At 41.8% G+C, this 243,793-nt stretch overlaps 18 protein-coding genes and 1 long non-coding RNA gene across 34 annotated transcripts in view; 12 read left to right on the top strand and 7 right to left on the bottom strand.

Annotated features, from left to right (window-relative positions):
- The window catches only part of LOC115579634 (uncharacterized), a 55,996-nt gene extending 41,268 nt beyond the window's left edge, over positions 1-14,728 (bottom strand). Inside the window, exons 1-3 of one of the 2 annotated variants that reach the window (XR_003983706.1) lie at positions 14,606-14,728; positions 12,928-13,019; positions 586-671 (exon numbers count right to left, since the gene is read on the bottom strand). This is a non-coding gene — a long non-coding RNA (uncharacterized LOC115579634). Of the gene's footprint in view, positions 1-585; positions 672-12,927; positions 13,020-14,605 lie in introns of those variants that run through there. The other variant, XR_003983707.1, reaches the window with a different exon arrangement.
- greb1 (growth regulating estrogen receptor binding 1) overlaps positions 1-37,973 on the top strand; it is a 75,219-nt gene extending 37,246 nt beyond the window's left edge. The window contains exons 2-34 of the mRNA XM_030413183.1: positions 20,742-20,902; positions 21,357-21,464; positions 21,880-22,056; positions 22,374-22,556; positions 23,644-23,757; positions 23,955-24,095; positions 25,535-25,696; positions 25,840-25,962; positions 26,878-27,063; positions 27,286-27,422; positions 27,666-27,942; positions 28,047-28,175; positions 28,260-28,454; positions 28,868-29,065; positions 29,189-29,372; positions 29,498-29,681; positions 29,776-29,912; positions 30,013-30,364; positions 30,466-30,581; positions 30,793-30,998; positions 31,093-31,660; positions 32,052-32,208; positions 32,304-32,406; positions 32,578-32,733; positions 32,889-33,025; positions 33,120-33,281; positions 34,263-34,467; positions 34,602-34,764; positions 34,902-35,020; positions 35,419-35,651; positions 36,035-36,235; positions 36,359-36,497; positions 36,737-37,973. Coding sequence (XP_030269043.1) covers positions 20,749-20,902; positions 21,357-21,464; positions 21,880-22,056; positions 22,374-22,556; positions 23,644-23,757; positions 23,955-24,095; positions 25,535-25,696; positions 25,840-25,962; positions 26,878-27,063; positions 27,286-27,422; positions 27,666-27,942; positions 28,047-28,175; positions 28,260-28,454; positions 28,868-29,065; positions 29,189-29,372; positions 29,498-29,681; positions 29,776-29,912; positions 30,013-30,364; positions 30,466-30,581; positions 30,793-30,998; positions 31,093-31,660; positions 32,052-32,208; positions 32,304-32,406; positions 32,578-32,733; positions 32,889-33,025; positions 33,120-33,281; positions 34,263-34,467; positions 34,602-34,764; positions 34,902-35,020; positions 35,419-35,651; positions 36,035-36,235; positions 36,359-36,497; positions 36,737-36,900 — 5,970 coding nt within the window. The 5' untranslated portion in view covers positions 20,742-20,748 and the 3' untranslated portion in view covers positions 36,901-37,973. The remainder of the gene's footprint in view (positions 1-20,741; positions 20,903-21,356; positions 21,465-21,879; positions 22,057-22,373; positions 22,557-23,643; positions 23,758-23,954; positions 24,096-25,534; positions 25,697-25,839; positions 25,963-26,877; positions 27,064-27,285; positions 27,423-27,665; positions 27,943-28,046; positions 28,176-28,259; positions 28,455-28,867; positions 29,066-29,188; positions 29,373-29,497; positions 29,682-29,775; positions 29,913-30,012; positions 30,365-30,465; positions 30,582-30,792; positions 30,999-31,092; positions 31,661-32,051; positions 32,209-32,303; positions 32,407-32,577; positions 32,734-32,888; positions 33,026-33,119; positions 33,282-34,262; positions 34,468-34,601; positions 34,765-34,901; positions 35,021-35,418; positions 35,652-36,034; positions 36,236-36,358; positions 36,498-36,736) is intronic.
- An 8,412-nt stretch (positions 37,974-46,385) lies between these two features.
- On the top strand, positions 46,386-68,209 carry lpin1a (lipin 1a). 6 transcript variants are annotated; one of them, XM_030414414.1, is made up of 24 exons: positions 46,386-46,593; positions 49,941-50,141; positions 50,620-50,715; positions 55,292-55,388; positions 55,479-55,701; positions 57,642-57,716; positions 57,918-58,010; positions 58,162-58,276; positions 58,401-58,638; positions 59,049-59,201; positions 59,321-59,414; positions 59,702-59,901; positions 60,049-60,142; positions 60,435-60,504; positions 61,383-61,469; positions 61,918-62,010; positions 62,094-62,158; positions 62,255-62,393; positions 62,629-62,777; positions 62,936-63,022; positions 63,206-63,358; positions 63,595-63,709; positions 63,813-63,916; positions 64,022-68,209. In XM_030414414.1, exons 2-24 carry the CDS (start codon positions 49,950-49,952, stop codon positions 64,197-64,199), a joined length of 2,910 nt encoding a protein of 969 aa, XP_030270274.1. In that variant the 5' UTR covers positions 46,386-46,593; positions 49,941-49,949; the 3' UTR covers positions 64,200-68,209. The 6 variants fall into 6 exon arrangements, with proteins under 6 accessions (XP_030270274.1, XP_030270278.1, XP_030270276.1 ...); XM_030414418.1 differs by having other exon boundaries at positions 58,401-58,551; XM_030414416.1 differs by having other exon boundaries at positions 58,165-58,276.
- A 2,275-nt stretch (positions 68,210-70,484) lies between these two features.
- LOC115579762 (uncharacterized) lies at positions 70,485-76,799 on the top strand. The gene is made up of 7 exons (XM_030413427.1): positions 70,485-70,550; positions 72,361-72,474; positions 72,625-72,738; positions 73,162-73,218; positions 74,184-74,345; positions 74,965-75,078; positions 75,224-76,799. Exons 2-7 carry the CDS (start codon positions 72,361-72,363, stop codon positions 75,269-75,271), a joined length of 609 nt encoding a protein of 202 aa, XP_030269287.1. The 5' UTR covers positions 70,485-70,550; the 3' UTR covers positions 75,272-76,799.
- On the bottom strand, positions 76,717-82,066 carry LOC115579761 (uncharacterized). Its single transcript, XM_030413426.1, has 2 exons — positions 81,536-82,066; positions 76,717-81,440 (listed from the first exon to the last, which is right to left on the bottom strand). Exon 2 carries the CDS (start codon positions 81,242-81,244, stop codon positions 78,665-78,667), a length of 2,580 nt encoding a protein of 859 aa, XP_030269286.1. The 5' UTR covers positions 81,245-81,440; positions 81,536-82,066; the 3' UTR covers positions 76,717-78,664.
- An 8,591-nt stretch (positions 82,067-90,657) lies between these two features.
- ddias (DNA damage-induced apoptosis suppressor) lies at positions 90,658-96,235 on the bottom strand. The gene is made up of 5 exons (XM_030413930.1): positions 95,875-96,235; positions 95,551-95,712; positions 95,066-95,174; positions 93,877-94,175; positions 90,658-93,786 (listed from the first exon to the last, which is right to left on the bottom strand). Exons 1-5 carry the CDS (start codon positions 95,994-95,996, stop codon positions 92,031-92,033), a joined length of 2,448 nt encoding a protein of 815 aa, XP_030269790.1. The 5' UTR covers positions 95,997-96,235; the 3' UTR covers positions 90,658-92,030.
- Positions 96,223-102,563, top strand: LOC115580076 (uncharacterized). Its single transcript, XM_030413937.1, has 10 exons — positions 96,223-96,939; positions 97,034-97,101; positions 97,205-97,313; positions 97,535-97,683; positions 97,806-97,954; positions 98,040-98,199; positions 98,739-98,832; positions 98,989-99,067; positions 99,528-99,601; positions 99,712-102,563. The coding sequence occupies exons 1-10, from the start codon at positions 96,926-96,928 to the stop codon at positions 100,718-100,720; spliced, it is 1,905 nt and encodes a 634-aa protein (XP_030269797.1). The 5' UTR covers positions 96,223-96,925; the 3' UTR covers positions 100,721-102,563.
- A 456-nt stretch (positions 102,564-103,019) lies between these two features.
- LOC115580077 (uncharacterized) lies at positions 103,020-108,073 on the top strand. Its single transcript, XM_030413938.1, has 10 exons — positions 103,020-103,192; positions 103,292-103,359; positions 103,453-103,561; positions 103,783-103,931; positions 104,056-104,204; positions 104,298-104,457; positions 105,682-105,775; positions 105,931-106,009; positions 106,140-106,213; positions 106,314-108,073. The coding sequence occupies exons 1-10, from the start codon at positions 103,179-103,181 to the stop codon at positions 107,311-107,313; spliced, it is 1,896 nt and encodes a 631-aa protein (XP_030269798.1). The 5' UTR covers positions 103,020-103,178; the 3' UTR covers positions 107,314-108,073.
- Positions 108,074-111,451: 3,378 nt separating this feature from the next.
- On the top strand, positions 111,452-116,483 carry LOC115580075 (uncharacterized). 3 transcript variants are annotated; one of them, XM_030413934.1, is made up of 10 exons: positions 111,452-111,586; positions 111,686-111,753; positions 111,847-111,955; positions 112,178-112,326; positions 112,451-112,599; positions 112,693-112,852; positions 114,076-114,169; positions 114,321-114,399; positions 114,530-114,603; positions 114,707-116,483. In XM_030413934.1, exons 1-10 carry the CDS (start codon positions 111,573-111,575, stop codon positions 115,713-115,715), a joined length of 1,905 nt encoding a protein of 634 aa, XP_030269794.1. In that variant the 5' UTR covers positions 111,452-111,572; the 3' UTR covers positions 115,716-116,483. The 3 variants fall into 3 exon arrangements, with proteins under 3 accessions (XP_030269794.1, XP_030269795.1, XP_030269796.1); XM_030413935.1 differs by having other exon boundaries at positions 111,847-111,937; XM_030413936.1 differs by having other exon boundaries at positions 111,531-111,586; positions 111,884-111,955.
- A 3,589-nt stretch (positions 116,484-120,072) lies between these two features.
- LOC115580074 (uncharacterized) lies at positions 120,073-125,596 on the top strand. 3 transcript variants are annotated; one of them, XM_030413931.1, is made up of 10 exons: positions 120,073-120,230; positions 120,330-120,397; positions 120,491-120,599; positions 121,089-121,246; positions 121,372-121,520; positions 121,615-121,774; positions 123,000-123,093; positions 123,245-123,323; positions 123,454-123,527; positions 123,631-125,596. In XM_030413931.1, exons 1-10 carry the CDS (start codon positions 120,217-120,219, stop codon positions 124,637-124,639), a joined length of 1,914 nt encoding a protein of 637 aa, XP_030269791.1. In that variant the 5' UTR covers positions 120,073-120,216; the 3' UTR covers positions 124,640-125,596. The 3 variants fall into 3 exon arrangements, with proteins under 3 accessions (XP_030269791.1, XP_030269792.1, XP_030269793.1); XM_030413932.1 differs by having other exon boundaries at positions 121,089-121,237; XM_030413933.1 differs by having other exon boundaries at positions 120,170-120,230; positions 120,528-120,599.
- A 2,509-nt stretch (positions 125,597-128,105) lies between these two features.
- irf1a (interferon regulatory factor 1a) lies at positions 128,106-134,802 on the top strand. The gene is made up of 7 exons (XM_030413723.1): positions 128,106-128,233; positions 128,353-128,452; positions 132,051-132,230; positions 132,329-132,490; positions 132,580-132,632; positions 132,773-132,863; positions 133,630-134,802. Exons 1-7 carry the CDS (start codon positions 128,144-128,146, stop codon positions 133,743-133,745), a joined length of 792 nt encoding a protein of 263 aa, XP_030269583.1. The 5' UTR covers positions 128,106-128,143; the 3' UTR covers positions 133,746-134,802.
- A 1,901-nt stretch (positions 134,803-136,703) lies between these two features.
- Positions 136,704-144,223, bottom strand: LOC115580169 (CDC42 small effector protein 2). Its single transcript, XM_030414169.1, has 5 exons — positions 144,090-144,223; positions 141,626-141,871; positions 140,655-140,756; positions 140,490-140,568; positions 136,704-139,435 (listed from the first exon to the last, which is right to left on the bottom strand). Exons 2-4 carry the CDS (start codon positions 141,677-141,679, stop codon positions 140,494-140,496), a joined length of 231 nt encoding a protein of 76 aa, XP_030270029.1. The 5' UTR covers positions 141,680-141,871; positions 144,090-144,223; the 3' UTR covers positions 136,704-139,435; positions 140,490-140,493.
- nip7 (NIP7 nucleolar pre-rRNA processing protein) lies at positions 144,171-146,873 on the top strand. The gene is made up of 5 exons (XM_030414168.1): positions 144,171-144,352; positions 144,463-144,549; positions 144,640-144,778; positions 145,672-145,812; positions 146,013-146,873. The coding sequence occupies exons 1-5, from the start codon at positions 144,297-144,299 to the stop codon at positions 146,130-146,132; spliced, it is 543 nt and encodes a 180-aa protein (XP_030270028.1). The 5' UTR covers positions 144,171-144,296; the 3' UTR covers positions 146,133-146,873.
- Positions 146,615-157,641, bottom strand: terfa (telomeric repeat binding factor a). Of its 3 annotated transcripts, none has more exons than XM_030414165.1 (15): positions 157,232-157,641; positions 156,266-156,349; positions 155,565-155,695; positions 155,376-155,462; positions 154,923-155,063; positions 154,486-154,634; positions 152,442-152,975; positions 151,763-151,840; positions 151,122-151,266; positions 149,988-150,034; positions 149,538-149,660; positions 149,304-149,444; positions 147,755-147,837; positions 147,603-147,649; positions 146,615-147,236 (listed from the first exon to the last, which is right to left on the bottom strand). In XM_030414165.1, the coding sequence occupies exons 1-15, from the start codon at positions 157,380-157,382 to the stop codon at positions 147,078-147,080; spliced, it is 2,100 nt and encodes a 699-aa protein (XP_030270025.1). In that variant the 5' UTR covers positions 157,383-157,641; the 3' UTR covers positions 146,615-147,077. The 3 variants fall into 3 exon arrangements, with proteins under 3 accessions (XP_030270025.1, XP_030270024.1, XP_030270026.1); XM_030414164.1 differs by having other exon boundaries at positions 156,254-156,349; positions 157,232-157,640; XM_030414166.1 differs by lacking the exon at positions 154,923-155,063 and having other exon boundaries at positions 156,254-156,349.
- A 712-nt stretch (positions 157,642-158,353) lies between these two features.
- zdhhc7 (zDHHC palmitoyltransferase 7) lies at positions 158,354-171,595 on the bottom strand. Its single transcript, XM_030415229.1, has 8 exons — positions 171,409-171,595; positions 170,052-170,152; positions 164,692-165,042; positions 163,742-163,866; positions 163,494-163,590; positions 162,688-162,769; positions 162,003-162,133; positions 158,354-161,830 (listed from the first exon to the last, which is right to left on the bottom strand). The coding sequence occupies exons 3-8, from the start codon at positions 165,034-165,036 to the stop codon at positions 161,648-161,650; spliced, it is 963 nt and encodes a 320-aa protein (XP_030271089.1). The 5' UTR covers positions 165,037-165,042; positions 170,052-170,152; positions 171,409-171,595; the 3' UTR covers positions 158,354-161,647.
- A 12,332-nt stretch (positions 171,596-183,927) lies between these two features.
- LOC115580756 (regulator of G-protein signaling 9-binding protein) lies at positions 183,928-185,963 on the top strand. Its single transcript, XM_030415381.1, has one exon. The coding sequence runs from the start codon at positions 184,306-184,308 to the stop codon at positions 185,047-185,049; it is 744 nt and encodes a 247-aa protein (XP_030271241.1). The 5' UTR covers positions 183,928-184,305; the 3' UTR covers positions 185,050-185,963.
- Positions 185,964-190,438: 4,475 nt separating this feature from the next.
- nudt19 (nudix (nucleoside diphosphate linked moiety X)-type motif 19) lies at positions 190,439-194,513 on the bottom strand. The gene is made up of 3 exons (XM_030415380.1): positions 193,583-194,513; positions 192,230-192,434; positions 190,439-191,983 (listed from the first exon to the last, which is right to left on the bottom strand). The coding sequence occupies exons 1-3, from the start codon at positions 194,360-194,362 to the stop codon at positions 191,763-191,765; spliced, it is 1,206 nt and encodes a 401-aa protein (XP_030271240.1). The 5' UTR covers positions 194,363-194,513; the 3' UTR covers positions 190,439-191,762.
- Positions 194,514-195,445: 932 nt separating this feature from the next.
- slc7a9 (solute carrier family 7 member 9) lies at positions 195,446-206,889 on the top strand. Of its 4 annotated transcripts, none has more exons than XM_030413770.1 (13): positions 195,446-195,569; positions 198,256-198,381; positions 199,954-200,101; positions 201,700-201,942; positions 202,793-202,918; positions 203,029-203,128; positions 203,440-203,484; positions 203,989-204,112; positions 204,252-204,355; positions 204,612-204,708; positions 204,925-205,074; positions 205,622-205,796; positions 205,979-206,889. In XM_030413770.1, the coding sequence occupies exons 1-13, from the start codon at positions 195,555-195,557 to the stop codon at positions 206,077-206,079; spliced, it is 1,554 nt and encodes a 517-aa protein (XP_030269630.1). In that variant the 5' UTR covers positions 195,446-195,554; the 3' UTR covers positions 206,080-206,889. The 4 variants fall into 4 exon arrangements, with proteins under 4 accessions (XP_030269630.1, XP_030269631.1, XP_030269632.1 ...); XM_030413771.1 differs by having other exon boundaries at positions 195,453-195,569; positions 198,259-198,381; XM_030413772.1 differs by lacking the exon at positions 195,446-195,569 and adding an exon at positions 197,367-197,491.
- An 11,845-nt stretch (positions 206,890-218,734) lies between these two features.
- LOC115580675 (AN1-type zinc finger protein 3-like) lies at positions 218,735-235,628 on the top strand. Its single transcript, XM_030415254.1, has 6 exons — positions 218,735-219,115; positions 225,886-225,926; positions 226,606-226,794; positions 228,434-228,499; positions 230,350-230,559; positions 233,435-235,628. Exons 1-6 carry the CDS (start codon positions 219,033-219,035, stop codon positions 233,587-233,589), a joined length of 744 nt encoding a protein of 247 aa, XP_030271114.1. The 5' UTR covers positions 218,735-219,032; the 3' UTR covers positions 233,590-235,628.
- Positions 235,629-243,793: the final 8,165 nt, after the last annotated feature.

Here is a 243,793-nt window from a genome sequence, read left to right on the forward strand (position 1 = left end):
GTGTGTGTGCATGCGTGTACTTGATAAAAACTAAATTTCTTTAATATGTCTTTTCAATCAGGGTTGTTTGTTGCAAATTTAAACAAAAAAACACATTCGTATATTACTGATGGTACAAGATGCATCAGCTGAACAAGACCTTATTTTGGTTTACATGACACTGATAAATAGTAAACTATTATATTATAGCAGTTTCAATGCTACAATGACTGATATAAAAAAATTTACAAGGTTTGTCCATTCAGGGATACTGTGGAAAAACGGCAGTGCAACATCGCAGATTCCTTGAAGAAGACCCAACTTTTAGGCTGTATCCAGATACACAATATATTGAAATGTCCTCAAAAGCACTTTATAGATTATAGGATTGAGCGAAAAGATTAAATAGCTCTATATTCTCTACGAAATACCCAGATATCTATAATGCAACAATATTGTCGCGATGACTGTTGGCACATTAACACAATTAGATTTACGATAATCATCAGTAACAGGGATATAATGATTAAGTGGCTAAAGGCACGTATTACCACCTTTAAAGGTTGAAAACCAAGAAAAAGTGGGAAAAGTCATTAAGGTAAACAGCTAGTCAAACTCACAGAAGGCAGAAGAAAAACAGTTGTAAGGCTCACAGTCAGATTATGCCTCTCCAGACAGACAGTCAGAAGTACCTGGTGAGACACACACAGGGAAACAGACAGACAGAAAGGCACAAAGACAGGTAGCTAATGTTATATATAAGGACTCCCAGGGACTTGCTACAGCACACAGCAGAGCACCTGGGGACATGGCAGCCATATGTTTAAGCTTTGTCTCGTCCTACAAAACTCAGTCTGCCCTTCACGTGATTTGTCAAAGGGCTGCGCACGGTGACAGGTACAGGGTACAGGAGGACCCGAGATACTGAGACACACAGCAACTAAAGGAGAGAGGTGGATAGAGGGAGAATGGCCAGCCATGGGGGGGCTGAGGGGGTTGGAGGGATGAAAAGAAAGAGAGTGGGAGGGTGACGTGAGATACAGGAGGGCTTCAAGACGCACAGGAAACAGAAGAGGAGAGCTGAGGAGTGTTAGGTCACAAAACGGGTTAAAAAGTGTGTCTTGGGGGTTGTATGAAGTAAATTAGGAAGAAAGGGAGCATGGAAGGAGGGAAAGAAGGAAAGGGGACATTACAAGCTGGTAAAACACAGCGGGAGCGGATAGTTTAGAGATGAGATGGGGCGGCGGAGATATAGGTTAAGAAGTAGAGTGCCTCCAGGCTTCTTTTCCTCTCCTTCTCCCAACTCCCTCTCTCCCTCCACCCGCTCCTCTTGTCCCGTCTTTCAGCCCCCCTATACCTCCACCCAACCCCCACCTCTACCTCTACCATCACCCCTCTCTCTTTCTCTCTGTCCTTCTGTGCAGGGGGTTGAGGCGCTGAACAGATTATGGCGTAATTAAGGCGCTAAAGCAGCACATTATCCACCTGGTGGCTTATCCAGGGTGGCTAGCACCGTGGCTAGGCTAATCAGCCTATATGTGTGTGTGTGTGTGTGTGTGTGTGTACAGCCAGCAGCATTGGGGCCCATCTCACCTGATTAAGGCCTCTTATAGGGATGTGTTAAAAGCATTAGGTGAGGACAGGAATGTAATTCGTCATGTTTAAAGGCTGGAAATTGAATCAGGGATTAGGAGGCAGCCAAATGAGCATACATACACATACTCAGCTAACTGGAGGGGAGTCATATCTCCATCTCTCTCTCTCTCTCTCTCTTTCTCTCCCTCTTTCTGTCTGTCTCTCTTTCGTCATGTTCTCCCCTCATCTGTCCTCTCATTCTCCATTTCAGTCTTCTTGTTTAATTTCTCTCATTCCCTCCACCACTCTCTATTTCTTAGTTGACTCTAAGGTTACATGCATCTCAGAGCAGGGAGACAGGACATCTCACCCACACTCTTCCTTTCTCCTCGCTCACTCTCTCTCCACTGTCCTCTAAGTGGTTAAATTGAAAATAATTGTGCAGACAGACCCCAGAATGCAATCAAAGAGCAGGACAATGTAGTCGGAAGTGAAGCTGGTATTATTAGGTTGGGGAGAGTACTAAGTGTATAGTGAAATACCTCAGAGAGTAATTTTATACCTTCAGACTTTATTAAAGCTAATAGGTATATATATACCTCCCCGAGGCTGGTCAATTCATTAGTTGTAACCGTTAGGAACTATTACGCACACAACAAAGTCAGAGCGTCGAGACAGAGAGGAGGAGAGGAAGAGTGTGTGCGGCTGCACGCCTGTGTTCATGTACTCTTGAGACGTGTCATAAATAGCAAATCAGAATTTCAAAAAAATATCACGAGATCGGATCATTCTGGGTAGCAGTAAAAAAAAAAAAAGCTTAAGTCTGTTGAAATGATAAATGATAAAAACTAGTTCACTGTTTTTTTAAACAAAAAGCTACTCAAAACATAAATTAATGTTTTATCAAAATGTAATGCCAATACTTGCATAAAATAACTTATTTATTATTACTTATTTTTATCCTGTAACTTAACTTCCCTCTTATACTGAAATCCCATGGTTTTGTGTTTCTATGTACTTCGCACTGCAATTAATTGCTAGACAATCATCAAACTAACTAGTAAATAGCATGTGATACACACCTTATTATACAGATTATACTACTACTACTGTTAATATTGAAATGATAAAAATAAGAGGTATAATAATAATAGAATCTGACATTTATTGTAGAACTGAAAATAAATAAAAGGGCTTTAGTTGATACTGAGATGTGTAGAAAAAGACTACATTTATTTTGAGGTAAAACAAATGTGACTTCATCATGTCATTTGGCAAAGTACACATGTAACGACTGCTCTCTGTAAACAGCCGCTGAGTTTTGCTAAAGCAGCGCTGAACAAAGAATCTCATCAGAAAACGTAAAAGAAGAAAGAAAGCACACCCGCCATATTGGGGTGTCTTTGTCAAGGGCGCTGTCTTTATTTTCATACACTGCTGAGTAGGACATGCTGAACGGTAAAATGGTGAGTGCTAAAGAGCCAGTAGTGTGTGTGTGTGTGTGTGTGTGTGTGTGTGTGTGTGTGTGTGTGTGTGTGTGTGTGTGTGTGTGTGTGTGTGTGTGCGTGTGTGTGTGTGTGTGCATCCTTATATGTGAGAGACACCTTGAGGGGGTATGAAGGTGATGATGGTCAAGTCAAAGCCTGTTTGAACCATAAACAAGATGAAGGAAATTAAAAATTGTATTTTTGTTGCCATGCGCATGATTTAAGTTATTTATTAGGACACTGACACTTTGTAAATGTATGACATAAACATTGTTCGATCCCTTGGATACACTGCAACGGTTTCACAGTCTGGTGCAGAAAAAAATGTGCCGCTTTCAGCAAAATTACAGTCTGTTTAGGGAAAATATTTAATCTACTACAAAAACAATTATTAGTAAATTATGCACAGATATGGAATACTTTATAAGATTTTGCTGTGTATGTCCCAGATTTCCTTCTTTCTTTTTTTTCTTTCTTTTTTTTTTTACAAAATACTGTTTGTCCCAAAAATGTCAATTTTTTTCAATAAGCAGTACAGCTGTAGTGTCCTTGAGCAAAAGAATTGGACCCCACTGGTTCCCATGAGTGCTCTTTAACAGTTGACCTTTCTCTCCGACCTCTTTGAAGAGAGCAAATTAAATATAGGAATGAAAGATTAAAATACAAAACTTTCCTAATGCCTTTTAAGGTGATATGTTCGTTCAGTGGACACTCACAACTTCACAGCCATGCTAGCAGCTGTATCATATAAAGCAAAAGTCTGAATTGTTTTTTTGGGGGGTTTTTTATAGTTACTTGAAGAAGAATATTGCCCTTATTAGTACAATATTCAAAATAGTTTGAATCATTCAATTGATGAGAAGATGGAAGAGAGAACAAGTTCTGTATGTGCGAAACCTCACCTGCTTCTAAACTGGAACAGCACAAAAGAATAAATCTCAGAAAAGTTAGATTAAACAAGGAGAGAGGGCATCAATACAGAAAGGCTGAGTCACTGTCAAGGGCACCTTTTTTATATTCAGCGCCGGGTAGGACATATGTGATCATGCATCTGCAGCTACTACAAAACTGTGACTGTACTGCCGGCAACAAGAGAGCATATGGTCCAAAAGGATTCTGCCATTTTTAATCAGCAACTAAATTCTTAAGAGACAAAATATCTGACATCTATAATTTCTGCATATGTATATTTCATTCAAACCAAATGTTGAGGATTTTATTAAAAGTCAGGGTGATTGAGATTACGCCTCGTATCTCAATGTTTTTTTTTTACGATCTGTGCATGGAGCATCAGCCAAATGTTTAATCATCTGATTTAAATGAGATTCACTAAAGACCAAGTCAGCTAAAAAATACAAAATACAGATTGTTTAGAATGCACCTGAATAACATTTCCACTGATTAGCTCTGTTAATTTTATTAAGCATGCATATTCAGGGTATTAATAAAAATATGGCTGTGGCAGAAAATCTGAAAGTATATATTTCTAGCCTCCGTCTTTTTGTTTTTAATTCTAAACATTTTTATATTTGCAGTATTTTGTCTTTACATTCATGCTTCTGCAACATGCAGGTCGTTGACAAGATCGCAGCACTCTGCATGTTATGTGGTCACATCTGTAATTCTATTTTTGGACTGGAAACCCAGTCAGATGAATGTCATTGCCACTAACACAATAATAAACAGATTTCACCCTGAAACGTTTTCATTCAAAAGCTTAACAAAAAAAAATAGGACATCTGTGTGACTCAATGGATCACAATAAGACACTGGCAGTCATGATTTTCTTTTGTCACAACGTGTGAATTATTATAAAGAAGTAATAGCTTGTGATATGCCCTCTGAAAATTCAATTAAATAAGTATTGTCATTAAAAATCAAATACATTTTCATGCAACATAACATGACAAAGAATAAAATCTCTACAGTCATCACATTATTTTCAGTATGAGTGACTATTATTATTATTAATTATTTTCTGTAATTACAGTATAATTACAGCGTAACTACATGTAACAAAATGTGACACAGCTGCTTCAACCACCAGGCCAATTATTCACCCGACCTTGACTGAATTTACTAATCACACTGTTAGACGTGGTGACACCATGAGACAAATACACCAGCTGTCCTGTATTTTTTCACATATTAGTACTTCCTGCTGAACAACTCATAATTCACCATTTACATTTAATTACTGTCCAATGTCTATTGTAACTAGCACTACTAGGAATCAACATAATGGAAATGTCATGATGATATGGTTTCAATAAAAGCAAGTCAATCTGATCGTCAGGAAAATATCAATCCCACTCTCAACATCATTAAAATGTCTCGTCTTACCCTAAACTTTGTGTGGGCATGATTTGAGGTGTAAACCTGTTACGGTGTTATATATTCAGCCTGTTCCATTTACCTGCACATACTTAATAGAAGTTGAGCAGCAAAAAAACACCTTTCAAAACTAATTGAACCCACAGGAGCTTGCAGGCCGAGCATTTGGATGAATTTGTGAATTATGTGAGAGGTTGCAGTTATCAGAAGGAAAATGTCATCCTTGCTCTGCCTGTCTCGATGATCTAGTGCGCTCTTTTTTGTTTATAACTTCACTTTATGCGTGGTTGTTCTGTAGCTATTCTGGTGCTGAATGTGCTGGATGACTCTGTCTGCCGGCTCAAAGACAAAGAAGGACGGTCATTAGACTATTCTGTAACATCAGGTACTGTACACCGCTTTCTCTCTCTCTCTCCCTATTTCTTTCTCCCCCTTTCTCTCTCTCTCTAACACACACACACACACACTTTCCATCTTTCTTGCTCTATTTTTCTATTTCTCACTCTCAAACACAGGGACACACACACACACACACATTTGTCCTGCGCTATGGTCCGCATTCCATCAAAGTCCAGCATCATTTCCTGGTATAGAGCGCCATCTACAGGTCCTATGAGCACTATCTCAGATGCAACACAAATCTCCCATTTGCTGCTTTCAAAAGACACAAACAGCAATGACTGTGATGTTTGATAAGTGTCATCAAACAGGCACACTCTGTATAAATAGATGGAATTCAATACATTATTTCAAAAGCCATCTTCTCCAAAGGATGACACATAATGTTTTGCAATGAATGGCCTGGTAGAAAAAAAGGGCTGTGGGAAGAACACAACTGAAGTGTGCTTTAAAACAAGATTATATTATGAATCCGTGACTTTGTCAGCTGGAGAGAATAAACGTATGGCTTCCTGGTTTAAATGCCTTAGACTGGTTCTTTTCATATTCTACTCAATTACGGCTCATATTATTACAAAGTACTTTTAGATAAAAGTTTAAAAGAGAAGTTGTATCATTATAAATTGGGGAAATGCACTGAGCTGCATATGAATATAGACTCTGTATGTGCTTCTGTGTGTGTGTGTCGCACACCGCGCGTACATATTCTGTATGTGGCTGAGCGAATGAAGCCGTTGGCCTAAGTGCAACTGCTTTAGCTTTTGTCTTCTATTTTGCGAGCTCCTACAATAGCCTGTTATATTTGTTAAAGTGATGAATGAGTTTGCCCATTCCATTCTTCATTGTGTGTGTTTTTGTGTGTGCGTGTGTGTTCCAGCCTTCTCAAAGTCATTGTTTCCCTAGAGAGGGGTCAGTGTGCTGGTCAAAGCTTTCTGCTCACCTCCCACCACTGACCAGAGAGAGGGAGAGAGAGGGAGGGAGGGAGACGCACTGACTTAAACCTGTAATGTAGGGACATTAAAATAACAGTCTGATCTTTCACTGTTTCTTCTGCAACTTTTCTATTTTATTTGTTTTGTATATACAGTAATTGTAATATTTACAATGATAGACAAAGGTAAGAGAAGTACCCTATGTGTTCTCCTGAAATAGGACGAAGTTTAGCAACATGTGTTGTGTTAAGGGAAGAAGAAAGAAGAAGAAGAAGAGGAGGAAGAAGAAGAAGAAGAAGAAGAAGAAGAAAAAGAAGAAGAAGAAGAAGTCATGTGAAGTGTGAGGAAACTCAGGGAGAAATATCCACTTTTTAATATTTCTGTAAAAAGGCATTTAGTGCAGCTAGAAAGAAGAGAAAATATTCAAACCAAGCCTGCCAGTTGGGTCATAGGCTCACTTTACACACACACACACACAAGCACACACACACGGACACACACACACACGGTCCAAGCATTATTAAACAGTCTGTCATGGGGGTTGAGTGTGTCGCTTCTCTCCCCCGTTCGCTCACTGCCCCTAGAACAATTTCAATTTTAATAGCTTTTACTATGTATCTGAAGCACTGGAGACATAGAAAGAAAGGGCAGTACACACACACACACACACACACACACACACACACACACACACACACACACACACACAGAGCCAGGGAGAGAACTAGTCCCCCTTGTTGAAAATAGAGCCATCAAAAATGAAGGCCAGCCCAGCACAGCCGACAGACAGACAGAAAGATCCCGGGAGCATCTTGTAATTATCCCTGTGGACGAGTTGCCTCTAGCTGGGCTCAGCTACCCACCCCAACCCCCCTTTCTATCATCCCTCCATCCTGCCTCTAACCCCTCTGCTGCTAATTTCATCCCAGGGATTAGCCCCCGCTTGCTTGTCTATCTTGTAATATTTCTGGGGGGTGAAATGGTGAAATATCGCCTTCTTCTACTTGTAATAGGACTTAGTCAGCCGGGCCGGGGCATGCTTGTGACTCCCTCCTTCCCTCCTTACTGCTATTCAGAGATGGAGAAAGAGGGTTAAACAAAAAAAAAAGAGAGACGAGGATAGAGAGAGAGAGAAAGAACACCCCAGGAAGTGCCTCTGCTGCGACGCAAGCTCTACCGGGAAGTGACCGCAGAGAAGGTGTGAAGGTGAAAGTGAAAGCGGTGCGTGGCGGCACAGCGCTCTGGTAGTACCTGCAGGGCAATGCAAGCTGTTTTCTTTATGCATAAAAGAGAAGGAGGGAGGAAGGGAGGGTGGGAGAGAGGAGGAGACACCGAGACAGAAGTGCCCCACACCGCATATCCACAACCCGAGTCTTTTGTCTATCTATCTGTCTGATGTTCTGTAAAGCCTACCTGTCTGTCTCTCCAACTGACTTTTCTATGATTCTTTAAACTAAAATATATGCCTGTCATTTCATGTACAGGGTTGGCTGTGGGAAATGTGCAACTGTCTTTAAACACGCCGTATAAAGGACATGTGATAGGGATCTCTGTCAGCTGACACCAACAACCAATGATTATATGCTTCTCATGACCAATAACAATATGAAACAATAAGAGAGAAGTTCATAACCTGGAGTGAGAAAGTCGAAAATGTAGTGATACTTTAATATTCTATAACTGTAATAGGATTTCTTTCGGTCAAATCTCGTAGACTTTTTCCCTCCTCTCTGAACTCTAGTGGAACATGTTTTGAGAATTGCAATTTTCTTTTCTTTTCTGAACTTATTACCGGCTTTATTTATCAGCTTTAATTTTTATCACTTCCTGAAAATGTATCTGTTTATCAAAACTGTATATCTCACATTAGTCATTTGATGTTTCTTTTATGGGTTGGGTCAAAGTAAATTCAAAATACAGTGAATATTAGTGAATCATTACAAGATAAAATATCTGTCAGAATAACTCACAATTCATTTTTAGAATAGTGAAAAACTATTATATAATTAACATTTAACAAGGATCATATCCTTCCTTTATTTGGGAAGGACATTGGCAGGATGTTGAGTTTTTTTCCCCTCTACTTTGTCTTCTTTGGTCAGCTTTTTGATTTTTACCTTTGCTCGTCTGTGTTTATTTTTAATTTCGAACAAGTAAAAGAGGACAAAATGTCTCATGTCTAGGGGATAAACATGATGTGTTGTCAGATCCACTCATGGATTTAGATTGAGATTATATAAAGTCAAATTTCCCCCAACTGAATAGTCACTCACATCACAGTTGTCACAAATTTAAATACAAATTATCTTGTTTGATTCAGTGAAAAAAAAATAAATCCCAACATTTACAGTGTTATAGTCACCTTTAAAATCATAAAATAGGATTATGTGTGTGTTTCTATGTATAGGTATTCTCTGGTCCATCTTTGTGTGTATGACCATGTGGATATCAGTCCACTTATGTTTGTGTGTTTAAATCTATGCAGGTGTCTCTCCAATCTTCATGTATGTCTGTATATTTACAATATCTCTCTGCCACGTGTGCGTCTGTCCATCTGTGTGTGTCTGCATGCATGTTTGTCTGTTCGTACACTAAATGACCTATAGCCCTCTGTCTCTCACACACTCCTCTCCATCACTCCAGCCTCTCATTACAGCTGCAGAACCCCGGCCTGTCACGTAATTAAAGGCAAAGTTATAAATGACCAGCAGGCCAAAAGCCATATTTCACAGGTGGCCGCATATTTATTTATAATTTTTCACCTTTAAATGTGTTTCTTATGCAAATGAGAGCCAGGACACTTTTCAATTAACTTTGGGGGCCAGTCCCTCTAAGTACCGCAGAAGCTTGTTATTGAAAATAGAGTATTTTTGTTATCAGCCATAAATTATCCCTGCATGTCAAAGAAATTGAAAGATGTAATGTATGGGCCTGTATTTGGCGCTTCCAGAGGTGGCTAGTGTATTTCCCCTCCCTTAAGGACTTGGCGATTGCTTTTCACGAAACACCAATTTTTTTTCGATCCCTAACAGGTACATCTACAATTCAGCCCCTCCCGTTTTCTTTTTTTTTGCTTTTCTACGAAACGCTCTCTTTCTCCTCTCACATCCACACACAGTCGGACTTGCACTTACACTGCAGGGCAGTTTAACGGTATATTATATGAGCAATTGGCAGGCAGGTAGGTAGCAAGGTATGGTTCTTTTATGGTGACAGACTGAGAGTGTCCCCCTCTGCCTCATTTTCTCCTTAATTGACCTGCTGAGGGAAAGCAGTGGAGCGACCCCGCTATACTATCACCTCAGGGAGAGAGAGAGACGGAGGGAGAAGGAGATTCAACAGAGCCAACTCTCTACTGGCAGAGTTTGGAAGACAGAAAGTTAAGTAGCAGAGGTATCAAAAGAGAGAAACAGTAAAGAAAGAGACAGAGCGGTTGTAAACCGGGGAAGGAACATGTGTTCCTCCTGCTCTCCTGTCCCGTCTGTAGCCCTTCACAGTGGGAGATGTGTAGGATACGCTTTGAGGTACGTGTGTGCACATTCACAAGTGTGTTACCTTTGTTACGATGTGTGTGCACAGCGCATTAAGGTGCGTGTGTGTGCAGCTGTGCCCTCTCCCTGGTGCGTAAAAAACGTCCATTAATTGAATTCCCCCTAATTTCCCGTCAGCCTCGCCTTGCAGAGCGAGACGCCTGCCTGCCAGCCGCGCAACGCCACACTTCAGGTATGGTGGATAATGGAGGATGACATTTCTGTCCCACCATGCCTCGGGGCAGCATGTGATACATGGCTTCCTCTATGAAGGTTAAACTCAGCTAACCTGCCTTTGGCGTTTCATTACCCACTTGTTAAATACTCTTTTGGTAATAAAATGATTAAAAATTTTATTGCTTCTCTCAAATGAGGCCTCTTTTCAAAGGGATTTAATGACTTTGGAGATGGATGTGTGTGTGTGTGTTTGTGTGCGTGAGTGCACTCTCTGTGTGAATGCACGCATGTGTGTGTGTGTCCAGACAAGTGCATCTCCAGTTAGGCACGACCAGTGTGTAAAAACCTAATGAGAGTGATATGCTTTACAGCCAAACCACCATTATTCTCAGCCAAACGACCTGGGCCGTCATTATGTGTAAAGTAGCAATACCTTTTCCCTCTGCCGGGGCACATTCAAACAGACATGTTTTACATACAGCTCAGTCTGTGTCTTGAAGCGAAGTGAAGTATTTATACTAAAATGAATGGGCCTGACTATTTTTACATCACAAGTTAAGCAGCGTGGCTATAGCAACGGGACATAAAATATTATATTCGACCCATTAACAGGAACTACAAGCCTTGCCTTGGCCAATATGGCTCCACAGCGACTGAGCAAATCATTATACCCAGTGTCATTTTGGCTGTAAAATTAGCAGTAAAGGGACTTGAGAAACTGATCTCAAAAACCCAATAAAGCAGTTTCTTAAGGTCTGAGTCAGGAAACAGAAACGGGTCATCGGGGCCTGTTTTAAGGCCACCCACAATTTAAGAAAAATATCTTTAAGTGCAATGCAAAGAAATATGGTGTTTCTATTAAGAGAGTTCAAGTAAATAGTGTTTTTTTATGACTTCTGCTTTGTTTAAGTAGTGCTAATAAAAGATAGAGTTAATTAATTAGAATTAAAAGTTTGCAATCTTTTAATTTGACATCTTGATGTCTCATATCAGGGTACATAATGTCAAAACAGAGCGTCCTTCGTGGGTGGTAACATTTTAAATTGCTTCAAGGAAAAACATATAGTTTTTGTTCAGGGATTTCCCAGATTAGCCTGCCTCCCAGTCCGGTCTCTGGGTCCCAATGAGTTTTGTTGGGGCTCATTGTTGGACTGCTGCTGCCCTCACAGAACCTCTGTGCGCACGCACGCACGCACACACACAAACGCACACACACACACACACACACAGGCGCACACTTAATAAATGGCTGGGTCCCCCTCCCTCGGGCCAGAGGAGTCGGTGCTGGCCGGTTCATCTGATATATCATGGCAGCCCGCTCCGCTCTGCTCCACTGGACCATGTCCAACACCTGTTCTCCCATCAGGGGATGTTGTGTTGGCGTGGCGTGGCTATGCCACTGTACAGATTGGCACTGCCCAGTTGGGGCAGCAGAAAGGATGAAGTATGAGATTCCCAGTGACTAAATGTAAGCTGTAATTAGGAGGGAGGACCACAGTGGAAAACGGCCATGACTTATAAATATCCTCTGCATTTTAGGATTTAGGTATCACATTGGAATAAGAGACATAAGATTCTTAACAACACAATACATTAATCAACTTAATTATGAATAAATTATATTATTATTTTGGATGAGCCATTTCAGCTGCTTCTGGATTTGATTTGAACAGTATTCTAAAAGAAGAAAATACCTCATAGTAAGTATGATCTAAATCACTGTAAATACATCAGTCGCATGAATAAAACCTAAAGTCTTGCTTTCATATGATGTATAAATAAATTGATATCATTGATATTTATAAAATAATTGATAAATAATGTACATTTTATATGTTTTTAATAACAATAATAATTTATATTTTACCTTTAATATTAATAAATTATGGTTAAACTTCAACCCTCCCTACTTATCACATTTGTTCACACACAAGGTTTTGAAAGTGTTTTTTCTCTCTAAATGAGTGATGTAGATAATATCATTAGACAGAGAATTTCTTTACAACTTGCATGCTTATTGGACCGCTCATGTTGCTTTCCCTCAAGACTTAACTTGTTGCCATAACTGACTGAAATATTGGTGCCAAAATAGTATGTAGTTTTAGTTTTAAAACTTCCAAAGACTGCAGAATTGCAAAGGATAAATATACAGTTCCAAAATATTACATTGCACCAGTTGAAATTGCTCATCAGAGTCAGGGGTTTTCCCACATATCTAATAATTCACTGATTGGTGACCTTTAATTGTCTTCTTTCTCACTATAATTTGGTTTGTGTCAGCACCAAGACTTAATGTGGCAGATGGGAATACAGTAGGGGAATTATGAGATGTATATGAAGCCATATCATTGAAAATTTAAAAAATGCAGTTTAATACATTAGCATCCACATGGAACACCTCATTCTGACGTGACATTCTGCAGTGACAAAAGCTGAATATAAACCAGTTATGATCCAAGCGTTTCTACCAATACGACATTGAGAGGTGAATATTAGCGGCCCTTATGCACTCACCTGTCTGTCTGTTGGTCTGTTGTGGCCACAGGGACATTTAGCACAGGGGGGTTGAGGGGTATCTCTCTTGTCCCATCAGCATGACAGATTTCCTGGGTGAGAGAGGGGAGGTGCCGAATGAGAAATTAACATCTGCATTGGCGCATTGATGGGTTCTCTCCACTGAGGCTGTGACGTAAACTTGTCACATATTCAAAATTCCTCCCATGTAGGTAGTTTCTTTTTTTTTTTGCTCTCATCAGTAAAAAGCCATTTGGGCAGGTATGAAGAGGAACGGTCATCTCATATGACAAAGGATAACTATTAAAATTGTAACTAAAAACTTTAATGAAAATATTCATGATCAAATCTTGCCCAGTGTGTGAAATACTGATCAGTTATCACCATTACCAAGTTTATAATGAAAACTAACACAATTGAGAAATTTAACACAGTCTCACACAGATAGAGTCGTTACAAAATGATGAACACAGAGGTTTACCCCGAACTTTAAAACTACCACATTTGTTCAGTTCTTCAGGCTGTTTTTTTGCTCACCTTAAGAAATTATAATGATGAAACAGCTTAAAATCTGAACTCATCACAACATTCAATAGAAGTGACTTTTTCATCAGCTGTTACCATAAATGTGTTTGCTGTCTGATGTTATTAAACAAAACATTACTGTGACAATTAGTATCCCCTCTACTCTTCCCTCCTGCTCGTAGCTCCACACTGAAAGTCCACCTTTAATCCAGTAGAGGGCGACAGATATATAGATATATGAGTTGATGAGTGGTGTGATTTTAAGTCTCAAAACAATTTTGATTTGCTTGACTATCTGATACAATTCACAGAACTAATGGCACAGTTTCATTTGATTGTTGTTGTTACTTTTTCCAACAATCTCAGGGAAGGTGGTTTACTGGTTGTGTTTTTAAACATGCTTTTTCCTCATTATCATCACTGGAAGGAGTGTCTCTGTCTGTTATTACACAACTTCTGCTCTGATCCATGGATGGACTGACAAAATGATGATTCATCTTTAAAGCTGCACTATTTAGTGAACACATTTTAATCGGAGAAAGAGGAGATAGAGGAGAAAGATCTTCATAGACAGATTTTTTTTAGGGCCTAAGCAAACTCTTGGTTTTCATGACTGAATAGACAAACTAATCTTAAACGAAACCCTGTTTCGTACTCATTTACTTTTGTTTGTATTTGGTGGACCCTGCCACCTTAGCTTTAAACCACTGGGAACCTTATTTTCCTCTGAGAACAGCTTGTTCATTCAGTTATGAAAGAAACAAATACTTCTGAGTTTGTATTATTACCTCATTAATAGTTAAAAGTAAGTTTTGATTTTCAATTTCTTCTCCAAAAATGCATAGTGCCCCTTTAACATATGCACTTCTACTAACTAAACTTAGATTTGATCTTAACAGGGACATGTGAAAAGTTAGAACAAATAAATGTACCGATTATTCTAAAATCCTGCATGGTTTGACTAAGTTAACAAGTGAGAAATACAGAAATAGGGACTTTCAGCATCAAGACTTCCTGACCATACTTGGATTTTTCCTCATCATAGCTAGCATTAGCTAACTATTTGTCAGGGGTGTTGTCTGATTTAGCATAAATTCCTGATGTATCTATCAACTTTTACGGTTTTAAATGACATTGATTTATTTATTTCTACCTGTGTTTTTGCTGCCTGTTCTTCATCATCACAAAACAACAATAAAATTAACTTCGACGACATGACATTACGTTTGAGAAGAGTAATTAGTCAAAACGCAGTAATTAGCAAAACAAAGTCAACCGCCGCTCGGACCGTACCACTTTGGGGAGGAAGAGGGGGAGGAACCTTTCCACAAGGATCAGAGGTGATGACACGCGCGACACCCAGTCCCGCCGTAGGTCTCGCGCCGGAGACATGATGACAGCGCGTCGGCTCAACTTGCAGCCTTGTTGGTGAAGAGTAGTGACCGGGTCTGTCCCGCTGCAGCCAAGAAGTAAGTCGCAATTTTTCTAGAGGGGTTAACTTTACGTTAGGATGTTCCGCAGGTAGAGCACGTCACATTATGTGCTTCTTAATGATGAATATCAGACCTTCACTGTCCGCTCGGCTGCTGCGGATGCTGTTAGGAAGCAGGAAACAATCACGCTGTTAATGAGAGGGGGGTTTTAAACTGCGTCGCTTTGGTTTCTAGCTGTAAAATGTGTTTGTTTTAATGGAAAATACGTCCTTTTTCACCCTTCTGTGCATGTTAACATACGTACTCATAATTAGAGGCGGTTCACATTGATCCACAAAATATTTCTTTCCCTGAACAAACTTCGGTACACTTTCTCAAACCCGTCTAGTATGTTATAAACAGATGAAATGCTGAGCCAGGCAGTCTTTGGTCATTTTATTTTTCTTCCGTGTATTTTAATGTAAATCTTTTAAAACAGTCTCAGCCCTTATTCAAAATGCAGATCTGGCTTAAATTAGTTCATCTGGTCCAAACAGTTGGCCCTCCCAAAAACATGTAACCAAAAAAACAAACAACCTATCAGGTATGTCAAGTGTGCTGCTCTTATGTAATGTGCGTAATGATTTTGTTTTTACTTGTACTTGCTGCCTTAGTTAGTAACAACGTGGCATTATATAACAGAGTGGAGTGACTGCTTTTTTGGATGGGGGGTTCATTTATAAGACAACATGGTGTATTTTAAAAAAATACTTGGAAACATGAAACATCAAATCTGTTTGGAGTTGTGTCCAGAGATAACCTGTGTCTTCGAGATTTGTTATCATATATGTCAATATATTTAGGCCCCTTATTATTGTTTTACTAGCATATCATTGACCATTAAATAAAGTAGTGTCTTGAAAGAAAATCTGAAAGAAAGGTAGAGTTGCTGCTGTTTGTTGATGTGTACACAAAGTGTGTGCATGTACTTCTTGTATGGACTCCTGATACAGCTCATAACATTTTCACATCTAACGTGGCCGATGGTTAAAACATATTGATCGCGAAAACAGTTGCTTGATGCAAATCCATGAGGATGCAGCTGAAAGGTTTAAATGCCTCGGTACACTTGCAGCCAGATTTTCATGCCTGTAAACAAACCGAACACATACTGGAGTTATCCAAGATATAGAGACATGGAGCAGGGTAGCAAACCAGCAGGCAGAGCAGCCGTTGAATATTCAGCATTGAAGCTCTGTAGTGCTTTACGTCTGACCTCTCCTTTACACTAACTGAATACCGCCGTGCATGTAGTCACACAATGACAGCATATTTGTATGTTTGCCTGTTCATGAATTGACATTGTTACGGTCGCAAGTTTATACAGGCTTGTATATGAAGAAAAAAATAATCTTTTGCACATAAAAGTTTAAAATTCTGTGTTGTGGCAGCTGAGTGTCAGGCCAGCTCAGTTGGCGCTGGGACGAGTGTGATGATGTGTGGCTGAATGGCCGACGGATGGATTTGCCTGCCTGACCAGTTGGCCAGTTGGCTGGCTGGCGATCGATCCAGTGTCTGTTGAGCAAACTGTGAATGGGAGATTTAATGTGGGTCAGTGGTCAGTGATGAGCCCATCTGAGGGTCCACTGTGTGTGTGCTTGTGTGTACAACGGACACTCCTTTGCATATGTGTTGCATCGGGTCAGCGATCACGGAGCATCTGCAAAGCTGAGAGTTTTTCTCTCTTTTAATTCTCAATTCTGGGGCTGAAAGAAACGCTGCACTGACCAGCTGACACTGCTCCACATCTCTCTGCCTTGTCGCTCTCTCTCACACACACACACACAAACTTTACCACCCGAGAACCATTTTGGGACATATTCATAGGCAAGCATTCACTTAACTGTGCATGTGTCTGTTTGTGTGTGTGTGACTGTGTAATATGATCAGCTATTGAAGGTGGGGTGGAGGTTGGACACTGCAGCCCTGCATGTCAGACTGAACAGAAAGGAAGAATAGCAGGGATGCTGGATGTGTTTGTGTGTGTACGACTGGTATGTGGGCCTGTCCGACAGAGAAAGAGCCTGGGGTTCTTATCTGACCTCTCCCAGGACGACCTCTCACCCCTCAAGACAAGCCCTTTGTGTCCACTGAGCGTGAGCCCATGGGAGAGCGTGTGTGCGTGGGTGCCTATACGTGTGTGTGCATCCGCATATGTTTGTGTGCGTGTGTATTAGAGGTATAGGCCACATCAAAGTCTTACTTAAACATTGTTATCTGGACTCACCTTTGACCTCTGCAGTCATGAGACATCCCTCAAACTAAAACACCCATGCCCTCAAAGCAGTGCAGAGTGCATATGTGGGTTTGCATACATTGGCAAGGAGCTAAGCAGGACATCAAACACTTTATTTTTTAAGGAATATCTTTGGTATTATATAATTTGATGCTTACAATCCTAACTCAGATTAATAAAGATAAGAATGATAAACTATGTCTTTGTTTGTTCAGCTTTCATCATTTGACAGAATCCGTAAAATTCCAAGAACTCCCTTATAAGTGTTAAAATACATAGTATGAGAACAGTGGCATGGTAGTTAGTATTATCTGTGGATTGCATAGGGCTCATATTTTAAAAAGGACCCTAACTACATGTAAGTATGTGTGAGGAGGTTGTGTGTTTGAGGGTGGTGGTGGGAAGGGGGTCCAAGGGGTCATAAAACACCACAATAGTGTCTCTCTCCCCAGGGTGAAAGAAAGACAGAGAAGAAGAGAAGGGGGGGGATGAAAGGATCTCCCACTTCCACGTGAGGGAGAGACGAAAGGAGGGGGAGATGGGAGGAGAAAAGATCAACAAAGCTTCAGTACAAGTTTTGCATTCTGCTTATTTCCATCGCATCAGCTGCTGCATGTCCTCTTCTCTGTGCCGTGGGTTTCGTTGTAAGATTCCTTACAAATGAATTAGCAAGCTGTGTAACAGGACAATAGTACATGTGCAGCTAGAGGTTAAAATGGACATTCTGACTGAACAGCACACATGATGAATGTTCCTTACAGCCCTTAGGTTTTAAATCACATTTGATGAAACCACATCTGGCACATCTGTGTTACTGCTGTAACAAAAATAATTTCCCAGTCTGGGATCATTAAAGTAATTCTATCTATCTATCTATCTATCTGCTGTATGATGAATTAATACTGGGGCTGCAACTTCTCTTCATTGAGAAATGCTCATCATCACTATTATCGGAGCCCGAAGTGCAGTCTTCAACATGCTTCTTTTGTCCAACATTCCAAAATCCAAAGACTCCTCATTTACTGTCATTAATGACAAAGACAAGCAGATACTTATCTCTGAAGAGGTTGGAACCAGAACATTTTTGACATTTCTGCTTGAAAACTGGCTCGCAAAATAGCTTACAATTCATTTCCTTCCATCGACACATCAGTTAATCGCCTTATTTTTCCAGCTCCAATCAAAACCTGCAGAATCTTTTCTCTTTGGCGTTATACAGTGATACATATTTGGCAGGAAAGCCTGTCTCCAAAAAACATATAAAATGGCTTCAGATTGAGACCTACAGTTCTTAGTTATTTGATTACCAGTTGGTCAGAAGTTTAGGATTCTTGTCAGGATTCAATAAAAGGTGGAATACACCTCTCTGCTTTCATCTCCTCTCTCCCTGTTTCCCTCCCCATCTCCCCTCTCTGGCTGTAAAAAGATCAGTCTGCTTTTTGGTAGAAGGTGTGATTACTTCCTGTCAGTGCCGGCTGTGTTATGACAGGGCTTTTTGTCTTCCATCTTCTGTCTCTCTACAAAGTGGTGCAAGGCCTTAAAAGTCTACACTGCTTCTTTACATATGAAAGTGTGGAAGCAGAAGGTGGCTGGCGAGGTGTGTGTGTGTGTGTGTGTGTGTGTGTGTGTGTGTGTGTGTGTGTGTGTGTGTGTGTGTGAGAGACAGAGGGGAGAACAAGAGAATTTGTTTGCCTGTGTGTTCATCTCCAGCATGAATTTCAAGAGAAAAATGGGCATGGCCTGTTTCTCTTGAAAACATGCAGATGTCTGGAAGAAAATCTCAACCAAGAGAAGCTGAAACAATCTGTAGCCGAGGCTGTACTCTGACTTTCTGGGCAGAAATCTGAAGTGCAGGTTCTAATAGCTAAGAGTGGACATGAGAGATTTAAGGGGATTTTAGAACAAAGATTTATGATATTCAGTTCTAATATGCATCTCTGTCCCGAGCTGGCCAAGCTGAATTTTGTTGCCTCATAATTGTGTTCATTCGTCTTGTGGAAGGATGTTCCTATTGACTTTTTCCAAAACATTTACACGAGAGTTTAAACTTAGACTGGTTGCCGAGTCTACAGTAAAGAAAACACTCAAAAACAACAAAAATTAAATTGTGAAGCCATTTAGGAAGTGAAGATTAATTTTTGGTGGTGAGTAAGTGCTAAGATTTCCTTAGCTGCGTTGGTTCCTGTATGAAAAACAGGTGGTGATCCAGGCTGCTAAAATGCAGAAATGTTTATTCTTTAACTATGATTTTTGTCAATATGAATATTGTCTTTGATTTGGCCTGAATTGCTGTTGGTCACAAGACTTGTGGTTCTGTAACAGATACAGTCATCATCACTCTGAGGAGAAGATGTAGTCCTGCTAACTGAATGGTGAGTCACAAACAGCTTTAAATCTCTAATCTGACAGGCTAGTCTTTTCATTAAGCTCGTTAGCACTTTGCTGATTTGTCAATGACTCTATTACCCCACAGTTTCTCAGTCATGTGTAGCTTCTGGTGTTTGTGTGTGTGTGTGTGTGTGTGTGTAGCAGCCAGCATATGGGCTGTCCAAGGTTTAGAGGAGGGGGATTAAGTCAGTGTTTACAATCCAACCTTGTTATTTCCCTCCTCAGTGACCCAGTTTTTTTTTGCGTTACACGTGTTTGGGTCTGCCTTGAGACTTAAGTCGGTGCTTATCACACATTCGTTCAGCATCTTGTTTATGATCAAAGGAGTGCTTTTTAATCGAGGATGGCAGCAGTTAGATGCATCAGTCGCTTGTCAGGTGTCGCGCAAGTGACAAACAAATGATTCAACAGTCTTGTGCATTGAAAATGTACTTGTGGTGATATTCGTAACCTTAACAGCAACAACAACAGTCTATTTCAAGTTTTGAAATAGTATATGGAAAGAATTGCTTTCTTTGGCTGTTTCTCATTTGTTCAAGAGCAAGATGACCGAGGCAAACCAGGGAAAAAAAAACGAGTGAGAGAGAATAAAGGAGAGAGAGAGAGTAGAAAAACTGTGAGCGAGAGGGAATAGCGTCTAGGTCAGGGTGCCCTGACTCTGTCAGTGCAGCTGATTTTATGGCATGCTGTCTGGACAGATGCCATCCATGAGTTACCAGTGTTTATGTGTGTGCAGGCCTGTGTGTGTTCCTGTGTGAGTAAATGTTTTGTTCAGTCTTTGTGTGTGTTCATTGGTGCATGAGTGTGTGTGTGTATGTGTGTGTGTGTGTGTGTGTGTGTGTGTGTGTCTGTGGGGATGTGTGTCTTAGACTTGACAATATTTAGGAGTACATTTATCCTCATTGTCAGAGGATTTCAAATAGAGTAAACAGACCTTCTCTGTATTCTTTCTTTTATCACATACAGAGTCCTTTCTACTGTCACAGCTCTTGAAATACCTTGTTGATGAGATATTGCTGTAAATCTTTACTTGAAGTACCTGAAAGCAGCAAAGCATGACTGACTTTCCGTGCAGCTAAAGTTAAGCTGGACACATTGGGGTTTTTGGTAAATGGATAATGCAAACAAAAAAGATTACTGTTTGTGAGAATGTTTTGAGTGTCTAACATGAGGTTACTGGGTCCTTTTGGCAGGACACCAATGGGGAACTCCTATGCGGGCCAGCTGCGGACCACACGCTTTGAAGAGGTCCTTCATAACTCGATTGAGGCATCACTGAGGTCGAACACTGTCGTGCCTCGTCCTGTCTTCTCACAGCTCTACCTCGAGTCAGAGCAGCTGTTGGCGCATGATGGTGGGTTCAGCAAAAATGTTCATTTCTTCCAATATGAATCCTGATGTTGCATCTGTTTCTGCTTGTCACTCTTGTTCCCCGAGGCAAATTGTGGACATTTTATCAGGGTTCGTATGAATCCTTCAAATCTTTGAAAGTTTGTGAATTTAAGGGAAATTAATCAAGCTTTTAAAAATGACATAAATGGACACGAGGCATTGAAAGTGCAAGTATGTATATATTTTGCGCAAGAATAGAAATTAATGTTGTTTTGATACTTTTTGAAACTAAATAAATCCCCTCCACTCTCTGCACATGTGTCTCCTGTAGTTTTCTGTCACACATTGTGACACAGCAGCACAACTGAGAAGTGTTCAAGCATTCAAGCCTCTTTCCACCTTTTTAATCGGTGTCCTTGAGCTTGAGTGAAGCCTGCTAATTCTCAATATAAAATGCTAAGTGTTGTCTCCAACAGGCCGCACTGAGAATGATGATGAAGATGATGAAGATGGATCTGAGTCTAACAGCCCTCCAATACCCTATCAGATGAAGCCCCCACCTGAGGGATGCTGCACCACAGATGGTTTGTAAACATACACATGTATGTACTCAAAAACATACAACCCCAGAGCCACATATATTAAGATTTTGCACTGCAGTACACTAACGATTCACAACGATTCACATCTTGACCATTATGCCAGTGATGAAGGGGAAATATGAGGAGTGTGGCTTATTGTGCATTCTGCTGGATATGTAGTCACACAGCTTGCAGGGGTCAGTTTTGTGGATTGTGTGTTGTAGTTGGAGGGAGAAAATATGAAAATCTCAATGACAGACGATAAATGGTAATGAGCAGCAGAAAAGCTATTTGAATGCGATGTATTAATAAACTTCTTATTTCTGCTACTGTAAGACAACAATCTAAATTTTATAGAAAATGTACTACATCATTTAGTGAAAAATGGCCATCCTCTCTTGTCTTTTTCACCAAACAGGCCTCTGTCAGGCGGGCAGAGACCTCCGTCTGTCCTCGCTGGCATCAGACCCACTGGATGTTCCACCAGGGTTCATGTTGGTCGGGGTGAAGTCCCCGTTCCTCCCTGAGAACCTGCTTGTGTGTGCCGTGGACCGTCGCTTCCTGCCAGACGAACGGGGTCACAATGCACTGCTGGGTGAGACAGGAGACTGACAGACACACTGCCATCACTGTTTGTCAAAGAGTGAAAACGTTTTTCAAATCATCATATTCCAGGACTGAAGAAAAGGAAATGTCCACCATTTTGGGAAAGACCTTTATTTGACTCTTTTCAAGAGTGAGAATTTTCTAATGACGAGATTTGGACCCTAGCTTCACATCAGAAGGACACATAAACAATTAAAATAATGTTATTACTCCTAATATCAATGTTTAAATATTTGTTTAAAGTTGATCACATTGATTTGTGACTGTTGTAATCATACATCTTCTCTATGCGTGCTCTTCCTCCAGGCTTCTCTGGGAACTGTGTTGGCTGTGGAGAGAAAGGCTTTCGCTATTTCACAGAGTTCTCCAACCACATAAACCTGAAGCTCAGCACCCAGCCCAAGAAACAGAAGCACTTGAAGTACCATCTGTACCGAAACAACCAGGGCGTGCTGGTCAAAGGAGCTCCCATCTGCTGGAGGGGATACGGTAGGAGATGCCTACATGTGTTGATGCATACATATTTGGCAACCAAACTGGTTCTGAGTTGTTAAAAATGCATTACAAGCACTCGTATTTGTTATTGAAAAATTAAAATATATTAATATTTACAATATATTAATTTCAGATGACTGTGTGGATGAGATATTAACTGAGAGGGAACTTCTTTAAAATAACATACCTGCTTGGAAAAGTCAGGTCTTAATCATATTCTGCACTTTTAACCGTAATGCCATGGTTTTCAAAGATAACTGTTAGAAGTGAGCAAGTGAAGAAAAACATCAATAAAAATAGTCCACACACACAATTTATGATGTAGGATTTATGTTCAATTTAGGCTGTAGTGTACAAAAATCTGACTTGTAGTGATCTGGAAGCTCTGGGTGTATGGGTCTGACCAGATGGACAGGTAGTAAAGCCTGCAGCACAGGTGAAAGGTGAGTGTACACAGAGGCCACAGCCTGGAGGCAACTATTCAAATTAAATGGAGCAAAAGGACCCAGCCAGTGAGAAGGGACACTTGTAGATATTATGTTCTTTCAATGTTTCTTACCTTTTCCTGTTGTTCGGGCATGATGCTTTTTTTTAGCTCTTTTCTGTAACGGGAAAGAGAAAGAGTAAAGTTTAAGAGTTTAGTGTGAAGAAATTCAGACCCTGGGCTTTCTTTGTCGTTACTTAAATAGAAATAATGCTACCTGTCAGGTCATCTGTTAGTGTCAAACCTGAGTAAAGACAGTACAGGGTTAGGGCTCATTCCTGGCAAAACGAAAACTTTTCCTGGACTCTTGCTTTGGTCTTAGAAGCGTATGAAATAAGAGAAAGAGAGAAGCATACAATGTTATTCCTGCAGACTGAAGCAGAAGCAGTGTTCAAATCACACGTGCGATCGCGCTTAAAATTCCTCCATACCAGTCATTCATTTAACTCACTCCTCCTCTGCTGCAGCACCATTTGTTTTACCTTGAACACTCCAGACACACACACAGAACAGAACAGTCTTTAAAATGACCTTGCTTCTCTGAGGTTTCTGTTTCCCTGGATATCAAACTAGTTTGTGTGTCTGTGTGTGTTTCAGATGGCAGGACGAGACAGATGGGGTCCAGCCTCTCAGAAGGCCATGTGACATCAGATGAACATCCACCAAACATGGCACTGACTCACCCGTCCCACACACCTGGCATCTACACAGGTAACGCACACCAAAATACACAGAGATGATCAACACGCTTGAAAAGCAAAATCAAGAATGCCCTGTGTTCTGCGGTATTTTGATGGACACCTGTAGCTCACATAAACAAGTAATAAGTAATCACAGAAATATTTTTCAGGAAAAACGTCATAGCCATTCATGTTATGAATTGATTTTCTCTATCTATCTTTAAACAGCAGGATCAGGATCACACGTAGACCAAATTGGTCTGCCACAAATAGCTGACGTACCCCACTCGTTGACAAATGGCAACCATGCTGTTCCGTCAGTCACCCAGCCTCAGCCTCAGTCAGGACCTGGGAGACCCTCAGCTACAGGTATAGATTGTGCGCACTGGTGATTTCAGCTCTATAGCACGTGTATGTATGACATGTAATCTGAAAATTATTGACACATTAGTTTTAGTTATGTTATTAAAGCTATGCATAATCTCCATTACAGCATCAATGTGAATGACAAAATCCTGTAGATGAAGGTGTTTAACAGTTGATCTCATCATTAGAGGGGTTCATTGACGGATTCATGCACAAAATTTGGATTTTATGTAACGTTTTGTGTGGAGTTTTGATTATGAGTAACGTAGACATGTTTGCTAGCCCTCACACACCTTTAACTAATAGTCTTACAAAACTATACCCAACACATAAACAAACCTTTTGGCCTTTTTTTTTAATTTCTCCATCCCCACATATCTGAAGAGAGAGGAATAGTTGACTGCCTTTAATCTAGTCCTTCCATTTCTGGAGCATCCTGATTGCTTAAAGGTTGTTTAAATGAGAAACCTGAGCCCCTCTCAGACATGCTCTCCACTCCACAAACGTTACTGCAATTTTTCAATCAAAAGTTTTGAGAAGAATCTTTTCATTCATTTTCTCATAAAATACTTCCCAGCAATAAACATAAGCAAATCATCTATTTCATAAACCTTTTAAATGATGAAGTGTCACAAAATAAGCTCCTCAGTGTTAACCTGAATACTTACAGTTATTGTAGTTATGTAATGTATTGTCATCATCTAATGTGTAACTTTGATCTGATTTGTCACTGTTAGCTGGCTTCTTGTGCTCATGTAAACATGGCCAGTTTGCGTCTGTTGTCATTAAGGCCCTCCCCCTGGGTCTCTTCACACCTCTGAAAGGGAGAGCCACCCTAACTGTGTGTGTGTGTGTGTGTGTGTGTTATAACAACCCTGCTATACAGGAGCCAGCCAGCTGCATAGTGTGTTGGGGGTTGTCTTTTGTCTTTCTGTCTGTCTCCCTCCCTCTCCCTCTGTCTGTCACCTCTATTACCCGGGGTTGTAAAATTCCCGCTCCGTCTCATCTTTTTTCCTGCTGTCTCGCTGAATGAAAAGCTTCCTTCCTGCCGATGTTTTTTTTTCATGACCCTTTTAACAAGTGGAGCTTTTATGTGTTTCCCAATTGCTGCATTTCAACAGGGAGGAAGAGGAAGAGACGGGTTAACGTTTGACTAAAATACAGCTGTTTCCCATTGCTGTATTACCAGACATCCATCCTTAAAACTTAATTTAGAGCATGTTGTGTTGATTTGTGGTTTATTGGAATATGAAAAGTGACGTCTTTAAGCAATACAGGAACTCATTACTGAAGAAAAATGAAACTCAAGAAGCAATAAATCCAAAATTCAACTCAACAGCATATCACTTATGTCCAGCATCAAGATCTTATTTTCCAAGCCAGAAACGATGCCCAAAGCTTTTAAGCTGATATACTGTATGATGTTCATTTTTACCCTGCAGGCACCCATACAAATTCTGGACCTCCAAAAAAGAGACACAAAGGCTGGTCGCCTGAGTCATCTGCTAACAGCCTGCCAGAGAGCACTGGGAAGACACCACCATCTTCATCAGTCTTAACAACATTATCAGTGCCCTCTGTCATCACAACTGGAGCAAGATCAGGTAGAGACATATACAGACAAAAAACATGTGGTTGGAGATATTTATTTAATGCTATAAGTGTAGATAAAATGGTGTGTTTTGTTGCCTGCAGTGTTTCTGTGTGTCTTTGTGTAAATGTAAATGTGTTTCTGTGCTTTCTCCAGAGACTGCAGCCCCGCTGAGTTCATCGCAGGGGTCTGTGACCCCACTCGCTCCCCCAGGGCTGTCTGTAACAATCCCTGATCAGCTGCTACACACCTGCAGACTACAACCTGTCATCTTTAAAGGTCAGATGAGCAATTATATAAGTGATTTATGACGACAGGGTGCACTTTGTTTTTCTTAAGCAGCCACACACACCTACAGTTGTAGATTATAGATACCATTATTTGACTGACTGACTAATCAGTCAAAGTCCTTTTTGACTAGTTGGTGCTTTGTGACCATTTTCCACCCAGCTGTCAGTGCTGGACTTTCAGGTAAGGTTTTTGCAGTAATGAGCCAACAGATGGTCGTTTTAGCTCACTTCTCCTCACAGGTTAGAGGTCAGCTAAAACCCGAGGCTCTCTCTCAACCTTTTTGCCCTTCCCCTCCACCCTTCGCTTCCTCCAACCTTTTCACCCCTTTGTATCACCTATCAACTCATCCACCGTCCCTATGCTCCATCTGATTTTTATGTAGGATGGTGTGTACTTTTCTTCTTTCTGTTTTCCCATCTCATTTATTACCCATCTGCCCTTCACTTCACCACACATCTTGTAATTTGCTGTGTTCTCCACCGCTTTTAGCGGCTCTTTGTGTCTCCCGTCACATATACCTATCCCTGTTATTAAACCTCTCTCCTTTGGGAGTAAATAGAACTGCATTTTCCCACCACTTACTTGACTGACTCACTCTGTTTGGGTTTGTTGCAGTTTAAAACATTCATAATGTTATAACATGTTAAAACATTATATACCTGCAAACACCAAAATAAAATCTATCATAGGTCATGATAAAATATGTTCTTTTCTTATTATAAACAGTCTTTATGTTTTTGTTTGCGATAGCTGCTTTTGAGCCTGATGGCACTGACTTGTATATCCAATCCATTATAATTGTAACATTACATCTCTACGTGTGTTTTATGGAATGGTAACTTCTAAATCTCTGCCATCTCTCTGTGTTCATCTATTTTATCCGTCTGCCTCTCATTGACACAGGACACGGCCCACTCCCTCAGCTGACTGGCAATGTCAGTGAAGTGCTCGTCAGTTCTCTCCTCCAGAGTTGTTACCTGAGCTCCCAGACACTCCCCAGAGTCTACCAGCACTATGGACCTTCACCCATTCAGCCACTGTCGACTGAGATGCAGATTCTTCTCACTGTCTACTACCTTGTTCAGCTAGGTCAGTCTAAAACCACAATAAATGCTGTAATCATACACACTGGGATTGCAGAGAGGAGGCAAGTGACTGAGCCTTATTGATGTCATTGCTGTGCTTCACGATGGCCACTGGGAGGCAGGCATAATAACGCGTTCAATTAAGTTATTCCATTAAAATGTATTTCAAAGTTATCTTTAGAATACTCACTATGTTTCTTTTCACGTTCATCTATGTTCATCCAAGGCCCTGACCAGGTGCCCCTGATAGAGGACCTGGAGCAGATATTCATGCGGTCATGGAGGGAGTCCCACCTCAGCGAAATCAGACAGTACCAGCAGCCTCAAACACCAGCCACCCAAGGGAGGCACTATGGCATAGAGGTGAGACAGGGCTTCTCTCCTAGTGTAAAAAGAATAACTCAGATAAAGAAAAACAAGAAGTGAAATGCTTCAGACAAGACCTAAAGACCTGTTGTGCTTTTAATCATGATAATATTTTATGTTGACAGACACATAGCTAGAGAAGTAAAAGTAGTAAAAACAGATAATGTCACTACATTAACTAAATGCAGTAAAACACAGAATAATGAGCAAATTGTTCATCATTATCTTCTCTTTCTCAAGACACCATCCACACTGCCTGGACTCCCCCAGCATCTGTCCTTACCTCCCCAGAGCCATCAACCCCTGACCCCCAGCCAGCTTCCCTGGCTTGCCCAGCTGGCCGCGTCATCCTGTGGAGAGGGTGTGGTGGTGTTGGGGGAGCATATTGGATCTTTGGCTCAAGGCATCCAGCAGACGTTCAGCAGGTTAATGGAAGGACGACTTGACAACACTAACTATGTGGTCATTATTGTCACTGTACCGGGTCAGGAAACACAGTGCTGTGTGGTTGTCACAGGTAGGATTCAATATCAGTTTGGGCGTTAAGTTGCCCTAAGGACGAGACCAAAATATTTAAAAGCAGTTTCTTTAATTCTGGGTATTTATGTGTGTGTGTTTCAGGTAAACATCAGTGTCGCGCCTTAGCAGAGAGTATGTTCTCCCCTAACGAGGGTCTGAAAGAAATCAACCATCAGCTCTCCACTGGTGTCGCCCAGGAACTCATCCACTACTGCAACTCCCTCGGACAAGGTGTGTACGACTGTCTGTTTGTTTGTACATGCACATCTGTTTCTGCGGTTTGTTAATATTAATGTGGGCCTTGCTGTTCCTCAGATGGTGATATGGACTCCCTGCTGGATAGTGCTACTGTGGACAGCAGCGAGCCATCTCCCTTATCCAGCAGTCAGGAGTCATCTGAAGAGAGGAGTCTCAAAACCACACACAGTCCAAAGGATTCCCACACACAGTGTCCAAAAGACTCACCCAGCCCTAAAGAGAGAGCTGCAAGTCCCAAAGACACCTGTTCAGGTGAGAAACAGACAGATTGCAAAGTTCACTGTGAATGTGATGGATTTCCTTGCTTCACCACCATGTGAAAACACCCTTTTAAATATTGCTTGGATAAGATGATAAACGTTTGTTTTTAGGCAGCTGTCATGTTATCACATCTGATTTTCCCAAAGCTGTAATCCATACGACTTCACAGTTTCGGGCTCATGATTTCGACCTAGTACCATATAGGTTAAATTTAAATCTTTCCATTTGTTTTAATCTTACTTATGTTGTATTTTTCTTTGATTTGCTTGCTTTTGTCCACATGCTAATGCAAAGGGAAAAAATAGAAATAACACCTGCATGTATTTTTATGTTCTTCCCTCCTTTTACTAGCAAATGTGTAAAGTTGAGACCAGAACAATCATTATGTGCGTGTATGTGTACAGAATACTCCGTAGAGTGGCGTGAAGTCCGGCCCATCCAGCTCGCAGTTGCCAGGAAGCTGCTGTCGCATGTTTGTGCCATAGCAGACTCCAGCACGCAGAACCTGGACCTCGGCTCCTTCGACAGGGTCAGCTTCCTCATCCTGGTCCCGCCCTCCGAGGTCACATTTCAGCAGACCGTTCGCCATCTCTGGAGCTCGGGTTAGCTACATGATGAGCAGTTGTTTTTAAGTCATTCTTCTTGAGAGACAAGGAGAAAACGTTTATTTGTGTGTGTGCTTGTTGATGTATTTTTTGCCGTCCATCTCTTTGTCTGTGTCTCAGGTGTCCTTCAGGAGCTTGGAAGTTTAGACCAGGACTGTGTGTCTCAACGGGAGGCAGAGCGCTACGTGGTCAAGATGGATCAGTGCGCCCATGCCCGAATTGACAGCCTCATCCAGGAGGCATACAGCAACTCCTACACTCTCTACATCCTGGTCCATGACCACGCACACTGTGACATTAACAGGTGTGTGTGTGTGAAAAAGAAAATAACAGAGAATTCAGAAGTGATGCAGAACTATGGCTGTGTCTGCCTGGCATCAAGCGCATCGTCTCTTTTTTTCTGAGTCTCTGTCTCTTTGTCTCATACAGTGCATCCTGCAGTAGCTCAGACAGTGGTTTGGGTCTGGTGGACCAACTGTTAAACTCCCGACAGGTCCGAGATGCTCCAAACATCCTAATTCTCCACGTCACCTCTTTCCCCTTCGCTCTACAAACACAGTACACTCGCATCAGCCCCTACAATGAGATCCACTGGCCCTCTGCATTCAGTAATGTAAGACAGATGATTGTGTGTGATTGACTGGGTGTTCACTTGAATTTGTGCTTACTCTATTACTAACATTGTGTATGTGTGTGTATGTGTGTAGGATGTGGACCTGTATCATGAGAGGACGCGGTACTTTGGCGTGTCAGAGCTTTTAGAGTCGACCCGTTCAGGGAGCAGCCTGCCTCTGATGCGTTATGACTCCTCCTTTGAAAGCATGGCATCTGCTCTGGAAGAAAGGTAGCGTATACACACACGTTTCACAAACACACTTCGCCAAGAATTTGGACTTGCAGGTGGAAATGTAAAAAACAAGAGCCTTACAAACTCTGTCTGCCAGGTTCCCTAAATTGCACAGCGCTGTGATCCGGACTACAGTTCTGATCCAACACTACTGCGTAGCTCTAATGGCAGCATCTGGAAGAATCAACGGCTCCCAAAATCTCCACAAACACAGTTCCGTGGAGACCCTGGAGATTGTGCAATCACTTCTCAACGCTGCCCAGCTATGTCCCGCCCACCACGGTCACATGGTCTTGCTGCGGATCCCCTCTTTGGCTCTGGCAGCATGGGCCCACCGACGGCTGTCCAGAGTTAGGAGGCAGCTGGGTCTGGAGGAGAGCTTCGAAATCATACTGGGGAATCCAAACCAAGCACTCAATATTGGGCAGAGCTTCACTGATCAGATCAAGGTGGGGATAAAATAAGTTTGCAAAGTCTACTCCTCCTTTGAAATGTCTCCTCACAATTATGGGGATGAAAAGATGCTGACTTGTGTTTATTTGTTCTGCAGACATGGCTGAAGATCCAGGATGCTGACTGGGTTCCTCAGAGCTACCTGGAGTTAGAGGCCCTTCCCTGCATCCTGATCCTGTCAGGAGCTGAGCCACTGGGAGAATCACTGCCCAGGTACACAGCTCTGATCATGACTTTGGACCTAAAAACTTGAGTTTATTTGCTCACCACCAAGTTTTCTATGAGAGAACCTGTAGCAGCATCTAGATTATCAATCTGTACTTATATGTATATCTAACACCATTGTTTTTCTCAGGAAAGTGACAAAAACTTAAATATGGATATGTGTTCTGGAGTTTCAACAGTGACTTCATTTTGCCCACAGGTCGCTGAAGTACTGCGATCTTAGAGTGATAAACTGCTCCTACCTTCAGCGAACCACACTCGAACAGGAGCTTGGACTGGCTGCTTATCTAGTGCGGGCAGAGTCACGACCCCCACACAACCCCGGACCAGGGAGTGACTTACTGGAGAGCGATGCAGAGAAACTCAGCAGCACTGACAATGAGGAGGAAGAGGGACAGGAGAATGGTGAGATGAGATGAACTGATTTTGAAATATGTGAAACGTCTTCACGGATGTAGTGGCTTATGAATTTTTCTTTTTTTCCTCTTTCCATTTGCAGGGGACTCCCCTCTGTCTTCCAGCCAGCAGCTCCAGTCATGCCCAGACAGTGGAGCTTTAGATCCCTTCCCCGCTCAAAGCACTGCCTCTCCAAATGTCCAGAAAGGTACCATGGACACCATACAAAATCCCTCACAATTACAGACTCAACTTCAACCCCAGCCCCCATCTCAGTCTTTTCCATATCCTCAACCTCCACTGCACCACCAAACCCAGCCTCCAGTGCAGAGTTATTCCCAGGCCCAACCAACCTCCCAGCTGCAACCACAGCCACACATTCAGAGTCAAAATCAGCCGTTATCTCAGACAAACTCCTACCCTCAACCTCAACCGCTTCCCCCTGCACAGTCTCACCGCCAGCACTCCAAGTCCACCTCCTCTGGCTCTTTGTCCCCACGGGCCTCCTCGCCTCACCTCAGCTGCTCCTGGGCGCGGGGGGTGAGTCGCCCGCCCTCTGTGCTGCTCCCCCGTGCCCTCTATGAAATCATCACAGCTAGTGACAGCAGCGGGCTTCCAAGATGTACTTCGTTCCTGCCACACATGTCTGTCGCATGGGCAAGCAGCTTCAGGTAACACTGACACATACTGTATGATATAAAAGTAAGGCGACATTCACCATATTTAGAAGTTTCATGGACAGCTAATGCTATGCAAAGTTAGCATTATTTGAACACGTGTAAGTAAAACTGAAAAAAAAATAGTGATGTAATGGTCTCCTTGCTTTACCTTTAAAGCATCTAGCAGTCCAACAACTGGATAAATCTTCGAAAATGTCCAAATTTATCAAAGAAATTCTGTTTGCTTTTTAAGAAATGGTGTTGAAGGAATAAAACTCTATTACTCAACTGTAACCGGAATGGACATTATGTAGTTTTGTTCTATAATGTAAAGTGTATCCTGGAAAGATTCTGAGTATGAAGTCTCACTAGAAGAAATGCAATAATGAACTTTATCCTATAGGCCCTTGCTGAGTAAGATGATGACATGTACAGAACAGTCATTGTACTATCGCCAGTGGACAATCCCCCGCTCCTACCACATGGACAGCAGCAACCGCACCGAAGGACGAAGTGACAACTTTCACCCTCGCAGGCTGCTGCTCAGTGGACCCCCACAGGTACTTTCCGTCTTCATGTCTTTCTTTTATACAAACTCAAGCTCAGGCTCTGCTTGATCTGTACCTTCATTTCCCTTTGTTCCATCCACGGTCAGGTGGGTAAGACAGGAGCGTACCTGCACTTCCTGGGTATTCTGTCCCGGATGCTGATCAGGCTGATGGAGGTGGATATCTACGATGAAGAAGACATCAACTACAGTCAGTATATCTGCTGCAGTAGCTGCTATTACTCTGATGCATTTCATATATTTCTCCAACTGTTTGTCGGTGTTTTGCTTTCTAGGATTTTGTCTGGAAAAGATTCTGATCTACAATATTCTCCATGCTATCAATAAATGTCTAACGCTTGTTAATGTGTTTGGTATTTAGGTGCCCAGGCAGAGGGGGTGCAGTACCACCCACCCAATGCCTCCTGGCCAAACCCAGACATCATGAAGACGATACCCTTCGACTACACCATCCATGACCCCAAATATGATGACATCAGCTCTGTCTATAGCCCTGGATATAAATCCAGTGCTGAGGGTAGGCGCAGTCATAACAGACAATCACATGTATATTCACAGAACATCTTCATCTTCTCTAAATGTTTGTTGCTTGGAAATCAAAGCATTTCCTCACAACTACCTTTATATTGTGCTTTCGTCCTCACCTGTCTTTGCCCCTGTTGTCTTTCCAAGGAACACCTGTTCGTCAGGAGGATGTGTACCTACGCAGGCGGACATCTAGGATCAAGCTGTCTAAATATGCAGCCTACAACACCTACCACCATTGTGAACAGTGTCATCAGTACTTGGGTTTCAACCCTAGATATCAGGTGAGCAGGACACAACAAACACACAATCTTATGTCTTTCTAAAAATATGAATGTCACCGGTGATGCTGAATGTCCGCTCTAACCTCATGTTCAGATGTATGAGTCAACACTTCATGCCTTCACATTCACCCATCTGCTACTTGGGGAAGAGATCCAGCTGTACTTCATCATCCCAAAGTCTAAGGAGCACTACTTCAGCTTCAGCCAACCAGGAGGCCAGCTGGAGAGCATGCGGCTGCCACTCACATCTGATTGGGTAAGTCCCTTTTTCAGTGAAGTACTGAATCACACATCATACTGGTTCCTTTTACCAGCTGTTTATGCTAGAAAAGAATTCTCTGTTTCGAACTCTGAAAAGAGAGGACGAAAAGCCATTCGTTTGTGTTGTTGCACTTGTTTTTACACATGAAAATAACAGATATAGTGGTAAAACAAATGAAAAACAATCTACTATTTCTGTGAGTGCTTCAAACCAGCTTACTTTCTAAACTTATTTGCAGAACAAATGCATCTTGAAGTGGGTGTGAGTGTCAGATGTCACTAGATTATCTGACAAATCCACCCTCCACTTCAGTGATCCAACAAGCCTTTCTGGTGGTGTCTGCTGGCACTTAAGGCTGAAGATCACAGCCATTACTAAGGGTGTCAATAGTTTACCTTGCCACTAAATGTTCTAAAATGTTCCAGTCATGATAAAAAAGATAGAAACGAAAATGTGGCCTTCTTAACATATCAGTAGAAGAGTGATATTGTTAAATATTCCATTCCTGTTTAAAATTGTATTATTAAGTTAATTGCTCCTCTGTACTCACCCACAGACCACAACACTTATCATTGCATGTCAGTGGTGTCCTTCAGGGTTGACCACAGTGCAACACCAATAAACTCCACTAGGTGGTGCTATAGACCAGACTTTGGCTCAGATCGTCTTGTAGCCAAGTGGATCAGAGTTCATTCTTTAACATGTGGCTCAGAAGATTTTTGTTTGAGAAGATATTTTGTACATTTGTCTATACATTTACTATACATTCTTGCTTTATTAGGAGTCAAAAAATCATGATGAATTATGATCATAGTTACAATTAATGCTTATTTCCTCATCTTTCTTCGTCTTTTCCCTTCCCATCTGCCATTTCAAGATTATGTGGAAATGTCTAAACATATATAAATATATATTGTATTTAACATTATTTTGTCATGATAGTATATATGGTTTTGTTTTCTTCCACTTCCTCAGAGCCCAGACTGCATCAAGAGTCCAATCTTCACCCCGACAACTGGCCGTCATGAGCACGGCCTGTTCAACCTGTACCACGCTATGGACGGAGCCTCCCATCTACACATCCTGGTGGTCAAGGAGTATGAGATGGCTGTGTATAAGAAGTACTGGCCCAACCACATCATGCTGGTACTGCCCACTGTCTTCAATGGAGCTGGAATAGGTATGTAGCTGTTATTCCTTTCAGGATTCCTTCCCTTTTAGCACTCACACTGACACATACAGTTCTGAAATGTCAGTATCAGCTATTTCTATCCTGATCCACCACCTGAGTAACTGATCCCCAATCTCTTACAGGTGCTGCTCACTTCCTGATTAAAGAGCTTTCGTATCATAACTTGGAGCTGGAGCGCAGTCGGCGTGTGGAGGGAGGAGGCCCAGCCGGTGACGTCTGGCCCTTCATCATCCTGGCTGATGACTCCTGTGTTATGTGGAACGCAGTGGACCTGGACGCACGCAAGTACGTACATACATACACATAATTTATATGAATACGTCTCTAGGAGAAAGTGGCTGTTAATTGCAGTTGAAGAAAGAATATGTTTATTAATTTTATGTATTAGTTTTGACATAACCACTGCTTTTTGCTGTCGCTAGCGGTCCGGTGGAGCATGCTGTGTCACTGAAGCAGGTGTTACAGCACATGGAGGCCTGTCCAGACCTGGCTCACTATGGACTCTGCGGGATCAGGAAGTGGAGCAGCCGTGGACTAACAGGTCGGGAGGTCATAGACTCAATCTCAGAAGGCTCGAAAAGTCAAGAACCATTTTGACAACTCAACAAGTGTTAGATAAAGTTTCCTTGAAACACCCAGGGCAGACTCTTACTTCTTAATCTTCTTTAGCGGCAAGGAATCCTAACTGCAAATATTGATTGTTATGTTTTCATCATCTTCACTGGTTGCTTGTTTCGACTACAGATATTTTTCAAGCTTTATCTCACATCTTTTAATTATGCAGTTCATGGCCTGTAAGGCTGACAAAATCAGCGTTGTAATAGTGCATTTTAACTCTGTTTATCATGATGAGAAATATATGAATATTTTTATGTGATTAAGTTCAATTAAGTGAAATTAAAATACATTTAAACTTGCAATTTATTTTGTTTCATCCAGGTAACAAACAGAGGGAGCCCTTCTCCAGAGGTCACCTTCATGACTTCCTCCTCCTCAACGTGGACCGGAGTCAGAACATCCAGTACGACCAGAACCGCTTCACCTGTCACGACGTGGACTTCACCCTGAGGCTACACAGCGCTGGACTGCTCATCTGCCGGTTCAACAGCTTCAGCGTCATGAAGAAGCAGATTGCCATCGGTGGATACAGGACATTTATCATCAAAACCAAGGTAGATACTGACACGTGAAGCACACCGTGTAGTACTCATAGAGGGGAATAAAGATACGGATTACATTATGTAACATAGACCAATGATAAACTGAATTTCACATATAAACAAAAGTCAATTAAAAAAAGGTCAATTCAATCATCATTAATCCTCAAAAACATACAATCAATTATTGAACTCCATTTAATGTACTTGTTTTTGCTCTGGGCTTAAAACAATCAATCACTTGTATGATTTCTATGGTTTCCACATTCAGTTCCTCAATTTAAAATATGTGTAACCGAAAGACAACACATCATAGTATTTGTAGCAGTTACATGCATGTGGTGGTTATGAAAAATAGTGTATTTTAGATTATTAACAAAAGTTTGATGTTTCTCCAGATGACAGATGTTCCCACCTCAGTGGGGCCCTCGCAGTACGTCTGTGCTCCAGACAGCAAGCACCTTTTCTTGGCTACACCAGCTCAGCTCCTGCTGGAAAAATACCTCCAGCACACCAGCCAGAAGCTGTTTCCACTCAGCACCAAGAACTACACACACCCTGTACTGTCTGTGGACTGTTACCTCAACCTGGGACATGAGGTACGCAGCACACACACACACAATCACAGCGTATTTATTTATGGTAAAACATTCACCTTTAACCATTCCTTGGATTTCAACGTACAGTATATAAACATCACACTCTCTTTGCCTCTCCTGCAGGTGACGGTGTGTTTTGTGAGTTCCAGACCTCATTCCGTCAACATCAGCACCACGGGCCTGCTGTTCAGTGGCCTTCTCCTCTGTTTCGCCGACTCCTTTGTGACTCCTGGCTTCCTCAAGAAGTTCTCTTTCCTCAAAGGTACAAGGCAGACCAAATACAGACAATGAAATCATATACTGGTATGTGTGTTATAGGTGGCGCATATGTGCTGATGTATTTCTGAGTGCCTGAATGTCGTACAGGTAAAAACATTACCAGAACAACATTTGTGTAGCTCTGGCTATTAGAGACAGTGAGGAAGGCATCCTGAAGTAATGTTGAGTTCAATGTCATAGTTAAAGTCTCTGTCCCTCTCCGTCCTGTCTGCCGTCCTGTAGGTGCGACTCTGTGTGTCATCAGTGCAGATCGTAGCTCCTTGAGGCAGACGGTGGGCAGGCTGGAGCTCGAGGAGGAGTGGAGATTCAGGCTCAGCGACGAATTCCAGACTGCCAACGCCAAGGAGGACCGGCCACTCTTCTTTCTGACTGGAAAACACATATGACTGAAACACGTGTATCAGTCAGAATCACGAGTGAAATCACTCTTGTTGCCAAAGAGAAGAAATGTAAAGAGTGTCTTTTTAACAAACTAACATGGGTTCTGAATGGACAACGCAACGTATGCAAAAGACGGTAAACGATGCATATAACGCTACATAAAAGTTGTGGATGGAATATGAAACACTAACCACACACAAACCAGATTTTGGAGGTGAGGTCCCGATCTAGGTTGCCAAATTCAAGGACACATTCATCGAGTAAAGGCCATCATCTTTGAGGAACTGTTCTGGTGAAGGAAAAAAAGAGAAAATCATTTTTAAATGTGTTTATCTGGCCTTTATTGAGGCGAGGTTGTCCTCTGAATGAGCAAAACATTGTTGAGGAAACATTCAGGCCGTTTTCAGGAGGCTCTGTCTGGTCACAAAATGGTATTGTTTGCATTCAGTGTGTCTTATGTTACACTCCATAAATTAATCTCACTGTAACTTTCTAAGAGTCATTTTTTGATCCACTTAAACTAAATTAAAAAAAAACGTACACATTGTAGAATAGTTTGGTATTAAAAGGATCGAAGGATTCATCTTGTAAACAATACAGTGTATTCAAAGGTGAAAGGTGAAATGACTGCATTTCTTCTCCTTGCTGCTTTTGTATGTCTTCACCTGTGTTTGCAGGTTTGGCTGTGTTCAAGTCGTTACAGTACTATCACAGTGTTCTGCACGCTCCCCTGCAGGTGCACACAATATAAGATAAAAGTAGACACAATCACGTGTGTGCAATGGTAGCCTATTTTGGCGACAAATGTTTTATTGGACGATTTTACAGGTTTGTCTTGCATGTCTGTTTTTACATATGACTTTTTTGAATATATTTTGTCATCATGTAAAAAAAAAAAAAATGCAATGTGTGTACATGTATTCTTTTTGTATGCAGAAACATTTGTTATGCTTTGTACTCCGTAGACTGTGTGTTGATTTTATTGGTAACTGTTGACTCCACTTTGTGTTGCCGGCGTGTCACAATGTACACTTCTGTATGCCTTTGATTGTATAAATGTACAGACATTTTACATTTATTTTGTGTTTCGTGTTCTTGTGTTCCTTGTATTTATATTTCGAACACAGAACTGGACAGATCGAACTGATCTCTCTAAACTTAACAATCCACAGATGGTTCAAACACTTCGGACCCTGGAGGTTTGCAGCTGAACGGGAGCTTGCTGTTACTGTCATTGAAAATTAAAAACAGGCCAGACGGAGTTAATTTGTTCTTGACTGTTATGACCAACCTTTCAAGAATAGCATATAGCATTTACTGCCCACTGTATTTTTAAGTTACAGTAGTTTATATATAGTTGAATCTACACTGTAGAAAGGCATCCTGGCTGAAACAGGCTTAAGTGCACTTAAAGGATCTTGTCCCTGTCAGGCAGAGCTGTTTCCAGCCGTGTCTTTACCGGTCGTCAAGAGATATCGGAGAACACGAGGGGGAGCCTCTCTTAGCTTCAGTATCAACAGCAATGAGAGTCAAATGGCAAATACACTTCAGTCACCATGCTGCCTCTGTCCTCGCATGGAAGCTCACTGGTGTGTCTGCATGTGATGCAAAGTGACTTCAGAAGAGGTTTTTGTTTTCTCTCGCAAAGTCAGCACCACACAGATGATAAAAACACTCAGAGACATATATAGATGGTGTCTGTTCAATGTCCTGACAGATTTGAGTCATGTGCAGTTTGAACATATGAATTGTCATATGTCGTCAATTCACAAATCCACAATGCATGTATGTTTGCTAGAATCTGTATGCGTGTGTGTGTGTGTGTGTGTTTGTTTGTGTGTGTGTGTGGAATGAGACGTTGGCCTCAGACCAGCAGTAAGGTCCAGCACCTCTGGACCCTCTCAGATTTCCTCCAAGTAGTCCATTCCCAGAACTCTCTCGATAAATTTAGTCTAAAAGCATACTGCATGTCGCACAAGCAGCAGCTACTTACTCAAACAGTCCCACAGATTTAAGAAGCAAAGGACTCAGAACCATCTAGAAGAGAGCTTTTGCACAATCTAGAAGTAGGGTAGGATCTTCAGAGTAGAAAAAGCTGAGAAGGAAAGACTCAGTAACCAAATCAGAGATTTTTGACATTATCACACACCTCAGAGTGTGACGTCTTTCAGGAGATTTCGGACCTCTCAAGTGGATTCATCCAGATATCCTGCCGTGTTTTGAGACTCCTCGCAACGTATTTCACTGAACAGCAGCTCAGCAGACACTCAGGACATCACAGGATTGTGAGGTGTGCGACATGGAGAAATGACCCCCATGGAGGAGCTAAGGCAAGACTTCAGCAGCTACAGTGAGGATGGAAGCCCCAGTGACAGCTGGTCCTTGGTAACAACACCAAAATGATAATATACTGTATGTAATGTATAGTTGTATGATGTTAGGGGAGTTTAACTGACAAATATCACCATGAAACTTCCTCAGTTGATGACTTATTCTGACAGTAAAGTTTTTTGGTTAAATATGCAAATCAATATCTTATTAAATTGGTGCCAACTTGCGTTAATGTCCAGATCAGAAATGAGCACTAAATAAACACATAAATGTGTATTTTGAACATTTCCTTCACACTATTCTGAAAGACGACATGGTACTGAAGCAAAATAGCCCAAAATCTCAAAGTTGGCGAGTGCATAAACAGAAATATGTTTTCACCTGCAGTGTCTCCCCCTCAGAAAAAGGGAAATGTTGGTATATATGAGAGAAAATCATGGGGATATGACAAATCTCATTCTACCGAGCTTTGACTTATCCTGTAGACCTGGCTTAGAACAGAAATTGCTCCTAAAATTCTGGAAACAATGGGAGACAGGTGAAGTAGGCCCGGATTGCCCATATGACAAGACAACAGTGAACAACGAAAAACACGTTCCTAAACTGAGCTCTGCTGAAAGGTGGAAGCATCTCTGATGGAAACGACAACGTTGTCGTCTGATAGAGAGGAATAGAAGAGCACTGTGACTCTTTTTACCGAGAATAATCTGTGACAGTAAAACTTTGACATGGACAGAGATGGATGGATGTGAGGAGGGATCACCTTACTGCTCAGAAGGTTTTCAGTTACTTTCCTGGGAAAAAAACTGGACCGTGTCCTTAAAAAACAGTGTGATTGAATAACACACTCGCTCTGTTGGTCTGTTTTATATTTGAGCCTGTGTGTCTGTTTATGTCCCTCTGTTCTACAACCCTGTACTTTATTGAGCGCCGTGTACGCTGCTTCTGCGCTCAGAGCATGTGAGCTCTGGTCTCTGTTTGTGTGCAGTATAACCATGTGCTAGATCAACAGCTCACATCTCCACGCATGACCTCCGGCCCACGTAGGTACTTATAAAGGCATATTACACCACAGTTAGCGAAAGGCATTACATAATAGTCCAGCTATGCAGGGGCCTGTGAGCAGCTCTGTGGGCTCAGGCAGCACCTCCACGTTCCCTCGTCCTCCTTTAGATAATATGTGCCTGGAGTTAATCTTTAACTGAAGGGCATTTTTGGCATTATTTTGTCCCTGTGGTCACTGTGTCTCTCTGTGTGGAAATATTCAAATTGCAATCAGATTATTTATTGTCTATTAAATATTTTGGAGGGAAAGATTTTGTTATGTGTCAAGTTTACTGTAGATCCCCCAAATCCTTTTTTAACTACATTTTTAGAATCAGTGTAAACACAAACAAACCATGTGAAACCTCGAACTACATGAAAAGCTTTATTTTCTATTACATTAGATTAGATTAAATTAGATTAGATTAGATTAGATAGGCTTTATTTATCCCACAAATTACAACACTTGTTTGAACAGCTCAAGATGCAACATGTACACAAAAGAATCAGACAAATACGCATAAAGTTAAATAGAAAATAAATAGAAACAATAAGATATCTACAGAAAACAAAGTGAGGTCATCACACCCTTCAATTAAGAGCTGAAATATCAGAATACAAGAAATTTCCCCTAAAACTCATAGAAGCTTAAACTGCAATACTTTTGTTAACTAGAAGTCAATGAGGCTCGACTGGAAGACATATTATATTACGTAATGTTTTTTACTCTCAAATTATTGCACAACTTGATGATGCAAGCAAAATGATGCAACCAAAATATGAGCTAAAATCATCAGCAACGACTGAAGATAGCAAGCTAATCAGTTACCAAAGGGAGGCTCCTGTGCTATGCTAACACTCCCCCGGTGCTCTGAGGTTCCAGTTCAGATTGCAAGATGAGCGGCTAACCGAGCTAACTAGCTAATGGCGGCCACAGTTAACAGCAGTTACAGATAACCCTGGTGATATGGTGCTATGTGTTTTGAGTATCAATTTGACAGGTGGCCAATTAACATTAACGTTAACAAATTGCACCTATAATTGTTCATAATCTCTGTCTTCAATGTCTTCCTGGCCCCTGAGCATGTCGTGTATGCTAATAACAACACATTTGCACTGTATAGACATAATTATGACATGTTTATGATGGTAATAAAACCTGGAATGTCACAACTTCTAAACATTATGTAATAGGATTGGTTAAATCTGTCCTCTGCACGGTGGGTCAGGCAGTGGCCACGAATAGAGCATGTGCTGCTCTCTCTCTGGGTGAAGACTAATGACTGAACCCTTTTTTGGGTCAGTTTGTAACACTGAACAATAGGTAACACTGTTGTTCTTCTACTAATGAATTAGAAGGCAGATATTTGTTCAGTGTCCCATGTCAGACATTGTTGTTTGGGTCAAAAACAGGCCTGGTGGAATGTCTGTCCCCGACAACTAAACTAATCAGCTTTTTCTAAAGCCCAGGACCTTGTCTGGTGAGACTCCACCTTAGGGGCGGGTTGAATGGTTCAGTTGTAATATGTGGCTCAGGCAGCCTTCCCATTGGCTCATGCAGCCCATCCCCTAAAACTCCCTCGTCTCCGTGGTGATGAAATGAATGCATTCTTGACTTCGGAGAGGGTTCCTGGGAGAGATCAGGCTACCCTTCTCCCAGCAAACCACCTTCTTCCTTCCTCTCCGTCCCTCCTCACGTGTCTGCCAAGAGGTTACACTCTGCAGGGCGATAGAGAACCAGCACACACAAACACATAGACTGTGAACAGACACACACATATACACACGCAAAAAGCATGTGTATAAGCAAACATTAACCCACCCATACAAACAAACAAAGCACATGGCCTCAAATGTGCTTTAATGAATGAAATTCCTGAAATGTCACAGGAGTCAAGTACTGTGTCAGTGTTTAAAATTTCACCTCCTTCACGCTCGAATACGTTTAATTTACTGCCAGCCCTGTTCAAAGACCTGCAGCTAACATGACGTCCAAAAAAATGACCTTAGGTTCAACCCAGGAAGGATCTAGCCACCAGCGGAGGGGTCCAAAGATATCTAGTGCCGCACAGTGAAAATAATCTATATTTAATTACACTATTAAAATTATAATTTTACATGGAAATGCATGGGAATCATTGTCATTTCTGCACATTAACTTTCTAGCTGCACCCTGATAGTTTAGCTTAGCACAAAGACTGGAAATGGGGTTAACCAGTCAGCCTGATTTTGGATTTGCACAGAAATTAAAGGTAGCTCAGTTAGCTGTGCAGTTTGCAGTCTGGACTGGGTGCACAGGAAATGGTGGTGTTTACATCACTAGAACGGGAAATCTGGAACAAGATGGGCCAGGGCTAACTGGCTAGCATGCTAACTTCAGTGGTTGTCTCTGCAACACGTCTGTGTTTTCTTCACATTCTGTTGATAAATGTAGTTATTTTTATTTTTTTTATGTTGTCAACTACAATTCTTACAAATTGAGCCTTTATACAAACACAATATAACTTGTTAGTTTGTGAGCTTTAGCAGTGCTGTGAGGCAGATTTTGTTACTGTAAAACACAGTCTGCCTAGCTATCACCACCCGTTTCCAGTCTAAATGCTAAGCTAAGCTAACCAGTGTCAGGCTGCGGCCTGATATTTACCACACAAACGTCAGTGTAATAAATGATAATAAATACTGAAGCATGCCATAAAGCCAATAGATGAAATATCAGTATACCTCCGTTTAAAATATATAAAACAAACCCATTTACTCCATTATCCATAATAGACTTAAAAGACTTGACATATAGTTAATATATACTGTAGCCTCAGAACACCTGACCTAATGATCACTCTGCACTACAGAGTAAATAAGCCACTCTTCACTCTGTCACATATCCACACAAACTTCAACATCCTGCAAACCCCCCTCTCTTGTGGTCGACTCCCCTACCTCTGTGTCCTCTGTCTCCCCCTCTCCCCTCCCTCTCCAGCTCTAGTTGGCTTCTTGTTGCTCCCTGATGAATGACTCAGTTCTTAGAAAAACCCAACACGTGTTTCCTTGTTCCCTCTCTGGCTGCCTGCTGCTGATAGTGTGTGTGTTTACGTGTGTGCGTGTGTGTCCATCAGCAACTTTGTCAAAGTGAATACTCACATGTTCAGCAGCTACACACTGCAATTGTGTGTACGTATTGATTGACAGCAGACATCGATCCAGAGATGGATAAACTTTATCACATGTTGACACGCACGCAAACACACAAAACCTGTTCTCTCGAAAACGCCTCATTCCTCGAGAGATCTTCATCTCAGTCTCCTTTGGCGTGTGCACACTGCGAGTTACTGTGTGTATGTGTGCGAGTGTGTGTTTTTAAAAAAAATCTAGAGTGGCACACAGAAGAGCGGGAAGAGTTGGATGGAAGTGTAAATGCAGAGGGCTGTTTCTGAGAATCATTGGGCAAGGACAAAAGCCATGAGGCTCCGCTGGGGAGACTCTTTGTGTTTGTTTCTTTATACTGAGAACTTTAAGAACATTGCATAACCTTTTTTATAATCTGATTTCACAGTAGAAGTCAGGGACATACTGCAAACTGAGTTAACAGCTAATAAAAACACAAATCTAGATCATTTTTCTGCCAGCATGTTTAGCAGTTTTTATAACTATAACTTTATTGTTAGCCCAAAGGTAATTTGGTTCGCAGCCATTTATACCTTAAAATCACAGGAAATACGCTTACGACAGCAATTATCCAAAACATTAGAGCACATTGTTTTTTCTTTTTAGTGTCACAGCTATTAAACGTGTGAACATGTCTGTGTTTACTAAAGCAGGTCTGAGCGTGTCTGGAAATGTTTGCCTGATGTCATCAGTTAGTTTGATGTAGTTCGTCTGATTGGTCTCCTGTTGTCATCGCGCTCTGCTGCACTCTGTTTAGTCAACTCGCCCCCGGGTGAACATTTTCCTGATCGCTTCTCTGTTTACTGTCACAGTGCTGTCAGTCTGCAGCCTTGGATTTGTCTAAAGGGCTCATACACATATATAATGCTCTACAGGTTACTGTACCTTAAACACAGCACAGGTGCTGTGATGTACAGGTGAACAGTTCAGAAGACTGATAACCCTACGTGTGTGTAGGCTGAATACATACAGTAGTTATATGGTCTGAGCTCTCTTATACGAGGAGATTGATCCCACGCTCATGTTAGACTGTCAGTCATTTCAGCCTCTAGCTGAAGCCAGCAGTCGGTCATCTTAGGGGAAACAAAACAAGACTTTAGGAAGTCAGTGCTGCCTGCCAAGATATGATCCTGCACATGACCACTCATGAAACCCTGAACTGTAGTTTTGAGGACAAAAAAGAGATGTTATATTCTGTCAAAAGCTGCCATATGTAATATTTAGAGGCAGAAATGGAATGCAATATTCAGAATTGTATTTTCATCAGTGTGTGTTCGGCTAAAGCTTAGAAGGGCTGTATATACGTATATGTACAGAGTAGAGTAGAAGTTACTGGGGATTCCTTCATCAGAACAGTTCAAATAACTCCAATTAGCATGTGCCACATTTAAACCGTGTAAGCTGTAAACTAAATCCACCGTTTGGGAATCAAAACCTAAAAATAAAAGACCATGCCAGCAGTGCCTAAGTCTGGCCTGGTTGTGTCAGGTCATGTGAATAGATTACATTTTGAAAACGGAGACAGTCCGTAGCACAAATACAGATGCCTTCGAGCTGTTTGAATGTCACTGCTATTCTCGTCTCCTCCGCTCCACATACTAGATGTGTGTTCCTGTAGAATGAGAGCCGGATCCTGTTTACAGTCGCAGCTCTGCCAGTTTTACACAGGAGGAAATGTACGATGATTATATTTGGCTTATGAACTAGGTGCATCATAGTATGTAGTTTGAGTTAATGGGTTGTCACATGTTGTTTACCATTCAGCTCATAATTAAAACCTCTTGTGGCTTCAGTCACCCTCTCTGCTTTTATCCAAGACAACACGTGGCACTTAGTGTTGACATATTATAGACAATACAGTGCATTTAATTGATTTAATGCGGTCCTGTTTGATATCTGAGATTTTTCCTGATAGCACTGTGGATTGATGGCCAAAAACACATAAACAGGAAGACTGAAATTAAGATATTTTGTGTCCCCCCCCATGAATTATACTTTTGGTAATGATGATAATAATTCAGCAGATTAGACGTCCATACTTAAAAGAAATACTTGAACCACAGCTGAAATAAATCAGCTACAGCTCCAGAGGATTGTAACATAAATGAGAGTTGTCCACTTTCAAATAAGGCGTCCTTTAGAAAGGCTTTACAAGTTGTCACTAATGGCTTTGTTAACTGATCGTGAATAATTTCAAAATTCTCAATAAATCAGACTCAGTTGATAAAAACTAGGTGTTGCTAAAATCATTTAAGATTTTGTGTCGTTAATATCCAACTCATTTAAAAAGCCATTCACAGATAATTTCTGTACATTCCAATAAAGTAAAAGTCCCGAATCTACATTTGTAAAAGTTTATAAATTGTTAATATATGAATTGCGGTCCAGATGCCCTTTCCCAGAAGGTTAGAGGTCAAACAGTCGATTGGAGGGCTCTTCCTGATTAAATAAATCTTAAGCATTAAATAAAGTGACACTCTGCTTGAGTATAACATGGCAACCCAGAAGTGGTCCTTCAGAAAGGCTTAAAAGTGATTTAAAAATATCAGTCAGTGATAATAAAAAGCTGAAGCCTGAACAATGGACGACATCGGCTGATCGGGGATGTTGGAAACTTTTTTACAGAGCATAATCAGAAAAAAAGGTGATAAAGATCACTTATAAATGTGCTAAATTCCCAGGAAGATGTTCAGCCTTATCTCATTCTAAACAATAATAAAATATCCGTATATAGATGATTAAAACATGCATTAATCATCATCAGATTTATTTTTTTATTGTTATTTTTTTTACATTTCTGACCCCCAAAGTATGTGTATTTATGATTAGCCTACATTATTGTAGGCTAATTATAAATACACTGACTTTTAGAGGGATTTTTCTTTTTTTTTGGATCAACATTTTGTGACGTCAGCGCCGGCGCAGCCAATCGTGTCGCTGCATTCCCGCAGTCCGGTGGCGGTGGGAGGAATATGTTGAGTGTGGTTTAAATAGAGAAGAAGCCTCGAGCAGGAGAGATCAGGATCAGATGTCAGGGAAGCTTCGAGGCGAATGTTTGACGCGAGGAGCGACATGTAACGGAGTGTAAAGGACCGGCGGAAGAACATCTGGATGGATGGAAATATCGCGGAAATAGAGAAAGAGCGACGTCAATAAATAATGTAAGTGCGATCTGTGGACTGTGCAGCAACCGGGGAAATATTCAATATCCGAATAAGCATTCGAAGCAGTAAATATAGATGTGTGCATATATATATCATAGGCTTGGACGTCCGCAGCCCTCACGTGTGTTGTGTGTGTTGCACCGTGTTTGAATGGAGCAGAGCTGCGGTGCAGACCGCAGAGCCTCACCCCGTGTGCAGATGTTTACATGTCGACCCCACAGGCCACACACGATACTACTGTAGTACTACGATCATCAGCGGGCTCGTGCTGATGGTTTTTTGCTCTGTGTGTGTGTGTGTGTGTGTGTGTGTGTTATTCAGCTTCTGGACAGATGTTTTCACGCAAACAAACAAACAAAAACACATTTTCCTTCTTGTTCACAGAGGATCATGAGGTCATAGTAAAATGTTATATTAGAAAATGAAAAATATGTATATCACATTGAATTACAGTCTGTCCTGGTTGTAACAGGGAGTAATCCTATAATGTCACACTTGATTGATTTAATTGGATCGTCTGCACATCATCATCATCATCATCATCATCTGGGTATAAATCCCTGTCACCTCTGTCTGCCTCTCTGTGGATCTTTGCTGACCTCACTGTCTTGGCTGTATTGAGAGTTATACTGTGGTTTAAACTGCACAACTTTTCATGAAGAAGCCTCTGCTGCAGTTATTTAGATGTTATTTATGTCCCTCTGTCATGTTGTGCTGTGTCTGTGCAGCGGTTGCATTCAATGACAGTCAATGACCCCCTGAGCAGTCTCGTGATTGGCTATTATATAATAGGGGAAACATTGGGATTGGCTGTTAAACGGAGGCTTCCTGGAACAGTGGGCCAGGCTTTAGTTATGTCCGTGTGTGTGTGTGCGTAGGAATGGCTCCAACTGTTCACACGTGCTCCATGTTGACAGTGAAATCAAGTCTGTGGCAAGCCCCTGAACTGGCTGCATGTGCGTGTGTGTGTTTTTCGAGTCAAAGAAAGTGGCAAGTAAGACAAGAGGGGTCAGATAATCATGCAATCATTGTCAAACAGTCAGTCACTCCCAGTTTCTCCAGCGATAAGAGAGATTAAAGGGTCACTTCGCCTTCCCAAACGACAAACAGGACAACATGTTTCCACAGTTTTGCTTTTATTTGCTCAGTTTTTTGTCCTTCTGCTCCAGATAATCAAGGAGAAAAAACATTTTTAGAAAAAAATCAACAGTTCATTTCAATAAACAGCATCGTTGTTACTTGAATATCCACAGCACATGTGACATTTTTGTCTGAAAGCACCCCACATTTGATTGAATGTAGCTTACGACGAGGCTCAGTCATGACGCAGTGTGTTCACCGGTATGATGGCAGCGGTGTAGTGTAGTGTGAATCCATAGCGGGCAGGTCAGTTCAGGTCAGGACCAGCCCGCGAAGACGCCCCAAGTGGGTCTGATGATGCAGAACAGGATAATGCTCGGTCATCAGAGCAGAAGAGCCCCAATCTGTTACTCTCAGTAATTGATGGGTGTTAACAAATCATCCTCGTCATTAGGATGTTCTCACATGGTCTGCCAAAAATATATGAGCCATCTGTCCTCTGCGTGTGCATGTGTGTGTGGAGACTGAGATTTAGAGGATGCCAGTATCTGAATCAGCACAAGCAGGTGGCAGGTGGAGATTTTAAGGACAAATTGTTGAAGCGAGCGATGTCACGTTTCTCAGGTGTGTGTGTGTGTGTGTGTGTGTGTGTGTGTGTGTGTGATTTTGTGTGTGTGTGTGTATGTGTGTGTTTGTACTGATTCCATTTTTAAACAATGATAAATATGCTGTAGACTGAAGCTAAAATTATATAATCCCATCCATTTTTCCTTGTTTCTTTCTTTTTGTTTCCTTAAGAATTTCACTCTTTTTCTCACCCCCCTCTTTTAAATTAATTTTATTTAAACATTTATTCGAAAGGGCTAATAACTATCGTGTTGTTACGTTCAAATAAAATGCAACCAGCGTTCTGACCTCAGCCAGTTTGCAGTTGTTGTCCCTGGTTAGGCTTTTAAGGGGTCAAACACAAAACCAAACACTCTGACACAAGCACAGAGCAGGGATGGGGCCTCCAGTATGTTTCAGTGCATTTTAAGTTTTATTTTAAAGTTTGTAGAATATTTTGATGATTATCGGGATAGTCATCATGAATTGCATTTACGTTTGGATAGAATAATCTTGGCATAACATTTTTACTTTGGCCCCGTGCCTACCAGAGAAACAAACAAACACTACAAGCAGGAATTAAAAAATAAAAATGGCACGATTAAACTTCCTTTCATCCTGTCTTCCTTCCCATTGTCTCCTCTCTCGTCTAATCCGCCTGCTGTGTTTTGTTTCCCTGTCCCTTTCAACGGGTTTCAACCCGAGTCATTGTGCAAATTTGTATGTGTCAAATCAGACATGCTGTCATCCCAACGAAACTCGAATGGCACATATTTTGCTGAATAGATAATGACACACGTTAGCTGAGATCAGGTACATAATTGAGTCTGATGAAAGGTGGCTTTAGACATGGAGCCCCTCATAGTCCTTCTCTGTTTTTAAGTATTTGTATGAAAGCATTAAATATCAGTTCTTTTATTTAAAAGTCTAAATGATATTTTTGACTTCTTCTGGTTGCTGAAATGTATTTTCCATCTCTTTTTCCCTCTCTGCCCCCCGAATCAACACCCACTCGTCTCTCAGCTCGGTGAATGCATTTCCCTGTTTGTGTCTCTCTCCAGGGGCATGTTTGGCATTCTAGACAGGGAGCATTAGAGGCTGTGGATCAGAGAGACTGGCACAGCAACCCATGATTACTGCCTTCCCTGATGGACTCTATTTGCATTACAGAGAGTATTAGGCACTTTTGAGCCTTTTTTTCTATCAGGAGTTTTTGTCTTCCACGGACAAAAAACAACAGCAGAGTGTTTTCACCCACACACCAACACCGACCACAAACATACCCGCAACAACACGAGGGCAGAGAATGTGAAAACTGCCGATGTGTACAGTTTCGGGAACCTGCCAAATATCTGAGATCGCAGGCGTGGCTGGCCTGTGTGGGCAGTAATCGGACTCAGTGGATCAATAATGCATTTTAATGTGGCAGGATGACAAGGATGGCCACACTAAACATCGCATCAATCAAGGGTTTGATCCCTGACAGACATTAAGGGTCATCCGTCGTGTGCCGGTGTGTGTGAGAGTCTGCATGTGTACAAAGCTTTAAATGTTAATACATTGTATTTAATGGACCAAGAGAAGAATGAGAGGACACATCTTTGTTAAAAATGATTAAAAACTCTCCTTCCCTTTTTCCCCTCCCCGTCTGTCTCCAGTTACAGACCATGAACTATGTGGGTCAGTTGGCGGGCCAGGTGTTTGTGCAGGTCAAGGAGCTGTACAGGGGACTCAACCCTGCAACCCTGTCCGGGTGTATAGATGTCATCGTGGTGCGGCAGCCCGATGGCTCCATGCAGTGCTCCCCCTTCCACGTCCGCTTCGGCAAGATGGGTGTGCTGCGGTCCCGTGAGAAAGTGGTGAGATTATAGGGTGCCCTGCCCCTTACACGCTATCGCTCTCTTTGCCGTTGCATGCAAAGTGTAGACTAGTGAATGGGTAATTGGAGAGCTTAGAGGCTGTTGCGCACACTTGTAATCTGACAAGAGCACAAAAGCAGAAGCCAATAAAACTTCTTGAGAGATGTTGACATACGTCTTAATAATCGTTGGTGGAAGATGTGTTCAGTAAAAGTAGCAGTCCAAAGGTGTTTAAATACGTCTTACTGCATATTAAAAAAAAAAAGTGCATTGCAGTGATGTATCACTGTACATTTCTTTATGTCTGTGGGTATGTTAAAGGCAATAGATCAATACAGAAATACAAGAAATAACAACAGAGCTGGAAAAATATTACAGTTATCGCTGTCTGTTTAACTAGATGGATATGTCAGAGGCTGTTTTATTCGTGCTCATGAGGTTTAAAACACGATGACGGACTCTTGATTCTGTCGCGCAGGTGGACATAGAGATTAACGGAGAGCCGGTGAGTTTGCACATGAAGCTGGGAGAGAATGGAGAGGCCTTCTTCGTCAGAGAGACCGAGAACACACTGGTGAGTAATGATTGACAGAGTCGTTACTCGGAGTCCGTAAACACATACAAATATAGGACGGAACATATCTTACTCACACGAAGGTCGCTCAGCCTGAACTTCAACACAGGCGGCAGCGCTTGACTTGGACTGGTGGTCATTCACCTCTTGCCCGCTTCGCACTGTGATGGTTCAAAACTGATTTCTCCACTTTGTTGATGAATCTGTAAATGCGTGGCGTTGTGCAGCTTCCCTGCTCAGACATGCTTCTTGTGCCCCTCCTCACTATGAGACTCCCTCGACAGTCGACGCCCTGTTGCCATCAAACAGTAGCGGTGCGAGGCGTGACCAATATAAATAAAACAGAATGAGCTCCGGGACATTTTTGTAAGTATTCAATAAGTGCCAAGTCGAGAGCATCCTGGCCCAGATAGGCAGAGATAACAGATGACTTCAGTGTGGCACAAAATCAGAGCCAAACAGAAATTGAAGAATTAGATCACGAATAACATTTGTAATACAATTTGACCATGAAACAACTTAAATGGCACCTTACAAAACAGCCTAAGTAAGTTGTGGCAGCATTTATTGTTTTACTTCATCAAAATGCCAGAAGGTGCACGCTACAGTGAATTCCGCATGGATTTAATTGGGCGATGCAGTGCGCTGTGAGATGAAAAAGTAAAAATGTACTGCTTCTGTGCACAACCACATTTTTTCTCTTTTTTTCCCAGAGCCACTGCGCAATTGTTGGAGTAAAAAACTGAAAAATTGTTGAGTTTTGTATTGTCTCTTGTGCATTTCCTGGTGAGTTTAATGAATTTTAAAGGCTCATCTAGGGGGTGGCACTATAATTTAATTTAGGCTAATAATGCTGTGATGTGTGGCATCAGTTTATGCTACATAAAGAGATCTATTCAGAGCACCAACTGGATTCTACTTAAAGAATTGCAGTGTAGCAACACAAGCGATAAATAACTGAGTACATAATGTTAGGACCGGGGTGTACAGATGGGAGAGATAAAATAATGTGATCACACGGAGAAAAAGATCTTGGCAGAAAGACGGATGACCTCACCGTCACAAGACAGACGGGCGATGTCATCATTAAGTTTTGAATAGCGAACAACCTGCTGGCCCGAGATTGTGTTTGTACAAAAGCAGCGCATCGGCTGAAATATAAGAAGAGCAACAAGACGGAACAGGAGCTTGTGTCCCTTTGTGGCATCCTGCTGTCCGCCAGCATGACTTTAGTTTCCTGGAAATGAACCATCGGGACTGACAGAAAGCATAAACCGGTCGGTCAGCTGGGTCACACACACACACACACACACACACACACACACACACACACACACACACACACAAACACACAAGCAGTAGACATCACCATTTTGACTCGTGATTGTGGAAAATACATCTTAATTTCTCTTTTTGAAAGATATCCGGGCTTCCTTTGCATTGTCAATTGGTGGTTGTTTTGTCATCTCCTGTTTTATTCATGTAACCTACACTGAAGGTATCATCACCGGAGGTCAGGGTTCAGTCCTCAGTACAAACTAAAAATGTATGCTCTGACAGCAGCATGAGACACTCATATTCGATGTGAGTTGCTGTATGTGCTGTGGAATATGGTGTCACTAACCCAGGGCTTCACTCTGGTGCCCTGTGACGAAACCAGACAAAGTCACTGACAATGTGAAGGTTGGTTGTAAGATGAGGAAAAAGTACCTGACAAGCATCCAATCCACATCATAGCCTTTGGTTACTGTAAGAGTCAGTTAGGGCCCTGGACACAAATTTACTTGGGGCCCCTCCAACCAGCGTCCATTATGCAACAGATAATCCTACACCAATGGAAAATGTGTTTAAAATCCCCCAAATAACTTCAACGATGCAATGCAAGTTCAAGCGGAATGACACGATCGGGCCCATTCTAGGGAGGTTTCCTACTGAGAGGTTAAAGGGTTTTTGTGGATTTCATTGAAAAATGTGCTATTATGTGTTGTCATCAAATGTTTTTTTTGGGAGGTGGGCCAAACATTTGCCTGGTTTGTCTCTCCTGATGGTGCGCCTCTGCTGGTGAAGTTGTCAAACCAGAATTGCTGTTCAAAACAATACACAAGTCCTCGCTAAATAGCTTTTATGCATCAATCCATACTAGATTATATAATGAGGGAGAATGTGCAGCACTAATGCAGATTTAGCAGAAAAGAATCTGACCCTGGAACGTTTCCTTTTGTTTTGACAACTGATTCCGTAAGGCGATAGGAGAGGATTCATGGGAAGTTGGAGAGGGTCGGGGGGGTTAGCGCAGTGAGAGTTGGCCGTGTTTCCCAGTCAGGGATTAACGGCAATAAATCTGAGAAGATATAATTCCTAATCTAAAGATTACATTGGCCTAATTCGGCTTTCATTATTTACTGTCTGTATCAAAGATTGGGAGCCTTTATCCAACTGTCAGTGAATCAGCAGCTGCCTTTGCTGTAATGTCCTTAATGGATGGGAAAATCCATCAGTGCCTTGAGATTCAAACCAACAATCGCCAAAGAGAATTAATTCCAAATTCTCCTCGGCCATCGTCTGCCGCGCTGTTCGGGGCCTCGTGTCAAATCCTCTGCTTGACATAACTCTCCCTCCGCAGAGTGGAAAACCGCCAGAGATCTATTTATAGCCCTGCCAAATTCACCTTCATGATGCAGTCGGTTGCACAGAGACTGCTCTGAGAAGCTGGCTGTCACCGATCTGAGCGCCGTCCAAACTGACGTGGGGACCGACGAGATGGTTCGAGAGACATACGGACGGTGAAAGAGGAGCAGGACAAAACGAGACATGCAGAGAGCGGTTTAAGTTACCGTCTCGCTGACGTGAATGGGACAAGACCAGCAACATTTTGAAAGAACTATTTGGCATCGAGCCCAGTCTTCTGTGCCTCTGCTCCCGCCCAACCCCCCCATTTATTCTCTCGCTCGCTGTTTACATTTAAGGATTTGTCAGGACTTGTGTTGCCACAAAGATCCCGAACATTAAATACCTGAAGAGTGTTTCAGCAGAAATCAGTCTTCAGGCTAGAAGTGTCTGAATACCTGTGGTTCAAATAAAAAAAAGAAGAAAAAAAACACACGGTGTAATTCATCCTGTGATGTCAAGTACTATTAACTTCCTTACAAGTGAAAACAACAATTAAGTCTAACTGTTTTCATCTTTATCTCATCAGATTGCTGTATAACCAACTGTCATTTTAGTGTGAATGTCAGAAAAAAAAAGTCAGATGACACAACCAGTTTTAAGAGAAACAGCATAAACATTTTAAATGAATAAACTGTGTTTTTTGGGTGGATGTGTACAGCGAGGTGAGGGCTGTAAACTGTGTTGGACTTTGTTACGACACGTGCACTGAGAGGCATGTGTCAGTCTGCGCTGTGTGGATCATCTCTCCGTCCGTGCCGCTCTCTATTTGGCTTTCTGGACGCGTTCACTGTGGCGACACTGCGATGAGCAAATCTCTGTGATTTTGCTAATCTGAGCTCAAAGCCTAAATTCCCACCAGATTACGGAGATTTGCGCAGAGGAGAAAATGCGTTTCTGTCTCATCAATCAGTAACACTGAGTTCGTGCTCTGCAATTCTCTGTTTTAGTGGTGCATTTTTTAGACCTTCATCATCCTCAGAGTTATTCCCTGACTTTCTTTGCCCTTAGCGACAAAAGCATGATGTGTTTTTAAAGTAAAAGTGTTTAAACAACTACATTTTCAATTTGTCCAATACCTAAACTGACCAAACGCTTCAAACCAAAATGAACTGCGTTCCCAGCACCCTTGCTGTACTTTGCGTTTAGTGCTAACTAGCAAATGTTAGCATGCAAAGATGCTAAACTAAGTTGGAGAACATGGTAAACATTATACCAGCTTAGAATCAGATCGTTAGCATTGACCTTGTCGGCATGTTGTCATTAGCATTTAGCTCAAAGCAGTCCAGCTAGCTTGGTTGTAGCCTCTTGTTCAGTCTTGTCTTGTTTAGATGTGCTAGCGGTGTGACACCAGGGATGCAAATATCTGTCTTTCAGTCAGTTGCAGTTTTATATGAAATATCTCAACAGCTATGTGATGGACTGGTGTGAAATTGGGCAGCTAGACATTCATGGTCCCCTGAGAAGGAGCCCAGTGATTTTGGTGATCTCCTGATTTAAATGTTCACTTATCCGAATTAAACATATCATTAGCTGGTTGGATAGATATTTGGACTGTGAACAAACATTTTTGCAACACTAATGACAATCTGATCAGCCTTATTTGTTTTTTGTTTTCAGCATGTTAGCATAATAACATACTTAACTGAGATAGCAAAATGGTAAACATTATTATGCTTAAACATTTCTTAGTGTTGTCACTGTAAGCATATCGCCATGCTAGCATTAGCATTAAGTCCAAAGCAGTGCCTCACGCAGCAGGGCTGCAGACTTGTACCTCAATTTATCTTTGCACTCGGTTTCCCCCGCGGTTCAGTCCATCCATTATTTTAATTTCAGCTCCAAGTATGATGGTTAATCATGACTTTCAACGACCTCAAATGCTCATGTCACATTCCTCCGTTAACAGGAAGTGGTTCCGTCCTACCTTGCAACATCACCCATCATGTCAGTGGGGGAGCAGTTGATGGAGTCCCAGCTCGGCAGGGGCAGTTCTCGTCATCATGGTAGGCCCTGTTCAAAACAGACATTTTGCAATTTGTAAAGATGCCAGCGTGCTTTTCTAACTGTTGTTTAATTCTGCTCTCATCACATAGACACCATGCCCTGCAGCTCGCTTCCTGTCCAGAGCATGGGGCCGCAGCAAAGTGACGGCGGGATGACCAAGAAGAGGAGGAAGAGGAGAAGAAAGGCCCGGCCAGAGGCAGGCGGGGGAGGAGGAGGGAGGAGAGAGGAGAGCGGAGAAGAGTTCTCGGAGGACGAGGACATGTTTACTATCGACTTGAGCTCTGATGAGGAGAGGGAGGGGGACTGCAGCAGGTGTGTGTGTGTGCATGTGTGTGTTTACGCCACAGTTTGAATGTGTTGGCTGCAGACTGAATATTTTAGGCTTTCAGTGATGACAGACATTGGTGGAAAGAAGAAGCTTTCTCTGAGACGACAGCTTATGGGTGTTTGTCTCTGTTGTAGCAGAGCGTTAAATGGGTTTGAAAAGCCCTTTTCGCCATGTCATCTTGTTGACGTGTGCGTGAGGGAAAGAGAGAGGGGGTGGGAGGGGAGAGAGCAAGGTTATGAAATGCCAGCAAGCGTGTTCCTGTGCCGTGGTAAACAACGTTCGTCAGCAGTCACAATGTTGTTTGTGAACAGAAGGACCACTGCCACTAACTAATTGTGTGAGACAGCGTGAATGTGTTTATCTCTTTCATGCATGAGCGAGTTTGTAAGTGGTCATACCAGCTGAATCAGAGCGACGACACAATAAAAGCTCTGTGAACTGTGGATGTTCTGCTAATGCTCATATTGGAATGCGTCCATTTCTGGGCTACACTAGTGGCTCTGTGGCATGTCAGACACTTAAGCTGGACTGGAATATCTCAACAGCTATTAGTGGGATTGCCACAACATTTCCAGTTGTAATCATCAGGTCAGATACTTGTGAAGCTAATGACACTTACATGAGCCTCCGGTGTGCTTTGTGTTTTGTGCTAATTACAAAGACGCTAACATACTGAAGTGGGAGATGGTGATCGTGTAGGAATAGGTCCACGACCATGACCTGTTAAACATTAGCATTTTTGCATTGTAGATGTGAGCACTGGCAGCATGCTGACATTAGTGTTCAGCACCAAGCTACGCCCTGCCAAAGTGTAGCCACACAGAGCAGCTCGCAAAGGCTGTAGACTCTAGGATTTGCACTTCAGAGTTAAGAGGTAAGGCTTGGACTTAAGTTAGCTCGGGGGAATGAGTCTGAAGCAATCAAATGTCAACACAACCTCTGTGTCACGGCAGTAAACCTTAGGCATTTTCTCTCTCACATTATATATTCAGGGCTTAAAAGCTTCAATCGTAACATCTTTATGCCTATAGTTGCAATATGTAAGAATTTTTGTCAAAACATTCAGTAAGTAACTTAGATTATCAACAGAATGTGACAAAATAACAGTGTTGACATTAAGTCAAAGATGTCTGTCGACTGTGTTGCAGAGTTGTCTACTGGTGTTAGCATGCTAACCAGCTAGCCCGGGACAGTCTTGTCTTGTAACAGCACTTTGTACCTCAGGAGGCGATAGTCTGAGAGTAAAAGTATAAATACATATTACAGCTTTGATTTATATTCAAGTTCAAGAACCGGAAACTCAGCCAACCTGCTTCATCCGCACTGTGTGGGTGTTGTTTGCTCTGATTTGATTGATAGCGACACAGCAACCCAAAAAATGTCATCAGATGCAAATCACCAAATGCTGCTAAATCCAAATTTGCGCAGGAGCCATGACCAGATGTGAAACGTCCAAATGCGTCCTTACTTTTGGCACAAAACCATGTTCATGTAATAAGCCATTACTCATAGTAAGGAGTTCATATTGTAAAACCATTTCAGTGGTTCAAATTAAATGCTTAGTGACAATTCAGCGAGATCATTATTAATGGGGGTTCTGCATGTATGTGCATGTTTGAGTTTACGTTTGAGTGTGAGGGCCCTTTGAAAACCAGCTCTGCTTGTGTGACGCTCTCCAGGGATCTGTCCTGTTCCCACAGTGCTCGCTGTCTCTTTTGAAATAATGCAGCGTGTCCTGACTCTGACTGCAGGGATTCCAGGCTTTCCTTAGACAGTTTTTCCAAAGGGCAGGGCGGGGGGGAAATTCAAAACAAATCACTTGTTTTACTTTATTTGGACTTGCGGAGACAGTGCGTATTTCACGTATAAAGCACGGTGTGTGTATGTGACTGACATCTCCCTGCATATGTGTGTTTGTGATCAGACCTGGTTACGGTGATCAGGGGTCTACAGCCAACACGCACACACGGCCCGGCACTGATTGGACCCGTTCACAGAGGTATGATTTGTTACACATCACGCACACACTTATCGTCTTGATTAGCTGTTTTGTAAAATTCATATTGTACTAAGCATTTTCAATACATCGTCTGTGCTCACAACGAGTATATAATCATCGGGATTCGCCGTCTCTCTTTTCTTGTCTCCTTTTTTCTGTGTTTGTCTGTCTTTTCTGTGTTTTTTTTTTGTCTTCCTGTAGTAATGTGATTGAGGAGACTCTCTCCATCCCTACACACTGTGGTCTGTCCATCTCTTGTCCTCAGCAGACCTCTCACTTCCCTTCCGCTATTAGGTATCACCTTCGATTTAAGACTCTCTGAATGCTTTAAATGAAATCATGCAATTTATGAAAATATTGAAAGATTTTTATCCGGATTTCTAATATTTTTTAATTCTAATATTTATGCTGTATGTGAAATATACTACATTTGTCACTTTCCCAGCAGCCCCGACGATTCGCGGTCATCAACACCGAAAAGCGACTCAGAGCTAACCAATCAGAACAAAGACAACCCCGAGATGCTGTGGACCTGGGGGGAGCTGCCACAGGCTGCCCAGGTAGACATTGCAGTAACCAAACAAGAGTATTTACGAAAGGGGAAATAAGGAAACTAAGGGTAGAAACATACTTGAGTATATGAGTATGTGTCAAAAGTTTGATCTCTGTCTGTTTCTCATGTAGCCGGCCTTCCTGACAGCGCACCAGAAGCAGGACTCTGCCCCGGCTGTCTCAATCCCCGTGTCTGCCAGCACTCACTTCAGAGCCATCAGTGGCACTGGAGCTCCCTCCATCACTACCTACGCTCCCCAGCCGGAGGAGACCGCTGCTCACGGTAGAGACAAGGACACTGAAGAATGTAAAAACGGAGCCAGGGTTGGACTAACTACTAACACCGGGGACGGGGCTGGAGGAGAGCAAGGTAGTTAGATGGAGGATAATAAACAATTTCCACCCAGGGAATTAATAAAGTATTCTGATTCTGATTCTGACAATAGGGTGTCTAGGGTGACAACCAACCTGAAATAACCAATAATTATTGGTTAATTAATGTTTAACTCTGTCCATTATAAGTAACTTCTCTTGTGTGTGAGGTCATTCATAGATCAGTGCCCTCTGAGCCACAGCTGAAGTTGTTTGCAGGTTGTAAACATCTTCAACAGGGCTCTGTCAGACTTACACTTTCCCTTCAGTGACCCCTGGTGGTGACTTTGGGGGAAACTGAATGTTTTGCAAATGTGACTGATGAATGATTCAGATGTAACTCAGTCCATGGATGACTCCTAAATAAAAAGGACAGCGACAGAGTTTATTTTTGTTCTTTTCCCTCAGGGAGAGAAGTGGAAAGTGTCGGGCCACTGTGTGCAGAGATGGAGGCTTTAACAGCCTGCTCGACGTCTCCCAGGATTCTCCCTGATCATCTCGACGAAGGCGGGAATAGAGGAAGTCCCATCAGAAGAACGGACTCACCGTCCAAGAAGAAAGGTATCAGTGCTCCGTCAACAAAAACTACAAAGTATTACCTGGAACTCAAAATGTCTAAATGCATCAGTGTCATTTTTTTTTTATGTCGGCCGCTGATGATGCCTCTGATCTTTTATTAGAGAAGAGAAGCCAACACCTGGGTGCTGATGGGATATACCTGGATGACATCACGGAGCTGGAGCCTGAAGTAGCCGCTCTCTACTTCCCCAAAAGGTTCAGTAACAAAATATACATGCACCGAACATGTTTGTGCCTTTGATAGCCCATGGTCGAGATGAGATGGCTTTTGTTCGTGTCTAACAAATGACTTTATGACTACTTTTAGAATTCACGGCTACAGCTGAGCGTCACATCCTTATTGTAGTCACTGATTATTACAGTTAAATATTTGTAGTGGCTGTCGCAGGCTGATGTAAACATTATTTCCCAATTAATCTACCACTCCGTAGGTACTTTAATTATTTGACTGTAACTGTGTACATGTGGTTCTCTCTCTTCAGTGACGGAGGCAGCAGCTCCATGAGGGGAGACTCGGAGATGATGATGATGGGGGTGAGGAGCGCCAATCAGTCCCCGCAGTCAGTGGGCAGCAGCGGGATGGACAGCGGCGTGGACAGTCTGTCCGACCAAATAGGCGACCTGCCCCACGTTGCCATCTCTCTGTGCGGAGGACTCACCGACAACAGGGAGATCACACGAGGTAGGACAGAAATCTGAGCAGGAAGGCGATGACAAAGGGAAGAAAATAAGGTTACGGTGCTGTTCACTCGTTTTGTAATCAGCAATTTTACCTATAGAAAGAATCCTTTTTAAAATCACTCTGTGTGTGTTTTTGCCCACCCAACAGAGGAGTTCCAGGAGAGGGCAATCACCTACCAGCAGTTCTCTGAAAACCCTTCTATCATCGACGACCCGAACCTGGTGGTCAAGATCGGAAACAAGTATGTATTGATATTTTCGGTTTTCATAGTTCGAAAGTAACAAAAGCTGCCACCAGAACCTCTAAAAGATGTGTCTGAATGTGACTTTTTTTCTTGGCCGACTGAAGCGACTTCCTGGAGTCTTGTGGTGGTTTGCGAGGCTGCCAGGTCACCAGCATGGACTCCAGGAAGTCACTGCTTAAATTCAGAGAACAGACATGAGAATGGCATCTGTGTTCTCATCTAACACGAGGCATGTGCCGGCTGTCCGAGGTGTAAAAATGCCTATAGCGCTCTCCCTCTTCTGTTGTAGGTACTACAACTGGAGCACAGCGGCTCCCGTCATGCTGGCCATGCAGGTCTATCAGAAACCGCTGCCGCAGGTAAGACCACCACAGTGATTCATAGTAAAGTATATAGTATTATTTATTCACTTGATTTATTGTATGTTTTAAGACATATTTAAGTAAAAGTAGCCTGTATTAATGTAAAGAAAAAGAAATACTGACTTTTCATTACTGGATTATAATTATTGATGCATTTGTGTGCAAGTAGCGTGTTTATGTTGCTGCACTTTATATACTGTTTGGTAGATTAGTCTTGAAAATATGTAATATTTTATAAACTGACCATGTTTTGTATTTAACATGTTAAACTGCAGCAGTCAGATACATGCAGGAGATTCAAATGGACAATATTAATAATATCTAAAGTAGTGTAGCAATTAAAATAGTCACAAGTGAATCAATCTCAACATACCTGTACTTCAGGTTAATGTCCTTGTTTTATATCATTTGTTTGTATAATTTGATTATGTCACCGTTATATTTGTTAGGTGGTGTTTGGTGTCTTTTTTAGTGTTCTGCACCCCCCTGCATCACTTTCTCCTGTGCACCTCCAGCATTTTGCAATTACTTCTCCTCAATCTGATGTTTCACTTTGGTTCAGTGTTGCCAACTTGCCAGCATCCTCTCGTTATTTCATGATAATGCTCCAAATAACGTGTGTTCACATTTGTATCAGTTATTCACACATATGATATCAAGATAGTTTGATGTGCTAGCAGTGGAAATTGGCTGGTTTCGAACACACGCTCGCATCAAAGCTGCAAGTCTTACGCCACAGTGAAATATGGCTGTTAAACCTGTTCTCCTAACACTTTAATAATGTCATGTCTTTATCCCCCCCTTGTTATTTTTTCCTTTTTTTATTTACACATTTTCTTTCTCCCACCATCCATCTGACGTTTGTGTGTACTAAGTGTTGGTGTTTGAGTTACGTGTTTTCTGCCTTCGGCCTCTTCTCGTACTGCCTCCCCGGTCTGTTCGGCTCCGGTCCTGCACAGCCTGTACGATGCTTTTCTCGCTTTGCTCGTGTGTTGATTGGGGAACGTCTTTGTCTGTCTGCTTACCACCATTTCACCACCGTCAGCCTGTCTGTCTGCCTCTCTCTGTCTTGCATGTCCTTTTCCTTTCCTGTGGTCTGTCTTGTTGCATTCTTACCACGCATTTCCCACCGCTATCCAGTCATGATCTTCTCGAGTCTCTTCCTTTTCAGACTATGCATCCTTTGTTCTTTGTCTGTGTGCCATTGAATCTTCACCTGTAACTGCCTTTCTTTTGGCGATTCAGTTGGAGTTCAGTGTGGTTTGAAATGTGCCGCCCGTCATGTTTTTATTTCGGATTTCGGTTTGTTAATTTCTGGTCATCTATTTATGAGTTCACGTGTGTTTTTGTGTCAGTTTTGAGTTACATTTTTCGGTCAGTTTTGAGTTGTATGTGCACGGTTGTCTGCAGGCCTCAGTTGAGAACATCATGAAGGAGAAGATGCCAAAGAAAGGAGGACGCTGGTGGTTCTCATGGAGGAGCAGGAACAGCGACTCCAAATCAGTGAGTACGCTGATACACACATTAATGCAGAGATTGTTTTAGGCATAACTCGTCATCAACTCTTTAAACTTTTTGCACTTCAGGAATCAGTGACAGAGGCAGGAGGAGGCCAGGACGAGAGTTCGATCACGATGCCCTCAGCGAGCAGGTGACTTCAGAATCTAAACCGTCACATTTCTCTCTCAAACATCAGTTTTCATACTTCATCTTACACCAAATTGGTTGTCTTTGGGTTTTTTTTCAGGATGAAAGATGAGTCGTCCTCTAGTGACGAGGACCACAGATCGTCCAATCAGGCGTCAGGGTCGTGTCAGTCAGAGCTCCTCGTGAGTTCTGGCAGCGTCTACTATAAGAAGACTCTTCGGCTCACCTCAGAGCAACTGGTATGTATTCCTCCTGTCGGCTTTATTGACGTTTATGGAATTAAGGAAGTGAAAACAAGATCTGAAGTGACTCACTACACACCTCCGACATGATTCACAATGACAAAGCTATAATTCAGGCAAAGCAGCGCTTTATCTCTGCTGGAATGACAGATAGCTGGCACCATATATTTTACCATCTTTAGCTATAATCTGTGTATTCATGTCTTCATGCACTGTGTGTGTGTGTTTACAGGCCAGCCTGCAGCTGAAGGAGGGTCCTAACGATGTGGTGTTCAGTGTGACCACCCAGTATCAGGGCACCTGTCGCTGCAATGGCACAATCTATCTCTGGAGCTGGGATGATAAGATAGTCATCTCTGATATAGATGGAACCATCACCAGGTAAGGGGGAAGCAAGCTCGCTGTCCCATTGACAAACCAAGTTCAGTTTCAGCTTTTCACCAGTAGATGTCAGGCTTTGCACAGACTTGGTGTTTGTAGTTTGTCTCTCTTTAGTGTAATCAAGTGCGTCCGCTTTGTGTGATGTTTCCTCTCTTTAGGTCAGACACACTGGGTCACATCCTCCCCACTCTGGGTAAAGACTGGACCCACCAGGGCATCGCACGGCTTTATCACAAAGTCAGCCAGTGAGTGCTACCTCCCCAAGGAAATCTGGCTTAATTAGCTTTTATAACACAAATATTGTTTGGCTGATCGTTTATGTTCCTTTAACTGAAATAAGTCCAACACCAAATCATTGTACTGATTTCTTACCTGAACCACAGTGTACAGTTAGATACAAGCACTCTGTCTGTCTGTCTGTCTCTCAGGAATGGATATAAATTCATGTACTGCTCGGCGAGGGCCATCGGCATGGCTGATATGACTCGGGGCTACCTGCACTGGGTCAATGAGAGGGGAACCATGCTGCCAATGGGGCCGGTGCTGCTCAGCCCCAGCAGCCTTTTCTCTGCATTGCACAGGTCAGACACACAACAGGGCATACATGCATACAAGCTACTGTGCTGCACTGCTGCTGTTGTAATTCTGTAAATACTGGGATGTTCATGCTTTTATTTAATTCATACTTTTGCATCTCTCGGCTGATTAATCCCATGTAATATCCCAGTTGCACGCGATCAGATGTGCATCAGGGATACTGCAGGAAGTGAATTCGTAACGTGTTTGATGTCATGCTGTGCTGCGTCGCGTTTCGTAGGGAAGTGATTGAGAAGAAACCGGAGAAGTTTAAGATCGAGTGTCTCACGGACATAAAGAACCTTTTCTACCCAAACACTGAACCTTTCTACGCTGCTTTCGGCAACAGAGCTACGGTGAGACTGATGCACACGAGCATGTCATCTGTCTCTAACAAAGACGACTACGCTCTGAAGAACTGTCAGTGATGCTGATGGTTTGTGTTTTGTGTGATTTCAGGATGTATATTCCTATAAGGAGGTGGGTGTTCCTCTGAACAGGATTTTCACTGTCAATCCCAAAGGGGAGCTGGTTCAGGAGCACGCCAAAACCAACATCTCCTCGTAAGACATATTTTCTGTTTGGCTTGATCTTTTCAAATCCATGTAATCTGACTCAAGACACGTGTGCACAGATGTTTGACTGTCTGCTGTGTGTCTCCATCTCAGCTATGGCCGTCTGTGCGAGATGGTGGACCACGTCTTCCCGCTCCCAGCTCGAGGTCAGGGGGCAGACTTCTCCTGCGCCGACACCTTCGGCCAGTGCAACTACTGGGACGAACGTCTTCCTGAGGGCACCAGCCAGGAGGAAGAGGAGGAGGACCCACAGCCACTTGAGACAAGCTGAGGAAAACCCCACATCAAATCCAGCACTTAGGATGCTGCATTCCAGTTTTTCTCCACATCCCAGTAAGGCATGACACTGTGCCCGGTGGTTTTGGGGTTCATCGTGAAGCCGGCGGCCCAGATTTAAGGGTGAAGGTGCTGATTATTTCCGAATCAAAAACTTAGGAAACAGCCATCAAGCATTTCCTCAGACTTAACCTGACTGATAAGCAAGACGTTACTTGAGACACTTCTGTCACTCAAAGTAGGTGAATGTGTCTTCAGGATCCCACACGGACAAATCACCTCGCCATCATTCAGACGTAGAGGTCCATTACGACAGGGACTGCTGAGTCAGAGGAAAAGAGAGGAAAAAAAGGAAAAATCCCTTTTTTTTGGAGAAAAAGAAGTCCCAAGCTCACATATCACACATCTGCATCTACACTGACGCACAGGTAAAAACAAAGGTAAAACTTGTGAAGTCATTCCGTAGACAACGCACAACAATGCAGAACACGAGTACGATATAACAGTTACTATATATTATATCTTAGCACCCTAAAAGATTCTGTTACTAATCTCTCCTGCATCTCACACCATTATTCATTTACATCAGCTTGTAGAAAAGCTGCCACACAAAGAGGGGTAAACACCAATATGAGTGCAATATCGATTTGTCCCTACTTCCATCACCTGATACCGATTGTTTTTCAGGATACTATGCTAAACAAGTGTTTATGCCCAACTTGCCCTGCAGAGATTTTATGCAATTACTCGTTCGAAATGAGCAGATGAAGTTATTTGATATATAAGTTTGAGTAAAATGTGTCTATATCTGCTCTCGTGATGAAGGAAAATCCTCACGGGTAACTGATCACTGAACTTAAATTCTCTTCCTCTTGTGATCGTTGATCTGAAGCTCAACTCTGAGGTTTTTCCTGTAAATAGAATACAGATATGGATACAGATAATTTACTTGACTGAACAGATACAGATACAGATAGTGGAGTACTCGCTCATCCCTTCTTAAACCCTTCCGTATTCCCTAAAGTACAGTCTCCATTATTGAAAATCAGCTTTCAAAATCTCAAATCAGCCTGATGGTGCAACACTTATTTCTAATCTTCTTTAGAAATACCATCTTATTTTACTCATCACATGCAATATGTTCACCAAACACTTAGTACAGACAGACTCTTGGCTTATTTATCACCAGGTCGAGGTATGTGGCTGTGGTTTTTTCTTTTCTGACCTCACAGTGCAGCAGAAACACCTCATCACATTACATTTCATCACATTAAAGTAAAGAAACATGCAAAAATAGCACAGATAGTGTACCCAGTCATCCTCTGTGCCAGTATCCTTTTGCAGGTTCCAGTTTAATGTGTGTGGTCTAATCCAACCGTGCTACTGTGAAAGATGTGGCTCCGGCACATTTTCGAACTAGTGTTCAGTGACAATACTCAAGATAAATGCAGGACAATGCAAATAACTTCTGTTTTTATACGTACGAATAAGTTAACACCAGTGATATGCTAGAATGTAGTGTGTGAATCACTCAGAGTATGTGTTATTCTAATGACTAATGCTCATCAATGCAATGACCGTATGACCCCTCACAGGACTGCGGTCATATATTTTCAGTTTTATAATGTCACTGCGCCGATCAGTATGTTTTTCATGTACAGAACTAATCTGTCCCGTAGTTGAGGATTTAATGCAGCATATTCAGAAGCTGTTTCTCCTCACAAACACATCTATTTGTTGTCATTTGTGCATTTTTTTTTCCTGATCAAATGTTTATGTTTTCATCTGTTGATCTAAATCACATCTATTGTACTGCATCTGTTTGTTTTTACCACACGCACAACTTAAAAATGGGGGAAACCACTGTAAATAACAAATGGCATTCATTTTTGTGACAATGAAGTAAACTTAAAAAAAAAAAAAAAAAAGGTGCAATCTGTAAGAATTGGCTCCCTGGCAAATTCGTACTGAGTAACTGCTTGCTACTGCTAAATGAAGCAGCTTTTAGTAAGCTCAGTTAGCCGTGCAGCTAGCAAACCGGACCGAGAGCTTAAGACAGGGATGGGCCAGGGACATCATAACGACGAAACAGAGAATAGAGACAGATGTACAGTTGAAAAAGAGTTAATTTACGACCAGCAAACTCAGAAGCAGGATGGAGTGGCTTGATGGCAGCAAGGTGAGATTCTAGGTGCAGGGGAGACTGCAGGCTGACCGGAGAGACGCTGGAGGATCAGCACACAAGGAGAGAACCAATAAAACACAAAGCACTGAAGTCCAAACTAGCAAATGACTTGAGGACAACGTAGCTGGTGGTCACTAGAACGAAAATGAGAAAACTACTGAGACTGAGAGGTAAGTGCAGGTTTATTCGCTGAACTTGACCGAACCTCTGGCACTGAAGTTGTGGAGAGAACAGGGTCATGTAGAGGCAATTGGTGAGATAATGACCATCAGCAACAGGAAGCCACTCCAACGAACACAAACACACACACACAGGGAATGAGAGGCTAAAGGAAAAACAGAAAAAACAGGAACAAAACGAATAAAATATCCTACATATTGCACCTTTTTAATAACAAAAGCTCAGCTGTTCATTAATTTTCACTGCTTATCCTTCTCGAGGGCTGATATATTGTTTAAAGACTGTTACTGGTGCTCAAAGAATTGCACTGACAGCCATTTTTATGCTTTACGGTAAATGTCTTTTGTAAGCCAGCTGTTGCACTAAGATGTGGCAGTGACCACTGGAGGGATAGATCAATATGAAGGTATTTTAGACGAAAAACCAATAGATGCTTCTTTTCTATTAAACCTGCATCATTTTGTTTCATTTGGTGCTTCTGGTTTACACACTGGCAGTAAGATCGCGAGCATGATGTGCAAACTACAGTCTGCTCAGTGTGTGTACATGTTGAAACATACAGAAGTTAGTTGAAAGCGTCTTCGAATGCCTGACCGCTTCAAGAAAAACAGAAAAAAGATATTTCTACTAACCGATTTAAAAAAATTAGAATTTAAAAAAAAGTAATTCTTAAATTAATTTACCAGATTTTAGTCAGAATCTAGCAAGGATATTTGTAATCTAATATGAATGTGTTCTTTATGAAAACAAGTCAAATTAAATGGCAGAATACTGTGAACAAGCTCACTGATTGAGTTTGTTAAACTGTTGTATACTCTTTGTGCATAGGATAGATAATGTCTGATGCTGTACTGTGATTGACTTTGCCAAAAAAAAAAAAAAAAAAAAAGAAAACTAATCAGGAATGAACCTTTTAATCGGATCTCAAACTGTTGATGTTGAAATGCCTTTAGGGGGGAGTCCAGTGTAATTTGTGTGAGAGGTAAAGACACAAAGGAAGCATGTTGTTGTAATGTTAAGATGCATATTTACATGGATGTACTGATCACTGTCTCGTGCCACATCATCTTTTTAGGGAATAACACAAAAAAAAGAAAAGACATTGATTCATTTGGTTTCTGTGTCTCATAATAACAGAATTATGTTCCCACTGTCATCACAGTGCCAGTGTAAAGTTGTATATTATTCACTGATGACACACTCTGATCTGTGTGAAGTCAGTGTCCTTCTGCTTTATTTATCCGCTCATCATGACATTATTTTGTGTTAACAGCACAAAAGATTTCCTAATCTTCAGATCTCTGTTATACACTATGGAAGTCAAAAGGAAGTGAAGATGATTTTTTTTTTATTTTTAATGAACGTCACGCTCTTCCCAGGTTTTTAGAGTAAGTCATCTTTTGGATGATTATCACCTGATTCTTTCTGTGAAAGATCTATTAAAAGTCTTCAGCCATTTATCCAGTCCGTCTCTGTGTTGACATGGATGTTGATCCAGTTTGTTGTCCTGTGTAGAGATTATGTTTTGGGGCCGGGAGCCTCCTCCCGGAGCAGTGTGCAGTGCGAACTATTATTAACAATGCAGTTTGAATGAATCTGTTCAATGGACACATTTTTCAATAAACTTGAAATGGTTGCTACTTTGTGTTACGCCTCTTGTTATTTCTGGCTTGTTTTTCTTTGTTGTTGTCAAAATTTCTTCCTGTCACGTCATACATTAAGTTTGAGCCGAACTGATTAACATTGACTTCAGTCCCTATCCCTCAAACTTGTCATGTTGTTCATCAAAACATGTACATTTCTAACAATGACCATCTTATCACGGCAGCCATTTCCCTCAGGGTGGGAAGCTCACATGCCAGGATAATGTCATGCTGCTTTGTTCCAGGCTGCAAGTCGTATAAATGTCGGGAATCTGAAATATTTTTTTATCACATCTTCAAATTTCACAGCTTCCCAAATGATCAGCAACTGAAAAAAATCCCGAATTAGCATCTGTTGATTTTTTTTGGAATTAACTTACGCATTTCCCGTTGCGTGGTGGAGCAATGCCAAACAGCAATGTTAGCACTAAAGGGGTGAAATGCTAATGTTAACTGTTGTCTAACAGAAGCTAATGTTGTTAATCCTTGAGATTTCCCTCCAGATTTTCTTGATGAAGGTTCTCACTTATCCAGGTCATGGTAATTGTTAGTGCTGCATGGTAGACAACTTGACTTTTACTGCTTTTTCTGTTTTATATGAATAATTATTTTGAAAATTCTGCATTTCTTTTCAATAGCTTCCATGTCATGTGAGCCTGTGACTCCAAACTTATGCTGAATTGAATTAACAAATGGGACAAATAAGACACATCTCTTTTAACTGGATTTTACTGCTTCTTCTATTGTTTTTATCTTAGCAGACTCCATTTCTAAATTAACTTTAGCTAGGCTACTGTTGCCACATTGAAAAGAGGCACTCAAGAACATGCATAAAGTCACATCCTTTTGACAGACGCGGAAAATGAAGTACAAAATACAAAGAAATCCAATACGGCACTTTTACATACCCTTATGTACCATTTATGATGCATAACTTGTTGCTTGAGTCAATCACTGGAAGACAAGATGATGATGTGTATCACATGAGGGAGGAAAAGGAACATTCAATCCCTCTTTCACATCGTTTTGTTCAAACAATAGCAGCTGTTTCATACTTAATAACCAGCCCCCTATTTAAATAAATCCCCACCCATCTCCTCCTATTTCTGCTGTCTCCCCTCGCCACCCTCTTGCTTCCGACAGTCCTTTGCTGTCCTCTCTGCCTGTTTTATCTCAGTTCTTTCTTCTTAATTTTTGTGAATGGAGCAGTGGACGCTCACAGCTGTGTTGGATTTGGAATAAACAGGAAATCTTGCCCTCCCTTTCTTGCCTCTCTCTCACATTATTTCAACACATTCCTTCTGCTTCTCCATTTCAGCTCTCTGCCCCCTTTTAACCCCATTAAACACACACGCACACACACACAAACACACAGAGCAGAGAGACAGAGAGGGAGAGAGAGAAAGTTGGACTCTCTTTTAGGAGTTGACCATTTTTGCAAGAATCGCTCATGTTGTTGGTTCTTTGTTTCAGTCAGAGTCACATTAATTTATTTCGCAAAGAGAAAGTACAGCGTCCACCTCTCGTCAACACAATGACGCTAACACACTCCCGGTCAAGCAAAAATCAACACAATAATAATCAATAAACAGTGTTTCTTCTAATGTCTATTCATCACAATGCATCACTGGGTTAAAGCTGCCGTATGTCATTAAGTCTCATTAAGATAAGCGTTATATAGCTCTATATTCCAACAGTCCACACTGTTATACTGCAATACTCACAATTTGAGCCATTTGGCCCAGTAATATTTGGAAAATGTAGAATAGCCACACAGCCATTAAATTACACCACAAAGCGTCCTAAATTGGTGCATCTCAAATTCCTTCTTTATTAATGCGCCACCATTGGATCTTGATAACATGTCATCGCTTCGCACGGTTGAATTTAGCGTGTTCATCCGGGTCTGATGTTTAGATCAAGGTTGAGCCGAGCTGATAAAAAAAAATTGTCCATTGACCCAGGTGTAAATACAGAATTTAGACATTCCCCTTGCACACAAAAGCCCAATCTCAGTTTTTACGCCATGTACTTGGAAATAAATCCAACTAATTAACTGAATCATGTACACCCTGTTTTTTTTTTTTCATTATTACTAAATGACATGAAAACATGTCAAATCACATTATTATCAATACCTGTTTATTCCCAGTTGTCGAATCATTACTGTCACATAAACGTGCTCAGTGGCTGCTGTCCGTCACGAGTCAGAACAAAACGAGTCCAGGTTCAAAACGGACGGATCGTTCACGGACCGCCCTTTTCGCCGCTGCTCCAGATGTGAACGTGAGTCGTTACAAGAGACCGAACCACAGCGGCGACCACCGGACTGCACAAGGTCTGCTCCTCCTTTTGTTTTATAACATCTGTTTTTGTTTCTGTCACAGGTTCGGTAGGTTTGACAAGAAGGCTGGTTCTGTCCACGTTGCATTAATATGTGGACAGTAATGTGTCGGTTTGACATGTACATGGTGTCAGAGCCCGCCACTTCGCACCGACACTTGGTTAAATCTCTGCAGCTTCAGCGCAGAAACTCGGCTTTAGCCTTTAGGTCTCATGCATGTGAGGCATTTTCTCAGCAGTGTTTGTTGTCAGCATCAGGATGCGATAGTCTGTTTACATTTTTGATGAAGTCCCAATACTTTTTCCAATTTTTCTATCTAAGTCTTCTACAATTTTTATATTCCATGTTATTTTAAAGTTATCTGAAAGTCTAAAACGATGAACTCTTTGTGAACGACAACATATCCCACGAGTCTCAGCCCCTCGGCCTGCTGTCCGAGCTTCATGGGAGCTGTAGTCCATCAAAGGCTTTTTAAATAAACAACATGTGTGATTAGAGGGGGTTGCGAGCTGCTAGTCTGAATTTTGTTGAGAAACATTCTTTTTCAGCTCTACCTAAAAATTCCTAAAAAGTATCTGTGGATTTTGGGATTTCGGGTACTTTAATGCAAATGTCTGGATTCAACACCCACACAAACAAGGTTGCTAGCTTTAAAAAACAACAACAACATCTGTGATCACACAACAAACAAGATTTGTGTTGCCACTGAGGACGTAGGCTGAATCTGCATTAAAGCTTCAAATGGGTGGACAGTGTTTTTGAGGTAGTCAAAATCATCATGCACCAGAAAAGTGAATCCTAAGAGATCAAACTCAGACAAGTATGATTTTCTTTATTAAAAGGACACAAATATTGTCCTATATAATAACACGTCATAACTTTGCATGGCAGGATATACATTGGAATTTAACGTGTTCACCAGTGTCTCACTTTGGGTCAAAGCTGAGCCGAGGTGATTAAGACCCGTGTCTACTACAGAGTCCATTGACCCGGGTGTAAATGCAGCGCTTACACTTTTCCACTGCATGCAAAAGCCAGATCTTAGTGGGATTAAGTGGGATTTTTGACCAGTGGAAAAGGAGTATTAGGTACATTTATTATGCAATTATTTTGTTTCCTTATTTTACCACTTTATTCCTTCACTATACAGCATTTTTGCGGCAATTATGGTACTTTTTAGCCCACTACATTGAAGGGGGCAATATGTAAGAACTGAAGTAGACTGCAAGAAAGAAGAAACTGTGAAGAAATTGCATTTAAGTTTATTATGTATTTACAATATGTAGATATATAAATACATTGATTTGACTTGACTATTGTGTTGCAGAGTTATCTACTTAAGTTAGAAATCCTCTACAGAAATCCTTAGATATCGCACCTCTAATTAGATAACTTGTGTTGCTAGTTTCCAACTTTTCTGCCGATTCATGCCACATCGGAGCCAAAATAGGGCATTATCAATCCAATGGTCAGCCATAGTATACAGTAGGCTTTATACATGCATTCATTTGTGCCAGAACTTTTGAAATTTAAGTACATTATTGACAGAAAATTGTTTTTGATAAGTGTATTTAACATCAGATACTTTTAAGATTTAAGTGCTTATTTGTACCGATGACTTTCACTATTACCAAAGTAATATTTTAACATGATGTCTTTATTGTGCTGAAGTATCAAAGAATCAAGAGATCAGTCAGACTCGAGACGACAGCTTGACTCACTTCAGTGCAACTTGGGTGCCGTGCATTCAAGTGAACGGCAAGATCAGTGTTTTCAGTCTACGTCTTGTCTGTCTGTCCGTCAGATGTCTGCCGAGCTCTTCCCTGCTAGCGGGAACAATGCGAGTCTTCAAGGCACCACAATAGGAGGCAGCAAACCTTTACACCGCTTCATGAAGGGGCAGCCCAAGAACGTTGGCGTGAGACACACATACACACACACACACACACAAATTCACACATATTATATGATATTGATTTTCGTGTATGACAGGTTTTCAAAGTAATCAGTTAGAGACCAAACAGATGTGGAGTGGTCATGCTTGCGGTTGTTTTTGTTTTTCCGTCAGGTCATCGTGCTGGTTCTGGGCTCAGGTTTCTTCATCGTTTCCATCTCACTCAGGCAATCAAGTATTTTTCACATATGGTCTGTTATCCCGCCTGGCTTGTTTCTGGGGACACTGGTAAGAATAATCATTCATCAGTGGATCACGGCTTATAGATTCAGAGCTTTATTTTTAATGGTGCAATATGTACGATAGTAGATTAGTGAGTCTCATTCTTAAGTCTTGTATTATAAATATTGATGCAATGGGATGGTTGTTCAGTTCGGCCCACTAAGCTAAAGCGTCTTGTATTTGACAACCTGTGAACGAGACACTGAACTATCTGTATCCACAATTTCTACTTGCACCTTTAATTAACGTATTTACTTAATAGCAAAATAACAAAGCAAAACCAAGAAGCCGCCAGTTTGAGCTCACTTCAGTTCTTCAGCACCAACAACAGTCTGAGATTCTGCCCTCATGTTTAAGCAGCACTGAGGTATTCTAAAAACATTTGAAAGGTATAGATTTTAAAACTGCTTTTTCTGGCTCCTCTTGCAGTTCATCGCATGTGGTATTCTGTTTATTGTGACAGAGCACAACCCGACCAAAAAAACGGTAAGATCATCCATTGTTACATTTTGAAGCAATACCAACAAGTTATCTGAAAAACTCTTTATTTAGAGGATCAAGAGAGCCCTGTGTGTGAAAGATATTAAATATTCACTTCAGACATGTTTTAAAGGTCCAGCGTGTAGGGTTTATTGACATCTAGGGATAAAGTTTCTGATTCAGCAAACACAAAGGCCCTTTCTAGAGCCAGTGATCGTTTTCTGAGCTGCTGTAGAAACATAGCATACTCTCAATGATGTATACTATTTTCCATTTCTGCCCCTAAATCTTACACACTGACCTTTAAGACAAGTAAAGACATATTAAAGTAAACAACAGTAAAAAATTCAACATCCGGAGCACCAAGCATCAATGTTATAAACACAGAGTCCCCCTCTACCCGTCCACAGGCTGTGATTTCCCTTTTTTTTTTTTTTTTTTTTTTTTGGCGAGCCTAAGTCCCATTGGTTCATGTGCTCTTCCTGCAACATCAGCCAGGAGCAGCCTTAAAACCAATCTGGATTAAGCATGGCTCTTATCCGGACTCTCTCCCTCTCTGGGGTGGTCCGGCTGGTCAGTTTGGATGGTCGAAAGATGCCAAAACACTGTCTTTCCTCTCCCTTGCTGATGACGGCATTTCTGCCATAGGTGATAGGTGTTTCAGCACTAAAGCCAAATAAGTAACAGTTAAAAGAGTAACATAATTTGGAGGAGCTGCATCTTCATGTGCTGCTGTTGACAAAGCAACAATCAGTGCTCATTAGTGGGATAGTAATTTGTCTGAAACAACCAATAACGTTGTACTACCCTCATGTAGCTGTTAATCAGTCCCTCTCTGAAACGACAGATTGAACACTATAAATGAATTGATTGATTTTTCACATGTGCAGAGCTCTACATGGTGTCCATATGCTGCACAACCTGTTACCAACATTTGTACGTTTCTGTCCTTCACATCTGTCTACATTCAGGTAACCGCATCGTTGGCTCTGAGCATCGTGACCCTGCTGGGGTCCTGCTGGACCATCCTGCACATCATGCCCAGCGTAATATACACCTCTTCCTACAGACATTACGAGATACTAGAAGACAACGTCACAGAGACAGAGGACACATGGTCAACATCTTATGAGGTCAGCCATTTGTTTTTTCATTAATATGTGATCATTTTGCCCATTATGATATTAATTAGAATTCTTAAGCAAGTTTTTAGCTTTGAATTTTTTATGACTTTGTTATATGATATCGAAGTATATTCTAACAGTTGGTGTATCTTGTCCTGATATGACAACTGGTCGGTTTATACATTGATGATCGATTAATACCTACGTTGATAAAAAACATACCCTAATTGGCATCCCGAATGAGATCACATCTGTATGTCATTTATTTATTAAGCTGCTTCATTATCACAAAGACCCAACATGTTTATAATTAAACAGGTAAATAAGACACTACAAAAATAAATGAATAATAATAATTTCATATTACCAGTTTTCATCAGGCAGTCTTGGGCGGAGGAAATTATGCAATTCTCTGGTGCCTTGACAGCCAATCACATAACCGTTTTTTCTGTATTGACACACACAAAAAAGTTTTTTTTAATTGCTTGAATTATATAAAGAAAGAATCAGAATGGAAAGTCAACCGCAGTGAGCTCAATAATGAAACAACTGGACTGAACAGTTCTAATAATCTGTAGCTGTTTCTTTTTGTGTTTGACAACATTTGTGTGTACCTGTTTTTGTCCAGGCCATGGGATTGTCTTTGGAATCGATCTACCTGTTCTACAGTTTTGTTGGTGCGATTATTTTTATTATAATGTCAGCTCTGGCCGGGTCTGCGCTGCGTTCCTCGAAGAGCCAGGTAAAAACCACTTCCACACATATTGCAAACTGTGCTGTGCATGTCCCACTCACTTGGAGAATATCTCACAATGTTTGCTAAGTTTAAACAGTTGCAACATGACTAAGGACCAGTATTAGAGTGCTCTTCTTTCTCTTCTCTTCAGGCCATTGTTGTGATGAGCACAACAGCGACTGAAACACCAGTTGAATAACGAGTGTGAGAGGAAGTGCGATGAACTGAGACGAGAGAAGAATTAAGAGGCAAACAAAGACTGCATTTTTTGTTTCTCCCTGTGTTTGCAACAGGATACATGATTCCTAAATATTATCAATTTTTCATTGTAAATGTATTTCTTTTTCTCTTCAATAAAGGTTATTTCGACATAGATAAAAGCTGTTCAATGCCGAGACCAATAGTTTTATTTACAATTTAAATAGTTTGGGCCTCAGAAGAAGGATAACTAAATGATTAAAATGTCTATTTAGCTGATGTCCCTAACGTGAAGCATAACAGGAGAGAAATACTGTTGTAACCATTTTTCCCACAAACTGTCTTCAATTGTGAATTTGTTTTCCAGTACAGAGAAGTGTCAGTGACCCCAAATCATTACTGAACCACAACTGTGAACCACATGTTTTTCCTTTGGCTCGGTTGCACTCAGTAGTGAGACTGAGCAGGCTTGAGCTGCAGTTTGTTGTTCAGCTGATATTCATTATTCTGTGATCCGTTTCCGACGGTGCTATCCCAAGACTAACTTTCTATTTCTGTTTTGAAGTATTAAGACTCAGGTTACTAAAGCTACAACTTTTACCCACTGTGTAGGAAATGATCTGCTACTACTGCCTACTCTGCAGTCTGTCGCTGGCTGACCTGTCTCAACACTTTGTTTGCACTACTCCACCACAGGACAAAGGTCTGTGTGAAACCAGTGTCTGAGATACCTTCTGTGGGCTCATATAAACAATCATATTAATCAATGGCACACTTAAACTGTGCTCGTCACAGTAAATCTGTACCAGTTTTTGATCTGGCACCACATAGAAAATGTTTATAATATACATCTTCCATTAATAGGAACATCTTTTGGGTTGAGATGGTGTTTCTCACTAACAGCATGACCGTAATTGCTTTGTCTTTGTTGACTTTAACTCAAGCAAACAATGAAATACTTTATAAAGTATTTATTAAACAACTGTTTATTGTGCAGTCGCAACTGATGTTTATAAACCTTTGTAATTACTTATTAATGGGTTTATAAAGCAGTTAATTGTTTGTTAACAGTGAAATAACTGTTGGACCAAAATTCTTATTAAAAACGTATTAACTGCAGATTTAAAGTTTGTTACTAAACCCCCTAATTATTTCCAAAAATGACTTACTAACAAATGTATGTAATAATAATAATAATAATTATTATTATAACAATAATAATAATAATAATAATAATAATGGATTGGATTTGTATGTCACTTTTCTAGACACTCAAAGTGCTCTTACAGGGTTCTTGATCAATACTTACTCGTTTTCATAATTACTGATATGACAGCTTATTTGAAATTACGTTTTTACTAATGGTTTGAATTTAGGGCCTCATTTTTACTAAATGAAAACACAAAGTCATGTGAATTGTTTTCAGATTTTTTTTTTTTTAACCAAACAACAGAGTGGAATATGAAAATGAATATGCACATGAAATGTAATGTGAACAAGTTCCAACCATAAAAACAAGTCACATCTGGTAAAATGTTCTCTCTGTTTTTTTTGTTTGTTTTTTTACAATCTGAAGTGTTAAACACAGAAGAACGTGATCCATTTCCGCCTTTCAGTCCCTTACGGAAGAAACTTTGGCAAAGACAAGACAGAACATGCACTGAATCTCATGGCTGCCCTTGATATCATGTCGGCTCATGTTTCAGGAGCAACAACATGAACTACCAACGCTGCGACACTCGACGTACTGTCCTCACACAGGGGACAGCATGTGAGACAAGTCGCTAATAAATTTCTCTGTTAACAGGGAGAACATGGAGTGCAAATCATGACACCCCTGTACACTTTCTGTGCCGCTGTCACCATACGTTTTTTTTTGGAAAACAAGCTGCAACTTAGAATATAACTGTCTTGGAGTATAACAATTGTAGGTTTTCTATTTTTAAACAACATTTCACATTCTAAGAACAGAGTTGCAACACAAATTCACACAGCAGTCAAGCTCACGTGAAGTTCATTATATCACAGTGGGGTGAGATTGTGTCAATAAACTGAATAGCTTTAAACTTCACATCAATACATGTATGATGAAAATTTGAAATCTGGAACAATAACAAAAAAAATGATCTAAAATGTCCACCACATCTGATCATATGCACATTCGAAACAATAAACATCGATCTACCACGACACTGAAACCACTGACAGGTACAGTAAATAACATTGATCATCTCATTACAATGCAGTGTTCCCCACCCATCACAAGCATGGCAATGTGTCCTAACACCCCACAATGAATTAATTCACAACGAATTAAGGAAAGGCTTCAATGGGGGCCCCAAATCTGTCCACATCTCAATATGATTGGCCATTCTTGGGATGTATTGGAGCAAGTCCCTTCCATGAGGAGCCACCTGGCAACCCACAGGACCCAAAGTATCTGCAGCCAACGTCCTGGAGCAAGATAGAACAGGTCCTGTGCTCATACCACGATGGGACAGAGCAGTCTTGGCAGAACGAGGAGGACCCATATAAAATGAGGCGGTCGGGTTTAAATGTGGCTGACTGGCATATCTAGAGGACAAACTCAATTTCTTTGCCATGGTTACAAAATAAGCCACTGTAATGAGTCTCTAAGTTTAATCTCTTCTGGATAACACTTCCTACAGTATTCGATGAAGAAAGGGAAAAGAATGGCATGCATAAACAAAGGAATGGAAAATAAATCATTCGAATATTGTCATTAATTACACGTCATGAAAAAACAGTTTGACATCTTGTAGTCTGAACAGACAATAAAAGCCTTATTAATGACACAAGTGACGGAAAAACCTTTTTAGAAAACCTTCGAAACTGTGACTGCAGCCTTTAAATCAGCTGCCAAAGAAAACCATCATGAGTAATGTTGTGCCTATTAAACTAGAACACTGTAGAAGACTGAATGGAATGGAGTCAGAATGTCAGTCTGACTGAAAGTTAGCTACCAACACAGAATTTGAGGTGAACTCGAATATTGTATATTATATATTTATATACCTCTTCGCACGTCAAGCAGATACAGAGCATCTTAAACATGCAGTAACTGATTATGCACTTCCAACGCTATGATGACCTCCTTCATAGGTGGTCATGTTCAATTGTGCACAAATAAAAAATGTATTGCTCTTAATTTATTCACTTACTGCTTACTTTTCTCCTCATTCCAAAACTTCCGCTCTTCATTGCACTGCAGCATTTTCAGGGTCAACTCCTTGCATTGAGGGCATAGATACCCATCAGTTCTGATCTCTGATCCTCATCTCAGAACTTTATCTTAAAAAATGCCCTCATCGTCTTCCACATATCCGCCCGTCATGGAAGACACTTCTCATAATCCTGAGAGCGAATGATACTGTCACTTTTGTGGCATTTTCTCAATGGGGGAGACTGCTGGCTTTTGACAGTCGCTGCTAATGACACAGCGCTGGTGAACACGCATGTGCTCTGAGACACGGTACTGACGTGAAAACGTCATAGGGCAGCGAGGGCAGGGGAAGGGCCGCACGCCAAGGTGGCTCCGCACATGTCTATTCAGAGAGCCTCGCTGGCTGAAGGAACGGTCGCACATAGGGCACTGGAAAGGGTGGTGGACAGGAGTTGACAGATGAGCTGATATACTGGTTGGCGTACTGGTTGAAAGGGTAGAAGGCATGCTGGCAGACAAGGTAGATGACACAGGGGCTTGTACAGAGTCTAACTCACTAGGAGTAGAACAGACTGTCAAGGTAGTGGGCTGGTTCTCACTCTCCACAACACCAGCTTTATGGATGACCTCAGCTCCTGGCCTGCTTTGCTCACTACCAACAGATCTTCTTTCTTTAACATGTGTTTCTCTAGCCCAAGGTTTAGTCTTAGCCTCATTGCAACTTTCGGCACCTTTTCTGGCTCTAGCTCTGGTTTGTCTCTTTACAACCCCGGCTGCAGATGTTGGTTCATGCTCTCTATTATTATCCCCAAGACCATTTCCAGATGTGTCCCTCTGACGGAATGAAACCCATTTCTCTTGTTCGTCACATCTGTGCCTGTAGGACACTAGCAGCTCTGACGGCTTGGTGCTAATGTCCAGCAGAAGAATCTGGTCTGACGAACCAAAGTGCTGCCTCAGAGGACTGAGACCAGGACTTGCAGAGGCACAAACCTCCTCCTCATCACTGGACTGGTCTGATTGATCAGGGTGGCTTGACTGTTTGTGATCAGAGTCTCGGTGTGATGAGTATGAGTACTCCTGGGGTAGGCAGTGATAACGAAGAAGTCCACGGTATGACTGCCCAACAAAATTATACGTAGGGTCAGACCGGTTGTCGTCTAGAGGCATGGTAGAAACTGTCCGTGGCCCTGGGTTCACATCTTCCAGATATGTGCGTCCATTATCGTTTTCCGTAGCTGTGTCTTTGTCGTCATGTTCACTTTGGCTAGAGGCAGAATCTTTTGAGCCTGTCTCAGCTCTTTGGAAGTTTGGGTACCAGTCATTCGGAAGTCCATAGAGGTCACACTGACTGTCCTGTCCATCTATTTCAGATGGACACCAGCTTGAGTAACTGTGTTCCTCTTTTGCTTCGCCCTCAGGACACAAATCTTCACATCTTCCTGTTTCTGGATCTTGGGGGGGAAGTGAGACTACAGCTCTCTGACCTTGTGGGTGAATGGACTGCTCCTCTGCTGCAGTTGCCATCGCGACGTTGTGGCAATCAGAGCAATCCAGTCGCTGATGTTTGAAGGGGAAATCATCAAAACTGAGATCAGATTTAGTCTCTGATCCTCCTGAGAAACTGCTGCAATCCTTAATTGTTGGCGTTGATTCACCCCTGGGATGATTTGTGTGACTCTTATACTGAAATGAATCACAATGAGCAAGGTGATCATTATCATCTGTGATGTTGTTTAATCCATTGCCCATATGTTCATCATGATCTGTGTTGCTACTGGGGTAATCCTGTTTCAGGATGTCAGAATTATCTGCATTGAATTTGAGACATGAATCTCTTTTTGCACACTGATCTGAACCATCATTACGCTCCCAAATCATGTTTGTGTAATCATGAATTTGTGTCCTATAATGTCTTTTGAGTTTAGTGGTAATACTCTCAATGATTGTGTTATTGCCTGTGCTTCCTGACTGCAAGTCAGGGGGCCTGCTGAAGCCGACTGAGACCTCCGACACTGGATGGTAAGGAGGCATCGTAGAAACTTCTGCCATAGAGGCTAAACTGCTGTGACGAATAACGGGCACTGCACTACAGCATGGACGTTGAGATGAGGGAGACGACATGGAGGAGCACTGCGAGGGAGAATCATTCCCATTGAGCTGGGCAGTTGAGAAATGAAGAAGTGGCAAGTGACGGCTCTTGTCTTCCTCTTTTCTCCGAGTTTGGTTTACCTCTGCATGACTTGTCACTGTTGAACACACTGTCTTCTCCTCTTTGCCAGCTTCTTCCTCTTGCACCTTGGCAGTGTGGAGTAAATACAAGCTTCTCCTGTTTTCAGCTGTCCTCAGTAGCTCTCTCTCTGTGTTCATCTGCCAACTCTCTGGTTTTACAGTGCCAGCTGAATGAAACTGATCCCTTTGCAAGTCTTTGTCCACTCTGGACACCCTGTGCACTTCCGCAGTGCATACGATGCTCTGAATCAAATCCTGAGGTGTCAGGCAAGTTACTTTTCTGCAGATACCTGTGTTTACACTGCTTTCACTGCTTTCAGGTGCACTGCAGCTGGTGCTGACATTGCTTAAAGGGCTTGCATCAGAAAATTGAGCCTCTCTCTCCATTGAATTTGCTCTGCAAATGTCTGCTAATGGCAGATACTTACTAAAAGTGCTCACCATTTTACTGTAAGTATTTTCAATGTCTTCATATGTATGGTCTTCAGCTCCCGGGGATGCATTTCTATCATGTGCAAGGTTCACCTGAGTTCTCAGGGCCTCCTGCAGTTCATCCATCTGTAGGTGGTGGGCAGCAGTGAGCAGATTGTAATACTGTTGCTGGGTACAAGTGTGTGGCAAGGCGCCTGTGTAAATGTAGTCCAAAACAAGACCCAGTACAGAGCCAGACAGATATGACGCCTGCAGTTCCACCAGGGCACCAGCAGAGGACAAGATAGATGCGAACACTGGACTAGAAGCTGCCAGGACACACCTGAAGGAGCAAAGATAGGCGATGCAGCATGAGACATTCAACAAACTATACAAACCAGCATGACACCAAGGATGAAACCAGTTTATAATGCTCACCTGTGTGCAGGGTAAAGCTGACCCGGACTCTGTGTCTGTCTGACCACACAGTCACAGAACTGAGCTTCTTCTCTTTGGAGGCTCAAACATGCCAACAGTGATGCTGCGTGGCTTCCAGCTCTCTTGACACAAGGTGCCACCTAGAGAGTACAGAGCTCAGTCAATAGCAGTTATTGCTGTTCAGACAACAAGATTGAACAGGGGCAGAGCGCTTGATAAAGCCCAAATGCACTCCACTGTAATAGTCTTTTCTGTGTTAACTTTTATTGGGGTTGAACCGATGTAAGGGTTTCTCATTGTTCTATAGACTTGACATGCACCGTGGGTTGCTGCTAAAACTAAAACAGGTGTTCAGAGTTTCCAAGGCAGTGAATGCTACTACTGATCAAAACCTTGTGTCCATATACCTGCCGGAACGAGCGTAAATTTCAAACAAATGTGTAAAAGCAGGCGTCTTCTCTTTTGTTTAAATCATGTAGAGACAGTCATTGACAAGGTTTACCAGTTTTCTCTACTTGTAGCAAACCTGACTTATCAGTAAACATATGGTCACATAAGTCACTGCAGTTGTATAGACTGCTAGATCATCTCCATCGAGACGGAATAAAAATGTTCTTACCTCCATGTTATATTGAGAGCAGAGCGACAAACTCCTGCTGTACTCTGGTGAGCGGTGAGCAGTGCGAAGCTCCCACTGCGAAGTGTCCTGCCAGTGTCTTCCTTGCAGTTGAATGGAGAAAGGAAACTACACGGAAGCTATATAGTGCCAGTCTACGCACACTCTCATTCGGAAAACAATCACACGCTTTTCATATTGGGAGCTGGGCGTGACGCGGAAGGACAGGTGCCTATAAGAAGCGCTGGGGTCTAACGTCAGAGTTTCCATGGCCCATTATGGAGAGGCTCTGAGACCAGCCCCCGGAGCACCAACGGGACACCACAGAACTGGATATAGTAGAGCCAACATTTCTATTCACATCAAGAGAAGTGGGCATGGGGAAATTCATTTTTTTGAATTACACAAATATGCATGTTTTTTTTCACCAAACTGTTCTTACGAAAAATGAATCGAGTACAGGACAGTGTCTGTCATACATCCTTGAAATAATTGAGTTGATTCTCTATGAAAGCTTCTCTTTTTGTCTTTTTCCTGCATGAAGGTCAAAGGTCATGGGCTGTTACAGATTGGTTCATGGACACACTGCAGTGAGTGTGAGCTGTGGGGACTGGAGGAGGAACAAAATGCCTGAACCCAGAGTTTACACAGCAGTGCATCTGTCTGTCCGATCATTTCTGTCTGCTCTAACTCTACAAGAGAAGGCTTCTCCAGTGTCAGGATTATGAGACGGCCCCCCCCGGCTGACGCTTTGTTGACAACTCCATACTAAGCCATCTCTCCACCCTTCCACACCATGTGCTTGTCATGCCTCTTAATCTGTACGGCACTCTGATGTTACAGCCATGGTACGAGCTGCCCACCATGCAGTATTTCCCTGGAAACTGTGCAATGGAAACACTACCTCAACACGTACTATCGCATCGTGACCTTATTCTATGAGTCTTGTGGCATGAACTTGTTACAAATTTGACCAAGTTTGGTGCTTAATAAAAACATGCCCATCATACATATAGATACATGCAAAATTTTTATATTATGATTGCAAAGCATGTATATAAAGATACATAGATGAGTGAGAAAACACTTCGTTTTTAGGTGTACTACCGATTCAAAAACACTGACAGAGAACATTAAAAGACGCCTATTTGTTTACTCTAAAATTAAGACTTGAACCTCAGTTGTAATTTTCAATACAGAAAAAGAACATAACATATTGGTCATATAGTGTGGTTTGCAATGTTATAGTGTAAAGGTAATACATTTTTAAATTTACAATGGTGCTTTAAATATCTTAGTGTGACACAGAGATATTGTGCCAGAATGCAATTTCATAAAAATATTTAACAAAATAACACAAATATTTGGGGCTAATGGTAAAGGTGCTATTCTAGTTGCGAACCATTCTCTGTTTCTTCCCATTTCTGACCCTGCCATTTGCTACAGACTAACTGTCAAACAAAGACAAAACCTCAAAAATAAACAAAAAGTTTACATTCAAAAATTCAGATGCACTGTCCTATGAAGAATAAATGTAATGATGATAATAACTCCTCCATGCAAGACCTGGCTTGGTATGAAGTTTGCATGTTCTGTAATAAACTGGCAACTTATCCAGGGTGTACCCAAATATCGGCTGGGATCAGCTCCAGCCCCCGTGCCCTGAAAAACGATAAGCAGTAAAACATGATAGATGATAGAAATTGTGTTATATAATAAGATGTAATGACAGGCACACACACAAGGTACAAGGTGTATGCTGGAGAGACAGTGGCTTTGAGTATTTCCATTGGTGACATAGCTCACGTACTGTACCGGTTGCTAAGGAGAGAGGGTCCCCCTTGGCACACACAGCGGCAACATTTGGAAACATCACACTCTGGTTCTGTATTTATACTACAGCTAAATGCAGAAGGCCAATTTAGAAAAAAAGGGGGTCAAATCAATAGTCATTTAAAACTATTATTTTTGTAGTTAATGACTAACGTGGTTCCTGAATCAGTTAAAAACTAAAATAGTTCAAGGAAAAAGTCAGAAAAACCAGCCAATGCCAACAACCTGCCTCGTTATACACTCACACTTAAAAGGTATTTTTTTCTGGTGTGTGGGTATTTCCCTTTAGCACCACAGTCAGGGAGGTCTTTATACTCAAATCTTGTCAACATCTGAATGGGCTAATTGCCCAAAAACTGTGTGAACTGACACTCGTGGTGGTTATATATACTGACACTCGAGGTTATATTTACTATTTTTACTACTGAAGCGACTGCAGCCAAACATCTCTGGCAGACACACACCAAATATCAAAACGACACAGCTTTAAGTGGTTGAGTACTCCCATAGCTTACGTTCCATCCTACTGTATCTGCAAGCACAAGGTACACATCTTTTTCTATACAGACATGCATGCATAAGAGGGATTCAATACGATGTCGCTGCCAGCAGAAGCGCTGCAAGAACACTGCACGTAGACAGGTATTATGCACAATTTGCATCATTTTAAGGGACTGGTGCTCTTCACAGGTGTAACAAAGTTCAGTGGCGTATACATTACATCTACTGAAAGACTTCTGTCCAAGTACAGAGTATGAAATTCAATCCAAACGACAACAAAAGACGGGGTTTGATAACCTTGAGAAGTCTCATGGAATCATGACCGTCATCTGTTCATCCATAACCACGACTGCTGATGAAAATGTGACTCATGCAGAAACCACGTACACAGATGTGGTTAATTAATCCAAGGTTTGTTCACATACGTCATAAAATTCTAATGATATAGCCACAGATAACATTAGCTAACAGAGCCATAACTTCCTCACTCTCTGATATGCATGTTTTTCTCGTATTTCCCTGGAAGTCAGAGCAGCTAGGAAAGAGAAGGGTTGCTCTTCACTCGTATAGACATGACATACCCCGAGAGTAATTTCCTGGATTTTCAGACTTATTCTAACTCAAACCAAGATCTTTTCTTAAATATTTACACTTATAAAACATTTAAACAATTTTAAAAAATGTGCCAATTCCGCAGTAGATGAGGTTTCAGTCTGGACCAATTGACTGAGAGACAGTCTAACATCGAACCTAACCTGCCATCCTTGGAAACGCCCTGCACGCCGCCTTTAAATGACCGTGACGCAATGACAAAACTGACCTCATGTGGAATCGCAGATGTCCTCCAAGAATATCTTCCATGTTAAAAATGTACCATCAAGTAGCACGATAAAACATCGGCCAAGATACGCCAGCTGAGTACATACCAACCCTGCTTCTGTAACACATACAGTACATGGGTCCAGCTGTTTATTTCTTGTCCCAGCACCGTTTTAACACACGTAACATCATCTCCACCATGCAAGCTCACACATCCAGAACATTGTAGTCATGATATTTGGTATCACACTATTCTTAGCTCCCTGGCATGGCACGGTACACACTCATCGCTGCATTAACACCCCAGCGGAAAACACACACACAGTAGCTTGGGACAGCAGGTCAGCTTAAGGACTCGGCTGCCGGCAGAAGTACCAGGCAGCAGAGTCATTCAAATTAGACAGGGGAGCATTCAAAAGCAACAGAGCATCTTGTTGGGGTATGCACATCATATATTTAAGATGTCCTTGGTTCAGTTTCAGCTGCGGTCCCTTGTTCCTAATCATGCCTCTTTTTCCCTATTATTTTCTCTCGATACATATTGTCTATTTATAAAAGTTCAAATAATTATAAACAATTAAAGCTGCAAACAGCAATGATAGGGCCCTCGCCACCCACGTACGTCAGGCTGTGGTGCTGCTGGAGGGCGCACACGCAACTGTCTGCATGTGCACACCCTTACTGGACGTGTGCAACTGTTAGCATGTGTAGGAGGGGAAAAGCCATACAAAAAGGGAAAAGCCATTAGGGGGCGCTACAGAGCTGTTGTGCCACACCTGAGGTAGGTTGTGGTATCAAATGAGTTTGAACCTACGTGCTAAATTTGGTGAGTCTGTGAACATCCTAAAGTCCTCTAAACAGTGTCGGAAAAATGAAAATCGGCATACGCCATTCAAGATGGCCAACTTCCTGTTGGGGACCTATGAGTCCTGAAATAAATAAGATAGAGTTAACAAAACAAACACAAAACCCGATTTATGGTTGGGCTAAGCAGCCAGGTATGTATAAATGAGAAATTAAACAACGAAATAAGAAAGGAAATAATCAGAATAACCTACTCAAGACAATATTAATGGGTTAGAGGCAGCCAGCCAGTTTGAAATTAAACAGCCTAAATAAAAAGTGGGGAGGCTTACCGCTCACACACTACACTATAGTTGCCACCCGTCCCGTTTTTCCCAGAATTGTTCTCTTTTTTCATCATCACTGGGCAAAACTTTGACTGACGGTTGAGAGAGCTGATGCTTTCAGCAGCATGTAACCTCTTAAAGTCCTCTAAACAGTGTCGGAAAAATGAAAATCGGCACACGCCATTCAAGATAACCGAAATCCTGTTGGGGAATTATGAGTCCTGCAAATTTCAAGTTCAAAGAAAGTTTTTGGTCACATGACCTGGTGTTAGTGGGCACTATGGAGTCCCCTGGCCCCAACCAATCATGTTGACTAACATTTTTTCACCACATGTGACGTGTGTGCAGAATTTATGAGTCTATGTTTAGACCTGCTTCTTTCGGCAGAAGAAAAATTTCAACTTCGACACAATAGTGCCTCGTGCTGATAGCGCTTGGACCCTAATAAAATGGAAAAACTTGGCAGAGTAAACTATAAATACTTGTACTTAAATCCAGTACTTAAATAAATGTACCTGGTAACATTACATAGCTGAATATTGGTATTAAATCATAGAAGGTTAAGACTCTAAAGCTTAATGTCGCCCAGGTGTCCCCAGTGTCTGGAGACATCTGCTTGTGCTGAAAACAATGATATATAATTCCAGTATCTCTCCCTCTTACGTTCCTCTGACTTGACGCAGCTGCACTCTGGAGTCTGCAGCGGATTATCCATGGTGTTGAGATTGCAGTTTGTTTTGCGCATGAAAGAAATAACAGATGAGGTCGCTGTGAGAAAATGGGACAGCATGAAGGCCTGACGCTTGAAAACATACATCAAATAAGAGACAGCTCAGTGTATTCAAAGTATGAAGTTGACATTTGAGTATTTTACATTTGTGTACTTGCCGATACCGAGTACTGATATTTCTACCACACAACTATTAGGCTACAGATGCACTGAACTGGAAGACAGGATTTATTTTCTTCTCTGCTTGCTACAACAAAAAATAAATAAATAAATATAAATCATAATCTCCTGTGTCAACAAAAAGCCTCCACATTGGCACTGTCTTCACTTTTTGACAAAATGAAACTTGACAAAATATCAATTAAATTTGACAAATTAAACAATGAATCTTATTACACAGTTAACACAGACAACTTAATATCTCAATTAAACTATTGCACAGTCTCCACATTTGAATCAGTGTGATTTATATTGAAGTAGTAGCCTAGTAGTTGTATCAACGTCTGCATGTCATCAAGAACTGACTGTCAAATCAAATAAACATTTTAAAAACATTGACAATATCTATGTCACTTAACATCTAATTATACAGATATACAATACTATAATAATGCCAACCTTTAAAGATCTGAAATGCAATATCCCATACATTTTTAGACAAAGCTGGTGAATAAGGTAAATAAAACAAACAAAAAAACAATTACGATGAAAATTATCATGTTAATTACTTTAAACTGAGACATTTTTTGTAAATCACAATTATTTAATGTTATGTTTAAATATGCAAATTAGAACATTTCTAATCAACAATACACACTCACAGAACATAAACCTGAACTTTGCGTGGTGGGTGGTTAGGAGGTTGACCAGCGAGGAGCTAACAACACCACCCTGGGAATTTCACCCAAGGAAGAGTATTTTGCCTCAGACTAAAACTGATATTCAAAGGCACAGAGGTTCGTAATACTATGAGGCGAGAGATGTAGTTCCATTTAACAGTTCTTTTATTTAAAAGACACCATACTCATAAAAAGGTCAGGAAAATCAATATAGACAATTATGGAGGGGAGCAAAGGAAATGGCCGAAGCTGAGGCTTACCAGTGGAGAGGTGGGCCACCAGGAGTGAGGTGTCCAGGTGAGAGTCACACACACACACACACACACACACGTCAAGGATCACACAAGGGGTCGACAACACAGCGAACAGGGAGGGGACACCACCACAGGGAGACACCAACACCCACCACCTTAGGCTCTCAGCTTCTACGAGGGAAAGGGAACAAAAAACAATTAGTGGGACATCTTTAGACAACAAACTATACAATAATGCACTGAGTGAGTAGTAGCTGCAAAACTAAATGTTGGTTGGTAACTAACAGTATACCGGCCGGCCGGCTCCTGCCCGTGGTAAATGACAACACTTAAAGTTGAATTAACAGCAAAACAATAAATCAGATACGTTTAACAAAGCAAACACAAAACCAGATTAATGGTGGTTAGAGACAGCCAGCCAGTTGGAAATTAAACAACCAAAACAAAAAGTGGGGGGCTTACCGCTGAAAAACTACACTAGAGTTGCCAGCCGTCCCGTATTTCCCAGAACTGTTCTCTTTTTTCATCACTGGGCGAAACTTTGACTGACGGTGGCGCTGACGAGAGCTGATGCTTTCAGCAGCACGTAACTCTGGGACTGGGGTTGTAACCATAGTAACGTGCACGCAGATGCTCTTCATCCGGTCATTGCGGAACAGACGATGCATTCAGGTGCGCTCTCAGACAATGGGAGATGGGAGTTGTCAAACCTTGGGGGACTGTGTCAAGCAGGCGCCACCTACTGGACATTAGGGCCGCGCACTTTACTTTGTTAGTGCAATTTACGCCGCTCTCATGTCACAACCATGTGGTGGTCCCAACGCAAACATAATGTGATAAAATATTAGAAACAATTTCTTATTTATGACTGATCAGAATATCACGTCACTGACCTCCTCATGCAATTCCCATTGATAGTGGTTGACTCAGAATCAGAATCAGAATCAGAACTCTTTTACTGGTCCCACAAACTAGGATATCTTTGTGTCACAGCAGCCTAAGGACAGTTCAATTGAACAATAAACAATAATAATAGTACATATAAACGATATAATAAAAAGGTAAGAAATAGATTCGTACATGCATAATATGTAAAAGTGCCCTGCCCCTTTCTGCGACATCACCCCCATGAAGTCATCATTCACATTTAATTTAATTATTTTTATGGTAAAAGTACAGAACAGAAATCAATAACACTTGAGCTGAGGTGTCCAAATTACCCGATTTCACCTGATTACAATATTAAAGTAATGTAACTTGATTACATTCCGTTAGTATTGGAATAATAACAAATAAAGACCAGAGAAATGATATATCAATAAAAAAGTGACCTTTTTGAATCCTGTTAATTAAATTGTTTATCTGTGTTGGTTCAATTCTTCTTCTTTTCACAAGGCAGATCGAGAGATGACAGGAATCAGGATGTAGCAAAGACCCCAGGTCAGGACTCGAACCCACGGCGAAAATGAAATAGCACTCACGGTTGGTTACTTCTGTAGTTAGACGGGCCGAAACCACGCCCACATATTTTCTTACGAATGCAGGTTGTGCGCACTAGAAGGGGCGGTCTCGCTCGTTTCCCGCGTGAAATGCCTATAATAATCGCAGACGGATCCTCGAACACGGTCAGTAAACTGCTCTGTATGAATCTGCTTCATGTGTACAGTTACCTGCTCAGTCCAGGTGTATTCATGTCTGTGTCGGAGGTGTACAGACCAGTTACTTACCGATCTCAGGTAACAACCCAGGTGATGTTCCTTAATTTGTCAGCTAGCTCTTCATAGTAACTACCTTCATGCGTTAAGGCAGGAACATACCGGCCCAACCGTTGGACGTCTGAAGCGTTTGGAGATGCCCGGACGAGGTTGGCAACTAATATGTTCGGTGTGTGCAGCTGTATCGGAGGAGGTTGGCTGTCGGCCGTCTGAGCCATTGGATACTCTGATTGGCGGTGTGCTAGCGAATCAGCGCGGTGTGTGGGAGGGGCGGAATATTGTGTGCGCATTGGTTGTCTACACACTCTGTTCCGTCATTTCTTGTTTTCATGTTTTGATGTACTGGCATGAGACTAGCTGTTATTATGTAAATGCTCTGTGGGTTTCAAATGACAAGATGATTGTTTCAGCTTAGCTTTGCCACTGAGGAGGGTTTGTAAACATGTGTCACATGAAGTAATCCTGGCCCCAAGGACGTGAGGCGGCATTTTCTAGTTCTCAGTTCTTGTTAATATAAAATAGAAAACGGGACCTGGAATAAATCCAAAAGGCATTTTAGTAAAGATAGTTTACAGGCTCCCCCTCAGCTTGCACCAGTAATTGTCAGATTTTTTTTCTGAATGCATTTTTAGGGTCTTCGCACTGATAGTGCTTGGGCCCGCATAATACAAAAATTAAATAAAAGTCTGTCAAGAATTTGATATTTAATTTGGTCCTTGGATGTAGCGGCAGAATGCAGTCATACACAACTTATAGTACAGCAGATCCAATGGGGAGCAGTCAGGGTAAGAGAAAATGACAGTTGCGGCAAAAAGCCTTAACAACACAGTTTGAGTCACTATTTACAGTTTTTGTCAACTTCAGTTTTGACCATCCACTGGTCAAAACTGAAGTCCCATTGTAGTAACACAGAAGTTTATGTGGCTCATAATGTGAAACATGTTTCACTGCTTTCACACATATTACTTTAAATGACCACATTTCTGATTCATACCCCATCACCTGCAAAACACGATATATATGCATATTGTCAAAGACCAACAAAGTTTTGAAAAACGGTAAAATTAATAATTAATGGGGTGAGCGGGTTTGGGTTTGAGTCCTGGCCTAACCCTGTCATCTCTGAAGCTGTCCTATCAATAAAGCCATACAAAGACAAATAATCAATCATTCAATACACAGCTGAAAGCCTACCTATGTGTCCTGTTTTTGGTTTTTAGAAGGGGGTAACTAGAAAACTCACAGTCCTGCACACTATCAGTCACTATACTGTACATGGTAACGTTTTTGTCATTTTTGGAATTATTACCTGGCTAGAATTATAGTCATTTTTTTGTTATTGTTGTTCTAACTTGATACAGATATGCCTATAGGAAAAAATATGTACAAAATATAAAGGGTAGTTAAGCAAATTGCTTCATTTCTGATTTATTCTTTTCTGAAAGGTGTGAAAAAAGGAAACCAAAATCTAAGATTAAAGTTACGAATTTGTGTACCACTTCCTGTTAGTGTTTTTAAAACGGGTGTTAAGAGTGACAATGTATGCTTTCAGAGTGACAGTTGTTGCCAGGGTTACAGTCAATGGGCAGGTCTCGCCCGATGCTTGATAGCAAAAAATGTAAATGTGACGCGTGTCCAGGAGATTGTTTATTTCAAAATCACACTCTGAAACCAGAGACATAAATAAGAATTGTCCTACTTTTGCTGCTGTGGTCATCCTGCTTTGGTATAACTCATTCTACTGTAAATGTTTGTGAATGTGAAGCAGTTGGACTGTTATATGTGCAAATAGCAGAAGGAAGGGAGGTGAGGCTTCTCCTGCGGTGCCTTTCAACAGCCTCTCTCTTATCTTTAGTGTTTAATATTCTGTATGTGCGCTTTTCTTAGATCTTTCAGCACAGAGTTGGAGTACCGATAACAGTGCTGCCAGCCGTGGCAGCAGCAGTTGTAGTGCTCCTCTTTACATAACAAAGGCAGGTCTAACTTGTTCTATCAATGTGGAATGCATTCAGGAAAAAACCCTTTGGAACAATTATAGTCCATCTGTAACAGAACCTGTCAGACCGAGTCAGAGAACAGATCTCTGGACCAATCACAAGCCTCGTTCTCGTCATCGAGGGGGTAATGATTTGATGCGTCCAGACTCCTCTTTGCAACACTGTCACTATTTCCTGTTTGCACCAGATCTCTCTGTGATGACGTGAGACTTTGATCCAACAGAGTTCTTTTACATTTTACTCCAACTCCCTGCTGCCCCTCCCGAGTGGAACCCAAAGTACTGTCATCAGTCAGCCTTCTTCTTCTGAGCTTCACACTGTGTTGTGTTGTAACAGCAGGAGTGGGAGGAACAATAATCTCTTCACTGTCTTCAGACTCACACACAGTCACATCACAAGCACTTGAGTCACACTTGTGGTTGATCCCTCCTGTTGAGGCGGTCTTTAAAGCCCCTCTCTGGACCCGCGGGTGCTGCTGAGCCAGAAGATGGATTTTATGCTTGTCTGGTTTCCATAAGCTCCTTTTTGGGGTAAATCTGTGGCTGCTGGGTGTCGTCCTCCACAACTGGTTTTCTTTTGTAGACTCTCTGTAACACTGGCTTAGTTGGTTACCACCGACACAGTAAAACCTAAGAGGAGTGGTGTTTTTGGCTGCCCATTTACTGTCCAATTCAGGCAGATTTCTTTTAAAAGCACAACAATCTTGACCTAAAGTCGAGGTTCTGTGCGAGTAGGCCGGTGATCTTGATACAACAGCTACGTTTACAATTGGGGTGGACTGAGAAGGAGGGACGAAGTCAAAATCTTGTGTGCCTAGTGGAATTGAACCATCTCTGTTAAAACATTTATCATGTTTTGGTCTCTGTTCGTCCGGTGTTGAACGCACGGGACAAACTTCTGTGGTCGTCCTGACAGTATCGTCTTGTGCGGTGAGTGTGTTTAAGTTCATATCGGTCATGAGCGAGCTACTGAAGAGGTCTGCCGAACAATCGTAGGCATCCCCTTCAAGCTGCTCTTCTTCGTTTTCAAAAGACAGCAAACTAGCTTTCTCATCTTCCTGATTACAGTCAGGGAGACACATGTTTATGGCTGTACTCTTGTTTGGACATCCAACAGGGTTCTTACACACCTGCTCAGATAAATCATGTCTGCCACCTCCATTCGATGTAGGTGAATTAGTGATATCCAGTAACATCTGTAAGTTGCTATGTGTTATCTCTTTGTTAGTTCGACAAATAGGAGTTGAGGTAACTGATAAGTTCTTGTCTTGTGATCTGTTTTCCCCGTTGTTTCTTGACATTTCTTTCTGATTTTGCACAGTTAGATGTGGCTTTGTTTCACAAACAATGTCTACGTCTTTGTTTTCCTGATACAAAAACTCATTAAGACTTTCTGAGAAAGGCAAATCCTCCCAATCCAAAGAGCTTGGCAAAAACGTTTTGTTGACTTGTCTGGGTATAAAACATTTCCCCTTGGAGCTGTTGTGGTCAGGTAGGGAGGGCCTGAACCATTTGTTCAGGGTGGGGGTCTTTTCAACAGCCTCCTCAATGTGTGGCAAATGTTTGGCAAATGATGGATGATTGTAAGAACTGTACTCCAAAGACAGAACAGGTGAAGGCATCGTCTCTTCCTCAACTTTATGGTCCTCCAGGCAGACGGCCTGTGCACGATGTGGTGTTTTAAAGTTGTCTGTCTGCCGGCTGTTCTCACCGCAACTGTCCTGGGAACCGCATCTTTCCTCCTGTTCTGCTGAAGAAGTCACGAGTCCTAGTGATTGTTGCCATGGAGGTGTTGGAGCAAGGGTGCTGTCTTGTGATCTAGGATCAATAAAATGCAACTGTCAAGAAATGTCACAAAAATGTACAATTTATACAGTGACACCACCTGACACAACTTATTGTCATTACCTCAGCAGTGACTGGGAAAAAAGACCTGACGCACAAAGTGTGACATCGTTGAAGCTTCTTGCTTGAGACTGATGAGGAAGCAGAAGCAGGGTTGTTGCTGGGGGTCCGGAGGTTCTCCTGGGATCAGTGGACGCAGCTTTCTGAAGAAGGATCTGATAGTAACTGACCACTGTGCAACCTCCCAGGCCTGTAGCTTGGGGGAGAATCATCTGACTGGCGATAAAGTGAGGTGTTTCTTTGCTGCTGGAGCCATTCCCAACAGGTTCTCTAAGCCAAGGCCTAATTTCTGTTTCGGGCAGCTGAAGGACACAAACAAGGGCAGGGATGGTTGAGAGTAAGCTCACATATAAGACATTTTGGAAATGTTGTTTAAATACGTATGATTATAGCCTGACCAGAACTGGATTTTGGAGGCCAATACCAATATTGAAATGTGTGTGTTTATATCAGCCATTAGTACATTTTTTTTAAACATTAACAGTTTTGATACAAACACCTTAGATTTTATCCAGGCTAGTAGCAAGTCTATGAATTCCAAAGTCAGTCTGTCAGCTGGTGAGTCAACCAGACTGAAATATCTCAACAACATACACCTACAGCATAAACTTTATACAGACATTCTCCGTTCCCAAAGGATGAATAATACTGACTTTGTTATTCCAGATATTACTTATCTTGTGAAATATCTGATTACACAAAAGAATTATACAAAATACAAATTCACTACTGCATTTGAAATTCATGGAATTGTACAGTTACCACTGCTCATGTTGGTGGGAGTGCACAGCTGGCTGGTTTGTGTGCTTGTTTTCATCTAACTTGTATGATAATAATAATGATAATACATATATAAATTGGCAGTACTTGTTTAATATTAAAATCAACCACTAAAGATGGATTACAGCTGCCAGTGGCTAATCCAGTTTAAACTCTTAGACCATTGGTACTTGGAAAACAGCCTTCTAAGGTCGAGTCAGTTAATAAAAAATCATCTAAAACATAATCAGAAACAAAAGTATGTTTATGTAAATTCATATACACTGAATAAAATATTCTTTGTCAAGATTTCTTGATGTCTGTCGACATGTAACACAAGTTTCTGGTGAACACACACAATAATATTTCAAATTAACCTATCCAATTTCCTGTACTGGTACAAGCATAACTCATTTAGACATCACAATTGTACCTTTAAACCGAAGATGAAATGTCTGCCGATGAAGCAGTCCTCGACAGACTTCAGCAACAACGTGGATCTGGTTGATGCTCCGACTGGTCCATCCAAGTCCTCCACTAATCTACACAAAATACAGACACGACAGAAATCCACAAGTTGAGCTTATTAAATGCCCCACACTGGTGCTGGTTAAACCTAAAGTTAGCTCGCTAAACACAACTCTTTCTTTGTAGTACGGGCCTCATTCTGTGTAGGTAACAATCCACACAGAGATGATTTCAACGAAAAAATAATGATAATAACTGGAGAGGCCACTGACAACAGCCTTGTGTATGTAAGGTGCTCCATATGCAGTCTAAATGTTCAGTTGTTACTGCAACATTTAGCTTTTCCTGCAACTACAAAAAGCTGGAATAACACAGATAAATCATGTGCATACACCAGAGTGACACATTGCAGATATCTGGAGTAGATAAACGATGATTCTCCATGCTCACCTCTGTAAACCACTTGCATGAATGCCAAAAAATGGGTTCAAGCAGGCTCCAAATACTGTTACGCCAAATATACACCTGTCCCGGGCCACCTTCAGTGAGAGGCGATACCTGTGTTCAACCTGGTCTCTCAGACAGCTGTAGCCACATCTGGAACATCTGCATCTGTGGTGGAAAAGACAGATAAACATGTGTTCATGTAAAAGAGTAAGAGGAGGATTTGTTCACTTGCTGGCATTCATTTTCAGGGACGTCTGCCAGTTTCCGCTGTTTCCGCTTTGCAAATCACACTAACGAGTCTTTTCCGTTGTTGGTTTGTGTCTTTACCTCGTCGTGTCCTGCTGTTCGACATCAACCCTCGACAAACAGCCTCTGCAGCAGGGATAAAACAGGCGGGCATCTTGGACGGACAACACAACACAGTCCACCAGAGCCCGTCTCACAGACATCGGGATCTCTCTCTGCCGTTGCTAACGCTAGCAGGCTAAACGAAGACTTCTCACAACACGTAGGTGAGTCATAGCAACACAGTTATCACAGCAGCAACCAACAGCAGGGGACCAAATGTGCTCCAAAGCTTTTCAAAAACAAACAAAATAGGTTCATTTGTACTCATGAACTTTGCTCCCGTCAACAGGCTGAATCCAGTGCTTCTTCCCCTTGTTGTGACTCACCGGCGGTCGGTTTGCCCGCTTGTAGGCGCATTACCGCCACCTGCCGGTGTGTGAGTGAAGCTGCAGATCTGCCGTATGAGAAAAAAACGACTTCTCTGAGAAAAAAAACTCATGAAAAACGTTTTTGTATGTAGTGTGTTTAACGCACTTAACTTAAAACTGGACGATAAGGATAGTTCGTTGTCTTTTTCGGTCCAAGTTTGGACAAAAAATGCAGTGCCCTAAAAAAAAAAAAGTCAAAATGCAAAAATAAATCCCATGCCTATATCAGCTGTAAATCACATTGCCTTTGATAGATGGGTCATTAACAGAGACTACATGGTGCAAAAACATGATTATGTGTATGTCTGAAATGTAGCCTAAATGTCATCAACACCTGATGTTTAGTAAGGGAGTCATGAATAAGGGAGTGATGTCATCACAACACCAGGGCCTGTGTGCTGTGTTATTCCGGGTATACCACACTAAATCTCAATGGAATAGCGTTCCTTCTGCTGGAGGAGGAAATGGGAGTTGAGATCTCTTACCAGTGAATTAGTGGCTAAACATTTACAGTAAGAGCTTTTCCATAAGAGTAGGAAGGACAGAGAGAGAGAGAGAGAGAGAGAGAGAGAGGAGAGGCCGAAGCGCTCGTCACCATACGGAATGTGGCGCAGCTGGATTGTTGGTTTAAGGAAACACACACAGATCTGACTCATCCCAGCATGAAGTCAACGAGGTAAAGTAGATTGTTCTCTACTTTCTTAATAATCCCACACGTCGGTTTAAAATACAGATTAACAGTCTGTTTTTCTGTTGTGTCTCACCTCCAGGCGAGTTGGCGCGCTGTCCGTCGCCCTGCTTGTTGTGGGAAACATTGCGATTTGTGTCGTTCTCTCTGGTACGTAGAGCCCGGTGGACATAGACGGCTTTAAAACGATGGTTTTATGTTTGAAATTAAATCTAATCGCGAATCTCCTTGGTTTTGTGTTCGTTTCGTACAGTTGTCCGAAATTTTGACTGTACCCACGACTTCCACAGGATGTTCTGCGACTTTGACGCACCAACCTGCTCTGGATACAACCTGACGCTCCGGTGCCTCAGCTTTGAAGAGTAAACTGATTTAACTTATTTCTACAGACTGAAACTACACACTTCTATTCATTTTTGGTAGTTCTAGTTGAGTAATCAAATGGTAATGATCATAAATTTCACTAGAATATTCAGTAATGCATTTATATACAGTATATGTATGTTAGAATCAGCATGAAAAGCCAGAAATATTTGATATAATAATGTTGTATATATAAATGTAATGATCTTGTATTCCACAGCTCAGTGTCTTGCATTTTCAAGCAGTGCGACAGGGGAAAGTGTTGTTGCTCTACCAAGATGAGTCTTATCTATGGGGAGGATCACAATGCAACAGTTTGGAAAGGAGCTGAAAACGTGGCCTCCAAAATCATCAGCATCGCCGATAACTGTGAGTTGGGCCTCTTTGTTAACTGGCAATCTGCATCTGCCTGGAATAGACGGATCCAGTCCCAGAGTATCAGAGTGGAGCGAGAGAAACTCACTTCTCTTATATCTCTCGTTCTCCACCAGTTAAGCCCAGAGTCCCAACAAATGTCACAGTGGAGGAATCCAATGGGAATTTTAAAGTCACCTGGAGTCTCAACATGGATCACAGGCCCAGTGTCAGAGATGACTTGAAAGCTATAGTGACTTATCGTATAAAAGGGGACACACCACAGGTAACAGTGTCATGACTGAGATCATTTGTCCTGGAGATGCAGACACAGGTCTTTTAATCATGTCATATGTGTTTATCCATTCCAGGTATCTGAGACTTTCCAACCGACTACAGTTAATGGACTGAGATACTATGAAATAAATGGTGAACACTTGAAGCCAAGTACAACATATTTGGTCAGTGTGAGAAGCGTGTACTGGAACAACCGCTCCAGTGACAGCAGTGAAGAGGCGGAATTCACAACGTGTGAGTGTCGTCTTTACAGTCCTTCTGTCAGTTTTTATGCAGGTTCTTTATATTTCTTTGCTGTCAAAGGTTCAGAGACATAAAATAAAATTGGAGGATGGACCTATAATATAAGAGTTCAAGCACATGAAAAGTGAAAAATATACAGACACATTATTTTAAAGTCTTGGACCACTGAAAACATCTAAATCAAGTTAGAGAGTTAACAATTAATCTTCACTTCATCTATACTGTAAACTTGATTTACCAGTTGTTCAAAACCTCCTACAAAATAGAAAAAGCAAATGTTGTTATGATGTTCTTCTCTACTGAGATGTGGCCACTCAAATCTAAATTAATATTTAATCAAGGGCCACTTTAAAGATGTGATAATGCCAACAGCTGCTGATACAGTTTTTTACAGATCCTGTTTCTGACATGTATGAGTTCCTTGGTGCAAATCTAAAGGCCCACATGCTGAACTTCTCTCTAGTTTATCTCTCTGCCATACGCCGTCTCATCTCATGTTCTAAACTTCCTTCGTACGTGTTGCTTCACAGCTATGTCCCCTGATGTCCTGCCCGTGGCTATCATCGTCAGCCTCAGTATTGCAGCAATCATCCTCAGCGGTACCATATATGGCTGTTATGCAAAGTAAGTCATGCAGATTAAAAAGAAAAGCCTTGTGTCTCTGTTAGTGAATAATATGAAAAGCTTAAACACAACCACACTGGTGTTGTGTGTATGTGGCGTGAGTATTACTTTCTTGCATTGTTTGATTTTTATTATTTTTTTTGGTTTTCACTTTAGGGCCAAAACAATGTGGTGGGACTCAGTTGCCAAATGTCCAAATCCAAGACTTCTTAATATGCATCCACGCAAGGAAGATGTAAGACACCGATGTTGATGTAAAGTCAATGTTGGTTCTGTTTGTTTCATGTAAAGCGACATGATGTAACTTTTTTTCCCATTTAAAATACCAGCTTCAATTCAACAATTTCAGAGTACCGCCACCTGGTGGTATGGAGAGTTATTTCCGCCCCGCACAGGTGCAGAACGTACGAGCTAGTTATCTGTTGTCCTTGTGACGTGTTCAACAGTCAGCCTTTGTTGCTGACAGACTGGTGTTTCTGGGCAGCATTGAAGCATGAAATCAAGCAGTTTTATCGTGGAGAGCTACTCATGCCGTGTTTTATTAAAAGAATGTGAGCTTGGTCAAAAATAGTTTTTCTGTACTGATGAATAATTTGTGTAGAATCTATCAAAGAAGGACATTTAATTCTAGATTGATTCCTTTAAATTAAGTGTTCACACCTGTAGTTTCAACACTTTTATCCTCCTCGCTGCAGGTCTTGAAGCCGGTCAGACCTGTCTTATCCCCTATCTCTGTAGAGCCTCTTATTTCAGACAACAGCAAATCATGGTTGGTATGGCTGCACCAGCAGCATAAACAAAACAATGCATTTCCTTAAGGGGTTCTATGTGATTACATTGGCAGTTTAAGTAACTAGTAACAAGTTCTTCTCTGTTCAGGTCAGAGGGGTCACTACATGACGACAGCAGCGGGAGCCTTCAGCAAAGCAGTGGATTCAGCACTGGCTCCTCTTGTACCAGCTACTCTATCACAGAGCCTGTTGACATTGTAGCTGGTGTTGAGGAGGCCCTTCGTAAAGCCTTCCCCAATATAAGCCAGATATCACCTTTGACCAGCAGCCCACCTCAAGAAATGAACCCAGAGATCGGTCTATTCTCCTCTCCCTACAACCTTTGTGATGTCAGAGCTTATGATGTGAATTCTGGATCATCTGGCTTTGACAGAAAAACCCACTCCATCCTCATCCCAAACCTCCCACATCCGACTCTGCTGGAGAGCTCCGAGGTCCAGATGCAGTGTGACTCCGCGTACCATCCTAGTCAGGGTGACATTGTGAGCTGTGCTGACCAACAGGTTCAGGCGTGTCTGCTTATTACTTTCCCCCCAGCGGCTTCATCTCTTATGCCAATGGACATGTCCTATCAACAGTGCAATTCAGATTCTGGGAGATTTTCCTGTGCAGAAGACTCCGGTTTGTCCTCCAGCTCTAGCGGCACCAACCCAATTGTGTCATGTGATCCTGCATTCAGGGTTGAGAATGGGTGTGAAAAGTCTGTTGAGGTGGTCGGCGATGCCGCAAAGCTAAATGGAACACATGAAGTGGCCATTAAGTGTGATGAAAATCCTTGCTACGGCTGTGTGCCTGCAGTTTCACGCAGCTTCCCTCCAGTGAGTGACGACTATCAGGCATTTCAAAATCTGGTGGGGCAGCCTGACATTTTGTTCACAGAGCAGCAGAGCGGCGAGGAAGAGGAACATTTGGACAAATATCCAGAGGAATCAATCAGCGAGATGCCTGAAATATCCTTAACACAAGCTGTTCCAGGTTTCATTAATAGTGTCCAGGGTGCAAAGTGTCTCCCTGAACTGGACAGACCTCTCCTCTCTTTGTTATCTGCCGGCCAGTCAATGCCAGCGTTCACAGAAGGCGGCTATCAAAGTGTGTAGCGCTTAATGCGATTCGATGCACTCATTTTTGGGGGCTTCTTTGGATTATATTCATTGTTGAGATATGTTTAAAATAAGAGGGAGGAAGATGACAGATCGGACTGATAGTGTTCAAAAATCTGCACCGTGACTTCTCACCTCTCACCACAAGCTGGTCTGCATTTCCCTGGCGACGCCTGCTGATGAAGATTGTTTGATAATGATATGACTGTAATGTGATTTAAAGAAATCACGTCTTTGCACTTTAAGATCAGCTGCTTTGTTTCCTCTGTAAATACATTGCAACTATGTTAAAACACCCAAGTCTGTACATAGAGAAACAGAAGAAAATGTGAAAACGGCTGCAGATAGTTCATAATATTTCACATACTCAATAAGTCCTTTGATTTTCACATGCAAATGGAGATAACTTGTGGTGGGTGTATGTTTCTCAAGTGTCTGGAATCGTGTTTTTCTCATCCAGTCGTTAGTATCTCAGTGAAATGTGATTTAACAGTGAAGCCATTTTTTGTAGTGTTTAATCTGACTGTGAGCTTGATTGTACCTCAGTGTTGAGTCCCTACCACAGAAAAATGCGTCACACAGCACGTTATTCTCCTCAGAGCAAAAACACGTAGGTTAAAAGGAACTTTTATTTGTGTGAATAAGTTAAGTAATGGTTGTGTTCTTAAGTGAAAGTGAAACATCTGTTACATTAGAGCACATCATTATGATATATTTACTGGTAATAAATATATCATAATGATGACATTTAAAAGGAAAGTTGTTCATATTGTCAAATGTGGATTTTCCTGAGTTGTGTTTGCCTCAGAGAGACATCACTGCTGGGTTTCTTGATTGTTGTTTCAATGCATCAGGAGCAATTTCTATTGACTTCAGTTATATTGTTGTCACAAAATATATCCCATATACATCTGCAGATAGCTTTAAACACATCTGAATGGCAAAATTAAACTGAACCCAAGCAGCCGTCATTATGTGGAACTTGCAAAAGACCAAACATGTTGTAACCTTGATGTGTTTATTGTGAATGTTTGCATAATCATTTAAGTTCAGAAAGTCATTCATAGGGTTGATAAGAAATGTGTCTAAAAGGTACTTAAATAGGTCTGTTTAAAATATATATAGCTCTTTATGTAAGCTCTTTACTGCATAATGTAACATGATTGCACGTTAGTTGAGTAGCATTCTGGGAAATGTGATGTCACATGGTGAGGTGAGGTCAGTAGCATTGTGACGCAGTAGCAATATTCTACATGTGGTCCAAGAGGCTGCCAATGTGCTGATCATGTTTCTTAAGGAACGTATTTCTATGAGTTAACCATGATAGATGTTAGTATTTAATCCAGTCTTTAGCCACTAACACAATAGCATTTCTGTTCAAGCCACTGTGAGTTGCGTCATGAAATGTCTTCCTGCTGATTCTGTGACAGTGAACTTCAAAAAGGGGCCACTCCTACAACACTTTGTGTGAAATGAGGAACTGACGGCCAAAAGAAATCATCACATGTGAAAAAATATCAAATGTATTTGTATTGATTGTCAGTGTCAACAGTTGTTGATTCAACTTAATATCTAAGTTTTGTCCAACATGTATTCTAAAGTTCATTTAACTTTAAATCATAGAAAAAAGACAACTTGGATGTTAAATGAACTATTCAATCTTAATTAAGTTCATTGAAGCATTTAAGGCAGCCATTGAACTGCCACAGTGAAAGGTTTACTTGAGTCTTAAAGTATCTGATTTTGATCTAAAGAACAAATACAAATCAACGATACATATATTTACATGTATGTATACTGTATACTGTGTGTCGACTTATTAAATAATTTATAAAATGTATTCTTTTGTGGCTCTGGTGTAGGATTTCATCTGCAAAGCAACTATAGAAAAGTAAAATATAGTGAGAAAAAAGTAAAATACGGAAGAATGAATTAGTGGAAAACAGAGATACTCAAGTAAAATACCTCTGACGTGTACTTAAATACAGTACTTGAGTAAATGTATTCCGCCGCGTATCACACTGCGAACATCTCATCTGATCTCATCTCTGCTTTTTATTCACAACTTGTCACGCTGTTTTATTGTTGACATTGAAATGTCAACAGCTGGTGAAAGTGAAACGACTCAACTTTGGCCTGAGGGTTTGTGCGTTTGACACATCTGGCTGAAAATGAAAATATCGTCAAACTTTTGTCAGTTTTCTATTTGGGAAGCTCAGTTTCACAGAATCCCGATAAATCCTGCTGACGCCCCTGTGCTTCCTTTCTCTCTGCTGTAGGAGGAAGTGGGAGTGGAGATCTCTTACAGTGAATTAGCGGCTCAACATTTCCAGTAATAGCTTTTCCATAAGAGGAGGAAGGACAGAGAGAGAGAGGAGAGGCTGCTGCGCTACGGAACTCGGCGCAGCTGGATTTTTGTTTTAGAAGGAAACACACGGATCTAACTCGTCCCAGCATGAAGTCAACGAGGTAAAGTCGATTATTCTCCACTTTCCCACCTAAATAATCTCACCCGTCGGTTTTAAGTTCAGATAAACAGTCTGTTTTTCTGTTGTGTCTCACCTCCAGGCGAGTTGACGCACTGTCCGTCGCCCTGCTTGTTGTAGGAAACATTGCGACTTCTATCGCTCTCTCTGGTACGTACAGCTCGGTGGATACAGACATCTTAAAACGATGGTCCGTGTTTGAAATTAGGTCTAATCTCCTGGTGTTGTGTTCGTTTCGCACAGTTGTCCAAAATCTTAACTGTACCCACGACTTCGACAGGATGTCCTGCGACTTTGACGCACCAACCTGCTCTGGATACAACCTGACGCTCCGGTGCCTCAGCTTTGAAGAGTAAAGTGATTTAACTTATTTCTACAGACTGAAACTACACACTTCTATTCATTTTTTGTAGTTCTAGTTGAGTAATCAAATAGTAATGATCATACATTTCACTAGAATATTCAGTAATGCATTTATATGCAGTTTATGTATGTTAGAATCAGCATGAAAAGGCAGAAATATTTTATGTGATAATGTTGTATACTTACATTTAATGATCTTGTATTCCACAGCTCAGCGTCTTGCATTTTCAAGCAGTGCGACAGGGGAAATTGTTGTTGCTCTCCCCAGATGAGTCTTATCAGTGGGGAGGATCACAATGCAACAGTTTGGAAAGGAGCTGAAAACGTGGCCTTCAAAATCATCAGCATCGACGATACCTGTGAGTTGACTCCCTCTTTGTTAACTGAAAATCTGCATCTGCCTGGAATAGACTGATCCAGTCCGAGAGTATCAGAGTGGAGCGGGAGAAGCTCACTTCTCTTATCTCTCTCCTTCTTCCACAGTTAAACCCAGAGTCCCAATAAATGTCACAGTGGAGGAATCCAATGGGAATTTTAAAGTCACCTGGAGTCTGAACATGGATCACAGGTCCAGTGTCAGAGACGACTTGAAAGCTATAGTGACTTATCGTATAAAAGGGGACACACCACAGGTAACAGTGTCATGACTGAGATCTTTGTCCTGGAGATGCAGACACAGACATGGACAGACACTTAATTATGTCATATGTGTTTATCCATTCCAGGTAACTAAACCTTTCCAACCGACTACAGTTAATGGACTGAGATACTATGAAATAAATGGTAAACACCTGAAGCCAAGTACAACATATTTGGTCAGTGTGAGAAGCGTGTACTGGAACAACCTCCCCAGTGACAGCAGTGAAGAGACGGAATTCACAACGTGTGAGTGTCGTCTTTACAGTCCTTTTGTCAGTTTTTATGCTGTTTCTTTATATGTCTTTGCTGAAAAAAGTTCAGAGACGTAAAATAAAAGTAGAGGATGGACCTATAGTATAAGAGTTCAAGCACATGAAGCGTGTGTAAAATATACAGACACATTATTTAAACGTCTTGGACCACTGAAAACTTAAAAATCAAGTTAGAGAGTTAACAAATCATTTTTAACTTCATCTGTACTGTAAACTTGATTTGCCAGCTATTCAAAACCTGCTTCAAAATAGAAAAAGTATATGTTATTATGATGCTGTTCCTTCTATTTAATGCAGTTTGAGCTACCAAAGAAGTTTAAAGGGGCACTTTGTAGTTTAGAGAAGAAAGTTAAACTCAATATTTCAGTCAATCAGTGAGATAATAATACAATTAGAAGTATTTCTATATCTCCAAACCTGATTAAACAAGCTGTTCTCTGAGGTGAATAAAGTCCCCGGTGTCGTATTTTTAAAGTCAGTTTATTTGTCTCGTTGATTTGGTCATGCGAGTGAAGGAAGTTTGTTTAGTCTGAGGCATAAAAAATGATGTTATCTTTGGAATTGGCATGTAGTCTAGGTTTTGTAGTTCCCAGGAATGCCTGGAAATTAAAACAAAAAACAACAAATAAAGAAACATTCAAAGGGGATCGAGGTGTAGCGTGTGTAGGATTTGGAAATTGTTTCACTTTTGAAGCATATTTGTTGGCTCTAACCGTCTTGGATCTGACCCAGGATAACAAAAACTTTCCAGATTGCCAAATCTGCCGATTGTTGCTCAGTAATTCAGAAGGAATGCGCTCTTGTGTGTACTTGTGTAGCATTGTGTGAGTTGACATTGCACCAAAAACTGGCTTGGGATAAAGCTTTTTTCACCAAAGTCCAACTTTCAGGGCAACATAACATTTCTGGTATAAATGTTTGTGGGGAACACGGGCAGGTGGATCCATATTATGCATCCATGAACCTCTGTATTGAGATGTGGCCTCTCAAATCTAAATACCTATTTAATCAAGGGCCACTTTAAATATGTGATAATGCCAACAGCTGCTGACACACGGTTAACAGTGTTTGTGGATCCTGTTTCTGACTTGTGAGACTAAATATAAAGTCCCACACGCTGAACTTCTCTCTAGTTTATCTCTTCGGTACGCCGTCTCATCTCATGTTCTAAACTTCCTTCATACGTGTTGCTTCACAGCTATGTCTCCTGATGTCCCGCTATTGGCTATCATCATCAGCCTCAGTATTGCAGCAATCATCATCAGTGCTACCATATATGGCTGTTATGCAAAGTAAGTCATGCAGATTAAAAAGAAAAGCCTTGTGTCTCTGCTAGTGAATAATATGACAAGCTTAAACACAACCACCCTGGTGTTGTGTTTATCTGGCGTGAGACTATAATCTTACATTGTTTAATTTTTTTTTTTTTTTTTGGTTTTGACTTTAGGGCCAAAACAATGTGGTGGGACTCAGTTGCCAAATGTCCAAATCCAAGACTTCTTGATATGCATCCACGCAAGGAAGATGTAAGACACCGATGTTGATCCTAAATTTAAAACTTGCAACTTCACAAAAAGGACATTTATTTCTAGATTGATTCCTTTTACTGAAGTGTTCACACCTGTAGTTTCAACCCTTTTATCCTCCTTGCTGCAGGTCTTGAAGCCGGCCGGACCTGTTTTATCTTCTATCTCTGTCGAGCCTCTTATTCCAGATGACAGCAAATCATGGTCAGTATGGCTGCACCAGCAGCATCAACAATGCAATGCATTTCATACGGGGTTCTATGATTACATTGGTCGTTTAAGTAACAACTTCTTCTCTGTCCAGGTCAAAGGGGTCACTGCATGATGGCAGCAGCGGGAGCCCTCAGCAAAGCAGTGGAATCAGCACTGGCTCCTCTTGTACCAGCTATGCTAACACGGAGCCTGTTGACATTGTAGCCGGCGTTGAGGAGGCCCTTCGTAAAGCCTTCCCCAATATAAGCCCGATATCACCTTTGACCAGCAGCCCACTTCAAGAAATGAACCCAGGAATCTCCTCTCCCTACAACCTTTGTGATGTCAGAGCTGATGATGTGAATTCTGGATCATCTGGGTTTGACAACAAAACCTACTCCATCCTCATCCCAAACCTCCCACATCCGACTTTGCTGGAGAGCTCCGAGGTCCAGATGCAGTGTGACTCCGCGTACCATCCTAGTCAGGGTGACATTGTGATCTGTGCTGACCAACAGGTTCAGGCTTGTCCGCTTATTACTTTCCCCCCAGCGGCTTCATCTCTTATGCCAATGGACATGTCCTATCAGCAGTGCAATTCAGATTCTGGGAGATTTTCCTGTGCAGAAGACTCCAGTTTGTCCTCCAGCTCTAGCGGCACCAACCCAATTGCATCATGTGATCCTGCATTCATGGTTGAGAATGGGTGTGAAAAGTCTGTTGAGGCGGTCGGCGATGCCGCAAAGCTAAATGGAACACATGAAGTGGCCATTAAGTGTGATGAAAATCCTTGCTACGGCTGTGTGCCTGCAGTTTCACACAGCTTCCCTCCAGTGAGTGACGACTATCAGGCATTTCAAAATCTGGTGGGGCAGCCTGACATTTTGTTCGTAGAGCAGCGGAGCAGCGAGGAAGAGGAACATTTGGACAAATATCCAGAGGAATCAATCAGCGAGATGCCTGAAATATCCTTAAACCAAGCTGTTCCAGGTTTCATTAATAGTGTCCAGGGTGCAAAGTGTCTCCCTGAACTGGACAGACCTCTCCTCTCCTTGTTATCTACTGGCCAGACAATGCCAGTGTTCACAGAAGGCGGCTATCAAAGTGTGTAGCGATTCAATATACTCATTTTTGGGGGCTTCTTTGGATTATATTCATTGTTGAGATATGTTTAAAATAAGAGGGAGGAAGATGACAGATCGGACTGATGGTGTTCAAAAATCTGCACCATGACTTCTCACCTCTCACCACAAGCTGGTCTGCATTTCCCTGGCGATGCCTGCTGATGAAGATTGTTTGATAATGATATGACTGTAACGTGATCTAAAGAAATCACGTCTTTGCACTTTAAGATCAGCTGCTTTGTTTCCTCTGTAAATACATTGCAACTATGTTTAAACACCCAAGTCTGTACATAGAGAAACATTAGAAAATGTGAAAAAAATGGCTGCAGATAGTTCTTGTATTTCACATATTCAATAAGTCCTTTGATTTTCACAAAATACAAATGTATAACTCATGGTGGGTGTAAGTGCCTGGAATCGTGTTCTGCTCATCCAGTCGTTAGTATCTCAGTGAAATGTGACTTAACACTGGAGCCATTTCTTGTAGAGTGTTTAATCTGTCTGTGAGCTTGATTGTATCTCAGTGTTGAGTCCCTACCCCAGAAAAATGCGTCACACAGCATGTTATTCTCCTCAGAGCAAAAACACGTCACTTAAAATGAACTTGCATTCGTGTGAATAAGTTAAGTAATGGCTGTATTCTTAAGTGAAAGTGAAACACCTGTTACATTAGAGCACATTGTTTTGGCATTACATATATCATAATGATGATGATATTTCAAATAAACGTTCATATTGTCAAATGTGTTTTTTCCTGAGTTGTGTTTGCTTCAGAGAGACATCACTCCTGGGTTTCTTGACTGTTGTTTCAATGCATAAGGAGCGATTTCTATTGACTTCAGTTATATTGTTGTCACAAAATATATCCCATATACATCTGCAGATTGTCATGGTTCTGTGTCTTGTTGTGTCTTATGTTTCGATTTCTATGCCCTCTTGTGTCTTGTCAGTGTCTCTTTTGTGTTTTTCCCCGTTATTCCCTTCCACCTTGTGGCATGTTTGTCTCCCTCTGTCTGCCAGTGTTATTTCTCCTCTCTGCTTCCCCCTCGTTATCTTACTTGCCCTATTCCCTCCTCTCTCTCCTCACCTGCTCCTCATCCCCTCATCTTAAGCCTTTGTTCCCTCCGACTCCTTGTCGGTTCGTGTGCTCTGTGTGATGTTCTTGATGAAGTTTCATCCCATGTCACCTCTCGTGTCTCCAGTCTTGTGTTTAGGTATGTTTTTGGATTTGGACTTTTGGTTTTTCTATGTTTGATTTGAACTTTGCTTTTGGTTGTACTTTGTTTTGCTGTCTTCGTTGCAACTTTGCTTTTGTCCCTTTTTGTCTAGTTTTTGGTCTAGCTCCATTTGTTTTTTGTACATCAGCTTTGGTTTGAATAAAGCTTGCCTTTTGTTCTCCCCCATCCTGCCTCCTGTTCTGATCTGCGTTTGGGTCCTTAATTTTAACCTGACAGATCGAACCGACCACGATGGACCCAGCAGACAACACGCACACCGAAGTTTTTTTTACTTGCAACAATTTTCTAATGATTTAAATGGCAGGAGGGACGTGGATGGAAGGCTACAGGCAGTGTTCACTTTTTATGGCAAACTGTTTTTAAGCCCTGGTTGCGGGAGGCCAAAGTGGAGAAGCTGGAAAGGGCTTTAATGGATGAATTAAACGGCAGTAGCTCCCTGGTAACCCCAGCCCATGCCACGGCCCATGCCTCAGCTCCAGCCTCAGCCCAAGCACATGCCTCGGCCCTGGCCTCAGTGCAAGCCCATGCCTTGGCCCAGGCCTCAGCTCCAGCTTTAGCCCCAGCCCATGCCTCAGCCGCAGCCCAGCTACCAGGCCAAACCCATGACATGGCCCCAGCCAAGCTACCAGGCCCATGCCTCAGTCTCAACCCTGGACAAGCCCTCAGTGGACCCCCCGACACCCAGGCCACACCAGCCAATGTCCCTCTGTCGGCTCCCAGGCCGACACCAGCCAGTGTCCCTCCGTCGGCTCCCAGGCCGACATCTTCCAATGTCCCTCCATCGGCTCCCAGGCCGACAGCTACCAGCAACCCTCTGTTGGCTCCCTGGCCAACCGCTGCCAGCGACCCTCCGTCGGCTCCAAGGCCGACACCAGCCAGTGTCCCTCCGTCGGCTCCCAGGCCGACACTTTCCAATGTCCCTCCATCGGCTCCCAGGCCAACAGCTACCAGCGACCCTCTGTTGGCTCCCAGGCCAACCGCTGCCAGCGACCCTCCGTCGGCTCACAGGCCGACACCAGCCAATGTCCCTCCGTCGGCTCCCAGGCCGACACCAGCCAGTGTCCCTCCGTCGGCTCCCAGGCCGACATCTTCCAATGTCCCTCCATCGGCTCCCAGGCCGACAGCTACCAGCGACCCTCTGTTGGCTCCCAGGCCAACCGCTGCCAGCGACCCTCCGTCGGCTCCCCGGCCAACACCAGCCAGTGACACTCCGTCGGCTCCCAGGCCGACCGCTGCCAGCGACCCTCCATCGGCTCCCAGGCCAACACCAGCCAGTGTCCCTCCGTCGGCTCCCAGGCCAACACCTTCCAGTGTCTCTTCGTCGGCTCCCAAGCCAACTGCTGCCAGCAATCCTCCGTCGGCTCCCAGGCCGACAGCTCCCACCAGTCCTCCGTCAGTGGCCCTGTCAAGGCCCAGGGGGGTTTCTCAGTTTCAGCCTTCGACCTCCAGAGGGTCTCAGCCTTCATCTCCCCCGCCGGCTTCCAGTGGGCCTTCATCTTCGCTGCTGGCCTACAGAAGGTCTCACCCCTGCAGGCAGCCCCTCGAGGGTCTCGGCCTTCACCCCTGCCAGCAGCCCCCAAAGGGTCTCAGCCCTCGCCCCCATAGCCAGCTTCTGGTGGGCCTCAGCCTTTATACATTTGACATTTAAAAATGTATTGCTCTTTATGTAAGCTATTTACTGCAGAATGTAACATGATTGCAGGTTAGTTAAGTAGCGTTCTGGGAAATGTGATGTCAAATGGCGAGGTGAGGTCAGTAACATTGTGACACAGTAGCAATATTCTACATGTGGTCCAAGAGGCTGCCAATGTGCTGATCATGTTTCTTATGGGACGTATTTCTATGAGTTAACCATGATAGAGTATTTAATCCAGTCTTTAGCCAATCACACAATAGCATTTTTGTTCAAGCCACTGTGAGTTGCGTCATGAAATGTCTTCCTGCTGATTCTGTGACAGTGAACTTCAAAAAGGTTCCACTCCTACAACACTTTGTGTGAAATGAGGAACTGACGGCCAAAAGAAATCATCACATGTGAAAAAATATCAAATGTATTTGTATTGATCGTCAGTGTCAACAGTTGTTGATTCAACTTAATATCTAAAGTTTGTCGAACATGTATTCTAAAGTTCATTTAACTTTAAATCATAGAAAAAAGACAACTTGGATGTTAAATGAACTATTCAATCTAAATTAAGTTCATTGAAGCATTTAAGGCAGCCATTGAACTGCCACAGTGAAAGGTTTACTTGAGTCTTAAAGTATCTGATTTTGATCTTAAGAACAAATACAAATCAACGATACATATATTTACATGTATGTATGTATATACTGTATACTGTGTGTCGACTTATTAAATAATTAAAAAATGTCTTCTTCTTTTGTGGCTCTGGTGTAGGATTTCATCTACAAAGCAACTATAGAAAAGTAAAATATAGTGAGAAAAAAGTAAAATACGGAAGAATGAATTAGTGGAAAACAGAGATACTCAAGTAAAATACCTCTGACGTGTAGCCTACTTAAATACAGTACTTGAGTAAATGTATTCCGCCGCGTATCACACTGTGAACATCTCATCTGATCTGATCTCTGCTTTTTATTCACAACTTGTCACTCTGTTTTATTGTTGACATTGAAATGACATTGGAATGTCAACAGCTGGTGAAAGTGAAACGACTCAACTTTGGCCTGAGGGTTTGTGCGTTTGACACATCTGGCTGAAAATGAAAATATCGTCAAACTTTTGTCAGTTTTCTATTTGGGAAGCTCAGTTTCACAGAATCCCGATAAATCCCGCTGACGCCCCTGTGCTTCCTTTCTCTCTGTTGGAGGAGGAAGTGGGAGTGGAGATCTCTTACAGTGAATTAGTGGCTAGACATTTCCAGTAAGTGCTTTTCCATAAGAGGAGGAAGGACAGAGAGAGAGAGGAGAGGCTGCTGCGCTCCGGAACTTGGCGCAGCTGGATTTTTGTTTTAGAAGTAAACACACACGGATCTAACTCGTCCCAGCATGAAGTCAACGAGGTAAAATCGATTATTCTCCACTTTCCCACCTAAATAATCTCACCCATCGGTTTTAAGTTAAGATAAACAGTCTGTTTTTCTGTTGTGTCTCACTTCCAGGCGAGTTGACGCACTGTCCGTCGCCCTGCTTGTTGTAGGAAACATTGCGACTTCTATCGCTCTCTCTGGTACGTACAGCTCGGTGGATACAGACAGTTTAAAACGATGGTCCGTGTTTGAAATTAGGTCTAATCTCCTGGTGTTGTGTTCGTTTCGCACAGTTGTCCAAAATCTTAACTGTACCCACGACTTCGACAGGATGTCCTGCGACTTTGACGCACCAACCTGCTCTGGATACAACCTGACGCTCCGGTGCCTCAGCTTTGAAGAGTAAAGTGATTTAACTTATTTCTACAGACTGAAACTACACACTTCTATGTATTTTTTTGTAGTTCTAGTTGAGTAATCAAGTGGTAATGATCATAAATTTCACTAGAATATTCAGTAATGCATTTATATACAGTATATGTATGTTAGAATCAGCTTGAAAAGCCAGAAATATTTTATGTGATAATGTTGTATACTTACATTTAATGATCTTGTATTCCACAGCTCAGCGTCTTGCATTTTCAAGCAGTGCGACAGGGGAAAGTGTTGTTGCTCTCCCCAGATGAGTCTTATCAGTGGGGAGGATCACAATGCAACAGTTTGGAAAGGAGCTGAAAACGTGGCCTCCAAAATCATCAGCATCGACGATACCTGTGAGTTGACTCCCTCTTTGTTAACTGAAAATCTGCACCTGCCTGGAATAGACTGATCCAGTCCCAGAGTATCAGAGTGGAGCGGGAGAAACTCACTTCTCTTATCTCTCTCCTTCTCCATCAGTTAAGCCCAGAGTCCCAATAAATGTCACAGTGGAGGAATCCAATGGGAATTTTAAAGTCACCTGGAGTCTCAACATGGATCACAGGCCCAGTGTCAGAGACGACTTGAAAGCTATAGTGACTTATCATATAAAAGGGGACACACCACAGGTAACAGTGTCATGACTGAGATCTTTGTCCTGGAGATGCAGACACAGACATGGACAGACACTTAATTATGTCATATGTGTTTATCCACTCCAGGTAACTGAACCTTTCCAACCGACTACAGTTAATGGACTGAGATACTATGAAATAAATGGTAAACACCTGAAGCCAAGTACAACATATTTGGTCAGTGTGAGAAGTGTGTACTGGAACAACCTCCCCAGTGACAGCAGTGAAGAGGCGGAATTGACAACGTGTGAGTGTCATCTTTACAGTCATTTTGTCAGTTTTTATGCTGTTTCTTTATATGTCTTTGCCGAAAAAAGTTCAGAGACGTAAAATAAAGTAGAGGATGGACCTATAGTATAAGGGTTCAAGCACATGAAGCGTGTGTAAAATATACAGACACATTATTTAAACGTCTTGGACCACTGAAAACTTAAAAATCAAGTTAGAGAGTTAACAAATCATTTTTCACTTCATCTGTACTGTAAACTTGATTTGCCAGCTATTCAAAACCTGCTTCAAAATAGAAAAAGTATATGTTGTTATGATGCTGTTCCTTCTATTTAATGCAGTTTGAGCTACCAAAGAAGTTTAAAGGGGCACTTTGTAGTTTAGAGAAGAAAGTTAAACTCAATATTTCAATCAATCAGCGAGATAATAATACAATTAGAAGTATTTCTATATCTCCAAACCTGATTAAACAAGCTGTTCTCTGAGGTGAATAAAGTCCCAAGTGTTGTCCTTTTAAAGTCAGTTTATTTGTCTCGTTGATTTGGTCATGCAAGTGAAGGAAGTTTGTTTAGTCTGAGGCATAAAAAATGATGTTATCTTTGGAATTGGCATGTAGTCTGGGTTTTGTAGTTCCCAGGAATGCCTGATAATTAAAACAAAAAACAACAAATGAAGAAACATTCAAAGGGGATCGAGGTGTAGCGTGTGTAGGATTTGGAAATTGTTTTACTTTTGCAGCATATTTGCTGGGTATAACCGTCTTGGATCTGACCCAGGATAACAAAAACTTTCCAGATTACCAAATCTGCCGATTGTTGCTCAGTAATTCAGAAGAAATGCGCTCTTGTGTGTACTTGTGTAGCATTGTGTGAGTTGACATTGCACCAAAAACTGGCTTGGGATAAAGCTTTTTTCACCAAAGTCCAACTTTCAGGGCAACATAACATTTCTGGTATAAATGTTTGTGGGGAACACGGGCAGGTGGATCCATATTATGCATCCATGAACCTCGGTATTGAGATGTGGCCTCTCAAATCTAAATACCTATTTAATCAAGGGCCACTTTGAATATGTGATAATGTCAACAGCTGCTGATACAGTGTTAACAGTGTTTGTGGATCCTGTGTCTGACTTGTGAGACTAAATCTAAAGTCCCACACGCTGAACTTCTCTCTAGTTTATCTCTTCGGTACGCCGTCCCATCTCATGTTCTAAACTTCCTTCATATGTGTTGCTTCACAGCTATGTCCCCTGATGTCCTGCTCCTGGCTATCATCATCAGCCTCAGTATTGCAGCAATCATCATCAGTGCTACCATATATGGCTGTTATGCAAAGTAAGTCATGCAGATTAAAAAGAAAAGCCTTGTGTCTCTGTTAGTGAATAATATGAAAAGCTTAAACACAACCACCCTGGTGTTGTGTTTATGTGGCGTGAGTATTATTTTATTACATTGTTTAATTTTGTTTTTTTGGTTTTGACTTTAGGGCCAAAACAATGTGGTGGGACTCAGTTGCCAAATGTCCAAATCCAAGACTTCTTGATATGCATCCACACAAGGAAGACGTAAGACACCGATGTTGATCCTAAATTTAAAACTTGCAACTTCACAAAAAGGAAATTTATTTCTAGATTGATTCCTTTTACTGAAGTGTTCACACCTGTATTTTCAACCCTTTTATCATCATTGCTGCAGGTCTTGAAGGCGGCCGGAACTGTTTTATCTTCTATCTCTGTCGAGCCTCTTATTCCAGACGACAGCAAATCATGGTCAGTATGGCTGCACCAGCAGCGCCAACGATGCAATGCATTTCCTGAAGGAGTTCTATGTGATTACATTGGGAGTTTAAGTAACAAGTTCTTCTCTGTTCAGGTCAAAGGGGTCACTGCATGACAGCAGCAGCGGGAGCCCTCAGCAAAGCAGTGGAATCAGCACTGGCTCCTCTGGTACCAGCTACGCTATCACAGAGCCTGTTGACATTGTAGCTGGTGTTGAGGAGGCCCTTCGTAAAGCCTTCCCCAATATAAGCCCGATATCACCTTTGACCAGCAGCCCACTTCAAGATATGAACCCAGAAATCGATCTAATCTCCTCTCCCTACAACCTTTGTGATGCCAGAGCTGATGATGTGAATTCTGGATCATCTGGGTTTGACAACAAAACCTACTCCATCCTCATCCCAAACCTCCCACATCCGACTCTGCTGGAGAGCTCTGAGGTCCAGATGCAGTGTGATTCCGCATACCATCCTAGTCAGGGTGACATTGTGATCTGTGCTGACCAACAGGTTCAGGCTTGTCCGCTTATTACTTTCCCCCCAGCGGCTTCATCTCTTATGCCAATGGACATGTCCTATCAGCAGTGCAATTCAGATTCTGGGAGATTTTCCTGTGCAGAAGACTCCAGTTTGTCCTCCAGCTCTAGCGGCACCAACCCAATTGTGTCATGTGATCCTGCATTCATGGTTGAGAACGGGTGTGAAAAGTCTGTTGAGGCGGTCGGCGATGCCGCAAAGCTAAATGGAACACATGAAGTGGCCATTAAGTGTGATGAAAATCCTTGCTACGGCTGTGTGCCTGCAGTTTCACACAGCTTCCCTCCAGTGAGTGACGACTATCAGGCATTTCAAAATCTGGTGGGGCAGCCTGACATTTTGTTCGTAGAGCAGCGGAGCAGCGAGGAAGAGGAACATTTGGACAAATATCCAGAGGAATCAATCAGCGAGATGCCTGAAATATCCTTAAACCAAGCTGTTCCAGGTTTCATTAATAGTGTCCAGGGTGCAAAGTGTCTCCCTGAACTGGACAGACCTCTCCTCTCCTTGTTATCTACTGGCCAAACAATGCCAGTGTTCACAGAAGGTGGCTATCAAAGTGTGTAGCACTTAATGCGATTCAGTGCACTCATTTTTGGGGGCTTCTTTGGATTATATTCATTGTTGAGATATGTTTAAAATAAGAGGGAGGAAGATGACAGATCAGACTGATGGTGTTCAAAAATCTGCACCGCGGCTTCTCACCTCTCACCACAAGCTGGTCTGCATTTCCCTGGCGATGCCTGCTGATCAAGATTGTTTGATAATGATATGACTGTAACATGATTTAAAGAAATCACGTCTTTGCACTTTAAGATCAGCTGCTTTGTTTCCTCTGTAAATACATTGCAACTATGTTTAAACACCCAAGTTTGTAAATAGAGAAACAGAAGAAAATGTGAAAAAAATGGCTGCAGATAGTTCTTGTATTTCACATATTCAATAAGTCCTTTGATTTTCACAAAATACAAATGTATAACTTATGGTGGGTGTAAGTGCCTGTAATCGTGTTCTGCTCATCCAGTCGTTAGTATCTCAGTGAAATGTGACTTAACACTGGAGCCATTTCTTGTAGATTGTTTAATCTATCTGTGAGCTTGATTGTATCTCAGTGTTGAGTCCCTACCACAGAAAAATGCGTCACACAGCATGTTATTCTCCTCAGAGCAAAAACACGTAGCTTAAAATGAACTTGTATTTGTGTGAATAAGTTAAGTAATGGCTATATTCTTAAGTGAAAGTGAAACACCTGTTACATTAGAGCACATTGTTTTGGCATTACATATATCATAATGATGATGATATTTCAAATAAACGTTCATATTGTCAAATGTGTTTTTTCCTGAGTTGTGTTTGCTTCAGAGAGACATCACTCCTGGGTTTCTTGACTGTTGTTTCAATGCATAAGGAGCGATTTCTATTGACTTCAGTTATATTGTTGTCACAAAATATATCCCATATACATCTGCAGATAGCTTTAAACACATCTGAATGGCAAAATTAAACTGAACCCAAGCAGCCGTCATTATTTGGAACTTGCAAAAGACCAAACATGTTGTAACCTTGATGTGTCACAAAATATATCCCATATACATCTGCAGATTGTCATGGTTCTGTGTCTTGTTGTGTCTTATGTTTCGATTTCTATGCCCTCTTGTGTCTTGTCAGTGTCTCTTTTGTGTTTTTCCCCGTTATTCCCTTCCACCTTGTGGCATGTTTGTCTCCCTCTGTCTGCCAGTGTTATTTCTCCTCTCTGCTTCCCCCTCGTTATCTTACCTGCCCTATTCCCTCCTCTCTCTCCTCACCTGCTCCTCATCCCCTCATCTTAAGCCTTTGTTCCCTCCGACTCCTTGTCGGTTCGTGTGCTCTGTGTGATGTTCTTGATGAAGTTTCATCCCATGTCACCTCTCGTGTCTCCAGTCTTGTGTTTAGGTATGTTTTTGGATTTGGACTTTTGGTTTTTCTATGTTTGATTTGAACTTTGCTTTTGGTTGTACTTTGTTTTGCTGTCTTCGTTGCAACTTTGCTTTTGTCCCTTTTTGTCTAGTTTTTGGTCTAGCTCCATTAGTTTTTTGTACATCAGCTTTGGTTTGAATAAAGCTTGCCTTTTGTTCTCCCCCATCCTGCCTCCTGTTCTGATCTGCGTTTGGGTCCTTAATTTTAACCTGACAAATCGAACCAACCATGATGGACCCAGTAGACAACACGCACACCGAAGTTTTTTTTACTTGCAACAATTTTCTGATGATTTAAATGGCAGGAGGGACGTGGATGGAAGGCTATAGGCAGTGTTCACTTTTTATGGCAAACTGTTTTTAAGCCCTGGTTGCGGGAGGCCAAAGTGGAGAAGCTGGAAAGGGCTTTAATGGATGAACTAAACGGCAGTAGCTCCCTGGTAGCCCCAGCCCATGCCACGGCCCATGCCTCAGCTCCAGCCTCAGCCCAAGCACATGCCTTGGCCCTGGCCTCGGTGCAAGCCCATGCCTTGGCCCAGGCCTCAGCTCCAGCTTTAGCCCCAGCCCATGCCTCAGCCGCAGCCCAGCTACCAGACCAAACCCATGACATGGCCCCAGTCAAGCTACCAGCCCATGCCTCAGTCTCAACCCTGGACAAGCCCTCAGTGGACCCCCCGACACCCAGGCCACACCAGCCAATGTCCCTCTGTCGGCTCCCAGGCCGACACCAGGCAGTGTCCCTCCGTCGGCTCCCAGGCCGACATCTTCCAATGTCCCTCCATCGGCTCCCAGGCCGACAGCTACCAGCGACCCTCTGTTGGCTCCCAGGCCAACCGCTGCCAGCGACCCTCCGTCGGCTCCCAGGCCGACACGAGCTAGTGACCCTCCGTCGGCTCCCAGGCCGACACCAGCCAGTGTCTCTCCGTCGGCTCCCAGGCCGACATCTTCCAGTGTCTCTTCGTCGGCTCCCACATCAACCTCTGCCAGCGACCCTCCATCGGCTCCCAGGCCAACAGCTGCCAGCGACCCTCAGTTGGCTCCCAGGCCAACCGCCGCCAGTGACACTCCGTCGGCTCCCACATCAACCTCTGCCAGCGACCCTCCATCGGCTCCCAGGCTGACCGCTGCCAGCGACCCTCAGTTGGCTCCCAGGCCGACCGCCGCCAGTGACACTCCGTCGGCTCCCAGGCCGACCCCTGCCAGCGACCCTCCGTCGGCTCCCAGGCTGACCGCTGCCAGCAACCCTCAGTTGGCTCCCAGGCCGACCGCCACCAGTGACACTCCCATCGGCTCCCAGGCCGACCGCTGCCAGCGACCCTCCTTCGGCTCCCAGGCCGACCGCTGCCTGCGACCCTCCATCGGCTCCCAGGCCAACACCAGCCGGTGTCTCTCCGTCGGCTCCCAGGCCGACACCTTCCAGTGTCTCTTCGTCGGCTCCCAAGCCAACCGCTGCCAGCAATCCTCCGTCGGCTCCCAGGCCGACAGCTCCCACCAGTCCTCCGTCAGTGGCCCTGCCAAGGCCCAGGGGTGTTTCTCAGTTTCAGCCTTCGACCTCCAGAGGGTCTCAGCCTTCATCTCCCCCGCCGGCTTCCAGTGGGCCTTCATCTTCGCTGCTGGCCTACAGAAGGTCTCACCCCTGCGGGCAGCCCCTCGAGGGTCTCGGCCTTCACCCCTGCCAGCAGCCCCCAAAGGGTCTCAGCCCTCGCCCCCTTAGCCAGCTTCTGGTGGGCCTCAGCCTTTATACATTTGACATTTAAAAATGTATTGCTCTTTATGTAAGCTATTTACTGCAGAATGTAACGTGATTGCAGGTTAGTTAAGTAGCGTTCTGGGAAATGTGATGTCAAATGGCGAGGTGAGGTCAGTAACATTGTGACATAGTAGCAATATTCTACATGTGGTCCAAGAGGCTGCCAGTGTGCTGATCATGTTTCTTATAGGACGTATTTCTATGATCTAACCATGATAGAGGTAAGTATTTAATCCAGTCTTTAGCCAATCACACAATAGCATTTCTGTTCAAGCCACTGTGAGTTGCGTCATGAAATGTCTTCCTGCTGATTCTGTGACAGTGAACTTCAAAAAGGTTCCACTCCTACAACACTTTGTGTGAAATGAGGAACTGACGGCCAAAAGAAATCATCACATGTGAAAAAATATCAAATGTATTTGTATTGATCGTCAGTGTCAACAGTTGTTGATTCAACTTAATATCTAAGTTTTGTCCAACATGTATTCTAAAGTTCATTTAACTTTAAATCATAGAAAAAAGACAACTTGGATGTTAAATGAACTATTCAATCTAAATTAAGTTCATTGAAGCATTTAAGGCAGCCATTGAACTGCCACAGTGAAAGGTTTACTTGAGTCTTAAAGTATCTGATTTTGATCTAAAGAACAAATACAAATCAACGATACATATATTTACATGTATGTATGTATATACTGTATACTGTGTGTCGACTTATTAAATAATTAAAAAATGTCTTCTTCTTTTGTGGCTCTGGTGTAGGATTTCATCTACAAAGCAACTATAGAAAAGTAAAATATAGTGAGAAAAAAGTAAAATACGGAAGAATGAATTAGTGGAAAACAGAGATACTCAAGTAAAATGCCTCTGACGTGTAGCCTACTATAATACAGTACTTGAGTAAATGTATTCCGCCGCGTATCACACTGTGATCATCTCATCTCTGCTTTTTATTCACAACTTGTCACTCTGTTTTATTGTTGACATTGAAATGACATTGGAATGGCAACAGCTGGTGAAAGTGAAACGACTCAACTTTGGCCTGAGGGTTTGTACGTTTGACACATCTGGCTGAAAATGAAAATATCGTCAAACTTTTGTCAGTTTTCTATTTGGGAAGCTCAGTTTCACAGAATCCCGATAAATCCCGCTGACGCCCCTGTGCTTCCTTTCTCTCTGTTGGAGGAGGAAGTGGGAGTGGAGATCTCTTACAGTGAATTAGTGGCTAGACATTTCCAGTAAGTGCTTTTCCATAAGAGGAGGAAGGACAGAGAGAGAGAGGAGAGGCTGCTGCGCTCCGGAACTTGGCGCAGCTGGATTTTTGTTTTAGAAGGAAACACACACGGATCTAACTCGTCCCAGCATGAAGTCAACGAGGTAAAGTCGATTATTCTCCACTTTCCCACCTAAATAATCTCACCCATCGGTTTTAAGTTAAGATAAACAGTCTGTTTTTCTGTTGTGTCTCACCTCCAGGCGAGTTGACGCACTGTCCGTCGCCCTGCTTGTTGTAGGAAACATTGCGACTTCTATCGCTCTCTCTGGTACGTACAGCGCGGTGGATACAGACAGCTTAAAATGATGGTCCGTGTTTGAAATTAGGTCTAATCTCCTGGTGTTGTGTTCGTTTCACACAGTTGTCCAAAATCTTAACTGTACCCACGACTTCGACAGGATGTCCTGCGACTTTGACGCACCAACCTGCTCTGGATACAAGCTGACGCTCCGGTGCCTCAGCTTTGAAGAGTAAACTGATTTAACTTATTTCTACAGACTGAAACTACACACTTCTATGTATTTTTTTTGTAGTTCTAGTTGAGTAATCAAATGGTAATGATCATAAATTTCACTAGAATATTCAGTAATGCATTTATATACAGTATATGTATGTTAGAATCAGCATGAAAAGCCAGAACTATTTTTTTAATATATTTTTTTTATTTTATTTAACCTTTATTTAACCAGGAAAAAAGGCTCATTGAGATTAAAAATCTCTTTTACAAGAGTGTCCTGGCCAAGACAGGCAGCAGCATATTCATACATACACACAAACACAAGGTAGACATAGATATTAAAGACACTTAGCATCCAAAACAGCAACATTTGAAGGTCAGCTACAGTAATAACAGCCTCAGGCAAAACATCTACAACCAGATGTTTCTGCTTCAAGGTCATCCAATTTCACCTTAATTAATAATGTTGTATACATAAATTTAATGATCTTGTATTCCACAGCTCAGCGTCTTGCCTTGTCAAGCAGTGTGACAGGGGAAAGTGTTGTTGCTCTCCCCAGATGAGTCTTATCTATGGGGAGGATCACAATGCAACAGTTTGGAAAGGGGCTGAAAACGTGGCCTCCAAAATCATCAGCATCGCCGATAACTGTGAGTTGAGTTGAGTTGACTCCCTCTTTGTTAACTGGAAATCTGCACCTGCCTGGAATAGACTGATCCAGTCCCAGAGTATCAGAGTGGAGCGGGAGAAACTCACTTCTCTTATCTCTCTCGTTCTCCACCAGTTAAGCCCAGAGTCCCAATAAATGTCACAGTGGAGGAATCCAATGGGAATTTTAAAGTCACCTGGAGTCTGAACATGGATCACAGGCCCAGTGTCAGAGATGACTTGAAAGCTATTGTGACTTATCGTATAAAAGGGGACACACCACAGGTAACAGTGTCATGACTGAGATCATTTGTCCTGGAGATGCAGACACAGACATGGACAGACACTTAATTATGTCATATGTGTTTATCCACTCCAGGTAACTGAACCTTTCCGACCGACTACAGTTAATGGACTGAGATACTATGAAATAAATGGTGAACACCTGAAGACAAGTACAACATATTTGGTCAGTGTGAGAAGTGTGTACTGGGACAACCTCCCCAGTGACAGCAGTGAAGAGGTGGAATTCAAAACGCGTGAGTGTCGTCTTTACAGTCCTTTTGTCAGTTTTTATGCAGTATCTGTATATTTCTTTGCTGAAAAAAGTTCAGAGACGTAAAATAAAAGTAGAGGATGGACCTATAGTATAAGAGTTCAAGCACATGAAGCGTGTGTAAAATATACAGACACATTATTTAAACGTCTTGGACCACTGAAAACTTAAAAATCGAGTTAGAGAGTTAACAAATCATTTTCCACTTCATCTGTACTGTAAACTTGATTTGCCAGCTATTCAAAACCTGCTTCAAAATAGAAAAAGTATATGTTGTTATGATGCTGTTCCTTCTATTTAATGCAGTTTGAGCTACCAAAGAAGTTTAAAGGGGCACTTTGTAGTTTAGAGAAGAAAGTTAAACTCAATATTTCAATCAATCAGCGAGATAATAATACAATTAGAAGTATTTCTATATCTCCAAACCTGATTAAACAAGCTGTTCTCTGAGGTGAATAAAGTCCCCAGTGTCGTCCTTTTAAAGTCAGTTTATTTGTCTCGTTGATTTGGTCATGCGAGTGAAGGAAGTTTGTTTAGTCTGAGGCATAAAAAATGATGTTATCTTTGGAATTGGCATGTAGTCTAGGTTTTGTAGTTCCCAGGAATGCCCTGATAATTAAAACAAAAAACAACAAATAAAGAAACATTCAAAGGGGATCGAGGTGTAGCGTGTGTAGGATTTGGAAATTGTTTAACTTTTGCAGCATATTTGCTGGGTATAACCGTCTTGGATCTGACCCAGGATAACAAAAACTTTCCAGATTACCAAATCTGCCGATTGTTGCTCAGTAATTCACAAGAAATGCGCTCTTGTGTGTACTTGTGTAGCATTGTGTGAGTTGACATTGCCACAAAACCTGGCTTGGGATAAAGCTTTTTTCACCAAAGTCCAACTTTCAGGGCAACATAACATTTCTGGTATATATGTTTGTGGGGAACACGGGCAGGTGGATCCATATTATGCATCCATGAACCTCTGTATTGAGATGTGGCCGCTCAAATCTAAATACCTATTTAATCAAGGGCCACTTTGAATATGTGATAATGCCAACAGCTGCTGATACAGTGTTAACAGTGTTTGTGGATCCTGTTTCTGACTTGTGAGACTAAATCTAAAGTCCCACACGCTGAACTTCTCTCTAGTTTATCTCTTCGGTACGCCGTCCCATCTCATGTTCTAAACTTTCTTCGTATGTGTTGCTTCACAGCTATGTCCCCTGATGTCCTGCTCCTGGCTATCATCATCAGCCTCAGTATTGCAGCAATCATCATCAGTGCTACCATATATGGCTGTTATGCAAAGTAAGTCATGCAGATTAAAAAGAAAAGCCTTGTGTCTCTGTTAGTGAATAATATGAAAAGCTTAAACACAACCACCCTGGTGTTGTGTTTATGTGGCGTGAGTATTATTTTATTACATTGTTTAATTTTGGTTTTTTGGTTTTGACTTTAGGGCCAAAACAATGTGGTGGGACTCAGTTGCCAAATGTCCAAATCCAAGACTTCTTGATATGCATCCACACAAGGAAGACGTAAGACACCGATGTTGATCCTAAATTTAAAACTTGCAACTTCACAAAAAGGAAATTTATTTCTAGATTGATTCCTTTTACTGAAGTGTTCACACCTGTATTTTCAACCCTTTTATCCTCCTTGCTGCAGGTCTTGAAGCCGGCCGGAACTGTTTTATCTTCTATCTCTGTCGAGCCTCTTATTCCAGACGACAGCAAATCATGGTCAGTATGGCTGCACCAGCAGCGCCAACGATGCAATGCATTTCCTGAAGGAGTTCTATGTGATTACATTGGGAGTTTAAGTAACAAGTTCTTCTCTGTTCAGGTCAAAGGGGTCACTGCATGACAGCAGCAGCGGGAGCCCTCAGCAAAGCAGTGGAATCAGCACTGGCTCCTCTTGTACCAGCTACGCTATCACAGAGCCTGTTGACATTGTAGCTGGTGTTGAGGAGGCCCTTCGTAAAGCCTTCCCCAATATAAGTCCGATATCACCTTTGACCAGCAGCCCACTTCAAGAAATGAACCCAGAAATCGATCTAATCTCCCCTCCCTACAACCTTTGTGATGTCAGAGCTGATGATGTGAATTCTGGATCATCTGGGTTTGACAACAAAACCTACTCCATCCTCATCCCAAACCTCCCACATCCGACTCTGCTGGAGAATTCTGAGGTCCAGATGCAGTGTGACCCTGCTTACCATCCTAGTCAGGGTGACATTGTGATCTGTGCTGACCAACAGGTTCAGGCTTGTCCGCTTATTACTTTCCCCCCAGCGGCTTCGTCTCTTATGCCAATGGACATGTCCTATCAGCAGTGCAATTCAGATTCTGGGAGATTTTCCTGTGCAGAAGACTTCAGTTCGTCCTCCAGCTCTAGCGGCACCAACCCAATTGCGTCATGTGATTCTGCATTCAGGGTTGTGAACAGGTGTGAGAGGTCTGATGAGGCGGTCGGCGATGCCGCAAAGCTAAATGGAACACATGAAGTGGCCATTAAGTGCGATGAAAATCCCTGCTATGGCTGTGTGCCTGCAGCTTCACACAGCTTCCCTCCAGTGAGTGACGACTATCAGGCATTTCAAAATCTGGTGGGACAGCCTGACATTTTGTTCACAGAGCAGCAGAGCGGCGAGGAAGAGGAACATTTGGACAAATATCCAGAGGAATCAATCAGTGAGATGCCTGAAATATCCTTAAACCAAGCTGTTCCAGGTTTCATTAATAATGTTCAGGGTGCAAAGTGTCTCCCTGAACTGGACAGACCTCTCCTCTCCTTGTTATCTACTGGCCAGTCAATGCCAGCGTTCACAGAAGGCGGCTATCAAAGTGTGTAGCGCTTAATTTTTCGATGCACTCATTTTTGGGGGCTTCTTTGGATTATATTCATTGTTGAACTATGTTGAAAATAAGAGGGAGGAAGATGACAGATCAGACTGAATCTGCACCGTGACTTCTCACCTCTCACCACAAGCTGGTCTGCATTTCCCTGGCGACGCCTGCTGATGAAGATTGTTTGATAATGATATGACTGTAACATGATTTAGCGAAATCACGTCTTTGCACTTTAAGATCAGCTGCTTTGCTTCCTCTGTAAATACATTGCAACTATGTTTAAACACCCAAGTCTGTACATAGAGAAACAGAAGAAAATGCGAAAAAAAAAAACCCAGCTGCAGTTAGTTCATATATTTCACATATTCAATAAGTCCTTTGATTTTCACATGTAAATGTATAACTCATGGTGGGTTTAAGTGTCTCAAGTGTCTGGAATTGTGTTCTGCTCATCCAGTTGATAGCATCTCAGTGAAATCTGATTTAACAGTAAAGCCATTTCTTGTAGATTGTTTAATCTGTCTGTGAGCTTGATTGGTCAGAGCACGGGGGAGCCATGTTTCACCAAGGACATGGCACATTTGCCCAACTCGGCCGTCCGCTGAGACTTTTCAAAGAAGAAATGCATCATGACCGACTGTAAACCGCGGCTGAGGCGGGCAACAACAACCTGCTGTCATGCAGGCTGGGGCAGCTCATGGTTGTGAAATCACTTCCTCATATCTCTTCTCTGGAATTGTTGAGTCACTGCCAAGGAAAAATGCGTCACACAGCACGCTATTCACCTCACAGGAAAGACATGTAGCTTAAAATGAACTTGTATTTGAGTGAATTAAGAGTTAAGTAACTGCTAAATTCTTGTGGAGTAAAAGTGAAACACCTGTTACATTAGAGCTCATTGTTTTGGTAATACATATATAATGATAATAATATTTCAAATAAAAGTTGTTCAGTGTGGATTTTCCTGAGTCGTGTTTGCTTCAGAGAGACATCGCTGCTGGGGTTCTTCTTGTTTCCATGCATAAGGAGCGATTTCTATTGACTTCAATTATATTGTTGTAACAAAATAAATCTCATATACATCTGCATATGATCTGCTGCCGCGTTATGAACCATCCAGACCTCTGAGATCGTCAGGTACCGGTCTGCTTTCAGTCCCCAGAGTCAGAAGTAAACATGGAGAAGCAGCTTTCAGTTACTATGCGCCACATATTTGGAACAAACTCCCTGAAAATTGCAGGTCTGCTCCAACACTCACCTCTTTTAAATCAAGACTTAAAACATTTCTTTTTGCCGCTGCTTTTAACTGAAGTCTTTGAACTGCATTATTACTCTGAGTTTTTTTTTTTTTTTTTATGCAATTTTTAATGTCTTAAATGAAATGTTTGTCTTTTAATGTAATTTGTGTGTGCCTGTAAAGCACTTTGAGTTGCCTTGTGTCTGAATTGTGCTATACAAATAAACTTGCCTTGCCTTGCCTTGCCTTGCCTTGCAGAAAACATCAAACACAACTAAATCGCAAGATTAAAACTGACCCCAGACAGTTGCATTATGTTGAACTTGCGAAAGACCAAACACGTCCTTCCTTAATTTGAAGTATTTTCTGTTGAAACTGGTCTCTGGCGTCAGACATAATTTGAGGAAGAGTAGACAACAGCACGCAGCACAGTTAATGTGCAGAGCCAGAGAGGTGTGGCTTCTTTGAGTCAGACATGTCAACTGTCAGTGTGCTGAGACACTGAGCTACTGATTAATTAAATATGATCTACTAATATCAACAAGAGAATTGTCAAACTGTATGTTGTAATCTATAATAACACAAAAATACATCACTTTCTTTAACATATCAATATAAATCCGTAATTGTATACAAACTTTGACTTATTTAATTAATAATTTATCTTCTAATCATATAAAATTGTAACAAATGTGTTATTTTATCATTGATTATCAAGCGTACATGTGTAGTTATACCGTGAGAATGACTTAAAGCAGAGCGCCGTTTCAGTGCCACTAAAATGAATACAATATTTCACAACAGCTGTAGTGACAGTACATATAATATACATGTATCATAAAAAGTACCCAAAGGTCATACTTGAGTAAGGAAATTGTGTTACAGTAATACTTTGGTAAAAGTGAAAGTCACGCATATGGATCGAACACGAGCAAAAGTCTTAAAGTGTCTGATACTGACTGTCCTCCAACTAAAAGTTGATTATTCATATGTTTTCATGCATGTTTACACTGTCTACTATGGGTCAGCCTGGCTGATCAGTATGGTTTCTATGTAATTGTCGATAAGAAAAATTGGTTAGAAAATGGCGGACTTAGTAAAATATTTGCCACCAAAATATGACAGAGCAGAACTATAAAGTAAAACAAAATGGAAATAGTGCCTCAAAATTGTACTTGAGTAGAAGTAGTTTGGTAGACTCCATTACTGGAGTAATGGAGTAAAACATTTTCTTTTTGCCACTGCTTTTAACTGAAGCAATTCAAGTCTTTGAACTGCATTGTGACTTTTATTCTACAGTCTTGTTTCATTTAAAGCTTTTCTATTTTAGCCTACTTGTTTTGATGTTTGTTTCCCAATGTTTTTACTTGTTTTAAAATACTATTTTAATATTTTTAATGCAATTTTTGATGTCTTTTAAATGACATTTTTATGTCTTTTAATGTAATTTGTGTGTGCCTGTAAAGCACTTTGAGTTGCCTTGTGTCTGAATTGTGCTATACAAATAAACTTGCCTTGGCCTGTCTTGCCTTACTGTGCACAAATATTGTACTCTAATATATAGCACATAGTCTCATCTAATACGTATCTGTTAATGCGACTGTGTGTGAACAGTGTCGACAGGAGGCTCGCAAGTCTAAAGGGGCATTGCGGATGAATTTCACGAGTAAAGGAACCTGTTGCAACATGTGCTGCGGCGGTGTCTGTCACATTTCAGTGATAACTCTGCTTCCACCTGGTGGTTTTAGATGAACACACAGTGTCACCTCACCTCTGCCGCAGCGACTTCACACAGAACCACATGAGAAACCACATTATCACCACTGACATTAAGCAGAAGGGTGACCTGTGCATGGTCGGATTAAATGCAGCACAGTCAAATATAGATTGTACCAATGCCACGATTGTGTCCATCCTCAGCATGTTCAATTTCAGGAGAAATATTAAAAACCTGCAGCAGGACCTTTACCACTCCATCATACTCCACCTCCATCTCACCCATGAGGAAACCAACATGCAGTGTACAATACTTCCTGTAATTGGAGGAGCCACTTTAGAAGTGAGGAAGGCTTTTGGGAGGAGGAGGGAGATTTTAATAACTGAGAAGACTGTGATTGGACGAATGCGGTGAAGCATGAAGGGTGCCCCGGCTTCACCTATGATTTAATCTGAGCTCCAGAGAAATGTTCTGCTATTGCTGGCTCCCACGTAGCTGGTGAAACGTCTATACCCAAAACCTTCCTGCTCACCTGAAGCTTTGGACCGCAGCATGCAACAACCAGGCCGGCTGAGGCTCAGGCCATGGCTGGAGGAGCAGATTCAGTCTGGGAGGTATCCAGGAGTCAGCTGGCTGGACCAGGTTAGACCCCTCCATCTCTCCCTCACATGCACACACAAAGCTGGGGGCAAGAAGGTTTCACTTTGGGAAATGCTAAAAAGAATAAAGCATGAATCATCTTATTGCACTTTATTCAACAGTCAGCGCAAATCTTCCAAATCCCCTGGAAACATGCCGCACGACACGGCTGGAGTATTGACCGAGATGCTACACTCTTCAGGAGCTGGGCCATGCATACCGGTAGGAGCAACATTTGTTTTTTTGTATGAGACACTTTTGCTGATATGTTGTGTTACACTGATGCTCTGTGGAGTAAAAGGACCGCAGAGTAAAGCTTTGTGATCTTTAGTTAACTGACAGAATGGGCTTCTGGGGTCAGAACCACAGCACTGGATTGGGCGGCATGGTTGAACTATCATGGTACGGTGCCATTCATCAGAATGTGCCAAATGTATTCACCAGTATTTGTGTATTTAACTGTATTCCACTGGAATGTGTTCACACATGTAAAAAGGAAACGTCACACGCCTCTGACGGCAATAATAATGGATGATCCCTCAGCTCAACAACACAAGGGACTGAGCAGCATTGGCTGTCTCTTAAGAGTCTGTGCCTCCCTTTCAGATTCTTTGACTTCCCACTTTTACAGGATGTGTTCACAACATCGGTGGTTCAATTCAGGCCAGGGGTCTGTCAGTAAAGGTTGAAACGCCCCCAAAACAATCGGCTTTAGTGGATGACTTCATTCACGAGAAAGCCTTTTCCATCTAAATCCACTTACATTATTTTAGTTGGAAAATAAAAAATCTAACTGTGAAGTTAAAATGCAGGACAGTGGCAGCTAGGATTTTTTCATCGAATCTTTGGCCGACGATTTCAAGCTCCCTGATGGCATCTGCCTGCAGACCAGTTTCCTGCTAAGCTCGAGTAGTTCCAGTGAACAGCCGCCACGGGTTCAGTCCAAGTTTTTCTAGATTTACCACATTCCCAGGTCACAGCTAGGCCTCGAGAAATGCACGACAACCTTTTGAAAACAGCAGCATGTGCCACTTATAACAAATTAATCATTGCTGGAGCGGACACAAACGGTTACCTGTTAGGATTTTTGGGCTCTCACTTCAATCAGGGCAGCTCCCTGCAATGAAAGCTAAATGCTGAACTGAAAGAAACAAACTTGTTAGCAGACCTCACATTATAAAATAAACCAGGTTGGCATTTACAAGCAACGTTCACATGATGTGTAATCAAATACCATCAGGTGCAAATTATTTATAGCATTCCTTTCAGTTCATTTAATTGGCATCTTCTCATAGTAAAACGTAATCTTTGTCTGAATACTGATGAACCTGTTTACAGTCGTCAAACAAATAACACTGAGTGATTTGATTTGCTTTTTGTACAGTACTTGGTGTCCAGAATCCACAAAATATGACACTTTAAACACTTGATTGTAATTTATTTAATTTTTCATCAGAAGCTCTTCATTGACTGATTTCTCTATGCCTATAAACAAACTAAATAAACAAAGGCTCTCTGTGCTCTGACTGAATAAACTGAATAAACAAACTGACCTAAAGGGCAATTGCATATTGTTCTACTTTGTTTATATGTGGCGGACCCTGCCACCTTTCTAGCTTCAAACATTTTTTCCTCTGAGAACAGCTTGTTTACTCCTTTATGGAAAAAATAAATGTGCCCCATTTTGTATAATATCGCCAATATTACGATTCTGTGTTGTGAATTTCTTATCCAAATCCAAATAATGCCCCTTTAATGTAATAATAATGTGGTAATGCTCTCTAACCAACACACGCACACGCGCACACACACGCATGCACACACACACGTCACACACTCCAGTCTTGGGAAAGTCATGCTTGTTTTGCCTAATCTCTCCTTTTCCATCCCGCCCTTGCGCACACACACACACACACACACACACACACACACACACACACACACACACACACGCACACACACACACACACACACACACACACACACACGTCACACGCTCCAGTCTTGGGAAAGTCATGCTTGGTGACTGCATCACATCATGGGAAAGCTCAAGTTCAGATCGTGTTGCTGTCAAAGTACAGCTGGACGGCTCTTCAAGAGGTCTACAGAAAACCTATTCGACAGATACATGACTATATGACAAATGCATACTGTTTGGAATGGCTAAGTTCCAAAACTGAGCTCAGCATTCAAGACAATAACACTTAATGAATTTAATAGAACAACCCCAACAGTGAAATAGAAGATAATATATGTCTGAACTGTCCATTGAAGCACCCCGCAAAAAAAAAAATAAAAAATTCTAATACTCTTTGACACAAAACTGAAGATGGCTCTTTAGTCATTATTGACTGTGGGAGGTGGGAAGTTGTGCACTGTAAGTGATCCATTAGCTTTAAAGCTCCGTTGATTTTATGACTGGGGCTGGCAATTATATCCAGAGGGGCTGGCTGAGACCCAGATCACACTAGATATGAGAAAGGACTCTGGATGGAGTCACCTGACAGTACAGTTGACGATGAATGGTCTGACAGCGGGTGATAGATAACGTTCTTTCCAAAGGAGGAAGTGCCTTTCAAGTTTTACCAGTAGTGTGTGAATATTAAAACAAAGAGATATGTATGACCGAGTGACAAGTGGAGGTCTGATTCGATTAGATTCCTGTTTTTTTTTTTTAGCAGTTCTCTTAACAGGTTCCGTGTCTCTTCCAAAGAAGCACACTTGATAACAAAGGCGATAATTTGCATACAGGTTATTTGACATCTTATTAGTCTTTACTTTGTAACTTACGGCCAAGGGCCCAGACTTTGACATTCACTAGGTCTGAGCTAGCAAATTAAACGTGTTAGAACAATGCACTCATTTTACTTTATTAGATTTTGCAACTGAAAAACGACTGTTGGGCCTACGTTTACATAAATGCAGGAAAATATGCACCTCTTCAATGTTGGAAGTAGGTTCCAGTTTGTCTCCAAATTCCCCAGCTTACACAGCCTGGGTTATCTATTTATTTACTGAAAGGGTATTTCTGTGCTTGGCAACAGGCATAAATAATGAACTGGTCACAATGAGGTTGTTAAAAGGACGCAATGCACTTAGCCCCAGGGCCGCCAGTGGGAAAGGTCCAATAAAGGTGATGATGCAGATGCCTATGAAACACAGCTGTTCCAGGAAACTTTCCTCTAGCTTTACTTTTTAAATGATTCGTATAAAAATCCTACGTTTTTGGAGAGCTGTGGACCTTGAACATCTTGTTTTTGCTGACCTCCAGTGGCTTAGCTTCTCACCTCGCTGCAGTGATGCACAGGTTTACTCCGGGCCACTGTGACGCCACTGTTTGGTGCCCTGACAGCTGCAACAGAACCTACTTCTGACCTCATAAACCCACAATCATCTGTGATGCTGCCATCAGAGCTTGAAAACTTTGACTCTTTAAACGTACAATGAATGGGCGAAAATGACGTTATTTAATCAAAACTGGGCCGAATGTTCCTTCATATTTTGGTGTGTAAATGACTTGTAGGTACAAAAAGTTTGGAATCGGTCCAGAAGATGGACTCAGTCGCATCACAGGCGGCAGTGGAATCCTTGAGATTGTAATTCAAAGTGTCACAACATTTTATAAAGGATCCCCTCAGAGATAGTCCAGACTCCTTGGACTTACACACTTATTTTACCTTGCAGAACTCCAGAGTTGCTCGTCTACATGCTGCTGTGGTTTGTTTGAGTTATTGTGTGACTTGATCTGTACTGATGTGTTAAAACACCAAGTTCAGGTCAGTCTGGCTCGAGCTCTTGTCTGTCCACTTGTCCACTTCAGGGCGGTACCGTCCCGGCAAAGACAAGCCAGATCCCAAGACATGGAAGGCGAACTTCCGCTGTGCCTTGAATTCCCTGCCTGACATCTGTGAGCTGCAGGAGCACAGCAGGAAGAGAGGCAGCAACGCCTACAGAGTCTACAGGATGATGCCCAGTACACAAACACACAGACGCAGGAGAGGTAAGCGACGCCTTCATGATGTGTTCATCACTTCGGAGGTGAACATGTCCTGACACGTGGCAGACCTCGCGTGACGACGCTGTCCTGTCCTCTCTCAGGGCTGCGGTTTTTCAGCAGGCCGCGAGAAAGACAGACCAGTTTGGGCGATGAAGCGTACACCGCGCACACGTGGCAGCCCACCACCACCAGACCCACTTCAGACACGGCACAGAAGGTGGAGGCCCCCGCAGAAGACACGTTCGGCAGCACTCAGACACACGGTGAGATGCTTGTTGTCGAATCTTTCAGTCGTTCTTCTGATTGTTGCCTCTGTGTCCTGGTAAGGATGGTAGTTTTTGTTGTTGTGCAGGTATGTGGGAGGCCAAACCAGAGGACCTGGAGCAGAGTGAGGCTGTGTTTAAGGTATCAGACCTGTTTATGTACTGTCCCACTGACTAAACACAAAACATTATGTTCTTTTGACTGTTCAGAGATCAGTTGCACATTCGTGGGATGCAGTTTTGGCTCCGTCTGTCTGACTGTGGGTATTTTGTCTCCTGCAGCTGATGGACCACTTAAGCAACGCTGACCTCTGGAACCAGACAGGGGAGCAGAGAGGATGGAGAACAAACACGCTGTGGAACCAGTGGCACTGTACGACACTATACGTATAAATCTATAGTTTGTGTGTGTGTGTTTACAAGGACTGTCCTCAACTCCTTGGAGGTCCACCATACATTTTTGAGGGTTCACAGTAAAAAAGCGTTACAACACTCTCCTGAACAACTGACGTAGATGGGGAAGTCAAAAAAACAACATTAAATGAGGTCCATATGGTCTCTCAAAGTCTCCAGAAAGCCCAAACATACTAGCTTGATTTGAAAAGACGGTGTTAAGACCCTTGACGTGTGCTCAGGTAAAGAGCCCCAACAAAGAGGTGTACATTTGATGTTTAATCCTCACAGTTTTAAGATTTCTTTCAATGCTTGAGTCATTGAGGAAAAATCGGGCAGATTGCATCAGTATCGTATTGTTATTGTATGTTAAAAGGTGCAATATGTAAGAACTTTAATGTACCAAAATGTAAATTCCTGGAGACAGATCGCTGGTCGGAGTCGAACCCGAGCTGACCAAACCAAAGTTTTTGATGATCTTGGGATGAGACTCAACAATCAACTGTTATTCCAAAAGTTCTAGTTCTAATTCAAGACAAAATGTGGGGTTTGAAGATTGTGGGAAATAAGCGCATCTTTCTCAGCTCACCGCAAAAGGCTGATTAAATGTGTAAGGCAAATGTCCACGTGTGTGGATAATAACATGCTGTGGACGGACAAAAGTTTAGAGGTTCCTTTCCATTTCTGTCAATTCATATTAACATGTGTGTTTTGTGCTCCATGTGTGTGTTTTTTTTGCTCCTCAGGTCCTGCCGACGATAACCCGTACTCTCTGCACACAGACTGCAACGATCTGTTTGGTCCAAACTACATCAAGGAGCTCTCTGATTGGTCCACACATCAGCAAACACTGATGTTGTAGCTGTGCACCAACCCCTCGCCCTCCTGCTCTGCTTGTTGCCCGTATATTTCCCTTCAGGGCTTTCTTAACCTTTAGCTGTTTCCCCCTCCTGCCGTCTGTCTGCTGAGCTGACCGCTGAAAAGGAGAAACAGGAGACGAGGAGCGGACGGAGAATATTGCTCCGTCAGTCCGACAGTCAGACAGTCAGATGGGCGGTCATTGTCTCTGCTGAGCATGCTGATTAAGGTGAAGATCCTGTTTCAAGCCAAGCTTCACCCCTGTCATCATCACTTGGGTTCACTGCGGTTCAGTGGCTCAAACTCACTGAGACGACACCAAGCTCACAGCACAGCTCACAGAGTCAACAGATCTCATTTCGCTTCAGTGCAGCATCACTTATTTCTCTGAGCTTTACTGGATGTTTAGGCAACATAAAGTGCAGCACACGTGGCACTGATAGTTTGTACGTTAATGTTCTTTTTTGAGTGATAGTAAAAACCCTCCATGTTCACCACCAAACACAGTAAGCTGACTTATGTTGCAATATATAAATATATACAGTATACATGTATTTCATACATGTGTTTGATTCCTGTACCTTTTGTAGTTTAAAAAAAAAATAAAAATCAGCTTTTAAGATTTCATCATGACAAAAAGAAAGTGTGTTTTCAATTTTTAAGACAACAAGATGGTGCAGTTTGTTTTTGCGTAGTTTTGTGTAACCTGTACTGTGCTTATTTTGTGTTTTTATAGCTTGCTCAACTACCCAATTAATAATCACAGAGGTCCAACCTGTCGATCATTTTAGGGTTGTTTTTTCCCTCATATGTAATGCACATGTATCAACATACTGTAACAATATTATTGTCATTGACTGTGTGAGAAGACTGACTCCTCGTTCACCTTACTTGATTTCATAAACTTCAATAACTACCTGTAACCGGACGGGGAATAAAGTAGATCCCCGCAGTTGTTACACTCAGTCCTCCATTGAACTGATGTCTTGAGTAAAAAACATAAGCTGACCTGTAGTGGCCCTTAATTGTTTACTGACTTTAAAACTTGCATTTATTGTTTAAATATGTTAATAAAAATAATTTTTAAACCTTGCATACCTCTGTCTAATGTGGTCATTAAAACCACTCAGAACATCATTGGTACCCATCAACCCCGGGCGCTGATAGTCTTACCTGAGCCCAGGACAAACAGATCTTCAAAGGGCCCCCCGGCATGTTACGTTTTTAAAGGGTTTCCACTCCAGCCGCAGCCTGATCACCCTGCAGCATTCTGGCAAGAGATACACGAGTGTCCTCTGCCAAATGAAAACAAAACCAATGACGAAGTAGCTTCTGTTCTCAATTCTCAACATTCCACCATAGAAAATAGTTGTTTCCCTTTTATGTCGCATATTAGGACTAAAAGTCATTTTTTGTTGTCGTACAACACTGTTGTAAAATGTCAACTGAATGGACCTTTGAAACCACTGAATGCGAGGTTAATATACAATGAAATGTAATTTAATTTGATTTAGTACCAGTCATACTTTGAAAACTATATTTTAACACCAGTGGCTTGTGCTGGTCTCTGCAGGCTCTCTTCATGGATTAAGGCCGTGACACTTTGACTTGTAATGACAAGTCAAAATGTCACTAGATGTAGCTCTGCTTGTTTGAAGTGTCATGATGCCATTCCAGTGTGTCAGCATGGCACACCGGAATGCAACGCAGCCTTTGATAACATCAGAGCTTTTCCTGACTTGACCGACTACCTGTCTGAAGATGACACACACCTGACCTTTGATCAAGTGAGTTACGAAGTAACCAAGTGCATTTGTGCAGCGCTTAATTTGCGTTACTCTACTTAGTACTTATTTCATTTCTTGTTGCTTTCCACTTCTACTCCACTACAGGCACATATTATACTTTCTACTCCAGTACATCCCTTTGACATAGTTTAGTTTTCAAGATAAACAGTGATCATAAACAAACAAATGAATGATAAGATTATAAAATTGTCAATGAGAGAAAGTAACAATGTATATTTAACCCAAGTACACAAAATACACTTTTAAGGTACTTTTACTTTGCTGGCGTGTATTTATTTTACATTTCAGAGGCAAATACTGAAACTTTTTTCAGCCCACTTCACATATTTGCTACATTTCAGATTAAGATGTTACATGAAAAATCTATTAGTTTTTTATAATTGTGATGCTCCAGAGGGTCATGAGGAGCGTTAATGTCTGTTAACTGTTGGAGAAGTGTCTCTACTCTGTGCCATCTCACTTGCAGGTCACTCATGAGAGTAACTCCTAATTATATCCCTTCTACACATTTGACAACACCTGCACACACATCCTTCACCCTTCACCCCTGCTGCTATGGTAACAATGGACTCGTCTCCCTTTTTTGTTGTGAACCTGCTTGATGAATTCATAATCCCCAAAAATATAACAGAACACTGACAGGGGCTGGTTTTACTCACTGATACTAAAAACTGTGCACGGTTACTTGGAAAGGGATTTGAATAATTGTTCCACCACTGCACATTGTCAAGATTAAATCAGTGGCTGTTGCCGTGTCTGGTTTGGACCCTTTGCCAAAGTGGTAAAATGTTACATTATTTCACAAAGCAAGAAAAATTCAAAACACGAGATTAGATTTGTGTAGGACAACCCCATTAATGGGCTTTAAAACCATCAGGATTAACAATCTAATTATTTGATAGAAAAATAATAAATCAATAAAAAGTCTGAATGAGTAGCAGAAAAATGATTTTTACCTATGTACGGTTTTGAAAGCTGGACTTTTACTTGCAGTGGAGTTTTTCCACATTTATGTTTTGATATTATTATAAAAGTTAAGGATTATTTATATTTCTAAGCTTCATTGCTGCTTCCCTCCAGAAAGAGCCCACCATCCCCTCCCTCGCCCCGCAGATGTGAGGTTTCGGCCTGAAGTGAAGACATGGAACACACAGTTGGTCAAACATCAACATTAAACATTTATTTCTCATTTTTTATTCTGAAAAATGCAGAAAAAAAAGACAGATGTATTTCCCTCAAAGTGAGAACTACATATCAAGCAGTTCCCGGGGAAAAACGAAATGAAAAAAACAAAACAAAAAAAACACTGGACCAACTCTGCCTCTCCAGTATCGTTAAACAGAAAAGTGAGCAAAAATATGCATGACCCTCAATACATATAAACCACGGATCCATTGCTTTTATGTTACATATTTACAATATCATCATAAAATAAGTCCTATGACAGGAATCCCAGAAGGAAACTTTTTTTTTTTAAAGTCACATTCAACCAGTCCACTAGCACAGCCTGCTGGTCACATAATATACTGCAATCCCAGTATGTCTGCACATACTACAGCATTTAGCCCAGAGCTGGAAATAACAAACTAGTCTACACATGTGGATCTCTTTTCACACAGGAATCACTACAGAAACATTGAGAGAGGAACAGATGAGCTCCGTGACGGACAACATTTTTTAGCCTGGTGGATCACATGATTGATTCAGTCAGTGAATGTTGGGCAAAGTGGCTGTTTTAAGGCTATAAATGATAAGATAACACAAAGGAGACTATATCCATAATATGTTTCACATCGCCTGCTACACACACCGAATATTTCATTCTCGTATCATAAATAACTTTGACAATAGCACTCGTTAACACCAATTGACACAGACTTTTGCTTGACTTTATAATACAACCACATTCTTTTGTTGGAATAGTAAATGATACGATGTCGATGGAGTACAAAAAAAAACTAATCACATGTCATAAAAGATCCAGGCCTGCTGGTTTGATTGGCACCTTTGACCTTTTTGATTTACAATCACTGTTCGTAGCGATGAGCAGTGTGCACATGAGCGCTGACCATACTGCAGCTGCTCTGTCACCATCTGCAAAAGGTTTTTTAAAATGGAGCCTGGATCAGAAAATTTGGACTACATATGACAATACTGAGGGACGAAATGCACCAGCCAGCCAATAAAAAAAGGGAGAACATTAACTCCGATCACTGCCACAACTGATAACAAACGTGATCAGACAATAAGAGCTGCAAGAGAGGGTTAAAAAAAAAAGAAAAAAAAAGAACTCCTTCAGGAGGAGACTAAACTTTTGCACAAACAGACAAACTGGGATTGGGGGGGGGGGGGGGGGTTTAATACCTTTAGTCATTTTGTTTTAAAACACAGTAATATTAACAGCAACATGGAAACATCTTTTAACAATGAAGCAATAGAATCACAAACACTGCTACGAAGGTGGGTCATATTAGGTGGTGTCAAAACTAGAGATGCACAATATCTGAAAGTCATCTTTAATGGCCAATCAAAGGCCTTCAAAGTAAAATGTCTGCTCAAAACGAACATTTCTGTCAATAAGATGAACCACTGACAGTTTTATTTTGTCCAGTGAATTTGATCAGTTTGTTCAAAGTAATGCGTTGACTCCACTGCAAGAGAGGACGTTCTTTGCAATTAGGTGGAAACAGATATGTGCATATATATCGGACAAACAGAGCTGGAAAAAAATAGACAAATATCCAATAGTGTGCATCCCTTTTTGAAACTACTGAGACAGGAGGGACAAAATCATCTCTGTGGGCTAATCGGCCAAAAAAAAAAACAAAAAAAAAAACGTAACAATGATTTTATGTTGAGAAATACTCCAAGAAGTCATGACAGGACAGAGTGTGCAACACAAACTGTGCTCGGAAAAAAAGGAACAGCGGTTTCAGCTATCAAAAGAAGGATGTGATAGGTAAACTACATGTTTAAGAACACCGCTGTCTCTAAAAAGAAAAAACACCTGACCCACATTCGCAGCAGCATTTGCAACAGCCATTTGGTTACTTCCAAGTGGAATTCTTGGTCAACAGTTGGTACACAAAAAAAAAAACGGAAAACGTGAATCTTGACACTACAAAGCTCAGCATTTGCAGCATCAAGCTGCCAGAAAACACTAATAAAAAACAAATAATGAACATGACTTCAGAAGGCAGATTAGGAAGTTCATAGTTTATTAAAATTCTATATGTTTCAATCTAAATGAGTATAAAAAAAAACAGTTGAAATCAATGCGAAAATTCCTAAGCAAGTGTGAGTGTACAACGTATGATCCAGTGTACTCTACTCATTTCAAGTTTATTACAAGACAGCAATCTTCGACCCTGAAAGCAACTCAGACAATCATGAGTATTTCTCAGAATAAAACAATGAACATGTCGCTTTTTGCCTTGCTACCTCTACCTGTCCTTTGATAAACCTCTGAGAAATAAAGGAGGAAACTGAATGTTCCAAATCTCCAGCGTGGCCCAGCCACCATGAGGTCCGTTAACAAATCAGATAATAAATACAGGCATCCAAATGGGCTACAACAGCAAATATTTTTGAAACTATTTTCCTCATGCATACACACAAGCATACGTCTGACTGAGATTATGAGCTTTCTAAACCCTCTTATCTACTCCTAACAGTTACTCTTTACAGTGCAACAGTATGGCAGCAAATGGATAGCAGTGCTTTCATTAAAAAACAAAAAAAAAAGGAATGGAAAATAAAAATATATACAACATTATGGAAAAGCAGTAGTTTCATCTTTTGGTCCTGCGTCCATTACAGACAGAACTGCTTTTCTGAAAATGCTTCCTCATATCAACAACAGTAGTTTCCACAAGACTGTGAAGGGCTGCAGGGGGGAAAAGTGGAACAAATGTTAGGATCTCAGCTGCCACTGATAGGTGGAGTGTTGGTAGAGACTATCAAATTTGAGCCTGTTTAGTCAAAGTATTCAGCCGAAGGGATTCACTTTTTGAGAACGTCTGGGTTTCATAGTGCTGACTTTACTATGGCCCTTTTTTGACCCAAACATGACCTTCTTAACTTTAAAGATTGTTTAACAAGAAACTATATTAAGCGCTGAAGGAAAACGAAAAAAAAACAACAACACCTAACAGGTTTCCATTAATAATTACGCGGTTGCCTGAAGCCACTAGAAAGCAACCACACGGGCCAAAAGGCTGTGTTAAAAAGAACAAAACCAAATATAGAAATCAAGACAATTGAACGTGTATTGACAGCTGAGTCGGTGTCATAAGGAAATAGAAAGTGGTTATCGGCACAACAAAGCGAATCAGCAGTGACAGCAAGTCACTAATTCCTTCATGGACGAACTCAGGAACTCCCCTCATAAAACAAGAGTACACGCAGGTGCACAGTACTAATATGAGCTGTGTGGCCTTTCACTGGTTTTACTTCAAAGCCACTCAAGACAAGCCCGTTGTTGTGCGTACACGCCATTTGTCATCATATGTCGACACTGGCTGGGTGGTAAGTCAGGGACTTTTAGTCGTAGATGGTAACAGGGAAAGCTTTGGATTTAAATGCACGTGTTCTTCCTCATCAAGAACAAAGGTAGTGAGGATTGAACTTTATTTCCACGGAGGTAAAAGAAGAACTATTTCTGTCTTTGTATATGAACCCCTCCCATACTGCAAGCAGCTTATCTGTGTTCACCATGACTGCTGCTTGATGACATTTGGCAGAGGAACATTTTTTGCATGTTCAGACAGTTTTACATAAAATCTATGAGTAATGAAATTTCCCTACACAAACAAACTTGACCTCTAAAGTATCCATTTGCATAAAACGCATCTAAGCTGGGCTCGTATGGCTTTGGGGGAGTGGAGATTCTGTGGATGAACATAAACAAAAACAAAAATCAGATGAAGAGTTTTTCTCACCTCGTTACAACTGGGAACCTTCAGACCCTCCGTGTGCGTAGCCCCCTTTAGATTTCATCTGGGCCTGAACAAGGTCCACCTAACAAACATCAGGGCGTACATGTTAGCTAGTTTTCTACACTCTGTTGGTTGAATATTCTGTAAAGAGGACAAAATAAAACCTACCGATGCGAGTCCCATACCCATGTCCCCTGAGCCTACATGTGTTGTGTGAACGAAGTTTGTTGGCTCCCCGATCATGGAGCGATCGATTCGTCGCCGCCGTTTCTGAAAATGAGTGCCATAAACATAAACTTATTTTTTTTACACGAAATGATGAAAATCTTTTCATCTAAAATGTATTAAACGCAATCTCACTAATCAAGTTAAAATCAGCTGAAACAGAGCCTTCTGTTTTCTCTTCTGTTTACCATCTGATCATTCACTCCACATCCATGAATCCTTTTATCTTATCTGTCAGTAGATAAACTGGCTGACTAAAACTTGGCACGGTCCTAGTTTTTGCTGCCAGATTAATACATTTTATTGAAAGCAAGTGTTGTGACAGAGAGTGGGATGTGGTTAACTAGAGGCCCTGACACTTTCTATTTAATCTCCAATAAAAAGAGGATGTAGACATACTTTGTCAGGCGCGTCCCCACCACAGTACAGCAAAAAAACACTTAAGGAACTTTAAGTAACCTTTTCCCCTTAAAAAGCTTCAAAATCATTTTGATGGTACAATGTCTTGTAATAGGGTGAATGGTGTATCTGCCACTGCCACACCGCCCCCCCATCACTTGTTTCTGCAGTATGTAACTTCAGTGAGAGGGAAGGATCACAGCGTCACGTCTGAGAAGCTATTCAAGACGTGGGATTTGTATTTATAGCAAAGGTGTAGAAATGAGAAACTTTAGGGGGTGCAAAATCGCACACAATGCCAATTACTACATAAAGTTGCTTTCATTTTTTAAGAAATATGAATATTCACTATTGTAACTTGAATGTGAAGTGGAAGGTACATGGGAGGGAGAGAGAGAGAATACTGCTATGTTTGTGTTTTATGTTAATACCAACTTCAACTTTAAACATGGCAACTAGATTAAAGATTTGAGATTTTTTGATTGATTTCTCTTCCATGATAATCTCATACTCACAGGTTGTGGCTGCTCTGCAATGCAGCAGCTGAAACAAACCCAGAACTCAGTCATTCTGAGGCCGACAAAGAAGCCACAGCAGTTTCCTCTCTCAGTTCAGACGTCTCTCTGCGACTGTCTTCCTGTTCAGTCTTAGCAGCAGAGCCACAAACACACGCCGGAAACTGATGACAGGCACAAACCACTGGTTTATCCTGGGTTAACAGTTGGCACGAGAACCGTTCATCTAACACAGGGCAGCGCACTCTGTCAACACATAAAAGATGCAGAAAAACATTTATTTTCCCATTTAATACTTATACACCGTGGCAAATTGGTTATCACTGTCAGGCTTATCCTTAATGTTTAAACGTAGTTTTCCGTGTCAAGAGATCGTGGATTTGATTTAACAACTTAAGGGCACCTTCTTGAATTTAAAAGCAGTGTCATGTGGTTAATGCTGGTTGATTTAGTAGCCGGTTTTGTGCCTGACATGTCAATGTCATCTGCCGAGAGCCACAGATAATGACGTCAAACAAAAGACCGACATTTGTGTACATATATAGCTCGTCTACTAGAAAGGCTTCTATCTCATATTGAATTAACTGCACTAATTTACGTTACATACATATAAGCTATTATGACTTTCTCATACAAAAAAATTAATTGTACAATGTGAAAAACTGAGTAAAAGCAGTACAAATGCAAAACGTTTGTGTATTTTGGAATGCTGCAGGAGTCACAAGTTTAAATGTCAAAATGGAAGAAATTAGGTCAGCATGTTTCAGTGAGGAACCCTGAGCATCACCTACTATAAAACACCGGCTGTGCTAGTCATCAGCGCGTTTTTGCTTACTTTTGTAAGTAATCGCGATAAAGAACTGAGCATTGTCATTATAACCCCAGGCTTTCATGGTCACTGATCAGCAGATGCTTCAATGCTCACCCTACTGTTATTAACACTGCAGCCTCAACAAGGTATCTATTTAAATTAAAATCTCCCTGGAGCTAAAACACATCTATAGGCTTATTCAGTTAATGGGACAGACAAGCAAATGCATTTAGAGCATCATCTGACAACATGACTGGAAATACCTATGCTTTCACTACTGAACATTAAGTTTCTTGACTGCTACGTATGCTATATTATACGTGAGAAGGACTTGCTCATAAGGGGAACAGAATCTTCAAATGGTGACTCAAGATGACTTTTATTTTAAAGAAGTGTAACGTGTGCTGCTGGGGAAGACACAGGGCTGCACAAAGGGACTATTTTCATTAACCACAGATCTGCTGACTATTTCCAGGATTGACCGTTAAGTCTGAAATTGTTTTCTTGAAAAGTCTTGAAAATAAGTTTTAATCTGAAAATGTGACTGATAAATGCTCACAATTTCCCAACAGTTCAAAACCCAAACTCTCACGATTTACTATCAATAAATGACAAGAGCTGAAAATCGTTCACATTTAGGAAGCTGGAACCAGCAAATATTTGACATTTTTGCTGAAAAAACGACTGATGTGGTTAACCAATTATCAACTCATGTTCCGATGATCGACTAATGGATTGATTGACTGATCATTGAAGCTCCCCAGACATAATGTCTGTGGAGGAGAGGCTGTGAAAGGAACTTATTGGATTTTAAGGTTATCCCAAACTTTATCAGGAGCAGAGGCACCGCTGTGAATTCTGACAGAGCAGCAGGACCAGACACCCTGAGATGTGTCATGTCAGTGAATAAAATGGTTTTGCTGTGGATAACTTTACTTGCATCAGGCTTTTTTTCCTTCAGCCATTATTGCAGTCAGGACAGGACGGGGACAGGAGGATCAAGTGATCTGCCAAATGCAAAGAGCTCGCTGACAATGTAGATTTCCTAATTGGTGCCCCTGGCTGACATTGAAGCGTTACAGTCCACTCCATACAGGTGAATCATAACATGATGTGAGTGAGAGGGGTGTTAAATGCTAATCTTAATGACTGCTGAAATCCTTAAAGGCTTAAGTTACTCTACCTCAGATCACAGGAACCTAATCTGTATTTACAAACAAATGAACGTTACGTAACTTCGCACCGCTGCGGCAAAGACTCTTCACAGGGCGAGTCCGAGCTCAAAATCACAACTTGGCTTAATTCAGTATTGTAATGGATATTATTCAAGGTTTCCACAGTTAATTTGAAGGGAATTACTGTAGTGGAGCGGGCGGAACCAGTGTAAGCATTATCAGCTCCTAGAAGAGTTAGCTCACAAGCTAACGTTCACTAGCTCGCTAATAGCAGCAGGTCCGTGTGTGTGTGTGTTTTTTTTCTCCCAGTGACAGCTAGCACTAGCTAACCAGGCTAACTGAGCCCGTTTTCGAAAGTCCGACTTCAAAGCTCAACAAAAACGACACGTAACACAAGTTAACATTGTACTAACCGTTTACTGACTGTATAGTGAACATAATTCGAAGAGTTATTATGATTATAAGTGCAAAAACTTACCAGATGGCGACCGGTTTGCGGGAGTAAAAACGGACGATCGACTGAACGCTAAAGAATGCAATAAACCGGGAAGTGAGCTAGCTGATTACGTCACACGACTTCCGCTCCAGAGTGTGACTGCTTCCGTGTTGACCCACGTTTTCACGTTTCTCACGGGAGAGCAAAACTACACGCTGATACAGAAAAACTTATTTTTGAACAGACACAATGAGGCCACTGACAGAAGAAGAGACGAAGACGATGTTTGAGAAGCTGTCAAAATAGTAAGTAAACCCGGAGGACAGTTTGTTCGCCTGCTAATATTCAAATGATATGGAACCTGTTAGCATCCCTGTTAGCTTGACGTGTGAGCCGTTTCTTCTCCCCTCAACAGCATCGGGGAAAACATCAAGCTTCTCGTGGACAGACCTGACGGTACCTACTGTTTCAGGCTACAGAACGACCGTGTGTACTACATGAGGTAATGTGGCATATATTTAAATACACGCGCTCTATCTGTCAAGTTCATCCACTTGGAGAAATGAACGTGTCCTCGTTTTCTTCCCCACAGTGAGAAAATTCTGAAGTTGGCCACAAACATTTCCCGGGACAAGCTCGTGTCAGTGGGAACATGTTTTGGGAAGTTCACAAAGACCACTAAGTTCCGCCTGCACATCACAGCTCTGGACTTCTTGGCTCCCTATGCAAAGGTGACCATGGGTGCATCCCATTTATCTTATTTGTGTCTCTGCTGCCATCATTTGCATCCCCTCCTCTCTCCCTTGCTCGTATCAGTGGGGGTAGGATCGAGAGATGCACATTTTTTATTTATCTGATATTACTTTTAATATTTGCTGACACAGGACCTGCTTGCAAGATGTTATACTGGAAGATGCCACTCTCCAGCTGTATATACTGGTTTCTACTGACATTATATTTGTTGGTAATTACTTCCAAATATGCAACACGCCATTAATCAGACAATTTGTGCTAGATAGAGGTCAGTCGCTATTATTGATTTTTTTTTTCTACCAACAGTGAGAATCTATATACAGGTGGTATCTGCCATTAATGTTTTTAGAAGCCATATGGCCGAAGAACATCAGCATAACAGTAGGGCTTTTATACAGCACACAATTTGGCTTGGTATAGTAGGTCACAGTAGCACATTCACCAACTCAAACATTCAACATCTAAAACTCAAACTCTGTTATTGAATATTAATGTCACTCAGTCTGAGTTGAGATTTATTCTTCTGAGTTGGGTGCTGCACATTTACACCTGCTACAGTCAAAGCAAACCTGGGTAATTCTGAAGCTATCCTAGATGTTATGGTTATACATTATGTATATTTTAAAATGTGATCACTAAATATTACCTCCATTGTTATTCTTTCTATGCTGCATTGCTTTTTGATCAATAACATTAACCCAGGATAACCAAACAGTGATCAAGTGGGCAGTAGCTAATGCTTGTGCTTACAGCCATACCTGTTTTTATTCGTAAAAAAATAAAAGTTGAAGCATTGTATCTCTATTATGATTAAGTTGGGTAAATTCATGCACGTGTATATATAACTTGAAGGCTTCTGTCCTGTCATCAGTTCAAGGTGTGGGTGAAACCCGGAGCAGAGCAGTCCTACCTCTATGGGAACCATGTGCTAAAGTCTGGCCTTGGCAGAATCACTGAGAACACTAATCAGTACCAGGGTGTCGTGGTCTACTCCATGGCAGATGTGCCCCTGGTAAGTTTTGTAACCAGATGACACCACACTCAATGCTATGTCAAGTGCTTATATCCATACAAGCTCTTTGAAAAAGCTCAGAACAATGTATTTGCTAGTGTAACTCTGGAGAACAACTTTCATTTTAGATCATATGACAGATTTTCATCTCTGTCCTTCCTCCACTGATGGGATTTCTTAAACTGCGTTTTATTTCTCAGGGTTTCGGCGTGGCCGCCAAGTCCACTCAGGAGTGTCGGCGAGTGGATCCCATGTCCATTGTCGTGTTCCACCAGGCCGATGTGGGAGAGTACATTAGGAATGAAGACACACTGACATAAAGATGCATCAACAGCTGGACTGTCACATGCCCCTTTTCTTGACACATTTAATGCCCAGGAACGTTCACTGAAATTCACCGCTGCGGTTTGTTTTAACAGAACTGGTTGGATTGAAGTGTCTGGTTCTAGGGCATCTCAACAGCAGATGCTACAGTTGGCCAATGTTTCCAATTTACAATCTAAGGGCTGAAACGCAGACCTCTCTGGACCTTGGGATACTGCTTATATGCTGTCTGAAATATTCTCTTGTCACAACGACTCCCGAGACTTTCACTCATGCTCCGAGCTAATTCATGTCAAAATGAAGGGCAATGCTTTTCTGTGTTTCTCTTTTGTAAATGTCATCCTTCAAATAAATCAACATTGTCTTTGTAAAAATGTGTCTTTGTGAGCTTGCTGCTGTATGCAGGGCTACAGTGAATGATGTGTGGTGTATGATTATCAGACACCAATGCAGTTTTTATAAACAGACAACAAACTACTTTGCAAGTTGAAACAAATTTAATGAACTCTGAACATGATAAAGGGGTTAACTTTAGTATTTTTCAACCTGGACCCCAGGTTTTTGAGTTTTTGAAAATCTGTCCATTAGGTGAAACAACCAGCAACCATGACACAGATGGATCTGTTAAAGAGTAAGATATTTATGTTTTACCGGAAATTTGGGCTGCAAAACTAACTGAAACATTGTTGAACTGCAAGATGGCCAAGTGTTACATTTAATTTGCAGAGGCTGCATTTTTTTTTTTTTTAAATCCAGGTAAATTGTGAAAGTTGTTTCCAATTTCCAAAAAATGTTGCCCCCATTAATCACTCAGACACAGAAACATGGTAAAAAAAAAAAAAAAGGGTCCAGTTTTAAAAATACAGAATATACCATTTTAATGTACAAAAACTTGTGAAAGAAAAAATAAAGAAAAGGTGCTCTGTCCTTTTGGAGTCCTCTCAGACCATTTTTGACTTTTTCAATGTACGCCACCGGTCCTTAAGGTTGATATTTGTTCGATTCTCGAAGGAGTAATAGGACTTTATTTTGCTCCAGTTGCCCTCTCCGAATTTTCTGACCCCTTCTTTCAGCTTCTGTGTCTCACTCTCAGTCCACCTCTGCAATACAACAAGAACATGAGGTCGCTTAGTTTTCTGCTACTTTAACACACCATAAGACCGACAACATAACTTCATTTTATTTTTGTCAGTCTGCTTGCATAGAACTTCGATCGGCTGCTAAAACCGTCAGATATGAAAGTTGTGGGCTTGCTGCAAAGCATCAGTCTTATTGGAGGCCAGAAGCAAACCAAACTCAAGCTATCCTTTCTACATCAATGTTTTCTGATTGTAGTTTGATATTCCAATAACTTGGGAGTGTAGCCAACTTTAAAGAGACTTGACAAAAAGTAAAGCACCCCAACAAATCTGTTAATTCTTTTTTTTACTTTTAGATATAACAAATCTTAGTCTTGTTACACTTACCCTCTTCCTGTGGCCAGAGTTTGAAATGTTGCTCTCGTTGTGTGATCCTTCCAGGAGAAAAAAAAAGGATATATTACTCCTTGAACAATTTTTTCAAACTAGATTTATAAAGGATTAATAAGAAGCAGACATTTGATAAGATAGAATATTACCGCTATCCTTGTCAGAGGTGAAATAAGACTCATCCTCATCCCATATTTCCTTACTCTCCTTTGCATTATTGAACAGCGTTTTCCTGTGAACAAAAGAAAAAGTTATTTTCATGCTTCATAATGCTAATTCATGAAGACCTGTGAAAAACAAAAAAAGAGCTGCATTTTAAATAATCTAAGGCTGTTTAAATAAATAGGTCATTTTGATGTGGGTTTGTAAAACTTGTAGGGCCTTTTGCCTTGGTCAGAAAGTGGTATTGTGTTTGCCATATAATTCATGGTTATTAAGGATGATCACAATTTTCATAGTCATTGAAAACCTTGAAAATCATGATGTTGTAGCGTTTCCAAACAAACATGTTTATTACATCTGGAGAACAAACTTTGAACAGGCTCTCTGCAGCACTAAAACATTCTCTAAAAAATACTGTTTGACACATTTTACCTCTATGAGGAAAAAAAAAAAAATCTCATGATTTTGGATATTGCACTTAAAGCGATTTAAATTATTTTGTGATTAACTGTGCAGCCCTAATGGTTTGTAATGAAACTGGCAGGAAAGCAAATACACAGGAACTTTTGACTTACTCCATTTGACAAATATCATATTGTAGTATAGTGGTCGACTGATAGTGGATCTTTAAAAGCTCATATAAGAATGATAGCTTGGAGTAGGATAAAACTGATGTCCAATTAACTGGCTGATATTAAAAAAAATAAAATGGTGATTATTTTTGTTGGTAAAAGCTACAACATAATCATCCATATTCATGTTTGAAATATTATTAATTAATTGAAAAATCTTATTACTTTATTCGTATTAAACTTTATTAGAAAAGTTGAACTGAACATTAGGGCTATCTCTCTATCCCCCTAGACCCTCCCACCCTCTCTGTGAAAAGTTACAGTGAAACTTTGGCTTTGTGCAGTTACTCAAACAGAGGAACTTTAGAGACGTGCAGGACGCAGTCTTTAATTTGAGTTGAAAAGCTAGCAGTAGCTGTCTGTTTGATATCAACACACAAGATCTAGAAACGTGATTTTGTGGATTACATTCTGTTGCACATCCAAACATTAATGTTCGTGCATATTCCCGGGGTGAGGAGGATCCTAAAATGTGACTTTATTTCATGAATGGATGGATAGTTACATGGCTGGATTATTTGGAAGAGATAACAAGTACAGTATGTTAACAGAATGGTTTCTGTTCCTGCCTGCCTGCCCGCCTTTAAAGCCCTGTCCCTATCCAAGACAAGGTGATGGTGTCGTGTTATATATTCAGGACAGCATAAACTGAAAACGGGTCAGATGAGAGAGGTCTGGCTATGCAAGACTAAATATGACTTGAATGCCACACTTATCAGCCTTTGGTAAAATCAGCTGTTCCAACATTTAACATTACCCCGGGACCCCAAAGATCTTGTATTGGTCGACATCCATTCTAAAGTTCCGGCAAGCTCTTTAAAAGTATTGGTTGTTTTAGTATTTTCTGCTAGTATTCATACACAAAAGCTTGGTTAAAGCTACTGCTGGTGCGATCTTCACTCACCATTTTGAAGTTGAACGACCTTGAGCCGAGTTCTTGTGAGGGGTGGAGCTCGTTCGAGGGCTAGGTTGACGAGGTAACAGATTGGGGGAGCTGTCCAAAGAAGAATCTACGATACAGACCTCATCTGTATTATCAGACTCCCTGCATAAAAAACATGAAGTTAAATAAAAGACGTTAGTCCTTGAATTGGTAACCAACATAGTGACGTCAAATGAATATATTGTTTGGACTTGCCTGCTGGGAGGACTGTTAGCCAGTTGTTTACGAGGTTTCTGTACTAGGGTTTTACAGGGAGCCACTGGCGACTTTTGATTTTCATCATTATCGGATGGCATCTGATTGGATTTAGTGGCCTTTCTGTGTGTTGAGAGTTGACAGTCAAGCATTGATCAGAAAATTAGCGATTTGTTGACAACAGCTATGTTGTGTTCCTAAGGGTGGGCAATCTGACAATTTTAGATCGTGATCCGTTTTTAAGGTGTCCACAATCTACTTTTCAGGAGCATTGTTGATTTACATTATAGATGATGGATTGTGGTTGCGACTGAACACATTGTGACACTCCTATTTGTTCCCACGATACAACATGTGAATTTAGCCAACTCAAGACTACTGCTAGTATGTAATGCTCCCTGACAGATCTGTTACTTTGAATATTACAAAGGCAAGTCTTGTTTTACTCACCTTCTTCCTGAGGCCCGAGTTTGAGGTGTTTCTCCTCCTATGCGATCCTTTAAGAAAAAAATAGAAAATATTATAAAACAAAATTTCATAACTAGATTTAAAAACAGACTTAATTTATATTATTGTTAGGATTTACACATTTTCATTATGACCCACCAAATTATCGTCTGTCCTCTTGACCAATTACTACATGCATCTATGACCCCTTGTCTACTATATAGTGTGCATTAATCTATACCAGTCATGCATATGTCAGATTGTATCCGTTGTTCAGTCTGTGCCTAACACTGCCATGCACCAGCAGGACCTCCACAGTGCCCATGAACCTGCACACTGCTCATTAAAATGTGAAGTCTGCCACACTGTGACTCAAATGCTATGATACAATAAATTGAACTATTGATTGTCTTTTCCCATTATCCCACATTATTAAAATAGTTGAACATATCCTGTTGACAAATGAGATAGGTCAGAAGCATTAGTCCTTTTTATGAGGGGCTAATACATAGGAGAGCAAAGCCAGGATATGAGAGAGAACACATTCACATTTCACAAATCCACAGCATAGGCCTCAAAATCAGAGATAACACTTGCTTTTCCCAAAACCATTAAAGTGTGTGCGTTAGGGAGACAGCCACTAACACTTAAACAAAGAGCAGATGTGCAGGAAGACAGGACAGGGAAGTTTTTCTTTCCAACAGTGCGCTGTCTCCAGGGGATCAGGTTTCGTGTGCCAAAGAATTGGGACCAGTTCATGCACCCAAGATGGGAGGGCCAAGTCTAAACCACAGTTCCTCCCCACCTTTTCTACCTACTTGACCAATAAAAGGTATTCATCTTATCCATTTGCTTGACCAATGACAATTCACACATTTGTTGTAACTGAAAGCATATGATACATTTTACACTGAAATTGTGCATCTTTTTCTGGGCGACTGGTTGCAGTAACAGCTTTGCTGCTTAGGGCTCTGCTGCCTGCGATTTTTTAAACAGAGAAAGTCCTTGATCGATTGAGCTTTTGCTTTTACTTAATGATACAATTCTTAATCAATAGTTAAGGGTACGTCTCAGTCTGTCTACTCTCAAATCTCAAACAAACGAACACACCTTACATTATATTTGATAAAATATTACCGATATTCTTTCTGGGGTTGAGGTACGACTCTTGCTGAGAGGATCATTGGCCAGTTGTTTACAAGGTGTCTGCAATGTGGTTCTGTAGGAAGATGGTGACTCTTGCGGGTCCTCTTCACTGTCGGATGACAACTGCCTGGACAGTCTGCATGATGAGAGTTGAAACTTAGTCAAGCATCGTCCAGGAAAAGACAGATCAATGGATTTGATGAAGCTGTTTCAACTGATGCTTTAAGCTACCCACTTTAATTCAAACTTTCCTTACAGTGAGAAACAAGGCAAAAATGTGTGTATATTGGCGCTGGCATAAAAAATTGTGTATTGGTCGGGCTCTAATGCTAGCTAACTTGGTAGCTGCCGCCAAATTCAACTCAATTTCTCTGAGGGTAGCTGGACTACTGTCCCAGAAATAATTAAAAATGAATTATTGTCATTTTAAGGCAATAATATCATAGCATAAGTACAGCTTTTTGAAGACCAATAAGTTATCATTATCAAAATAATCAATCACGGTATTATCATGTCAGGCCTGCAGACACTGCTATCCTTATAGTCTGACCAACCCGAACCATTAACATTAAGACATGATATTAACACATATGACAGCCCTATGTGTGGTGATATTGTACATTTGGTCTTACCTGTGGATTGAACGGTTGGACAGTACAGGGGTCTCCTCTTCTTCGTCTGCTGACAACTCTGCCATACTTGTTGAGGCTCTGCACGGCAAATAAGCAGTTTCAGTGCTGTATACTCACCAATCAATCAATACAGGACCATGAGCAGCTGACTTAATATGAAATATTGCCGTACAAGGGCTGGTGTAAAATATACTTTTGTCAATAAATGTTTACTGTGTATCATTATCAGTATCTGTGTAGGAAAAACAAGCTATATTAGCAGTATAATGTAGTTAAGAGCCAAAAGTTTTTGATTAATTTCTGTTTTCAAAAATGTATGTTAAGTAAAATACTGTTTTTGCTTCTGCAACCCCTGTTTTTAAAATTTTAAATGGGTCATCTTATCACAATGTATGGTTGCATTATGTTAGATCTTGCACTTTAGAAAGACTGTTAGCTTGTGGCTTGCTCAGACATGCCCTCAGGTGATAGGAGCTCAAAAGATACTGCCTGCCTGAGTACCCCTTGAGATACTACTACAGTCAAAAAACCTTCCTTCATCACCATTTTTTTATGTGTGAAATATAAGAAATAAATATCACCTATTGTATTTCCATAGTCATCTGTTTGATTTTCACTTCATGCAAAAATGACACAGATGTATTCTAGGATAACCTTTTAAAGAGAGATATGTATTTACCTGCTGCACATTCTATCGGACTGCCTGCGTAGTTTTCGTGTGGGTACAGCAATCTCACAGTCTGTTAATGGGCTCTGCAGCAGTTTTTCACTGGGTACAGCTGGTGACTGTGACTCTTCTGTCCTGACTTCATTCTCAAGGTCCTGAGAAGCTGCCGTGCTCTGTTGGCTGTCTGGCTCGGTCACCAGTTGTGCCAAAGTGAGCAGCTGCCTGTTCTTCTGCACTGAAGGAGGCATCTTGGAACGTGAACCTGCCTGCGTTTCAGGAACAGCGTCCATTTGTGGCGTTTGGTCTGCTGGGGAAGCCTCCATTGGGCTACCCTCGGCTCTCTGAAATAATCCATCCTGCTCTGTGTCTCGATTGGTGTCTTTTGTGGGAGCGGATGAAAGGCACAGGGAAATATCAATATCAATTCGATCCTGTCCCTCTCTCTCCACTTCTTCCTCCAGCTGAGCAAATGTTCTCTCCTCCAACCCTGGAGACAAATCCCTGTAGGCTGCCATCAGCCTGGCCTTCGGGCTAATTACATATGCACTGGAAAATAAGATAGGGACAAGAAAGAGAGATTAGGATGTTTAGACCAGAGAAGAATAGTGTAGATCAGGGGTACTCAAATACAAATCTTTAAGGGCAACAAAGATTTTTTTCAATGACTCAAAGGTCCATGTATTGAGGTCGGTCAGGCCACATGCAATAATACTGTAATATTCAAAACAAAATGTCCTTTTCATTCTAAACAACAAAATACGAACTAAAATAAAATTTAATTTCCATTTTAACATAAATTAAAATACATAGTTGAATATTTCCTCTTTTTGTTTGCCTTCAAACATTGTGTCCATCACTTCAGTCATGCATTATTTTATTTCATTGTGACATAGATGTGACAAGCATCCTGCTTGCAGCTTGATATGACAATTTCAGTGCATTTATTTGTGTTGTGCTTATCGCTGAATTTTGAGGAAATGTCTCTTCAAAATTCCTATGCTTCGTCTCATAATGCCGTTTCAAATTGGAAATCTTCATCACAGCTTCTCCTGGCATATTGTAACGCCCCTTGTGGACTGTGGCGCAATGACTCTTGGGTATTCTGTTGGTGTTGGTGTAATTATGGTTCGTGAATGTGTTTGTGAATAAGATGATATGTAAGATGGTTGTAGGTTAATTCACGTCATTTGTTCTTTGATTAAATGGTGTTGAGTTTTAACAAGGATAATAAACTTTTTGGCACCGTGAGTGAAAGGGTGTTTGCCGGGAGAAACTCCCCGTCCGTTACAAGGTTTGCGTGTTTGAAAATACATGATGAGACGGGGTAGAACTAGTTAAACTACGTCTGGCCTTTGTTACCGCTGCACTGTCAGATACGTGGGGCTTGTCCTGTCAGAGGGAGAATGAATGCAAAATCCCTATTTCTCTGAGTCGCGGATTTTCACTGTTCACTTTAAAATAGCAATTTACTTGAAAACACGCAATTTTCAATCTTTTACCACCGGCATAATGTGAATACGCGAACTGCTCCGAAAACGAAAGTGAAAGTTAAAAGTTGCGCTCGCAGCGGTGAGTGACCCAGCTGTCTCTGTATCGTTGGCATGGAGACAAGTCCCGGGGCACACTTGCTGACCCAACCAAAACACATGGTGAAGGAATAAAAGTTTGGGGGCCACAGACAGGAGGCCGGCGGGCCGGATGCGACCCGGGGGCCGCCTATTGAGGATCGCTGGTGTAGAGTAAGTAAGTAAGTAAATTTACTGGAATAATTTTTTATCAAATATGAAAAAATACTATGCAAAAAAAATACCGTACAGTAATATGTGGTTTTACTGGTTGGACTTGCTGCTTATGGCGGTTATCTGAGTAATAGTCAAACTAACAATTGGGGGAAATCCCTGTTTCCTTCAATCTCTCCAGACAATGGAAAACAGATGGTTTGATACTTAAAAATAAAGAAAGGTCTGTTGTTAGCCAGATGATGCGTTTGAAAAACTCAAAAAAGGCCAATTTTAACTCCGTGTTATTCAGTCAGGTGATGAGCTGAGAGGCATACCGCATTTCAAGCCGGCCAATGTTTATTTGTGGAGAAGATGATGGACCAGGTTCTTCCTGCTCATCAGGACCAGGTTCTTCCTGCTCATCAGGACCAGCTGCACCCCCATCTGCCACTCTGAGTCTTCTGTGTTTCAGCTGTTCTGCAGCCTGTTACACATACACGAACCAAAATCACTAGTATAAAAACAAGTACTTCAGCAACAAATCAACAGAATTGCATCTGTCAACAGAGACTAGGTTTTTATTCATTGAGCCCTTTTGACAAATGTCTTAAGAGGACTCATTAGGTGAGCTTTGTGGTGCAATAGCATCTCAAACACATATCAAATTAAATCATTCATTAATTAAATACCTCATGAACATAGAGCTTCAAAGAAAGACGTAAAAGTTCCAATGCAACAAGCCTTTAAATTGGGCTTAACAATAACAACACACCTTGTGGAAAAAGGGAGTCTCATCTGGATAGAGCCCTCTGCAAAAGGCCAAAATTTCATTTTTGAACCGGTGGAAGTTACTCTGCTCAATGACTTCATGCGTTTTACTCTTCTTTCTGATGAGACCCATGAATATAGCTTTCTACAGAGAACACAGACATTCAACAATGTGAAACACATGCCATGCACACAAACAAACACAGAAATGAAGCCAAATATGTTGAAATTAACAAGTGAACAATTCCTAGTTTAAGCATCGTTTTCAAAATGTATAGACATGCAAGTCAAATTGAAAAGGACTAATTTATACCTGATATACATAATACCTTCAGGCTGTGATTAATGTTTAAAAACCTTAACTGGTGTTGAGTTACTAATATGGTTATCCATACATATGCGATGAATTTGTTATTGGTTATCTGTATTAGCATGCTACTTTAATTACTGAACTCACCTTGCCAACCATTTGTTTTGGAAAGTGTGTGTTAAGAACCTTTTTTGCCTCGTTAAACTTATTGTTCTTTATGAAAATGACCACAATCTGAAGACAGAAAAAAAAAAGTTAGAGCAAATCTGAAAACAAGTGTATGTCCTTACATTACATAAAAAACGTATTAAAAAAATAAATAAAATCAAAACATACCATTTCTTTAATTAAAGTGCACACATTCTCAAAATCTTGCTGTGGAATAGAGGCTTTCTGGTTAATTACTTCCAGCATAATTAAGGCTGATTCCAGAGGACTTGTTGACTCTTCAGGACCAAATGACACGTCTGTCGACAAAGAAAAAGTTGTTGCGTTTGGGTCACAATATGAAAGTAGTATTGGATGTATGCTCAAGCACTGATTTCAGGAAAGTGTCTAGTTCTTACAGTTGGGCTGCAACGGTAGACCATTTCATTTGTAGTGACACATTTGTTTGGAATCTGAATAACAATTTGGTACTGTGTGGTTGTGTCGAATCATTATTTCTGCTCATGATGCATCTTTAATTGATTTATTTGTTGTATTTTGTATTTTTGTTCAACAACTTAACATGGTGTAAGAATAACTTTGTTTTATTGTCAATTCTGGAAATAGAAAATTCTCCAAATGCAACGATTTCATAGTACAATAGAGAATTAAACACCAAGTTAGGTGAATAATCACACACATTTTCAAGATATCTTAATTTTTTTTGTTCTGGATTTTTGGCATGGAGCATGTTTTAATGTTTATCCTATGCACAGACACAGAATTACACACACAGATGCACATAAACTAGACCCCCAAGCAATAAACAATTTTTAAAAAGTGATGTGTCATGATGAGTGCATTTATGTTCTTTTCACCGAGATTTTCACCCTCATTTATCCGGGAGAGAAACTTCAGGACTTCAATCTTTAAATGCAGGTCATTGGTGATCTCACAAGGACGACTCAAAACACCTGAAACAATAACAATAACAATAAATAATCCTGTAACAATAAACAAACCTAAAAGGGGTACTTTGTAGAAGAAATTCGAAGCTAGAACTGCATAAACAGGCTGTTCTCAGGGGGAAAAGAATCTCCTTAGAACACTGTTTAAGGCTAGAAAGGTGACAGGGTCCTCCACATGTAAACAAATTAAAAGCGTATGTATCCGTGTTGTCTCTTAGGGTCAACTTGTTAAATCAGTCATGAAAGCGAACCGAGTTGGTTTATTTAGGCTTAAATAAATAACTGCAACTTTAAGTAAACAATTCTCACTCACTGGTGACTGCGTTCAATTTGATTAACTTAAACGTGGATTGTATTAACAGCCGTTTTAGTGTTAGTTGACTGAAATGCTTTGCTTAAAAACAGCCTTTAGAAATATTTACAAATGAATCTATGACACCTTGCAAATGTTAGGCCACTCACTAAATCCAATGAACTAACGTACAGATGCATAGGAGACACACGGGTAAACTGTACACTAAATCGGAAGTACTCACTTTAAACACTACGCTGCTGTTTTACAAAAGCAGACACTTATTTATTTAACAAATGTACCTGTGTCCAATCACAGCCTCTCAGGACTTTCTTCCACTCAGTTGACAGTCGCGGAGGGGAGCTAAAGCTACGGCTAAGCTAATTTAGCTATCTGCAAGAGCACAACACCGTCAGTAACGAGCGTAGTGCACAATTCAAAACTGGCCGGTGAGATTATTTAGGACATATAACATGCAGTAGATAAAACAGCCTGCTGACACCAAAGTCTGTCGGACACAATGAGTTGAGTGAGTTAGCTAAACAAAGTCCAAAACTAGCTTGGCGGTTAGAAGTGAGAGGCGGTTTGTCACTTACTGTCAATCACAGTTCGTACGTCAATGAAGTCCGCGTAAAGCTCCTTTTCGAACAACTCCTGCGCCAGAGACACATAATAATCAACAAGCCAGCGGTTAACGATGGCTTCGAGCTCTGTTGGCTGACTGTTTACACTTTCGTTTGCCGCCATGTTCACATCACGTATTCTACTTCTTCTTCTTCGTCGTCTGATAATCACAACGGGCCCACCTATTATGTGCCCACACTAACGACGGAGAGACGGAGTCACGACTCCTGATTAGGGGGTTTTATTCTTCCAAGTTTGACTGTTAAGGCAGGCCTTCAAGCCAGCTCTGTGCCACCACATGAGTAAAAACGTTTACAATTGTGGAATATCTACGAATAATGTTGATGATGCAAAACCTGCCAATCCAAGGAGACACGGTTTTGGAAGAGAGTGTTGCCTGAGAGTCCAAGAATAGGGATTAATCACCATCAGACTAATTCTTCTTTTCAGAGTGTATAGCTGGTCGCACAACTTGTAGACAACACTATACTGCCACCTAGTGGTGTAAAGAGGTAATTGAGGAAGTACTGTCATTGATGTTTGAATTGTGTTATATTATTACACATAGTTATAATAGTGTTTATCAGACATCTTCTGCTCCATAGCATGTCTGTGTCTTGGGTGGGATGCAGCAGGAATGAACAACTACCTTACTGTTATGTTCCTATTTTTATGACTTACTTAGGAGGGCATCTGCATGGCATTTGGTCAGAATATAACTTTCCGTTCTTCTTTACTTGATTTTTTTTCTTTGATGCCGAAACAATACCTTTCCCCGCTTCCCCAATTTCAATTCCCCACTGCGTCTTACTGTATCTCACTTTCTGTTTGCCTGTCCTTACCTAACCTGCCAGGCTGTCATCCACTCATACGCATATATTGTGAATACCACCACAACACTTTCTAAAATTATCTAGAAACTGGATCGCCGTTTAGCTCAGTTGGTAGAGCAGACGTCCCATGTGCAGAGGCTTCGTCCTCGCTGCTGTTCTATCAATAAAGTTGATAAAAGGCCAAAAAAATATAAAAAAAACAATTATCTAGAAACAAAGCCCAGCATCAGAGAGAAAGAAGTTACATATGGAGACAATCAATCGCAAGTTGTAGCTTTAATTTAATCAAGTTTATTTTGTAAAAGAATGACATTAAAGATATGACATTATAAGATTATGACACATAATAAAAAAAAAAACTTAATAAAACATTCCATTTATATATTGTTAATAGTAACCCTTACATTTTGTTTATAAAGCTGAAGGACTTTTGTTCTTGAGGAAACATTCTCTCAGGAGAGTAGGAAACAAAACCTCTCGACTGTGCGTGACAATGTTAGTGGTAACTCTGTGATCAAACATCCATCCTGTTGAGAATCATTTTGTACTTTACGAAATGATATTTGTCCTGCATTTTCTGCCTAAACCTCCTTTAAATGTCAACTGGTGTTAGACAAAGCGTTTGACAGAATAGTGTTGTATTGAACCACACATTTTTACGCAGTCTCACACAATTCTCACCCCACGTTGATTGTATTCTTTTTACGTCGTACAGCAGAAAGTGGGGACAATACTGATATAACCATTTAAAATTCATAAATTGTCGATTATCTTGATGAGCTTAAATGTAAAACTGCATACCCTGTGAGAGAAAACCAATATAAGAGGAAAGGATCACAGCATTCGAGTATGGACATCTTACAGGATTATCCATTTGTGAAATACATCAACCAAATCCCAAATTACTGCCCAAACTAGACCAGCCAACACCAAATACTTACACTCAGTCAACAACACAGCAATATTTGTCAATCCAGAATTAGCTCTGATTTTCTGCTACTTCCTACAAATACAACAAGGTTTAGCAATGTTTTCCTTCTTCAGATATTTCCTTCTACTCTAATGATATTTTGTGTTTATTAGACTCTAGGCCTCTTATTGGCTCCTGATGCAATCTATCCACCATAACCTGCAACTATTTCCTGATGACAGCTTTTGCTTGAATGGCAACATATTTGTGCACCTGCCAAACTAAACAGCATAAATCTTCCTGTTTTGTGTACATGTATGATAAATAGCTTGGATATGATTGCATGTTTGGCTAAAACTTGACTCCTCTTCATTTTGCACCTCAGAAATTAAGCAGAACATTGAGCATGTTAGGACAAGGGACTTGCTGAATTCAGGGAAAATATGACATTGTTTGAAAGAGATGCAGTCCAGCAGAATAAAGGAGACACAAGACGCCAGCATTAATAAAATCCCCTGATAACGGTTAGCTTTCAGTGCTATGTCCCTTTGTCCCAAAGCAGAGAAGTTTTACATTCTAACGACAGCATGTTTTAAAAAAAAAAAAATAGCCATAGAGCATCAGATATAATCATTTAGTGTAAACAGTGGAGACGGAGTTCCTTCTCCTGGCAACCACAGGTGAGAACAAACAGCAGTATATTGTCCGAAACGCGTTGACAACGTGACTTTGAGAATGTAGATTTGACAATACTTTGACAATACCAGCCCATCGGTCAGGACTTGACTTTAAACCCTGAACTCTAGATTCAAAAAGCCACATTATTCCAGTGCAAAACAGGCCTGTTGATTATGTAAAAAATAGGTTGTCACAAAATGGACAAAAAAACTTTGATAAATATAGCAACAATGGCAGAAAATAATATTTCCAAGCTGATAAATTCACTTGACAGAATGATTTTAAAGGCATGAATACGTCTTCTGATAACACTGGGAGAGTTTCTGCTACCGTCCTGCCACTAGATGTTGCAGGCCTGACATTTCTGGAGTAAAGTAGGAAAGGCTTTGCGAGCATCTGCTGAGTTCCCCGAGACTTTGTTCAGTATTAAAGCTTGTACAATGAGCCCGGTACCTCAGCCCCTTTCAGAGAAGCAGTTCCTTTTTAATTCTACAGGCTGACTGCACAATGGAGCTTGGCTCTGTGGGTCGGAATGAGCTCACGACGAGCCAGAGGAGGCTGTGCTAGTGTTTTAAGTTGTCCTTCTCAAAATGTGGAGCATGAAAAGCCGCCGTGTCTGTGACTTGGCTCTGTCTCGAGGGGTTTGTAAGGTTGTTTTTCGGAGAATTTAAATGCTATGAAGTGTAATCCAGCTGTTCTTGCATAAGGATTCCTATTATACACAGAAGTGGCCTTCCAGTCAGAGTGATGGTCCAGTCTTCCACGCTGAAAAATAAAAAGTGAATAACCATTCAAACTTGATAACATTCGGTCTTTTCAGCAGCCAGAGTTGTTCAACCTGAATCACTTTGTTATGAAAACACGGGGAGGCATATGAGTGGTCCGGGGGGGAGGGTCACTGAAGGTTTGCACAGAATGAGACTTGGAGCAGCATGTAGGAGTGATAGAATGGCAAATTAAGGACACATACATACAACTAATACAAAACGGGTGTTTTTTGTTGTTGTTTTTTTTGTTAATCTAAATGAAGAGTCAGAATAACAGTAGTCATCTCCAGTGAGTCATTATCGTCAACGTTTGAGGAGCGGTCACGGTCATGAAAGGTAATGTGATCAAATTTAAAAAGGGGAAAATACATTTCAACCCAATTCAGCCCAAGGAGTGACAAACATGGCAAAGGAGATGAACAGATGGAAAAGCCACTCAGTCCTCTTGAATAAGAATGAGGCTTGTGTTCATTTGAAGACAGTGAAAGCCTCATTTCCTGGCCGAGATGCTGACTGATTGAGCTGTTATTCATGCAAATCAAGGCAGCGCAGTCCCATGTCTGATGTCCACTGTGCTCCATATTCAAACCTTTTCTCAAGGGCCATGTAAGTAGTGCATGTCCTTGACCGTCCATTCCCTTGTCTGGGTCCATTCGAGCAGTTTTCAAGCATTTCCCCATCGAGATCCTCTTGTCTGGCTCCAGTGATGATGAGACATACGTAGCTAATCCTGCCTCAAAAAATTCAAACTCTACTCTTGAATCTCATGTGCGCAGCAAAGAAAAAAAAAACTGCTGAAGATGTTGACTGAAGGTGCACGAGTTGAGTTCAAACTGCACCTCGGACGGTCTCACGAGGAATTAAAGACTCACTTGAGTTACATACTGCATGCTTTACCTAAAAACACACAAACAAACCAAAAAAAGCTGCTCACATTAGTAACAACAGTCCACTTGTTCAGCAGACCAAAGCTGTCGGGTTCACATCAGCATTCGAAAGTGACAGTACAAACTTTCAGTGGGGGTTGCGATGCACTGGGGCCCGACCGGAGCAGCTTGTCCCCCCTGTCACCCGCACATGAAGGACAGCCTCAGGGAGCAGTGGTCCATATTAGCTCCAGCTAAGGAGGGCGTACAAGAAGTCCTGCATTAGCGACGGTCAAGTGTTGGTGAGCAGCCTCAGCATCAGTGTGCCCTCCTCTCAGACGGAGAACTCTGATCCGCTGCGGCGGCCGTGGGTCAACAGCAACAGACGCCGCAGACGCAGGCCTGTGAATGGGTTACACCACAGAAGGGAGGGCGGCCCGCCAAACACCGTTTTCATTCCGTCCCATCTCATGCGACGCTCCCATGTAGGCTTCTCGTTTTTAAGACGTTCAATCTCCTGCAAGACATTCAAACCACTCTGTAAATAAGATTCCCTATCAAAATGTCTGTTGCTTTGGCTCATTATTAGCATGCTAAGACACACAATTATATTAAAACCTGAGAGAAAACTTATATAAAGCATTTACTGTATTAGACAACAGAGCATGCGGAGTACACTGGATACTGACCGTCTCATCATTGCAGATGGAGTGGATCTGTGTACCAAACATTACAGCTGTGAAAGTGAGGAAGAGGATTGCTTCGAGACAGAGGAAGATCAGCAGCAGCACAGACACCCCTGGGGAGAAGTCACTGCACTCTGGTCACAGGAAGGGAGGAAGAAAGGTTTTTATTCTGTACTAAACAAGTGAAATGTCAAGTGAAACACCAACTAAAGTATCACTGCATTTTGAAGAGGATGAATTCCTAAGGCTGATGATATTCTTCCCTTCAAGAGCCTAAATGCAAAAAATAGACACTCGGTTAAAATCCTAGCAAGCCTGGTGAGCACTGAAAACAAACTGCTGGGAAATATTTCCTTGCTAAGTCACATCATCATCTTGTAGAGGGAACTAGAAGCAGGAGTTCTAAGACTGAAATACTATCTTTATTTTCTGGTTTATTCCTACAGAGACCCACAAGGGAACGGGGAAGATCAATGGCAGCTCTGTGATGACAGTGCAGCACGATTCCAATGACCCGCGCAGAGCAGCTGTTCTTACGACGGTAAACAATAACTTTTTCCACTCTACCTCTTTTAATCTCTCTGAGCGGATTCAGTCTCTCGAATAAATGTCTGTATTTTCTGACTCACAAACTATATCTCTCTGACATTCAGTGATGGCACACATGACATACTCTTTGGTTCCTTACCATTCCACTGGACTTTAATACAGGTGAAGAAGTGCATCCCACTGAGGCCCAGGGCATGGGCAGAAATCAATGCTATGTACATCTGCAGAAAGGAAAACAGAATGAAGGAGAGAGAGATAATGAGATAAGGCAACAGGTACAGGGTAAAAAAAAAGCCATTCCCTCACATCCCAGGGTTGGTTTAGATGCTGTGTTAATGTCGGCTAGTTCACATCACATTTGTTATAAAACTCTTAAGAGTATGATGCTGTGTTTCAATATGTTTGTTTTCTTTTTTTACTTTTGAACCTCTCTATGGTCATCTGTCAGGAGAGAAAACTAAACATGTCATCACACGGGTGACCTTGCACTGCTCAGCAATATATGACAGCCATTGCGTTTCTGTCATCAAAAAAGTTCCAGTCAGCATATGAAGCCATAAAAAAGTGCTGATGCTGTCATGAGAGCCATAAATGACTATGAGAGAACATTTCATGTAGGCCTGTGTCTAGTGTGCACAGCATCAGTGCTGAGCTGTGAACCACAGCTGGTTGTTTAATCATGAAATACTGGTGGCACAATTTTCATCAACAACACATCTACCCTCAAGTTGAATTTGTGGTCAAAACACAATGTATCAAGGTCATTTATTTTTCATTATACAAGCAGAACGAAATTAATGTTTCTTAACACGTATACACCCAGGAAAGAATTGTTGTGCATTTGTCAAGATTTGTGTCTGGGTGCATGCAGCAACAACCTAGTGATGATAATATGGTATGGATGGAGATGGAAAATCAGCTGGATTACTCAATGTGTGTACTTACAGTGAAAAGTACAAAGAATCTCTGATTCTTTTCTCCTACGCAGTTATTGACCCAGGGACAGTGGTGATCCATCTTCCGGATGCATCTTTTACAAATACTGCAGGCAGGAGAGAGATGTTAATGTGTCATCAACTATACTGTCTCCGTTTACACAACATAAGCTGCTATAGATGTTTTCAAAAGCACAGTTCGAGAGCTAGCGTCACAATGTAAATCTGTGTAAAACTGGCCATAACATTTAGACTGACCTGCAGTGGTGTGCCCTCTCAGGCTTAATGCTGCAGCACTTTGGGCACTTGTAGATGACCTCACCAGGCTTCAGCTGTAAGCTCTCCATGTACTCCTTGGTTGCATTGCCCTTAGGAACTGCACCCTAAGACGGATGGAAGACAGACACCGACAAATGCCTTCAGTCATATAAATTAATTATGGCATCACGGCTCATTAAGTCAAGCTGTGCTTCTTTGTGTATGCTGCAATTTAACCACGTTCTTTTTGTTTCTAGGCTTCTGAAGAAGGCTTAAAACATTCACTTCTTGGAAATAATAATTACTCGTGGTTGGGTGTTAGGTAAGATTGGATGTTATGATTGAATTTACAGAAAGACTTGGTTTGCATGTTATTTTTCAGCCTGAAAAATTATAGGGCAGATTTTAACTAAAGCAATCCCTTTAGTTTGGGAGCCTACAAAAGTGAAATTCATAAATAAACTTGAGACCTTCTTAAGCTTAATCAAACCCCCGTTTGACACACTACTGCTCAACCTTCTGTGTACTATTTTGGGCTTTGAAATGGAACAATTGTTCAGGCTGGGCTGTCAGGCTAGAAAGCACCAGTGGAGCTGTCATCACACATCTAGTTTCTTTGAGCGGGAATGAGTCAGTGTTGCAGCAACAACACTAACAACATTTGACCTACAACCGCCTGAAGCATGAATTGACTGAGTTTACCAAAGAGTAGTCATAAAATATCAGTAACACAGTGGAGAAGAATCCCTGTCGCACTCACTTTTCAACGTGTCATCACATACCCCAGTAGATACAGCATTTAACGACTGGTTTGAAAAGACAGCTTCATACAATACAAGGGGATGAAAAAGCAGCTGCCAGCGGAACAACGTTACACACTACGAAGTTAATTGAACTTTTTCACAAATCGTTGTGTATGGTTAATTTCTTACTCTCCTTAATTTGCTTACCGGGTCAGTCAACATGGTGCGCAGATGTGAGGCCAATGCCAGCACAGCCAGCGAGTTGAAGGTGGCACCGTTCAGCAGCGAGTACCAGAAGCTCTTGCTGGGCAGCAGCATGACAAAGTTCACTACGAATTCAGCGTACAGCACCAGGAACCAGGTCATGCCTGCGCACACCATCCCGCAACTGTCCTGAATGAACCACAGCGTGCGGTTTCCTGCAGCATGGCTCGCATGGGGACCCCCGACCATCACTCCGGCTGCCAGGCTCCCTGTCTCCACATCTGCCCCTGCCGACAGCAGTGGGTGGTGCTGCTCCATATCTCGCAGTCGGTGGTTTGAAGACTGCATCCTGCCCTAGGGAGAGGGGAAACATTCAAAGTAAGACTAAAATTAGGCCTACTGTCTTCTTCTCCTCACAATAAAAAAGGACAAAGATATACAGAGTGGTGATTTCCTTAGGTAAAAATACCTTTTACAACTATGTCAGGTAAAATGATTTTCATACAAACTGCGCAAACAGGCAATAACATTTACCAAGAGTCTGTTAAAGTACCCTAAAGAGCAAAAAAAAGCCAGCTAAATCATCCGACATTGACCTTTTCTTCATGAACTAAATGAGTCACAGCAATCTACTGTGTTGGAGGTCTTTTCAGAGAAAGCACACAGTAACAACTGAATTGATCACGAGAATATTTTGTCCTGAAGTCAGAGGAAATGACGCAGGCTCACAAAAACCATTAGGAAACGTCACACAAGGAATATGTTTTTTTGAATCTTATTGAAGTATGTCCTGTAGCATTTTAAACCAGAGTGTTGGATAGAAAACCAACCAATATCACCATCCTTACACCACGCTGCTGGTGGGGCATGGAAAAATGTTTGAACAAGGGTGAGTCAACCTTGGACTTGAGCATTGCTGCTGTTACTCAAAGAGACATGAGTCATAGAAGTTTCTTCCTCCATTTTCATGTCAAGGTCACAAGAGAACGTTCAGGGCCAGCCTGAGACCAGTGTCCGCAGCTTAAGATAAATCAATGGCTGCCCTGATACCTTCAGGAAACTGATCCTCAGGCTGAGGTGCCTGTGAGGAATACGGCTAATAATATTCTGTAGACCCAGTTTTACCCTCTGCTGGCTGTGACACACAAGGCACTACCAAAAGATACATTATAATCTATGATTTTACGTCCTGTTGTTGTAACTCAACTTGCAATTTACTGTTAGACTGGAAGGAAGTCAGATCAATATTCACAAAGTCAAACACTTTGTTATACAATACACCAGAAAACATTCATTCTTTCTCACCACTTAAGCCAGGAACTACTTTAATAAACTGAAACACCTCTACAGTTCATTTATTCCAGTGGATTTAGTGTTATTATGTGTATTTGTTCATTAAGCACCTCCGACAGAGCCAGATTAATGATCAGTATTTCCCTTACTGCTGAGAAAGTGCGACTCCTCATCCTATCTAAATAAGCAAACCACACAGCTCAAATTTAGAGCAGCTACGATTAGCGATACGATTATTTTGCAAACAAAAACTGTCAAACATTTGCTGGTTCAAGCCTCTGAAATCTATGAATCTGCCGCTTTTCTCTGACATCAATAAACGAGGAGTCTCTGGGTTTAAGACTGCTGGTTGGACAAATGAAGCAATTTGAAGAAGTCACTTTGGCCACACTATTGAAAAGTTTCATAGACTAAATGATTAAATGATTGATTAATCGATATCGAAAATAATCATAAGCTGCAGCTCTACTTATCAACATAGGCTTTTGCTGAATATTCCACATTAAAAAAGACTGTAGCTAAATGTATTGACATAGCCGGGAGATTCCTGTGATGAACACATACAGGAAAGACGGTATAAACGTGCTGTGCACATGTATTGCACGCCCAGTTGGGATTGGCTGTCATGACACTGTCTTAATCAACCAGTGACACATACATACAGCTGTCCATTCCTGAGATGACAGTTGGTGAAACAGTCAAAAAAAAAAAACACAACCTGCATCGAAGAATCCTGTTTTTAAGATGCTGTAACATCTTACCAGACATTCATTATTTAGCCATTATTAAGCCATACAATTGACTCAAGCTGTTAGGTAGGGGTGCTTATTGCATTTGTTGGTGTGGTGTCCTGGCAGACTCTGATGTAATGTGTTGAAGGAAAAGACTGCTTCCTTTTGCTAAGTGCTTAAATCAAATGAGACATTTCCAGTGAGATGGCTGGTGCAGAGCTAAGCTTTCATTCTTTAGCTGACAAGCCAGCCAGGCAGCCTTCCAAACACCACACTGCTGTTGGTTTCTGCTTGCATCCCAAACTTTCCATGTCAGTGGGTGTCATTGAAGTTGCTTGCAAGATGGAAATGCCAACAAAGAAAAGAGGTGTTTTGCCCTGCAGAGTTGAAATGAAACCCCAAACAAGCAATGATGTCTTCTTGACAGCCAGATGATCCAGTTAAGAGTCAATTTCAGGCAACAGTGTGGTTTTATTGACTGAGGCTGAAAAAGGTATTCTATAGAAAGAAAATCTATATGATATTAGAATATGATTCATGGCTAGCAAAATTGTTTAATACAGTAAGACAGGCAGGGTGGTGAGAGGCTGGTTATGCAGCAGATTTGTGAAAACATCTGTAGGACCTGATTTTGAACATAGTTGCATTTAATCTTAGAGCAGTAAATTGGTGTGGGTAAAGTCTGGCAATGGCTGGTGACACAATTCTCAATTGAGAGTGACTTTAAATCTGTGCTATTGACTTTAAAAGGGCATAACCGAGTCGCACTGCGTACACTGTGAGGCTTTTAATATAAATTTAAATATTTGTAGTTGGACACATATAACAGCTAATACAAAATACAAAATAAATACTGCTGTGTTAATAATGTAATTTGTAGGTGCAGTGTGTATGTTACATAAAAAACAGGTCTTCCACTTTCATGCAAACAATTTCTAGGGGTCATGGATGGTTCAGTGTTTCCGGTAAATGTGATCCTCATGACAGGAAGCCTGGTATTATGTTACACTCTATTATTAATATAAAACATATAATCTCCTTATGATTATCAGCAGCAGGTTTGTTCTCCATTGTGCATACAACAAGATGAGGGAGGTCTCATGCTGATCGGGATCATAGCAAATCAAAGCATGTTTAATGAACTGGTACTGGCTCTTTAAAGCCTAGTATTTTTTCAGATCATTTAGTTTTGACTCATGCTGCCCTGGCTGTCAAAAATGCCCCACCAAACACCATTTAACAGCGGAAACATAGACACCTGTCAGCAAGTAGGCAGCGTGTAAACCACAAAACAGCCACGCAGTTTCACTTACTGACATGACAGCAGCAATGGCAGGCATCACTGACTGATGTAAGCGAGGCTAAATTGCCTTTAAAAAGATTAAATTTTTCTCTACTATAAAGATCGAGGCTGAAGGAAGCACTGCCTCAGTTGATAGCTCAAATTCGAACATCAAAAGAGTAAGCTCAGAAAAAGGTAGTGACTGACTGATCTGGCTCACACGTTCACTTTGTAGCAATTCATCAGTGCAGCATGTCGCAGTGAAAGGGAAAAACTGCAAGCATTCAGTTTTTGAGGTTGGGAAATACTGGACACAAGAGGCTCTATCAGTACAATCATCTACTTTCAAGGCAGTGCCGCACATGTCAGGATTATAGTTATAATGAGGTCTGATATTCAAAGTCACAGATGCTGGAAAATGTTATTTTTTCTTGTGGAAAAATCCTCTCACCTTATTATTCCCAGTCTGTGATTGAAAAACATGGCAATGAAATATGTCAAGTAATATCACAGTGATGGAGACGAATGTGACCTGACAAGAGAACACAGGTCGGCAAGGCTATTTGTAGAAGCTTTATGCGTACGTGCCACAGGGCGCCTCTGTCAATTTGATTTCTAATAAGTGTATTAGTTCAATTTCAGTGTTGTTTACCACATAACACCAGAGCTGAATGGTAAACGGCTTTCCGTTAAACAAAAAAGAGCGTCAACATCGTCCTTAAGAGGACAGAAAACGCTCTTGGCCAGTTTAAGGTGTATTGATTGTGCTGTGGTCAATGAAAGGGAGGTCCATTAAAACCACACCAGCTGCCTGTCCAGCTGTCTGCCCTTCCCGGTCAGAGGCCGCAACACAAGAGCCACTGGTCCCTCTCTCCTTCCCCCTTCTTTCCTTATCTCTCTTCTTCTCTCTTCTCTGGCATGCATAACCTGCAGTCACCTCAGTGTCATCCTGCTGCTCAGATCACTTTGCAGGGTCATCAAATGCTAAGTCATAGCGAGGGCTGGCGTCTACTGTCCTAGAGAATTAGACGAGACAATAGCCAAATCCAAAAATAGTCCTGGAATAAAAATGGGTTTCGATCTACTGAGTGATTCTATGTTTCACTGTCACATTTTCAGATTGTCGACCAGCTTAATGGCCAACCTATATGTCCATCCAACTGAGAACAGTGAGCAGACAAAAATAAAACCGCCTCTTGGTGGGAATGTTGTCAAAACCGAATAAATTACGAAGAATTGAAATTGTCATTAAAACTACAAACACAGTCAACACATGTTATTTTCATGGCATAACCCTAACCCTACTCTATTAACAAGCTTTATTAACATCTATCTCTAAAAACACAAGCCATTCCGATGTTTCATCCAACAATCTTCAAGACTTGTTTTCTATGCCTTGTGATTGACAACAGTGACACTTCATTCACTTTTATTCCAACCATTATACTCAATAAGTGTTGACAAAGAAAGGCTTTTAAATGAAATACTGGCTCCAAATTAACCCCTCTGCTGATGTGATCTGCCAATAAGATGACCCTGGGCACGCACTGCAAACTGTTGACAAAGGAGCTGTTTTTCCCATTCAATGTCTACATTTAAAAAAATATTGTATGTACCATTACAAAAGGGCTGGCATAATAATATGCTAATTCCACTTCTGGAGAGACTTTTACTTGATTCACTTAGGTGGAAAAAAACGATGGCATATCAGAAATCGGCAAACATCCATGACTATACATCATTAATTTAAAGTTTCCATATCTACATTCAGTGTTGTACGCTTGACTTACAACAAAAAAAAATGCCAGAAAGAAATACAAAACTTTCAGCCAGGTTGGAAAGGACTTACACTGAAATGCTCTCTGGTAGAGATGGTTTAGTCACAATCCACAGTTTAGCACCTCCCTAGAAAACCTTCTTGTAGCATGCAGAAGTCAACATGTGGAATGTCACTATTCCAGCTGTTGCAGGTGAGTCGCTTTTGCTCTGTTTGCAACTGTTACATGTTCCTGCTCTGTGAGACTGAGGCAAATTGAGAAAAGTGTGGGGAGACATACCTAATATATTCTCTCTTTACAATAACATGCTGTGGAGGGTTCCTCCTGGACCAGCATTCAGGATGAAGTACATATGAAGACTGGAAGGTAGAGGCTGACACCTGAAAAAAAAGACACATAGACAAAATGTACTTTACCTTTTTGTTCAGAATGAATTATCAATATACAAACACTCAAATGTGGGTTTATCTGTGTATTACACACTAAAGAATTCATGAAGGTTATAGTATTTAATTTTGTTCAAAACTATTTGCGCCTATGATTGTACGAGCAAAACGCCTCTGAATAAAATGCAACACAATTCAAAAGCACCACAAACTACAGCCCCCCAAATAATCATACAGTTGGATCAATACCTCTCTGAGACAGTTTCAACAGAATCCTAACACCAAAATCGCCGTGAAGGGAGCATTTATTGGAGCCCTGCTGAAGTACGTCTGTATAAAATTGTATAAACCAGCAACCGAATATGAACACGGTTACCGTAATTTAACACATTTCTTACACTGCTTCCTCCTCAGCTGAATGACTTTGTGATGACTCTGTGTGATTTTCCTCGACTTTGCTCGTCTTCCCTTTTTTGCTCCCAGGAAAACACACCCAATCATGATGGCTATTCATAGCAATGTGGTGACACTGCAAGTACTTTCTGCTAACACTCTCTTGAGCCTCAAAGATTTCCCCTTACTGACTTGACTGTTAAGATGGTAATCAGTCATATCCACCGTGTTTGTCCAAACCGTCAAGGGCTAATACAGACATGCAGCAAATTACTGACATGTACTGACAAACACAACCTGCAGGATTGACTTAAATACCAATGAAGCTCAAACCAACAGCAGGGACCTACAGAAGAATGTACATTATTCTGTGTACACTGAAATACAGCTGTCATTTTCACATCCATGGAAGAGGTTAAGGTTGGTTATAAAGACTGTCAAAGCAAAAAAATCTGGCCAGATAATACTAAGATTTACCCAGACAGCCCATCATCAAGAGATTATTAACTTAAAGGAGGTGTGACTGAGATTAGAGCCCTTCCACTTATCCCCTGCAATGATAACTGTAAAGGTCGTGACTGGAACTGAACACTGTCCACACACACACACACACACACACACACACACACACACACACACACACAGAGAGAGAGAGAGAGAGAGAGAGAGAGAGAGAGCGAGAGAGAGGGAGTATCTCGCTAGCCTGACAGTTCACATGTATCCGTACAGGATGGTAAATCTCAAATCTCGCCTGCTAACTAGCCACTAACAGTAGCTAACACAGCTAGCATGCTAACACTGTAAACGGGCGACGAGTGCAAAAGCAGAGCCTTCCGAGTGACAGCTAAATGACATACCTTAATACTCCTTATTCGTTTTATTCGGGACGTCCTCTTCGTACATTTTGTTGTCCCGTTTGTGCTAAATTCCAGCTCCGACGTAGCCGTACCCTCAGCGGCAACACATCGCTCCAACAACGGGGCTGACAGTGTCCAGTAACCTAACGACTGAGCTTCCGGGGTTCACTTCGGCTGTTTCCGTCACTCTTCGTGAATACTCGGGGAAGTATTATTTGCTCGAACAGCCCCACCTCGTGGATTGTAACAGAATTGCAACCACAGAGCTGCTACAATCACAGTCCTCCACTCGTAGGGTCTATTGGCCAAACACAATGCAAGTAAATTTATATAAATACTACTTACCATAGATTGATATAATCTACAGTTTGTTAAAGGCTGTTAAATGCTTCATATATGATTCCATAAGGCGGGCCTGTGCATCCATACATGGAGCTGTGGATGTACGCTATATGCATCTTATTTTATCATTGTCAATTCAACTTGATCAAACTACACCCACACAGTGTTGATGAAGTGGTATTTCTGTTATCAATTGCTTGTTTGTGAGGCAAACGTCTTGTTATCAGAAGGTCACTTGTTTGATTCCCCTGGTCTGCATGTTGAAGTGTCCAATTGGGCAAGATACTGAACCTCAAACTTCTCCTGACGTGCTCCTGAAGGTCGGCACCTTGCATGGCAGCCACCACCATGAATGTATGTATGAATTACTGTAAGTTGCTTTGAACGAAAGCCTCTGCTAAATGTTATTTAGTCATTAATATTTACTATCGAAGGCAAATAACTAGGTGCAACATCTGACCTTATTGATCCTTCTCCCTACCTGACCTTGGTTTTTATAGGTTTTTTCACATTCCACCTCTGAACTCTGGTTCAGTTTTCTGTCTCTGCCTCTTCAATGAGGCTCCAGGATCTTCAATCTTGCTGTTGTCAAAGACATCATTTTAATCTTAATCCGCAAATCTTGAATCTTTTTGCCATCTGGCCCTAAAGATTCCCACACAGCCTCGTAATATGCTCAACATCATTGTTTCCCTCTATGTGACTCTAGAGCTGTGGTAGAAAACAAAGAACCAACCTTCCTACCAGCTCAGTGTGCCAGGCTGCTCTCACATCTGGAACTTCTACTCCCTGAAACAAGTTCACCGGCACCCCTTTCAGAACAGGGCCATCACACCAACACCGAGGAAACGAAACCCAGTGTAGACATAATGAACTCTACTCCAACAGTTCCATCAGGTGAACAGCTTGCTGTACATGATGTTGATGGACTCACCTTTCATCAAACTGATGGATGCTTAGCTGCTCACACAAGACCTCAGTAGTGTACAGACTCAAGACTTCAGCCTGAAAGACAACTTCTGATTAAAATGAAAGCGTCACATAAGTAAGTAGTCTAGATGAGCTAGTATCACTACTGGAAGGTGCTGTTGTGTACAGATTGTGTCTGAACATCTGTTGAGATTGTGTGAAATAAATGTGAATCACTAATACAGAGCAACATCGCCCCCTCATGGTTATGCTCAGCCAATGAAGAACAGTGAGCACCTGACTTCTGTTCATTTATTGTTCATTTACTGAATCCGTTAACATCATCATTACATCATCAGAATCATTAGTTCTTATTCTTCTCTTCTGACCCGATTACAATTAAAGGTCCAACAGGTTCTGATGTGGCCAGTGTTTCCATTAAACATCTGAATGAGGTGAAAGAATAAATAAAAAGCATTTTTATTATACCAAATCAGGAAATATTTAATGTTTTATATGTTATAAAGGCAACGTAGGGACAAATACATTATACGTTTCTTTTGTGTGAAATAACGTAATTCACAGACAGTGTGTTTACCTACATGGTGATCTTACTGAGGTTATTCAGGATATGAGCATATAGAAATCATCTTTGTTCATCCCTGTGCTACAGCTGAGACCCCAAACAAAAGTTATGCATCATCTTATTTAGTAGACTTCGGATGCATTTCATTAGTTTGTTTTTACACATTTTTACAAGTAATTCTTATAACATTCGTAAAAGTAAGGAACTATAAATGTAAAAAAAAAGCTAGTAATTGTGCATTATGATGTGCACTACCTTCACATGGTCCTATTCTTTGAGTTCTGACACAAAGTTGTAATATTTCTGTGATGTGTCGCTTACTGTATTCTAATTCTGGCTGGATGAGATTCAGATATTTCTGAGGTTTCATCATTTCACTCAAGTTGCCTTAAAGACAAATGATTTCGTGCCCTGCTGACAGATAAAATGACATACTTGAAGGATGAAGGTTTAAAATCAGCATTAAGTTGGGGCCCCTTGTCACAAGGTGTATATGTTGCTATCAATTCCAACTAAAAATTACTTTCCCTTCTAAACACATCACATTGTTTCATTTCAATAACCCAAAGGCATGACCCTGAAGATGTATCTAAATGGCTGTGGCTGAGGAGGTAGAGCCGTCCTCCACCGCTTGGAGGGTTTGTGGTTTGGTTTTCGGTCACTCCAGTTTACAAGTCGAATATATGTATGAATGTGTGCATAGCAGCTGCAGCAGTAAAATGCTGGTTACATCGGGATGAATCAGTATTCACAAACTGATGATAGATAAACCTTCACAGTGAACGTTGGCTCCGCATTAATTTGGTCTCTTTTGAGATTTCATGGACACTTTTTGGAAAAATCAATCGGCACTTGAACTTCTCCAGTGAGCTTAACTTGGTAATCAGTTATAGAATCGGGATGAATATTTTACAGTGCTCTGGTTCGCCTGGTCTGAGTCTCGCTCTTACTGAATCCTCTTGATCTTGCTGCAGTTACCGTGACCTTGAACTTCACAAAAAAAGAAAAAAAAAAAAAAACAAGTGTGAATTATTCAGCAAAGCAGAACAAACTGTCCTGTTCTCTAGGACCCTAAAACTTTAATGCACGTGACACTTCAGGTTTCATGCAGTTTTGGGACTGACAGCTGAGGAAAAAGCACATTGTCGGACAAAGTAAAATATTTAGCCGGTCCTGGCCGGGATTCTCTCGTGGTCAGCTGGGGACAGACAACCACTTGTAGCGGCATGTCCCCAGCAGGGAGCAGCCAGGACCTTCCTGGCAGCAGTCTCTGCTGTCACGTGTCTCCCAAGAGTGGATTATAAAGCCAAGACAAAGCAGCTTGTCCCTTCCCTGCCCTGTGTCTGCAGCTGCGCAGTGAAAGCTCAGGGCTTCTGCCCTCTCCTGTTCTGGTTCAGAGCCGATATCAGCTGTCTGTTTTAGAGGGAGGGAGAGAAAAAATATCCAGCAATCCTCTAAAGCAGCTTAAAGGCTGAATCAGGCGACTGAAGCCCTTTCCATTTTCCAGCACTGCTTCTCTCTCTCTCTCTCTGTCCATTATGCTTAGATAAGCATCAGACTGGCTGCCAAAAAGCGCAGTCACAGCGGCTGCATGTAAACTGTCTGCTGCGTCCTCCTAAGGGCTTCCCCCACCTCATATAGGCTACGTCTCCTATGGGGATGTACCACCATGTACAGTAGGGACTGTGAATAGCAAGCAGGGGCATTTAATTTTGTCTTTTGATGTAATCAGTAGCCTTGTATCCGATTAAATAATGAATGCTAAGTGCTCATGTAACAAATAAAAATCTACCTCCGGGGGCCTTGGGTTCCCATGTGCGTTATTATTTTGGCGCAGTCACCCCCACCGCCGCCACCCTTTGTTGACATGCGGGGCTTTTGGAGTGAAATGAAGTGAAGCAAAGTGGAGTGGAGAGCAGAGTGGTTTGGAGCAAGTGTGTGATGTGACTGTTGCCGGTCCCCCTTGTCAGTGTGTATGTGTGAGTTGCGGCAGGAATATAAGGGGGAAAAGAAGATGTGGGGCTTTGCTCACATCAGAGAGGTGAGGAGAGAGAAAAATGCATTTGGAGTATGAACGAGACAGAAAAACAAGCAGAACAGAGCAAATTAAAGCGATCGTGACGGGATACCACAACTCTAATGTTAGCCTCTTTAGCACAGATATCTGTCAGTCAGTGGAGAGTGCCTTATTTTCATTTGCAATGGGAATTACTATTATTGTTTTTAATCAACCGTTATTTTTTAACTGAGAATAACACATCTACACGTTCACACCTGGAAGCTGCTTCATTCACCCACAGTCTGATCTGCTGGCCAGTGGCCAGAGCTTCCTTTCACTTTCCGAAGCTAGATTTATCTGGGGATTGAGCCGCTGATCCTTAAGTCACAAGATCACTTCTCTAACCTGTAGGCCACCACTGCCCAAATTAAGCCACAGCTGAGCAGTACCCCCCTCCACCCACAGATACACCAGAACGCCACATTAAGATGTTACAGGTGTTTTGAAGAATAACCTCACATATCAACACGTCCCTGATGCATTGTAATCAGATTAATTAAAGATAGTCACACTGAGAAGATCAAATAGCTTTTTATTTACACGTGATGGTACAAAATGCTAGACTTAGCTACCCGTTGAATGCATATAACCTGAGAAGCTGCTGCCTTAAGGGAAGTTAGCTCCGGTAGCCATGTAGCTAGTGGCCTAGACATGGAGCTTGGAGTGTTGGTGTTCACAGCACTGGAGCCTTGGACCAAGACAGGCCACGTTAAAATTGTTATTCCTTCACACATTCTGTTTAGCATGCTAACCAGCTAGCCCTGGCCAGTCCAGACTGCTAGCTGCGTGGCCAACTGAGCTAACTAGCTAACGGCAGCTACAGTTGGCAGAAGTTAGCAGGAATCCGAACCACATGAAATACATTTTCATTTATCATTATCATTTTATTTTTAACTTTAAACACCAGCAATTTTCTTAAAAGCAATAGGTCAAATAGTCCAAAAAAACAATTATATTTAATGCTGTGAGATAAAAGTACCAGAGAGATGTCAGACTGCGGAGGCCTGTTGAGACTTATGACCTGCGGGAAATGTCTTGTTAAAAAAGGAAAAGCAGCGAAAGCAGAAATGCCTTCATGAATTCTTAAAGAGAGAAGCTCCTCAGAAGAAATTGCCTTGGTGTTTTTGAATTAAACTACCTGGCATCACTTCATCTGTGGTATGAAAAAAAAAGGGTCAGTGGGAGGAGGAGGAGGGAGAAACAGAGAAACCATTTCAGTTGGGTGAGATGTATGATGGGTAAATACAATCACAGGATGCTGCGTGGAAGCATTTACAGTATTATTATAGTGGCATTGAGTCCAAGCGTCACGTGACGCGCCAGCTATTAAGGCCTAATTCTGCTAATTCACATTCCACACAACTGACCTCCCTACGGAGACTGTACACCACCATCTGTCTGTGAATATCCAACCATAACGCATTCATGCACATTCTCCTTCAGAAAGACAGACATGGGGAAAAAGCAGAGTTGTCAGGAAGTCTGGAAGAGAGGCGTCAGAGTCTTGAGCGTCGGGAGTGTCGTCCACAGTGACATGAAGAATGACACAGAGGGGGGCCGTGATGAAATGGCCTCTAACCCGGCGCTGAGGCTTATCTGTTTTCCATCTAACTTCGCCTCACCCGCGCAAATCCAACGTAGAAGCCTTTTAGAGGGGATTTTCTGAGCAGGGCAATCTGTTGGCTTTTTTTTTTTTTTTAAAACTGTAAGAGGAAAACAGACAAGGCCAAGACCTTGTGCCCTGCAGGTCATCAGCTCTCATTATTTGTTTGGTTGCACTGTGCGAACATACAGCTGTAAGATTCCTGGCCCGGAGCACAATGAGCTTCACAAATAATTTTCAGATAGGAGCTCGGGGTCGTTTAAAGGTCACTAATCAACCCTAACTATAGAACGCTCCTGCAGTGTGTTTTAATCGGTGGAGTTGAATGTCTTTTGAGAGGGACATCTTTTTAAATCCACTCGACGTGTCCTCCTTTTTCTGAAAGGGGCAGGTACAAAGGATTACATGAAGGCTTTGGGTAGCAGAGCCAATGGACGAACGAGCACCTCTTTAACACAAACACACTCCACACGACACGCGGCAAACTGTTTTGCCTCACTGTGACTAGAAAAGCGGAGAGTGACGGGAAAGGTTGGCGACAAGAGGAGGCAGGTCACAAGGCCGATCCCAACCTGCACCATACAAAAAAACGAAAAAAAAAAAACAGTACGCACGTCAGCCCGTTTGTTTGACGTTATTCCCCAAAAATATCGCTTTCACTCTCGCCAAACCTCCCTTGGGGTTCCTCCGGAATTTGCCTTGATGTGATGGGATTAGAGCTAAGCCTTGGCCCAGCAGATGCCACAGATCATTTTGGCTCATCTCAGTTTAGAATGGAAAGTGTGCCATATCCTGAAGCACGCGAGAAAGCCTCCGCTCTACTTCGAACGAGTGACGTTCACGCTTCAGTGCCAGCTGATTCAGTTCAACTCCTTGACCAAAGAATCGAGGCTTATTTTTACTCCCCGCCTCTCGGACTGAAAGAGAATGTGATTTGGACAAAGTTTGACACAATGGAAAATGTGCTTAATTAGATTCTTGCGTAGAGTTAGATGAGAATGTTGATGCCAATGTCATATCTGCCTGTTTGATATAAGGCTATGCAGCAAGTAGTCTGTTAGCTTACCTTTACTTAACTTGCACAAAGACAGAAAACAAGAAGAAACAGCTAGCCCGGCAGAAAGGCAAATTGTAATTTCCACAATGTGTACTGGATAAAATTAGCGAGATATAATGCGTGATACCCTGAGCTTTAGAGGGGCTTGTAGGCCAGTTTTACAAAGCCAGTCCACTTGTTTCCCCTTCCAGTCTTTAATGCCAAGCTTAACTCACAGGCTAACAGCTGAAACGTTATATTTCATGGGCAGATTTGAATCTGGCGTCAGTCTTCTCATCTAATTTTTCAAAGAATCCTGGTTTTAAGAAACATCACTGCTGCTGACGACTGCATGTTTTCGTCGGCAAAGGATGGCTTATTATGGTTTCATCATCATCAGGTTTCATCAGCTACACACACACACACACACACACACACACACGTACCCTTCCTGAGTGCTGCATCATATTTGCCAAGATCGATGCAAAGTTTATATGAGGGCTTTTAGGGTAACCTTAGCTTTCTCTTTTCATAGTGAGTTGAGAGAGGAACACTATTGTGTGTGTGTGTGTGTGTGTGTGTGTGTGTGCGCGTGGGTGTGGGTAAGTCATGGTTCAGTGGACAGCCTCCTAAGTCTGGACCTTCATGGAGTAGAGGCGTGACTCACGGTTTACCCCTCTGCTGCGTGCTGTGCTGTGTAAGAGACCACATAGTGGATGGGTCCATCAATAATTCAACAAAGACAGACTTCCTCTCTCTCTCTTGCCCTCTCCCCTCGGTGTTCAGCCTGTTTCTAACCGGCTGCATCTTCCTCGTACTTCACAAACAGCCTCCATCTCTGGGCTCTCTCATGCGCCTGCCTCTCTGCCAACCCGGCCGCCCCAAACCACTTAAAACGCGCCGCTTCCAAATAAATCTGAGGCCGAGCCAAGTAATCTTTGGCTTTTAGCGGATCTCTTCTACTCTTGTAACACATCAAGTTAGCTTTCTGTTATCATGTAAGATTAGGGCTTACACAGAGTGCTAATCCTGTTCTGGACACTTTATCTCAGACGTGGGCATCGCTGAGTGAGTTGTCAAACTTGGAGGAGTCAAAAGACGTGTTTTTAAGAGGATTTTAGAAGACGGTGTTTTGACCACACAGTGGCTCAGTGGTCAGCGCTTCACTAATGCCCTGCAGCAAGAAGGGTACATGATCTCACTGACTCAGGCCCTCTTAAGTGGAGTTTTCTTCACCCAGGAGTTTACGTGGGTTTACCCTGGTTGCTTCAATTTTGTTTCACGTCTAAAGACATGCATGTTTAGGAACGCTCCAGTCAGTTTTCTCAAAGGCGCTGGCCGCGGAACTGGATTCGGTCCAATGCTTGTTATGAAATGGTTTGAAAGATTTAGTGCACTGACTTTGAATCAAGTGTGTTTTATACTATTTCTGCCAGTGTACAGTAGTTAGTTCTTCATTTACTGTGGAATGTTTCTTCGTACTTTCTACCTTTCAGCCACTGATGACTTGAAGAAGAAGAAGAGTCTTTATTTACCATGCACAATCATACGCTGAACAACGTAACAAAAGTAGTGAGCTGTATTTGAAGATATATGTAGGAATTCTGCACTGAAGTGTTTAAAAATTACTTTAAACATATTGTTGAGTTGTGTACTTACTACACTCACACTATCCCCAACTTTGCTGTCTACTAGCGGTAAGATAACGATAGCGAGCAACGGCAAACATCAAGCGTGTGTGTGTTTTTGTGTTTGAATTCAGGTCAACTCTCAGTGAATTCAGCACTCACCACAGGCTCCGGTTCTCTGTCTTCTTTCCCCCCTCTCCTCTCTGCAATGTTACATTCAAGGCGTAAAGTACATATCCCCTCCGGTCTCAGTCGGCAGTCAACTTTACACCCGACAACGGAGCTCACCTCCACAGATCACCGCTGCAGTCGGGGTGATTAAAAGGAGTGGAGATAAATCCAAAGTCTAAAGCAGTTAACATCATGCTTTAATTTATTTCTGTTAAATAAACATTTTTGCGTCCACTGTTGGGATTAAGATACTAAATGTACCATTGGTCTTTGTACATTATCTGTGAATCCATTTCAGTGTGAGAAAATATCAAGTTTCTGCAGGTTTTATTACTTTTCAATTATTGTCCGTCTGGGAGGTAGGAAATCGCTCGGGATGATGGTTTGCAGATCTAAAAAGTGAGACAGGTTTCTGGTAAAAGGGCTTAAACATGCAAATATGCTGAAACAATCTCTCCAGTACGATAAATCCAGTATGTGCTCTTTTTTCCAGTGGTTGTAACTTGAAAATATCTTCCAGGTAGGGTAAATCCAACTTTTTATTTCTTCACAAAACAGATAGTTATGGTTTTTTTTTGGTTTGTTTGATTGTTTGCTTATTTGTGATTGCACCACCCCAAAGTGAGTGTGAGCCTTAACCTTGAAAGCAAACCTTAATATGAAAGGATAAGGATGTCTGTGCAGGAGCTTTTTACTGGGATTATCGAGAGAGTTGACAGAGGTCAGTCAAGAGTTGTGATGTGTTTGCTAAGGGATTATCAAACTGTGAGGGGAAACCCTCTTTCTGTCCGTCCCCTCTTGACTGTCATCTCATGTGAAATGTGAGTGCCAGCGGGCTCCATTCCCTGCGTAAACCATTGATTCCATATGATGAAAATGCACAAGAGAGAGAAAACAGAATCCATTAAAAGATACATTAACGGGCATTATACTGCTTAGCCCGGGACCTTCAGGAAGTTGCTAATCTGGATTACAGCGTATGTAGATAATTTCATAGCACCACTTGTCAGCTGCTTCAGACTAAGTGTTTTCTCTTCGGTCCTCTCGAGTCTGCGGATGTTTTTGCTTAACTTGTGTTTTAATTCCAGGCTTTGGGTAACTTTCACAACCAACACTGGTCATTTTTAACTGTTGGGACGACCCTAACGTAAACTTGAACCTATAACCTTATAAAAAAAACAATAACTTCAGTCGTGGCTTGGTCTGTGGGTGTTTTTTTTAATCGCGACAGATGTTACTGAATGGCAGCAGTGTGTCTCCAAGATCCTCTCGCTGTTCTGCGACTACACGGTGCTGCTTGTCGCTTCAATTAATTGGTATAATGTTTGGAGAATATTACGGAATCAAAGACAGACAGAGAAAAAGAAATCGAATTGCTACTTCAGCACCATGGATTTATCGATTTTACAGCACTGTCAGGCTTCCGATCTGTGTCAGCGTCGCTGTTGGGAGCTTGGAATCGAACTTGCACAAACCTCAGTCAGATAATGAGTCTGTTTGTCAGGCAAAACTACAGAAACTCAGCTAACCACCTCTCTCTCTGCCACTGGTGTATGGAGGGATCATCATTTGGCATGTGTGAGGTATCATATACGATAATCTAGGATGCTGGTGCTATGAAAGGTATTTTGACACCGTTTTACGCCAGCGGGGTTGAAGGTTAATGGCCAGATCTGCTCAGCGAGCTGGGGCTCACACCACTTTAAAAATGTGACACACATAGAGCGTTTGCCTGCATGAGCAAATCTGACCCTATTTTTATAACGTCACAGCAGAGGACTAGATGGTTTTTTAAGCGGCAGGCTGATGTCAGGCGGCGGTCACAGAGGCTGCCATGTCAGTGGAATGTGTCACCGTGCACAACAATCACGACAGTGTGCGCCGTCATACTCGATTTGGTGCGCTTTCGGGACTGATTTAACCTGCTTTTTATTGGGATTTATTGTTTGGAAACGATTTGATCCAGGTCCACAAAAAATGATGTACTTCCTGCTCTTGCTTTGCGACTAAATTAATCCCATGTTGTCCCTTTCTTGCAAGAAAAACAGACATATTCAAAGTTGACATGTCTGTTATTGAATTTAGGTGGTACAGCTGTTCTCGGCCTTCACTTCCTTTAACCTCGGCCGCGTTGCCTCTTGATCACAACCGCGCTAATACGCGACATCAACATCTGGAGCTTCTCCCTGTTACTCGTTACTCTTCTCTGTGTATCAGCGATCTGCAGCACAGGAAATCACATTGCGTCTGCCACGACGGATCGACTGTGAGAGCAATCAGCCTCTGACTCACCCTGACACTTGAATCTAAGAGAAGAGCTTATCAGAAATCTTATTATGGGAATGCAGGCAGGCAGGCAGACAGACGGCCAGTTTCACAAGGTAATCCTGCAAATTCTGTCTCTGTTTAGTCAGCGGTTCCACGTAAAGGTGATAAAGAGGGTACTGAGCAGGTTTGTAAGTTTGCAGGCCACGTGCCTTCCTCGCCTTGTGGACTTGAGCTGAAAGACCGCAAATCTCGGAGACTGCAGGCCCACAACGTGCTTTGTTTTCCCTACGAAACATGAGGAGATCATCAGCACCTCGTTGCTTTTTTTTTGTAGAAAACACGTGACGCACAGAAAAAAAAGGGGAAATCATGAATCTCTCTTTGTCCTCTCAAGAGCTGCGGTTACGACGCGAGAGACGGCGAGAGTGACTGCTGACGACTCTCTGCGTCGTCGGTAACTAAACACCTTGTGGAAAAAAAATAACTCAAGAGTGCTCGCCGAGAGGTGAAGAGGTTGCCATGGAAACATATTCAAGAGGAGGAGAAAAAAGAAGATCTGTTCTGCCAGGATCTTAACAAAAACATCTGACTCAGCCAACATGTTTGCTAGTCAAGACGTCATCGGCACGGCTGCCGGCAGCTGAAATATACAGATACAGAGAAAAAAACAAATGATTGAGTGGTAAAAGGGTCAGTGCAGAGGTCATGGTGCATCAGATTTGAGGGACCACGAACCACTGCTCGATCTGATGTGAGAATAACACATATAGCACCCCCCCCTTGCCACAGCAAACAACGAGCCCCTTCCTCGGGCTTCCTCTGCACTTCAACCCATTAGCTTTCACGCTGCAGTCGACGGATCATTAGGCCCCTTCATCTGCTTCAATAATGCAAAAAGAGCAAAACCAAGCAAACACCGGCGCAGCCTTATCTGCCCGCCTCTCACCTCTCAACACAGCGGGAGTCAGCTAGGTAGAGAACACACCATCCCTTCCCTGACTGGCACCATGAAACACACTGTGTAAAACGACTTCCGAGGCGTGCAGCCGATGCAAAGCCCCCCCCCCGGGCAGAAGAGGAAGTGAGTGTTAGGGGCTGGCACACATCTGGCACAGTTATTACCCTTATCTTCTTTACTGCATCCTCACCGGGCAGGTGTGCTCACACGATTAGAAAACATGCACATGCATAGATGCAAGATTCACAGGAGTGATGCTGTGACGTCTTGTCGGTCACCAGCCATTGCTGCAGTTGTCTGCCAGAAAAAATATGTGTCTGACATCACCAGCAGGGATTCCTGATGACAAGTGGCAGGTATAGTGGCGGACAGGGGTTAGGGGCTTTGTGATTCGACAACCCCTCCGCTGTTCGAGCTCACGGGCCCCGCCCATTTCCAGGAGGAGATAGCCAATGGCGGGACGCATTTCGACCACACGCCCGTACGGAGCAGACCAATGGGAGCGCAGCTGCTTCGGCTGCTCCGTCACAGTGCGCACATGTGACCACTGAAGGCGCTTAGTGCTATTTAAACATCATCGATTGGGTGCTGAAGTGGACAGCTCCCCCACCCACCCACCCATCCATCCCCACGTACAGATAAACAAAAGCCGAACAAAAACACAATGGCTCCTTTGGCTCCCTGTTCCGGACGCTTTTGACGCCGTTCGTCTCTTTTTTTAAACTCCCTTTTACAGATCTCCATCTCTCCCATCCGCGCGTCATCTCTGACCGCTGACGGACTTGTTTTCTGGCTCGGAGGGGGGGGGGGAAAAAGCCTCTCTCCACTCTCCTCTCTCCAGAAGCTGCTGCACCCCGACCGGATGACACCTGTGGCTGAATCTGGATGTTAATCTCGTAGCCTACATAAAAAAAAAAAAAAAGAAAAGAAAAAACAAAAGTGGGGTGGGTGGGTGGGGGGAGAGAGCGGTTGGATTGTTTCACATCCAGTCAGCCTCCGCGCTCTGCAGGAGAGGAGCTCCGGCGCTGTCTGATCCCGAGCCTGGAAGCGCAAAGGTATTGCCCAAAGCCATTTACGGTCGCATTAATTTTCTAAGCCGCTCTCAGTGGCTGCTTGCAGACAGGAAGGAGCATGGATAGAGAGGAATTTGCACTCACTAGTGCGTTGAGGGGATTTGCAGAGGTGGGGGTGAGCTCCTGTGGAAACTAAACTAAAGGACAGTGGCTGAGGCGCCGTCACTGACAGCTCGCCATTTCTCTCCAGGCTTCCCTTTTGTTTTATCATTTCATATTTTCTTTTTCTTTTGACGGGGAGATCGATTGTTTTGCCAAGCAGCCATGGGGAAAGACGAGTGCAAAACAATGCTGGACGCTTTGAACAAAGTGACCGCCTGCTACAGGCACCTGGTGATCGCTCTGGGAAGCACCTCGGACTCGCAGAACCTGCGAGAGGAGCTGAAGAGGACCCGCAAAAAGGCCCAGGAGCTGGCCGTGGCCAACAGGACTAAACTGACCTCTCTGCTCAAAGACAAGAGCATCAGCAAGGAGGACCGGGCCGAGTACGAGCGCCTATGGGTGCTGTTCTCGAGCAGCATGGAGCTCCTGGAGGTGGACATGAAGAGGTCCCTGGAGATAGGGCAGGATTTCCCCCTCAAGGTGCCGACGAGACACCTCATCCAGACGGGCATGACCGGCAGCACCACCACCGTGGCGGCCCGGGCCATGAGCGTGCAGAACATGAAGTACGAGGCGGACAGCAACATCGACACGGCCGACCTGCGGGACCTGCAGTCCGAGATCTCCCAGGTGACCCAGATGATGGAGGAGATGGAGATGAAGGTGCAGGTGGCGCCGTGGGCCGTGGAGGCGAAGCAGGAGGCGGGCGCGGAGCTCAAGTCCAACATGAGCGTGGGGAACTCCTCGGTCGGCGTCATCTCCATCTGCGAGGAGGAGCCCAAGGAGGAGGAAGGAGGCGGCGGCAACAGGGACGCCGGCTTCGCCTCCATCTGCGCCGTGCTCGTCTTCTTAGTCATCATCACCGTCGCTGTGGTTCTGGGATACCTGGTCATCAACATGTCCTGAACTGTCTAACCAGCAGCAACAGCAGCAGCCCACCCTGATGGACACCCTCCCCGCGCGGCAGCCCAACCGGAGCGCGCCCCGGTGGCTTCAGAGCCGGCGGAGAACTGTGGGCACGAGGGGCTGAAAAATTGCGGACACACGAAAGTTATTCATTTTTCTCGGATTTTGTGAATGTATTCGGTGGAGTTGAAGGGAGTTGCACTAGATTTAAAAACAAAACAAAAACAAAAGTAAAAAAAAAAAAAAAAAAAAAAAAAAGTACATATAGGCCAGTGTGCGTGAGAATGGACGTTAGCCAAGTGTTAATGAGAGGCCAAGGGGGGTTTGTTGTGGTATTTTTGGAAGAGTGGGGGAGAAAAAAGGAAAAAAGGAAAAAAAAAAAAAAAAAAAAGTCATGAAATTACGTGACAGTGTCTGGCCATCAGGATGATACAAGCAACACGTAATCCAAGTGGATTAGTGGAAAAGCTCAAGCGTAAATGTAGCCTACACTTAAGTATTCCCCCTGATGTTCTGCTGATTGATGCTTTCAGTTTATGAATTTCAATCCAGCACAGTCAGATGTGCTCCAGGAAAGCGAGCAAGGGGGGGGGGTACACTCCGCAGTATAGTGACAGAAGTATAGGGTCCTGTTATATTGGGGGGGAGAGAGAGAGAAATAGAGCCAGTGTTGCAGTTTAAAAGCTCTTCACCTCACACAGGTTGGATGTGATCCAACCTGCACTGTTCCACACTCCACTTAGCACAGTTTTTAATATCAGAATCTGCACAGACAGCTTGTAGAAGGCCTGCATCTTTACTTCATCGCATTGAATCACAGTGTGCTTCATGGGAGCCTTGGGACCTGAGAGACTGTCCACAGTCTTTTCTTGTTTGTTTCTTTTTTTTTTTTTTTTCTTTTTCTTTTTATCAGTGCACCCTTTCACTGTAAGCTTGTTCATGTTCCTTTTCAGGGTTTTTTCTTTTCTTTCTTTTTTTTTTGTTGCAAACAGTGTTGAATGTATGCATCGCAACGTGTGAATAGAGGGGTTTATACAGACGGCTGTGTCAGATAATGTACATACATAAGTATATTTATTATAATAAAATTTTGCAACACACTTGAGAACGGGCTTGCGCTTTGCAGAAGTAGCTCCAAGCTTTTTTGTTGTTGTTGTTGTTGTTGTTGCACGGATTGATGAATGCAACGCAAGGCCTGTGAGTTAAAGCTAATGGTTTCAGATGAGAGCAGATAGTAATGTGCTTGACATACATACAGTACGTCAGATGTACACAGAGGATTGTGTTTTTTTTTTTTGTAGCAGAGGATTATTGACTTGCACGTAAGCACCTTGGTGTTAAAATAGTGGTCGGGTTGAAAATGGAAACAAGACTAGCACAGATGCCTTTAACTCCCTAATGGTTTTAGTTTTAAGAGTCTTTGAAGGTATTTCTGGAACAGCACATACTGTAGGTGAGCTGAAAGCTGTAAGAGCCAAAGCCTCACCGGTGGCAGGGACTCCATGGTTGGACGGCTGTCCTGGGTCATGCAGGGTTTCATAAAGTATGACATCTCTATCTACGAACCTTGACGGAGAGTTGCTCGTTTGCAAGAGTGTGGCTGCTTTTAACTGAGAAAATCCATGTGTGATTGCATGATATAGGATGCAAGAAAAGCAAATGATTGTGCTCTGCGTTGGACGACCACAGGCTTAGAAAGACTGACCTTAAAAAAAAGAAGAACAAAAAAGAAATGCAGTTTCAGTGGGCAGGTAATTTAGTGTGCCAAAAATATAAGTGTCACTTTGATTCACGTCACTTTACTCCCACCTTCCCTTCACCTGATGACAACCGCGAGGATCCTTTGGGTGACTTCTTTTCACAGTAATTGAAGAGTAAAGCTCATGGAACATGTTTAAAACTCTGTTCCAAAATAACTGTTAATGTTCAAACTTCTACACTTAATTTCTTCCCCAAAACTGTATGATTTATTTGACACAAATCCCCCTGTGGGTGCAGCATAGCCTCAATTTGATGTAAACTGGATAAGATAAGATAAGATAAGATAAGACTTTTCATGTTCCAATGAGGTCATACATAGTGTTTGCTTCTGTAGCTCTCAGGGACCAGCAGCAATAGAGGACTCGATAAAAAAAACCCAGTACATTCTCCATAATTTATACAGTTTATGGCTCCTTATTGTGAAGGAATTCATGAAAAAGAACAGCGCTGCTTGACTATTTACAAGGTCTGCACCAGGAGCTGAATTAAAAAGCAGACTGAGAAAGAGAAGATGTTCTGTGGAAATCTGTCGAGGTGAAAATGTGGAAGTGAGATTGAAACGATAGTACAAAAGAGCTTATCGTGCTGCTGACAAATACTCCTCAAAGAAGTCTTAAACTATCAGTGCTGAGATGTTACTGTAAGATGCTTCTGCAGTTGGACAGAGCGATCTCAGTAGGACGAATATGCAACCAAGTCCGCGATCATCGAAAACGTCAGCAGCTCTTAGAATCATTTTTGCACAAATGCTGAGTTATTTTCTCCGACGTGAGACCTAATGAAAAAAAAAGTGTGCTGCAGCTGCTCAGAGCTCGATGGTTGCACGTCAGATGAGCTCAAAATCGACTCTGAACGACCACCCCCCTCCACTCCTCGAGGAGGTTAGCCAGTAATTGTATGCAGCAAATAGACCGCTGGCATTTAAAGACCATCCGGTTGCCAGTCGTTGCAAGCTGCTGGTTTGTATGGACCTAAAAGGATCAAATTAAATTACAGTCACCTCCTTTTAAGAACTCCTTGCGGGAGTAATGGATGTGCAGCAACATTATATTTCTTCCTATCTTAGTGTAAAATATTCAAGTTGAGATAGCAGTCACTTGGGACATTAAATGTGCATTCAGCAGGCTACTTGAATGCCTTTTTCCTGTTTCCCACTGTGTTTTTAACTCTGACTGCAGTCTGTCTGCGTCTTCTTCAGCCCCTGGAGGTTAGGAACATTAATAGAACGCCGTGAAAGTAAAACGCTGAAAACGCAAAAGAGAACTCGACTCCCTAAAAGCACGGAGGCCACTGAGCCGTGCGCATTTTTTTGGGCAGGACTTTGATGCGTGAAAAAAAGAGGAACTAAAACATCAGTGGCGTGCCGCGCTCACACCCGATTCACATCGCAGGCTTTTCTGACATCTTGTTTCTCCTTGTTGTCATCTCACAGAGGCGCCGAGCTCTCTGCTAACAATGAGTCATGAAACCTCTCGAGAATTCACGACAGACTTACATTGTCATGCGGAGATTCCAAAAATATGAGGGCGATTAATTAAACATGGGGAGGTAAAAAGGAAGAGGGTTTAAAATAGTGGACGAGGTGGAGACTCCTGAAAAAAACGCTGCACTTTCCTCCAAGAGATGGGGGAATGTTCACGCACAAAGTCTACCTCGGTGCAACTTTGAGACTGTAAAAAAAGGATTTTTTTTTTTGCTGCAATGTCTGTTACGTAAGCTGCTCCTCAAAATAGCCCCGGCATCAAAGTTTTAGAGCATGTGCTTCATTAGGTATAAAGACTGACCCCCTCACAGGTGAGTAAGTCCACTCCCTCTACTCGCTGTTTGGAGGTGTTTTTTTTTAAATTTATTAGAATGTATGCATGACAGAGCCATTTATCTGCCTCACTCCATCTCTCGGAAAAACCCCATAAGCCACACAGAAGACTGGTTCACAGGGAGGCGAGCCGCAGCTCTGGCAGAGACAGACCGCTGCATCATCGCCTCATCTGGACGAAGATGGTGGGTTTCCAAGGCTGTGAGTTGCCATAGAAACCCTCAACGGACTATCCAGCGCAAACAGCACAGGAGGTTGAGCGGCGTTATCTCGACTCACCCCCTTTCTGCCACACCGCCATCCCACACACAGAGCACACGAAGCAGAAGGAGATGTGTGGTGTGAGGACAGAAGGTGGTGGTGGTGGTGGTGGTGTCGGGGGGGAGCAAAGCTCAGAATCCTCCTCCAGGCTGGCAGCTGACATGTGTCAAAAAAGATGGAAACTAGACTGAGTGGGGCTCTCCTGTTCTGTCATCAAGCTGAGATCAGGTCAGAGGGACTTGACGGTACCTTGCCTGGCTAAAACAGGAGCAACGTTATAATACACACACACAAGATCAATAGATGCGATCACTCTATATATGGATGTGAGCATCTAAAGTGTAAAACGATGAGGAATGATGGCCAGAAATTAGACTCATTAAATATGTAATTTGTTTGTTTTTAAAAGATGAAGCTGTTTTAAGAAATGATTTAGATTTTCACAGTTGAAGATGAACGCTGACCAGTTTGCATTACACTGGATCTACTTGATTGTCTTAAAGGTCTAGTGTGTTGAATTTAGGGGGACCTATCAGAAATGTAATATTTATAATTATGTCGTCATTAGGGAATAATTTGTTCCCTCAGAGTAAGCTTTTAATATCTACAGAGTGAGCAGGTCGTCGTCCATGGAGTGTTGCTTTTGTTTTTTATGGTACCAGCATGCCGGTCTTACTAATGATCATTTCTCCACATTGAGCGATTAAAAATCAAAGTAAATAACCAGGATATAGAGGTACATCCTCATTGTGTGTTTTAAACTGGAGCACAAGACTAATCCAAGTGATTACAAGTAAGCATAATGCTACACAGGGAAATGTCCATTGTGTTCACTCTGTAGAATCTGGCCATGATAAATACCATGCCCAGCTGCTGACCTGTCCAAAAAAAATACCCGCCCACACCAACAGAACGCAAACGCAGGCTGTGAAGTGTACGCAAAAGCAACAGCTAGTGATATAACCTCAATCGTGAGGCCACGTTGGCCAATAAGAACAACACAAGCCAAAAAATCCCTGTTTCTGAATATTTTCCCCCCGGGAGAAGTTTTCCAAAGGCTCCATTTTCAGTAAACTTGAAGCAGTTTGAGACTGCATCTGTAAAAAGAGCCAATTAATAATGAATAAAATTGATCCTTTCAATAATTAATTCATCCATAAATGTCAGACACAGGGTAAGAACCATATGACAGGGATGATTTTTCACGAGTTATCAGTTTGCCACGAAGGACACCGCTGCGAGCAGGGAAGTCACCCAAAGGAGTAAGGATGGAGGCCCTGCAGAGCCTGCACCACCGACATACGCACTCCAACTGAGAGGGACTCTCAGTTGGAGTGCAATCATAACACACACACACAAACACACACAAACACACACACACACCCCATTTAGCTGCAGGTGTTGTCTCACTATCCTTTTAATATATTTAGTACTCAGCCTGTTACTATGGTTACTTACAAGCTAAATTTGGTCAAAATAAAATGGTTACTGCAGTATTTTCTTTATAGTGCGGAGCAAAACAAAATTCAAAGACAAGGTCCAGCCAGTACGTATAAAACAATTTGATATTTATTTCCACATAGAACTCACTTCTTAATAGTGCTGCTCATAATTGACAAAATAAACTATCATAAAAAGTCAGATTTAAAGTCAAATTTTTAATCAGTTATATGTTTTAAGAAACAATCTCCTTTAATCAAACGAAACTCAGCAGCCGACACCAAAACAAAGTGCCTGAACCTCTTCAAGTCTGACGGACCTCCTTCTGTGGCCTCCTCACTTCACACATGTTGCAAACACAGATGCAGCGCTAAATAAAACCTGGAAAACTTTAAGTCCTGTGTACAATAAGGCCATTGGCATTTACTGCACATTTGTTCATTATATTAAAAAACAAAGAAGCGATGCTGGTAGAGACACAGATCTCTAAATTGGATGGCAGTGACTGTCACATTAAAGTCTCAAAGCAAAAAAAAAATTACGTAAAATAAATCTTAACAGGCATTATTAAAGTCATGTTCAGATGAGGCGTTTTTCACTATGCCTTTGCCACTGAGTACATTTTGACATGTTACAGTGGGAAAATCAAAAGTGTAAATGATCAAATATATGATGGCTGAATTCCAGTTAGTTACGTCCTGATGTTATGCACACTAGCTCATGGTTACACTGTCATGGCTAATGCCCTGGACACACCATGATGAGTCCACACGACTGGCCAGCGTTGTGTTTCACAAGATAAAAATGGTTTGCAGACAGTTAGGGGACTAGAGTTAAGTGGCACAAATATGTCTTTTTAAACAAAATAAACTATGTGAACTTCTTGTCCTGTTAGCGGCTGACAGGACCTGCTAATGGGACAAGTTTGCTAACTGACTGCTAGCACGCTTGTAAGTGCTGAGAGCTTTATTCTCTATCTTCAAACCCCTTTCATTGAACAAAATGGTGTGAGAGAAAAGCTGCAGGAGTGACTGACTGGCCGGCCCAACCTGATTTTCCTGGATGAGGACATTTCAGTTTGCGGCATGACTGTTGCTCTAGTGTGACACCACACAAGTAGAACAGAGCCACTGTAAATGCTATCAGTACCATCTGCGCTTCCCCTATGATGACGATTCAAAATGTCTGCCAGTGCTGCACGTTATGGTCAAAAAGTGACGGTCTCTGCCAAACAAACATGTTTTATTATAACTGTAGAACAAGATTTGTAGGTCAGAGCATCTCTGCAGCACTACAACATTTCATTAAAACACTGTTTTGAGACACATTTCCTTTATAAAACAATTGCAGTTCTTTGCGATTTTGAATATTGCACTTAGTCGTATTGCGATTTCGATTAATTGTGCAGCCACAAACAGAGGCATTATGGGGCAAGTCAAAGCTGACTGTTTGAGTCAGCTTTGCTCTCTAAGGCTTGTCCCACGACAGGGAGCACATGGTTGTACTTGGGCGTTATGGTGACCTGTAGACTTAAACTGTACGGATCTTGGATCACCATGCGGTGCAGTCCAGAATGCTGATGATGCTCCTGCGGAGGGTCTGTGCTCTTATCTGTCTCAGCCTCACCTGAAGTGTCCAATGGGTAAAGTTTGTCACCTGGGAAAGACAGCAACAGAAAAAAGCAGACAGACATAGTTAATTTATCATAAGCCCTCATGTAACTGTTTCATTTGGAAACTTCTCCTCATACGCAAGAAAATGAGTAACATGGGTAACATGACGGTCATGGAAGCAGGTGTTCTTTCAGCCGTGTTTCACTAACTATATATTTTACTAAATGGACAATCTGCTCGGCTTCACTGCAGGTTTGGATGTGGAATAGACGAGACAGATGATCAGCACCTGGCAGCAGCGATATGTAGTGTGGATCATTTATGACGACGGGCACCCAGTGCTCGCAGCCCTCCATGGCGCGCCGGCTGGAGAAGTTGTGGAGGTCGTTCAGCAGGGGGAAGCGGCACATGCGGCTGAGCTCGTAGAACTGTGGAGGGGCGATCCACAACTCCCGTGCCTGGTAGCTCTGAAGGACCTCAGAGGGCGTGGACCACTGAAACAGTAATTTGGGATAGCGCCTGTCAGTTTTAATTTCAAGGAATGATTTATGTTTGAACTGTGCTTTACTTGGATTATCCACAACACTAGTTGTGTCAACCTAATCTGCACTCCTTGTACTGGACAGTCGTTAATCTTTAACAAGATTTGTTTGTCAGCTCACTTACTTATGTCCCTTTTTAAAACTTTTTCAACGACCTTTGAGTCCCTTTAATAATTAGTATGACTGTTACTGTTAGTATAACTAACAATAACATCCATTATGGATTTGATCCATTAATCAATTCACAGTTTTTTCTGTAAGATGTTTGATAATAGAAATAAATCGAAGGAGACATTTTCACATGGCTGTTAAAATGGATATCACATTCGATACAAGATATTTGGGAGTTCAAAATGTGATAGTGATATAATATAGTTAGTAGAACTCTTGTAGGCTAAAACAAACATGTAAAACAAACAATTTCTATCTGATCCCTTTGAATGTTTCCAAAGCGTGTGATCGATGGATGCTGAAGTTTTAAAGATGAAACACTGTCATTGCTCTCTGGTAAACAAACGATATCGTGGAAACACTGTCTCTAAATTTAAATGTCTTTTTTACTTATAAGCTGATAGATGTATCCAAAATAAAACAATACTGATTGTTGTATCAGTCTGGCTTTTGTGAAATATAAGAAAACCTCTGCTCAACCCAAAAAAAACCCCTCTGTTGTTATTCCTTATGTAAAACAGACTCAAACAGATTGTTGTGGTTTCGTATTTTTGTTGACTGATATTTATGGTAATAATAATAAATAATTAATACTGGGATATATTTCTGAGACCGTTGGAAGATATCATGCTATTACATAACAGAAAGCAGATCTGTTATCATGCTTGACAGGTTATAAGTGGAGAATATTTAGAAACAGGAATTGTTTTGCACCTTTAAAAGGAAAAAAGTGACTGATTAATCAATCAATCAATCAATCATTCAATCACCAGAGTGGTTTATTATACTTCTACTGACTGATTAATGAATGAGTTTTTTTCTGCTCTAGTGATCTCATCTGTTTTCTTACTGCACACTTACTTGTCCATTTACTTTATTGAGAGTTTCTGAGTGTGCTGTAGGAACACATCGATTGATTGATTGATCACCTGAAAGCGCACTATCTCCCTCTCGTCCTGCAGGGTGTGAGGGATCTCCTGCAGGCAGCAGATGAAGAAGGCTGTGTCAAACCTCGTCACACCGTATCGACCTTTGGGAGTCAGCCAGTTGCCCCACTCGTGTAAAGCCCAGATGTTGGGCAACACCTCCAGCTCTCTGCACATCCTGATGAAGTTGGAGGGGCTCTGGTTCACCAGAGTCCTCCACCTGGTGATTTCACTGCTGCACAGATCGTTTACTGTGCTGTGTGGCACTTTATCGTCTTTGATGCTTTCCAACAAGCCTTCCTCCACCTGCTTGGACACCACCAGCAGCACTCCAGACTCCTCGAACGTCTCCCTCAGCGCGCAGATCCGGAAGGCGACCTCCCCCGGGATAGGAGAGCCCAGCTTCAGCCGGTCTGTGGCGAAGATGGGAGGTCTGCTCTCCACCGGCTGCTTCACACCTTTCAACCCGAAGCTGGGAGAGTTGGTGAAAGACTTGAAGATGTCCAGCCACTCACTGGAGAAGTCCGAGGCGTCCACCATGCCGCCAGGGAACACGTACGCGTTGGGCATGAAGCCACTTTTACTGCTTCGTTTGAGCAGTAACACGTCGTAATCGAAGCAGGAGCTTTGCGGCAGGTGTGAGCGCCCATGGCTGCTGGCCAGCGGTGCACCTGGAGCGGCGGACAGCGGTGTCCTTGACGACAGGCTGTCCGCGCCGAGCCTGTGGCCGGCGGCTAAGATGAGCGTGGCCGCCTCCTTCCAGTGCTTCAGCGTGGTGTTCATCCTACAGCTACACGCAGACGTGGTGTTTGTCTGCTTTTTTTTAAATGAATTTTCACTCAGTGTTTCTTTAAGTTACACTCACAGGTTGCTCTACCGGGCTGCCTCGCGACATTTGTTTTTGGTGGAAGTGACGTGTGTTCAGGAAGGGCACGAGCACAGCTGACACGAGCTGCTACCGCCACCTACAGGCTGAATGACCCACAGGCCACAAGTGTGTTTTATTATGTTTCCTAAAAAAAATAAAATAATCGATTAATGATTAATGATTGATTATTCAGTCTATCGATTTTTACTTTTAAAAATGCAAAAACAACTCTTTTTTTTATAAATAATCTCCACTTATAAACTGTCAATCGTGTTGTAATGTTTAATCAGTCTAATAGATGATGCAAAATCAAACCTATTGTTTGTTCACTTCTCTCCAGGGAAACACAATAACCTCCACCACACAATGGAGTGAAGCCTAAGGTATTACAACATAGTGTCCTTTGGCTGAACATTATCATTCTTCAAATAAAACGATTAATGATTAATTAATCAGTCGATCGACTTTTACTTGTAAAAGTGCAAAATAACTCCTGTTTCTAAACAATCCCCACTTATAACAATTATTCTCTGTTTTCTGATCTGTAATAGAATGAAATTCACATAGACCAATAACAGTCTCGGAAATATATCACAGTATAACATAACAACAACAACAACAACAACAACAATAATAATAAATTAAATCAGCATTGTATTTGTACAACATGGATGGGACTTATAGATAAAACAGTACAATTCCAGTTTATATTATTTTTTTTATATATATCATTAAAACTGCTAATTTCTTTGGACCTTAAAACTGTGTTCAGTTTTCTTTTATGGTCCATATTATATATTATATATCTATATTTTGAAGTAACGCATAAGGCATGTAAGGCATTTTTACAATGTGTAGTAAAAAAAAAAGTGTGAGTGTTGATCTGACCTGAATTGAGCTGGTGACCTTGATTATGTTTCACTTGCACTAGGTAGTGAGAAACTTGCTTTGCTCTGTGTGTGGGCCAATAGATGAACATACCGTTCTCATGAATCTTTGTGCACGGTGCCGTCTAATATTCCTCCCTAGCTCTCGCTTTCACTCAGCAAACTGTGACTGTATCTGTGTATGAAATAACTTCCACCACACAATGAAGTGAAGCCTAACATGGTGGAACAGACCGTAAGTAAACCCATTTCCTGTGCGGTTAAAAGGTATTATAACATAATGTTTTTTTTAAATCATTTGAATGTTGTCATTCATTTATAGAGTAATCCACTCCACATCCTGTTTGTATAACTGATTCAAATATTGAGCATTTATAATCCCTCTGTCAGCATGTACAGTTCTCTGCTTATTGGATATTGCTTACTTGCACATCACTACCCTGAGTTCTGTCAAACTCTTGAATAACCACCCGTATCTATTTGATTTTATTATGTTCATCTCTCCTTTTTTTATATATAGAATATTCCATCTTTTTAACAACAAGGGTTGCTGTGGTATTTTCGTCTTGTTGTTGTTGCTGTTGTCGTGCAGTCTGTTACTGAGTCTTGCCTTCTCAGAGATCTCCATCAAGTTTTTAGGGGATATTTTCATCTTCACTTGGTGGATATGCGGCACTGAAAGCACACAGGCTCACCGAGAGTGTTGCTGTAAATGCATGATCCTAAGCCCCAGTGAATGTGTGTGAAACTTGTGCCGTGCTATTAGTCAGAAGTTCTTGCTCTCGGGGTGACTGAGTTCATACACCAATGTGTTCTTGTGTTAGCAGATTACCATGAGCAGGCAGGCTGTCTGTCTGTAACAACTATTCCAATTCTTTTCATAACAAAAAAAAAAAAGTCCTCAGTATTTCAGCCACCGGACGCAGGAGGAAGTCAGTGTTACAAATCAGTTGTGGACAGGACAGTAAAACTTGCACATTCATTAACGTCGTGTATCATTTTGTTGAGGATGTCATCTTTGAGATTAAGTGCATAAACACAAATTGAAACATTGATTGAATGAAAAAAAGAGTTGCACATTACATTATGTAAGTTTTTCCTACTTTTGATTTTAAGATTAAGAAATTCAACATGAAGCATGCCTCACATACATGTGCTATACGACCTAATGCACGGATCTTAGCATTTTGGCGTCTTCTCATATTTCAAATTTTGAGGGCTATAATAATCTGTAAATATAACTCTGCCGGAGCTTATCCCCACTTATGCACATGCAAGGGGAGGCTTCGGTCAGCAAAGCAGAAGCTTGACATTTCAATACGACTGACGAAACGCGATGACGCACCGATGCACAGGACGACTCAGAGTAGAAACATTACAGTGCAAAATGTAAGTCCTCGGACAGAGAGAGACTTTGCAGGAGGAGGAGGGGCAGAGTGGAGAGGGAATGTAACACACATACACATGCGGGGGTGTCATGTATCCTTATCAAAGAGGCATTGTTAGGGCAGTCACAGGTAAACTCAGACAGGGGGAAGTCTCTCGGGGGTTTCTAAAGAAAACTGACACTGCCCTGAAAGTGTCAACAGTGTAAAAACTAGAGACTGTAAAGAAAATGATACAGTGTCTCCTGCTAGATCAGCCACATCTGATCTTGTGAGCTCTTCTAGCATCTTCGTGGGATTTTTCCGAACTGTTACCTGAGCAACAGATGTAATGATTGTGATAGATCAGTGTTTAGACTATACAGATTCTAATTATATCATAGAAAATTATCTAAAATATTGTAGAATTTGTGGTATAGTTCAAAACACAGATTAAAAAGCCCTCTGCTTTTCGTAGCTAGTTAGTTGTACATGGGACCTTTGAGTTCTTACCCAGAAACTAAACTATCTCAGGAACACTCCGCTTTTCTGTCTTCACCCACCTCCTTTTCTACAAGGGCTGGGATGTCCAATCAGACGTGGGAACCTCCCAGTGGAGGAGTGGGCTCGGTGGCAGGGAGCCCCAGGTTTTCATTTGCATCTGACATTCTTGCTCTGCTTCATTTAACGTGGCTCACTATTATTTGGGGGTCCACATCACTGCAGCTGTGGTCAAAAGTAGCAACACTAAAGGTTCATGGAGCATCATTGAGGTGTTTCTTGTCTGACTCATGTAAGTGAAAAATCTGTTGAAATATATATATTTTTTTATTGTCATGAAACAAGTTTGATGTTAGCAAAGTGACGATCAGATTCTGACCTTAAAGGTATTTAGTGAACAGGACAGAATTAGTTTTTTTTTTTTTTTTTTTTTACGTTTGTTGCTTGTTGCATGTGTTTTCACACTTTAAAGTTAAACATTATCATGTGGACGTGTGTATTATGCGTACGTCTAAGTCAATAATTTAATAAGTAACTATGTCAATGTTTAGTACTAAGAAAGAACAGAAATCTGCCATGGTTTGTCTTAAAGTCTCCACACGAACAATGTTTTACACAAGGTGCATGACTTCTCAGAATTTACAGTGGTCCTCTCACAGCAAAGTTAAAACCAGCCAACCATTTTTTGAGCTGATTCCCCTGACAGTAAGTGTATAAAAGATGACTTGATGTGGCCTGATGTGTGGCTCAGAACCACTGTCCCACAGTGTGATCATCCAAAGAAACACTGTGCAAAGTCAAAATTCATGCAATAGATCCAGATCATGGTCTTTTCTAGTAATACAATCAGATTATAGGATTAACAACATAAACACTTTTGGTTTGGGGCGTGTTTTTTACTGAGTTGTTTTGCCTCGTTCTTTTGCTGGATGATAGAAATCTTTACTGCCAATATCAACACACAGACTCCCTGTAAAGCCCTGATGACCTTGGACAAACACAACAAAGATTAACTGGTGTAAAATGTGTGTATATATATTTTTGTTGGCGCACCAGCAGACTGACATGGATGAAGGAAGCATCAGGAAGAGGAAGGAGTCTTACAACGGCTCCACCGGCCGCAGCGTGAATGGCCGGACTAAAGACAAGGGACCTGAGAAGGCAACGGTGCTTCAAAAAGAGGTGAGTGTCTGTTCCTGAGAAAAAGCCTCATTAGATGTTCGCACCATAGGATCCCACCGTCCGTGCCTTTTTAAAGTAATGGGGGCTGGAAGTGAGTACCAGGCAGTACCGCGACAACTGTCTCCTCCTGTTAACTTCACAGTGATGCACTCAGTATTGCTGTCCAGCCCCCCTAAGCTCCCTAAGCCCTAAAGTGAATTTAGGGGGACTGAAAGGGTTTATCTGGATATATTAGGATTATTATGACATTTCTCCCCCCCACCCAAAAAATTGAGCTACCTAATTTTCCCTCAATGTACTGCAAAAGGTGACGTATACATGTGTATTTTGAATGGAATCAAAAGATGTCTGTGACACTAATGAATTTGGATCCATTCCAGTTTCAGGTGGGAGAGAATCACATGACAGTGGTCGTTAAGTTTTCATGTGCTCAGATGAGACAGACATTTATAGCCTTTCCACTTGGTCCTCTGGGTAGTGCTACATATAAAGTCAGTAGGATGCTAAAGAAATTCAGTTGTTCTTGAGACTTTTTCCTGAGAACCAAAAGTAGGCAAGTGGCGAATGGTAGCCTATCCTGATAGGAAATGTTGGACTGACAGACGGAGTCTGTGCAATCTGCAAATTGCAGTTGCTCAAACTGACTACCACCTACTACCATATATTTAGTTGAGGCACAGTAAAGGACACAGATTCCCTTACGAGATATGATTTAATGTTATGTTGGGAAAAAAAGGGTTTTTAGAAGCTATGCTCAAAATGTTAACTCTGTCCTGTTAACCATAAAATCCTACAATAACTTTTGAAATGGCTGATTCTAGAAAAGGCTGACTATAAGTGTAATAAGAAATGAAACCTGCAAGATACTTTTTAAGTCCTTTTAAGCTAAAATTGTTGGTGGACCTCAGGTATTCAGGAAGCGTGTTCAACAGGTGGAGAGTAAGACACACAAAAAAAGCTGCTTCACATTGTTTAGTCTTGATCCTAAGTAAACCTGAGCCAGATAAATGGAGGGGTCTTGATAATTTGTAATGTACAAATAGATCAGAGATCTATTTCAGCCACTTTTATTTGGTGCTTAAACAGAAATCCATTAATGCCTTCTAAATTTTTTAGGTTGGCAGAAGGCAGATTTTTTTGATTGTCTTTATGAGGCTGGTCTGTGATCCAAGTCCTTTAATTGTGGCTTGATTTGCAGATTTTTGTGCCATGGAATAAAGGTGAGCACTGACTTCCAGTCCTTCTTGTTTGGAAAGGAAACTATTATTTAAGTTTTTTTTGTTGTTGAGCTGTACAAAATTGTTTCACTTTCAGTAAATGTAATGAGTTGTAGTCATGTGTTGTTATGCAGAGTTGGGTGTCATCTGCGTATATGTGGTTAGGCATATTATAATTTTCTGTAATCTGAGCCATGGGAGTATGTAGATGTTGAATAGAAGAGGTCCAAATAAAGACCCTTGAAGAACACCACCTGTGATTTCTTCGTGATAAATTCCACAGTATATAGACTTCAACAAAAAATAATGTGATTCATTGAGATAACACCTACCTTTTCTTGTCATGTGTTTTCAGGTTGGTCTGTTTAGTGGCGTCTGTCTGATTGTGGGAACTATGATTGGTTCGGGCATTTTCATTTCTCCGAAGGCCGTTCTGCTGTACTCTGGAGCTGTGGGACCCTGCCTCAGCATCTGGGCTACCTGTGGCGTGTTGTCCACTATTGGTGAGAACAAGGACATGCAAATAACACAGTGTTTCACCTTATAAAAGCAATACTGAGTTAATTGTACCTGACTCATTTATACAGTAATATCACAATAACACCAGCGATAGTGCATATTAAGCGACTGTGTCAGTCCTATTGTCTATAAGCAAATGGGTAAATCTTTGACCCAATGGTTTTAACTTTTTTCCTCAAGGGACCTGTTTTCTATCATTAAATAAAGTGATGACCCCTGACTAAGTGCCACATTTTATGAATATTTTATATCATATTCAAAACATCACATTACCAGCACAGAACAACTGATAAACTGTACACAAACCCAAATAGTGAACACATTAACTGCAGAAACTTTGTGTAAAACTGACAGATCTATTACCTGCCATGGCAGCGTCAGATTTATCCACTTGACTGGATAATGCAAAGCAGATGCACTGTACAGGTACCGTCGGGTTTACAAAAACAAATGAAATCACTGAGGCAGGTTTCATCAAAGATGAAAAGTGAAGTCCAACAATCTGAAATGTGATGGAAAAAAAAAACTTGGGGAAAAAAGCTGGCGACAAAGAGAATTCGGACAACTAAAGAGTACAACAAAATCGGAGAACAAACCTTAAATTCAAAGGGAACAAATGCAAAACATGGGGAACACACAAGGACTGGGGAAAAGACACAGGAATGCAGGAGACACAGGATGAAAACCCTCTCTGGGGTTTCTATCCAAAACCTTTCCCCCTTCTAAGGATGCTTAGAGGAACCCACCAAGGGGGTTCCATCGAGAACACTTTAAGAGATGCAGGGACACAGTCTGCATTTCCTTGTAGCGTTACATGTGCTCCATAAAAACACTAGTTAAGTGTTGAACATCTTGTAGCGGGTGCGTGTCAGAAAGGGCATGAGCACAAGAACACATGGAACTTTTAAAAAGAAGAAAGGGTCATTATGTCACAGTGTTTTGTTTTGGTGCCAGCTGTATTAAAGCCAATGGGGGAGGCACGGAGATACACACTAAAACCCAACATATCTACGCTGTATGACTTCTGATAATGAAATACCTGCAGAAAATGAAAGAACACGCTTCAGGTAGTAGGTTAACGTCTTTTTATTGACATGTTCGTAGTGTCATTGCAGTCTCATCAGCGGAAATCAGTCGGACCTGCCCTGTTTGATCACAACATCATAAGCCCTGTCAATCATTTTGTAAAAAAAAACCAAGTTGAAATACCTACTCGCTGAATTGTGCTCTTTCATCTTGTGGAGGCATTTCTTCATCAGAAGTCATACATCGTAGATATGTTGGGTTTTAGTGTGACTTGATTCCAGCTGGCACACCAGCTGGCACGAAAGCAAGGTTTTGTCTAAAACACCGGGAACACTGCTGAGTAGAATTGGCAGAAAATTACATCCGGCTGAAAATACGGTATTATTGATATTTTACACAACATCTTAGAATTAAATATGCTATGCAGCTTTTAAGAGGATAATTTTCCTGGCGCTGAACTTTCCTTGAACTTTCTCCCAGAAGGAATTTTAAAGTGAGTCTTTTTGAAATCTCTCCTCTGCTCTTCGTGTATGTGTTTTTGTGTGTGGCTACACAGGAGCACTTTGCTATGTTGAGCTTGGCACCATGATCACCAAGTCGGGAGGGGAATATCCCTATTTCATGGAGGCCTTTGGCTCTGTCGTGGCCTATCTTTACTCCTGGACCACTGTCATGGTACTGAAGCCTTCCTCCTTCGCCATCATCACACTGAGCTTTGCAGAATATGCCTCCGCTCCTTTCTACCCCGGCTGCACTCCGCCCCTTGTTGTTACCAAGTGTCTGTCAGCAGCAGCTATATGTAAGTTTTACATGAGTCCTTGTCAGTTAATGGTTAAAAACAGTAAATTATACATAGTTTCTATTGCAGCCTAGTTGCCATTGTTAGGTATTGATCAAGTCCTACATTACAGTCGTAAAAATGGACTGGCCACGTTGTTCTTTCCTTTTCATTTGTGTGTTCAAACAGGAACTCAAGCAGCTTCTGTTAATCATCACTGAAATATCCTTTGAATTAACTGTTCAACAACTTAAGTAAACAAGTGTAAAACCAGTTAACCATTTAAAGCTCATATGGAGAATGGTTCTGAATTAACAGGATGCAGCTGCAGGAAATTGTTTTCAGCAAAAGGCTCTGCCAAGTCCACTACACACTACTTGTTTGGTAGCTAACAAGCAGCAGATGGATAAAGTGAGTAACTTGTTGGGGAAGATAGTGGAGCCTTTAACAGCTAAAAGAGCCATTATTCTCAGGAGCTATTGCTCATCAGGTGGCCGTGAACACAGCTCCAAATAAATGCACATTTTTCTACATTTCCAGTGTTAATGTGTTTCTACTGCCCCCTAGTGGCATATAAATGAATGCAGGTTTAAATGAGCTTATCTGCGAAAAACCAACTGTTTTATGAACTTGCACTGTGCATATTTGAGTGCTTATCTTGTGATCATATATACTGTAAGTCATAGCTTGTTTGAGGACTCTGGGTTATGATAACTAATACTGTAGGCTACATTTGTAAACTAGTTCAAAATAAAAGTCATAAAAGTACAGTACGTAAATGATCACTCTTCTCTTAGGAGTGGAATTCATTTGAAATGTCCAACATTCTAACGTTGTTCTGTAAATCACCACATTTCTTGTCTCCTCTCAGTTTTGATCATTATAGTCAATTGCTTGAGTGTCAAGCTGGCGAGCTACGTGCAGAACTTCTTCACTGCAGCCAAACTTCTCATCATTTTTGTCATAGTGGGAGCTGGCATCTTCATGTTGGCACAAGGTGGGCCTGCTGGCACTATCAGTGCTCTTTAATACCTTACATTGAAATTGGTTGTTCTTTGATGAATCATTTGGTAATAAGGATATATATTGCTGTGTATTTGTGTCCAGGAAAAACTGAGACTCTATCAAATGCATTTGAAGGCCCATCGCCGTCTGTTGGAGCAGTCGGACTTGCGTTTTATAATGGCCTCTGGGCGTATGATGGATGGTAACAGTTCTTTTACTATTAGTTCACTTTACTTTACCCTTAATGGGATGGTTATGGTCGACCACACTCTTTTCTAAGGCATTGCATTGGCGTTTTCTTTGTCACCCAGCCTTTCCTGCTGAACTGACCTAATATAACATAAGGAACACTGTGCTGAAGGGTCCCTACTAATGTAAAGCTACTGTATCATATGCAGTGTAATCCAATCATTATTGCTATATCATTACAGTTAATGTTGAGGTGGAGCCGATTCTGGCAACCATACTTGATCGAGGACACAGATCTCATTACATTTTTTCTTTATCTCTTAGGAATCAACTGAATTTCATCACGGAAGAGCTGAAAGACCCATACAGGTAAGACAAACCAAACCAAGTTCATAGAGGTACATTCAGCAAACGAGAGCGCTAAGCCTCCTAAGTCTTCTAACAGATGATTTATATGGCACTCTGTAGAGTGTGTACCTCCACCAAGGTCAAACATTCACCTTTAATTCAATCAAGCCTCATCCAATACCAAACTTGATAGCTCTGCATTGAATTTAAGCTAATCAGATCTAGTGTCTGCATCAAGTTGTTCTCACTCGTGGATACCAGCCGTCATCAAGACCCACTGATGACGGCTGCCCTCTTGGATGCCACTATGGTAGACAAAACAAAGAAAACTTAGTGAACATTTTGGCAACTTGCCCATTATGTTAATCAATAACATTTCATTAATCATTTTTACACAAAAGGTAAGTCAATCTGCTTTACATTTTCCTCAGAATGTCTTTGTTGTGGCAAATTAGTTCTATACACTTATGTTTTCTGTTAAAGTGTGTATGATATAAAATGTGTTTTCCTGTCAATTGATCTCAGGAACCTGCCACTGGCGATTATGATTGGGATCCCTTTGGTGACTGTGTGCTATGTGATGGTCAACATCGCCTACTTCACTGTTATGACCCCCACTGAACTGCTGCTGTCTCCAGCCGTCGCTGTGGTAAGAAGAGTAGACAGTTGCTGCAGGATGTGCAAAATTTTTGTTTACCTCAGAGAATTTTAGATTAAACGTCAGTAACGTCTTAGTATTTTACTCCGCTCCTTCGTCTTTTCTGAAGGCTTTGTTTGTGCCTCCTCAGACCTTTGGAGACAGAGTCCTCTATCCTATGTCATGGATCGTTCCTCTCTTTGTTGTCTTTTCCACATTCGGCTCTGCCAACGGAAGCTGCTTCACTGCCGGCAGGTAAAGGAAGACAACTGTCACATCATATATGAAACACAGAAGCTGAAGAAGACAGTTTTCCAACCGAACGTGTGTGCAAAAACTGCTTGGTGTGCATATTTGCGTGCTTGCGAGCGAAGTCGCAAATAAACAAGACATTTGAAAGTGAAAGTGAGAATGCCGGTGCAGAGGGAGTTTGACAGGCAAGAAGAAAGAGTCGGGAACGAAAAAGAACTCAGAAAACTCAACATAAAACCCTGTCTTTCTCTTCTCACAGACTGGCGTATGTGGCTGGTAGAGAGGGTCACATGGTGAAAATCTTGTCCTATGTTAGTCTGAGGCGCTGCACTCCATCCCCTGCTCTCATATTCAACGTAAGTCCTGCATGCTAAGTGAATTTAAATTTGGACTTTGGGTGATCGTGCAATGCATGTTGAGTAAGTTCGGTAATTCCAAACTGCTAAGAAGTACAGTACGTGGACCTAAAATAAATATATCTCCTCAATATTATAATCTCACAGTTAAGAATCTATCCACCATGTTCACAAGATGTTTGTTTAGCTAACTAGTTTGTTTTCTCCTTGTTTTAGGGTTTTTTGGGTATTTTCTACATAATCCCAGCAGACATCAACACCCTCATTAACTACTTCAGCTTTGCCCAGTGGGCATTTTACGGTATGGCGGCACTTGCTCTCATAGTCATGCGCTTCACCCGGAAGGAGATGCATAGACCAATAAAGGTGAGGCCTGCTGACTGAGTATTTCTCAGTTGTGATTAAGCAGTCTGATGCCTTGTTGGCGTCCCTGTCACCACATACACCGGTGTGTCCTTTGTCCTGAATGACGCGCAGTGATTGCATCCCACTTAACTTAAATGCGACCCCTTGTAGTTCATTATTAAAAAAAACACAAAAATGGCTCCCTCAGGAGGAATTCAAAGTTGCATTAACGGATTAGGTAGCAGAGGATGTTTGGACCTTTAACCGAGCTTTTGTGAACACACTGTATTCTTGTTTTTTGTTTTACCCCAATGCAGTTCATATTTTGGTTTTATTTTTAGTCTGTTGGCTGTAAATGGCCACGTTTGACTCTTAAAATGATCATTTGTTTGTTTGTGGCAGAAAGTATGAAAGTGTCCATGTGAAACTCCACTCTGTTCTGTATAAAACCCTACCACTATCTGACAATAATGTTGTATAGTTTTTAAGGGAATTCTCTTGGAGTTGTGATCACAATGCAAAAGGTAAACAGTGGACTTTGTGTAATTGTGTGATTCGGTACGTGAAGGTACCGATTGTCATACCAGGTCTGATGCTCGTAGTGTCCTGCTACTTAGTCCTGGCTCCCATTATTGAAGAGCCACGGATGGAGCACCTCTACTGCACCATCTTCATCTTCAGTGGACTGCTCCTCTACTATCCTTTTATCTACCGGAAGGCCGAGTGGGCACGCAGACTCATGAGTAAGTTCATTCTTATTTTATTTATTGAACTATTCTTCAGTACAATGCCATTTTAAAAAAATGTGCTCAACACGGCTATGTTGCTCAAAAGGTAGGAAAGAAATTATTGAAATACAGTGTCAGTGCTGACCTCACAGTTAACCAACTTGATTGGCGTTGATTGACCTCTGACCTCCGTGTAGGACCCATCACGATGCATCTCCAGCTGCTGATGGAAGTAGTTCCTTCTGAGCAAGCTGAATGGGAGGGGACAGAGCCGCCGACTGAAAACAGCAGACCGTAAATGTGCCGCTCAGAGCAGCTGTAAGCTAAACATCATAGCTCACCTCTATTGAATAGCTGCATTATAAAGGTAAACGAGGAGTGCAAGGGTGAGATCAAACCATTTGTCATCTGGGTTCAGGGATGAAAAAAGAGGATTTGTGTTTCTGAAGTGTGTCCTGTAGTTACAATATGTTATGGAAGAGCTGGTTTGACCATATTGTCATGATGTCTCTCCCCTCACAGAAAAATAAATCACTGACACAAACGTAACTTTAGTGATTGTTCAGCTACGATTGAAAGATGTTAGTCAGTATTTTACTACACAACCTTTATATAAGATGAAAAAAATGAAATAAAAAATGGAAGCCAGCCTTATAAAGATTTCTTCATTTAGCTAATGTGCAATAATGTTTTTTTTTTTTTTTTACTGGGCTAAAGATCACGTGATGTAGAGCTTCTGGATGATTTAGATCTGAATTAATCTGCACTTGGGCAAAGGGAAACGGATTGTGGGAAACAACATGAAGGCTCGCCATCAGATCATGCAGCACGATGTGGAAACATGTTTATTTATGTTGCTCTTGAGGTTGCGTCTGTGATCATGTCTGCATGTTGTTTGACGATGCCATCCCTCTTGTCGTTCACGCTGGAACACAGTGGAGCGGTGCTGCATCGTGTTAGTCGGTGGTTATCGAATGTGTTGATCATAAAGTGGACATGAGAAATTAAGAAGTTTGTGATTCCTGTGTTTTCCTGTTCAGTACTGCTTTTTCTCTGACTCTTTTGTGAAACTGTGCATTCTGTATACCATAAAGTCACAAACAACACATTCGAGTGTGGCGAGTGGTGTGTGATCATGACAGGTTGTGAGATATATTTGCATTTGACAGGAAAGGTAGATGAGTTTAGTAGAACTTACAGTAGATACGGACATGAATTGAGGCACAGGTCAAACACCCGATCGTGTTTCACATCACACTCGCATCTGATGACACTGACAACACAGGCAATTTACCACCTCCAGTACATGTCAGATATAATAACGGTCTGACTTTTCAGATCAACATCAAGGTACAATAAGGTCACAGAGCCACTGCCTTCAACGCTGGTCCATCAGTCACAAGTGCTGTTAAGTTACGCAATGCAGGGGGAAAGACTTGAAAGGCAAACGTCTAATACTGGAAAATAATCAAATACATAGCTGACAGTGATATAAATTCAGTGATGGAAACGTAACCTACATTTACAATTTTAATGTACTTGTACTATATATATACTTCTTATCAGCATACTTCTTCTCCACCACATTTGGAGGAACTTTTACTTTTACTGACTCTACTATGACTCTACTTTTACATATCTGTATAAATCTGAGTTGTTGTTTGTTTTTACAGGTAAAATAACAGAATGTCAGAATAAACCAGGTTGTAATCTTTTATCTAAACAGAAATATAACATTAGAAACTTTGCTAATTTTATATTTACCACAAGAGAAGGGTGAAATATGTGTACTGCTCGTCAACATGGTGGTCTATTCATTTAAATTCTTGGGCTATTTGTGACTCCTGAATCAAGCAGTTATGGCTCTTTATATTTATAGCCACCGTTGTTAATAAGAGTATTATATGAGTCAGTCTCAAGGTAATAACTGTCCACTAGATGTCAGTACAGTATTGTTAAAAAGAACTGGAAGGGCATGATGGATCTGTGTTTGTCATTATCATATGTTTATATGCCCATCATTAATTTATTATGCATTTATTATACATTAATGGTATGTATATTTGATATTATTTTCAAAAATATCTCACTAATTACTTACTACACTACACTACTACTATTGATATTGTGATTAATGGCAGCAGTGGGAGCTGTAACAGTAGTAAACACCTTACGTCTAAATTAATCTAAGTTAAGGGAATATGTCGCTGGTAGCTCAACGTGATAAAGAATGCAGGCCTTTGTTGCCCTCTGGTGGCACACAGTGTCACCACATCTCCCCTGTGCACTCCTCCCTGGTGAATTGACGGCTTCCTACAGGAGGTGCCAGTAAATCAGCCCTGGCTGTGCTCAATGAGAGGACATTTTTCAGAATAGCTGTTTTAGTGACGTCCGCCAAATCAGGTTGGAACGGTCTATAGAAGCAGCATGTCGGTTGTGTAGCCTGGTGAGTTTTGGCTCGGCTGAAATGTACATGGTACTTTAATCACAGGATGCTGTTGCCCTGCAGAATCCGCTCAACAGGTCTCACGTTAAGACCGAATGTATGTTGGCAAAAGGCACGGCTCCCCCTGGCAAAGACGACGCTGTGTTTCAGAGCACATCGCTGAAACATAACATAAACGCCTCTGGCTTACATCGAAACCCTCCTCCTATATTTTTTGGCTTTCTGAAATTTAGTGGAGATGAGCAATTGCTCTCTGTTTCATCACTCTTTAATGGGCAGTGGTTCTCAGGATGAAAGAACAACATTTTCCACTTGGGTCCACTCTGAATGTACAAAAAAAGTCTTTAGTTTTGGCTTCGTGTGGTGTTGGTGCTTTGAGATGATGCAAGACAACTCTCAGTCCAGTGTCTGGGAGTTCAGGGAATTGATGACAATACAGAACGAGATCAGTGACTTATTCATAGAGATAAAATATAATTCTTCACCATTCAGACATCCACACTGAACTCCCGTATATCACATTGAATGTGACTTGTGGTTCTGTGGTATGAGTGTGCCTGGCGATACGTTTGACAAACGAGGCCACATTTATCCTGCTGCTGATGGTCGGGGCGGGGGCGGATGTATCAGTTCACAGTCAAGTTCCATGTCATGAATATAAGCCTGCTAAACTGAATACAAATAGTGTCCTACTGCACTGCCATTGTCAAAAGCACTCCAATCCTTCTTGATGTTTTGTTACTTTGGATCAGTGGTAGAAGGCACCAAGGCAACAATATAAAATGCCTCTAGTACAGCTCAATCATGCATTCTCAATCCTACTTATGTAAAAGCAAAGAGGTATTATCAGCAATGTAAATCACATTCTCTGTACCAAAATGTCCCTGTGATTTGCAAATCATTTTATATGGCATGATTTCATTCTGATCAATGTGTGAGTAGCATTTCCGAAACGGAACTAGTTTAATCTCCCTCTAATACGGCAATGTTCCAAATGATTTTCAACCCCGGGGTTACAGCCCGTCTACAAGGGTTATCTGGTTAATCTAAAGAGTCACGATGAGATGATTAATGGGGGATAAAAGTAGAAAAGTAGCAGTAAAAACATTCATTTTCAATTTTGGGGGTTTTCTCTATTGTTTGCTTTTTTAAAAAAAAAAAAAAAATATAGGCTAATTTGATTGTGGGCCTCAAACAGTTATTCAAATCACCAGATATTTGTCTTGGTGGAACTGCTACAACTGAGTTGTACATCTGAATCATGGCAGAATGAGTTTCAGCTTACAAACCAAATTTTTTTGTTTTGTTTTTCTTATCTAAAATTAGAAATTGTACTTTATGTATCTGTCAAATAAATGTAGTGGATTAAAAAGTAAAATCTAACCACTTGAATGTAGTAGAAGATAATTATTAAGTAATTATTAAGATGGAAAAAACATGCGTAAAGTACAAATAATTGTTCCTTCTTAAACTGGCAATGGGCACATTCTTTTTTTTTCACTTGAATGTATCATTATGAAGAAAATGTTGACTGCACAATGTAATGGCTATTGAATAATGACACCATCTGCATTTAGAGTGGTTCCCTATGAGCCACTGGACATGAACTATTTAGTTCATTTCCAACACTGCTTTAGATGAACCTTCAGAAATGTTATATAATACTTTCTTTCTTTATATTATAAATTGCATAGCATAAATCATGTAGCAGTGTATGGGCACATAAGGCAATCAAACTAGGCACATGAGACTGCACTGTGGAGCTACTTTGGATCTCTGTTGGCTGACATCCCACTCTCTAGGCAGTTGTTTGCTTTTTTTGGGCCAGTGAATTAAAGGGTAACCATCAATTTCACACGTCAGTGTTTGTTTAAAGGTCTTGGAGTGTACAGAATATGAGAAAAAACTGTATTATTATTTCCTTCTGTGGCTTGAAAAGGAAGCTGTATGTAATCTGATCAGTTACCTCCGGTGATGTCACTGAGCGGCTAAATCGCACTTTTGGTAATGTGGGCACCAGGTTTTAAAAAGCAGTCACCTGGTCCAGCATTGCACTCCTATAACACTGTCGGACTCTTTATGGACGGTCAAAATAAATGAATTAAAAATCGATACAGCGGAGCCAGAAATGTCACTTTTTTATTACACATTCTTCTTCCTTTTCAGAATCTGGTGCCTACAATTCCCAAAATGCAATTAAGCCACTGAGTGACATCACTGGAGGCAATTTTTCCGATTACATGCATTACATCCTCTGGAGCCACAACAGGCTTCAAACTACTTGTTCTCACATATACTGCAGTTTTCCCCCAAGACCTGTAAACACACTTCAATGTGTACATTACGTAATCATAAGAGCTTTACAGCACATACAGTAGCTGTAGTAGCTTTTTTTACATGCTAAACTCATATCAAAACTTTCCTTAAAGCAGATAAGCCGGCTGTGATATCGTCTGTGAAGTGCATTTGTCTCTGTTTATTACCACCTATGACATGTCTTAATCAAACTCTGCATTAGTGCGGTGGCAGATTGATTGAACATTAATATGCTAAATACTCTGATGGAAGTGAACGCGCGCTCTAACACAAACACGCGCTCTGTACATATGCATGCAGCCTCGCCTGCATGCACACGCACACTCACACACACAGTCACACTCACACATAGACACATGTACAGTACACTCAAATATCATCTCATTAATGGGTAGACAGCTCTGATGAGAGCTCATCTGCATATCATTAGCATCACATTAGTGCACTTTTCCAATCAGTGACTGAATTAGCATTCGGATTAGAACCTCGCAATCATTCGACGACCTTTCCAAAACCTGCATTATAATGTGTCACTAATGAACATATGCCAGAAAATGAAGTCCCGGTTCTGATTGTTTTTGGATTATCAGAAATGATGCTTCAAGACCTCAACGAGAGAGAAGAATTTGCTGCTGATTTCAATTTGCAAAAAGTTTTGGTTTTTTAATTTCCTGGGCCGCCTCAGGGTTTATCTGACATCCTTGATATTTGACTTGACTTCTTCACTGTTTGCTCCGCGGAGTGTTTTGTAATATTGAATTAGACTTATTGGTTTGAAGTGCCCGTCATTTGAGAGAAAAAAGGCACTCAGCTCACTGATTTTGGCACCGGATGGCAGATGAAATCAAGCGAGAAATATCATATGAAAAAGAGCCCAAACACAGGTGGGGAAGAGAACCGAGTCTCACTTGAGCACCAGCAGCAGAGTCTGTTTTGTCAACATGACCTGTTTTCCTCCATTGGAGGGCACACTTGAATAAGCAGTGGCAGTGAAGTGAGGCAGAGCCGTTTCATGTACTCTGTGATCCTTTTTACAGTAGAGGATCCACATCCATTTTTACCTGACACATTCCCCAGATTTGTGGCTCACCCCCACCTGGCACCGCTCCCAGAAATGTCCTGGCATTGCCTTTAGTGTTAAGAACATTATGAAAAAATGCTCTTCATTTGAATTATTATGTTTCAAATGACTGTTCTCCCACAAATGTCTCATTAATAACTTTGTTTGACAGCCTCTCACTTGCCATTATGAACGACTGTTTGTCTTTCTCTTTATCCCAGCCACAGCGTAGGCCTGCCTCTCATTTTCTTAAAGTCACGCCATGTGACTTTGGCTGGATAATGTCGCTTGTAGTGTTCATGGGGTAATGCTGTAAAATAACGTTAACACAAGTAGAAAACAAAGTCTTTAAACCATTGAATCGACTCAGCCATACCAGTTACACTGCAAAATCTGTCTTAAAGCAAAACATTTTTTCCCTAATAATAACAGCTCCAAAATCATTTTGTTGTTAGTATCTTGTAATAGGGTGAATAGTGTCTCTGTGTCAGCCACTCTGCCCCTCAATCATTTGTTTCTGCACTGTGTAACTTCAGTGAGAGGGTCGGATCACTGCGTTACATACATGCTTACTTCAACATACATGTTTTCAACCCATAACATGTTATGATGTAATGAGTTTTGTTTGTTGCCAGCACCTACATCACATCCGACACGTTGTTACAAACCCTTTGCATTTACGACAGTGGTGATGCACTCAAAAAACTGTGGGGTGTGCCAAATCACATTAAAAATGCCAACTTCTACATCACGTTGGTTTAAGTTTGCTAGTATTATCTAACATTTGGGACCATAAGCTACTGTTCTTACCCACTGACTGTATTAAATATGAACCGATCTTCAAGGACTGATGAGTGGAGCTGCAAAAGTGCCTTCAACCTGCATTTTACGTGAAGGCCAACCTGTGGCAACTCTCCTGGGTTCATGTAAGCTTATGAGAAAATAACACCACTTCTCATTTGATTTATTAACTCTGAAAAACATGTGTTTATGGTCCCATTAAGAATGAAACAGATGGTAATGATAGTATGCTTTGGGGCGTGGCTGACGTGTAATTGACAAGTTCTTGGGTTCTCGGTTTAATCCAATCAGTATATCCCCCCGGCTACCAAAACACTAAACTCGAAGCTTCATGACGGTGGCAAAGAAACCAATGGGTGGGGTCATGGTGGGATTACAACAAGCCAGGCTGTTGTGGACAACTGAATAAAGCATTGGTGTTTCATTGCTTCTGAATTCAATTTTCAGTTTGTGGGAAGCAAATGTGTTCTATTCTATTGCAAAACTTACAATGCCTCAATTTAATTCCTATGCATTGTATGAGAAAGACTTTCCGAAGGCCATACATTCACTGCTCTCGCCAGACTTGCATAAAACTGGAATTGTGAAAATGATGAAACCTTTGTTAGATGGTGGTGTTATTGTGAGCCTTTTCATATTTCAGTCATGATAATGTCTGACACTCTACTTGCAAAGTAAAAGTAAGCACTAAAGTTAATTCAAAATACCTTTTTATCTGATTGTCTCAACTGGCACTCAAGGAATAACACTTTTTCATAGATCCAAACCATTTGGCACGTTGAGGTGCCTTTTCGCTCTCTGACACACAAACACACTCACATACAGTCACAATTAGACACTTTTCTAAAAATGTGGATTTGTTTGTTCGCTGCATGTTTGAACTGTTTCCAGGTGTGGACGAGCTGAGCCCGAGGCGGAGGGATAGAGCTGCTGATGAATTGTTTATGACACGAGTTGACCCCTGTTTTTCTCACAAGCCGTGCCAGCTTACAGCGGTTTTACAATAAAAACGACTTCGGCAATGACTCACTAAGTGGAGAGACAATTAATTACGACAGACGACCCAAACATCAGGGTGACTTTTTCACTGCCATCCCTTCTATTTCTTTTTTAGTGTCTCTCTTCCACTACTATCCATCTCCTTGACTGCCTACTTGTTAACCTCTTCCCTGCCTTTCTGCTCAATCACATCCTCTCTCTCTCTGTCTCTGTCTCTCTCTCTTATCTTACACATACTCTTCCTCTCTCTCTCTCTTCCTCCTGCCAGGATTTTCTCTGTATTCCCTTTGATCCTCCTCCTCCTCCTCCTCCTCCTCCACCGCCTCCTCCTCCTCCTTGCCCTGTTGAGGCTCTTCAGTAACTTTAATTGAGCAACTTAAAGAGCAGTGGGTGATGCCGTCACTCACAGGTGAATCACTGGTTCAATGTATATATATATTGTGTGTGTGTGTGTGTGAGCAAAATATTTAACACAAGTAAAGGTATTTGCATGCTTGTGCTTCTGCTCCACAAACATTTGTATGCACATATATGCACAACTGCTTGCTAATTGTGCTGCTGTGCATGCTTGCCCCTCGCGCTCGCTGTAGTTTCTGGCTGTTTAGCGGCTCTTTGATCAGCACGCGGGGAGATGGTCGGGAGGCTGGTTCCTGCTGGCTCTTCGCCTGATGCACGGCTGGCTCCGCTGCACATGCTGTACACAGTGGGAGGCTGGCTTGTTGGTGTGTGTGTGTGTGTGTGTGTGTGTGTGTGCATATTTTGTGGTATGTTTTTATGGAAAAAAGAGGAGGAAGAAGTGCACAAGCGGAGATAGGTAAAGAAAGAACACATTTATGGTGATAGAAAGGAAAAAAGAGACAATGAGAAAAGAGAGTGAGAGGGATTCATTGAGTGAGGGGGGGATAATTTGCCTTAAACAATGGAGTGCAGACAGCCTTCACCGGCTGCCTGGCAGGGTCCACTCTGATGTTTATCCTGCCTGTTTGTACTTCTGAACATTAGACCAGCAGCTGCTGCTTCTTCACGGACAAGTTATGATCTCTCAGCCTCATCATGGTTTTCCTCGTCTGCAAATGAGCATTCGTGCTGTAGGAAACAACATATTGATAAAACAAAAAGCATGCCAGTACATGACTATGGATTGCTGAGTTTCTTTTTCTTTTTTTTTTCTTTTTTTTACAGGGATGCAGACAGAACAACGACATGAGAGACTGCACATGAAATGATTTAAGTCAGACTGCATCAGCTGTTTTCCACTCCGGATTGTTTTTGTAAATATCACCGAACAGCAATAAAACCGATATCTAATCTAAAAAGCCTGTTTATTCTGATCAATAATGCTGTTTTCACAGTTAATGGACCGAACTAGGCGATCCTCTTTCAGGGCAAATCCACGAGATGTGACATGTTGCTTGTAATCCAGTCAATAACAGCCCATCCCTCCTATCTGGGGACGGCAATAGATAAGAAAGACTCTCATCTATGGACAAATGTGTTCATATGGATTTCCCATCTAATCCAGCCATAGCATGTTGTGGAGAGCCCGCCTCTCCTATTAGCAGCCATGAATCAACTCTGGTTTAAGACACATGGAGTAATACAAGTGAGGCTGGGTGATCAGCATGTACAGTACAGGCTGTCGTCTGTCACCGTCGCTATAATTAAAAATCCCCCTTCTTAGGTACTGTTTAGATGATACTGGGTTACACCAAACATGAATAAAATGTGTTGCCAAAAACCCCTCCACCTTTTCACCTGTAACATAAACAGGGTCGTGTGATGTATCACAGATTATCAGAACTTCTGCTCCTTTGATGTGAGCTGTGGGAAAATGAATTTGGGAGCTGCCCTTGTGGCAGAAACCGTCTTTAAAGCTCTTCAAGGAGCATTTGCTGTATCAAGGAAATTTCTCTTTGCATTTTTGCAGGGCTGTGTTGGTGTCCCTCTGTGTGAGGAGCAAACCCTGCAGAAAATATCCCCAACAACATCCCTGTGTGAATAAGAGAAGGGTCAAGAGACTGCCAGTGTGAGCTGTCACGCCGGATGTGAAACGAAATACAGGCGTCAACATACATATCAAACCCCATATGACAAAACTCAACGTGCCATTACACTACTCCCGGTATCGTCAGCGAGCTGAATTCACTAACCCGTGTTTGATCCAGTGTCTAATTAATTCCTTAAGTTCTTGTGTTTGTAGCAGCGAAGAGGAGAGAGGCTATACGGTATGTAAGGAGAGGGGATCTGTCTTTGAAGTGGTGTTCTGCAAATCTCTAGAGGACGACCAAGCCCGAGGCTGGACTCAGGCTGTGGGGAGAGAAGCAACAAGCACTTATCCACTGCGGGGCCAAAAATTGGGGCTCGCCATGGCCGTGTTTGCAACACGGAATTACCATTGTTATCTGTTTATCTGAAACAATATTTCCCATTAGAAATGCAATGTCCTAAAGCGGCAAAAGGTCAACATAGAAAAAGATTTAAAGTTTGCTTTGATTGAGACTGAGAGGCGAACAACAACTGAGCCTTTTCCAGCATTGTTTGGCCCTGCACTGGAATATTGGCTCTCAGCAGCACTGAAAACGAGATTCTGCAATTCTCTGCGGTATTCTCTTCCCTGTGCCCAACTAGCTAATGAACTATCAGCTATCTATCTTCATTCCACCCAGGGCACACTTGTCCTTCCCTGCAGACAGAAGCTGCTTCTTGGCAGGTCTTGCTGAGGGGAATCCAAACCTCCTGGCTCTGAAGTAAAGTGTGTTCGTCTCAAAGTCATTTCGAGGTGAAAAACAGAATTCAGTGCTGTTATTTCTATAGCTGCAGTCAGCACCATTGATATCTGTAAACATGAAACAACCTCATCCCAAAGCTAGACAGCACACGGCTGTAATCAGCTACGATGTTAGCAAAATACCAAATCCCAGGTTTCCATCATAGCAGGCTGCGCAGGGGTTTGGGGAGTAAATGACAGCTCAAGATTAATCTCACAAATAAAACTATTCATTTTGTTTTTAATTATCTTGAATTAGCCAATGAAATCGGCTGGACAAATGTTGGCAATATATGTTTCCGCAAACCATATGTTGCAACTTTCTATGTCTTTAGGTTAAATTCTCAAGTTGACGTTGTGATAAGGCTGTACTTATGCTCAGGTTAGGTTTGGACACAAAAACCACTTGGTAAGGGTTAAGAAAAGATTATGTTTAGCTTAAAATATCTGCTGTGGCACCCACAAACACTGTTGGAGAAGTCCCAAGGTCTTGTTAAAAGCACCCAGTTCTGCCGCCACAAACACAGCTGGATACGGTCCTAAGGTCTCCTTAAGATATGTAAAAATATGCCTAACTCCCCCACCGTTCCCTCCATCTCCAAATATGAAAGTCAGGTCATAAATATGTTGTTTGAACTTCATATGTGGAAATGTCAATATAGTGCATATGGGCAACTGGGCTGAAAACCTCAGTAAAAACCTGCTGGATCTTTCGTGTTGATTGATTTTTTTCGTTCATATTTCTTATGTGTATAATCCCAGTTCAAGACGAACAAGATATTCTGTCTGTTACACAATGTCAACATCAGCCGATTGATCACCCCCAGGTTAGCATGTAAACATGCATGATAAAAATGTACAGCAGGTATATTTTGACTGTCATAACAGAAAGATGGAAATGAATTCAAATGAATAAAAATGGTGTAAAAAATTGTAACAGCTCGGCTTCATTTAGGTGTGTTATAAAAGAAAGCTATGTCAGTGAGCTTGCATGCACAATGCCCTTGGCTAAATTTCTGCCTGATGGGTCAAAATGAGACAGGCTAAATCAATGTTGCATGTTGATATTCAGCATTTCACATTGCATCCCAGTCTCAAAGTACAGCTAAAGCTGCGAGGAATTATAATAGAATATTATATAATATCAGTTTTAGATGTTTCTTGTCAAGAACTATAGGGGATAAGGAGAAATACTGTTCTACTGATGATGCTGCTCAATTCAATTTCAGGAGACACCACTACTCATTCAGCCTCTTTGGATCATAACGTTGATACATTACTGAATAGACAAAAGGCCAGTAAAGAAATGGATATCAATTCATTTTACTCTGTGGTGTATTGAAGTGTTGGACGGACAAACACAAGGTAATCCAGAATGATGGCCTGTGATGGGATGAGGAGAGAGATTCAGATAATGGACATTTAAGGTGAAAAGATCATTCAATAAACCACTTGTACCATTCCTTCTTGTAGGCATAGGGTTATTTGACTCTTACTCACAGCAGACACCCCGACTTATCAATTGCATTCGTAATGGCCGCATTCCATTTGGGTATGTTTTCTATGAAAATCCCACAAAGTGCGTTAATTCCCAATTTCTTCACGGCAGACATATTTTACTTGTCAAATCAGAAGAAGCACAGCTGTGAACCATAAATGTTAACAAGGACTTGTTTCTATTACAGGTCCCAGTAAGCCATGTCAGTGAGTGAGCACACTCAATACCAGACTCCTGGAACCAGATCAACTGAATGGAACTCAGCCGTGACTAATCTTAGAAATTACACATGTGCTTTACCTGCTCTGAAAAGCTAAACGTCTCCCGTGAAAAGGGTGAATTGTGAGTAAGCCTGAACAAACAGTGAGCAAGCATGGACAATACCAGGAATCTGAAACTGAAGTGGCTATAGAGACTTCTGCCATCATTAATTTCCTTTTTTAAACACTTGTACTTTTCCAACTGTGACTATCAGCATGTGCCCAGAAAAAAGGTATATTACAATGTTGTCATTTTTTCTAAAGGGCCTAACAAAGCAACATTTTCAGCCATGTAAATCAGCCTACATGCCAAGAAAAGATATTATGAGAGTAACATTTTTACTAATATTCTGCTTTTAGGAAGCAGAAAACATACTTTTCAAGGATTTGTGTTTTCCAAAGCACCAGAAATCCATAATAACATAGATGGCATGTTATATCATTATTTTACAAAATAAATTAAAAAAGCAGATATTGCTGTGGAAAGGGAAAAACAAAACAAAGTCAATTCATGTTCTTCTGATCTAAAATATAGCTGATAAACGCTCAGGAGACTCACTGTACCACGGTGGTGTGAGGTCTCCAGTTGTAGGTAGATAGTTTTGTATGGACCATACCATCTTAACCCCTCAAAATCAAACCCTTAAAATCAACGATTTACTGAAATCACGTGGTATGCTATCTTACACAATGTTGAAATTGTCGCAAGAGTATTTTTTCTTTTACTTTCTATCCAGCACAAACGCCCCATTTTAACTTTTGTTCGTCCAGTTGCCCACACAGACCCCCGCTCTCTCTGGCAGTGGTCTGCTCCTCACTCCAGCTGATCGGCCCAGGATTCCCCGGTGGCTCTGTCCGTCGCTGCTTTTGACGGCTCCGGTGTCTCAACGTCGATTTAAACTGCTTTAATTTCACCGAGTCAGTGGCCGCTCGTGTCGGCAAATCGCTCCACGTCTAGTGGAACTCTGAAATACAATCTGGCCGTGGGTGTTGACTCTGTACTCGTAAAAGAAAAAAAGCCAGGGGATCTGAACGCAAATACGAGGCCCTCACTCCATCCCCGGATTCACCTGCTACGCGAAGAGCCTCACACGGAGGACCGACATGGGGGACACGGGGAGCGAGGGCAGCAAGCCCCCGAGCAACGTTAACGTTATACCCCCGCGCTGCCCCTGCGGTTTCTGGGGGTAAGTTTACCAGAAAAAAAACACTCTAAAAATGTCTTGTTTGCAGATGCTTTCTGTCTCAGCCAACAGCTAGCAGAGTCGCTAGCCACCAGCGTTAGCAGCTCAAACAGGGATGAGCTGCTTTTCTTGTTATTACCCCCCCTCCCCATTGTTTTGTAGCATTAGCTTCTAGCTAAACGCCAGCTGGCCTCGCTAACCTTCCCCGTGTGGAGGTAGAGTGCATGGGGCAGGAGTGTGGGATTAGCCCTGCAGGTAAGGTGGCAGGTGTGACAGCGCTAACAAACCGGCTGCTTTTAAAGTATTTATTTATAAATGAGGCCGTTTTGTAGGTAAACAACACGGAGCAGCTGTTGGACCTTAAGCTGGACATGGGTGGAAACTAGCACTGATGGTTTCACCATTCGGAGCTGAACAGCAGAGTTATGTGCTGATATGCTGACAACAAACGTGTCACACATACTCACATTTAGACTACAGTGTCACATTAACCCAGATACGTTGAGGTTTTTGTGACATTTATTAGCACTATTTCACGCGACTTGTCAGACAGGTGTCTCTGTTACCAGGCAATGACATTTAAGTCTTCTACATGTGTGCTAGACGTATTTAATACACATACAGGCCCACAGACTACATTTGTAGTGTTGATCATTATTTACTGTATACTTAAAAATACATTTTAAAGAATGTGATTAGAAATACACAGAGGTGCTTTAAATTGAAGTTAATTCACAGTTTCTTTACTCATTTGCTGGGTTAACCTAAAAGTCGCCATGAGCCAAGTTAGGCACCAAGGTCCAATTTAAGATAGAGGCTTGCTGTAGGCTATAGTGTTGTAAACATAGGACGCATAATGAAGTTGAGGTTTCGTGGCAGCCAGTGTACCAAGTCACGACTACATATTTATTTTCTAGATTAAGAGACGTGTTGGTATCATATACAGTGGATAAAGGTTTAAGAGAAAACTTCTTTTAGCAGAAAAAGATGCTTTGGATAATTTATAGTGATTAAATGTGTTATAGTTAAACAACTGTTACTGATATCTAAATTATTTTAATTCCCTGTTATTATTGGCATCAGCTCCAGCATTCTTTTATCAGCCAGACTCCTCATAAATGTTGTTTTCTTTCCCCATTATTATAATAAAAGCAACCAGAGCTGCCTTAGTACACTAAAGCACCCAATTCACTGCTTGATTGTATTAGGGAGTGATCTGTTTTGAGGTGACAGCTCACCCACTGACTGCTTGGATAAGCATGGAATTGATGTGAAACAAAAGCTGTTGTAATGTCAGTCACTGGATATACTTTTCCCCTGACAGACAAGAAACTTGAAACTTGAAATATTTTTGAATGACAGGAATATATGAAAATGTAATACTGCAGGTCAGAAAAATGTACATGGTATAATACCCTTCAATTTTCATACCACTTTATACCTTGAAAACAGTATACTGCTGCATGATGTGAGAGATGATTTAAAACATTTTAATTGATTTAATTGAAAAACGCAGAACATGGGTCTGCCGCAGTGAAGACAAAGCCTCTGTACATGGGACGCCCGCTCTACCAAGTGAGCTAAATGGCAGCCCGTGACAATATATTTGTACGTTATACAGTAGTAGTATTCTGTATGTTAAACTAGGCTCACCACACACTGTAGGCACTGATTAACTCTAGTAGACACAAAACTGTGACCCATTTCATTGTCTGGATAGTCTGATGGACCAGTGTTCATCACATGCATCCTTCACAGTGGCATAATAAATTGATTGGGTGATTTTCAGAAATGTAATCAACATTAATTTTAGATCAGTTAAAAAAAAAAGCCCACCTACTGCACCATGCATCGTAATTTTCTGTGATAGTAAACTGAATATCTTTTCAAATGCTGGTCAGACAAAATAGGATCTTTTGGATAACAAAAGGTAGCATATTTCCCAATTTAATGACTTTTTATAGACCATACAGTTGATCAGCTAATTAACCAAGCTGTTAAAGGCCAAGCTGAACCTGCCTTTTCTCCCTGAATTTGATGGACCAAAACTAATGTTGCAGTCAGGCAGCCCCTGTCAAAATGTCAAATTTATGATCAAGTAGCTGACATTGAAAACTTTAAGGAAGTTTGAAGAGTTTTCAGTGCAAGCTGTGATGTTATACTTCACCACAAGATGGGCTACAAAACAACAAAAAATGTATCAGGTTAGCTTTGAGTACACTATATTGCCGAAAGTACTTGCTCACCTGCCTTGACTTGCATATGATACATCCCATTCTTAATCCATGGGGTTTAAATGACGTGGTTCCACCCTTTGCAGCTATAACAGCTTCAACTCTTCTGCGAAGGATTCCCACAAGGTTTAGGAGTGTTCATGGGAATTTTTGACCATTCTTCCAGAAGCGCATTTGTGAGGTCACATACTGATGTTCGACGAGGAGGCCTGGCTCACAGTCTCCGCTCGAATTCATCCCAAAGGTGTTCTATTGGGTTGAGGTCAGGACTCTGTGCAGGCCAGTCAAGTTCATCCACACCAAACTCTCTCGTCCATGTCTTTATGGACCTTGCTTTGTGCACTGGTGCACAGTCATGTTGGAACAGTAAGGGGCCATCCCCAAACTTCCCTCAAAGTTGGGAGCATGGAATTGTCCAACATCTCTTGGTATGCTGAAGCATTCAGAGTTCCTTTCACTGGAACTAAGGGGCCAAGCCCAGCTCCTGAAAAAACAACCCCTCCACCAAACTTTACACCACTGTATCCGACGCTTTGCAATGCACTTGCTGATGTATAGCTTGGATGCAGCCATGGAAACCCATTCCACGAAGCTCTCTACGCACTGTTCTTGAGCTTATCTGAAGGCCACATGAAGTTTGGAGGTCTGTAGTGATTGACTCTGGCGTACCACTTCATGGCTGAGTCGCTGTCGTTCCCAATCACTTCCACTTTGTTATAATACCACTAACAGTTGACTGTGGACTATTTAGGAGAGAGGAAATTTCACGACTGGACTTGTGGCATCCTATCACAGTACCACGCTGGAATTCACTGAACCCCTGAGAGCGACCCATTCTTTCACTAATGTTTGTAGAAACAGTCTGCATGCCTAGGTGCTTGCTTTTATACACCTGTGGCCATGGAAGTGATTTGAACACCAGATTTCAATTATTTGGATGGGTGAGTGAATACTTTTGCCAATATAGTGTATATCCATTAAACTGCCATTTACCTGTAACGCCCCATAGAACATGTCTCCTTATGAGGTGATACATTTAGAAGTACTTCATGAATACTTGCACACATTCCTAATTGATAAAATGTGTGATATAATCTGACTTTATTAGTTGATAGCGGTTGCCAGGATGTGTCATTACACTGTTGACCAGAACACAATGCATTGTGAGATATTGAGGATACACTGAGCAAAAGATGAGGCACTGATACTGTCCTTGAATTTTTGTTAAAAGCAGGAAGAATTTCTCATCTGTGTTTTGAATAGGGACCGTGCTTGTTGCCTGGTTATGAATGATTTGATGAAGCACTACAGCACTGGAGTGAGACTCCAATAGGCTTTGTTGTGAAATGTGTGTGGGTCTTTGGATCACCTGTAGGACACAAGGACTGTTATGTTACATTATTAGGTTCTGAATGGAAAAGAAATGGGAATCGGTAGGAATCACCTGCAAGCTGTTTTGTATGCTGCAGACTTGTCAGCATGATGTATGACAACATTTGCAACACAAGTTCATTCAGGTTGTTGCATAGCATCAGTGCGATCGCCTCTCACGCGTCTCTTTCATACAGTTTGACTTCCACAGGTCTCCTTCTGCCTAAAACTTGTTTTTCGAAGATGCACATCCAGGTGCACAATGGATCTGTTGTGATTGCACCGTGGCTTTTAAAGCATAATTGCATCTGACATTTCAGCAAGAGTTTAATGTTGGAACGTCCTTTTGTTGTGTATCCCTGTGAGCAGAAGGCTTGATTGTCTCAAAAAGATCTTTGACAGGGAGGGAAAGAAAGCCCTTTTGTTCTCAAATCTGGTGTCAGACAGGTGACTCTGTGCCTCTTAATGTTGATCCTGCTGCAGAGTGCTTTTTAGTAAAATCAAAAAGCTGGATTGAGCATATTTGGCAGAGCTACACTCAATGTGGCTTATGCAGTTCTTTCAGAATGTAGAAAAGGACACTGAATGCCTTCTTGCCGTGAATATTTAGGCCTTTACATTCAGAGATATTTAAGAGACTGGAACCAGTTGACACAGCACCTCATGATTAACATCATCTTTTGTGTAGTTGTGTTAAGTTTTATCCCTTGAGCAGACCTTGAGTACAAATAGTTTGGGTAGCCAAAATATGGTTTACATCATATACAGCCTGTCCTGTTTTCGGTTAACTGTGTGGGATACAGGAGAGGAAAAAGGAGATTTCTCAAGGCTATTACAGTAATGCTGAAAAGCCCTAAAGATTTCTGTTTTCAACACTATAGAGAATACTGAATGAGTCAAGCAGCTGCTTTATCAGTTAATCTATCAACTAGCCCTACACTGCTTTTCATATGAATGTTTCAGATCAATAGAAGCAGAGTTTCTTCCAGTGAATTGCAAACCCTGAAGGCCTGCCGGGTATAAGTCGACATGCATTCAGGGCAAATCGATTTTTAAAATGTTGGTTAATAACAAGATGATGATGGAGGAAAAAAAAAACAGAACTGCCAACATTTTCCCAGAGTCCAAATTGACGTCTTCAGATTGCTTCTCTTGTCCAAACAACAATCCAAAAAGCAAAGACTCTTCATTTACTGTCATCAGTGACAAAGAAAAGCAGCTCATTCAAACATTTAAGAAGCTAAAACCAGGAAATGTTTGACACTGGTACTTGAAAAACTATTGAGGGGAATTAATTGATTATCAAAACAGTTGGCAAATAATTTTCTTTCAATCACCAAACTGATTAATCAACTAATAGTTGCAGCTCCATACATATGTGGACCTGCAGAGTGTAATCTCCGGGTTGGTGAGCACTTCTCTGTCGCTATTTTATTCCACATCCGTAAGTGTTTGTCTAATAACTATTTCAGTGATGTGTGTGGGTGACAAAATGTCAGTGCATGTTCTCTATTAACAATCTTCTATCTGTATTTAGGAAGTCATTTTTAATTTCACTGCTTGTGTCACTCAAACTGCAGCACGAAGGCGACAGAGCCCATCTTCCTGTCTGTTCCAATCAGATGCTCTCATTAGTAACAGCAGTGGGCCAGCCAAGAAATAGCCTGATTGTGTGCACTTCACCAAGCTTAACAAGCATGCATCAGTTTCTTTCCCCGCATGTTATTTCCTGCGTTTTCTTACCTCTTGTAATTCCCTAATTAATCAGTGATTTGATTACCTCTGATTTGAAAAGTCGACAGCAGGATGTGACTCGTTGTTTACCCAGCATCGGCTTCCTCTCTACCTGTGTCCCGTGTTGATGATTCCCCTCTATCCTTCATTCTTCTTTCCTCTTTTTTTCTTTTATACCCAAGACCACACACACACACACCAGCAGACTGACGGACAGTCGTCAGGTTGACTGCAGCTGACCCTACATTTAGAAATGAGGACAAAGGTGTGCAACGAAGCACCCAAAATAAATAGAATGTGACTGATAGCAGCGACCGTCACGCTCGGTGCGCAGACAGCAAGGACGAGGGCTGGAGAGGAAATGAGAGGAGCCCTCTCAGAGGAAAGCCAGAGCCATCTGTTGTGAAAGAGTTGTGCCACTGAAATCGGCAAAGGCTTCAGTGATCAACCCTGTAACGACAGCGATTTCGAAAACAATCTTTATCCACGATGAGGAAGGGAAAAGTACGTTTAGGTAGCAGATTATTTTCCTCTGTTGAAATCCATGAGTGATTCAGCTACTAGAGGCCAATGTAGCTGGTAAAGAGGGGAAAGTTGATGAAGTTTGTGATATTCTCCATTCATGTCTCTAAGAACAGTTGAGTGGGTGTCATGTCGGATGTGTGCATTTGCCAACGCAGGCTGGTTGCTTTCAGATTTCTGTGGTAAATCAACCATTTGTTTGCAAAATCAAGCCAAAGCACAAACCACCACCTTCTCCTCTATTGGTATCACATTGTCAGAGTCGGTGTTTGTTACAAGATATACAACAGGCAAAATGATATTCCTGACAAATCTATATGAAAATGCATTCAAGACCAAATGAAAGATGACTTTCTTGCAGCTCACTTTTAAAGCTAAATTAGGTAAATTTGATCAAGGGAGGGGGGGGGCTCATTTGGAAATTGCTTGATGTCGAATCAAAATGACCTCTCTGCATCTGTAATAACATTAAGAGTGTTTACTGTCTGCAACTTGAAGAGCCTTGGAGATCCGTTAAATAAGCGTATGGCTTTTAATTTCTACTTGGTAGTTTAATATTTAATGTCCCTGTATAGGTTGCAGGATGTACAGAAAAAAAAAGTCACACCTCAGCTAAGGCAGCCTCCAAGCTTGACTAGAACTTAGCCCCTGATAGCTTCATACATAGCAGCTTTGGATCCAGTGAATAATTTAATACTGGAGCCTGGATCGCACTATTCATCTTTTTTTCCCTACCACAATCCCAGATGAGAAATAGAGATGAGAAAGTCTCAGCCTGGGACTCGGGGTCATGGAAACACGTTACTCTTGCCGTATGGAGACCCACCAGCAAAAAGCGCTTGCATATCTTTTGGAACTCTTTATACAAGCAATTTTACTCACACATTCCCCCTTCTCTGCTCTTTTCCTCAGGTCGAGCAAAACTATGAATCTCTGCTCAAAATGTTTTGCAGGTAAGCTCTCACGTTTGTGTGCTTGTTTGGTCGCCCGATCTTGTGTCTTATCGTAGACTTGCGTAGAGCAAGCCGGGGGTCAAAGACTGACCTCACTTCTGTAGCTGTTCTGGAGAGACGGGCCTTGAAGTTATGAAAAGTGGTGAAAAAGTCTGAAAAAGAAAATCGGGAGGGGAACATGCAGTGATATCCTCACCCATAACTCTATTTACTGTACAGATTGTTATGTAGTAGTTTTAAGAAAAGATCATTTCAAACTGCATTTTACCATTTTTACCTCCGCTATAAACTGTATACCTTGCCCGTCTCCAACTGGAAGTTGACATTTTTGTTGGCATTTGCATAAAAAAAACCAGGAAGCAGTAACTGTTTATGACAAAAAGGTGAGAGATTTGTCCTTTGTAATTTATGACTCTTTAGAAACCTTCGAGCGTGGGACTTTTGCTCAAGTCTCAGTCAGGCTATTGTTTAGCCTCTGACAGAAACAGTGAGTAGAAAACTGTCCATTTACACAATAATGAATTAACTGTAACATGGTACAACTGTCTGTAAATGAAACTGAGCATCGTCCAAAGATGCAACCAAGTGCCCCCTATGCCACACTTGCTTGGCCTACTGCCCAAGTTAACGACCCCTTCACGCCCCAGATCTGGTAATCTCTCTCTTTTTTTCCCCACAGACATTCAGAAGAAACAGCCAGACGATGATTGTGCTTCAAAGGCCTCCTCGAGCTCCAGCAGCAGCCAAGCAGACATATTCTGTAATGACACAAACAGCAGCATTAGTCAATCACTGATGTCGGTGCCTAACACATCAGAAGAACCTTCGCCAGAAGAGACGGCGGCGTCATCTCTACCTGCTCAGGACGGTAAGACAGCAGTTTATCGCCCAAGAATGAATCGGTTTCCTTTTCTTCTCACATACTGCCGTGACCTCTTTATTTGCTCTTTGTGAGTGACTTTCCTTGGGCCATTGTTCACTGAGAGATATTATTTGCCCTATTTTTTGTTGAACCCATGATGAGTAGATAGTTCTTTTCTGAAGTGTACAACTTAAAGGGAATGTAATGTGTGTGTTTAAATACAAATATTAGTAGTCAAAAACCACTACAAACACTTAAAAGTTTAAGTTGAGAGTGTCTCTTCCTGGAGAAGACTGCTACTTGTTTCTGCCAACCGAAGCAGGAGCAGCTGCAGTGCTCCTGCCCTGGCTATATTTGTCCTCATGGCACAGATAGAGAGAATGATAGGAAAGGTTATCCGTTCAGAAGTGAAGGTTTTAGGAGGACACCTACAATTGCCAGAGCATCGGTCATAGCTGTGCGGTGACAGGGTTATTTGTGGAGGCCGATACAGGACAGGACAATAAAGTGGCTACCAAGCAGATGTGTGGAACTGGTGAAAATTTCCCCACAGCAGCCTGCTCTTCTGTTAAGGTAGTGGTAGTTTCAGTGATGCACATGATCATGTGATGCTGATTTTTAGATAGAAACCCTTGCCGAACTGTAATTCACACACAAAAATTCCTTCACTGATGAACCATCATGATAAAACTTCCACTTGTCCAGTCGTTAAGTTCAGTAAGCAACCCTTTTAAATGAATAACTGATTATCCATCAACCATAGCTGTACTTTAAGATAGATGCCAGGACTCCGAGCTGGAACCTTAATGTATCAGAATTAACAGAAATTAATATTACTAAGAGTGAAGAAGTAAAACTACTACTACCTGAATAAATGCTGAATATAACTATTCTAGGAAAAGTCCAGTTGTATTTAAGTTATAAATACAATGACTGCAGTATATATTCAAAAAGTGAAAGTCTTCACATTTGTCTGATGAATTTTCAACAAACTGTTTTACCTGTATCAGTTTTGTATCAGTCGTCTCTTGGCTGGCTTCAAGTCTGCACACATGCACGCTGCCAGCTCCCCGTCGCAGATATCTATCACAGTCCCTTTGAAAAAACAGGCTCGCTGCATAATAAAGGATTCCACACTCTCCAGTCATGGTCTTTTTTATCCTGCTACCGTGTGTAGAAAAGGGTAGTGCGGTATCCGGGCAACCACTAGACGACTCACTATCAGCTCCTCTGGCTTTTTACGATTATAAACTGTTTTCCTTTTCAGGGCAACCCGACACGTGACCTAATCTGTCAATCAGTTGCAGTTTAGCTTTTTTTTTTTTTTTTACACGTCTGCTTGGCTTCTTTACGAGTTCTATTTTTGGAGTATGTATGTGTGGAAGTGTGTGCGTGGTATGTGTTGTATAAATGTAAGGATTTTATTCGACATTGTGCTATTGTATTCTCTCTTTTTTCTTAGATGGTTTATTGTTGAAATATTTCTTTGTCTGTTCTAAATCATCACATCGAGCAGCCTTTTTAATATTCTTCCCAACAAAGTCTCAGAAGAAGGAAACCAATGTCTTTATGTCCTCTCTCCTCTTTAATATTACTTTTTCACCTCTCTTTCTCTTCCTTTTGCTGAATTTGTCTCTCTTTTCAGAAGTATCCAGCACAGACGCCGTCTTCAGTTCACTCTCCACTCCCACAAAACGCTCCTTTGAGTCAGGTACGCCTCAGCTCTGCCATTGTGATGTCCATTACTGTGTCTGCTTGTCATGTCCACTTAAGGCATTGGATCAGAGGACGCTGTGACTTCATTGACATTGAATTAATCTCAAAAGGGCCAGGTTAATGGTTCCTCCGGTGGAAACCGCAGAGGGGGAGGATAGTTTGGATGCAATAGCATGATGCAAATGTGAAGCCTATCATTTGGTTGCTATGTGAATGCTGGCAACATATATGCAGTATTTACAAAGAATTAACCGGACATTTGATAAAAAAGATTAAGAATAATAAAGGTCAAAAAGAAAGGAGCGTTGTAGCTCAGTGACTATCACAACAAGAAGGTCCTGTGTCTGATTCTACAAATTCAAGAAATGGACTTCAGATCAAAACTGAAACACGCGCATGCGAGCACACAAAAGCATCATGAGCGCCACTGAACAAGTCGAACGAGACGGGTGCAGACTTTCTTCTTGTGTAGATTTTCCCCTTATGGAGCTTTCACCTCCACACACGTGAGCACTCGCACATGACTTAAGACAACTGCAGAGCAGGCAAGGTTCAGCGATGGTGTGTGAACATGTTGATCCCTTGTCTAATGCTGCCGGATAATGCGAGCACACACATGCACACACAGCGGCTCAGTCGACGTTTCACATATGACAGTGTCTCTAAATGGTGCGCTCTGTGTTTCAGTCAAAGCTCGGATACACTTTGACTTTGCTCTGTGCAACGTGTAACACGTCTGAATCAGTTAACAGCCCTTGAATGTTGTTTTGAAGCGCATTTCAATTTGTCGTGTCGGTCTGTGTAAATTGGCCACAGAGTTTCACCAGGATAACATAAGGCAGGCAGGCAGTTTTCTTTTTTTTCTCTTCCTTTTTCTGCATCATGCACTTGCACATGTACAGACACACACACACTCACACATACAAGGGGATCGATGGGGCAGGCTAGGGGGATCTGGCTGCTCAGCTTGGCCTAGTTCTCAGAGATTTATTGAGCGCTGATCAGCATTCGGCTGGACTGGGGAAAAAGTCTGCAGGATTGATGAGAAAAGCCGAGTTTAAATTCCAGCCATCTAGTGGAACTCGCCGCATGCTCTTCCAGTCTCATGTGCTGGGTCGACTGTTTACTAATGCAGGACGAGCATTAATCCCCGAAACGCCTCTTTTATTTAAGAGGTGCTTTTGTTCCGGCGTGCCATCGTCTGTTCTCTCACAGTTGCAGGTCACATATAAATCAGACATGACGTCTTTATGATTTAAATGAAAGTTGTTATGAAGAGTCATCGAATGTCTTAAGTTTTTTTCTCTTGAAATTCCAGTCAAAGCTTCTGCCCTGCACACACAGCAGATGAATGCCTTTTGGATTATTATGTGGGTAGGGGAGTAATAAAAAGTGGAGAAGGTTTGGCTGCAGCTATATTGTTAGATTAATTATGTAAAACCATTTCTAGCAGGTCGATTAACCTTCATTTGCTTTTGTGTCTGTCTGCAATAGAAAACTGACTTCTTCATAGCTGTCTCTGCCTTTTCATACATTTACATCTTAAATAATAATAATAATTTCAGGTTGCTAATAAGTCATTGTTCACATACTGGCTTCAATAGACTATAGACAGATGGGAGACAGGTGTAAATTGAATAGAGTATTAGGAAATATAATAAAGATGTCTAATACACACTATTCAGCTATCAAGGTTTTACTGTTTTATCTAGTATCTAGCTCCAGACTTCATCAACAATGTGTCCAGACACTCATGCTTTTGTGAAAAGTACAAAACATGAAGTATAAAACAAACTAATGACTGACAAACTAATAACAAAAGCCTGTGCTTACTTGTGTCTTCAGCTTCAGAGTCAGAGAGCGACGTCTCACCCGAGAAGCGAGCGAGAGTGGGTGAGGTGCCGGAGGGCGAGGAGTCCTCGTCGTCATTTTCGTCCGCATCATCATCATCATCCTCGTCTCGCAGCGGCTCCAAACAGCGGAGCCGCAAACGTTGCCATCGCTGCCAAACCAAACTGGAGCTGGTACAGCAAGAGCTGGGTTCCTGTCGCTGTGGTACGACAATACACCTCTACACACACGTAAAACATACATCAGTGCACATGACTGGAACATGCACAGGCTCGCACACACATTCAATAGTGGTAGCTGACATAAAAGACCTGGGCTGAACTCCCTGCATGTGCACAAAGTTATAAATGAGTTTTTCTTCGGTTAATATTGGCCTCATAAATACACGAAGACGTCTTGTTTGTGAACTTGTTGACAGTTCAGTAAATTTCTCATCCAGTGCGGCGGAAAATGCATCAGCTACCTTTGCGTGTGTGTTTGTGTGTTGACAGAAATGTCAATGACCAGAGTGCTTTCGGTCGCCTTAGGGGACCATTACAGAAAGCCTGAATGTTTCACATTGCACATAAAACATAAGCCAATTACCACGAACACTAATGCAGTTTAAACCAATACTTGGCTTGCTAATCAACTTGTTTGCATACAAATTAAAGTACTTAAAAAGTCACAGCTCTTCACAGCTTAAAGACCATCTGCTTAAACCCACGCAATAATTTCTAAATTGGAAATTGACTCGCCTGTTTCTTCCACCAGGCGCTGCTTAATGCATGGGCTGTCTGTCCTTAATAGTCCAATGCTTACTATGAAAACACGCTCTTTACAGACTGAAGGGGAAATGGTGGCAATTATAGTGATTTCTGACTATTGCAGTAATTGCAGATTACTTTGCTAATGGTTCTGAAGAATGTCTCACAGTGTAAGCCAAGAAGGTCTGATAATGAGATGAAAGCACAAACGCTTTTCAGAGTTTAAATGGAGGGAAGAAGGGGTAGCTCCAGCGGAATATCTGATCCAGTGTTGTGACACTCTGTAGATATCTGCTGTTACAGCTTACTCTTCACATGAATGCTATAGTCAGCATGGGAGTGTGATACAGAGTAAAAACTGTTCCCTATTATATATTATGTTTTTTATTTAATATAACATTTATCACACATTTAGCAGATGCTTTTGTCCAAAGCGACTTACAGCATCTCATACATACATTTATACAATGATGGCGGTGGCTGAGGTGCCGACCAGCACTTCAGTAGCAGTTTGGGGTTCAGTATCTTGCCAAAGGACACTTTGACATGCAGACCAGGGGAATCGAACCAGCGACCTTCTTATAATAAGACGATGGCTCTGCCCCTGAGCCACAGCCGCTGTATTACTGGTACATTAATGTGTATGGGGATTTCAGAAGAATTTACTCAACAGTTAAAGGAATATGTAATCCTCCAGTTAAAAAAATCGCCACATTTTGAATAACACCTGATTTGCATTAGAAAGTTAGCGTAAACATTTTAATCTTTACTCAAGTAAAGTACAAGTACCCCAGATCCGTACTTGAGTAAATGTACTTAGGTACATTCTTCCACAGATGGCTGTAAATGTGGTTTGTTCCAAGTCAGAAGTATTTACCAGTGAGTGTGACCAGGCTTCAGCTATAAGGCCAAAATTCAACATTATGCAAATTAAATCAGCATTATCTCAATACTGATGTGTTTAATTTTTTTACTTTCTACACTGAACGTGGCTCCAGCGTGAAAAAACGAAAAAACAAAAAAGTGTGAAAGTAAGCTGTTGTATTCATAGTTTACAGTAGGTCGAGTAAATTATCACTTAGTCGTACCATACATTATAATCGTAGAATGGCTGCAATCCATTTGGCAGCGGCGGGGATGGTGAAAACCACTTCAATAATTAGCCAATTAATAAACGTCCTTACAACAATAACTGTTTATATTTAAAAGGGTGTGTGTGTGTGTGTGTATGTGTGTCTTTTACAGCTGCCCGTACTCTTGTTTTCATTTTTACCTTTTTAGATAGAATAAATATGCAAGACAGCTTAGATTTAATGCATTCAAAATGTTGAATACTTGAGACTCACTGTACACACAGGGGGTTTTAGCATATTACCCCAAAGCATTTCTCGAATCACTAAATGTCCTTCCAGCTCATTTATGTTTTAAAACCTTGATTCGCAGTGAAGTTACAAAAACCTCAACCAGCAGGGCTGGGTGGAGAATATCTGATTCGGGGTGTCTAATGTGGGAATTCAACCAAATGACAGTTTGTTATTTCTAACTTTGTGAGAGTAGCGCAGCGAAAGGGATCTGAATGTTTTAGAAGTGGGTGCATTTAAATTTGCAGCAATTGTTTTCAGGCAGCTAAACTCTTCTGCTATTGGCTGTTCTAGAGGGAATCATGTTTGTGTGTGTTTTTGTTTTTTGCATTTGGAATACATTGATATGTATTTGCTAGAAACATCCCTTTTTAAAGACCCGAATGTTACACAACTTTCTCCCTTTTCCACTCCGTTTGTGTGCGCCGTAATCACAGAGGTTATAATTGCTTAGCAACCAGCTGTCAAACTGGGCTTTTAATCACCGCTCATTGAATGCCAGCAGTGTTATTATGTGTATTAATGAATGAATTGAAGACGATGAGAGCTAACGAGCTTCTCTGAGCTTATCGAGCCTCCTACAGTGGCAGGGCCTTTTGTCGAGAGCGCTACAGTAGAGACAGAGAGTCAATGAGAGAGATGAGGGTTGTCTGCCTTTGTTCAGTGGATTCAGAAGAGGAAGCTATCAACCGGAATGTCTTCTTTGGTTGCCAGACCTTTTACAATGGCGCGGCTGCAGAGCTTTAAATATTATCTGCCCTTGGCTGTTTAAAAGGAAGGCTGGTGTATTTGAAGGGAGGTTATTATCGTGCACAGTATTTGTTGCTTTTGTATGGATTGTAGTGGTTTTCAGAAATTAGCCTTCATGTGATATGCTTACCGAGATGTTTATATATCTTGTGTCACAGTGATATTTGTACATCTGCCGAGCCAAGACTTAACCAGTCTCCCTCTCTTCCACCCACCCTCCAGGTTACGTCTTCTGTATGCTCCACCGGCTCCCGGAGCAACACGAGTGTCTGTTCGACCACCTGGGCCGTGGTCGCCAGGAGGCCGTCCTCAAGATGGTCAAGCTCGACCGCAAGGTGGGCCGCTCATGCCAGCGCATCGGTGAGGAATGCTCCTGAGCGACTTTCCCCCACCCCTCCTCGAATCTCGGTGTTCAGACAGTGTCTTAGCACTAACAGGGATTACATAATTATTTTTTTTTTTCTCCTTTCATTTTTGTTTTTTCAAGATTTTTTCCAGGATTTTTTGGATACAAACCTCCACTTTTTTTTCTTTTTTTAAATTATGCTCGCTCCTTTTTTTGGGGGGGAAAATCCCACTATTACTCCTGTTGTATTCTGCTTCTGTTGGCTTGATCATATCCCTGCTGCTAAGATGCCTTTTTGGGGAAAAAAAAAAAATCCAAACCCAGGAATGACAGAACAATAAAGAGCAAAGGAAATACAGAATTTCTTCACTTACTCGCGAGCTCCTGGCTACACACGAGTGAGCAGAGTAAGAATGAATAAAAGGACGAAGAGAAGAAATACGACGCTTTATACAAATGTTTGTCTTGGAAGCCAGTTTATGACTAAACTCCTTACCTCAAAAGAAGAGAAGAAAAAAAGAACGACGAGGCAGAGGAGGATGAAGGGGTGGTTACCCAACCTGTGCTCTTTACCTCAAAATCAGACAGAGCTGCTTTGTTCTCTGAGACGAGCATGGACCGAGCTAGTCAGCCTCAGTTTAAGTCAGTGTCTTACTCTCCTGGCCGTCCACTTCCCCCTAAACTTTTAGAAACACCTGTTAATCATCGACCTCAGGTTATCAGGATATCAAAGCCCAATCTTCACCTTCTACCCCCCCCCCCCCCCCAAGAACTTGCATCCTTCTCTTTTCTACCGCTGGACACCCTTTGCTCCACTATTTGTTTGTTTGCTCCGAAGGCATTTTTGCTTTGTTGAGGACGCCACCACGGCTAATGAAACTGGGCTGAACGTGTAAATCCACCTTTAATTTTAGGTGGGAGTGAGCTGGTTGTCTTCGGATTGCACACGGATCCGTCTTCACCTCTGGGATGCGATTGATCAGGACTCAATTTGTTTGCGGATTTTCTCTGTCTTCCTCTTCTCTGCTCGGTCTTTCCCTCCTTTTTTTTTTCCCCCCTCCACAGCCCTCCCACATGAAGACATGTCCTCTTCACACACACACACACACACACACACACACACACGACTCTTTTTCAGCGACGCGTGGATTACGCGCGCTGGACAAAACGCCAGGAAGACGACATTTACAATACGCGACGTGCATTAAAGTGTGCACACGATGCACGATCGGACCTAAAATGACTGCTTTCTACACGTCCACACATCATTATGCTTTTTTTGTGAATACACACTTCTCCTGTCGTTTCGCGTGCTCGGCTGTTGTTCACATTGAGCACGAGCAGGCAGAAACGTTCGCTGTACAGGTCGAGTTCGGACTGAAGTTGAGAAGGTTCCTGTTTTAAAATGGGTGACGGTTGTTAAAAGTTCAGGTTTACTCGTAATGTCTTAGGCCCTCATTTCAGTTATCCACATTTCTAAGGTGGTACGTGGCGCCAGCTTTGATACGAGACTTCATATTGTTTGGGTTTTTCACTCCTTGGATCAGTGCGTTAACATGTTTCCAGTCACAGCTAGCACGACGAGCTCACGTGCTTTCTCCTCCTCCCGCCCTTTCACCATCCTTTTCTCATCTTCCCCCGTATTGATTGCTCTATTTTTTTTTTTCCCCTTCCCCTCTGCTCCCTCCTGCCCCCTTCCCTCTTTTCTCGCTTCAGACGAGGGAGGTGGCTGCCGGGGTGAGCAGAGCGCTGAAAGTTTAAAAATCAGCAAATAATTACCCTCCAAACGTTTTCCTGGTGGACTGTGGGAGGAATAAACAGAAGATGAATAATGAATGAATATTCTGTATCTTAAAGAAAAACCTTATTTAACCCCTTTTTGCTTTTCACTTACACTTTAGTGTAGAGCCGCTTATTTTTTCTTCTACTTGGTTGTAATGTGGTTACGGCAACTGGAAGATCAACGTGGAAAAAATTCAATATTTTTGTTTCCATTGCTTTTCTTTTGGCTTCCCCTTTCCAACCTTTTCTTTTATCGAGAAAGAATAAACTGGATAGATAAAGTTTAAACATGTCTCGTGTACTTATTGATACGATGGAGGGCAACATGAGCGACTGTTGGGGGAGGGTTTCCTGTTTCATCTTTTTCCTCAAACTTGGATTATGCACTTTGCTCGTAGGAAGTCTGGACGTGGGATGAACACGTACACGTTTCGCATAATGTGCATTTCTACTGACTGCATGTGTGAGGTGAGGGTTTGGTCGAGAGTCGAAGCTTCTTCGTGACATCGAGTTGGCTCTCTGCCACGTCCTAACATCCTGCCAACCTGATGTAAATGTCTGATTACCGCTCACAAGGGCTGCTGTAAAGCTGCTCTCATGTATTTAACATTTCTGTTTATGTGTGTGTGTGCTTGTGTGTGTGAACATGTTTGCCCGCCAATGGAGAATTTTTTTAACTAAAGCGGCTTCTGATGGCAGCAATGAGTCTTGTGGGCTGGCTGCGCTAATTAATGTTGTGGAAAAAAAAAAGAAACATATGTAGCCGCGATCAAAAGGCATCTTCAAACGTCGGAGCTGGCCGTCCGCCAGCCCTAGCGCAGTCTCCCACACTCCTCCTCGCTCTCCGAACGCTGTGGAAGTTAGCACGCCGAATGTGAAGTACTTTCTCTGTTGTCAAGGTGGTTGAAACTTTGAACAACCCTGTGAGGTCACAGACGGCATTCGGCGCTCTTTAAACTCTGTGTCCTTTTGTTATTCCTTTCTTCTACATCCCTTGTTGATTTTCTCTTGTCAAGGTTCCTCGGCTTAAGTGTTGGCCTCCGCACTGTCTCCTCTGACGTGCAGAAAAGACTGATTTTATATAATCCATTGCGGGGGGGAGGCTCCCTCTATACTCTTAAAAGGGGGGCCATTTGTTGAAATACAATATATGATAACTGACATTTGGACCTTGTAATGTGGGAATCATTTTTAAAAAATGTTTTGGACACTGACACAAATGTATCTCTAATGACGGGTACACATTTCCTGCCTTACATTCTTTCGAATCTGTCTGGATTTCATTGTTCAAGTCCCTCCTTTTAGGCTTCTCAGAAGCCCTCTCTCTTGTTTTTTTTTGTCGCCGTCTGCCCTCTCTTGTGTTTTATGTTGTCTTGATTATATCCTGACACACAGGATGAGGCGCAGAGCCGGGATTGGGCGGCAACAAGGAGCATGAGATCTGTGTTTGCTGGAGGCTGCCTGGTGTTAGAGAGGGATTTGTGGCGGGGGGGGGGGGGGGGGGGGGGGATAAGATGCTGTGGCCGGTGCGAAGTAATCTCCTTACAGCTCGACAAACAAGCGAGCCTGCCACTCTCGCCGCCTTGATTGGCAAACACGGGTGATATACGCCCTCCTCGTATTGGATTTTTTTTTCTCTGCTAAATACTCTTGTCTCTCTTGGTCCTCGATTTCAGCCTTCGCGCCTCGTCCGTCGCAACCTCCCCTGCGCTTCTCTCCTCAGACCCGCCAGTAAGCGCTGTGCATGTGCGAGTGGAGCGCCGACCTCAAAACAACAGGCGGCGGCTTGAATCAGACATTAGAGACAGAGTGATCTCAGATATACAGTAAATGCAGTGGAAGGTGACAACGTAATCACAGGATCAGTTTCGCTCTCTCGTGCGTCATAGTCTGCTTTCCAGGCAGCGCCGGTGTTGCACAGTGCCGATGGTAAAGTCACTCATTAGTCTTATTACATCTGAGGAGGTATCGTCAGCCCGAAAGCGCGTCTGTTATTACATCCGATGCATCACATCCACTTAAGTATAGGTGACGTTCCTTCCTCGTTATGGACAGAGGATGTCGGATAATACAGCGCGTCTTAAATAAGGAGTATTACCCTTCAGATGTGTCATAATTTAGCTGTGAACAGAGTGCACCAGTAAAAGATTGTGTGACTAAAATTTCACTTTAATCCACTTGAGAGGCACACGTGTTATCTCCCTGGGAACGCAGAGAGAGAAACCATCACAAAGTGGCTTCAGAGACAGTGAGTCAGGACATTTCGAGGCGACGTGTAGTTTGAATTGTCTGCTTTATTAAATCATATCCAAAAATCTGTGCTAGAGAGAGAGAAAGAGAGAGACAGAGAAATGACTCGTTTTGTTCGATGCAGCGACAGAGCAGGAAGAGTTCCTGCGTTAATAGCAGTTACAGTCATTTCCTCTATTCTGGGTAATAGATAACAGGCTTGAGTATGTCTATAAAAACAACATTTGGGAACTTCAACATAGAGTGTTTTCAGATAAAAGCTGCTGTAAGCGATAGATTTTCTATTAAAATAAGTGTAGCTGCGTACTGCGGCTCGTCCATGACAGGAGGGGAGGGCATCGCTAACTGCAAAATGGACAGAGTTGGTTTAAAGATGGATCAAATTCATATTTATTATGTCAAAGCACCGAAATTCACGCCAGGAGATGGAAGAGGCCAAACACAAAGCTAGAATGTAGAATGAATCTTACTTTTATCAGGTATGAGGTTGCTCTGTATCTGTTGGGTGTGTGATGTTCTCCACGTCAACTCATTTGTCAGTTTTGTGCCAACAAACACAATAATAACACTTAGTACATGGAGCACACATTTTAAAGGAAAAAAACTCCCCTCAAAATGAAAATTTCAGTCGTCCCCTCACCCACATGCTGATGGAAAGTCCAGCGAAGTTTCAAGTCCAGAAGACATTGAAGTTTTCTCCTGAACAACTGCGAAAGTAGATGGGGACAACTAGAAAGAAAACACAAAACAGCTCCACACAGCTCAAGTCCCAGGAAGCCCTGAAGCCCCAGTTAATTTGAAGAGATGCTTAGACCCTGTCTTGAGTAGGTGTACAAGCTCGAACCACATGTCGATTGAGTGAATATTGGCTTTACAAATCAGTTTGGGGATTGATTTTGAGTGAAAACTGTTACTTAGTAATTTTTTTGACCTCCCCTTTTTGGCGTTTCACTGCTGAAACTGTTATTGTATTCTATCACTGTATTATATCTGTGCTATTTCAGGTATTTCTTTTAATATTCTTCGAGTGTAACTCTACCCAAAGACACATGAGGCTTAAGCCCCGCTCATACCGTAGCTAATGACTCCAGCACCACTCATTACCACCGGACCATCTTTACCTACCACACGCTGACTCTGTGCTGAAGGAGCCTCAAACAGGCGCGCTGCTGACATTTGGTCGGGTTTAAGAGGAAATTAGCAGCGACGGTGGCAGATCCAGTCCCAGTGTAGACATTATTGTCAGTTGGAGTTTTTTTTTTTTTGAATGTGACCTTTAAGGAAGAAGCTGACTGCACACTTCTTTTCAGTTACTGGACCAGTGGAGAGGAAGAGACTTCATTGAAGAAATACTGATGAACTGGGAGGTCGGTAGTACAGTGACAGGGCCTATAATAGATGAGGGTCCAAGTGAGAAGATCAGTTTCATTAAACTGTCTTAATCTTAAATATATAATGTTACATTTCTGCATTGAAACGACTTAACCTTTGTTATAGTTTTTGTCGATTTGTATACATCAGCCAAAATGATGTTTGCAACAATGTTCAAAAGTCATCTGTAATTTTATTCAAGGTAACGATGCGTTTCGGAGAGTAAGGAAGGAAGTTGAACGTGACTGAAGACAGCATGGATAAAACATTACTATATATTCTGCCGGAGTCGCATAGATAAATTTTTTATTCGCTATGGTGGGTGTTTAACAATGAAGACAACAACTACCATGAGCCAGTGCTCCTTACATCTTTTGTTACGTTTTTGAGAGACCCCTAGTTGCAGTGTTTAGAACTTACCTGCTGTGTTTACTGTATGATTTGACATGTAGCTTCTGCCGCTAGCGAGCTATCTATCTAAACAAAAACAAAAAAATCCACTGAGGCCCGAAAGCCATTTTCTCCACTGTTTTGAAAGAGACGTATGTAAAACTGTTGACATAACATCAAGAACTGCAAACAAGGTTGATTGCGACTCCACGGAGGTTTTATAATTGTAAAACTTTCACTAAGCTGAGATAAGCTATTTAAAAATCTGTGACGCAAGTCTACGGGCCGATTGGAAACTAGCGGGTGAGGCTTGAGGGGAAAACTCAACTGTGCGTCGTCAATGAGTCGCATAACCGGGAAGCAAACACAGGAACAGCAAACTTTTATGGCGACTTGTTGGGCGAGTGGTGCCATCCTTCCAGCTGTTCCATCTAGTTCTTCTATATTAATCTATGAAATAAACACCCGGGGTCACTTCAGATACTGTTCTGATCTGGCACTGTTTACCTAGAGGAGGAGAAGTCAGAGATTACTGTTAAACTTTTGGGATTAAAAAGATGATTGATCTTCACTCCTGTTTATCAACCTGACTGCAGCAGCAATCCTTACACCTGACCTCTGTTTTCAAGTGTTTATGTTCTCTGATGTTGACTACTGACTGACTTCCCCCTGAATCTGGAGGGGAAGCGTACTTTACCTGATAAACAGGACATGAACGAGTATGAATTTAAAGGGATATTCTGGTGTAAATTTAATCCATGGTCTAACACACCGTGAAACTGTGTTAGACTCCCTCTCGAGAGATGAAGTTTGCAGACCGCTAGCTAATGTAGTTTTAGCATCCTCAGAAACGACCGCACGACAACAATACATTGCAGTAAATGGGTCCAAATATAAAAACGCCATCAAAAAGCCACAAATAATGCTCAGAACAGCACCAAACTTCAGCAACATTAGAAATAGGGCCCCAGCCCATATTTCGAGGCATCAAACATTTGATATCATTGCCGGATTTGTCGGAAAAGATAAACAAAACTCACCACCCGAGAAGCCTTCCTTGTTGTGGGGAAGCCCTGTGAGTCGATTACCGAATGCAGTAGAGTTCCGCAGCTCAATGATGATCATTACTGCATTTACTGCAATGTATTGTTGTCGTGCGGTTTCTGAGGATGCTATAACTACATTAGCTAGCGGTCTGCTAACTTTATCTCTCGAGAGGGAGTCTAACACAGTTTCACAGTGTGTTAGACCATGGATTAAATTTACACCGGAATATCCCTTTAACCGCACAGACACAAACACACACACACACCCTTGTTGCTTGCTAATGTTAGCTCTTGGCTAGTGTACGGTAAAGTAAATGCAAATACACTCAAGCGTTCCTGCCATCAGACTCCCTTCGCTGTTGATGTTTATGCCTTAAGTCTCTTTCACCGGCGTAAAAACCTAATAAAACGCACCATCACCTTGGGGAAAATTGAGTGGATTTCTCCGGGTTTGAACATTGGTGGGAAACATTTGGCAAGTAAGCGACACAAAAAAATGACACAATGAAGGTCTCGTCACTTTTAGATATTTGAATGCAGAATTGCTGCATATTACATATATTTTACTAATGGATATACCTCACTTTGCTGTTAACTTTTCTTAGTATAGAGGGATTTTGTGTTTTGGCAGATGAGATTCTCTTCTTCACACTAAATGTCACGGATCAAAGAAACTGGGGGCTTAACGTTCCCCACAGTCAGAAACACATTGAAAACAACTTATGGTGCATTAGTCTTACTAAAGTTTACCAAAAATGGTTCAAACGCCTCTTCATTGTTTGCAGAAACCATGAAAGCTCTCCCTTCCAACCTTTTAATGTTTCCTTTGCAACATTTTCGGCCGATCAATCTTGTTCGTAGCGTATTGATTTTACATTAGACCTCTTTGAGATAAAGCCACAGGGTAAACAACACATTGTCATGTTTTAATTACCTGCACTAAGAAACCATCAACATCGAATGTTCCGTGTCTATTTTTCACTCCGCAACCGGTCCGCAGCCCAAAAACAGCATTTTCCTTATTAATGTGAAGTCATCGTTAGCTGTGTTCCCCAGTAAAGCCTCCATTATTCGGCTGCCTGGGTGGCCGCCGCTATTGATTTCCTGTTTCTCAACTCTCTAAACAGAAGCCAATCTGGGCAGCTCGTATGGATCTCCTCTCTCTCTCTCTCTCAGTCTCTCCCTGCTCGTCCTTCTTGCATATCCTTCGTCTTCCTAACCGTTATCTCTCAACTGTTTCCTTTTTAGCACTCCCCCTCTTTCTTACTCATTGGTTTAATGTTCTGCTCTACTTCGGCGGCTGGTCAGCTTGGTGTGTTTCCGAGGCCCAGAGGTTAAAAGAAAAAGTTCAATCCAGTTTGGACTGAAGAAGAAGCCTTGACAGCTGTGGCAAAACATACTTCCCACTTCGTGCGTCAGTGGATTTAAAGACCGCAGTGTTTATTTTGGCAAAATTCCCCTTTTATCAACTTACTGACAACTGATTGGAAGTCTGGTAACTGTAATGCATCTCTGTAGTTGGTATTCAGTACGAAATGACACTTCATGTGTTGTCCAGTAAACACGACACATGATTAAGTGTTTGCATACCGTGCCAAATACAAAATTAAAGAGGCACTCCACCAGTTTTGCAACCTAAAATCTGTAAATCTGGGGCATCCTGTGTGCGGAGGCCTTGCCATCGCTGCAGTGACCCGGGGTTGGAGTCCGACCTGTGGCCCTTTGCTGCATGTCAGGCCCCCCCTTCCCACTTTCCCTGCAAGATTCAACCTTATGCCTTTCATGATGGATATGCTTTACTTTCCAAACACGCAGTTCAAGGTTAAAGAGACAGCCAAAAGAAAGATGATCCCTTTATCGAACTGCCGCCCATCTCGAAATGTCAGGACTGGGTGACATCATCTGGTCGTTCGATGATCGCGTCTTCGGTGTGTAAGTGTAGCTTTCGTGGTGACTGAGCTTTTAATTCAGTCTCAGAAACTTGACAAAAGTGACACTGTGTCTCACATGTACTGTAATCTGGAATTTTACTAGCAGAACCTACTGGTGTCATTTGTCTATCTTTCACTGTCAGTGTTTTTTTTTTTTTGTTTTATTTTTCCAAAACCTTACTTAATTTATTTCATAGCATTTAGCATTTACAAGACTCGTGAACGCTGCTGGTAACTGACACTTGTTATAGCTGGAAACACCAAGCGGGAGGCAGTGAAGGGAAGAGTGCGTCTGCAAAACCATTTTTGTGAAAGCAATCATCTGCATAAGTCTGACCACCACTCACTGTGTTTTCAGTCACCTTCACGTAGTTTTTTCACCCGCCTGTTCGGTAATAATGGCAACGAAAAGTGATACAGCGATATGCGTTAACACTTGCCTCTTATTCCAGCTCTGATGTTGAAAAGTTGACTAATATCGGCTAAGCGAAACACGTATTTCTTGATTTCTTCAGAAAGGTGTTTGTATGTTGCATGCCCTCAGATCCACACGGCTTCAGTCAACGGTGTCTAAAACCCCTACCACCCCACCAAAAAAGACAAAAAATAAATAAACTCTTTGCATCTTATCGCGTCTGGTCTTTTCTCAGACTGCGCTTGTGATCCATTCCCATAAATGTCAAGCACATCAAGACCCAAAACTCGCTGTTCCCTCAGGGCTGCAACTTCTGTCTCTCTGTGCTCTCTTTAATGTGGGCGGTTACTTCTCGAGCGCATATTTTCTAAATTAAAAAAAATATCACTGAGACAACAGCACCAATTATTGCTCCGCTAGCTGTTTGCTGTTTTTTGTCGAGTCACAAGCGTCAAAGCTGCGTATCTGTGCCATGAGATCTATTAGAAGCTAGCAGCTGAGAGAAAAGAAGCTCTTCGCAAAGGAAAAAAAAAAAACTCTCGAGACTTGATGTCCTTGTTTGACGTAAAAAACAAACAAAACACAACAAAGCGGCATTCCTACTTTTTGCTGCCTCTTTAGACAGAAGAAGCTACTCAAGGACCGAATGAGGGAAGCATATAAACCACAACTACTATGCACACACATACTGCCGCTGAACATCAAGAGTCCTCCACTATCAGCTTGATTTAATAGATATACAAACTCGCACAGATTCGTCAGTCAGAGGCGGCCCCCCGTGTTCTCTCTGTCCCAAGTTAGGAGCCAATCCAGGCAGAAAATGGATCTTGGATAACCCATAATTAACCTCAGTATCCACTATGTAAGTGCAGAGACGTGCACAGAAAAAGAAAAAAAGAAAACTGAACTTGAAAATTCATCACAACCTGAAGGAGGCTTGTTCAACAACATAGCTAGCATATCAAAGGCTAGCAAGAAGCCATGGTGGACATTTGTCCCACCAAGGCATGCTAATGTGGCGTGACACTGGTGCGGTTTGCTTCATGTTGG

Source organism: Sparus aurata, chromosome 4, assembly GCF_900880675.1.
Source record: "Sparus aurata chromosome 4, fSpaAur1.1, whole genome shotgun sequence".
Classification (NCBI taxonomy): Eukaryota; Metazoa; Chordata; class Actinopteri; order Spariformes; family Sparidae; genus Sparus; species Sparus aurata.

Excerpts from the sequence above, each read along its gene's own strand:
- irf1a (XM_030413723.1), top strand. The coding sequence starts at position 128,144 with ATGCAACAACCAGGCCGGCTGAGGCTCAGGCCATGGCTGGAGGAGCAG. Across the intron at positions 128,234-128,352 it reads GAGTCAGCTGGCTGGACCAG|TCAGCGCAAATCTTCCAAAT; the intron begins GTTAGACCCCTC and ends TTTATTCAACAG. Across the intron at positions 132,491-132,579 it reads CGGCAGCACTCAGACACACG|GTATGTGGGAGGCCAAACCA; the intron begins GTGAGATGCTTG and ends GTTGTTGTGCAG.
- LOC115579762 (XM_030413427.1), top strand. The coding sequence starts at position 72,361 with ATGTCTGCCGAGCTCTTCCCTGCTAGCGGGAACAATGCGAGTCTTCAA. Across the intron at positions 72,739-73,161 it reads GCTTGTTTCTGGGGACACTG|TTCATCGCATGTGGTATTCT; the intron begins GTAAGAATAATC and ends CTCCTCTTGCAG. Across the intron at positions 75,079-75,223 it reads TGCGTTCCTCGAAGAGCCAG|GCCATTGTTGTGATGAGCAC; the intron begins GTAAAAACCACT and ends TCTTCTCTTCAG.
- LOC115580075 (XM_030413934.1), top strand. Across the intron at positions 112,853-114,075 it reads AGAGGCGGAATTGACAACGT|CTATGTCCCCTGATGTCCTG; the intron begins GTGAGTGTCATC and ends GTTGCTTCACAG. Across the intron at positions 114,604-114,706 it reads CCAGACGACAGCAAATCATG|GTCAAAGGGGTCACTGCATG; the intron begins GTCAGTATGGCT and ends TTCTCTGTTCAG.
- LOC115580076 (XM_030413937.1), top strand. Across the intron at positions 97,314-97,534 it reads CGGTGCCTCAGCTTTGAAGA|CTCAGTGTCTTGCATTTTCA; the intron begins GTAAACTGATTT and ends TGTATTCCACAG. Across the intron at positions 98,200-98,738 it reads AGAGGCGGAATTCACAACGT|CTATGTCCCCTGATGTCCTG; the intron begins GTGAGTGTCGTC and ends GTTGCTTCACAG.
- LOC115580756 (XM_030415381.1), top strand. The coding sequence starts at position 184,306 with ATGGGGAAAGACGAGTGCAAAACAATGCTGGACGCTTTGAACAAAGTG.
- LOC115580169 (XM_030414169.1), bottom strand. The coding sequence starts at position 141,679 with ATGACTGAGTTCTGGGTTTGTTTCAGCTGCTGCATTGCAGAGCAGCCA. Across the intron at positions 140,757-141,625 it reads TTGCAGAGCAGCCACAACCT|AAACGGCGGCGACGAATCGA; the intron begins GTGAGTATGAGA and ends ACTCATTTTCAG. Across the intron at positions 140,569-140,654 it reads TGGGTATGGGACTCGCATCG|GTGGACCTTGTTCAGGCCCA; the intron begins GTAGGTTTTATT and ends GATGTTTGTTAG.
- nip7 (XM_030414168.1), top strand. The coding sequence starts at position 144,297 with ATGAGGCCACTGACAGAAGAAGAGACGAAGACGATGTTTGAGAAGCTG. Across the intron at positions 144,353-144,462 it reads TTTGAGAAGCTGTCAAAATA|CATCGGGGAAAACATCAAGC; the intron begins GTAAGTAAACCC and ends TCCCCTCAACAG. Across the intron at positions 144,550-144,639 it reads GACCGTGTGTACTACATGAG|TGAGAAAATTCTGAAGTTGG; the intron begins GTAATGTGGCAT and ends TCTTCCCCACAG.
- terfa (XM_030414164.1), bottom strand. The coding sequence starts at position 157,382 with ATGGCGGCAAACGAAAGTGTAAACAGTCAGCCAACAGAGCTCGAAGCC. Across the intron at positions 151,841-152,441 it reads TCCGATAGAATGTGCAGCAG|AGCCTCAACAAGTATGGCAG; the intron begins GTAAATACATAT and ends TTTGCCGTGCAG. Across the intron at positions 147,838-149,303 it reads GGTCGTTCAACTTCAAAATG|GAAAACGCTGTTCAATAATG; the intron begins GTGAGTGAAGAT and ends TTTTGTTCACAG.
- lpin1a (XM_030414414.1), top strand. The coding sequence starts at position 49,950 with ATGAACTATGTGGGTCAGTTGGCGGGCCAGGTGTTTGTGCAGGTCAAG. Across the intron at positions 50,716-55,291 it reads GAGAGACCGAGAACACACTG|GAAGTGGTTCCGTCCTACCT; the intron begins GTGAGTAATGAT and ends CTCCGTTAACAG. Across the intron at positions 60,505-61,382 it reads ATCAGAAACCGCTGCCGCAG|TGTTGGTGTTTGAGTTACGT; the intron begins GTAAGACCACCA and ends GTGTGTACTAAG.
- LOC115580675 (XM_030415254.1), top strand. The coding sequence starts at position 219,033 with ATGGGGGACACGGGGAGCGAGGGCAGCAAGCCCCCGAGCAACGTTAAC. Across the intron at positions 219,116-225,885 it reads TGCCCCTGCGGTTTCTGGGG|GTCGAGCAAAACTATGAATC; the intron begins GTAAGTTTACCA and ends TCTTTTCCTCAG. Across the intron at positions 226,795-228,433 it reads ATCTCTACCTGCTCAGGACG|AAGTATCCAGCACAGACGCC; the intron begins GTAAGACAGCAG and ends CTCTCTTTTCAG.
- LOC115580077 (XM_030413938.1), top strand. Across the intron at positions 103,932-104,055 it reads CATCAGCATCGACGATACCT|TTAAACCCAGAGTCCCAATA; the intron begins GTGAGTTGACTC and ends CTTCTTCCACAG. Across the intron at positions 105,776-105,930 it reads ATATATGGCTGTTATGCAAA|GGCCAAAACAATGTGGTGGG; the intron begins GTAAGTCATGCA and ends TTTTGACTTTAG.
- slc7a9 (XM_030413770.1), top strand. Across the intron at positions 200,102-201,699 it reads TGGCGTGTTGTCCACTATTG|GAGCACTTTGCTATGTTGAG; the intron begins GTGAGAACAAGG and ends GTGGCTACACAG. Across the intron at positions 201,943-202,792 it reads TCTGTCAGCAGCAGCTATAT|TTTTGATCATTATAGTCAAT; the intron begins GTAAGTTTTACA and ends GTCTCCTCTCAG.
- LOC115580074 (XM_030413931.1), top strand. Across the intron at positions 123,094-123,244 it reads ATATATGGCTGTTATGCAAA|GGCCAAAACAATGTGGTGGG; the intron begins GTAAGTCATGCA and ends TTTTGACTTTAG. Across the intron at positions 123,528-123,630 it reads CCAGACGACAGCAAATCATG|GTCAAAGGGGTCACTGCATG; the intron begins GTCAGTATGGCT and ends TTCTCTGTTCAG.
- nudt19 (XM_030415380.1), bottom strand. The coding sequence starts at position 194,362 with ATGAACACCACGCTGAAGCACTGGAAGGAGGCGGCCACGCTCATCTTA. Across the intron at positions 192,435-193,582 it reads GGGAGATAGTGCGCTTTCAG|TGGTCCACGCCCTCTGAGGT; the intron begins GTGATCAATCAA and ends TTACTGTTTCAG. Across the intron at positions 191,984-192,229 it reads CTACATATCGCTGCTGCCAG|GTGACAAACTTTACCCATTG; the intron begins GTGCTGATCATC and ends TGTCTTTCCCAG.
- zdhhc7 (XM_030415229.1), bottom strand. The coding sequence starts at position 165,036 with ATGCAGTCTTCAAACCACCGACTGCGAGATATGGAGCAGCACCACCCA. Across the intron at positions 162,770-163,493 it reads GATTCTTTGTACTTTTCACT|ATGTACATAGCATTGATTTC; the intron begins GTAAGTACACAC and ends TCCTTTCTGCAG. Across the intron at positions 161,831-162,002 it reads CCATCTGCAATGATGAGACG|GAGATTGAACGTCTTAAAAA; the intron begins GTCAGTATCCAG and ends AATGTCTTGCAG.
- ddias (XM_030413930.1), bottom strand. The coding sequence starts at position 95,996 with ATGTCTGTGAGACGGGCTCTGGTGGACTGTGTTGTGTTGTCCGTCCAA. Across the intron at positions 95,175-95,550 it reads CATGCAAGTGGTTTACAGAG|ATTAGTGGAGGACTTGGATG; the intron begins GTGAGCATGGAG and ends TATTTTGTGTAG. Across the intron at positions 93,787-93,876 it reads TTTTCCCAGTCACTGCTGAG|ATCACAAGACAGCACCCTTG; the intron begins GTAATGACAATA and ends TATTGATCCTAG.
- LOC115579761 (XM_030413426.1), bottom strand. The coding sequence starts at position 81,244 with ATGGATGAACTGCAGGAGGCCCTGAGAACTCAGGTGAACCTTGCACAT.